Source organism: Tachypleus tridentatus, chromosome 11 (assembly GCF_004210375.1).
Source record: "Tachypleus tridentatus isolate NWPU-2018 chromosome 11, ASM421037v1, whole genome shotgun sequence".
NCBI lineage: Eukaryota > Metazoa > Arthropoda > Merostomata > Xiphosura > Limulidae > Tachypleus > Tachypleus tridentatus.
In genome coordinates, this window is record NC_134835.1 from 66,093,240 (window position 1) to 66,381,597 (window position 288,358).

The 288,358-nt window shown below is 33.1% G+C and overlaps 7 protein-coding genes across 19 annotated transcripts; 2 read left to right on the forward strand and 5 right to left on the reverse strand.

The window, feature by feature from the left end:
- Positions 1-7,197: 7,197 nt before the first annotated feature.
- LOC143232347 (potassium voltage-gated channel subfamily KQT member 1-like) lies at positions 7,198-51,440 on the reverse strand. Of its 7 annotated transcripts, none has more exons than XM_076467663.1 (18): positions 51,355-51,440; positions 48,311-48,565; positions 45,954-46,079; positions 45,166-45,256; positions 38,428-38,554; positions 37,858-37,936; positions 36,917-37,013; positions 32,355-32,495; positions 29,344-29,439; positions 27,088-27,198; positions 25,046-25,141; positions 23,687-23,800; positions 21,385-21,526; positions 20,594-20,723; positions 17,957-18,032; positions 12,893-12,987; positions 12,591-12,687; positions 7,198-8,518 (listed from the first exon to the last, which is right to left on the reverse strand). In XM_076467663.1, exons 2-18 carry the CDS (start codon positions 48,520-48,522, stop codon positions 8,402-8,404), a joined length of 1,947 nt encoding a protein of 648 aa, XP_076323778.1. In that variant the 5' UTR covers positions 48,523-48,565; positions 51,355-51,440; the 3' UTR covers positions 7,198-8,401. The 7 variants fall into 7 exon arrangements, with proteins under 7 accessions (XP_076323778.1, XP_076323776.1, XP_076323779.1 ...); XM_076467661.1 differs by having other exon boundaries at positions 51,314-51,426; XM_076467664.1 differs by having other exon boundaries at positions 51,323-51,416.
- Positions 51,441-66,296: 14,856 nt separating this feature from the next.
- Positions 66,297-148,595, forward strand: ple (tyrosine hydroxylase ple). Its single transcript, XM_076467668.1, has 13 exons — positions 66,297-66,434; positions 115,636-115,770; positions 116,813-116,929; positions 123,314-123,494; positions 131,403-131,491; positions 133,439-133,506; positions 133,899-133,949; positions 135,961-136,106; positions 140,026-140,161; positions 140,584-140,710; positions 143,171-143,266; positions 145,449-145,582; positions 147,926-148,595. The coding sequence occupies exons 1-13, from the start codon at positions 66,372-66,374 to the stop codon at positions 148,092-148,094; spliced, it is 1,512 nt and encodes a 503-aa protein (XP_076323783.1). The 5' UTR covers positions 66,297-66,371; the 3' UTR covers positions 148,095-148,595.
- An 8,315-nt stretch (positions 148,596-156,910) lies between these two features.
- LOC143232350 (protein LTO1 homolog) lies at positions 156,911-183,347 on the forward strand. 2 transcript variants are annotated; one of them, XM_076467670.1, is made up of 5 exons: positions 156,911-157,060; positions 161,792-161,897; positions 170,457-170,527; positions 177,323-177,437; positions 181,692-183,347. In XM_076467670.1, the coding sequence occupies exons 1-5, from the start codon at positions 157,008-157,010 to the stop codon at positions 181,764-181,766; spliced, it is 420 nt and encodes a 139-aa protein (XP_076323785.1). In that variant the 5' UTR covers positions 156,911-157,007; the 3' UTR covers positions 181,767-183,347. The 2 variants fall into 2 exon arrangements, with proteins under 2 accessions (XP_076323785.1, XP_076323786.1); XM_076467671.1 differs by lacking the exon at positions 181,692-183,347 and adding an exon at positions 178,252-178,374.
- A 4,743-nt stretch (positions 183,348-188,090) lies between these two features.
- Positions 188,091-189,913, reverse strand: LOC143231373 (galactosylceramide sulfotransferase-like). Its single transcript, XM_076465918.1, has 2 exons — positions 189,840-189,913; positions 188,091-189,225 (listed from the first exon to the last, which is right to left on the reverse strand). Exons 1-2 carry the CDS (start codon positions 189,911-189,913, stop codon positions 188,091-188,093), a joined length of 1,209 nt encoding a protein of 402 aa, XP_076322033.1.
- A 1,418-nt stretch (positions 189,914-191,331) lies between these two features.
- mRpL23 (mitochondrial ribosomal protein L23) lies at positions 191,332-194,964 on the reverse strand. Its single transcript, XM_076467669.1, has 5 exons — positions 194,851-194,964; positions 193,883-194,005; positions 193,406-193,489; positions 192,917-192,989; positions 191,332-191,992 (listed from the first exon to the last, which is right to left on the reverse strand). Exons 1-5 carry the CDS (start codon positions 194,862-194,864, stop codon positions 191,831-191,833), a joined length of 456 nt encoding a protein of 151 aa, XP_076323784.1. The 5' UTR covers positions 194,865-194,964; the 3' UTR covers positions 191,332-191,830.
- A 3,979-nt stretch (positions 194,965-198,943) lies between these two features.
- Nup37 (nuclear pore complex protein Nup37) lies at positions 198,944-220,231 on the reverse strand. 2 transcript variants are annotated; one of them, XM_076467672.1, is made up of 7 exons: positions 220,075-220,231; positions 212,445-212,569; positions 211,420-211,492; positions 205,569-205,754; positions 204,807-204,988; positions 203,052-203,187; positions 198,944-202,091 (listed from the first exon to the last, which is right to left on the reverse strand). In XM_076467672.1, exons 1-7 carry the CDS (start codon positions 220,219-220,221, stop codon positions 201,975-201,977), a joined length of 966 nt encoding a protein of 321 aa, XP_076323787.1. In that variant the 5' UTR covers positions 220,222-220,231; the 3' UTR covers positions 198,944-201,974. The 2 variants fall into 2 exon arrangements, with proteins under 2 accessions (XP_076323787.1, XP_076323788.1); XM_076467673.1 differs by having other exon boundaries at positions 220,102-220,227.
- An 11,014-nt stretch (positions 220,232-231,245) lies between these two features.
- On the reverse strand, positions 231,246-260,644 carry LOC143232352 (uncharacterized). Of its 5 annotated transcripts, none has more exons than XM_076467675.1 (4): positions 260,501-260,644; positions 239,603-239,804; positions 236,679-236,786; positions 231,246-233,179 (listed from the first exon to the last, which is right to left on the reverse strand). In XM_076467675.1, exons 2-4 carry the CDS (start codon positions 239,772-239,774, stop codon positions 232,731-232,733), a joined length of 729 nt encoding a protein of 242 aa, XP_076323790.1. In that variant the 5' UTR covers positions 239,775-239,804; positions 260,501-260,644; the 3' UTR covers positions 231,246-232,730. The 5 variants fall into 5 exon arrangements, with proteins under 5 accessions (XP_076323790.1, XP_076323792.1, XP_076323791.1 ...); XM_076467677.1 differs by having other exon boundaries at positions 239,603-239,828; positions 260,501-260,582; XM_076467676.1 differs by lacking the exon at positions 260,501-260,644 and adding an exon at positions 259,180-259,325.
- Between the last annotated feature and the right edge of the window lie 27,714 nt (positions 260,645-288,358).

Consider the following 288,358-nt stretch of genomic DNA (forward strand, 5'->3'; position numbering starts at 1 on the left):
CTTCCTTCACCCCTTTGACTATGCCCTTTCTATTGCTTTAGCTCTGGTTTCCTCCTTTCTATGATGTATCTTTTCTTTAACCATGTGACTTTCTTTCATATTATGTATCTGCTGTGGCTGTGTCACATGGTCAAACAACTGAAAACAAGGTCTGTCACTGTTACTCATAAGAATCATTGAGTTCTTGTTTTTATCAAATATGGTTATTTGGTTGTAGTAATTGAAGTAAATCAAGGAACAATAAATGTTAAATTTCTTTTTTTTTTAGAAGCAATGAGTGATGCTTGAAATGGATTCAGCTTTATTAGAAATGACAGAAGTTATTCCATAAAACATTTCTAACACAAAATTAGGATCAGTGCTATCAAAAGTATCAAGAAATTCAAAGTAATCTGTAACTTTTTGGAATATATGAAAAGTGAATAAAGAGGAAACTGAGGAGTTAAACAAAAATCATTGTCAAAGTAGGTTTGATCATCAGATTTAAAAATAGAGGAAATTTATTTCAAAACTCACTGCTTATTTATATGTATTAAAATAACTAAATATATATGCTTTTTTGCAGTACAAATATTGCAAAGTGTCAATTTGTTTGGACAGTAGTGATAGCAACATCCAGTACATCTATTAGAATAGACAGTTGATTTTTGTACTTGTATTTTGATTTTGAATATAGTATTTAATGGAGATTCTGTACTTACTTGCAGCTTAATCAAATCATACTTTTGTATGGTATTGTGGAACAATTTTACCCAAAGCTGAAATCTTTTATCAATATTTAATCTTGAAAGATTTTTTTTTATTTTTGTAACTTTCAGCTACAATAATTTTTAAGTCATGGTTGAATGAAGTTAATTATTGTAATATTTATAGTTCATAAATATGTTTTATTTGTAATATCATAATGAGTTCTAAATTTGTAAAGTACTGAAATTATCATTTCTATGCATGCTTGATAACCTAAGTATGTATTTTGCAGTTAGAACAGCAGAATTGATAGCTTATAACAGATAATATTTAGGGACTTGTTGTACAAAATCAAATGTAACAATATAAAATTAAATTACCTGAAGTTATTATTAGGAACAGTATTTAAATCAGATCATTACTGAACAAACATAAAAGGAGTTAAACTGAATTTTGGAAACATACCAGCAGTTGTTTCTATAATTGACTAAGCCTACAGCTGTTTTAATTTCAAACTAAAATATCTTACTTGCTGTGCAAACATTAGGAGAAAGGGCATGTAAATTAAACTGCACACGAGGAGCTATCTTTTACAAAAATTAATGTGACTTTCATTTAATGAGACAAAAATTCCTGGGAGTGTGTGATACAACATAAAGCTTGGTCAAGTAAACTACAGCTCAAGGAATAGTGTCACAGGGTCTTAGTTGGCAACTGAAAGCAGCCTCAATCAAATTTATAATTTATTTTTTTGGTGTGTGTATATGTGAAAACATCATTAAAAGGAGTGGAGACTTTCTGCAATAATCATTAGTTTTAAAAAGTGCTACTTATGTAACGTGTTTTCACTGATGCATCAATCGTTCGTAGCAATCCATTTACTGTCAGCAGTTTTATTCTTCCCAATGTTGTTTATCAGATTTCTGCATTTAATATCTACATCAGAAATAAATACTGCTCATAAACTTGCATCCTGTCATCTAATTGTTAAAGATCCTGTAAGACAAAAACTAAATATTCCTTCATAGTAATTTTATGAAGCTTTAACATAGCTTGGAGAAAAAGACGTAATTTGAGCATATCACACTGAGAAATTTCAAACCTATATAACATCTAGTTTAATGTTTTAAATACTGAAAAAGAAAAGCAACAGAAGAGTGAGGATCAGAAGTTACAGTTTAACTTTAGATGAACCAAACAAAACTTTTATTGAAATTATAAATATGCACATTAGAGAAAAGAAAATGTTACAACCTGTTCAAACAGGAATTTAAATTTTTACTCATTCTCTTGACTTAAAAGATGAGTAATAATTGAACCATATATCTTCTAAATCAGGATTTCTTAAAAGTTTTTATTTAATTATCTAGTGAGCATGTCTAATACGTGATCATAGAATTCTGTCATAGGTTAAGATAATTCATTTTGGAACAGAATAATATTATCTGGCTTCAAAAACCTAGACAGAAATTAGTGAAACCTATATGAAACACCATCCTACTACAGATGAGTAATAACATCTCTGTAAGAGAATAACTAAGATGAAGGTTTTCACTTTGTTTTGAAATAATAATGACAAAAATACTGATTTATACTACTTTACAGAATACTTTATCTACTAAATTAGAGACGAGATAAAAGAAACATTTGAAATTTTTTAAATAATGTAAGGAAACAAGACTGGAGATACCGAAGGTATTATTTACTCAAACTAGAATCCCTATTTTGACTCCACCAAATATAATTCTAGGTAATAACATGAACTGGTTTACGCTACTTTACAGAATATTTTGTCTACCACATTAAATGTTTGCTTTCTCTTTTCATACTTAACTATGGGCAAGGGATTACCTTATATGGTGACTAATCTTATATATTAAACATAGCTGGTAAATAAGGTTCATGATGACTTACTGTAGCTATTGACTAGTTGATCACATTAGTTCAAAATGCGAAATGTTAAGCTGCAGTTGGAGATTTATTTGAAAACATAGTGAGCATTTAGTTTCTGTGTAACTAAATTCTCTATATACAATGCGTAATAATGGGCAAATATATGCTAAACTAAAAGACATGTTGACAGGTTATGTTGAGCAGACTTCCTATTCCCTGTAAGCTTGCTTTCTGTTGTATCTGTATATGTGTCCAGCCACAGTAGTAAATAGTAAAGGTTTCAAAGTGTTGTTGGAACAGAATCTTTACTGTTTAACATCCTTTTGCTCAACTGTTCTATCAGGATTTTGTGCAATTCCCTATAATGAACTACTATCATGGTTAATGAAAGAAAGCATTCTCTGGACACTATAAGTGGCCAGAAAACAGCATTATAGGAACACTTGAATAACAATTCTTAATAATGGATTATTATCAGAAGTACTTCTACAGCCAGATTCCTAAATTTCTTAAAATGTTAATTAGGAAAATTACTTAAATCATGATCCAGATCTAATAAAACCATTTGTTTTGTAAAGTTTTACCAAAAAATTACTTTAGCTAGTGAAGAGGTATTAATAATATTTTCTCAAAACAAATATTTATAATTATACAGACCAAACAAGAAAAATAAAAAAGTGACATTACTGTAAGAAAATAATGTCAAATTTCTTGGATGGGAAAGATTCATTGATAATTTAAAGATAATTGTTGTTTGAACTATACATTTTCTAAATCTACTCTGTATATTATTTTTAGAGCTAATTATTACTTGTATTGTCTCCTTCCTATGGCCATGGAACTCTATGAGGTATTTTTGCTGAAATCACATTGTCCTGCATGTTATATGAGGTATCTCTGCTATGACCCATTCATTGTAGTTTATTTATAACCACATGTTCAATCTTGGTATGATCCTCTGGCTATATTCTTCAGATCTATACTGAATAACCTACAACAAGTTATAAGCATAATGGAAATGTAATAGTAGTGTTTTGGGGAACGTATATAATTTGACACAGCTTCAGTCTGTCTAAACATGTAGTATCCCCAAAATAAAACCACTTTATTATGCTTATAAATCAATGTTTCACAACTGTACAATAAGTACCCTTGCTATGGCACATTGGCTCTGCCCCTTCACATGATGTATCCTCAATGCTAGGCTTACTGTACATCCCAGTTTGAGGGGTCTGTCCTGGTGTATGGCTAGTTTACTAATTTGTCCTAGTTGACACTGAATTGTCTTGAAATGTCCCAGTTTTTGATGAAAAGGCATAAACTCCAAAAAAGGATAAACGAAAAATTTTAAAATCTGCATAGAGTCCTGATATTTTATTTTAAGTTCTCATTTTATTAGTTGATGGGAAGAGGATGCCATAGTGCTGTAGCATGCAAATTTTCAAAGGTATTGCATCAGACAAATTATTATACTGTACAAGTATAATAATTCATAGATGGGCTGCTATTGAGAGTATGTGCGTAACAGCAGCTGCACGAGTGGCAGCATATGCAAAGCTTTCTTTAATCAAGTGTTTGTGCTTTGTGATTGCTTTATTTCAGTATTTATTATATTTGTCATACAGTACATGCTGAATTATTTTCATATTTTTATTTTAGAAATTAATTCTAGTCATAATGTCCAAAGCTGGTAAAAGAAAGTGCACATTCAACAGTGAATTGTAAAAAGAATATAAATTCTTGAAAAACATTGTGGCAAGGAGGACAGAGTCAAAGTTTTGCAGTGTTCATCTGAGTACTTTTTTTTCACATGTCATTGTGCAATATTTTTTGCCAGAGGAAAGTAAAACTTTGACTTTCATTTGGTTCCTGGAGTGACATCAGAAATTTTGATGAATTGCCTGGTGTACACTTTAAAAAATATGATTTATAAAAAAAAAAAAAAAATTGTTGCTTATTGTGGTGACAACTGCAATACTAATTTTGGAGGTGTAAAGAGAAAGCAAAAACACAATGTATATAGTTAATTGAAGAAGGAACTTGGCAGAAATATTGTGGGTGTTGGTTGTGGTGCTCATATTGTACATAACTGTCTCCAAACTGTTGATGATGTCCTTCCTACTGAAGTTGAAAGCTTGGTGGTTAAAATTTACAAGTATTTCTATATTTGTATTGTGCATGTTACATGCCTAAAATAATTCTGTGAGTTCGTAGAAATTGAGTACAAGAAGGTTTTCCAACATGGAAATATGCAATTTTTGTCATTGTTACCAGTTGTTGAGAGAATTCTCTAGATTTATCAAGGACTGAAGTCATATTTTTGTTCACAAGAACAGTGCTCATTGTTTATAAGTAGATTTTTTGAGAGTAAATGTGGAGAAATGTATCTATGGTTTGTTCATAAACAAATAGGCTTGTTCAACAAAGTGATTTTAGCCATGGAGAATACAAAAGCAACTGCAAGTGATATTGTTGCAGAACTTAAGTTGAAAACAAACTGGAAAGAAAAATGAGATGATAACTTTATCCCATTGGTGCAAAAAAAATACTCAGTGTGCTAAAGGAAGAGGGAGGACGCCAGGCAGACTTGATTAGGAAGAAATGTACCAGTTTTTATGATTGCTGCCTGTCTTATATTGAGCTGTGAGAAAATATTTTTGATGGTGGGGGAATACTTTGTTTGGATAAAAAACAGTGTTTTCGTGTGGCCTGACATAAAGCAGCTGCTGAAAAAATTAATGAAATGTTTGGAAATGCTGCAATCAATATTGATGATCTGTTTGATGAAGTTGTTCTTGTTAAATCCTTCTAGTCATCAAAATGTGACGAGTGGAAAGCAAAAGAAATGGGGAGAACTTTCCAACCACTTCAAAGATCAAAGTAATTCTGTACTTAATCTCAGGCAAGTTATGGAGTACATTTTTTGTTTACCAGGCACTTCTGCCCCTGTTGAAAGAATATTTTAAATGATGAATGAATCAACAGTAAAAGTACTGTTACATTGTAAGCTCAATATTGACTTGAGTTGCAGTGAGTTCTTTGAAAAAATAACAACTAATAAAGATGTTTTTAAGAAAGTTCATTCAAGTGAAAAATATGAATGGTCACGAAAAAAGTGTTCAGTGAAATATTAATGAAATTTTGATGTTCCTTGCCTTGCTGAATTTAAATAAATGTTAGATATAAACTACCAGTATTCCTTTTTTGTGGCAGCATTATAGCTTATGAGGAGTTAGGTTATGAAAGTACTTCTTGATTATATCAGTGCCAGTACTTATAATAAAAAATTGAAAAATGTCCTGGTTGGAGGCTTGGAAATTGTGGTAAGCCTACTTAATGCACATCTATAGCATTGCTCTTGTGTGATAAGTTTTTGCTGTCTCTCTACAAGGTGATTTCCTTCTTTGACTACCATTTATTTATTTATTTTTATGTATGTGTGTCTTTCGTATATTTCATTGTTATAACCCAGTGATTCCAACCTTCAAAGATATATCTCTTCTGTGATTATAATCTGCTTCTTTCATGTGATATATTCCTGCTATAACATGTAGTTCCGTTCTTCATAAACCATTATTTAAGAAATTTTAGTTTTCTTTTTGAAGTAGGTTAATTATTTTAAATACATTAAATGATTAAATTGTGGCAATTGCAATGAGTTCCATAAATTACAGAGTTGAAGTTTTTCCTACAATTAACATATCAACCTAAAAAATAATCACAATTCTTAGTGTCTAATTTTGTAGCACAGTATCTTGAGAAAAATATCTACAACAGTGGTACAAGATAGTAACTATTGTTTGTAAGTTCTATAAATGATGTATATTATTTATTTATTGCTTTCATAAAGAGTTTTGATTATACTAGTTAGTATGTTTATTGTCATTATTATACCTTTATATGTTATGAAGACTGTTTCACACTGGTAGTTAAGATAGTTAAGGATTAAGAGATATTAATTATGGCTTTCGACAGGTGTAAACATATTTAATGATCATAGTGATATCATTTTTCACAGACTTGGATAAAATGTTCTTATATTTTTCTGTTAGAAACTCCCTTCTGTAGGTAAGTGTAAACCAATAATATAAAGAACAAAAACTTGAAGTGATCTAATGTTTAAATTCAATGTTCTAGGCCTAATTTTCAAATAATATTATAAATTTTTCCCTTCCTTGCTAAAATGTGTGTGTACAATACTTTCACATTGTGATATATTCTAAAGTAGACTTGTAATGATTTCCATACTGTTACACAGTATATCTAAATAACAAGTTCTACAAATGTGATGAGACTGTCCAATTCCTAATGTACAACTTATTCTTATCAGCCTTGGATAAAATATTCTTGTAATGATATCGCTTTGACTGACAATAAATATTTAATGTTGTAAGCTCTTATTATTTGATATGAATATTTTTGCTGTTATAAAAATATTGAAGATGATGCAGTTTGTTTTAAATTTCCATCAACAGGCCTTCTTCAATGCATAAATGAAAGGAAAAAAGTAAGTTTTCACTCAATAACTGGTGTGAATAGAGAAATGTGTTTAGTTAAATGTTTGATTTTGTAAATCTTAAATGTGTATTTCAGTACAACAAAAGTTTAAAAATCCAATTACTCAGGAAAATAAACATTCATTTATTTCTACAAAATTGTGACTGAAAACTTTGAAATGTTACTGACAATGGCAACATGAGGGCCTACCTTAAAGCATCTTTCTACTTTAGTTTGACAGAAAAATTTAAAAATGTTAACAATATACGAAAGGTAACACAAGGACCTACAGTACAGATTGCATTTCTACTTCTAGTTTCATATGAACATTTAACCAAAATTATGTAACTATATAATTGGAAATAGACTGATGTAATTCTTTTATGACAGATATTGGAGTAGCATGTTTAGTTGAAGTTTTGGAAAAGCTCTTTGATATAAAACATGTGTATTTAATTTCAACATGTTGAGAAAAATCAGTACTCTATAAAAGGTATATATTGTTTTACATAGAACTATTTCAGAATTCTCAAAATTGAAGAAAATTATACATTATTCAGAATAAATTTTAAAAATTAGCGAAACAGAATTTATGGAAAATTAATGAAAGTGTATATTTCTAAAGCCTAATTACCACCCAGGCAGGATAGATATCCATGACAGTTTTTTTTACGACTAATCTATCTATCTATCATCAACTTCTACATACAATGAAATAAAGATGAAGGCTTGTGCCACCTTGTCTTTGGCCTTTAAGGTAATTTTGAAGGTCACACAGTTCACCTCAGGTGACATTGCCTTGTATGTAATTATTTCACTATTACCCTACAAGATAATTACCAGGGTGGCATACACCCTCAGCCTAATCTCTGATCTTATGATAGTTGTATTTTTATCTGTAGATGGAAAGTTCTAATTAGTTACCTAAGGAACCTAAATTCCAACACTATTTTGGATATAAAGAAAACACATTTAACTGACTGACTCCAGGGCTTGTTGATAATCTTTGTAACTATAGTTAAAATTAAATCTCCAATTGCCAATATTAAATGTTAACTTTCATACCGAAAGTCTTGAAAAATCTATCTTTTGGCATCAGAATGTTATAATGAATACTCCAACTTAACATATGAAGTGTTGTTGGGAGTATCACCACATAAATGTCACAGTTCAACTTAGACTTTTCATAACAATAATACATGATATGGATATTTATGGAATGAATCAAATAATATAAAAAGCTGTGGCAAGTGCTAATATCACAAAGTTCTCATAGAAAATGTACGATAACATGGAAATAGAAAGCCTACAGTGTTAGGTACTTCTATTGCTGCATGCTGTCTAAAGTGTTTGGTCTAGTAGGCTCACTGGTGTTTGTCCTTTTCACAAGTGTGGTCAACATGTACATGATGCTATCTGTTTTCTTGTCTAGGGCTGCCATCTAAGAGATGAAAAATAAGGAGTAATGATCAAAACAGGTTTCAACAATAACATCAAGGTGTTGTTACTACTTTCAAGTGCTGAGTAAATTATGCCTTAAACCATATTAGAAATGATATAGCTGAGCTAAAGAATAATAAGAAAGAATCAGAGAGCTAAGATAAAAAAAACTAACCTCTGCCCTCCACATGCACCACATTAAACAATCTCGCCACAGACTCTAATTTCAAGTCTTATGTTTTACTTTTTACCTCCAAAAGGGTACAGGCAGATTATACAACATCTGTTTTGTGAAAGTGGTTTTTATTGGAGTTCTCCAGTTCATCCTTCCCTCCACAACCAATTTTATGGCATTGGATTTATAGATTCTTGCCAAAAGAGCACTTTTGATGGTTATTGAAATTGTTATCACTGTCTTCAACCCTGGCCTTTAACCTTTTATCAACGTGGCAAAATTACTTTTAGCACAGATTCTAATTTTAAATCTTTCAAGTTCCAATAAATCTAAATGATTAAAAAACAATAGAAACCTGTATTTGAATAGCAAAATAAACATGAGCAGAGCAAAGGGGATATACTAATATCTGACTATCTGAATTGGGAAAAAAGTAAATTTTTCCTTTAAAATTAAATACTTTCCACATTAAAGAAAAGTGACATCACATTCTATGAGTTAAAACTTTATAAATCAGGCTTAACATATAATTCCAGGTGAAAACAAACTCAATTTTTTTAAATATGGTTGGTATACACTGACAAATGTTAATGACTTTTAACTTGCACAATATAATGTTGTTCCCCTTTTTAATATTTTATATTAATAACAGCATGAAGTAAATTTTTATAAGAATACAATTTATTAGTTTACAATGAAAATACAACAATTCTATAAGGAAAACTTGTGGAGAGATTTGATTCTATTGTAAACTATTTGCTAATACTAAGACATTTGAAGATGTCTAAATGTTTGGAACACCATGTAATAAGACCTGTAGTTTGTTGAAAGTAAAGTTAATAAACTTGCATTAGGATACTTAGCTAGAGTAGCTTTGTGTTACAAATAAGTACCTTCATATCACTGAATTTACTTCAGTATACTTACATATTAATATGTGGAGTTTTTGATATTTTGATGCCATGCTACTAATATCATGATTCTATGCCTATTCATGTCGGAACAAACATGTCAATTTTAGTTGTCTTTTACTGACTACAATGAACCTACATTTATTCAGTAGGCAAACAGTTTTAAGGTACTAACAATAAATGTAAATCCTAATCTCATTTATTCACACCAGTTTTGGGGAATTCCACCCCTCGGGATGTATGGTGTTTATAGTTGTGATCACCGAATCATAAATTGGTATCGTCAAGGCACAGCTTTTAAACCCAGTGATCTGTCTTGAATAAAGATCGATTAGGCTTCATATTCATTTTTAATATTAAAATATTAACTGATATCAGCTCTTTGTTTGTTATGTTTTCAAATTTTGTGCAAAGCTACCTGAGGACTATCTGCACCAGCCATCCCTAATTTAGCAGTGTAAGACTAGAGGTGAAGCAGCTAATCATCACCACACACTGCCAACTCTTGAGTTATTCTTTTACCAATGAATAGTGAGACTGACCATCACATTATAATGCCCCCATGGTAAGCATGTTTGGTGTGACAGAGATGTCAGGTATTACCACAGTCCTTCCAGTTAGTCAGTGTAAAACATTTTTAGAGTCTCATTTTCTTTGAAAAATGTAGAACAAATAAATAGTTGTTTTACAACCATAAACATAGATAATTGACTAATAATAAATGTGAATTTCTATTTCTACCTTTAAAACTTCCATCAAGAAATTCATTACATTTTGTGTAATGGCAAATTTTACCATGTAAGTTATGGTAATAGTCTGAAATACTTTCTACACATCTATATTGGGTAATTAACATATTATTATGTCTACAGTACTGGAAATTATGGAACAGTGTTTTTGTATAAAAATATATGTTTATTTTCAAATGTATAGTTTATCAACTTATTTTGAACAAATAAGGACATAAATGGATTTACAGGTTTCACTGGAAGGCCTATTAAAAACAATGAAAACTGATTAACTTATGATTTAGACAGCCTTGGTGATAAAGTTAAAACATGCAACAACTACTCATTCAAAGTGAGACTTGAAGGACTAATCTACAAAAGTGGCGCAGGTTACTTTCACAAGTATCATTTTTATAGATTAGTCCTTTAAAACTCTCTTGTGAAGTGTCACTCTAGCCTAGCAGTTGCTGTCCATTTCAGCTTTGTTCATAATGAAGATATTTTGTTAAAGCTGATTACACCATAATATTTAATATCAAAATAATTTCTCACTTGAGATAGTTTGGTGAAACATTTACGTTATGGGCACAAAATAGTGAAAGTATTGTTTGGATATTTTAAATAATACAAATACTTTAATGGTGAAGATTTAAATACAATATATAAATCATAATGTGTATTATAGTTCGAATAGATTTGCACCATAACACTACCATAAGTGCACTTGCAATAAAACATTTGATAACACAATGTCAATTTTTATAAAATACTATTTTTTAAATAATCAAACATCATGGAAGTTTTAGGATAAAGATATTTAATAACTGATTTACATCATATTAACATTAGTAAATTTAGATGGTGAGATACTTTGCAGACTGATATAACATAAATCTTGATATTAACATCAGATTACTCAACTGAATTATAACAATTATATGAAGATACTAAATTGAAAGAGAATTACACCTTGACACAAATACGGAGGTACTTCACTGAGTTAGATGTAATTCAGCACATCTTCAGCTCAGACAGACTAATACAATGTGTTGGTAAAGATCTTATATTAACATAAAGTCATTAACATCATGCCACTAAAATCACAATAAGTAGCTGAAATCATAAAACTTAACACCTAACCATTTAGATTAATGGATTGTTACATAATTTGTCTATCACAACTGAATCATTAAGTCAATATCAGAATTACACTAATATTGTGATACTCAACTGAAGGAAAACTTAAATAAATCAACAGAATACTTAAGAATTTCATCTGTATGACATATAAAAATATTTTATTGAATGTATTTACTTTATGACATTAGTATTTGGAAAATTAGCTGACGAAGATTTCACACATTTCTATTTGATGTCATTATCTGTATTTTATATGTATAAAAATATTGTTGTGTCTGTTTGTCCATTATCTAACTACTCTTGAGTTGTTGGACCAATCCAACAAAGTTTATACTACAATAATGCTGATATAAAGATCTATTTATTAAGTCATACCAAATTCCTACTTTGACCTGTAACAGAAAGCACCCTTACTACTACTGCCTCTTTCTATAAAGTCACCTTGACCATTGAACAGTACATACCATGATTTAATGAGTTCTTAAGGTTTATACAAAACCTTTGATGAATTAATAACAAATACTGCAATGTTACTTTATAAATAGATTGTTTGAAAGTTAGGATTTTTGTATTATTTATCATAGCCTTCACCCACACATTTTATTAAGTTCATAACTTGGTCAAAGAAGTGATACCTCAGCTTGTGTAGGAATAAATTATCCAATTAACAGAGTTATCCGAAGTAGGCTTGCATAATTACACTTGGCTTCTGATAAGTAAGCTCAACCATGTCTAATTAAGATAATAAAACTTTTGATATCTAATTAAAATATATTCACAGCACGAAAGTAATATTGAATTTAAACTCCATGGTTACTGATACTGCTAGGATCAACACAATGTGTCATTAAAACTGGGTCAGACAAGTTTAAAATGTTAGGAAGTAAATTACAAAAGCATAGTTTCTGGGTTCCTGAAGAAGAACAGCTACTAATGTGAAAGTGTTTCTGAGGGTTTATGAAATCAACTTGATTTTTTTTTTATTTGGGGATCATTTGTGCTAATTCTTTCATCAAAATTTAAATGAATAAATGATGTGGTTGTGAAATGCAATGAAATTACTAAAAATAGAGAGGATATAAGGGTGATGTTTCATTGTGCAGCTGACATTCTATTTACCTGCTGTTCCATTCGATGGAGTCGTGCACCAATAGTCATTGGCTTCATTCCTCTCTCTCCCAAGTAAGACCCAGGTTTACCAAGTGTTTGGTCTAACCTGTGGAGAAAATACCTTGACTTAAGCAAAGAAACACTACCTACATAGCAATCTTGCATAATTAATTCCTATTGTTAGATCCATACAATGCATAGCTACCTAAATTTAGGAAAACATGGTAGTGTTAGTAGGTCCACTGTAGAAATTCATTAGATCTTTATTCAGTTAATTATAACATACTTATGAATCACGCAAATCATCTCACCTTCGCTGAAGTTCTTTGATCCTGACCATCATGTTTAAATGGCCTTGAGAATACTGCTCTATCACATCTCGTACATCATAGGGCTTTCTCGCTTGCTACAATAAAATATTATACAGTTCTATTTAAACTACTATACTAAAGGTGTTTCCAGTTTTATACCAACAAATTATTACATAATTTCCAGCCTAAAGGTTTTCTGCTTTGCTATAAACAAAAAATGACACTTTTCTTTAAAGTTATACACTCAAAATGTTATGAAGTTGCTACCATAGTTCAAATTGAAAAGATATGGAGGGTAGCCTGATTCCTATTGTTAAAATGGATATCAATTCCACCCCACCCCCTCTTGCTAGTAGAATCATGCAAAATGAGAACATTTTTGGGACTAAACTGGCTGACATAACCTCAATAAACACATGTATAAAGTCAACTGCATCTACTCATACAAATATCTCCACAAATTATTAGAAGATGTGATTTTCAAGTTTGCTCTTAATGTCTCTTAGTAACAAAGTTATTGTTAAATTTTAAGTTTGATCTAATTAGTCAATGATTATTGATATCAGTATATTTTCACACATGAAAGTATAAGTACTGTTTAAACTTCTTCACTACACTTCAAACACTGCTTGCTTCAGGAGAGCTAAAGACTGGTACCTTCCATAGTGAAAGGCATTTAAGGGTTCACTAACACAGTAGGAGAAATGAAGCCCTTAACAGCCATATCATAAAATGACAGTAACTGTCATGGTATTAACCTTGTCATAAGATACAGAAGTGAGTCAAGGCCATTAGAGTGTAACACAAACTGAGTATAGGAGAAAACACTATTCTTATTAGGAAAAAAATGAAAGTTAAAACACTAGCAGATATAATTCATGAACATATTACTACATCTGATAACATATTTGAGAAATACTGACCATAGAACACCAGTCTGGAAACACAATGATACCATACAAGTTAAAGCCTGTATTCATAACTAACCTACTGGCAATCTAGGGTTAAAAACAACTCTGACAATAACAAATAGAAGATATTATTGGAGAAAACAGTATAAAAGTAGCTGAAAAATGAGAATGGATTCAAAGGATCTCTGATAGTAAAAATAATAATTTTTAAAAATAAAGAAGAAGAGTTTTACTGAGGTACTTCTGGACCTAAGAGTTTCACCAATACTTCCTGAAATTTTCCTTCTCACAGTGGAAAAACTTAATCAAATAACATGAAAATTAGTACAAACTATGTACTTAGTTCTAGCCTGAAACCTTATTATTTGATTTAGTCTTTATAAAATTTAGTTATGGAATTTCCAAAATTGTGGAAAAAAAGATATTCAAAATATTTCCTTCTGCCTTACATTTTAATTTTTTTTTTATATTGTTGATCAGAAGGTTTCATTTTATATATTCAGTCAGTTTAACTTGGTTGATGTTCATTATTGTATTTGTTTCAATATTTTACTGTACTGATAACAGTAACCACTACTTCCAGATATACGTCACAAATAATGTGGTGAAAACCTGATTTGTGGTTTATTCCTAAGTGTTACATACTTGTCATTTGATTCCTTTTTCCACACCTACATGAACTGCAACAGGTCAACATGTGAAGAAATCACAAAATACTGTTCGAAACACTTTATTTATCTATACTGATAAAGACAGTTTTTGTCTGTTCTGCCTATTGGCTCTACTGCTACTATTGTTAAAGCAGAACTCCATTAGTAATTATTCTGTTCAAACTTGAAAAGGGTGTCAACAAAGAACTGTAGTAATAAAACCACTAACAGAAAAGGAAAATTACATGAAAAAGAATAATATATCAATAATTTTATTTTCAAGGGATAGTAGCCTTTCAGTGAATTAATACCTCTACTATATTTTAGAATGGACAGGAAAAAATAAAATAAATGCTTTATTTAAAGACAAAACCACAGAGGTGTGCAAAAATGAAAGTTTAATGTTTGTTTTAATTGTATTTGATTAATTACACTAAATGTTGTGTAAAGACAAAATGCCATAGCTATACCTCCATTCAGGTCATCTATGTATAAAAATAAGACACTTTTTCAGTTAATTTGTATACCACCCAAATAATATCTGTTTTACAAATTATCATAAATTAATTCTGTAACTGTCCTATTCTTGCATCACACTGAGGCATGTTGTTGTTTGAACCCTGTTACATCACCAAGTTACCAGTTGTGTTTTATTTATATGTATATGTATTGAGTCATACCTGATTATCAAAAATTTTTGTTTAATATTTGTAGAATTAGGCTTCATTTTAATACACTGGTGTATATTTTATAATTGACATAACATGTGCTGTAGTAAGTTATGCTCCAATTGTGTTGATATATACATATAAGAAAAAAATGTATAACTTTGTTGTAATTAAATCTACATTTAACCTTTCCTTAAGAGGATTAATAATACATGTTCTAATCAAAACTTACTGTATTATGACTGGGGAGCATTAGTATTTCAGATTTCAAAATTAAAATAAAAGTTATAATTTTAATTCAGTTTCAGTAACTTTTACTCAACATATTTTAGAATTTTGTCTTATTTAGTGTCAATCACAAAAAAAAGTTGTTGTTCAAAGTTTCCTTTCTGTGGAATTTTCAGGAGTCTTACTTGTGAAAAAAACAACAATAAAAAAACACAACAACAACAACTATAGATTTTTCTCAGAATTATGATTAACTCAAAATGCAGTTTAATATTTACTAGGAAATTATCACCAACTGAGAATATAATTACCCATGCCTTGTTTACCAATATGCTTTCCTTTGTTTTCATTGGTCTTATTATAACAGTCCTTTGTTCCCATGATACTTAGTTTGAAAAGTTACTAATGAAGCATAAGTTGATTTAGTTTTTCTACTGTTATTTATGTCATGAGATTTCAAATATTTTGCTTGGAAGACATCATTAAAAAAAACAAAAAAAACAATTAAAAATATTCCTTTAATCTTAGAATTGTTTATATTATTATTAATCAGAAAGTTCCATGTTATATGTCCGGTCAATTTTAACTTAACTAATATTTACTAATGTATTCTTTTTTGATACTTTATTTTGGCAACTGCATTGTCTCTTGCTGGAGTTAGGTTAACCACTTCTTCAGGTCATTAATTTCCACTCATTAGGAGAAAATTTGCACCAATGAACCAGTAAAAGGTTTAACAATTCAAGGAAAAATCTTATAATGAACACCAGTCTGTGCTCCAATCCTGGTGATGTAAATGTCCATACATCCAATAAAACTAATTCCCTCAAAATCACCACAGATCCTTTTTAAAATCTGCTGTGTTCTCTAACTATGAAGCCAGCATAGTATTCTACACACAGTCTCCACACAATCCAGAAATATCATGGAAGTCCATAAAAAATTGTGAAGAGAATAATACATTAGTGGCATCTCTGTTATCAACTAAGGACATGATCTTGTTTACTGATGTGAAGAGTGGCCTAGTATTTTGTTCACAGTCTGGTTATCAATCAAATAAGCACCCACTGATCTTTTGTGTTAAACTACTCTATAGCACATCCATATTTCTGTTAGTCTCCTTTGGTTATAAGTAGAAGTTCTGGACCACTTTTTGTGTGGAAATATTCTTGCAGAATTAATTATCTTTTGGAAATTCAACTTTGAGATTAGTGAATGTAAAAATCTTCTCATACCTGAAATGTATGTGATGCAGTAAACACATCTGTACACACACCTTACATTTGTCAACAGATTGTGTTGTTGGAAGACTGAGATTCAGCTGCTAAATAACTGAAACAACTATTTATTTTCAGCAGATATTTTAATATGTAAATGTTTTTTTGGACAATGAGATTACATCATGCTTGTTTTGTACATATGTTGTATTTTATTTGTGTACACTTGTGCTTTAAATATGTTCTGTCTGTCTTCTGCCTGTTATCTAATTACTCTTAGGTTACTGGGTCAATTTCACCCCAACTTTGTGGGATGACAGTTTGGAATAAGGGGCATATTAAATGAGGGTTCACAACCTCATCTACTCTCAAACTTGTTAACGAGCATTTATTATCTCTGACATAAGTTAATGTTAACTACATTCATGGGTTGTGCCACACTTTTACACCAAAATACACAAAACTTTATTAAGCTGTCTCTAACACAACATACACACTGTAATGGTAGGGCACACAAATACCTTATACATCTCGGGAGTGCACTAACACTCTCTGTGGAAGAATGCAATGAAACAAAATGGCTGCCACTATTGCAATAATATATAAACTCAACTGAAGTTTCTACTCCAACAGACAATATAAGACTGATATGAAGAGCTGTTTTATTAATTACACCAACCTTTCCTGTGTACATCAAACAAAATGGGAAGCCTTAAAATTCATAAATTTAATATGATCAGTATAGAATACAGTTTTGCATGGCTTATTTTTTTATATTAAGGGCACCTTGCTATAAAGGGCATTTATATGCAGTTGGAGAATAATCCTAATGTCAGGTATTGGTGGGGTAATGCTGAATACTGTAATAATATGTTATAAATAAATTGTGTGAAAGTTCACATTTTTCTGTTATTTATCATAGCATCCATTCACACATCTTTTTAAATTCATGACCTAGACAAAAGATGAGTCCCTTAGCTTGTATGTAATAAAATATACATTCTATATTGATTCCTTTTTAAGTATGTTTTGTCTTAACACGAAGTACACATCTTTTTTTCATGTTAATAACTCTAAAACTTACAAAACTAACCAGAATGTTTTTAATCTATATAAAAAGAATCAAAAACCTTTCAAACTATAACATTTCCAGTAAATTATGCCATTGTATTCACAATTTTGAACAATGTAGATAAAACAAAACAAGGTAGTTTATAAGTAAAATATACCCTACAATAATTTATTGTTTCCTTTTAATAAGATCATTTTCAAATTACAACATTTATGTCTATGATTTTGTACTTCTATCTAACATATGGTTGTATTAGTATACCATGAAACTCAGTGTGGGATATAAAGAAGTAATTCAGTTAAAAAAAAAGATACTCACCTGAAACTTTCTTCTTGCTACAAAGTATTTTATCTTCCTAATGGCTCTTATTGCATTCTTATGGGCTTCTGTGAGACTTGAATAAAATAACATACATGATGAGGCATCTAAAACACTGTTTGATTTCAATGATATTTAGATACAAACACCACAGGTAACACATTTGCTATCACCAGTATTACTGATACAGCATAAATAAAGTTAAACATTCAAGAGGTGCTGAGAAACAGTCACAGTGTCCCAAACTCATAATTCGCAAAAAAAATTTGGCTTTCAAACATAACTGTCTGAGACCTACTGAATGAGAGGTATCTACTAGGGAACATGTGAAGAGCATTTCATTTTCATAAAACTTGCCCTATACTTACACAATATAAGCCAAATATTTATGTTTACAATTGATTTCAGTAACTTTTGAAGGTAACCAAATACTAAAAATAAATACTGTTAAAAATAATAATCTTTTTTACATGTGCTCATTATCATAATTTTAAAAAGAAATTTCAGGGTTTCTACTGTTAATTTATTTTCCACTTAAGTGCTACAGAATATTTTTTATACATTGTATAATTTGTAATGAGCAAAATTTGATATTTGTATAACATATTTCACTGTTAAGAAATCTTGGTTTTAAAGAGCTGAAAAGATTACCTTCATGCATATCAAGAGAGCAATAAGATAATAAGTCATTTCAAATTAATATATTATTTGTAAACCAAAATATAAATCAGTAACAATTAAATATCAGCAGACATGCACTTCAATATCTACTATATATGCAGTATGGGAGAGTTTCACAGTTTTACTACATCATAATAAAACTGGTAAGAGAAACTCTTGGTTTTAATAAACAACTATAAATGTAACATAACTGATAACGGTGATTTAATAATGGTACAGTATTTTAATCTTATCAGCTTGTGTGTGTGTTTTTATAAACACAAAGCCACATTAGGCCATCTGCTGTGTCCACTGATGGGAATCGAACCCCTGATTTCAGTGTTGTAAATCAGTAAACTTACTGCTGTTCCAGTGAGTGACCTTATCATCTTGATCAATAAGCACATACTAAATAATTTATATTTTACATTTATGACAAAGCCAATTTTGAATACAGATGACAAAGAAGGCAGCCAGTCATCAGCTCTCTGCCACTCACACTAAGGGATTGATTGTAATTGTTTTAAAACACCCACAGCCTAACCTTTTCACTACTGGCTTGGCTGAATCAGTCAAGTTCATGACCCCAAATTAACATTTATAGCTTACATACTGTAACTTCTAATATATTTTGTGTATCTTAAAATATCTCAGGCCTTCAATAAATATTACATCTGTTACAGACAGAAAAATCAAAGCCTTCAATGAAGTACTTTTCCTAGTTTTCTCTGTGCATATATAGAGTCAGAGTGTTGACTGCTACAAATGCAAAAGAGTTTCATGTTAAGATTAAAAATAATTTTCATCATTTGAAAATTCTTAAATTTTACTTACGTAATCTCTAAAACTCCTAAGTATATTTCAATTTTTGTTTTGTGTAAAACAATCTTCTATCTGTTATTTTCTCTATCCTAACTGTATGAAGTTGGTAAATTTAATTGACCTTGTAATTACATTAAAGATACAAAATAAATCTAAGCTACCTCATTTTTTTCTCTAAAATAACTTCAACTTGTAACATGAAACTATATTAATTTATCCTAAATAACTTTAAACTTGTAACAGTATACATCTATTTCTACTTAAATTTTATTTCTCTTTCAAATGTGTCTAATTAATATTTGCACAACATAGTTATAAATCACTGAGTTAATGCACAGCTCAAATAATCCTATCAGATTACATAACACATGGGCTACCTGCAAGTTGATTGCGAGCATACCATGTTAAAAAGTTTTATCATTATTATTATTTACCTTACCTAACCTAATAAGTTTCTAATTATAATTCTTATAATAATAAATAAATAATACATCTTAAAAACAAGAAAGCAAGTACTTTCTTTAATTAAATAATGCACCACAACATCCAGAATAATGATATGCAAAAGAAAGACAATGTCCTCTAACTATCACAATGTTTTCTGGCTTTCTAACTTTTAAAAATTAAACTTAGCTCATCAATGTGCATCCTGTATGAATAAAACCTGAACTGGAAGCAAAGCTAGACAATCCTGTGTAAAGATAACAATATATAATTTAATAGATTAAAATCACAGCTTTTTATTGTTTATGTACTAATGAACATCAGGATGAATCATTAGCATTTTCTGAAAGACAAAATGTGACAGGTGTGTATGGCAAAAAGTGTCTGATTTTCTAGCTAATAGCTCTACAATAAAATAAGTTCAAGTCTATAAACAATTATGCTTGGAGGTTCAAGCAAGAGAGTCAGAAGCTTGTATGAATAAAAGAAAATTATGATTGTGGAAAAATGTCCTAGTGATTCTTAAAATAGAAGTAGCCCCACAGTATGAGTCTAAAATCACACAGGTATCACTGATATAAGCTAAAGCTTCAACAATTATTTCATAGTAACTTTTAAAGCAAACTTAACAATGAAAATATACTGAAAAAAAGTTGCACTTAGCCATTCAAAATAAATACCAAATGTAGCAGCTTGACAAAAAACACTTACGAGGTTATCTTGGGGGGGTCATCTATGTCAATTTCAATTTCATCAGAATTAACCTCAGCTGTGCAGCTTGAATTGGACAAGAAGGGAAGAGAAGGAACTTTACTCTCTCTTCGAGGCTTCACGCCTCTACCTTCCAACCACAAAATATAGAAACAAATGTGATATTAAGCCAGTTACAAATTATAATTTTTTACTACATATTTCTTACCATAAACTCTTTAATATCAATAGATGAAAACCAGTACTATTAATTAATTTATATTCTGTGCTGAAGGAATACAAAGGAACAATTATGTGTACAGTAATGAGAAAATAAACAAAATACTCAATATAAATTTCTGTTACTATTAAAAATAAAAATATTATTATAAACCAAAAATTTAACCTATAAGGCTTCTGATCCACACCTATACAGTTATTTTGCCCAATAATTAGAAATCCATAAGTAAACAAATAGTCACCATGTTTTAGATCAATACTAATATATTTTGAATACATGCTATTTATTAATGTTAAAAAATTGTGGATAATAAATTCACTTTAAAATTCAAATATTATAGCTTAACAGCTGGAAAACCAGATTAACAAATCAAGTTTTCTTTACTGTTTGGAAACTACTTCCTACAGAGTCATGAATAAAAGAAAACTTTTCAAACTTGTATCTGCTCAATTAATGCTAAATAAATATTACAGGGAACTCATTGTTATGTATGTTAATCACTGCTCAAAGAATTTTCAGATAATCACAAATTATAAAATATATACTCAATATTTTTCAGTTACATCCTCACCATAACGAGAATCTTCAGATTCAGAGGGGACATCTTCATTTTCTCGAGGTGAGACAGCACTCTCTGGTGTGTTGGCAACACTCCCAAGTTCCATCTTTGTCTTGGACTTTCTTCGTTTTAGAACACTAGCTTTTTTTGCTACCTACAAGAATATATACTGATACCTTATGATACAAAACAGTAGAAGTGAAGCTTATTTTGTAACATTTTGGCACACCACCTCTATGTTTTATAAAAACATTCGGCTGGTATTTTTGAAATATTTATGTATTTGCATACAACTACACAATATTATAAGGTACAGTTCATATTACAAATAACAAGAAATCTGTCAACAAATATACAGAACTTCAGCACTACAGATATAAACATCCTTCCTTCCTTGAGAAACATGAGGATCAATTTTTCATCTTATATGTCTTAAAACTATATGAAGAAATTACATCCAATAATTTTGAAATATACAATTTTACATTCAAAAATGTTCACTCACAGAAGCAATACAATAATAAAAAAATATATGTATATATAAATAATAACAAGTTGAAATTGAAAGAAAGCAAAACTATACATTTTATCTTCTTGCTATAACATCAAAACCAGAAAATTAACCAAATTTATTATTCCTATTATTGACAATATCTTAAATTTTTTAACCTTTTGTATCTGGTTCTGCCACATTTGTGTGTGGCACAACCTCTTTTAGTGTTGTGATTATATTTTGTTGCTCTGAGTGCTTAAATAATTTGTTTGAACCTATTAGACCTTATTTAAAAATATGGATAAATTATAGTAGTTTTGGGATGTCCTATTCTAGTGATTCAAAATTTTTTTGCATTCAAAAATGCATATTTGAAAGCTACTCTTAATTTTCTTTGTCACAAGTTTGTTAAACTGAATGGTGCTCATGGAAGAATGTCGTCATTGTTTAGTTGAGTGTGTACCATCTGGAGTCCATTGCGAACAGTATAAATCCTAATTGTTATGTATGTATTTAATTTTTTGCTTGGTGTTTGTTCACAAAAATAAATAATATGAAAAAATTAAAATTCTCACCATTAGCCTGACTAAACCTCGTGGTCAGACACTTTTTATATTATCTCTGTATAAAACAGCTAATGGTCTCCTACTGTGATTTACTGCTTTTCGTGGAACAGTGACTATTTGAGTGAGTACAAACAAAGGTAAATAAAATAATAAAATTGAAGGCAAAGATATGCCAAAAGGTTAACAACTGAAATTGTGTCTTGGAACTTCAAGAATTAACACTGCAGTCAGTTCAAAACAAAAAGTGGCATTATTAACCACATTTCATGTTTTTGACTTTTCATTTTATTATTCATTGATTGTGTTGTTACTGTTGGGGTTGAGAAAATAAGATACAAAACATAAAGTCTTAACTAGACATAAATTCTGGAATTTATGAACATAAAATATGAAAACTGGAAAAGGAATAGAAGTACCTTTTTTTCAGAGCATAAAAATCACCTTTTATTCACACATTGTGGTAAAGGCTTCAGAAATTTGTACATACATTTTTAGTAAAAAAATACTTTATTAAAAAATATAATTTTTTGGGGTATAAAACAGACTTGTAATGCTTACTTCATTCTCTTCCTACAGGTTTGGTCAATTCAGTTAAATTTGTGAAACCAAATTTACATTTAAAACGTCCATGCTATAATTTCTTTCTGTGTTTTGTGTATATTCATGAAATTTCACAAGGTTTTTATAAACACTATAACTCTTTTGTATACAAAATATCAGAATTTGTGATGAAGCATTTTTACTAAAAACTTATCCATGAATGTATGGAGTCAAAGTTTTGATTGATCTAAATGCAAAGTGATTTCTATGTTAATATTAAAATACTTTGTTCCATCTAAAATTCAGCTAAATTTGATGTATTTCCTGTGGGAATAAAGTTTGAACAGGTAGGATAAGGGACAATTCTCTGATATAAGGCAGCATAATATTTTTTAATGGGCTATAAATAATACATATTAAACACCAGAGAAAACAACTGTCAATTTGTGAAAGAGATGTGACAGGTTGGCATGGCAAAGAAGGTTCCAATTTTCTAGTTTATGGCTCTGTAACCAAATAAGATTGAAAGCTGAAAAATGCTGTGCCTGAGTAATAATTACATTATAATGAGTAACCCACATTAAATTCTGGGGTTGGTCAATTCAACCATGACCGTGAACATACAGTTAAACAAAGACTGCTAACTGTTCTATACTGGTAAATGAAGTACAATTAATGATATTACTAATAAGGAATGAGAGCAACTACCATTCACCTTGGCAAGTGGAGTGCTAGGGCTACCAGCAATTTGACCTGCATCCTTGATGTGGATTTTCCAAGTGGCAACTCCTGGAAAAGTCTTTTCAGCAGCATGGCATCTCCATAAGCACTAGCATTCATCCAAAACAAGATGTTTGACTTAAAAATAGTCATTATTCTTATTAGTAATGATTTAAAAGTGATTATCAACAAAATTCAGTCATGGAATATTTTTGAGTCATGCAAGGTCATTATTCAGCTACTGGATATAGTTGCTATACACAAGACTATGGGTACTGTAGTGCTACGTTTATACACACGATAATGATTAATTCAAGTGTAGTGTTTTACTATTTCTTGATAACTATCACATACAAAGACTTACATATTCAATAGAGACAAAATGATACCAGTTAACACCTTGATTCTCATAACAGTCCAAATACTATCAACAATATCTATTCAAGATGTTTTTTCACTAATCTGTCATGTAAAGTGAACAATAATAGTGCAACCTGTGTCTTATTGTAGTCACTCATTTAGATTCATTTCATTTCTGGGAAATTTTTACTGATCTTTAAAACTAGACAAAACCAAATGAAAAAATAAAGTCCAATTTGAAATAAAGGATTAAATTCATTTGTATTCTCTGCAAGAAAACAGGAGGTGCGATGCTTGTTTTACATTCTTTTATTAGTTTTGGAAGATAAATTATCATTAAAAGGCTTGTATTATTTATGTCAGTCATTCTGACTGGTTTAAAAAGTTCTAGGGAATGCCATTTTACATTACTTTAGTTAGAAATAGACTGAACAAAATGATACTGACTAAGGAAAATATGGTATATTCTTTTATTTACATTTAAAACTCATTCTCACTACTGGATACTTGAATGATATCATAATTTTGTAATTTTTTGACAGATTTTAGAAAGCATTATGTTGCTGTGTGAGAAATACTGTTGTTTACATTGTAAACTAATTTTATGGATTTAGACAACAGGCATCATTGTTGTATAAATGTACTTGACATCAGAGGAAAATAAGTACAACCATGCCTATTACAGTAGTTCTAAGTTGAAATTAATACAGATAGATATGAAAACATAAGTTTATTATGTGCTCTAGACCACCATGTAAAAAAACAAAGGAGAGATAATACCAACTTTAACATATAGCTCTCTCACACATCAATAATTATGAAATTAATACAACATGTGTAGATAAACTAATTTTCATTAACAGAAAGTAAAAGACTATGTAGAATGAGTTAGCATGTGTGAAAACTGTACTGAAAGTATAAGTGTTATAGTTGATAAGGTTTGACACAAATAACTGGAAAGACCACTTTTATCATAAACACAGCACATACTCACTTGTATTAGAGTTGCTGCTGCTGGTATTTGTCTGTTAAAGTGCTTCTGCCTTTGTTTTTGTTGTACTTTTAAGGCAAACCCTGATCCAAGGATCCCCTGAATAAAACAGTTTAAAACTTTTATTAAAGCTGACTGGGTCATGAAATTAAAATCAAATACAATAGTTTTTAATTTTATTACTTCATTAAGTTGTGTGCTATACTAACATAAGACCTAAATTTTGATGTGAAGCTTCTGTCCTAATGTTACATATGTTTCAAAGTATCAAAGTCGCCATGAAATAGCACTAAAGCACTATTCACTTATTCATATTATCCAATAAACAACGTCTTCCCAAAAAGTTTTGTGATATGTCTTTCACTGAACACTACACAGTACAAGACATATAATTTTAAGTGGTAATTTCACACTTGTAATGTGAACCATCAGGCTAAAGACAGAGCCAAATGCATCACAATTGTCAAGATGAAAGGTTACAAGATGCAGGTTCTATAATGTGTTGAGTTAATGATGCCCATTCTACGTGCCTTAGAAGTCACTATGTCTACCAATGCTTTTTCTTGCAAAAAAAACACCATAAGTTATGATCTTAAACAAAAATAGAAATGGACCTATTCCACATTTTTTCCACTAAGTACATTAGCATGTACTCATCTGTATGTAGAACCAAGTGAATCGCTCGTAATCAAAAAGAGCATTTCTTGGCATTTCATTGGTCCACTAGATGTGTTCTTGGCACCAAAGCAAAAGATCTGAACTTCTTATGAAGCCTGTTTTTTAACATGCTGTAAACTGATACACCATTCTATTGAGACTAGAAATATCTGATGGAGTATTACAAAAGATACCTTAATATTATTGCAACCAAACCAGAATCAACAGTACTGTTAACAATAATTTGTCAAATCCAACTGTCCTACCTACCAATTGTGCATGTAATTTATGGAAGCAGTTCTGCTACTAACAGTTTAAGATATTTGCAGCTACATTACAGCTTTTTACTCATCCAATAACTCTCCACATGACTGAAGTATACATGGATCTTCTATTAACACTTCAAGTACTTAACTGTTGGAATAACATATGTAGGGCAAGCTTATAAGAAAATTTTCTTCAAAATTTTACATTTCAAAGGAAGTAACATAATTTATTAAACAACCTCACATATTTCCAGTCATGTATTGCTAACAAGTAGTACTTAAAACATCATTTGCTGTTGAAACAAGCAATATTCAGAGTGGTTGATGACTGCCACATTTGTTATAATGTCTTTATGAGGTAAATTTGAAGACAGTTACACTCTGTATTAAAGGACTGATTCAAAAGAAACAAAACTGTTTCTTTGTAACAAGTGCAGATAGGCTTTGTGTAGCTTTGCATGAAATTTGAAACAGATCTTTGTAATATTTACAAAACCATACTTTCCCAAAGTCAGCCAGTAATAACTGACAGCCATGACATACCCTAGTGGATTCTTATGACTATGAACAATTAGGGATACAAATGGCATTAATGAAAACTGTCTACCAGATGACCACTCATTATCTTTGTGTCTTAAAGCTTTTTGCTCTTGTTCTTTAACTATTAGGCTAACAGTTATATGAGTAAATGTTTGAATTTATAAAGCTTCAACAACAACTTGATGTATATTATAACGAGTTTCTTCTGAAAAAAGTAGAATTTGAAGAATTTGTCAAATATGTGCTGGGCCAGGCTGCCAATACAATAGTCAGTTTGTTTGATATTATTAATCACAAAGTACATAACAGGCTATCTTGATTCTACTCACCATGGGTATCAGAAACCAATTTTAGCATCAGAAGTCCTTAGACTATTTAGCCTAAGTTCTTACCAAATTACTAAAATCAAAAACTTACTAACATCATGTACAGGGACATTATTTTTGAAGAAAAAGTTTTATATGCTTACTAAAATCACCATTTCTTTGAAAGCAAGGCCTAAACCTTCTATTATTTTACTTCCACGTACAGACACAAAACAACAAAGAAGTTAGGATAATTTTAAATCATGAAACTACTTACGGCTGGTAGGGCAAAAAATGAAATGGCAAAAACAGAAAAACATGAAGCAACTATTTTTCCCATCCATGTTCTTGGAACTGTGTCACCATAACCAATTGTTGTTACTGTTATCTGTTAAAGATAAATATAAAGCATACCTATCAAGATAAGACAGGAAACTTTATCATTTTAATAAAGTACTTGAATTAGAAATGCTATCATTAGACAAACAAAGTTTTCTTAATTCCAATTCTTCAAAACCTGCATACACGTATATAGCTTACATCAAAATTATTTTAAGGTGAAATAGTATTGCTTTCTGAATAAGTGTTTTGCTGTAAACTGACACGTTCCACTTCATATTTTGTGTCACATTTATTCTACATACATTTCTGGCAAAAATTAAATTTAAAAAATGAAAAAACAAAACAAAAACTGAACATTAAATATATCTATTTAAACTATTATATCATTGGCCTAATAAGTGGTTTTTCTCCACCAATTTCCCATTGGTTACATTATGTTGTAGGGTTTATAAAAGGTTGCAGCTGTCACATCCTGCCACTTGGAGTCAAAATACTATGGAAAAAGAAAATTGATGAACATTCAATGAGAAATTATCACTGGATGAAGTACTCATAACATGAGTATAGATGTTTTAGTCCACTTACTCATGGAAGTTATGCTAAAGTAATAACAACACAGAATACCAGCCTAGTCACACAAAATTATCAATTTTTGGTTCATATAATCTTTGAAAAATGTTGTGAAATAAAACTAACATATGATATTCATTATATAAACTAATACTTTAATAAGTGTTCAGGGCTACTGGTTAGCACATCTATAATGCTCCCTCTCTAATAATATACATTTATTATGTGACACATTACACAAAAATATTAAATGTCTTTTTCCCCATCTCAATCACACTTTCAAACAATGTCAACAACAAATTTCTGCTAGATTATGAAAAGAGCTATGAAGGATTCTTTTAATTCAGGACAGTTGTTACTTGAAGCTTACTGATACAGTACAAAAATATTATTAAAGCCAACAATGTCCATTAATCTAATGAGCATCTAAAGAGTATCAAAGCCTGAAACAAGTCATGAGACAATACAAGAAGCTAAATATAGAGTACCAACAAATAAGGTGCAATGACAAATGATATGATCAACAAAAACAGACAAACCATTCTTGTGACATATCCTATTAATGGTTGGGTTCTTCAGAACTATCTTGTTAAAGTAATAAACTCTGAAACAAAAGTAGGTCTAACACTTAAGACAAATGCTGACTAACTTAATGATTAGATTACACAATCTTCCCTTGGTCAACAAGTACTTTACATTCTCATATTAAATCCTTTACTAATTTTTTTGAATACTTCACTGATTACTCAATATATCTAGATATCAAAGTTACTAGATTTTTCATATCATCATCACTGTGAACTTTCTAGGTATTCTAGGACTACATTTACAAATTAACTTGATGTTAACAATATATGTTCTCTATCTCACATTTAAATTAAAATATAACTTTAAACAATATGGTAAACAAGCTAAGGTTAATGAAGCTATAACATATGGATATTTAGAATAAACCAATTTGAGTGAACGCTAAGTCATGATGAGGTAACAACAATCTCACATGTTACCAATATAAACAGGCCAACACTTATGAATATTAACAGAGAACAATGGTGTTATGAGAGTTAACTATATGATGTGCATTTCAGTAATTTAGCATAAAAAGGAAACAAATTAAAAAATGGTGATGGATCATAACAATTCACAAGATTTAAAAACAGGCACACATTTTAAAGCTTACCAAAACTAACAATGGAGTGACGAAGTATTGAAAAGATATCACGTTAATGAATAACTAAAACAAACCATTCATTCCAATTAATACAAAAAAATTCATAATAAGAATGAACAAATGACAATGCAGTTCATGGCTTTTGAAAAGAGAAAACAATATGTTGTGATTCTTTGTTCTCTTTATTGCAAAGTTCCAGAGTTTGAGTTCTAAGCCCTCATACCATTGACCCACAAGAGGATAACTTTTATGAACATCAGCAAATGGTAATATACACTATATCAAGTGCTATGTTAAAAAATACATAACAAAACTGTAATGTAACTAGGCATTAACAGCATCCCATACTAATATATACAAAATCAGGTGGAACTGAAAGCACAAGATTATTTCTTAAAAATACATGTGAACTTTACATGCAAAAATAAACCAATCCATTAAAAAACTTACAGCTTCCCTACAAAAAGAAATAGATCTGCCATGCAGGAACAATTTCGTTATCAACATATCATCTATATGGTGGGGCTCAAGATCGTGTATAGTAATCTAACAAAAAACAAGAAATCTGAAACAAAACCAACACAATAAAGTTTGAAATGAACATAAGTTATAATAATGAAAGAAATAATATTCTTTTAATATGTTTAATCAATTACTTTTAAGAATAAACAAAAATAATTGCACAGTTTGATATGTGCAAAAAAAAACAACAACAACAAAACCAAATCAGTTATGAAATCAACACAAAGCAATATATTTTGACAAGTACATACATGTAAGTTAATGATTTTTTTTTCTAATCAGTAAGTGAAAATAAATGCAGGAACTGTAATGAAATATTACAACTTACCTGCTACTTTAAATGAAAACAATATACATAATGACCACTAATGCCATAAGAAGTAAAAATATGTAGCAATTTTAACCCTCTCGTCCTGGGTATCATTTACTACACATAATACATTCACATTTTATTAAACTACTTTTATTAATGTTATGTCAATTGGTATAATACAGAATCTTAGCTTACAATCTGTATTCTAATAGTACATAAGTTTTAAGTTTTTAATTTTATAAAGCAATATCTAAAAAAAATCCTGAATTTCTCCTAATGTGATACACTTGACAAATTTTCTCTAGATATCTTCTCATCTATATTTTATTCACACACCTCTCACCCAGAAACTATAAAATTAAATGTAAATTACTCACTATAAAATAGTCATTGGTCAGACAAGCCATAATTTTTATTATTTTTTAAACATAAAATCAGACCCCCTTCTACCACACAGTCTCTTTCAGCATTTGTTAATAGTTCTATCTTACATTTAACTATATATTACCCATTACCAAAAGAAAGCCAAGGCTTTCATCTATCAAACAATGTACTTTATTACTTTGTGTTCTGTACACAGAATAGTTAATTCCCAACTTGGTTCCCATAAGAATCACAATGGTTAGCTTGGATGCACTTGTAATGGTTCTAGTCAGGTAATTAGAAAGCCAGAAAATTTGTGATTATTAGAGGAAATTATCTGCTTTTTGCATGTTATTAGTCTATGTTCTTTGACACATTATTTAATGCACTATTACTATTATCAGTATAAAAAGTGGAGTTAAGCATCACTGATAATTGAGAGAAAAAATAAAAAAGAATACTCACATAAATAGTTTATTTTTTATTTTTGTTTATTTTTACTTATTATGATAAAAGTAACTAAAATGTAAAAACAGAGATCTATTTAGGTTAGTTAAGGTTAAGTTTGGGAAAATAAACAATAATCATAATATAATAAAAATATTTCACAAGGAGCAACATGAAAAGCTTGAAGTAGCTCATAGGTTATGTATTTCAATAGCATAACACAAACTGCACATTTCCCAGGTGATTTACAACTTATAATGGGGAGAACAGTTGCTAGACATGGTTCAAATGGCAATAAAGCAAAACACTTAATTATAAATAGATGTATACGCTTATAAGTTTAAAGTTACTTGGATAAATGAATGCAGTTTCGTGCTACATTTGAAGTCATTATAGAAAGAAAAGGATATATAATTTAGATTTGACCAACCTTGTGAAAAGTTATGGTAGAGAAAATAACAAATACAATATGAAGTTTCACTGAAAACAAACATTTAAAATGTATTTAAGAAGTTTTAGGGATTATAAAAAAAGAAATGTGAGCCTTGTGAGATTAAACGTATTTTTAATCTTAAGAGGAAAATCATTTTGCACACGAACTATTCAAAACAAATATTCAATATATTCATAGACAAATCTTTATTTTTAGTTTATTAAAAATATTTCACTAAAAATATGATTTTTTTTACTGAAAGGCCTATAATGTGGACTGAAAGACTGCCAAACTTATGAAGATGTACACTATCAAAAGTTAGTAGTGTCAAATCTATAAAGACTTTATATAAGTACAAAAAAGGTCACATGGTGGGTCAAACTGACCAAGCCTGTGTGGAGAGAGTTAAATAGCTACCAAATACATCTGTTATTTTATAACTAACACTAATTCAGTATATGTTGCTCTCTCATGCTCTCATGCACAGTGTTTTATATTTTTTCCAAAGAAATGGTAAAACACACACACACATCAAAAAATGAAACAAAATAAAGCCACAGTGACATAACTTAAATTAGTTATTCATTTAATATGAATTTAACCCTTGGATTATTTTTAATGGTATAAAACAAAACAAGCAACATTCTCCCCAAATTAAAAAAAATCAACCATAAAATTAAAAAAAAAAGCAAAATAAAATCATGAAGACTAAATTTTAAAAGAGATCTTAGGTTCATGAAAAATAAATCACATTGATATAAAATGAGCATCACAATCACAACTTTATACTGAGCCTTTATTACCATTGAAGTTATATAATCAGCTCATGTTCTTTAAAAACTGTTGTTATTTACAGGAAAAATTATTTATAGTGCTATACAAATACAAGTAATATTTCACTTTAAGAAAGATTATGCAAGATGAAAAGGATCAAATTGTACATTGATAATTTATAATTATTATCAGTGTGGTTATAAACTTTGGATAGCATGACAAATACTAAAATATCAATTCTGATATGTTAATAAACTAAGACACATACATGATTACAGTTTCAATGATTTTTTCTAACAATAAATCTATGTTTCAGTCTGATAAAGTTATGAATATTCTGTTGTAAATGAAATCAATCACAGATGTCTTTTATTCTAGTACAATGGTTTACTGACCTCTTAAAATAAATTTCTTTAAATGGGCAAAAGTAGTTCAAACTAGCAAAAATATTTATGTTAAAGATGTTCATAGTGTAATGTTATTATACAGGGTGAAAATTCAAATTACAAAGATTTTTCTTGAACAAATTTAGCTTTCTTAACTTATAAAATGTTATTTATTCATTCTATACATTAAGAACTTTATGTTTTACTGAAAACAGATACTCACTACACCCCACCACAATGCGTCAGCATAGCTAGTGAAATCTGAAGATCTCCTTTCATTCTCTTCATCTTTCTCTGCCAGATACATGAAGTACGATGAAAAAATCAACCCGAGGAAACCAATGTAAAGTGTTGTAATCAGCTCCTGAAATATGGTGACATGATATACACTACCATATCAAATTATGTAGCCTAAAGCTGATTAGATATTACTTTTGAAATCAGTTAAATGTGTGCAAAACTCTGGAACATCCTCAATTAAGTTATATTATACATTAAAGATATTATACACACTTAGCATGTTTGTATACAAATTTAGCCTGCATTTATGGTAACAATTTATTTCTCTTCCATAATCTAGTTTTCCTCAGTTAAAACAATTTACAGAAATTATTAAGCCTTGTCTGATATCCAAATATGGCTGCTTTATCGAGATAATACTGCTGTACTTTTCAGTGTAACATATTTTGTACCTATGAGATTATTTTATTAGAAATATTTTAAAATTATAAACTGTTAGATAAAATTAGTTCAGGAAACAAATAATTATACTAAATGAATTCACATTCTAAACCAGGGGTTCCAAACCGGTGGGTCGCGACCCCCCAGGGGGGTCGTGTAGCCTTGTTAGAAGTAGCTTGGGATAACATTAATTTTATTTCATCAATTACATTTTCATGTCACAAGTGCCAAAAGGTTGGGAACCCCTGTTCTAAACTAAAGTTCATTATGCATGAAAAACATTTTTTATTGCATGTAACTACAATTTCAAATGAAAAATTTCACTATTATTACCATTAATGGCATTCAGTATGAGACACCAGAATGGGTTGCCATCATATACACAAGTCAAAGTTAAACTTGATAATATATTATAAAAAGAAATAAATGCTATTAATGTGATATTGCATCAACTAAGAACTTAATAAATAATTTACAAGATAAATTAGAATTATCTCAAAGAGTGAGTAGTAGCACACTCTATAAATATTTTGAACTTTTGTACAGACATTAATTTTCAAGTTTTACTAATGTGCAAGAAATCATGAACTGCAAATCACATGCTCAGCTTCAAATAAAATACTCCTAACCATTTAAAGGAACTTAAAAGATCAATTAGCATTGTGACAAATTTACTATTATAAAGTTATTTTGATATTGATGTTTATTTTATATAAATATATATTTAGAAATACATGTAACTTATACTGTTTAATATGTATTGCAAAATTCCTGCCTATTCACTAAATTTGTAGATTCTCATACATAAAAATCAACAATGTATATTTATATGTATGTTAGTACCAGTATTGTTGCCTTAGCTTAAATTTCCAGAAAACCTTCTCTCAAGCTTTATAGAAGGTAACCAAAGCAAATAGAAGAGACAGTATATATTGTTGGTATACTATAATCCTCAGAAGCTATAACTGTGATTAACATTTACTAATCGGGAAACCTACAGACATTTGAAGAGGAATGTTTGTAGATTTCAAACATTGCAAACTGTTTAACTCCAGTGGATTAACTTCAGACATTAGTATTGCTACAAAGACATTGTATAATTTCAGCTGTGAAAAACTCACATGGTAAGAGCTAGTTAGCTCCCCATTAAGTGAACTGTACCTATGTCAACTTAGAACTAATTCACTTGTTGTGAGCCTTCACTAAGATACCTAGGAAGTTTCGTATCAAATAGGAGACTCAATATTGTTTGTAAGTTTATAAAACTTTTGTATTTAAATTATAATTTTAATAACTGTTCTGATAAATTGTTTTATTTGCATATTAAACTATATTTGTGTTAAGAAAGAAAATCATGTGTATCAATCTTGTTGTCAAACATAATAAGTTTAATACATCTCTACATTTAACTAACTTCTAAATTTATATTACAATTTAACTCAGTTTCATGCTATTTCGAATTTTAATACGTAACATAAGTTGGAAGCTTGTTTGGAATAAATTATAACACATAACAACATTTGACAAATTACTGATGAAATTTGAAAAAAAAAATGAAACATTGAAGAACACTAGCTTTTTTTTTTATTAGCAAATATTCTTATGAAAATTCAGTTGAAAATGTTCAATTAAATCAACAGTAAACAATGTGTGTGAAATTGTGCTCATATAATTTAAGTAGATGTTGAATGTCTGAGTGATAACAACCTTGAAAATGATGCGTTTGATCAAGAAATTGAATAAAGTATTACAGTATTAAATATAAATATAAAGTATTGAGTATAGTATTAAAGAAGGATGGTAGCATGTGTGTCTAATTTAACAGTTACTACAGTTTACTTAGACAAACCAATATTGTTATTTTGAAACTGATTACTTTCATGAGTAAACATGTTGAGTATTTGATACCACTCCCTAGTCTAAAGATAAAACTACTTCAGTATACCAAGAAAACAGATGAATTAAGAAATACAAAGTGATATGATGCATGTACTGGAGAATTAATGTTTACAATAATTCAAAATTTACTAAGTGTATCTTTTAGTAAACATTACAAATGTGATGTACACAAAAAGTCATAATTTTTAATAAATGTTTTATACTAATGATTTGTCTCTAAATTTACATTAGTCAGTCTGATTCAGACAACTCTGAGTATAAGGTGATTTTTGAGTTAACTTTTCACAAACAATGTGCTTTTTAATCTCTTTTCTGCACATGGCACCAAGTTACGTTTAGCATTTATTGAAACTGCTTTAATATAACTTATCAAGTAAGTTATAAGTTCAGAGCTTTATATTATTTAAGTTTTTATTCCTTTATTTCCAAATAAACATTGAAATCAATGACATCTTCTTTTTGGTTTGTGTCACGACACACTAGCTATAACCATGTGGAATTTTAGCAATGTACAGCTTAAAACATAAGAGGGTACTCATGTACATTTAAGTCCAGAGAATAGTGTAGCTTACTTGTCCTTTTGACATCCACATTTTAAAGAACTTTCACTGAATGCTGTTGAAACGAGATATAAATTCTGTCAACCCCTGACAGGCACCATGCCCACTTTATATAGTTTATTATCATGAAAAAAAAACTCATTTTACACTTTAATTTAGCAACATTTTTTTTTTAATTGGCTCTAAGTTGTGCTCAGGTAGACCTAACTTCTTAGTAATATTGTTGGCTGTTTTGTCACAAAAAGCTTCAATTGTTTCTTCCAAGCGAGTATAAAAAGAATTTTCCAGAGGCTAAAGTATTTCTGCATTCATACTGTTCTACCATCCTCTTATGACCTAAAGAAGATATTTTAAGGTTATCCAACAAAGAGTTAAAAGATGGGTACATATTTCAGTTTCTTAATTGTGAGCTTAATTTCAATGCTCTGTTTACTGGTGATAACAGTTAGAATTAGAGGTATAGCAGATAGAATGGAAAACAAAATAAAAATATTTACATCAAAAATTTTGATATTTAATTAGCAGGTTCTAGAGATTATGGAAATGAAATGTGAAAACTGTAAAATAGTAATCAGTACTTTTATACACAAAATTAAAATCACCTTACAAGTGAACTATCCAGAGTCCAAGTGTAAATAACTAAATTAAATAATAAATTGTATTAGAAATAGTAAAAACACAAAATTAAATATCTTATATTTCTCTAACTACATATTTTTCTGAAAGTTCCTCTCAAGTTTTAAACAACTTTATTCACAGATTTCATTATTACTGGAATCAAATTTAGTGACAGTTACATAAAGTACTTCACTTTCTGGCACATTGTTATAGGGTTAAGAATAAAAATACTTTTATTAGTTTACAGTGTTCATTTATAAAATCACTACGACCTCCTAAAAATGTCAAGTTCTTTTTAAATAAAATTTTATATCTTGTCTGTTAGTCTGTCCACCTTAGCATTTTAAAACACAATCAATAATTTAGACACTTAAGACAAAATGCCCCAACATAATTATAATTTGTCTTTCTTTTTAACTGACCTCTAAACAGGTTTAGTAAATTTTTATTACTTCTCAGAACAGCTTTATATTCACTCAATAACATTGACTTAAAAAATTGTGCCTTTTACTAAAATGAAATAGCATAAAGATGCCATAACCATATAGTTAAAAAATGGCCATTCTACTGGTGATAAACATGCACCACTGACATGTAAGTATGAATAACTAAGTAACCTTAAGAGCTTGAAGAGTTGGGAGGATGAGCTTCTGTAGTGGGTATTATTAACTTATTGATGTCTTAGAGAACACAGAAGGTGGGAGGTTCTTATTTTAAATTCTGGCCTGTCAGTATCTATATTTGGTGTACCTAATGGTGGAGACATTTTGACACTGATATATATGAAATAAAAAATATTTAAATACATCCTTTTTAAATTAAGAAATTAAATCTTGTATAATATTAAAATTTAAATTATAAACTACATTTTGATGCCAAAATGATTAAAATATATTGAACATAAAAGTGGTTTAATTACATTTTGAATTCAACTCTGTAAAAGTGGTAATATGAAACTGTAATCCCACCAAGTTAACATATTTGATATATTAAAAACAAGCTACATAAAATCTATTATCTCACTCACCTGTCTGTGGACAAATACTACGGAGCCCAACAATCGCCAGGTTCCACCTTGACGGTCTACGTGCAACATTCTTAATATCTGAAGGAATCTAATGCCTCTGTTAAATAAAAACAATAGCACACTGAAATATAAAACCTCAAATACAGAATATTAATGAAGATGATTCTAGGATTAGATGGACTATGACAGTTGTTGATGATGATACTGAAGTTGGATAAGTTATGAAAGTTGATTATGACAACTTTGGGGTTTGATGGGTTATGACAGTTGAAAAAGATAATTCTGGAGTTGGATGGATTATTACACGAGAACAGACTAAAATATCTTGTTGTTTTGTGGTTTTTAAAAAAGGATCAATGATAAGGGTAGTAAGACAAGAGGTCACAAACTTAAGACTAAAAGGGCAAAAACATTTCAAACTGAGGCATTTTTATTTCCCAGTGACATTTCAATACAATGGCAATTTAGAGTGCAGAGATTGCAACTTTATAGAAGCTTAAAACAATGGTTAATATATAGTTGGGGGAAATAAAGGTTAGATTTAGTGATCAGTATATATGTCAAAAATGTAAAAGAAGTTTGAAAATATCACATACCACTTGGGACAAAAACCCCTTGATGTCCCTTATTTGAATGTACAAACATGCAACATAATTCACCAGCTAAAATCTATGTTTCTATCATACTTAAACACAGTTTACAAAACATAAAAAATAAAAAAGCTTTTCAGCATATAAAGTCATAAATGGATGGATAGAACAATAATTCTGGAAGAAAGCTTTGGTTATCAAAGAAAATACAACTGTCACTCAATAATGACCTCCAAACAACAACCTACTTGTATTTAATGACATTTTTACTTACCTTTGATCAATTAAAACATTGTGGGTTTAAAACAATGTGTTCATTAAAATAAAATTCAAATGAGAAAATATAACTACCTTATAGCTGAGGTGGCAAACACTTGACCATTAGATCCAACAGCAAGGACCACTACTGAAGCCACTACAACAATCAGATCTGAGGAAACAAAAGTGGGGATTTGCAACTCAACAGATACTATTTATACTTAATTTTTTAAATATACTCCTTCTTATAAACTATATGTTGATAAATGTAAAGTGGTAAATATCAATTACGTCATTTTTTCTTGCTCATCACGTAGGTTGTTTATAATAAGACTTCAACTGAAAACCAAAAACATTTAAACACACACACACACATATATATATACATATAGAAAATTTCCAAAAATAATTAACACTGGTGTAACAAGAGTCATTCAATATCACTCTCAAGCACGTTTACATAATTATATATTTTATATTCAGCTTCATCTGGTGATAGTAGCCATAACTGAGTTAAAAGCTTGAAATTATGAAACATTTTATTATGTTTAGAGATATTTGTTTATATTATTATTGTATACCTTAATATATATAACTAATACTTTATGTGATAAAAATAGAGACCAATTAACCTTGAAAAGCAATGTAAAGTGGCAAACATACCAATGAAAGAAATAGGTTTTCTTGCAAACCTAAGTCTTCCCCAAAGCCCCATGTACTTGCTCCTACAGCCTGCTGACCACAATCTAATGATGTATTCCACGCCAAAAAAGACAACTAAAACAGTTTCCTGTAATTCCAAAATATTTATATAATTTTCCCTTTTTCTCAGTATTGTTACAGGTAGCTAAGGAACTATATCTCTTTAAGAATAAGATTTAATAGTGGTTTTATGGTTTTCAAAACCAACTTCTCACAAACCCAACATCTTATACTGAATTGTCTTATTTGACAAGGTTATCTTTTTCATATGCTTACATTTCAATTAAAAAATGTTACTACTACTACCAATAAGTAGGAATGATACCTGGTTAGCCTCCATTTTCATTTCCCTTACATTCCATATGAAAAACAACTATTATGATGTATATTTTATATAAATGTGTATGTCAATACACTAATACACAAATAAGTAATTTTCTTAATTTTGATAATTCTTACTTATAGCCTGCTTTATGCATTAAAATGGTTATTTTTATATGAAACTCAACCTAAATTAGAATTTGTTTTCACTTGTGGACTTTCTATATCAACATCTATACATAAGAACATGCTCAAAAAAGTATAACTATTATTGTTATGAATTGTGAGATTTTATTACAAGGAAACTCTTTCATTGATACAATAGCAATTAAAATGGATGCTAAGACACTGATACAGAGCATCAAGAAAAGTTTAATCCCACAAGCATTCCTTACTGGATGCCACAAGGTTTTTTGTGAATTACATTCAAAATTTAATAAAATCACTTTTATGTTATACCAGTTAGTATAGCATAAAATCATAGCTAATAACCTAAATTTAATAGTATATAAGATTTAAATTCTTTATTCTATAATGCAATATCAAAAAAAATCCTGAATTTCCTTTAATTGGAGAAAATAAATTATTTCTTTAGGACTCCTCACTTCTCTAATTTATTCAACACTCCTTCAATAAACATGTAATTTAATATAAATTAGTCACTATAATATTGTCTTTGCTCAAACAAAGTATAATTTTCATAACCTTCAATCCTGTTTGGTTACACTTCTTCTCATTTTCTGTGACAGAAAGATATATGCACATGATTGTCTTCACACTTGTGCTTGTTATAGTTTTCAATACTATAACGTTTAAATTAGTAAGCATCTGTTCACAAAAGTAGAAAGGTTATCAGTAAACATTAATGCTTACACATGCAAAATACCTGATTTTTTTTATTAAGTCTTATGGTTTGTAAGCAATGTTCTTCTCATACCTTTTTCATTTTTGAATATTGCCAAGCTGATTTCATTTTAAGATCAAAAATACTTTTACGCATCTAACAATTTTCTAATTTTACATGCAAAATCCTTATAATGACCACATAATTATCAAACATTTCTTAAAATTTTATATTTGATCAGTCATTGTTGCTAATAAATTTCTGTATGGATTCAGTCAATTTGACCTGTCTCCTAACCACCATAGAATGACTACAAATTATAACATGAAAACATAAATGTTTACACTAAATAGATTAAACTTCATAATATTATATATTTATTATTTGTTATCATATCCAATAATATACAACCATCCTTTAATCTTTACAAAGTGACCTGTCTTTGCTGTGTTTTAGTTCACTATTTTTTGTACAATATAGCCACATTTCAATTATTATACATTATATATGTATATACATTGTTACCATTTATGAGAAAATGTAGAACAGTAAATAAAGAAGTAAAGCAAACAATTATCTCTTCTAGTTATAACTTTCGTACCTGGTTGTTGTGGCTTGCTAAGCCTTAAGACATTTTGCACAAGGTGGATGTGAAACAAAATATTTATTTCAGGTTTTATATTTAAATCTATATAAGCAAAATACCATAAATTACTATACTGATTACAAAGTATTCTATTAAAGTTTATCAATTTTATAAACTAAGATATACTTGGGCCTGAAAAAAACATGAAATATCGAGCAGGCTAAACTCTAAACTTACGAGCATTAAGGTGTGTCTCAAAAGAAAAAGATAATGCTGTTATATTTGAAAATGGCCAATAAAGCTACTTAGGTAATATTATGACCTCCTGATTGATTATTCATGTCATATATAGAAATAAGTATATATAAGGGGGCATTTCCAAAAATGGAGAAAGGTGAGAGGGGACACTGTTTTTGTTTCAGTTAGTGAGCAGTATCTCAGTAAATAAAAAACAGGAGGTTTTTATTTTAAATTCTTGCTTAAAACTACTGGTAATTTCAGTTCTTAATTTGTACAAAACTATAAATTTTGTATTTTGACATCACAAACATATAATTTGAACCAGTGCTGCATTTAACACACCACAACATACAAAAAATTGATGTTAAGATTACTTTTTTAATATTCACTTTTAAACTGAGAAATTAAATAACTTATAACATGAAAAGTTCAATTATGATCTACAGGGTGACATCAAACTTAATGAAATAAATTCATAAAATAGCAATTCAATAAAATTTTGAATGCAAGTCAAAAAACATGATGACATGACCTCTGACTCATGTGAAAAGGGTTAATAGGGCGCATCTCTTTGCTTGTATTCTTAACTACGTATTACAAAATCCTATAGGTAAAGACTGTCCAAAACTGTAAAAAGTATTTTCAAAATTTTAAACAGGTTATTGTGGAAAATTTATATACTTTATGTAAGTTTGGCCAAGCACCTTTTATGTTCAATATCTGCAGTAACAACAGCTTATTATAAAATTGTAAATCAAATAGACATAACTATACAAAATAATTTATGGGGGAAATACTAATTTTATGTATCAAGAACTTTGCCAGTAAAATTAAGGCAAAAATACATAAATGTAATTTTTCATATATTAAAAGTAGTAATAAATAACAGAAATAGGTGTAATAATTTAATTTATAAACTATTAAAAGAATGTTTTTATGAAGATTTCTGTTTATCTTTAAAAAATAAACTTGGCATTATAAATTGATTTACTGCCTGTCCTTTCAGTAGTTTACCTTCTGTCAGTCACACCTATCCACTCACTGTTTGTCACACACATAAAAAGAAGAAAACACTGTTGAGTTAAGCGATTACCTCAAATAATCCATCTTTCTTTATTATTTGCCTCTACAGTCAAATACTTTTTATTCTCATCTAGCAATAAACTCCCACATTTAATTTTATATTTTTACTTTAATTAGCCAATATGATACATTGTATATTCATGAAACAAATCTGAAACAGAAAAAAGCAAATCCCTATAACAGTGGACTTAGCTGTTTCTCAGTTTTTACTGCAAATACATATATATATATATGTAATCTATAACAAAAGCTCAAGAGAATGTATACAGAGTGTTAGAGGTAATCATTATTGCTTTTTATTGTAATCTTTATTCATCTACCTTAAAATTGTAATCAAGTCCAAACATTTTCATTCTGTTGTTTGATTGAATCTTTTATTGATGGTTTACAGAAAATTCACCCAATCTACATGTTACCAAGGTAACTGTATGCATTTTAAACAAAATTGCAATTTTTCTATACTGAAATGCATTTTCAACAGGTACTTGCCACCTTTTACAAGATTAGCTATTCTCATTGAATGTTGCCCTATATACTCACTTTTACTTTACATATGCCACAAGCCCTTTGACCTCCCCCTATTGGAATTGCTAGATTCTAGCATGTCTCTAATGCAAATCCTTATGTGTCACCACCTGAACAATAATAGCATGACATGCTCACATGACACATGATTCATTCAACACTCCTCTACCTTTCATCAAAGCAGTAACTCCCACAACTGCAGACCAACAATGAAATACCTTTCATCCCCACTGGTACCTCTCTGTGGAAAATGAACAGATGAAACTAGTTAACATGGAAGCAACTCAACACATAAAACTGGATCTTTTAGATCAGAGGTGGTGGCAAACCAACAGATCCCTGGAATAAAGTTGTAAAGGAGGAGGCTGGGCCTGACTGACAAAAGGGTCGAAAAAGATCTCCAAATGGACAAGATATTGCATGGGTCTGAGAAAGGACTTCTCTAGTTTGATTAATCAGCCCACCAAGCTACCTCAGAAAGAAGTTGCTGAGTATGACTGGCCAATTCCTGTTCAGAATCAGCCAGTCATCATTGTAATAATGAAATCACAACCCCAGAGCATGGAGATGTCAATTAAAAGCTCAGACTACTCAGCAAACAAAATAAGGGTCTGAGGAAAGGTCAAAGGGCAGTGCCTTAAAATGATAAACCACCCCAAGATGGGCAAACCTGAGATAAGGATGAGAATGAGGTGATATTGGTACGTGCAGGCAAGCACTGGAGACAGCCATTTTGATCATCCACACCTCTGAGGAAAAACATCCATTTCAGGATGAGAAAATATTTTATCATGAACCTGAGTAGTGAAATTAAGCAGTTGAAGTGAGATAAATCAATCACCAGCTGCCAAACCCAGTTTTCTTGAAAACAACAAAAATGCAAGAACAAAAACCCCAGGAAGGATGAAAAACAGGTATGATGGCCTGCAGCAAGAGTGAGTACCAAACCACTTCTAACAGACACTGGCTGCTTAAGGGATCTTGACGAGGAGGGAAGGAAACAGGGTAAGGAGAGATGGGAAAAAAACTGGACAATGAATTCTTCTGACAGAATCTGAAGTAAAAATTTAATAAAAAAAGCCAACAATGAAGAAACTTGAACAGCCAAGGTCCCATCAGAACTGAACCCACCTAGTTTTCACCAGTATTGGTGGTAGTGGAGGTCTGCATCATCGTCAAGGAAAATTATGAGAAATATCCCAAGCAGAAGGGATGGGTAAGGACTTGGAAATAGAAGGATGGGAAATGGTAATTGGAGCTGTATGAATCTCTGACAGAAACAAATGGGCTATGATGCTTGCAAGGGTAGATTGTTATTGGACTGATGATACCCAAGGCTCTAGAGTTTTCAGAACCATATAAAAATGTAATGCCTCAGAAAAAAGGCCATACATAAATCCTTAAGATATGTCAAGGGTAAATGGACCCAAGCCAATACAGTATCCTGACCACTTAGGTCCCAACAATAAAGAAACCAAATATGTGATGCCAGAGTCAAAGGCTAATATGGAGGAGAGAAGGGCAAGAGCATTTCCAGAAAACCACACAAAATTTCTGTGGAGAACCTCAGGTAAGAGATATACAGGTGAAAAATACTCTAATACACTGTTAAAAAGCAAGCAAGAATATTGGGTATTGGCAAGACTAATATATTGTATGGGAACTGACCCCAGAAAGGCAATAAGAAACTTAACAGCTGCTGGTCTGAAAATGGATAGTCAGCATGATGGTAGGAAAATGCAAACTGATCTGAAGTCTGTAAGGAGCAGGAGATACTAATCTCCTTGCTTAATCTTGAAACAAAATGATCAGCATGAACCTGAATATCAGATGGGGTAGGAAAAAAACAAAAAGGGAAAGATTTTTCAATCAATAAGGAAGGATAAAGTGCATAAGGAATAGGGTAGAAGGATAAAATGTCATCGGGTTGGGAATGGAAAAGAAGAGCAAAATCTGGAGGTGGAAATAGACTATAGAAGCTCTCGCTAACCTTCACAGAATTGACTTGTTTTGGAGGAGCCTGGGTGATGTCCAAGGATAAAGACTGTCCCATGTAACATTCAGTCTTCTGGTCTATAAAAGCAGATTAATCAAATGTTGGGCCACCCACAGCTGAGACACAAGATAAAAAAATATTGTGATTGGAATAATCCTCAAAAGTGATAATGTTAATGAGAATAGCTGACTCTGTGAGGGGAGGTAAGTATATTAAAAATACCTTTTATAATAATTTGTTTTATTCGTTTATTTTTATTAGTTGAATACATGGAACACTCCACACAATTTTTATGTCTTGTTTACATAAGGTAACAAATACTTTAACTTCTTTCACTATTAGATATCACAACATCAAACAAGAACAGATAGTTTAATTTCTGTTCATTACAGGTTTAAAGGCAGATAATCTGCATCATCATGTGGCAAGTTTCCAGGAAAAGAATGCTGAAACCTGTCAAATACTGACAGAAACAAGAATTTGAGAAATATGCTTTTCCTACTGTTTCTCAACAGTGCATTTTTAAAGAGAAAAATAAAAACTCCAAGTTATTAATTATTTTTCAAAAGACTATGAATTTGGTGATGTCCGAGAAATTCTGCCATCCAGAGATTTGGACAGTGTCCATTTCTGACCTTGTATAGGTTGACAATTTGACTTAAGGAACATGTTTCTACTAACAATAAGCGTAATAACAATGATTTAAATTTTGATCCAATCCCCAAACATCCACCAAAGTCTTAATAAAGTTCAGAAAAAGTGAAAATTACAAGAAAATAGCAATATAACCTAGAATTTTGCTGATTGCTTCCTCTGTATTTTGTAAACAACATTACTATTCTCTCTTCTAAACTCACAAGTTAAAATAATAGATAAGAAGACAATCAAATTTTTTATGTCACAAGCCATGGATTACATAAGTAATTAGTCCTAAATTTATTATCTTGTTTTATGATTATTATGGTGTAATCATTTTCCTTAACAAACACACATAATTAAACAGACATAATATGTCCATGTATAGTAGATATATCAGAAATAAGTCCTTCTTTAAAAATTTTAAACATTCCTGCTACTTTATCTTTTATAAAATAATAAACTTACCATCCAAAAAAGTGTGTCAACAGCAAACTTATTGTACTGGTCTATTGTGGACAAAACACTGAATATAAGGCAGATTAGCACCACCACAAACCTAACAGTGAATAAATACATAATTAAATCAACATAAGCTTGCACATTGTTTGAATAATCATATATTTTTCTGTATGTATACAATAAAGGAAAATAAAACAATATGGCAGTGTAACTCTTTACTGCATTCCTACAGCTGTGTTTGATACATAACACAAAACTAGTTAAAGTCCTTGAAAAAAACAGATATATTATAAATTATGTTCTGAAACATATGAATGGCAGAAAGATCATCTGTGCAGCAGTTTTATGTATATATTTAAGCATATATGAAGGCCAATTTCAGAAAGCAGCTCACTAAATGGATTTAATATTGATACTGAAATCTTAGTTTTGTTTTCATATGAATTACATGTGAGAGCACCTGTGCGATCAGACTGACATACACTTAAGATATTTTCCAGATGTATGGTTAATAACAATTGTTTTGCAGAAAAAGAACAAAGAAATGCAATTAATAATACAGCATGTAATTATTTACTAATTAATATGTAACAACATCATATTGTTTTTCTTTTTGAAAGTTTTTGTTTCTGCAATGTGTCCAACATTGCATATCATATACAACTAAAGGAAAACCAATATATGCATTGTATTTTTGTGCAAACTACAGTGTACATTGTTGAAGCAATAAAGTGGTCTACAGCTACAAAATAATACTCATTTCAGTTTTCTGGCAGGTTAAATATAAAACTTACACAGTGAAATGGTATACAAAACATTTCCAGCCAGTGGGGCGCTCCAGGAAGTTATACACCTGTCCTTGGAATGTTACTTTAGCATGTTTCTTTCCTCCACAAAAATTGAATTTTCCCCATAAATTTCTATGAATAAGGATAATATCTCTTTTATTAATAAGTAATGGTAGTATCTTTACAAATTGCATCAGACTACATTATTTTGGAACCATTACTCTACCTATCATTAAAATTTAAATAACATTCTAATGGATATTTGGTAACCAGCTTATTTGATCACTTTGTATGATATAAGCATCCAGCAATTGAATAACGAAAATTTTTATATCATATACTAGGAACACTGTAACGTCACACATACCAACAAGTACTAGAAAGTTTGAAGTTATAAATAACAAACAAATGTTCAATTTGTTAATAAATTTTCTAATGTCAAGTAACAAAATTAATGGGATTGAGGGCATAATGTGATCATATGTTGGTGGTTCATCAAAACATTAACTATCGTGAAAAAATTAGCATAGGTACCTGAAGGTGCTCTAAACCCGACAACTTCCTCGGCTTAACATATGTTAAATGAAATTAATATTTTTACTTCAATGTCCTTTCAAATAGTTTAGAAAATAGTAAAAATCAAAATAAAACAGACAAAGCCTTTCAGGTAAGAACAAATCATCCCTAAATCTTAAAAAAAATTTTCACAATTGCAAATGTTAGAAAGTTAAAATATATTACTATAATACGCCTCTCAATAGGCTTGACTTTATAAGTAAACACAACAAAAAAGTATTAAACAAAGACAGTTATCAGTAATATGTTCATGTGCATGAATTCATTTAAGTTTTGACATTTTCCAAAGCATATGATTCTACTTTATGCCAAACAAAAAATAAATTGAAACAATTTTAGCATGCTATGTAAATATTAGCTTTCATAAGCAAGAACCTTTCATCAGTCTAACTGAAAGTATTTTAAGATGCTTTTATTAATTTACCTTTAGCAATTCCAATTGTTTTTAAATAAATTTATTACTTAACATTCATTTTTTATATGTCTATAAGGTGCTTTCTTAATACACACTTATCATCCAGTTTTGAAAACTATACAGTAGGCATAGGCATTTTTGTTCCAGTACTCTTATAAAACTATATTCAAATTAAGACATTACATAAGCTCATCATTTACTTAGTGAAGATTTGCTGCAATCTTTCCCTTCTAATGAACATTTCTCACTTAAATATATTTTTAATATTTGATGTGAAAGACTTCACAGTTTAAAAAAAGCATTAAATATGCCCAGAAGAGAATGAACCATTAATCATCAAACTCTTCCATCTGCATAAAAATATATTAAATAAGCACTATACAATTTTATTACTCGAGTGAAATAATCATACAATCCCTTGATAAAAGTATTGTTATTACATTCTACTTAGTTTTTTTAATTTCTTTACTTTTTACCAAAATTTTATATTCACTTTTGCATTTATTTATATGTTTCAGAGTCCTGTGAAACTAATGAAACTGTATCACTATTTGGCAAATAATTTGTTATTTGGCCAAAGGACTTTGTTACATATCAAATATCTGGATGAAATACTAACTATTACATCTCTCAATTTAATAACCAGCTCTGTTGTCAGTGTTTTTATAATAATCAGTCCTGGAAGAGTACTGTAAAATTTGAAGGTGTTTAAAACTTCAACCAAAGAAAATAATGTTTCTGGTTAACAATAACTAGTTATTTGTGGTCTTGAACTTTCACGTTTACACACTTTATGAATACTTTAAAAAAACTTATTTGTTATAAGTCTAATTAAATGTCTCAACTTTTCAAAATATTATAAGCATGCTTACACGTTTTAAGACTGATAATCTAATGCAGGTTTAATTTGGAGATGAGGAACTTAAGTTGATAAAATGCCATGCAAGTATTTTACATTTTTTACCAACAGAAAAGACTAAATGGATTTTCCTTACTTATTTTAGAATTTTTTAAACTTTATATATTATAGGTGAAATATTATTGTCAGTGAAATGTTGAATAAATGTTCTCCTTATTAACAAACAATTCTCAAATGGCTTAACTGTAGTATTCTCTTTACATATCAGCAAAAATAGCAAACAATACTCATGTTACATTAGACTTACCAACACCCAGTACCTTAATGTCAATGTTTTATAACTCATCCATGTAAAATTGCACCACACTTTGTACCTTATACTTACTAGCTGCTCTAAAACAAGAATTTTACTAAAACTTGGCAAAAGTTGAAAAATATCCCACTCAAAGTTACACGTAAGAAAGATTATAACAATATAATTATTTAATATAGTTTATGAATTTAACTACATACTTATCAAAGGGCAAATTAGTATTAATGTGCAACTGATTAAAATATGAATCAGGATTGTTGGAATTTGCTGGAATCTTGGCATTCTGGAGTTTTTCATGTGTACTTGTTTCTATAGGAGTAGAGCATTCAGTTGGAAGTTTTTCATGAGTTTTTCGAAGAGACATCAAGCTAGGTTGAAGAATTGGGACTGACGAAGTTTTATGTGATTTCATTATTTTGTAACAGTGTCACATTTCAGGAACTGGTTTTAAACATCTGTGTATGAAAATTCAGATAATTACAAATAAGTCTTTTTCTCATAAACTTGCATAAAAATAAACATAGATCAAACTTTTTAAAAAAATTCTTTGACTTTTTCTTCAAACAACAGTGATATTCTCCAGATTTCAAAATCATTTCTTAATACCCAATTACTCTAAAACTCACTCTAAATCTAGAAGTGTGGGCAGTTAGATACTATATTTGGTGCAATGCTATTCATGCAACATCACATACAGGAAGCAGGTAGATATTGACTGCTTAAACAAATTTCAAAGATACAAAACTTTGAGGATCATATGATGTTATGTACATTTTTGAAGTCTCATTGAACTGTTTGTGCTAGTCTACTTTATCAGTCTTAGTTTCTAAAAATCAATTCAAAGTTAGCATTAAGACAAACTAACAATCAAAATGTATGTTCAAAGAGAATATTTAGCATGCGAGTGTGTTAAAGTGCACAAAATTCTATACATTCTATTAAAACACCAATGTTTTATAGGTATGATGTTTTCAGCTGTCTTTTAATATCTATAATGAGTCTATGTTTGTATTAATTTTTGGTATCTTATCTAAGCTATATAGAAGCCAGTGTGTGTCACATCATGCTTGACTTCTCTAAATAGTACGAGTCATAAAAGCCAAAATGCTTTTATGCAGACAGAATAGTTTGCTTACTGTCTGTCCACTATTATCTTAATGATGGAAGTACAAGAGAGCTGTGAGAGGGAGTGGTATGAAACCTTACAAGGGTCACTCCATGCCAACTCACCTAGAACTTAAAAAACTATTTGGATTACAGCTTTAGGATTTTTCATGGCTGAATAAATCAAAGTGAAGTAAGTTTTTGCTTGAATTTTTTCAAGAAAATCTATGACATGAATTGGGAAAATTTCTTTTTTCTGGGTGAGGTGGCATGGAATGACTCACAAGTGCACTATGTGTTGGCATAATAAGCCTAAAGTAAAGACATGTGTGATCACCTAGCCTAAAGCTGAGAACAAAATTTATCATGAAAATATATTGATTCACTTTTAAACTAAGTTGTTTCTGAATTATGCTATTTTCTGTTATATCACCAACATTTTTATTGAAAAACAAACCTCTTAAATTAATGAAGACTCTAAATTAAGAAATCAACAAATATTTTTCCAGCTCAGTTGTCTGTATATTTTTGTTGCTAAGCAACATGACATAAAAGCCATTGTTGGAACATGATGTTACCAAAATGCAGTAGCTTTTCTATATAATAGTGGTTTTTAATGTGACAAATTTCTACTAATAATTATTTTATAAATATGTCATGACTTCATTTTTTCATGAATGATCTTAAATTTGATTAGCTCATGAAAAAAGTTACTGATGTATGACTGCCTCCACTGCATTTTTTTTGCCTCTTTGTTAGCCAAGTTTGATTCTGCAAAATTTAGCTACAAAATGTGAGATATACTATATAATATACTATACGGTGGGAGTGGTAGTACTTGCTCCATCAGTTTTGATAGGCTATACACTAGCACTATATAATTCAGAAGAATAACTTAGTAGCATGAATGATATACATTCTTTAAACTTACTATAAATATGGGTTCATTGCGGTGAGTAACAGACAACTAAAAAGTGTAAAATGCATACAGTACACACATACTAAGAAGCCTTACGTGTTTTTAAATTTGTTCTAGTATAGGATTATTGATGATGGGTTGAATTTCCCAAAACTGGTGTAACATAATAATAAATAATTAATCAAATGACAGACTGGGCTTAATATTAATTTTTAGTATCTTACTAAATTAATAAACAACTACAAAATCCCATGTATTCATTACTTGTATTGATTAATTAATAAAACAATCAAAGTAACAGAAGAAATCTAGGCTTGAAGAAAGCAAGAATTAGTTAATAAGGAAGCTATCTGTACAGAATATAACCAGGTTTTGTATTGATCTAAATGATATTAATGTTTGTAGCACATAACATTTTTACTAAATTACTAACGGAGATGCAGCATTTCAGTTTTATTACAATTATCAAACTCTTACATATGACAAGTAACATTTACATTGATACATTAATAATTACAACATAACTGGTGCTTTCAGATTTAATTCCAAAAAAGGGCAATTTACTCACTGATCTACTGTACATTGAAAAATAATTTTTATGTGCTTAATTTTCTATAACAATCAGTTTCTAATTAACGGAAGTTTGCCTTCATTCTTTCTTCATAATTAGGGTTAAGTCAGTTTTTCCTCATTCCGGAACGAAACATGGGTTTTGTTACCAAGTTCTACTTTCAAGTTCCAGCTCATAACAAATGAATGAGAATTGTAACAAGATACAGTTCCCCTCTACTTGTTTATGAAATGGTATCAGCTAACCATTTCTCAATGATTCAACACTGACAATAGTACCATGCACGTCAACCCATCCGACTATGAATATGAATTCACATATTCTCCTTTGTTCATTCTGCTTTCACATCATTTCATGCAATTAAAAACTAGTTGTCACATTACCTTAGGCCTATATTACTCTTTCTTCTGTAAATGTAATGTAACGATAGTCGACGTCTTTAGAGCCAAGTAATTTTAAGACGTCAGTAGTATGTATTGATATTTAACTAAAAATGTCAACAAGTCTTATTTTATTTTAACGCTAAGAAAAAAAGTAGTTAATATGAAAACAATTTTATAGATTTCGAATTATTTTATCTATAAGTTTTTGTATTTAACACTTTGACACATTAAGTACCATAGCACCACCTATCCCTCGAATCCTCTCACCTTGTACCAATTTATATTACATTTTTGAACTGCTGAGATACTGAAATTCATCCAGACCACAATCACGTACAGATGAAGACACACTTGTAATAAGGGTGTGCTGTATTTCACAATAAATTTTAATTCTATGATATGAACAGCTGTAATTTTCGTAGCTTCCATTGTGTCAATATACTGACGTAATTATAAATCGTCCTTCTTGAACTCTTTTACAGAGTAAAAATACGAAAGTACGAACACAAGATTGTGATCATCTTTAACTGAAGCTATGTGGTTTGGTTTTGGTTTGAATTTGGCGCAAAGCTATACGAGGGGTATTTGCGCTAGCCGTTCCTAATTTAGCAGTGTAAGACTAGAGGGAAGACAGCTAGTAATCACCACCAAAGTTTAGGCTACTCTTTTACCAACGAATAGTGGGATTGACCGTTACTTATAACGCCCCAGAGCTGAAAGAAAGAGCATGTTTGGTGTGACGGGGATTCGAACACGCGACCCTCGGATTGCGAGTCGAGTACCTTAACCATCTGGCCATGCTAGACCACTACTAGGTGAAACAACATTTATACATAGTACTTGGTCCTTAGACGTAACCTTATTACAGTAAAAGTAACACGACCATTATTTAAAATGACAACTTTAAGATTATTGAATGTGGGGAGAAGGACGGTTGATGGACAGATTAGATTTGAGGTGGTGGAGACTTTTTTTTTTATTTTATGGATAATAAAAGGTAAACATAAGGAATGACAATTAAAATACATTTTAAGGGAGGTGAAGACAAGGCAGATAAATATCAGAGATGGCAATTGTTTGTTTGTTTGTTTCAGATTTTGGCGTAAAGCCACATTAATGGCAATCAGAGAAGGTAGCTAATTAATACCATCTACGGACATCTCTTTGGCTATTCTTATCTGATCAATTAATTGAATTTGACTCTTATTTCTATGGTGCATCAATCTATAGTGTGAAGATCATTTTTGTGTGTGTATCTTATAGCAATGCCACATTGGACTATCTGCTAAGACAAAGGAAGGGAATCGAACCTCTGATTTTGCGTTGCAAATCCGCAGACTTACCGCTGTAATAGCGGTTGGGAAGATCGTTTGTAGTAGCATAATTCAAACCATGAAAACTATTAGATACTAATTTCACTCATATTTTCAGCAACGTAGTGAACTGTGTTTTACATGCACATATATCGTTGACACAGGATGATATACTATAGTACATTCCTACAGTTCTTCTTTAGACTATATAATACTAAAGCTTTCATGAAACCTCATTAAGGGAGAGCAGTTCCTGAAATAATATTATTCCTTTCTCGACTATTTTAAATCTAAATAATGCTTTGATTGCATTGTTAATAAACATGTTTTAGACCTGAAAAATCTCTTTCAGTTTCTTTGACTAATCAATTCTAATTTGGACGTCATAAATCATTATTCCATAAATATTTTCATAATGAATCGAAAATTGGAACCCTAGAGCAGAGAGCTATTATAGGGCTCGGAACCAAGATATTCCAGTAGATACTGGCTGTCCACAATATTAAATTTGTAATTCCTAAATAGGATAATATATTCACTGCACTATTACAGTATACCATTTTGATAGATTGCATATGGCATATGAATCATACTAATACACTGTGTTTTTGTTGCAAATTTTAGAGTTGAATATCATAATTTGAGGATCAGTAATAGCAGCATCAGTGTGAGTGTGTAAGTCGTTAGTTTGTCTTAAATAAATACGGCAATTTATGAGTAAATATGAAGCTTTAGGCTTATTTTATAACACGTTGTACGTTTAATCAGTGTTTCATTATGTATATTTTTTATTTGTTGTGTACATAATAAGCAAATTAAATATATGTCCAAGTTACTAGTAATAATATTTCAACAAACTACTTAGATAAAAATGGGATACAAATTTTAAAGAAATCAACGATTAACTCTGCTACCATACAATTGAAATATACACGAACACAAACACTTGTTGCTTAAAAGGTACTCACAAAAGTCACTAATTAACAAATGTTAATAAATAAATGAATAAAATTAACAAATAGAAAAAATCGCACAAAGATGAGTTTCATGTTTGAAGGTTAATATATGAAAGCAATACTTCATTGCTCTTAAACATCTCAGTTTTTAAAACTAAAATAAGATAGAACTGCATGAATACAAATCAGGTCTGGTTTTTGTTCTATTTCAATACATAAGTGAGTTTATCGTCATTAAACCACATAGTTGTTTACTATATCATTTTCATTGTTAGAAGTGTACTTTTCTTGCTTCTGTTTGGCCAAGAAATCAACGAATCTACTGAAATTCAAAATACAGGCTAACTGATTTTCAATTACAAGTGTTCCCAGACCTGTCACTTGGTCTTAGACAATGGTGCAATATAGATAATTTTTTATCATTTTCAGCTTGCTGCAAGTTCTCTCCCCTTATGCATTTGTGAATAGACTTGTCACAAAATGTAAAGGACAACAGGAACATTGGGGAAAAGTGGATGTAGGCTGAATATGTGTTGTTTGTTTAGAAGATCTTATATATTTAATGTAGTATCACCAAAGTTAGCTTTGTAGGTGGTCTTTAAGTAATTCATTTTTTCCTCTACATATTTTGACACATCAGGTCTATACTTGGCAGCAAATTTCCTTGTTTCTGAATATAGATCATTCACTGATATATCTAGATACTGGCACAAAAAGTGATTAATATCCATGTTGCTCGATATCTTGTAGTTAGCCCAGGAGTAAGAAAATCTATGATCTTATAAAATGTGTTCCAACTGAAGTTTGTCCCCTCTGCAGGTTCATTTTATTCACAATTAGGCAAGGGACCATCTTTATATTCATGAAAATAATTGGGAACTGTTTTCCGTTTTGCAGGCAGTTGTGGTAGAAGATTCACAATATTTGCAACTAATTTAACTTCATTAAGAATTTAATTCCAATGTTTTTGTAGTGTTTTTTAAATGAAAGCAAATACATTTAACCAGTTTACAGCCATAAAGATGCAAGAAAGTGACGCGCTAAAACATATATAGTCAGCTACACAACTGAGTTTAGTTCTTGTTTGAGATGTAAGATAGCACTGAAGAATTTATAATAGTTTATCCAGAATCGCACAAAATGCCCAACACTATTTACACTGCCCATTATGTTATCTAAAGTCCATAGAAGAACAGTCTATATTCTTGAAAAGAATGCTCCATTGCTATGTGCTACAACTAAATACACTGTAAAACGTTTGAGCTTTGGTGCAACTTTCTTTTGCTTGTACTTCACAAAGATTAAGACTATGACAAGCATATGGTTAGAATGTAGCCATGGAATTTAGTAATAGAACTTGAGCACCATTATATTCATCAGCCATGATGGACCTACTGTTATAACTTTAGGATCTGCAATCCATCATTTGTATTTCATAATTAGCTAAGCAATCAAGTATGAGGTTAGAAATATCAGCCCCAGTCTTCTTATTACATCAAGTAAATCTTATATACCTTTTCTGAATGAAAGTTGGAGTATAAACGTAGTTTTTGATCAGATAAATCAGGTGTTGTGTTTACTATGATAGCAAAGTAGTTTCCTGCATGTCTTTCTTCTAAAATAATGTGATAAATGCTGAGCAAAAGGTTGCTATGAATTAATTCTGGAACTCATTGTGGGTTTCAAGACGGTAACTTGCTCGCTGAGATTCTGTACCTCTCTCCACATGTTCCCTTAGAACAAGATCGCAATGACTGAGCAACTTAGTTATTCCTAAAATGTATCATTATTAGGTGCACTAATCCTTTCTGATGATCCATGAAAGATAAACTTCTTTTCACCAAGAAATGGACAACATCTATAATCCTCTTAGGATATTCTTCAATTTGGATGGTACTGAAAGAATATTCTTCTCATGCAAGAAATTAATACAAGATTTTGCTCCAAAATGTCTCCCAATCACACACTACTCAGTATAGCATTTATCATTGTGAATACTTCTCTCATGATCTAGAGCCTATCGTAAAATTTATTACATCCAATTGTTAGCAGCCAGCTTTTTGCAGTTGTAATTGTAGAATGTGATGTAAATAGTCTTGGAGAGACGTTCACATGAAAAAAAATACAACACTTGCTTTATATTGCTGCAAGCTAGCCAGCCACATGTATTGTATTCAACACATTGTAGCGGAGACTTTAGAAGAAACTTGGAAAATGACGTTTATGGTGTTATGGAGGCTCAGCTCTAACAGCTAGCTCAAGGTTTACATTTAATACGGTCCAGCATAGACATGTGGGTTAAGGCGTTTGACTCGCAATCTGAGGTTGAGGGGTTCGAATCCGCGTCACACCAAACATGCTCGTCCTTTCAGCCGTGGGGGCGTTATAATGTTACGGTCAATCCCACTATTCGTTGGTAAAAGAGAAGTCCATGAGTTGGCGGTGGCTAGCTGCCTCCCCTCTAGTTTTATACTGCTAAATTAGGGACGGCTAGTACAGATAGCCCTTGAGTAGCTTTGCGCAAAATTAAAAAACAAACAAACAATTACATTTAATACACTCGCAGTGGTTGAGATACTAGCATTAAAGTCACTGGGCTGTTGTAGCTTTTTAGGAAAATTTTCTGAAAGTGTTTCTCCAGAAGTAATTAAATTAGTCACTTTGCTTTTCTGTAACAAGATATGCTGTGATATTCCTATTGTCATTCACATAAGTATCACTTTACATTTAATCATGCTCAGTCGTTTTATTCGAAGTAACAGCACTTGATTCATGGTAATTATTCATATCAGATCCTCAATGGAGAACTTTGGACCGATTGTCAGGTTTATATATATATGTATATATAGAGAGCCGGATTCTTTGCAGTAGATGTCTGTAGTGGTCTTATTAAGTTCACTTTCATTTGGACTAAATTAATGTGACTTTTTTCTAGACTACAGAGTGTTGAATATTCTTCTAAGATTGTCAAAAAGTTAAAACGTCAGCTCCCCAACTTCTGAAGCATTTCCAAAACATCTGGTTTCCAAAATAATACCTAACAATGACTAAGAGAAATGTGTTCAGTTTTGCATTATACTAGTGATAGCTTGCGAACAACTTATTAAGTTTGTAGGACTGTATCGTGAAATGATGAGCCATCACATGGATATGAAATATGCTGATAATATTTAGAATAACTCAGTTAGGTGATGGTCAAGACTTTGTTAGGTAAATGTTCTTGTCATGGTGACAGGTTCTTCTGAATGAAGCAAAACAGATTTCATCCCCGACATTCAACGGCCAGAAAAGGGCGATTCAGACAACTTCTGAAGCATTTCCAAAACATCTGTTTTCAAAACAAGTTTCAGACCTAATCTTACGTCTGGATAGTCTGACCCTAGACTCTATTAAGCATTTGAATGAGGCACAACTTTTGGAGTGTGAGACAGTCATTACTAAGTTATGCCGAAGGTCTCACCCAGTGGAAAGTTAACCAATCCAAAGACTTGAAATAAATTTATTACAGAGAATTGGCGACTTACATGTATGGTCTATGCTGTTTGAATGTTAAAGTGTACTCTCATAATTGCTTCAATACACTTCAAAGATGTACTCGTTGACAAGTTTGTGAAAGGACCGTCTAGTGAAATAGTGAGTCATCACATGGATATGAAATATATTCTCACTATTATCTAAACAGTTTTTGTAGCAATGGGGGACCAATCATAAGAGTCAAAGAAGCCTGGAAAAGCAGCTGTAATAACTGACATTTCACACCCGTATTATAGGTAGAAAGGAAATCTCCATGTATCTTGCAAAACTAGCAGCAGTACAAGATTGGCCTCAATCTATGACTTAGAGAAATGTGTTCAGTTTTTCATTATACTAGTGAAAGCTTGCGAACAACTTTTCCAGATCAGCAAACTGTTATCGGCTCTCTAAAGTTTTAACATGCTTCCAATGAAATGAGAAATGTCAGCATGAATTCCAGTTCCTGAAGTGGACTTTAGTAGAAGTCTTATTTCGGCATATCCATGACAAAGCTGTGAATTCTTGTTATATACCAACGCTAGTGATAATAGATTTACAATAGTGTCATTAAAGTTGCAGTATGGAGTAGAACGAATAATCACTTAGACCAGCAGGATTACTTACACTAACTGCATGAAATAAAATTCACTATTTGGGTGTCTCTTCTTGCTGAAATTACTATGAACTTTAAAAGTCCAGTAAGGATAAGTAAAAGCTCGGTAACAGCATTGTGGGTGTGTTATCAGTCTTATAACGTCACCTATGTCTAAAAAATCCATGGACGTGTCCACTTAAGTGGAGTGAAGGGTAAACCCTATTGGAAACCCAACAGTTTCTCCACATGAGGTATTAGGATTTATTACTTTAACATTTTAGAATTATTCTTACATTGTGATTTCCCGTGAGATGAAAGTGTTAATTTCTCCTTACATTAAATGGGGAGTCATAATGTAAGACTCCCACTGGGAAGAAAGTGTTATTTTTTCTGGACAAGCAGGGTGACCATTCTCTGCAACTTGAAGTGAAAGTATCTACAACCAGGTGAGACCTAGGCAAAGGGACTATTGGTAGCTTGAAACAGCAACAGACTGATACAAAGATGTGCGGAAAGAGCCTCAGGTAATTTCAACTTATGTGATAGTTAACACTGTCTGTATCTTTAAATTGGATAATTTTGTTAGAAATAAATGACGTATTGCAAAAATAGTTTTTGTATTTTCTTTTCTGGGCAAAATCATTGGCTAAACAGACAAATGTACCACATTTTTTACTTCGGTGACCGCTGGTTGCTCCAAATTGATGGATCAAAATTTCTGATAACTGCTTCAGCAACTGTTGAAAAATTGCAATTCTAGTTCAAAATTGATCCTTTATTTTAAAAATATTAAAGGCCTAGATGTTCAGAATGTTTAGCAGCATGTTCTCGTTGTGGTTGTGAATATGATGAATTAGTAAAAGACAGTAGAAAACCCAAATAAATCTCTTCCAGTAACATGTCAAAGTAAAGTATAAGTGAAATACAATAAGAATATCTACTACATTTTATACAGTGAAGGGTATTGATAGCTATATTGTGCGTTATACTACAAAATGATGAAGTTTGCCGTTTGTATAAAATCGATAGCAAAACTTTGATGTTTTAGTTTGATACAGTATCTTGAAAACACATTCCAAACGAAGCTATTTACAACCGTAGTGCTGGTATTCTAACGGTTGTAGTATACAGTTAATATTTGTTGATACATCGATACATGTGTAACCTTATCTTCATAAACACTCAATAACTTGTTCAATAATAGGCTGTGAAGTTTAATTATTAATACTTTCGTTTATTATCATTTACACAATCGAATTCTAAGTTCAATTTTTGAATTTTCTACCTTGGTACAAAATGGTACTCAATTTGCACGTGCGACGGGTATTAATCGGATTAAAAATAGGCAAGAAATTCTATTTTTTATACTTAATTACCGTTAACATACCTCATAAAACATTTGGAAATTGAAGCCGTCATATTAGGTTTGGAAGGCTGTTAGGAGTTTTCACAAGCTAGTGGTAGTGGTGGGGGAGACAAATGGCAGTTTCTGCGAGACATTTTTAACCAGGCTATATAAACAAGTGTGCAAGTTACGACATAGAGTATAGGGATACTATCTTTATAACATATATTACAATACACACATTGCTGTAGCTTATCTCTCAAACATCAGTATGTTATACTAAACTACTATTTTGTAAGATACTACAAAGATATAGTTAATTGATTGAATTAAAGCTTAAGAACTTTAGAGAATAAATTTAGAAATCAGTTGATTTTCAGTTACGCTTTCATGATTTCGTTTTCTTTGTCAGTGCAGTGTGTGTTCACATCCAAATTTCAAAATTAAGGCAGTATTAAAAATCTTGTAGTTTTTAATATTTTAAAAGGTTAATACATAGACAGATAACAGCGATTAATATGGTCAAATATCTAACACTTTTGCTTCGCACTAACATAATAGATTCGGATCTTCTGTTTGACTGATTTAATTAGAAAGTTTGTTTTTGGAATTTCGCGCAAAACTACTAGAGGGCTATCTGCGCTAGTCCCTAATTTAGCAGTGTAAGACTAGAGGAAGGCAGCTAGTCATCACCACCCACCGCCGACTCTTGGGCTACTCTTTTACCAACGAATAGTGGGATTGACCGTCACATTATAACGCTCCCACGACTAAAAGGGCGAGCATGTTTGGTGCGACGGAGATTCGAGCCCACGGCCCTCAGATTACGAGTCGAACGCCTTAACCCACCTGGTCTTGCTGGGCCATTTAACTGAAAAGAGAAGGAGCACATTAACGTCAAACCCATGATTCTTTTGCGCTTCACTGTGTCTGCTCTTGCTTGCCACAATGTCAGATTTGTGTTAAATTTCGCGCTAAGTTACACAAAGGCTATCTGCGTTAGCCATTCCTTATTTAGCAGTGAAAGAGTAGAGGGAAAATATCTAGTCATCACAATAAACCTCCAACTCTTTACCAAAGAATGCTGGGATCAACCGTAACAATAAAAAGCCCCCACAGCTGAAAGGGCGAGCATATTTGGTGTGATGGGGATTCGAACCCGCGACTCTCAGGTTGCAAATCAAGCAATGCTTGTCAGTTACTATTCGTGTGGTGTGATAGTCTTCAATATGAAGAAATCCCATTTTCAATTATTAAAATGTATTAGATTTATTATATTTTTGCAATGAAATAATGCACATGTGTTTTTCTGAGAAAACGTATGACGATATTTATAAATAACAATTTTATGTGATGGTAAGATTTTCATACAAAGAATATCCTATAGTATCTATATTTGCAATTAATTTATTTATTCACTCATAATTTAAATACCGTACAAGTTCCCCTCCTATGATTTCCGTTCTACACCACTTTATTTATACATTGCCTGTCGTTGAGAATGGAATATTGCTCTCTTTTAAATAGCTACTGACAGTACAATAATAAATAAGTATATATATATATATGTGTAGCTTCAAAACTGTATTTTATATTTAAACTCGTGCCTGAAAATAACAGAGTTTCACAAGTTTTCATAATGATGAAACATTAATTGTCCAAATTTTGATTAGACTGGAAAATATAGCAGATATTCAGATTTAAAACTGTGAATAAATAGATGGAACGAAAACAAAATGTTGCTTACATTTAACATGATAATATATGATTATACGTCAAACTAGTTTTCCTTCGAATACTGACCACCTGCTACGAAGGCAGGATATAATGTTATCGTGAATTTGATATAATGAAACCACATTTGAGTGTAGAATTTCCTGCATTCCAAGTGTGTCATGCAAGAAAGTTTACAGGCGTCAGTGAGACTCAGAGAAAAACGATTTTGAGCTACTAATCTGCAGGGCTCGATTTAGACTGGAAAAGGTGCACAGCAGTGTTTTTTTTGTATATTGCTAACCAGGAACTAAAATGATTAGCAGTTTGTTGCAACTGCATAGTAGTGATTCCTAATGAGAGCTTCGTGAAAACAAGTTAAACAACAGTAAATAAAATATAACTGAGAATAAATATATATACATTATATATGTATTTCTATTTAATGTAGACTTTATTAAACATCAATGTCTACAGTATGAAAGGTTTAGTGTACAGTATAATGCTGTCTTTCATATTTTCAATCAATTTCAACAATATCCAATGATTCTGAATGATTTTCAACAATAGACATTGTTGATGTTATTTATTTTCTTCTGGTTTTATTATATGGCTGACGATATTCATAAACAATATAGCTTTCTGTAAGGTTTCCATATATTGCAACCATTTATAAACCAGCTCAGACAGAGGCGAATTTTCCATTGCAAGACCAGTTAACGAAATTCGAACACAGTGCTCAAAATCAGCCTCACTTAAACATGACATTTAGTCAGTTTTGATCTTGTACATTCATTAAACTTCTCTATCTAATGTGACATTAGACACAGGGAAGACAAGTAGAATAATGTGACATACACCACTTTAGAAAACTCACACTAACTTGTTAGAATAACAGAGCAAATTTCATGTTTATTCGGACGTTTCAAAGTGTTAAATCAGTATATTTTAAACTCTACTAACTCGTAATTTAATGGATTTCTATTTACAATTTTATTGCCCAGTAAGCTACAAAGATTCTGAAAGAAGTTATCCAACTCCTTATTACCAAAATGCTGTTTTTTTACCATACTTTGTTGTTTATTTCAAGGTTAGAAAATATGAGTCAAATTATTTTGGTGCATTCAAGTCACCAAATCTTTTGCTCACGCAGCCAAGTATTCGACTCTTGTTCTCTGAAACTACATTAAAAAAATCTGTAATTTATGAATCAGATATTGATAAATTCACACCTTTGTACCTACCCTTTCTGCTCTCTTTGGTCTATGCAAACAATTCATTAATATGTGGGCTAAATACAGAGCCAAACGACTCTCAGACGATATTGTATAGCACATCTGGTTGTGCCATAGCATGTAGGATGTCCGTGTTTTCTTGCTGCAAATTCAAGGAGAGCTTGAACTTTGCTAGATACATTATTATTTGATAAAAACTCAAAATATTTAGTTTAAACTTCCCTAACTTGAATCGTTAGAAAAGTGTCTTTATCTTACTCCCTTCATCAGACTCCCCTGGCACATTTTGTAAAGGAATAACAAACATTTTGTACCCATTTATTAAAGCATTGCATGCTTTAACCTCATTTATACAGAATATATCGTTTGTCGTTAAATGGTTTGGGGTTTAGCACACTCTTTTCCATGATGTCGACCAATTCTTTTAGGTCTCACAAACATTTGGGACTCCTATGATAAAGTGCATAAAAATCTAAGTAATATCAATAACATTTTTCTCAATATATGTTCCTTGAAATTGTCTTTTATTGCTAATTTTAGCGTGTGATTTAGACAGTGTACTTATTAAACATGAGTAGTCATTCTTCAAGATAACTAATAAACCCTTTTGTGACATAAGTTAACACTTGTACTATAACAGAGATGCCAACTATTTTAAATGACTAAGCGTAATGATTGTAGACAGAGCCCTTTATCATTTGCGGCTACTAGACCTGGCCAATGTCTCTAAGCTGTTTATTATTATTTATTACTGCTATAAATTGCTCATTTATGACTGTATTTTGTGTATTTAATAAATAAATTATAAAAATTCTTTTGAAATTATTTTTCATATTCTGAATTCTTACTCATAAATATCGTTACCTGCATCGTTTTTGTCTTCGCCTCAGCCTTTTGTTGGTGAGATGCCGACTTTGTATATCTGGAACAATCGTTTATCCCGCCATGCGCCAAAAAAAAAATCGATGTGACCAACTGTACAAAACGCATGACTGTCACTGACTTTTGATGCAATGACCCGGATATTTTGCACTATACTCTTTCCTAAATTTTTGATTCACAGTTTTAATCCTTTTAGAGTTGCCAGAAACAAGACAATCTGAACAAGGCCTCTTTTTTTCATGTTGTGAACGATCGCATTGGTGTTTCTATGCCGCTTAGAAAACGAGAAATACCCATCTACGCGAGCGCTGATTGGCTGACATGCACTGATGACGTAACTATGTATTCCCCCACGTACCCAGTATGGAGAAGCACCGCACTCAAACTATTGGTAGACGTCGGAGATACAAATATTTTTTATTATTTCAAGCACAAACATGATTATCGCAAGTAGCCATTTGTGCTATGTCTTTTATTTATTATCAAAATTTATTTATATCTCACTAGAAATTTTTTTCACCCTTTTACAAGCCCTGGGGGAACAATTTATCACTTTATTGTATAGGCCTATATTATATACAATAATTTGGGAGTTGCAACAAGTCGTAATATATGTCTGTATGAGCGTATAGTCGTAATGTATACACCAAAACCGTAATGATTACGCTCAAATCGTAATGGTTGGCATCTCTGCTATAAGCCATCATACCCACTTCTTATGCAAATTAATAATACCAAGTTCAGTAAAAGCTGTCCCTAAAGTGTTTTTCAACTCTTGTAAATCAGCATGTTTCACTGTCTTAAGACGATGAAAAGCAATCTTTACATATTCATCCTTTGTCATGTTCAACACAAAAATAACTTCCTTTTCTGTTACACTGATGTCAGTAGCTTCATAAGTTAATTGGATCACCTAGGTTTGAGCTGTATTAATTGCAGGTCCTCGTGTGTTTGGACATTTTTGCAATAAACCAAATTTGGACTAAATAGTAAATGGCTATTAATAGTGTTTATTACAGGCTTCCACACCTGTACTAGTATCGTGCTAGCTCAGTGTTTTTCCACGATCACTACTTATAAACCTACTAGTACGACTGATTGTATGATGTTTGATTTCTAAAAATAAAAAAAAATTCTCACTGCATTCCGATTCACATCAATTATGTTATAGAAACATTACGTAGGAAAACTTTTCTGAAACTGGTTCATGAGCACAATGCACCTAGAAGTAGGTCTACGGAGCTATAACATATAGAATCGAATACAACTTTCAAACGAATACGAGATACTGCAAGTACTAGTAGACATTCCTTAAGTATGGTCTAGGCCTAAACAATGCCTAAATTGCATTGTTTACTATTATACTAATTAGTATATTGTGCTATTATCAGTCATATGTGGATAGGTAAAAAGTCAGACCTCTAGACTTGGTATCTCAGAAATATAGGTGACAATATCACATTGGGCCTGACACATTGTAGAAGCGATTAGGGGTGTTGTTTGCATTGGAACGCTACTTATAACTCTCATCTTTCATATGAATTTAAAATAAGTCTAGTCTAGTCTGACCGTTTTCAGTAGGTATTTAGAACATCAGTGAAGCAAGAATAAGACCATAAAGACATAAAGTTCATCTCTTAGACTTGCTAATTTTTCACTTGCGTTTTTGTGCATTATTCATCAAACGAACTCCTCCGTTTGCATGGACTAGAATTTAAAATTGCATGTTCCAGCTTTGAAGCATTTTAGTGTGTGTAGTTGAGTCGCAAGACTATTTCTACAAAGCAGTGTACAGTATTAAGTAATACACGAAACAAATGGTAAGATATGTAGTCACTGCCATCATGATTATTATATGTATTGCAACATGCCAGCTGTGCGTGGCAAATTGCGATACGAATGTAGCCAAAGCGAGCCCTGCCAGTCTTACTTTCGTTTTTACTTTAAAATTTCCAGAACATTTATATTTCTCGCTTTTCAATTTAAGTACATTTAACGTTATAAAAATATAAAACAATTTACTTGACTTCTAGCTAGGAGGGAAGTTTTGAGAAAAAATAGGTTTATTTCGATGTCACATTACAAGTTTATCTAGTTTCGAGGCTTAACTCAACTCAATAAGTGAAACTTGTTTCATACCTTGATTATAGTGATGGAAGATGGAATGTATATGTAATTTTATTTGAAACAAATAACAAAAAATATATTATTTCAAGATAACATCTTACTTTATTCGATATTTTGTCAGGAAGTTTAATAGGAACCACAATGTTGTGTATTGTGCTAAATATTTTTTTGTATTAAGACATTAGACTATTAAAGCTATCATTTAGAGGTCGTTTATAATTCATAAACGTGAAAAACGAATACTAATTCTTCTTCCTCTTAAAATTTACTCCTGAAATTGCGAAGTTTATTTAAAACTATATCATTAGCCACTATTTTCATTAAAAGGGGGCATTGTTTTTTGTTTTTTTTTTAATTTCCCACAAAGCTACTCGAGGGCTATCTGTGCTAGTCGTCCCTAATTTAGCAGTGTAAGACTAGAGGGAAGGCAGCTAGTCATGACCACCCACCGCCAACTCTTGGGGTACTCTTTTACCAACGAATAGTGGGATTGACTATCACATTATAACGCCCCCACGGCTGAAAGGGTGAGAATGTTTGGCGCGACGGGGATGAGGGGACATTGAAAAACAAGAACTAAACTGTCAAATTTTCTGCGGATGGACAATATGTTTAAAGTTATTTATTGAAAACAAATTCTGCTCTTTCACCATTTTTGAAATACTTGTAAATCTTCCCTCAGCGTACATTTTGTTGGGTTGTAAAAATACATGCCTACTCATTGATGTTTTAATTGCGCAGTATTTTTTTTTCTGATTTTAAATAAAATAAAATGAAAATATAACTAAAACATTTTGTGAAATTGTAAGTTGCGAAAGGTATTATAACTGTTAGTCTCCAAGTGGCTCAGGGAGACCCTGAACGTTAAAAATTGGGTCTATATACCCGTCGTGGGCACAGCGTAGATAACTTGATATTTAGCCTTGTACTCAATAATAAACGAATAAATACTATATTTAGCACTTTCTTTTTATTAAATTGGCATATTTCAGGAACTTAGTTAGTTATTCAGTTTGAAAGCTTAAGAATACATGATTATTTTATTCAATATCGTTATTTATCATTTGCCATGTTTAAAAACTCTATTGTGTGTATGTGTACCAATTAACATTTTCCCCGCATCACACATTTGACTGAAGGAGCCTATACGTGATACTAGGGTATTCCTTATTTCATTAATGTCTATTATTACTGTGTTATTGATCTATGTACGCAAAATAATCTGCATCCTTGAATAAAGTTTGTCTAAATCAGAGATTTCTGTAATACCTTCAATACAGCTTCTAGGTATGAGAAACAATAGAAGATTTATGTGTTCCATGTGGCTGATTGCGGAGATCTTTAAGAGATGCTCTTTCTTCTTTTATATCTTTTTTTCTTTCCATACAACTTTCAGAAAACCATTAGCAACCACTTAGTTAGATGACTTTCCTTAAACAGGCTGAGCTTGTCATGCGTCAAACAACCACGTGCAGCTGAAACCACGCCCGTGATTGGTTACAGCTCTTGGGAGAACCAGAGAAACTATAACTTGAGAGACTAGGAATGATAAAGTCAGTTCTTCAGAAGAATATACATTTTGTCTCTCCTCTCCAACTCTAAAGTATGCAAGCAATAAACGCTGTTACAGTGAAGGCAAAGTTCCCCATCAAAAGCTACAGTGTTGAGGTAGGTTCACGATTTAAAGTAAATTGTCGTCTTAGTTTAATCTGACTTAAACTAAGACTTAAACTTCCTTGCAAATGGAAGCATTTTTCCATCATAAAAATGGAATCAACTAATCTTACTAGAACTTTCATTAAAAACTTTAAGAAACAGAGAACTGATGGTTCAGTGAGTGGTAAAAAATTATAACTTTCCGTCCAAAGATGGTTTTTAACTAGAAAAATTAAAATGCATTCGTTACGTTTTCCTGTTCATTGATAATTAAAAAAAAAACACAATCTCAGGTACAAAGATACGATAAATCTCATTGGCTATTCCTTTTAACTACCTGTTTTCATGCATAATTGATACCATCTGTACAGCTTTAATCTGATATAAAAGCAATTCACCAAGATTTCTTGAATTAAAAGCTCATAGAGTATTAAATAAAGTCTCGATTTTTAACAGAGAATATTGTCCTTTCATGTTTTTTTTGTGAGTTTTGCTTTTTCTTTTCACGAAACAGATGCTAGGACTTGCGTGACTTGTACTGTTAAATGCACCGTCACAGAATTATGTTAATTAGCAATAAAGAAAACGAAAATTATACTTTCGTGCCTAAAAATTCAGTATCGCTAATTTCTGAATTCTAGAAAGTACAATGAAATATGTAGTAATTAAACGATTGAATAAAAACAACAAGACAGAACAAGGGTAACCGAAGAATTATCTATTATTAGAGGTACAAATATCGAGACACGCGGTGGTGTGTTGTGCAAGCAAAACAACACACTGTGTGTTAATAACAGGAGTAATAGCTTAACAAGTTTACAGCTTCTTTATCTCGGAGTTCTGTAATCCAAACTATGACATACTTTTTAATGCGTGTGCTGTACTGGACACTTACTTTACATACAAGATTTCAAGGCAATCCATTAATAAATACCTGAGATAAAATATTTCCAATTTTGATTGAGTTTCTTTTTACTCGCACAAAAATTACGGAAACTTTATTTGACAGAAAGACATACTTACTTCTTCTGGATCTTTTTCAGATTTGGAACACTGATAGAACTTTAGAACCTACAAATAGAAGCTTTAGTTAGCGTAAATATAAGCCACACATGGAACGTTTTTTAACAAAACCACTCAAATAGAACGGACATTTTTGGCCTGGCATGGCCAGGTAGTTAAGGCACTCGATCCGTAATTCGAGGGTCGCGGGTTCGAATCCACGTCACACCAAACATGCTCGCATTATAATGTGACGGTTAATCCCACTATTCGTTGGTAAAAGAGTAGCCCAAGAGTTGGCAGTGGGTGGTGGTGACTAGCTACCTTTCTTCTAGTCTTACATTGCTAAAGTAGGGATAGCTAGCGCAGATAACCCTAGTGTAGCTTTGCACGAAATTCTAAAACAAACAAACAAACAAACAAAAGAATTGAAATGAAGAATAATTTAATAAAGTTTATGATCTAAACGAATCAAAGGGAATAAACTCTAATGATGATCAAGCTGCCTTGTTATACAGTAAACCTCAAATAGGCCAAGCTTTGTCAACATTAGCACAAAATGGTCATGCTACAAGTATCCATGCGTTATGAAATTATCTAAATGTATAAACATATTTATTTTAGCGATGTTTATTTTAATAAATTAACTATTTCTTATACATTTATAGAAACTAATATTTATCAGTTATTTTGATAAACATATTCTACACACATAACTCTTTTTAGTTAATGTTTATGTAATTTAAAAGTACCCTTTAAATAATTCAAATTAAAGTTTAAAAAATGCAGTACAATTATAAGCGTATATTGTTAATGGGGCATTTTCAGATCCTAAGTTAATATGTTTCTAATATTAACTCGATTGGTATGCTCGTTACTTACAAAATACGACAAAAAATCTTGAAAGTGTGTAAGATACATTTCGTCCCAGTATTAAAATAGCAAAATCCGATATATAGTAGATGGTTTGTGTTTCCTTCGTATAAGCATTCTGCATAGCGAAAAGACACTTGTCACTGAAATATGGAAGAAAAATATAGTTTTGAAGGAGCTTTAACTTTGTAAACATTTTAAGCAGCAAGATTAGACTGCAGTAATCAAATGTTCTGATATCTCAAAGCAAATTAAGGTGCCAAGATATGTGAATGAAATTAACCCTTCTATCGGTTCCGATTAGTCACTTTGACCAAGCTTTACAAAAGTGAAGCTTTATTAAAATCTTCAGATCTTTTAGAACATTTTCTAAGTAGTTTTTGTGGCAAAACACTCTTATCGAACTTCTTTAGATCACATAATGAAATACAACAGCTTTAAGACTTGTCCACCTTTTTTAAAGTCTTGTGCTATTCCACATATGTGCCCCCAAGTGGCACAGAGGTATGATTGCGGACTCGCAGCGCTAGGAAGCGGGTTTCGGTATTCATGGTGAGCAGAGTGCTTATAGCCCATTGTGTAGCATTGTGCTTAATTTAAAACAGCAACAACAATCCACACATGTATATGATTGTTTTCTTACTTTAAAGTCTCCTGCACGACAGCTTTATCCCATATCTACACGAATAAAAACATAATTTATGCTTTTAAATTTGATACTAACTGCAAACTTTTTTTCTCTGATACCATAAACACGAGTTGCAGGTTTGAAGTTAGAGATTGCCACAAAACATAAAATATTCTATTTCTCGAAAGCTTTGTTTCTGTTTATTTTAAGTTTGATTTGGATTTCATGCAAAACGAGAGTATCTGCGATAGCTGTTCCTAATTTAACAGGGAAAGGGAAAGGCAACTAACTCCTAGGCTATTATTTTATCAACAAATAATGGGATTGAACGTAACACTATAACACCCCCATGGTTTATTGTATATTTATTTACTTCGCGAAGTTATGTAAATCGGTTTGTTTGAAGCACCTCTATGCAATTAAAAAAGCGTTAATACTTACTTTACATTTTATTTATGTAATAAAAGACCTAAAAACCACACGTTTGAAAATTTTCACAGCTTATTAGGAAAAGGAGTGATGTAAGATACATTAATATAGTACTTTTTCGTATAAGATACATTAGTTTAATACTTTTGCTACTAAGAAAGCCAAAATAAGTCTAGAAATATCTTTATTTAATTTTGAAGATCGCACTGCATCAAAAAAATTTTTTTTACGATTCCCACAGAAACTGTCACCGACAAGGTGGCTTTGACAATTATTTTGTGTAGAAACATATAATAAAGCTGTTAAATCGTGACCTGTTTAGAAGGGAAATTGTAAAGAAAGTTATATGATACGAGAAAATAACATAGTTTTAAAAACACATAAAAATAAATTTGTTTTCTTATATTATAAAATTCTCTTAGTTATACAAGTTGTATCTGATGATTTTCTCTAACTGTATGTGGTCAAAACACACGTAAGATATTGTTTTTTAGAATGAGTTATATGTCCAGATATTGCTGCATCACACCAATCATGCAACTCAGAAAGTTACAGATTAAATTCAGACATAGGAAGTTTACAAAATCTTCATGCAACTAATCTGAAATATTTATAACGATTAATTTAGATCTTCGAAAGCGAACAAAAGGTGAGCGTTGAGAAAAGTAAAAAAAAAATCACTGCTAGCAACTTCGTCCACTTTTCTCTGATGTTTAATTGAACAAAGGAATTGTTGTCGGTTAAAGTGAATTTTATTTTTAACAAAAGCCGCAGATCCCCGCTGATCAGGCTAGGCATGGCTAGATGGTCAGAGCGTTCAACTTTCAACATGAGGGTCGCGGGTTCGAATACCCCTTACACTAAACATGCCGTGGGGACGTTATAGTGTGACGATCAGTCTTACTAAAAAAAAAAGAGTAACCCAAGAGTTGGCCGTGGATGGTGATAACTGGTTACTTTCCCATTAGTCGTTCTCTGCTGCCCCCCAGTGGCTCAGTGGTGTGTCTGCGGACTTACAAACCTAAAATCCGGGTTTCCATACCCGTGGTGGGCAGATCACAGATAGTTTTTTGTGTAGCTTTGTGCTTAATTCAAAACAACAACATTTTTCACTGCTAAGTTAGAAATGGTTAGCGAAGGTACCCACTGTGTAGCTTTGTGCGAACTTTCATACACACCAGTTAGTGGACTCTATCAAACAGACAGATCCATCAATGCATACGAGTACTTTATTGTATAGTCCTATTTACAGATTCATCAATGCATACGAGTACTTTATTGTATAGTCCTATTTACAGATTCATCAATGCATACGAGTACTTTATTGTATAGTCCTATTTACAGATTCATCAATGCATACGAGTACTTTATTGTATAGTCCTATTTACAGATTCATCAATGCATACGAGTACTTTATTGTATAGTCCTAATTAGAGAAAAATATCCCCGATTTTTTTTCAATAATGTCAGTAAGACCTTAAAGAAGTAATATGAAGGACAGGCAATAAAACAAAGTTTTAGTTAATTAATATAACTACAGCTCTAAATTAATCTTCAGAGTTTTTCTCTACCTTACTTAATGATGTGTAATATTTTCTGAAATCGGTTTAAGAAACAACAACGAAAGATAATTAAAATATCATCCATTCTTCTCAAAAACTGGTTAGTAAAGACATAGCATATATTTTAATGATTAATTTTCTGTAGAGAATAATAAAGGATCAACTAATAACAATAATAATGGGCCCTACCATCAACTACTAAATATATTTTTCAGCTTTTGGGTTTTCTTTCGCGTCATAAATTCCGACGGAGCAGGGATGTCTTTATAAGAGTGAAAGTAAGACAAAATGTAATAACATGCCTGCTACACTGTATCAGTTACAAAGAAACGTAACCGTCACCAATGACAGGAAAAGTTTATCTAACAAAAGCGCCCTGGCATGGCCAGGCGGGTTAAGACATTCGACTGGTAATCTGAGGGTCGCGGGTTCGAATCCTAGTCACACCAAATATACTCGCCCTTTCAGCCGTGGGGGCTTTATAACGTGACGGTCAATCCCACTATTCGTTGGTAAAAGAGTAGCTCAAGAGTTGGCGGTGGGTGGTGATGACTAGCTACCTTCCCTCTAGTTTTACACTGCTAAATTAGGGACGGCTAGCGCAGATAGTCCTCATGTAGCTTTGCGCAAAATTTAAAACAAACCAAACAAATATACAGCACTACACTAAGCTCTAGGAAGCCTCGAGCTGAGATAGAACAAGGGACCCTACATTTTGGTCTATATATCTTATAGATATACGAAGAGTATTTGTATGTTGAACATTCCAAATTGAATAAACAAGCAACAGCACAAAATATATATTTATATACAATATCAATTTAAAAAAAAAACAACTTTATATTTGATGTGTCAAGTTATAGACAGTGTCTTGAAATTAGTCTATTCGTGAAATCTTCTGGTGGTACAGCGATAAATTTACGGACTTATTCTCCGCGTTGTATACAGCAAATAGTCCAACAAACTATTCAAGAAAGAATCAGGAAACGGAAAATATGAATTATGAACAGAAATCAAAGCCATTGACTACTATAAAAAGTTTTGCTGATTTTTGGTGGGGGGATTATACCTTGGTTAGATTGTTCATTAATCCGGTGCTGCCTGTAAATAAATGAAGCCAATGTGCAGAAGAATGTACTATAGAAAAGATTGTAGAATCTGAACAACAGCTCATAGAAGATGTCTCATCAGAAGAGAGCTCTATGCAGTTTCTAAGATTTTGTTATTTTTTACCTAATTACACAAGAGAACACATTCATTTTTGCTCTTGCACGCGGTCTCTTTTCACATGAAATACCACCAGTTTGCGCTGAGGAAAATTGAAAAATTCATATTTAACATTAAGGTTATAAATAGATGAAGACATGTAGATGCAAGCATTGATTAAGTTATATGCTGTTTCGCAGTACGATAAGTGATATCCTTTCCAGAAATTAATTAAATAACTTAACCATGTCTAAGCACTTATTAACGATCTTGTTCTCTTGCTATTCGATTCCTTAATTAAAAACTACAATCTCATTTTAAAACGTGAGTGTTTGCCACAGTTATAATTTTCAGTCTAATTAGAACTCAAAGCTAACTGGTCTTAGTGATCGAAGATTCATATGATTCATATTTAGTCGTCCCAATCTAGACTACTGCTCAAAGACAGGACGACCAGTCACCAACATCCACAGCAACAAGGACCTTGTAAGACCTGTAAGCAGAATAATGGACTTGATTATAACTTTATAACGCCCTCGCAGCTGAAAACAAAATGTGTACTTAGAGGTATTACGACTCAAACTTTGGTCCTGATACTAATCATTAAACCACGAAAGGCAGATGTTGAATTCTTACAAAAAAGGGAGAGCTGTGTTACTTCATAGGATGTGCAGAGAGCATATAGTACATTAAGAAAATATATTATAAGAAACATAACAACAATTAGTAAAACAAATGTTTTTAGAAGGTATTACGTGCTCAGTCTATAAATCTTAAGATTCATGGTTCGTGGCATGTTGCTGGAGAAACGCGCTTTGTTCTTTATGGCCGTGAGTGAGCCGTAAGCTTATACTCACAGAAGCTCATGCGTGTTTAAAAAATTCATGATTTCTTAGAAAAGAAATAGGTAGTACATAGTATCACGTTTTTAGCTAACCTCAGATTTTTCAGTTATCAGCTCAGTTTGGTGTAAGGGGTTTACTGTTATACATTAATTTAATATATATCTTTGCTTCAGTTTAATGTATATTTATAAGTGCATGTAACATATATTGTTAAATCTGTATTGCGAAATTTCCGCTTGTTTTCTAAATTTGTAGAAGATTCTGAAGTGTAAGAATCAATAATCTATATATGTATGTAAATCCCAGTATTGTTGGGCCAACTGAACTTTCGTCATTCTTGACTAATGAGTATAAAAGGTAGCCATCGTAACACCATAGGTATCGAAACCCGGTTTTGAGCTGTGTGAGTCTGCAGAAATACCGCTGCGCCACTGGGGAGGAACAAGCGAAGTGTAACAATACCAACATTGAATTCGCTCCTCGTGAACCGTCAATAAAATATTAAGTTTCAGGCCAGCTAGAAGACTCAGTGTTGTTTGCAAGTTTCGTGGTGACGAGAAACCCACCTGAAGCAAAAATATATCTGAAGACTGTTATATATATATTTTAATATAGATATTTGTTTCCGTTTAATATATATTTAGAAATGTGTATAACATATATTGTTAAATGTGTATTGCGAATGTTCCGCCTATTTTCTAAATTTGTAGAAGATTCTCGAGCGTAAGAATCAATAATCTATATGCGTATAGATACATGCAAATAAATTGTTAATCTGAAAATGACGAAAGGAGGTCTAAACGTTGTTCTCTACTTTATTTTAATAGAAGTTTTAATACCCATATCAGCCGTCTTGAGATACATATTTGTAAGTTTGTAAACATCTTGTATATAAATCATAACTTGTGATAACCGTTATTATAAATTGTATTGGTGTTTGTATAATATGAAACAATATTTATGTTAAGAGCGTAAACTGTTTGTGTCAATCATGTTGGCAAATATCGTAAATGTGATGCATATTGACATTTGATTAACTTTTAAATTCAAATTCATATTTCCGGCTATTTGAAATCGTAATACGTTAACACACGTAACATAATAACTTGGTGACTCGTTCGAGGTAAATTGTAATACGTAATACTGGAAAGCGGAAATGATGAGTTGTTGATGCAAACCATCATGAGAGAAACCATACATATTAAATTAAGACCAACACAAAGATAAACTAAAAATTACAAACGGAACTTAGAACTAAATATACGAAATGAAGTTCAAAGCAAACAGCTTGGATAGCAATAAAAATTAGGAATTTCCAAAAAACAGCAAAAAGAGTGAAACACAATCAAATTAAAAAAAGAAAAAGAAACGAGCCTTAAACTTGGGACATTACAGAAGTGCAAAACTGAAGAACCGATCTAACTGGTAAAGCCAGATAAACTTCTGGTACGATGAGCTATTTGTAAGGAAACCAGACCTTTATCTTATAGAGATACAAAAACTCTGGACTTACTGAAACAACAAATAAATGTATCGGAAAAGTACCGAAATTCAGGATCATGTGAAACATTGAGTATCTTTCTCAGATCGCTACATAAACTCTGGGCATATGACTTGAGGAGTCAGGGAAACTATGGATTCACTGAAGCAATGAACAAAGGTATCGGATCCTTTAAAAAGTTCAAGACCGAGTGAGACGATGTCTTTCTTAGATCGTTATAAAACTGTAGGATCAATTAAAACACTGATCCAGGAAGTATGTGTTGACTAAAACACTAAACAGAGCTCTCAAAGTGTTACTGAAACTAAAACTCATGATCAGGTGAACATTAAATAGAACTGACATCGACTGCAAAACAATAAAACCACCAACAACAAAAAACGAGGTTCAGCAGATTTCACAGAATGCTAGAAAAACTTAGGTGGATTGAAACAATGAATGCATGAACGTCACAGTGATACAAAAACTCAGAACATACAAATTACAGTGGGTTATCTAATCAAACTGATTCACGCCTCGGGTTAATGGGGCTTCGCGAAAAACTTAATATTGTTGAACGAAAGATGTATTTGTTTATTTTAGGGACAGGAAGTAGTTTAAGCAATATGTTGGTTTCTATGACATCTTTATTCGATATTGTTGAATGAAATATCCATTTTTTTTTCAGGGGTGTTCACACGATGATAATAATGGTTTCTAAGACCAGGTCGAAAGACATGCCTTTAACGTGAGGGTCATGAATTTATATTGTTTTATCACAATGTATTAATTTCAAACTCTCATACTTATAAATTAATATACACAGTTCCTTTCTAAATCGTTTAATGTCTTTCACAGCAGACTGAATCTTTAATGGGTGTTATTTACTAGCTGCCACATAATTCTATGCGCCCGAAGGACAGATTTAATAGTTTTCTAACGATAGCCACTTTAAATATGATAACAAAGAACTATGAAAATAATGTAATTCTTATTAGTATTTTTATTTTTATTCTTTTGCAGCTCGATTGTTTTTTGTGTGATTTATATGCAATAGTGCCGTCATATCAACATTAAAAATCCCTGAGACAGTAATTGTCTCATATATTTTAATTTATTGAATTTAAAATTTTAAGAAACAGAAACAACAACTAAAAATGCGGCTGTTAATAAAAAAGCGACATTACAGAAAATAACCAGAGTTTCATAAAACCAGTATTAATGATTATTATAGGCCGGCATGGATGTTTAATAAAGTTTTCTTTACATCTACATACGTGTGTTATGACACTTAAACAGAAACACACAAAGCAGTTTTATTGCAAAACTGTAAAAATCTTTAAGGCAATACATTTTTTTTAAAAAAATCATAACCAACGTTATTATCTCATACACCTCGTGGTCTCGTGTTGCTCTCTTCTGGAGGTTTCAATCGCTCGGTGGGAAACAGTTCCCGTGCAATGGTATTCTTCATTCTCCAAGCCAACTTGATATGGTAATAAAGTAGCTTTCAGACTTAAGACGTATATAAGAAAATATTAATGTCCATGTGTACACAGGAATACAATAGCGAACCGAGACGATGGTATTGTTCCCGTTACTCTAACGCGGCCGGAGTTAATAATGGATCCTTTCTAGTTAATCCCACGTTTATCACAAGTTACATAGAAACCTAGACGAGCGAAGTTTCTAATCCTGTTTCTGACGGCGTCGTGGCATTGCTCTTTGACCGGCTGTTCCATTAGTCACGGAAAGTCAAAAGGATTTCTACAAAAGCTTTGATTTCTTTCTTACTGAACTTAAGAGTTTGTCTCTCATTGTATTGTTTCATAGAAATTTCTTCCTAACCTTTACGTTAACCAAGTTTTTTATGAGCTCTTAGCTCTTAATAGTTGATAGAAAACATTAGTTGCCAGATTATATCGTAAACCATGAAGATGTATAACAATTGTAGCATATTGTTTATCAAAACAGATGTATATAACATGAATTATCTGAAGTTGGCCTTCTACATCTTGTAGAATGAGTTATTACAGTGAGTAGTGAAATCCATTACCTCTTAGAGGTAGAACAGACTAAGTAAGAAACTATTAATTTTCTGAAGCCTAGTTTCTATGAGCACAGAGTTGATAATGGTCGAGTTACCACGTCATTGTATCGAACTTAGCACATTCTCTTACAAACCACGGAGATATTACGTTACAAAAATGCCAAACAACATTTACTGATTATATAATGCTATAAACTCTATATTGGATGTTATAATTTGATTCATTATTGTGTATTCGATTTTGACGTTTATTGTTGTTGATAATTTTAGCGAAAAACTACACGATGGGTTAATTCGGTTCTGTTCAACACAGGAAATCGAACCCTGAACTTTAGCGATATAAGTCCGTATACTTAATGCTGATATATTGGAAAACGAAGTTTAACGATAAAAAGAACAATATTTCTGACAAAAAACATACTTATTTTACCGAAACATATACATTTCAGAATACAACTATTTCCAACTTTAGTATTTACAACAGGATTATAGATACTTTTATCTTAATTAAAACGCCCAAAACGAAATAAGGAAGTTATAAAAGAAATAAATCAACATTTGCAATATGTAAAACCAAGGTAAAAAACAACAGCTGTAAGGAATATTATGTATTTTTGAATGTGGGGAAATATTATTTTATGTTTTATTTTCCAGATTATGATAATATTTGTTTTTCTTAATATAGATGGTTAATATAACAGGTGTAAATATTTGGTTTGTATTTCGCGCAGAACTACTCGAAGGCTATCTGCGCTAGTCGTCCTTAATTTAGCAGTGATACATCACCATCCATCGCCAACTCTTGGGCTACTCTTTTATCAACAAATAGTAGGATTGGTCGTCAAATTATAACGCCCCTACGGCTGAAAGGCGAGCATGTTTGGTGTGACGGGGATTCGAACCCGAGGATTACGAGTCGAGTGCCTTAACCATCTGACCATGTCGGACCTAGTGTAAATATGCACAAGACATGAACAAAATTAGGAAATTGGAAGTTACTCTTTATAGTGAAATAACTTTGAATGTATATAGACTAATCTGAAGTTAGCTGGAAGTTAGTAACTATTTAATGTGTTTTGACTGATTTTTAAGGTTACATTTTGTTTACCAAAGTATGGTGGGCATCAGTTTATAGTAAGTTTTGTTACTGTACGTAACGTGAGTTGATTTGCGAACGTCTTAGTAAGAAAGTGGCAAATGTTTTTTGCCAATAAATATTTTGGTTAACTGTTGCATTTCAGTGTATTCTGAATTATAGGCTCTGTTTAGGGAGCAGATTGGGAGTTACGTGTAGAACCAAGCATGTGTGTTCACTGTAAACAGACATACAAAAGTGTAGTGGTATATGAAAGTATCTAGAAAAGGTTGTTGGTTTGAACTTTACAAGCAAATTTGATAGCGAGGTGAAGCGAGTTGAGAGATTCTAGAAAATAAATTTAAACCATTCGTCTTGATTGTGGAAAAGCACAGATGGTAACACAGCTGTTGAGCGAATTCTGCTTAAAGTAACAGAAATATTAGGTAGTGTCGCGCCAACTGGCAACACTCTATGGTTTGACAAAGAGGATATTGTTAAATAAAAATCGTGTTGTTGTTTTTTGGTAAAATACAGGATGGTGTTAACTGAACAAACAGAGAGACTATAAGGGAGATATTGTTGCTTTTAAGCTTATATAAACAGATATCAATAGCTCCATCTAAATGTACATTGGTAAGGTAGGTGTTAACGTTGAAAGTAGCTAGTAAGTGATTGCCAGCGTTGCAATTTAACTTACTTCATATGGAAAAATTAAAGAAATCCCAAACAGTAAAATTATTATTATTTTTTTTTTTTTGTGATTATTGTGATACGAGGAATTTAACATGTTTATAGCTGGGTGTGCCCATGAAGGCAGGGAGGGATATACTACAAGCTTGTAAAATTTAGAGAAGTCATAAAAAATACTATAACGTCATGTGTAGGGTACAAGGAATGAAAAACGTTACATAATAACATTTGTTTTGAGATAGATCCTTTACGGCTAAAATTTCTTTGTATATTTGAAGACTAGAGTGTTTTATAATGTTACAGATCCAAGAGATGATGATGGCAAGTTTATTTACTTAGATAATGTTAATGGGATTGATTCAGTTTCTCTTCGAATTGATTGGGAATAGCTTTGAGGTTGTAAGGTAACAATTATAAGGGAAAAATGTACATATTTTGATTTTGTTAAGGAAGCGAAAAAAGTTAAAGTCTTCAGCTAGAGCAAAATGTATAATAGTTACTCATTGTGAGTTTATTCAGGTTAATAATTAACTTTCTTGGATCAGAAGTGAAATTGTTTGTTCACCTTTACACATTCACACATTGTACGTGTTCTAATTGAACGATTTATCTATAGTTCACTCAGCTTCTGGTGTAGTTCAATGTAATCAAACCTGGTAATCTGTTTACAGATAAAATACATTTACTGAATTCCTCACACATTTCTATCGCTTTTGCCACCCTGGTGGGCTAGCAGTAAATTTACAGACTTACAATGCTAAATCCAAGGTTCGATTCCACATGGTAGACATAGCAGATTGCACAATGTAGATTTGCTCTAAAACAAACAATGAAAATAATGAACAATTCTACCATCTTTACTCATAAAAGCCTCGTTTCCCAGTGGCACAGTCTGCGGATTTCGATACTCGTGATGGGCACAGCATAAATAGTCCATTTTGAAGCCTTAAGCTTAACTACAAACAAACAAAAAGTTATAAAGTAACTTTTCTATCCGCTTTTTAAATACAGCCTATAACCTATACGTAACATATTTGATAAGTATTTCAATCAGGATATATTGAAACGCAGCAGCTAACCAAAACATTCATTGGAAAAAAAACATTTGCCTCTTTCTTAATAAGTTCACAAACCTACTCACATTACCTACAGTACCAAAACTCACAATATATTCATGCCTACCATACCTTGGGAAACAAAATGTAACCCTAAAAATTAATTTAAACGCATATTATATCGTTACTATCTCCTAGTGTATAGATTAGTCTATACACATTCAAAGTTATTTCACCATAAAGAGTGCCCACCAATTTCCCAGTGTTTATGTCTTATGTATATTTAAATGTGTAGAGGCTGAAAGCCTTCTGTGTTGACAAAAATAAACTCTATCTAAAGGTAAGAGGTTGTCAAGATATGGATGTGCCTATAAAAACAACAACATGAAAATATTAAGCAACCCCTGTTTCTCCTGGACAGTTAAACGAAGTGAATAAAGAGGTCACAAATTGCCCCCCGCTAGTACAGCGGTATGTCTCCGGATTTACAACGCTAAAATCAGGGATTCGATTCCCCTCGGTGGGCTGAGCAGATAGCCCTTTGTGGCTTTGCTATATGAAAAACACAAACACAGGTCACAAATTATTAAAATTTTCTATCCTCGGCAAAGCCAATAATGATATGGAACTACTAATTAAAGCAACACGTTACATAAACAAGTTTTGTTTTGTTTGCTTGTTTTTTTTTCAACTTCGCGCAAAGCTACTCGAGGGCTATCTGGGCTAGCCGTCTCTAATTTAGTAGTATAAGAGTAGAGGGAAGGTAGATAGTCATCACCACCCACTGCCAACTCTTGGGCTACTCTTTTACCAATGAATAGTGGGATTAACAATCACATTATAACGCTCCTACAGCTGAAAAGGCGAGCACATTTGGTACGACTGGGATTCGAACCCATGATCCTCAGATTACGAGTCAGGCCTTATCCCACCTGGCCATGCCGGGCCACATATTGCTGACTTTAGGAAAGAATTGTCTATGTAAGGCCCGGCATGGCCAGGTGGGTTAAGGCGTTCGACTCGTAATCTGAGGGTTACGGGTAGCCCAAGAGTTGACAGTGAGTGGTGATGACTAGCTGCCTTCCCTCTAGTCTTATAGTGCTAAATTAAAGATGGCTAGTGCAGATAGCCCTATTGAAGCTTTTCGCGAGATTCAAAAAGAAACTCGGCAATACGTAGTCTTCCTTTAACTCTTAATATTACGAATTACAAATTCTCTATTGCGGCATATCATTGTTATATTTCAGTTTAAAAACATATGTTTTGTTTCACACGTTTCTCTTCATTTTCCCAATTCACATTCAAAATCAGAGGCGTGTAAAAATAACATTTTGGGTTTTGTTTTTTTCTATTTCTTACAAGTCGCTATCCAAGAGACCTTTCATGTATCACCTGAACCTATCAAGTTATATCTGCAGTATATGTGACTTTATCAGAAACTTAAGCCTCTTTGTTTCCAGTATTTCATCAGCGCTAGGCGTTTAAATTGATACTCTTTTAGTAGTACTCTGTATATAGAAATGGCATTTCAGATAATTTTGTCTCTCATAAGCCAGTCCAACAGATGAGTTCTGGTACTAAACTAAAATAATCTTGACTAGTGAGTTGTGTGTGTCTTTTCTTATAGCAAAGCCACATCGGGCTATCTGCTGAGCCCACCGAGAGGAATCGAACTCCTGATTTTAGAGTTGTAAATCCATAGGCATACCATTGTACCAGTGGGGGACAACAGCGAGTTGTGGAAGACTAGAGATAGAACTTACATGCCTCTAATTTTGAATCCAAATTCAGCAAATTAAGTGTGTGTGTTTTATATAAATACCATGTCGGGCTGTCTGCTGTGTTCACTAAGGAGAAACAAACCCCCTGTCTCCACAACAGGCAATTGCCGTCCATTCTACAAAGCTTCATCATAAATACTCCGTCTAAACAATCTATCAAAGAAAAACTTGTTCTAATTTTTCAGTTATGTTACCAAGAATATGTCGTTTATGTATGTGTGTGTGTATAACGTTATTTATCTAACTTTCATATGGATGTTATACGGTTATGTATGCATCTATAGTAATGAAAACTAGAATGTCGGTGGAAAAACACCATTAAGATGTTTCACATCAAGAAATCGTATCAGTATAGTGTCAAGTAAGGTATTTCAAACGACAGTTTTATGGTTTAAACAACATCACTCAAAATTATGAGTTTATTTCTAGCAAGATACTACAATCACAATTAACTCATAGGCTTAATAAAGTTCGTGGGTTCGTCTGGATTAATCGGAACAAATAAACTCCACATACTTTCTACATCTTATACATACATTAAATAAAGGTTTGTGGAATTAAGCATACAGCTTACTACTCGTTGCCTTCAAATACACAGAAACTACTAAAGTTTGTGTTGTACTTCCAAATACACAAAACCTACTAAATTTGTGTTGTACTTCCAAATACACACAAACTACTAAAGTTTGTGCTGTACTTCCAAATACACAGAAGCTACTAAAGTTTGTGTTGTACTTCCAAATACACAGAAGCTACTAAAGTTCGTGTTATACTTCTAAATACACAGAAGCTACTAAAGTTTGTGTTGTACTTCCCAATACACAGAAGCTACTAAAGTTTGTGTTGTACTTCCAAATACACAAAACCTACTAAATTTGTGTTGTACACCAAATACACACAAACTACTAAAGTTTGTGCTGCACGTCCAAATACACAAAAGCTACTAAAGTTTGTGTTGTACTTCCAAATACACACAAACTACTAAATTTGTGTTGTACTTCCAAAAACACACAAACTACTAAAGTTTGTGCTGTACGTCCAAATACACAAAAGCTACTAAAGTTTGTGTTATACTTCTAAATACACAGAAGCTACTAAAGTTTGTGTTGTACTTCCCAATACACAGAAGCTACTAAAGTTTATGCTGTACTTCCAAATACACAGAAGCTATTAAGTTTGTGTTGTACTTCCAAATACACACAAACTACTAAAGTTTGTGCTGTACTTCCAAATACACAGAAGCTACTAAAGTTTGTGCTGTACTTCCAAATACACACAAACTACTAAATTTGTGTTGTATTTCCAAATACACACAAACTACTAAAGTTTGTGCTGTACGTCCAAATACACACAAGCTACTAAAGTTTGTTATACTTCTAAATACACAGAAGCTACTAAAGTTTGTGCTGTACTTCCAAATACACAGAAGCTACTAAAGTTTGTGTTGTACTTCCAAATACACAGAAACTACTAAAGTTTGTGTTGTACTTCCAAATACACAAAACCTACTAAATTTGTGTTGTACACCCAAATACACACAAACTACTAAAGTTTGTGCTGCACGTCCAAATACACAAAAGCTACTAAAGTTTGTGTTGTACTTCCAAATACACACAAACTACTAAATTTGTGTTGTACTTCCAAAACACACAAACTACTAAAGTTTGTGCTGTACGTCCAAATACACAAAAGCTACTAAAGTTTGTGTTATACTTCTAAATACACAGAAGCTACTAAAGTTTGTGTTGTACTTCCCAATACACAGAAGCTACTAAAGTTTATGCTGTACTTCCAAATACACAGAAGCTATTAAGTTTGTGTTGTACTTCCAAATACACACAAACTACTAAAGTTTGTGCTGTACTTCCAAATACACACAAACTACTAAATTTGTGTTGTATTTCCAAATACACACAAGCTACTAAAGTTTGTGTTGTACTTCCAAATACACAGAAGCTACTAAAGTTTGTGCTGTACATCCAAATACACAGAAGCTACTAAAGTTTGTGTTATACTTCTAAATACACAGAAGCTACTAAAGTTTGTGTTATACTTCTAAATACATAGAAGCTACTAAAGTTTGTGTTGTACTTCCAAATACACAAAACCTACTAAATTTGTGTTGTACTTCCAAATACACACAAACTACTAAAGTTTGTGCTGTACTTCCAAATACACAGAAGCTACTAAAGTTTGTGTTATACTTCTAAATACACAGAAGCTACTAAAGTTTGTGCTGTACTTCCAAATACACAGAAGCTACTAAAGTTTGTGTTGTACTTCCAAATACACACAAACTACTAAAGTTTGTGCTGGACTTCCAAATACACAGAAGCTACTAAAGTTTGTGTTATACTTCCAAATACACAGAAGCTACTAAAGTTTGTGTTGTACTTCCAAATACACAGAAACTACTAAAGTTTGTGTTGTACTTCCAAATACACAGAAACTACTAAAGTTTGTGTTGTACTTCCAAATACACAGATACTACTAAAGTTTGTGTTGTACTTCCAAATACACAAAAACTCCCGAGGTTTGTGTTACGACCTGCAAATATGTAGAAGTACCTGAAGGTTGTGTTAAAATTTCAAAATACACAGGAACTCCTGAGGTTTGGGTTAGAAACTCCTAAGGTTTGTGTTAACAGAGTGAGTTACAGTATGTAGGTCTTCACATTATCAAAAAATAAGAAGATAAACTTCCTATCTACCTGTGACACTTTTCTTGTTTGTTCATGATAATATTACCAGCGTCCGCTGAACTTCTTGGATAACATGGTTAGCCAAGGTCATGGATGGATTTTAGTTACCTGCTAAACACTCCTGTCACAGTACTTTTAACCCTAGAACCGTACATATATATATATATACTGATTAATATTATAAATAACAGTTTTGTACAAGACATGTTATGTTACTGTATGTAGGCTTAGTGTCATGAACAAGGTAACTATAAAGCTCTTGGTTATGACCAGTTGTTTAAATTGGACTTTTAAAGTGCTTTACAATCAATTAACAAGCTTGTAAATTTACCTGTAATGTTAACAGTAGCAGACCCTCTATTTTACAAAAATATACACTACTGATAAAGTTAATTTCGACGCTATTACGTCAAAACTCTTCTTTAGAGACAACTCTTATGGAAGACCAAAACGATCAGGTTTTCTACTCTTACAGAACTTCTGTAATAAGACTATAATAGGAAATCTTTGTAGTTAACAGCGTCCACCACTAACCCTGGTCTAACCGAATAATTTGATTTAACTGTCATTCTTATGATGCACCAATGGTTCTGAAACAGAGAGCGTTTTTGCGGTATTGGGTCGCGAACCTCGTAACCTCAGATTCACAATTTGTACATTAGTTATTAGTTCACGTATATGGCTTATTATTTAATATATCGAATCTCATTACTATGTAATGCTATTATTTTTTATGATACATTTTTTTTTTTGCTTTATAGAGACTGTTTTGCATTGTTAGCTTAATGTATTTAGGAAAAAAAATCCTTAAATATTCTATGTTGACCGAAGCCTTGTGAGATATTATAGTGATTGCAGTGGAAAATATCATTACCAGTGAGAGTACACAACTGGTGGTACCGTGGTATGTCTGCGAACTTACAATTTTAAAAAACGGGTTTTGATACCTGTGGTTGGCAACGTACCGACAGTCCATTGTACAACCAAATAAAACAAATCTAACTGGTGAAACAATGTATTCCAGTCTTTATAAGTAGTAGCGTATATTTCATTAGTTATACCGATTATCAGATTGATTTTAATTTCGCTCTAAGTACATAGCTAGCTCTGATCGGAAGTAAGTAAAAATAAATGATAAAAAATATTGTTAGCACGTAATACAGTCTTGTAGCAGTTGTTAAAATATCATTAGAACGTATTACAGTTAAGCAGACATGATGTAAATATTGTTATTTCGTCCAGAAGTAAAATATTCTTTGTTAGCATTTATTATAGAAGTGTGTGAAAGAAGTGGAATATTCATTGTTAACACGTGTCACAATCGTGCATAGCTGATATAAAATAATCATTGTTAACATGTACGACAGTCGTGTATAGATTATGTCAAATATTTGTTGTAAGTATGTGTAACAGTTATATATATCTATATTAGCGTATAGCTGGTTAAAAATGACGGGACAAGTACTACCATTCCCACTCCATTGTATATCCTGACCTCATATTTCACAAATAAATTTTACGAAATCAACGTTAACCAACAAAGAAGGGTGCAGTCGAGGTAGTCAAACATCAGTAAGTTCCTTTATAAACCAATCAAAATTAAGATCATACATGAAATGAAATCATGGTATTTTTCCATGATAATTATTGGTAAAAGTCAGTTAGATTGACAGTGTATAATATGCAGAAAAGACAGAGCGTTTTGGTAACACCGCGTTTCAACAATATTTTTTATGTCATGTTGCTTAGCAACAAAAGTATAACCTAATATTATTGTTAATTTATGTGCTTAAAGTATAAAATGAAATGTACAGACAACAAAACTAGAAAAATATTTATTGGTTTCTTAATATAGAGTCTCCATTGGTTAAAGAGTTGTTATTTTTTTAAATAAACAATGGTAACATAACAGAAAATAGATTAATTAAGAAACGATTCAAGTTTAAAATTGAATCGATGTATTTACTTTCGTCACAAATTTTATGCCAGGTGATCTCCCGCTACGTTTTATTTTAGGCTTATACCAACACTTACTACATTTATAAGTTTCGCGGATTTACCTAACAGCCTCCTTGCACCCCATCATTAAATTCAAAGTGGGCAGACAGTAATTGAACTACTCAATCTGTATAAAGGCATTTTGTCTTGTATGACTCCTAATATTTTGAGAAATCAAGCGTTATGTGATATATACACTGGCTTTTATAAAGGTCAGATCTATATGATGTATATTTATTGTTATTAGGTCGTATAGGTCGTTTATAATATATATATCACGTTATATATTCAGTATAAGGATTATACTTTTTGTGTATACATCTATTGAATGAAAAATAGAATATCGATCAAAAACATATTAAAGATGTTTTACAGTAGCTTCACGTAACTTTCTATAATGTTAACTAACTGAACTTAATAAAAAGAGGCGTTTCACAGGCTCGTCTCTCGGTTTGAACAATGTCAATCAGGTAAATGAGTTTATTACCAGCAAGATACTATTATCTCTATCAACAAATAGGCTTAATAAGGTCCTTGCGTCTGCCTGGATTGATATCAACACAAACAGACTTTGAATACTTTATAAGTTATATACATACATTAAATAAAGGTTTTTATGACTCAGTAAATGACCTTTGGAGCTAATTACTAACGGTAAGTGGTGGTATTTATTTCAAAAGGACGGTAAGGGTTATCTCTCAAAGCAGATTTGTATGTGAACAAATGCTTTTGATTGATATTGATACGCGTTTTTGTTTGATTATGCTTGTTACTGGTTATTACCATAGTTAATTATTATAATAAGACTTAGATTAATGCAGCGTCTACTTGTTTTGTTGCAAGAATTTTCATGTATGTAGATGAGTCGCGTTGTTTACCACGATGTCAATTAAATTTGGTCTTCAGCAGAATGAAACTGTGACACTGATGCTGCTCGTATATATTGGACTATAAACTGTTATTTTTTACTGTGCTAATATGCCTCTCATAAAAACATTGCTGTTGAAAGACTTTCGAAACGTTGTTCTCTACATTCGTGTCTCCACAACAGGCAGTTGCCGTCCATTCTACAAAGTTTCATCGAGACTAAGTTTGTTTGTTCTTTTACCTTTTGATAAAATATACATTACCAGATTTCAGTCAATAAAGAACTGTACGAAAGTTTTCCGCCTTTCATCTTCAAGTGGAAGACTTTCGAAACGTCGTCATCTACACTTGTGTCTCCACAATAGGCAGTTGCCGTCCATTGCACAAAGCTTCATCATAAATGTTCGGTCTACACAATCCATCAAAGAAAAACTGGTTCTAATTTTTCAGTTATGTTACTAAGAATATGTCGTTTATGTATGAGTGTGTGTATAATGTTATTTATCTAACTTTCGTCTGGGTGTTATACGGTTATGTATGCATCTATAATAATGAAAACTAGAATGTCGGTGGAAAAACACCATGAAGATGTTTCACATCAAGAAATCGTATCAGTAAAGTGTTAAGTAAAGGTATTTCACACGACAGTTTTATGGTTTAAACAACGTCACTCAGGATTATGAGTTTATTTCCAGCAAGATACTACAATCACCATCAACGCATAGGCTTAATAAGGTTCTTGGGTTCGTCTGGATTAATCGGCACAAATAAACTCCACATACTTTCTACATCTTATACATACATTAAATAAAGGTTTGTGGAATTAAGCATACAGCTTACTACTCGTTGCCTTCAAATACACAGAAACTACTAAAGTTTGTGTTGTACTTCCAAATACACAGAAACTACTAAAGCTTGTATTGTACTTCCAAATACACAGAAACTACTAAAGTTTGTGTTGTACTTCCAAATACTCAGAAGCTACTAAAGTTTGTGTTGTACTTCCAAATACACAGAAACTACTAAAGCTTGTATTGTACTTCCAAATACACAGAAACTACTAAAGTTTGTGTTGTACTTTCAAATACACAAAAGCTGCTGAAGTTTTTGTTGTACTTCCAAATACACTCAAGCTACTAAAGTTTGTGTTGTACTTCCAAATACACAGAAGCTACTAAAGTTTGTGTTGTACTTCCAATACACAAAAACTCCCGAGGTTTGTGTTACGACCTGCAAATATGTAGAAACTCCTGAAGGTTGTGTTAAAATTTCAAAATACACAGGAACTCCTGAGGTTTGGGTTAGAAACCTTCAAATACATAGAAACTCCTAAGGTCTGTGTTAACAGAGTGAGTAACAGTATGTAGATCTTCACATTATCAAAACATAAGAAGATAAACTTCCTATCTACCTGTGACACTTTTCTTGTTTGTTCATGATAATATTACCAGCGTCCGCTGAACTTCTTGGATAACATGGTTAGCCAAGGTCATGGATGGATTTGAGTTACCTGCTAAACACTCCTGTCACAGTACTTTTAACCCTAGAACCGTACATATATATATATATATACTGATTAATATTATAAATAACAGTTTTGTACAAGACATGTTATGTTACTGTATGTAGGCTTAGTGTCATGAACAAGGTAACTATAAAGCTCTTGGTTATGACCAGTTGTTTAAATTGGACTTTTAAAGTGCTTTACAATCAATTAACAAGCTTGTAAATTTACCTGTAATGTTAACAGTAGCAGACCCTCTATTTTACAAAAATATACACTACTGATAAAGTTAATTTCGACGCTATTACGTCAAAACTCTTCTTTAGAGACAACTCTTATGGAAGACCAAAACGATCAGGTTTTCTACTCTTACAGAACTTCTGTAATGAAACGCAATACACTAAGTTTTTTCACATGATTCAGCCAACCTAAAGAAATATCATGCCAGAAATGACAAATACAGTGATGTCACCTTGTCTCAGTTACTCCACATGAATATCAAATATTTCAATTACTCAAACTATAAGTAAACATCTCAGTATGTGTGACATACTGTATATTATAAACAACTTATTCAGCCAATGTATATAGTAAATATATTGCTGCGATATTGTACAATAATGTATCAGCTACAAGATTTATAGTATACCTAAACATATGTCACACGTGAATAATAATTTAAACTACCAACAAAATTCAAAATGTTTGTCTGTTTCTACACATATATCACGGAGGAATACTGAGTTACAACAAAAACAGTGTTTTTACTATTCGTATGTATATATCATAGGTGGATATTTCGATTGCAGAACTAATCGAATAAAAGAATAATATACTTATTTATATGCATACTCATATATTATATTTAATATATCTGTTGCTTGTTCCTTGATGGGACAATGGTAAGTCTCAGTATTTACAATGTTACAATCCAGGGTTTAATTCCCCTTGGTGGACACAACAGACAACCCGTTGTGGCTTTGCTATAAAGAAAACACGTGCCCCTATGTATTAATCACCAATATAAAAAAGATAATAACATCTCTACTAAACGAACGTGTATATCATAGCAAATGTCTTTGGTTCTTTACATTTTATACCTTCCTGTAAAACGTTAATTATACGCCAGTTTCTTTTTCAATATTTCCCTCAAAAATGCAGCTCACTACAAAGGATTTCTGCCGAAGATCAGTGGACTTCAGTGTAGAGAATTTTGTTATGGAACAGTTTCCGGCAATTAGTTGACTTACCCAGAGCAGCGGGCTTGAATAGTAGCAAGTAACAAGAATAACGTGCCGTCAGTCAAGCCGATACCTTTAGACGTATGCAGACCGTGTCTAAAGGTTGCGATCTTTAGTGTACTAACTATCCAGTGGCATTCGAATAAAGACAAGCAAAAAACTCACTGAGAAAACAGAATCAGAGATGTTGGTTTAGAGGAAAATATTTCGAATACTATTCTACTCCACGTAAGATTTAAATTTAAGAATTATTCTAGAGAGTTGTTGTGTTTGTTTTATAGCAAAGCTGGGTCCACAATATAAAGGAACAATATAAAGTGTCAAAAGTCTAAAGGATTCTGGAAATAATTACTCTTGCCAGAAAGTGCAGTTTTTGTTAAATGGTGTGATAACAAAACTATTATTATATGATACCTGAGTAATATTACATAGTTGCAGAATTCTTATTTTATAATTTCTATATCAATACTCAAAAGATTCTCGATTACCAAGAGACACTTTAATATCATGTAAATGAATTACAAGATAGAATTTACAAACACGTGATGAAATACGAATTACTGAGCTAGAAAGAAACGTTGCATTAGAGCAATCAGTTTGGATATGGACAGGTTTACTGTACGTAGAAAGGGTTTTTAATTGGTAAGAAGATACAGAGCAGACGACATGTTTTAACTGTGTAGCAGGAAGCAGTTCTTTCATGTAACTCGATTCAATTCTGCCATAGTTAAAGACATACGTTTTCTATACTATAGAAATTTAAATAATCAATGGATGTTTCAAATATGCTTCCACTTTTTAAATATATACTAACGTTTTTACTGTATTTCAAAGATTACGTTGTTCATTCGCCTATAAAATACAATTTTTAATTTCGTAACGAACGAAAATGCCAAAATGATTTTATCCTACTAAGTGTTATGATCTTGCAGGAAAACCTTACTTTAGTCACAATATCTTATAGAGTGACTCGAACGTTCTCAATTTAAGATTAAACTCTAATAGTCTTGTTACTGAACTTATAATTCACTATTATGTGTCAAAAAGCCGCATGTGACTCGCGAGCCGCGGTTTGGCCACTCCTGTTATATGTACAACTCATTCAACAGTGCTATACAGGCACGTTTTCTGTCCAAGTCGTTTCTTTCGCTCTCTAAACCTTAGTGCTGAGAAATTGTCTACTAAACCATATTTATCTGCTTTATTCATATTATAAATGCTCCAGCAGAAATATTAGTTTGTAAATCATCAAAGTTAGAAGTGTATGTACTGCAGGATATACCATCACTGAGGTAAAGATTTCAACTGGATCATCCTCGCATTAATAAAAGCCTAAACATTTGTATCATTTTGTATAGTTAGTTCGTATATTTCTTTAAAAGTTCACCTTCTTAATTTAAACTCTCGTGTCCCTTTTATTTCTTAGTTTTAACGTAGCATTTCATTTGGAGCATCTCCTTAACGTACGTTCTTATATCAGTTCAGTTTATTTAGTTTTAACGTAGTATTTGGAACATTTTCTTAATTTACGTTCTTCTACTCATTTTGTGTGTTTAGTTTTAATGTAATCTGCCTTCTGTATCCGTTATGTTTATTTAGTTTTAACGTAACACTTGGAGCATTTCCTTAACGTACGTTTAGAATCCAAAAGTAGTATTTGGAGAATTTACATACTTAATCTACGATCTTCTATTCATTTTGTGTTTAGTTTTTAACGCAATACTTAGAGTATCTCCTAGTTTACGTTTCGTATCTATTACGATTATTTACTTTTGAAGTAGTACTCAGTCGTGCACGTGTATATATTTAGTTGGTTTGGTTTGTTTGTTTTGAATTTAGCGCAAAGCTACACAAGGGATATCTGCGCTACCCATCCCTAATTTAGTAATATAAGACAAGAGGGAAGGTAGTTAGTCATCATCATCCATCGTCAACACTTGGGCTAATCTTTTACCAACGAATAGCGGGATTGATTGCAACATTATAACGCCCCCACGGCTGAATAGGCGAGCATGTTCGGTGTGATGGGGATTCGAACCTATGACCCTCAGATTATGAGTCGGGCACCTTAACCGCCTGGTCATGCTGGGCCTATATTTAGTTGTAAAGAGTCGTATATACATGTAATTAATCTATTCTCTAACTTTCATTATATTCAATTTCATTCTAGTTTAGCTAAAACTTCAACTCTTATACACACTGTGATGGAGAATATGATTAGAACGTAACATACGTTGTTGCTAGCATAAAATACTATTAAGCCAGTATATCTATATGAAAGCTTACCCTCATAAAGATCAGTACCAACATATACTACTAGGTGGTAGTTCAAAAATAAAATAAAAACGTTTCACTAATAAACATCACACGTGACTTAAGAAATTGTACGAGACACCAAGTAATGTATAGATCTCTAAGGGTTTGTCACAAATATATATTGTGATGTATCATATTTTAACAACGTAACATATATTAGATATGGCGGGGCTACATTTCTATTTATGTAATTCATCTATTTGTCATGGATTAAATATGCCGATTATTAATTACAAATACTTCACGAACACAAACTGTAAGACTAGTTATTCTATTAAGGTTTCGACAGTGGTGTAAATGAAAGATTGCAGTAAAATATTACTTTTGGTTCCAGCTTTCAATATTATTGCACAATGAAGCCTACAGAAATAGATGTAGGAACACGGATATGTGGAGAAGACAGAATGATCAAATGATGGATCGGAGTGTTTCTTTCACTTGACTAAATGAGAGACCGATTTTCGCCACGAAATCCTACCCGCTGATTTCATAACGGTACCTTCCTGGCGCGTCTGTCAGAGTTTGACTGCAGGGTTTCGAAGCCGCCATCATGGACTGGTCATCAATAATATTATATTTCCCTGTTAGTGGACATTTGCTTCCTGCGGCTTTATATTTATACACCTGTCAGTTTACCAGAGAAAAGTAATATATATATATATAAACTGAGCGTTTCAACTTAACTTTTGTACTTTCCATCGGCTTTTACCCGCTAAAAACCCCTCTCGACATTTATCCATAACTCTTCGCTGGAATGATTTTATAAGTGCCACCATGGTTCACCATTTCCTTTAGTGGTACAGATCTCTTCATTTCACAGACTTTTTTTTAGACGGAAACGCGAAGAACTTTCGCAGCATAAACCAAAAAGTGCTTCCTAATGTGAAAGCTTTGATAAATGTTTGAGCCAATGTAAGTTAATTACGAGATCAAAAGTTACTTCAGCAGCCATTTGCTAGTTGGCGTATTCAGAAATAACACAAGACACTGAATTCAGTCTTCCTTTGTTTCAGTAAAACATTTTTTGTCACATTTTTGTTTAAAATTATGAAATCAAATTTCAGAGGTCAAAAATATTTATTCAAATGTTATTAAACTAATTTCGAAAAGAAACAATAGGACACTTGAAACAATGTTTAACTGGTAGTTTTGAATTGTTTAAATGTATTGAAACTAGAGTCCAAAGATAAAGAAAAACATTTTACTAAGGATACGTATTCTTCGACCAGGTAAGGCTTAATCATTTCTTGAAGATAAACATTAGTTCTTTATATCAGTTTTCTAATCTAAATGAAAGACTAGAGTGAAGGCAGCTAGTCATCACCACCCATCACCAACACTTAGGCTTCTTTTTTGCCAACGAACAGTGAAATTGACCGTAATTTTATAACGCCCCTACGGTTGGAAGGCTGAGCATCTTTGATGGGACTGGAGATTAGAACCTGCGATCATCAGAATACCAGTAGAGCGCCCTAACCATCTGGCCATGCCGGGCTGGTCATTACATATCAACCATCCAGGCATCGCCATGTAGTTAAAACATTCGACTCGCATTCTGAGGGTCGAAGGTTCGAATTTCCCATTTTTTGACTACGAAAAAAGTCAAAATATGTCTGGAAATACGTTCATATCAATTTTGAACGTTATACTGAATCAAAACCTTTTTTTTTACTTCTACAGGTACTGTAAGTGACAGGGTGACTTTCATAGTTATTTCAGTGTATAAACATATACTAAAGTGTTAAATGGCGGCCTGTTTAGAAGGAAAAAATTAAAGAAAAACTTTATTATACAAGTAAATAATGTAGTATTAAAAAAACATTACGTTTACATTTTATAATATCAAAACTTCTAGTTATACAAGTCGTATCTGATGCTTTTCCCTAACTTTTTCCCTAACTAATTTGAAATATTTATAACAATCAATTTAGATCTTCGAAACTGAACAAGAGTTGAGCGTTGAGAAAAGTAAAACAAACAAACAAAAACCACTGCTAGCTACGCTCCCCGTAGTACAGCGGTAAGTCTACGGATTTACAACGCTAAAATCAGGGGTTTGATTCACCTCGGTGGGCTCAGCCCGATGTGGCTTTGCTATATGAAAAACACACACACTGCTAGCAACTTCGTCCACCATTCTTTGACGTTTTCTTGAACAAAATAATTTTTGTTAGTTGAAGTGAATTTTGTTTTTTAAAATAAAAGCCGCAGAGGACCGGTGGTCAGGCCCGGCATGGCCAAGTGGTCAAAGAGCTCAACTCTTAATTTTAATGTCGCGGGTTCGAATCTTTGTTACATCAAACAAGCTCACTCTTTCAGTCGTAGGATCGTTATACTGTGATATGTTCAATCCCACTATTCGTTGGCAAAGGAGAAGCCCATGAGTTGGTGATGAGTGGTTAATCTTGCACTGCTAAATTAGGGACTGCTAGTGCAGAAAGCCCTCGTGTAGTTTTACGTGAAAAATCAAAACAAACAAATATAATGATCTTACGTGTTTCTCTTTCAAGAGTTTTTAACTTTAATTTTTTTTAAAGTAGATATATAGTTTTATTTACGAATAACTGTTTAGAATGCGTATTTGTCGTGAAATAAGCAGAAACTTTCTCCAAAACTGCATAATAAGATTAAAACGACGTCAGCCTGGTAAACTGTATAGTTTGTTTGTTTTGAATTTCGCGCAAAGCTACTTGAGGGCTATCTGCTCTAGCCGTCCCTCATTTAGCAGTGTAAGACTAGAGGAAGGCAGTTAATTATCACCACCCAGTGCCAACTCTTGGGCTACTCTTTTACCAACGCATAGTGGGATTGATCGTCACATTATAACTCTCCCACGGCTGTAAGGGCAAGTATGTTTGGTGCGACGGGGATTCGAACCCGCAACCCTCAGATTACAAGTCGAATGCCTTAACCTACCTGGCCATGCCGGGCAACTGAATAGTTAGAAATATTTAATTGTAATATAAATATCTAGAAAAGTTATTAGTAGCTGAAGAGACTGAGAAGGAAGAGGAAAGAAAGAAGGAAAATTGAGAAAAAAGTGTGAAAGAAAAAGTGATTGACAGAATGAAAGATCTGGAAAAGTTAAATGGTAAAATGAGAGAGGGAATGAAGAACAAGAAAATAATTTATATTATTCATTTTATAAAATTTATCTCTAGAAAATCATTTGGTGTTTTAAAAAGGTGAAGTGTTTGAAACAGGACTTTCAAACTGAGTAGTTTTTTAAATTATATTTATGTCAATGATGTTTTTTCTATATTGTCATGAATATTTTAAGCCTGCATATAACACTTTTCTAAACTTAAGTCGAAAACAATACACGCATAAGCATTTGGTCATGGCTATGAGGGATCTCATTGTCAGAGTATCGAACCATGAAACTTTGCGTCTTTCATTCGCGTCCCGTTACACTAAAAAACACACACACACACACAAAAAATCGCTCTCTGCACTAAGAAACCGTAATAAAGGTGACAGTCATATCCAATTATTTAATCAAATAAGAGTAGCCAAAAGTTGGCGGTGGTGTGGTTGATTAGCTGCGTTCCTTCTAGTCTACCAATTCAAAATGGGGGTCAGACTAGCACAAAGACTAAACCTTGAGTAACTTTGCATAAATAACCGAATCATACAAACAAATGTTCGTCTTCATTGTATGATTTCAAACAAGTTAAGAGTTTATGATAAAATCGTTAACATTTCACTAATTACGTCTCTCTGCTGATTTTTAATCTGATTTTTGTATTTTTAGATGACCTAACATTTAGTGTAATAAGCAAATCAGATGGCCCTATATGGCCAAGTCGTTAAGACATTCGACTCGTAATATGAGGGTTCGAATGCCAATCACAGCAAACATGCTTGCCCTTTCACTCGTGGGATCGTTATAGGGTAATGTTCAATCCCACTATTCGTTGGTAAAAGAGCAGCCCAAGAGTTGACGGTGGGTGCTGATGACTAGCTGCCTTCCCTCTAGTCACTGCTAGATTAGGGACGGCTAGTGCATATAGCCCTCGTGTAGCTTTGCGCGAAATTCAAAACAAACCAAACCTAGCAAACCAGGAATATATTGTATTCAATAACCTACCTAGATTAATCCATACTAAAGGTAAACGCGCTATTTTTAATTTCTTTAAATTAAAGAAAGAAATGGGAAATTGCATAGAAGAAAACCTGTTGCAGATTATTATATATGTTGCATGAACTTTGCTGCAGACAATTTAACACTGTTTTAAGTCTAATAATAATTATTTCAAATACGACTGACTTGAAAATTTCGTTTGAAGGCTCAAGTATCATTTTGAGTCTACTAACACAAATACAGTATGCCGTAAGTAGTTTATAGTACTCCTTGTAACCAGGGTAGTTGACGTCAGCTGAAGATCCGATCAACGATTCGCGGCGTTAAGAGTTCCTTCCGCCTTCCCCCTCTTTAGCGGCGCGTCCCACCGCGTTGTCGAGAACAGGAAGTGGAGAAGTAGTCCACTCGATCCTTAAGATTAAATTACCGTTCATCATAGACGAGTCTAAAGCCTCCCGAGTCATTTCCTGGCAATTCCCCGTCTCTAGAATTAGTTAATAGTAAGATCACCCTATCTCTAATGTACTGAGTAGAGTATGCCGGCAGAAGAGATTTCAAACTTCAACCAACACAGGTCCTGTGCAAAACGGAAGTTCTCTAATTAGTGAAAGCCCCAATTCTGGTTAACAAGCAAAGTGATATGTTTCTTCTGAAAATCTCAGCTTACAAGTTTCGTTTATTCATGTTTTTCTTTTGTGCCTGTGAGAAGGTATTGGTTTCCTTAATTATCTTGTTCAGAGCTAGTAATGCAAAGTACAAAAGAGTCAAATTGTACAAAATGTTTTCAGACTTATAGCAGCAACCAACTGAAATAGAATTGGAATTTTCAATCTGAACAGCTTTGAACTCGTGGGCTCAACTTCTGTTTAAAGATTCAGGTATAACTGTCCATAATTCTGGATTACTGACAAGAGTCAATGAGCTACACCCACTGCCACAAAGTCTTTAACCAGAGTAATGGGATTGACCATCACTTTTATAACACGCCTCTGATGACCATGCGGAGCGTGTTAGGCAGCACAACATCTCTAACCTTGGGATCTATGTTTCGAAGATCGACACGTCAATCACTAGACCACGTATGGCCCATTAATCGATTTTAAGCAGCCTGTATAAACACAAGAAAACTTTAACACGTTAAATTCTTAGTAGCTTCTTCATTCTTTAAGCCACATAACCACTGTTAGGTTCTTTATATATCTAAACGATGTTAATTTAAGTCTATCTCTCTATGCACTGTTACAACAGAACGATGATTTATTGACTTTTCGTTGGATGTTTGTGGATTTTATGTGAATAGTCATGCAATCGTTTAAGGCTTTGGTCCATGCAAAATCTTACTTCCAGATTCAAGCTCAGGGCACCTATTTTTACACATTTTCTTGGGGGCAAGCCATTGACTCCAGGAACATTAGTATGTTTTGCAAGCTGGTTCTTCTTCGCTTTCGACCTCATAACATAGAAACATTCTGTGTACGGCATGCTATGTTATAAAGTTTAGTATTGAACTCATAATTAACATAAATCATGTTCCTGTTCACATCATTATTCATGCTCCAGTATCTTGGTGGTATCAAAACAGAACAGAAGTTACTGACACAGAGTAAGATTGAGCCAAACCAATTCCGCTTAAAGGCGTCAAGACACAGAGAACTCGTTAACAAATTCGCCCGTGCTTAATATAATCAGCGCCGTACCTCCTTACCATCTCGGAATGGCCAGATAGTTAGGGCGCTTCGTTCGTATTCTGATGGTCGCGAGTTCGAGTCTCCGTCCCACCCAAATATTCTTGCCCTTTCAGCCGTGGTTGCATAATAAAGTAACGGTCAATCCCACTATTCGTTGGTTAAAAAGTAGCCCAAAAGTTGGCTGTGGGTGGTGATGACTAACTGCTTTCCCTCTAGTCTTACATTGCTAAATTAGGGACGGCTAGCGCAGATAGCCCTCGTGGAGCTTTGCGAGAAATTCAAAAACAAACAACCAAACCTCCTTTCCAGTTTCGTTAGCTTTTGGGCGTGTAACCTGTAACTTTTAAGTAAGTTAGCCAGCTTTTGGGCGAGTAACATGTAACTTTTAAGTATTATGCTACTGATATAAATAGCGTTTTAGAGGTGGTTTTACCTCTCGTTGTTCATCCCAAATGACGTGTTCTGGTATCAAATGAAGGGCTTTTTAGGTCATGACTAGTGTTGTAGAATAAACATCAACTGGTTTTTAGGTTATGACTAGTGTTGTAGAATAAACATCAACTGGGAGTCTTCGCCCTTCCTTCTTTGTTCCAACATTCCTTTTTGTCATAAGAGAAAAACAATACACACTAAGAAAATAAAAACATTTTTCAATTGCACTCTCAAACCTCAATACGAATGGCGCAAACTGAAATAAAAAAACTCATAATGTGATCGTTAGACACTCAAAATGTCAACTAGTTTTTATATATATATGTTAGATCTTAATATGTGGAAAAAGTAGTATCACTTTAAAGTTCGTTACTTGTATATAAAGTTATAAAAATCATATAAAACTCTTAATTATTGTTTATTTTATTTTCCATATCATGACTGTATCACAAATCCATTCATATTTCACACCTACTAGAACATATGTTTTTCATTACATTATATAATATTCGCCGAAAGAACACAAAGCACTCAAAACTAATACAGTCAAAGATTATGATAAAAAGTTTATTGTAATGTTTAAATCTAAACATTAATTTCAAGTACCATTCTTAGTTAAGACTAATTGTAATACTTTTGAAAGTTTGTTTTATTTTTGTTTGATTTTTTAATTTCACACAAAGCTACTCGGGGCTATCTGCGCTAGCCGTCCCTAATTGAGCAGTGTAAGACTAGAGAAAGGCAGCTAGTCATCACCACTCACTGCCAACTGTTGTGCTACTCTTTTACCAACGAATAGTGGAATTGACCGTAATATTATAACGCTTCCATAGCTGAAAGAGCTAGCATGTTTGGTGCGACGGGGATTCGAACCCGCGACCCTCAGATTACGAGTCGAACACCTTAACCCACCTGGCTATGAGTGGCCACTTTTGAAAGAAAGAAAGTAAAAATGTTTTATCCAAAAACAATAGTAATAAAATTAAAAAACCTCACGAAAACCTAATAAAACATACAAATTACGGTTACCAACCTCCAGCTTAGATGTTCTTAAAACTCACCAAGAATTTTGAAATGTCTTACGTGTGTGTCTAAAATAAAACGCAAAACGATATAGAAAAGGGGAATTTAGGATAACCTTCTTGAACGCTACATGTATTATATACGTACATAAGACAACAACGGGTTATAATTTTGTTGGTAAGCGTCATAGACAAACGAAGCGTTACTAACATACAACTTTTTTTCTTGGTACGTATTACATATATATATATATACATTAAGTTTCAGACATTTTTTTATTATATCATTCAATTCAACTGAGGAGTTCTTGTCTTTGCCAAAGGTAAGACATCTTGGACTGCGACTTGTGGAGTACGAAAGATAAATCTGATACGATCTATTTACACACCTCTTATATAATTTCGACACAAATTGAGACAATTAAGAAAAATAAGAATGTGGGGCAAGAAACACGTGCAGTTTACGTGATTTTTAATTGAGAAAATTAAGGAAAATAAAAATGTGAGGCAAGAAACACTTGCACTTTACGCGATTTTTACCACATATTTAGGTGTTTTATTCTTATTTTGTTCTAATTTCTTATTAAGTATTCTATCTTGTTTCAGTTCTAAATTCGTTAAGCCTAATAGGAACAGATACCAGAACACAGACCTATTACAAAGATTCTACAAGAAACTTTGTTACACTTTTTTTTTCTAGGCTAATTTTTGCAGAATTCAGTTTTTCTGTTGATATTTTTCCAGCATTACTATTTATCAAATAGATGACCATTCCTACTAACCTATGTAAAACGTAGACTTATTTTTTAAAAACATAAATAACGGTATAAATTTGACGCATATTATAAGATGTAGCAGTAGAGTAAATATAGACAAGTATTAGGGAGAATATGTCGCTAAATGAAGAAAAAAAAGAAACTTTCTATGCGTGGTTATTAAACTTTAAAAAAATAAACCAAACAAGATAGAGTTTGAAGTTGACATATCGATAGATCCGACTAATGATCACATAATAGACTAATCTGTTTCGACTTTACGTGGGGAAAACAGTTCTACGGCCCGGCATGGCCAGATGGTTAAGGCACTCGACTCATAATCCTAAGGTCGCGGGTTTTGAATCCCCGTCACACAAAAGACGCTCGTCCTTTCAGCCGTTGGGGCGTTATAATGTGACGGTCAATCCCACTATTCGTTGGTAAAAGAGTAGCCCAAGAGCTGGCGGTGAGTGGTGATGACTAGCTGCTTTCCCTCTAGTCAGTCTTACACTGCTAAATTATGGACGGCTAGCACAAATAGTCCTCGTTTAGCTTTGCGCGAAATCCAAAAACGAACAAACAAACACTTCTACATTACTGGCTTTCCAAATTTGTTATCGAAAGATTGGTGTTTGAATAATCTCAGCTTTTATCTGTCCACGACAGGCATTGAAACCCGGTTTCTAGATTTTTAAGTCTGCAGATATTCCGTTGTGCCACTGGGGAGCATTTATATATTTATAAGTTGTAATTTGAAACTGGCCAATTCATGAAAAAAGGTTTTTGATGATTGTTTTTGTGTTTTTTTTTTTTGGGGGAGTTTATAACTTAATTAGATTGCTCATTAATCTGACTCTGTATTTGATAATGAAACAAAAATACATGCCAGTTAAAATGTTACTAGTATATTTGAAATGATGCTTCCATAGCACAACGATGGCATTTATTGTGCTTGCTTTCGTTGTGGTGGAAGATAACGGACATCCAGTGAACATTATTTTTTACTAACTTTCTTTCGTAGCTTTCAAAGCTTTCTTTGATAGATTGTTTAGGCAGACTATTCATTTGTGGAATGAACGACAACTGCCTGTTGTGGAGGCACAAGTGTAGAAGACAACGTGTCGAAAGTTTTCCGCCTTTCGTCTTCAGGTGAAAGATTTTCGACACCTCGTCTTCTATACTTGTGCCTCCACAACAGGCAGTTGTCGTTCATTCTATAAAGTTTCATCGTTTTCAAAGCTATCTTAAAAGTTTTGAAAGTTAAGAATATATTTCCCATCATTCCCTGTTTTACCAGAACTCTACGATCAAACTCTCATGTCGAGTTTGTTAAAGCACGTGACAGTCAACGAACTTGTTTCAGATTCACATTATCTCGAGTTCTGTATCTCACTTGGTTTTCAGTTACAATGCAGTGTTTTCCCCGTTTCTCTATCCACAACTGTAAACTTTACAACAGTTTTAATTCACTGATGACTGAGTTCTTTGTGAACTAATGTTTTAACAAAAGGTAATCTACCTCCCAGAGGACAGTGGGTAACGGTGCGTTACTGAGAAACGTGGAAAATTTGATCATTTATCTCCATTTCTATGAGTTTGACTTCAAATAGAAAACCACTTATTTATAATTAATACTTCTTCTCATTGTTATGTTATTTCTAAAACACAGGCAGCACTTCTGACACTTTGGATGTGGATCTAATTTCCAGTCATTGTTGTCTATTAAATCACTGGAATTCAGTTTAAAGTAAAATACATTTATTTAAACGTTACCGGATCTTTTAATCCTGTAGTGTCGAAAGGTTAGTTAAGAATTAAAGAAACTTTGGCCATTAAAAAACTCAAACCTAATTTAAACATTTTGTCACAGTATTTTCAATGAGACAAGTCTTGATGGAGCTCGTGTTTGTATATGTTTTGTAATTTTTTCTTGTTGTTGTTAAGCACAAAGTTACACAAGGAGACATCTATGCTATTTCTACCACGGATATCGAAAGTCGTTTTCTTTTGCGTTATAAGTCTTCACGCTTGCATGTTCTGTAAATAATGATTGTTACACTTTTTATAGTCAGTTTAATTATTATTATAGACTATAATGTGTAAAATAACTTTGATTATATATGTATATATTTATTAATCTCTACAGGTACCAAGATTATTTCAAATTGATAACGTAGAACATGGACTTAGAACTAACACAAATTTCTTAAGCCTACTAGAATTTCATGAGATGTTATTGAGATGAAACTCGGAAAGGCCCGGCATGGCCAGCTGGTTAAGGTGCTCAACTCGTAAACTGAAGATCGCGGCTTCGCATCCCCGTCGCACCAAACATGCTCGCCCTTTCAGTCATGGGGGCGTTATAATGTTTCAGTCAATCCCAGTATTTGTTGGTAAAAGAATAGCCCAAAAGTTGGCGGAGTATGGTGATGACTAGCTGCCTTACCTCTAGCCTTGCACTGCTAAATTAGGAATAGCTAGTGTAGAAAGCTCTCGTGTAGCTTTGCGCGAAATTAAAAGAATAAACAAACAGTCAAGAGTATATCACCCTTCTATATGAGGAACTAACTAGTTCATTAATGAATTTAAAAGTATTACCATTTTCATAAAGTCAAGAAAGGGAGTGGTTCTAAAATCTGGTAAAGTGAAGTTACTGAATGTAAGTAAATTAATGTAAGAGTGAGTTACTGAGACTTTCTTCCACCCTAAAGATTTGTACGATATTCTTCAGTTGAAGTCAACACAGTAATATGGAATTTCATGTCTCAACAACAACATTTTGCCTTTCAATTCTGAACTGTTGTCTGTTATTCCAGTGGTAATACACAAAGTGAGTGTTTGAAGAATAAAAACAAACATAGCAGCTTTGAACCTTGTAAGAATGGTTATTTTCATCACCAAAATAAACTCAAGCAGAATGAGAACAAACATTCGTTTCTTTAGAAATCACGTAGTACATACAAATAAGTAACAACAGACAAACCACCAGTGGTTACACATTTCCACCCCTTATATAGGATCTAGTGTGATTCTGACCTGTACATACAATTCTACATTTTACTATTTAATAATTAATTACAACGGTCGTAGCTTACTAATTAGAAGGTCAACTGGGTTCAACCCGCCATCATTTACAAGGTAAAACCAGGTATTGTATGCCTGAAACTTACATTTCTCTGTGTACTTTAGTGCATGATACACTATGTCTACTCTAATGTAACATGTACTATATGTACTTTAGTGTACAATACACTATGTATATTTTAGTGTACTTCATATTACGTATACTTTAGTGTACTATGTACTACGTGCACTTTAGTGTACTATATACTATGTGTACTTTAGTGTACTATATACTATGTGTACTTTAGTGTACTATGTACTTGTGTATTATGTGTACTATGTACTTTAGTGTACTGTGTACTATGTCCTATGTATACTTTAGTGCATTTTGTACTATGTATTATGTGTACTTTAGTGTATTATGTACTATGTGTACTTTAGCGTATTGTGTACTTTTGTGTAGTATGTACTATGTGTACTCTAGTGTATTTTGTACTATGTATTATGTGCACTTTAGTGTATTATGTACTGTGTGTACTTTAGCGTATTATGTGTACTTTAGTGTATTATGTACCATGTGTACTTTAGTGTACTGTGTATTATGTTTACTTTAATGTATTATGTACTATGTGTACTTTAGTGTACTGTGTATTATGTTTACTTTAATGTATTATGTACTATGTGTACTTTAATGTACTGTGTATTATGTTTACTTTAATGTATCATGTACTATGTGTACTTTAGTTATTTGTAGAGAAATGAGTGTTATAACTGCTCTTACTCAACAACTAGATAACCACCGGACATTAAACCAATCAGTTTTATAGCACCTATAGGTACGGTTTATATGGTAAGGTTTCATAGGTATAAGTTAGCTGCTCCCTACACCAGTAGTTTTGTAGTTAGCTCATGCGTGATGCAAAGTGAATCTCTATCATAATAACAACTACGTTGAAATGCAAAAAGCTCGATATTTGTATGTCTAACGTATATGTTTAATAAAAATGAAAGAACATAATATACATATGCTCCTATTTCTCATTACCTCTCTCTCTCTCTATATATATATATATATATGTCTTCATGTGTACCGTAATTCTGATGTATTCTCATTACAACGCATGTCATCAGGATCACTGAAGTAATATTCAGCTAATGTGTTTACTTCTTTCATAACGCTGATAATAATTCGTAACTCTTACAAATTACATGTTCGAATTAAACTATACTAACGATATCTTCATGAATAATTGGGTCATGCTAAAATAATGATTAGTTACAGTTAGCTATTTGAAAATTGAAATTAAAGTGAGCTGTCCAGACGAAGCCTGGCTTACATATTTAAATTACTGGTAATATATTCTACAGCTGGTACAGAGAATGTGGCTGTTATAGATTACAAATACTATATCGACATTCACAATATTTATTTTAGTGATTTACTGATAAGAATGTTGTTTCATGAAGGAAAATAACATATACGCCCATCTAGTAACTCAATTCGTTCTTTACTACATGTTTCTAGTGTGAAGATAGGTGTTAGACTCATTTTATAAGGTAAGAAGCACAAAAAATATCTATCAGCTCACATCACTAACTACTTTAAGATTTGAGCCGGAAGATAGGGGTGATGACACATAAGTACCATCCACCATCTCAGTAGAAACTGATAGTAGACAATAATTAGAACTGATACATAGTTTTTATAAACCATCTTCCCATTCAAATTCTTTGAGAAACAGAGATATCCAATATGCTATTTTGCCTCATACAAATCTGTGTAACACCCATCAGCCCTGCAAAATCCTATAGAAAAAAGCATCCTTAGTCATTAGATAGTGTATGTACGTTCTTTTATATAAAATGTATCTGATTTGCGTTAATAAAACCGTTACAGAAATGTATTCTGAATGTCAAAAAGGTATCAGTTATCTATTATACGTAATTTCCTTACTACAACATGTATAACATATTGAAGCAGGCATGAATCTACAGCTTAGAGCTCAGAAGTTATCAACAGAGTACGAACTTACCTTACCAAGAACAATTCAGATTATTAAGTAACTGACATAAAATTTGCCTATGCTAAACTATTCGTTTATTTTTAAATTTTGCTCAAAGCTACACAAGAGTTATCTGCGTTAGCCGTCCATAATTTAGCAGTGTAAGACCAGAGGGAAGTGAGCTAGTCATCACCACCTCCCGCCAACTCTTGGGCTACTTTTTTACCAACGAATAGTGGCATAACCTTCACGTTATAATGCACCCACGGCTGAAAGGGCGAGGATGTTTGGGTGGGACGGGGATTCAAGCTCTCGACCCTTAGATTACGAGTTGTGGGCCCTAATCATCTGGCTATGCGTGCCATCTTAAACTAATATTATATAACGTACAGTGCATACTTAAATGCATACACTAATATTAAACTTATATTTCAATATTATATATGCATAAAAATGAATTAAATTTAACTGAAAATTCTTTTCTTCTGTTAACTTCAGATTTCAATGTACTTCTAGCGTTTAAGTTAAACACAACCAAAATCTGTGTGAATAACATATTTTTTTCATAGTTATCCAAATTCCAGTTTTTATGGAGTATCTCAGTCTTAATTCCCCAAATACACACAGAAGCTGCACGATTCGAACTTTTAAATTAGTGAAGGTAAAAAAATGTATTAATAATAAATTGTATTTTTACCAAAATGGAAATCATCAATGTAGTCACAATAGTGCTTAGTGCACAGGGATGAACCGAGAAAATAAAATGGCTGTCGTATTCAATCTATTATTCTATGATGCTTTAAAAATAACTGCTAAAGTTGAGTTATAGTCTTATTGGAGCATGTAATTTCCATTGTTGTCAGGCTCAGAGTACAATTGAAAAATGTTTCTGAAGCAAAAAACTGGACTTCAGTTGAAGAGACAAAGTGTTCATTTTTCTGTTCCTTTCCCCACGTTAGCCAAATAAATGTTTAAAGTTTTAGCAATAGTAGTGTTTAGTATAAGCTAAAAAATCATAATTATAGTGAAAACGATGTTATCATTACCTCTTGGAGTTAACCCTCATACAGAATTTTTCTGTTCATTTAAAATTCTTGAATACAGGGTGAAAAGGGAATGACTAGCCAACAACAGGTGAACATTAGATGAGTGTAACATGTAGAATACTCAATGCTTTGTACACTGTACAATCGGTGTCTTTATGGATCCAACACTTATGTATGAAGATGGAGTATGAAACGACAACAGCATACCTAAGAATAATTTTTATTACACATGTTCATAGAATACACTAACTTTCAGTCAGTGTAAAATATGATAAAACTAATAACAATGATAATAACAAATTTAGTTAACGTAAAATGACGTAGAAATGACAGTGCCAAAAATAATACAAACATGAATGTAGAGATGATAGAGCTATACGTTTTTCATATGTTCTTTCCTTACTGTAGGTTCCTCGATAGTAAGTCCAAATAAGTCAAGATTATGACCATTGAAGATTAATAATCTATTGTAGCCAATTGTACAGTATAATATCTGTATCTGAGGTTATTCTACATGTGTAATAAAGAACCCAACAAAATTGATATGATATTAATATTATATATTACCATTGAATTATGAAAGTAAAACAAATGTTCACTTATCAACATACTTCAAACGGAATGGTTCAAAAAAGAGGAGGAAACAAGTAATAAAAATATTGAAAGCCTAAGTATGATATAATGAAGACAATACCAGAGAAGTACAAAAACAAGTTAGAGATGATTACACAAAACCATACAAAATTCACTACATAACTAGTGAATCTTTTCAAAAATAACTTTTATGTACAATTAAATGTGGAATTTCTGTCATGAACTCAGGATTGACTCAGTACTTACTGGCTTCTTATGTAGGAATTTTTGTGTTGTTTTGCCCGCATTCCTTCTTGTTTTCTTTCTGTACTTAATTGGCATTACCATTCCTACATCTTATTTATTTTTGTTGCAAAAATTAAATAAAAAAGAAAGTTTCTTTTCACTTTTTGATTTTTGATGCTTCTGTGAATTTACTAGAGGGCAGGTTTGATTAGTTTCAAATGCGAAACTGTTTTCAGTTATTTTATGTCTTCGAACGAAGTTCATTTATGTTTTATGTTGATGGATCTCAAACTTCAACATTAAACCCAAGTTGTGTCTGTGAAACAATTTTAGCAACTGATCATCTGATAGAATCATTTACATGGGTTGTGATCACTTAGCCAAATGTGACATCTAACACCTTGCAGAAAAGTACATGAAAGTGTATACAAATTCACTCCATGTGGGTGTGTTATAAGAGTGGCAATTTAATTCTACTCTTCGGTTATACAAGAGTATTTCAAAAGTTGAAATACCCGGAGGCGTGGATATTCTTTGGTAATTATGCACAAAATGTAACAAACAGACCTTTCTAACAACACTTTAGAAATGATGTTTGCATTTTCTTGGCCTGTTTTGTAAACATTACTATATCTAAATTTTGAAACTGATATCGGTAGAACACGAAACAACCTCTAGTAATTTGGTTGACAAGACGACATCTACTATAAAATTAAAGTTTGTGAGACAGTAATAAACCTTTACAATGACTGTACATAACACTTTATTTGAACTTTTTTTTCGAGAGCTGTTAATTACTCTACATACAGACTAAAGTGATTACAAGCAAATCTCAAAACGGGATAAAACAACAAAAACTGTTGACAGTATAGATGTACACAAGTTACCAAATAACTTACTGCGTAACCTTATCCACCTATGTTGCTCTGGAATGAGAACTGCAAATGAGTTAAAGTAGATTTTGGAGAAAAAATGGTTATTACACTTAGCTACAAAGAAAGGACTGATTTGACACAGTCCGATTACACTATGTAATACAAATTTTGTTCCTGGATAGTATGTGTTATTTCTTAATAGCTTATGTTGTAAAAGTACAGAAAATGGCAATTATTCCCTTCAAACTTTGCTTTTGTGACGTGGATAATGAAATTCAGAAATTAACCTATTTTCTCTGTAAAAACGGGCAAATTTGCACATTTTCATTTACATAAGGTCTGAATAAAACAACATACGAATCAAGATTTACATGTATTTATACTAAAGTTATATAAAAATGAACAAAACTGTTTAGAAGTGAGTAATTTTTCGAGATTCGCGACTGTAATGTAAACCACTTTCACGTATCAACCCCCAATTATATACTCTAATCACGTTTTCGTTACACGCTCCTTGGTTGCGGAGTTTAAAGTCCAATATATCTTGGTGGAAGCGCTCGCCTTGCTGCTCTGAGTCTGCTCCCATGTTCTTGAATTTATCAAGATGACCATCAAGGATATGGACATTCAGGGACATCCTGCAGCCCATTTTGCCGTAGTTCTTCACCAGAGCCTCAACCAGTTCCACCTAATTTTCGACTCCTTATGAAGAGCTGTGACAAATTGTTTCATAAGACCCAATTTTATGTGCAATGGTAGGAACAACGTCTTCTGGAGGTCCACTAGTGGCTCATACTTGACATTGTGCCTCCCCACAAAGAACTCGGTCCGTTGTAGCTAGTGCTTCCTGTTGTCGTGTGCTGCGGTGTCCCTGCTGTCCCAAAGGCAAAGATAACAGGGAAACGTGGTAAAGTATCCTTGGAGACCCACCAGGAATGCCACCATTTTTGAGTCTCCGATAACCTCCCAGCCATATTCATCATACTTCAATACTTCTAGCAAGGTCTTGACGCTGTTGTATTCCTCTTTGACGTGCACCGAAAGATATTTAAATTTTAAAAGGTCTAAAATTTGTATAATATAAAATATTACTATTCAAGCAAGCAAAAATTGTTCGTCTTACCTTCTAGAGATTTTTTTTTGAAGTCCTCACAGGTTAAATGAAGTGTCCAGGGTTTGTCTTGATCCCCGACAGACATATTGAAATATACCTTGTAGGCTTCACACATTTTAGCAGATGCTGTCACAGAGTACTTTTTCCCTCTTGTCTTGATAAATTGGCCACATACATAGCAAAGTGCGTCTGGAGAATGCTTGCAGCTTCTTGATGCCATCTCTGATAAAATCAGATAGGTCTATGTGTTCACTTAGGCAGCTAGAACTAAACTGAAGTGGTAAGTGGTAAGCCCCTGCATATATATTACTATGGAAAGTTCTAGAAAATTCTAAAAGATTTTTGAAAATTCTCGTAAGTTCTACAACATTCTAGAAAGTTATTGTAAGTTCGAGAAAATTCTCTATCATCTACTCAGCACTGAATCTACCTGAAATGTCTTGGAAAATGGGTAAATTTAAAACTTTCGTTACCCACGTCACAAAAGCAAAATTTGAAGAGAAAAATATATCTTTTCCATTTACTTTAAACGTAAGCAATTGGGAAATAACACTTTCTGCCCAGAAACAAGAAAAAGTAAATATTTTGTTACATAGTGTTATCTGTTGCAATTACAGATGGATTAATCATGAAGAAAATGAAGATAAGTCAGAATGAATGAAGATGAGATCAGATATTTGTATGCATGTGACGAACAAATAAAACAGAGCTTTAATTCTTGATATAAAGTCCATTTTATAACAGTTCAGGAATGATAGCTAACAAAAACTAAAAACCAACGAAAATAATGGATGGTATTCTTAAAGTTATTGGTATGAAAACCAGCATAAAATAAAATACAGATAAATAGATGCTAAAAGAATGATTGTAATAAATAATCTGCGTTCCACAGTAATGGTTCGAGTAAGGTTACTGCTTTTGTTTTTGGTTATTGTGTCATGCATACACATATATATTGGTTATAAATATACGTATATTGGTTCCTAGGGCTTCATAAAGAGTTAATAAATATTTGCAATAAAAACTGAAACATAAGAATGATAAATTAGACAAATATAGTTTTATTATTAAGGAGTTATATATTCTAAAATTTAATTTAATATAATTATTTAATTTCCACTCTCGTTATATAAGATGTAATTATATAATTTATATAAATTTTAGAACCAGTTTGTTTGTTTGTGTGTGTGTGTTTTCTTATAGCAAAGTCACATCGGGCTATCTTCTGAATCCACCGAGGATTGTTTGTTTGTAGCTAAGCACAAATCTACACGATGGACTATCTGTGTTTTGTCCACCACAGGTATTGAAAACCGGTTTGGAACCAGTTTCAAGCCGCAAAAATAAATAATTTGAAATGTCTTTCTTGTTAAATTACTTATTAAACCAATTTTTTAAAAAGTATAAAGTTTTCATAATAAAGGGTTTACTTTAAACATTATTATTAATTAGCTATACTATAGTCTAAAACATTTACCATCAAAAACTTTCCACGAGAAGAGAAAACAGAAATTTCGCCCTCCAGTAGTACAGTAGCCTGTGGAATGACGCCACTAAAAGCCGAGTTTCGATACCCCTGGTGGGCAAAGCACAAACAGTCTAACGTGTAGTTTTGTGCTTAATTCCAAACAAACAAAACACTGAAATATTGTTGCCCGTGTATTTAGAAGTTTGCTAAAATAAACTATTGTACTTTATTATCGTCGCCATGAAAATTTTCTAGCGTCAACCAACCTGACATGGTAAGACGCCAATGATCATATCAACATAGGTATCAACCTATGGCCTGGCATGGCCAAGCGTGTTAAGGCGTGCGACTCGTAATCTGAGGGTCGCGGGTTCGCATCCCCGTCGCGCCAAACATGCTCGCCCTTTCAGCCGTGGGGGCGTTATAATGTAACGGTCAATCCCACTATTCGTTGGTGAAAGAGTAGCCCAAGAGTTGGCGGTGGGTGGTGATGACTAGCTGTCTTCCCTCTAGTCTTACATTGGTAAATTAGGGACGGCTAGCACAGATAGCCCTCGAGTAGCTTTGTGCGAAATTCAAAACAAACAAACAAACAAACAAGGTATCAACTTAAGGTTAACTTCACCTTTTGCAATGAAACAAGTAAATGACCTCTGGTGTTAGGGATCGCAGTCTTCAGTCCGATAGCGGAAACTTTTTCTATATTGTCGATTCTATATTGTGAGTTATAGTAATGACACGAATTTCAACTAATATAAGAAAGCAATGTAGAAATGTGTTCTATCTTGTATCTAACATACATGTACTAATTTATATCTACAAATAGAATACATTCGACGTATTACGTGATATAAGTGTACTCAGTTCTATATTTATGCATTACAAATGAACTTGTTTTATCGTTTGGTAGAAAAACGGTGGATTTTAACAGTTATTTAATGTTAATGTATTGTAATTACCATGCATTTTATGACACATTGTTTGTTTTTAAAATCAATGTATTCAAATACACCGGAGTTTATTTACATAACATATATAGGAATATTTGCATTTATCTCGCTAATGAATGGTAACATTTTGCATTTTAGGAAACATACTTCAATACATAGTATTAATAATTCATTATATTTCTAACTAACACATCTAAAGCAACCAACTAGAATTATCCGATTTAAACCAATACATTATCTAACAAAGTATGTATTATATTTATTTCAAGTATAAACATAGAGAATTCTACATTAATATTGCCTTCTGGTAAGTTTACGGACTTGTATCTCCGATATTTAGGATTCGATGCCACCTAGTATCAAAATGCAAATAGCCTACAGTGTAGATTAGTGCTAAAAGCTGTTGTTGTTGTTTTGAATTAAGCACAAAGCTACTCAATGGACTATCTGTACTCTGCCCACCACGGGTATCGAAACCCGGTTTTTAACGTTGTAAGTCCGCAGACATACCACTGAGTCACTAGGGGGCGGTGCTAAAAGCAATGGCTGTATTGATATATATATTTTTAAATAGAACTTATATAAAACTTCCAACAAATTTCATTCACAGAGTGATTAACAATAATCCCATTTCGATTCTAAAGTAGATAGAGTTTATTGAATTTCTGTCACACGAGCAGAGGATCTACTAAATTTCAAATCCACTAGATGTCAAGTAAAATCCAGTCCGTTTAACACACCAGCTGATAGCATAAATCATGTCTGTCGTTCTTCCTAACAAGGTTTAGTACATTAACACCTACTTCATAGCATACATTAATTTTGTGTAGTTCAGCGGCAAGATTGAGATGTTATAACGCTAAAGTTCGGGTTCGATCCCTGCGGTTATCCAATCACAGGCAGCACATTGATTTTAAAAACAAACAATGTGTCATAAAATGCATGGTAATTACATAACATTAATATTAAATAACTGTTAAAATCCACCGTTTTTCTACCAAACGATAAAACAAGTTCATTTGTAATGCATAAATATAGAACTGAGTACACTTATATCACGTAATATGTCGAATGTATTCTATTTATAGATATAAACTAGTGCATGTATGTTAGATACAAGATAGAACACATTTCTACATTGCTTTCTTATGTTACTTGAAATTCGTACCATTACCATAACTCGCAATATAGAATCGACTAAATTACTATTATACGACTGATAACAACTTAAAAGAATGTATTATGTTTCTATCACATAATAAAATTCAATACTGAAATCTCAACCACGATAAAATATATAATTGATATACTTTTAGGCCAAACATGGGTATATGTATGCTAGATACTGGATGGGGAATATATATTTTGTAATTAGATTATTAGACGGTTATTACGGAAGAATAACTTCTTAAGTAAAAAATGTTAAAGGTGCAGAAACGTTTTACCAGGTTGACCTGACAACATGCATTTTACGTAATGGCATACATTTCATCTAATGATGTCAAGTTAACCCGATAATATGCACTTTACGTGACAGCATACATTTCATCTAATGACATCAGGTTAACCTGGTAAGTACATTTCATCTTATGATGTCATGTTAACTTGGGAAAATACGTCTCATCTCATGACATTAGGTCAACTTGGAATCAAACAGATCATCTTGTGATACCAAGTTAACGTGGTGAAATGTTATGTAGTTTACCAAAACGTTTTACTTTGACGCTATTCGTAAATAACAGTTCTGTAGTCTGTTACATGGCAAGGTTATCATTTAAATGAATATTTAAAAAGCTAACAGTTTGTTCTTGAGTTCAGTTTTGTTCAGAGCGGGAAGTTTGAAGAAGGATATATGTACAGAACAAGTATGTTTTATACAACGGTGTTTTTGTAAAGTTCAAGTAAAGATTTAGAAAAAAAAACTAAGATTATGTTTAACAATAGGTTTCAGTTTTTTCCTGTGCATAAATAACAGAGAATATAAGCTTATACTTGAACAAAATAGTTTAAACTACATTATAATCATACTACGAATATCAAATTTGTTTTATACTGGGCAACCTTGTTTCAAGTTCTTGATGATGAGAAACCCACTTGAAATAAAAATGTATCTCAGAACAGCTGGTAAGGGTATTAAAACTTTTATTAATAAGGAGAAAACAACATTTTGACGTTACTGAGTCATCTTCAGGTTAAGATAGAGAAGGTTTGCAACTGAACGTTGCCAGGCACATGTCTTAGGAACAAGAGTATAAACGGGTAGGGGATTGTAGGGGGCGATGCAGTGGGATGTTAGGATATTAATTAGTATAGGCATAAAGGTGTTCTTCCATATTTGTTTAAAAAAAACTAAAAAAATAACTTCACAAGAAAAGACATTAACTCTATAAACAACTTAAGACGAGACAACAACATCAAATTTCTAAAAGCAGATAAAGGCAATGCTATAGTAATGATGAATACAAATGAATACATTCAAACAATGAACAACATCGTATCAGATACAAACAAATTTAAACTAATAAACACAAATCCAACAAAAACACATGAACACCAATTAAACAAAATACTACTATAAATAAAAAAAAAACAACAACACAATTTTAGAAAACCTCTACGATAGACCGACTCACGCACACCATACTATATAGCACCCCCAAACCTCACAAACCCGATTGTCCACTACGACCCATAATGTCGACCTATGAATCATTTAACTACAACCTCGGCTCCTTTTACAGATTCTCTTTCAATTTTAAATTTATTCTTAATCAATTAAACCATTAAACCTTAGTAGCCATTTTTTATGTAATCTCCCTCTTCATAGAAGTCCCAACCACTGGAGCTTGCAAAATAGCTTTAGAACTTTGTATCCAAGACCCCGACCCATTGATATACATCCACAGCAACCAATTAGCAGCCCTGATAGAATTCGCTACCACCAAAACTAATTTTATGTTCAATAAACAAAACTACCTACAAATAAATGGCTTAAGTATGGGGAATCCCGTGTCACCACTTCTAGCCAACATTTTTATGACACAGATTGAATCTCAAGCAATCAGTTCAGCCTTATACCCACCACTATAGTGGTACAGGTGTATTGATGATACAATTGCTGGATTCACATCTACAGAACACACACCTAGTTTTCTTCACCCACGTTAACTCGACACACCCCAACATTAAGTTCACCTGTGAACAAGAAAAAACTAACCAAATAGCATTTCTTAACCTTAAAATAACTAGAGCCAATACATAATTCAAAACAGAAATCCACACAAAAATCATCCACACTGGATTATACATATCCTGGGACTCAGCATATGAAACAAAACAAACACTCAACATGTTAAGAAATCAAATAAACACAACTATAAAACTATGATCACCCGATAAAATTAACGGTGAAATCAACATCAACAAATTTCCTTCAAAAACCGTGGAAAAAATGATACGCATACACTTAGAACAACAACAAACAAACAACAATAAATCCCAAGATACAACAAACTACAGAACCTTACACTGGTGCATACCATATGTTCCCGACATCAGCAAAAAAAACCAAAACACAAAATTCAAGTAAACACCAAATTTATTCAAAAACCAGGTACAAAACTAAAGTCCATACTATGTAAAAATTATAATGACAAACACAACACCAATACAATTTATAAAATACAATCAACAACTGCCACGACTTCTATATTGTAGAAACAAGCAGATAAATGGAAACTAGATTCAAAGAACAACAACAAAAAAGAAACACATTCAGACGTTTTTGAACTCTGCAAATAAAAGAACACAATATAATTATAGGAGACGTCCAGATACTAAGGAGGGAATCAAATATAAACAAACGTAAAATCAAACAAGCCTTACTTATACAACAACTAAAATCAAAATTAAACCAATATACAGGAACACCTTTATACCTATACTAATTAATAACCTAACATATACTGCAACGCTCCCTACAATCCCGTACTTGTTTATACTCTCGTTCCTGAGACGTGCCCGGCAACGGTCAGTTGCAAATTCTCCCTTTCTTAACCTGAAGATGACCTAATAGGGTCGAAACGTTGTTCTCTCCTTATTGATAAATGTCTGTTAATACCCATACCAGCCGTTCTGAGATAGACTGGTATGAATTCGTCCAGCCAGACTGAAAACTTATTTTTCAAAATATTATACAGTCGTTAAAGGTTTTAGATTTTCCAGTTGCCAATTAACTGCACCTATCAATTTGTTTAATGGAAAACATGCTGCCTAAAAAAACAAAAAAACCGTTTCGTTTATAAATTTCATGTATGCAAAGTTAAGCGTGTCCAGGAGTAAACCTTTGATAATTGCTTGAAACCGTTAAATGAGTTAATTTCACTGCAATCGACAAAAAAAAATCCTAGTGATTAAGGCCACAGTGACTGATGGTTCGAGTATATATTGGCGCATTGTCTAAGTTGTTTTATTTAAATTTCACTGCAAGAAGTAACAATATGGAATAGTAAGCCTTTTAACAAAAATTATTATTTACATTCTATTTTGTTATGCAATTTGAACAAAGTTAAAAAGTTATGTATTATAGCATGGCTACCCGGCTCGACGCCGCTCACTTGTGGATGATGCCAAGTTCGAAACCCTCAAGAACAAGGAGGCCAAACAGACGTGGTTGCAGGAACAACGCAGCGTTTCACAAGACGAGGACCTTTCAGAGGAAGAGGTAAGCCTTGCCTTATTACTATAGCATTGTTAACTTCTGTGGCCACAGTTGCAAGAACACTGTGTTCAAATCTAATTATTACTGATTCTGTAAAGTTATAATAAATATTAATTCTTTATAAGAACTGCTTACTTCTCCTCCATTTTGTTGTTACATCACTCTTTATTTAAGAGTTAACACATTCGCATGCACAGTAGAGTATGAATGTGTGTGTTAACTTTGGGGTAAAATACCAGACGAAAAATATAACTGAGCATATAGTACATGTAGTAGTGCTGCGTGAATGTTAATAATAACAGAAACGCCAATGAATACTATCGGTCGTTATAGTTCAAGCTAAAACATGGCCTAGAGATGTAGACGAAAGGTTGCATCAAGGAACATAAAACATTTCTTGATTAATACACTCTCAAAGATCAGGCATGGCCAAATGGTTAAGGCGCTCGACTTCTCCTCCGAAGGATGCTGGTTTGAATCTTTTCACCCGTGACGGCATTATAAGTGACGATCAATTCTGCTATTTGTTAAGAGAGTAGCTCAAGAGTTGGCGGTGCGTGGTGATGACTAATTGTTTTCCCTCTATATTACTAAATTAGGGACGTCAAGTGCAGATGGTCCTAGTGTAGCTTTGCGCAAAATTTAAAAACAAACAAACAATACGCCCTCTAAATATTCTTTATTAAACGTAAAAACTCAAAATTCAGTTTTTGTTCTTATTCTCACTCCAAAAATCACATAATTTGTTTGGTTATAATCATTTTTATAAATATATGAAATCCAAACGTATAATAAATATAAGTTTATCAGTAACAAAAATCACTGATGAAGCGTTACGACATTTTTTTTATCCTAATCTATATTTTACTTAACTTCGAATATGTATGAACACTTATTCACAGTTTCCACTTTAAAACAGAGCATAGAGTAGAAGCTAAATCACTGGCAAAGTTAAATAGTATACATTTTTATTAAATGTGTGGCGCCTTGCAGATACGTAAGTGTGTGCCAAGTGAATTAACTTTTTTACATTATTTTCTTTCAGGTATTTTTAGTGACTGAGTGTCCTGATGAAGAAGCCAATGTACCTAAACCGACCAATATTGTTTTGACACTCAAGACTGGAATCTCCGTTCTTCCACGAATTCTGAAAATCATAGAGGTTAGTCAAAACAAAATTGAAGCGCAAAATGCTTTACTCCTACGAAGGAGAGGTTTTCTTCAGTTATATAAAAATAAAATACTCCTGAAATCCTTTAAAATTTTACAGAGGGAACTAACTGGGATGCTTCCTCACATCTGCATAACATCAACTGTGTAGAGAATCAAATTTGGTACACTACAGTGTGTCGAAATATTAAAACACGAAAACACCTAAAATCGTTTTTTAAGAAAAGAGGAAGTTGGCCAACGTTTTAGCCAACGACCATCTGGTGTCAAATCGTAAAAAAACACAATATGTCTTTAAGCATGAAAAAAACTTGCTTAAAGAGAGAGATATTTTCTATTATTTTTATCTAAAATTTGTTTTAAACTCTCCATAAAAAGATAATATTGACGTTCGTTTAAAGCAGAATGCTATGGTGAAACTAAAACCTTGCAACGTTTTCAAATAAGTACAAAACCATTGCCCTGTATCAAAGATGACTAGAACTCGATGATTGATCACCAAATTACCTATTTTTAAAAATACCGTTAACTATTGGTCGGTACGTTTATTGCACCATATTGTTTTTGTTGTTGTTGTTGCTTTCTTTTATAATTTCGCGCAAAGCTACAAATAGGGCTGTCTACGCACTCTGAAGCGATAGTCTAGAGCGAAGACAGCTAGATCACATTACTCACCAACAACGCTTGGAATATTGTTGTTTAACTAAATAGTAGGATTCGAGTGTCACTATTATAAATCACACCCACCGTTTCATCGAGTGGAAGCGTTTCTTTCGTTACCTGGCCGTAGATTACGAACTCCTGGGATCACAACACGGACATATTATTTACTTGGTTACTCCAAGTCCATCGTATTGAGTAATTTAATTTTTTAATGTTACGATCAATCCCACTATTCGTTGATAAAAGAGTATCCCAAGAGTTGATCGTAGGTGGTGATGATTAGTTGCTTTCCCTCTAGTCTTACGCTGCTAAATTAGGAATAATTAGCACATATAGCTCCCGTGCACTTTTGCGCGAAATTCCCAAAACAAACAAACCTACATGTCGTGGACTATTGGTAACGAAAACTTCCATCAAATTGAACAGTGTGAAAACAACGGTAACTAAAATAATAGAATATTAGGATAAGGAGATTAGTAGACAGTCAATTAACTTGAAATTAATCAAACAGCCTATCCTACTTATTTCAAAGTTACAGTAGAGAAGTTACACAAAACTAGCGTGTATTGTGTAGTGGCAAGAAACAAGCCTTTACTGAAAAAAAAAAGCCATCTTAAATCTCGTGTAGTGTACGAGATAAAACATGTAAATGGCAGTGAAGACGTTTGGAAGAAGATGAGATAAAAACTGATATTCTTGGTATAAATTCAAAGCGTTACGTTTGGCTCAATCTCAACACAGCAAATCTTCCGCTCAACACCATCTCACATGTCAAAAATGATGGTGGGATCACCATGTTATGAGAATGTTTCACCAGGGGCTGGAAAACACGTCAAGAACGAGAGCAAAATGAATGGTGTAAAGTACAGGAAAACCTGCCCGAGTCAACCAATAATCTGAAACTGAGTCGAAAATTCACGTTTCAAAACAATGACCTGAAGCACAAGTCAAAGCCATCACAGGAGTGGTTTCAAAAAATAAGTTGATTGTCTTGGTGTGGCCCAGTCAAGGTTCTAACTTGACTTCAACAGAAAATTTATGGCAAGACTTGAAGACTGCAGTCCATCAGCGATCCATAACGAAATGGTCAAAATCGGAGGAATTTTGCTAGGAATGATTGACAAAAAATTTACCATCTCATTGTGCAAAGGCGTTAGAGACCTATCCAAAAAGACTCACAACAGCAATTGCTACCAAAGGTGTTTCCACCAAGTACTGAGTTAGGAAACTGAATACTTATGTAATCAGCAAATCCAGCAAATTTCAACTTATATATTTCCTTTGGAGATTTTGCTGACATTCAACCTTCTTCGCACATAACAATGTTATGTTTGATCATTAGAGCTTTAAATAAAAACAAGTTTATTAAAAAGTTGTATATATTATTTGCATTTCATCAAACTATGACAGTATTGGTAGGGGTGAATACTTTTGCAAAGTACTGTATATATACTACAACTTAGACAATCTTGCCAAACTACTTAATTACTATGTTATAAAATGGAACTTCTACCCAAAATAGCAAATTCTTTCACCTCAGATTACGCTGCCCTCCCGGTAGTACAGCGGTATGTCTACGGATTTACAGGGATTCGATTCCCTTCGGTGGGCTCAGCAGATAGCCCGATGTGGCTTTGCTATAAGAAAACACATGCTATAAGTAAAAACAAACAGATTAAACTAATTCGTCCTTATACTGCGAAACAATTTTTCTCACAAACCTACTATGACTTGACATAGGCTAATAGTTATTGCACTCAAGTCGCAATCTGCATGTCGGATATTCGAGCCCCCTCCTTCACTGAGCATGCTTACGTTCTCAGCAGTGAGGGTGCTATAATGTGACGCTCAATCCCTATATTTATTGGCAAATGAGAAGCCCAAGAGTTGGTGATGGGTGGCGTTGACTAGCTGCATTCCTTCTAGTCGATGACTGCTATATTAGGGAAGGCTAGCGTAGATAGCACTTGAGTAGCTTTGTGCGAAATTTAAAACAAACAAATCTGCCACCTGTAATCTGGTTTCTTTTTTTCTAGTTTGCCATTATACACCTTCTAAGATATACGGCATCCATATAAATAGTTAAATTTCTTTATTGTAACAGACTAAATATATTTCTCGACAGTAATATGAACTTTCAACACAAATTAAAACATCCCTTAACTGTGTAGAATAGTTAACAAACCAAACTACAAGATTGCCGAATAACAAAGCTATCAGTTTGTACAACCTACTGGATTTTTGTACTTTAAAAATAAACTTTTTTTTCCAATTTATTGTATTCTTAAGTAGGCAAATAGATCTTAAGTAGTTATATTGCAACAAAACGAACCTGATCAAACGTTTAGACCTGTGTAGCTGAATGTAGATTTTCTACCATACACAATAAAATACAGTATGATAAAGGTTCCTGGACTAAAATTTGAACAAATTAACTCACTAAACTGCTACTTAGATAGTGTAACCAAAATACAACTTACCTGTACATTACAAATTATCGAACGTGTAATATAGTGTACTTACTCATCTACAAAACTACAAAATAAACCTAACATTGAAACTACTAGAACCTGAACCTCATATAGTTCTGCCATAACCGCCACATTCTTATACTGTAAGGTCTCCCCTGAGCATTTGAACAGTACATGGAAAACAGAATGACTTATGTACTGTGTCAAGTGGTTTGGACTACATAAATGCAGAAACGTAGGCACATAGTTAGCTTGTAGTACAGCGAGTAAAAACAAAGGTCGCTTCAACTCTCAAAAGGCATGAAGTGGAAGCCCATGTAGTAGTAATGTTTTTATTACATCTACTTTTATTTAGATATATCTGTCATTATATTTTATCATCTATGGTAATCCAAAGGGAAATGTCTATCCCAAGAAACAGATATGACTGTCAACTAGAGACGGCGAATAGAAGACGATTGGATAGATTTGTAAGGTGTAACAAACGTCAGTCTGTGTCGTAGCTGACATATTCCTCTCAGGCTAGTCAGGATTTTACTATTTCTATTCTTACTGTGCTCAAAACGTTATTAAAATGGTCATATAGCAGCCGATAATCAATTCGAAAACCACTTATCTCAGACACAAACAAAAACAAAGTTTCCAGTGGTGTTTTGAATGAAAACTGCGGGTAATAAATCGTTGGATAAGTATAATGAAGTCTGAAGAGTTACTTTTCACCCCGTTAGGCGCGATGGGGTATTTGTGTGTCCTGTGATTTTTTTTTTTGAAAAATTCCTGTAACCCGTTATATTACTTTGTTATTTTCCGTTCAAGATTATTATAATTATTAATGCTTTTGGGACGCAATTTGGCCTTATGGTAGAACTCTGGCTTTCGAAGCTGCTGTGTCTGGTTTTAATCCTTTCTGTAATAAAAAAATACAGGAGGCGTCGGTAGATAGCCTTAGTAGATTTATCCTAAAAAACAATTACAGTCCCATGATTCATGGTAGACAAGTAGTTACTGTACAGTTGTGGAATATTGTATTTCGGTGTGAATGTGAACCTATTTTTCTGGCTTTGATTTTCATATTTTTTAGTATTATTATTTAAATTCATGCCCCTTTTAGCCACTCGGTGGCGTTAAACCAAGTAAAGAATAAGGATGCTTAACATATGATTCTTATGTTTTTTAAATTCTCTAGCACCTTAACCAAAAAGTCTATACGAGTTACTTCTTTTAGAATGGCCCGGCACGGCCAGGTGGTTAAGGCATTCGACTCGTAATCCGAGGGTCGCGGGTTCGAATCATCGTCACACTAAACATGCTTGCCCTTTCAGCCGTTGAACTAATTTAAGACGTCTGTGACGGTCAGTTCCACTATTCCTTGGTAAAGGTAGCCCAAGAGTTTGCTGTGGGTGGTGATGACAGGCTGCCTTCCTTCTAGTCGTACACTGCTGAATTAGGGACAGCTAGCTCAGATAGCCCTCGTGTAGCTTTGCGCAAAATTCAAAATTAATCAAAATCTCTTAGATATAACATGTATGCTCATATCTGGTACCAACTTCAATGATCCTAAAGAAAAGAATCTAACATGTCTGTTTATGTCTGGTACTGTCAGATATAAGTTGTTTGTTGCAACACAGTGGCTACTAAAACTAAACCTTTAACTGAACTGCTACCTTATGTAAATTAAACTCTTTAAATACTTCATGCTTCTATATTTTAAATTTCCAGATGTTTTTATTGTATGTAATTACATTCTATTCGAACTGTCAGAGACAATATTATAAAGTAGCCTCTCTTTACACAAACATATGGTACCTTAAACTAAAATGTTTACTTTATACATAAAATACTTTTTTCCTTTTATTGCCAAAACGACGGGGAACTAATTCAATACATCTGTATATTGTAAAAGTGGTCCTTCTACGAAACCATAAAATCCCAAAACTACAAAATAAATCACACATTGAAACTACTAGAACCTTGTATAGATCTGCAATAACTATCATATCATTATACTGTGAAATAAACATTGTAGCCAATTTGTGACATTGACGTATTGCAAAAACAATTATTCACTCTACTGAACACCCATACTGTAAAATAAATTTCTACCACCTGAAGTAGTGGGACACTATACTATAAAATAAACCTAACCCAACTACTCTATTGCTATACAAAAATTTAGGTATTTAAACAATGACAGCTTTGATGGTTATAAGCATGACCAACTGTTTCCATACCATCATTTACGAATGTCTAGTTTTGAAAATCTTTTTAAGTATTCAAGTTATCTATCTTAATTTTTGTTGATAAAATGCATTCATGTTGAGAACACCCACTTATTTTAATTGAATTTGATTTTGAATTGCAATACTTATTGTAAGTTACTACTCTAGACAACGTGCAGACCATGCTCAACTGAAAGGGTAGACCTTAGTAACTAAAAGTTGCTCCTACATCCAGGGAGGGTAATCGACATGACGTATATCAACATAACATAATCCTCCCTTTGAATTCTTGTCAATTCTAACCCATATTTTGTGCGCTTAATATATATATATATATATTTTTTATATATGTGTGTATGATAGCAAAAAAAACATTGTTTGTAGTAAAACTTTTCATTCGTGCATCATGCCACAGTGGACATAATCACTAGAAATACGTTAGAATCGCCATTATATTTAATCCAAAATTCTAGAATATTGTACTGTCAAACTAATTTAATATTCAAACAACTAGCTCCACGTGGTTAAAATTAAAACTTTTACTTGAACTACTGTATCCATATATGATGATGTATACCATATAACATTATCACTGTACTGGAAAATAAACCTTTTAAGAACGTTACTAGCTACTTTTATTGTAAGATTTTCATGGTATATATTATATTTCTTTTATACATAAACTGCAGATTTCAATAAGGCAAGATTAACTATTCAATTATATCAGGATCCGGAATCATCAGGTATTATATCCGCATGAATTTAAAGAAATATTAGAACTGAGATTAGATTTTCCATCTAATTTTCAAAGTTTCTTTTTATTTAAAACTTGACCCAAGTATGTTCGCAAATCAGGATGACCACTTAGGTTCCTGAATTACATAAGCTTAGCGCCAGACATACCATTCTAGCAGTGCTTTAAAACAACTGATATTTTTAAGAGGTAATACGCATGCAATAATGTCGCGTTAGGGTATCTTAACGTTTTTTTTACTAAATGAATGTATGTTCATTACAATTTAGAGTAGCCATGGAAATGTGTTTCACCTGGAGACGAGGCGAGCGTCTAACAGCATCTCCACCCTTGATGTTCTGGTGCGACTGGATATTTCTAGAAATGGTCTACTTCATGTGATGAGGTCATTTCGTCAGGGTAACTTGGCCGACGTTACAATTCTACGGGAGAAGGCTGTCAGTATCAAAGGTAAGGATTGTTTGAAATTATCGGTTTTAATCCGAAGCTTGAGGCCTCTGCTCCCCGATATGAATACATACATTCGTGTAATGATTTTAATGAGGTCATTTAGTCTGGTTTGATGATGTTATAGTTTCTCGCTAGAAAGTTGCCGATATCAAAGGTAAGTTTGTCACGGTTAGAAGCCTATTCGATTACCCAAGTCTGATTATTAATTTGTGTATAATTGGTGTTTATCCTACGCGTCGACGACTAATCTGCTTCTTTCTTCAGGAAGGTACAAAGAAAGACTAATTATATGTTAATAGTGACAGGGATTCGATCTCACGTTTTCTTGACTGAGCGTCTCGTACATTATTTACTCGACTCACGAGAATATGAATTAATTAATTATTTAAAAATTTTCGCCAGAGGTATGCAAGTTTTACTGACTTATATTCAAGGTTTACTGAGTGTATATTAGCAGTTAGTAAAATGTTTAAAGCCTCTTTTATCTTTTTTTTTTCTCATTTGTAGTTCAGTCTTGTTATTTTAATGTTATTCCAATATTTCATGTGGATTAATGTCTTCTCTAGCATGATAGGATATTGCAGGTAAATGGTATTACGGAATCTTATATGTATATTATGGCTTCAGATTCCAATTTAGTTAGCCTTTTTGTTTCTCTAATGTATTGGAATCCACATTCTCAACGGATGCTGTAATTAGTGTTACTCCTCTCCAGGGTCCCAACATGACCAGTTGGTTAGGGTGCTCGACTCACAGTCTTCGGGTCGCGGGTTCGAATTTCTATCCCACTAAATATGTTTATTTTTTCAGTTGTGGAAACGTTATAATATGACGATCAATTTCGAAATTCGTTAGTAAAAGAGTGGCTCAACAATTGGTGGTGAGTGGTGTTGACCAGTTGCCATCCCTCTAGTTTTTCACTGTTAAATTGGGGACGGTTATTACACATAGCTTTTTTGTAGCTATATACGAAATTCAAAGCAAATCAAACGTTTCTCCAGTGTATGTATATACTAGCTTTAATATTATCTTGTTCTAACTCCTGAATTCTGTTCTAACTTTGTGATGTTTACATATCGTCTGTAAGTGTTCAAAGAGACCTCAGATGTGGTAACGTGGCTTTATGTATAAGCACAGAAAGTGTTAATTTTACATATCTGGCAAGTTGAGGCTGAGTTGAGTCTTATGGGCTTCTGATTCAATTTCTTTACGTGTACGTATGCCACTGATGTGGAAGTTTTGTTTTTTGGAATAAAAATCTGAGTTAACAAATTAATTACATTAATGTTGTTTCTATAACGGATTCGCGCTATCAGGATATTAAATACTTACGATTAGGTTGTTGAGATCGAATATCAATCTTTGTCATGGTTAGTAGTCTAAAAGAACTCTTTAGTTTTATTGATAATATGTTTCTTGTTTATTACTGCTCAGTAATTACTATTTTATATGAACCTTTCGTCTGTTAAATTTCTGCCGTATTCAGGGAAGTTCTGGGAAGGAGTCGATTCCTTCTGATACAAAGATTGGTTTACTATCCATTTGTACAGAGTCCTCCCTGTTAGGATTTGATACAGTTAACGTTTTGGGATTTGTTCAAGAGAGGCATATAGTTTGCACTGATTTCTGTGCTACGTTAACTCAGTGAGTTTTCAGTATGTACTTCATATCCCATTATCATCAGGATATTTTAAATTGAAGTTTAAAATACAGAGAGATGAAACTTTAGACATTACATCTGAGCATCAAGCCAATATATTCAACATATTAGCTATGTAAAAATCAAGTCAGACCCATGACCATTCCAATCATTGGGACACCTTTGATTTGGCTTTATAATTCTCCACTTTTCCTGGTTCTCCACCATTCTCACACATTATGTTGCTCAATTCCTACTCCATGTCTTCATGTTTGTCATCCATTTTGTTTTAGGTCTTTCTGTTTTGCGCTATAGGATAGTATTAGCAAGTGTCTGGGTTTATCGACAAACTGTAATCTATATTAACAGTTCATAGGTGCCAGTTATTTGTACAGTGTTCTCTATAACTGACTTGTTTGTTCTATGCAGGTTGTACAGAATATGCAAAAGTCTTCTGAAGTGTCTTGTTACGAAAGTTTTTACTCTATTTTCCATTCTATCTGTAAGGGTCTATATCTAACGTCTGTATAATGCTGTGGTAACTGCAGCACGAAAAAGGTGAAATTTTGTTTTTAATGGCATATCCTTACTTATACAGATTTTTTTGCGTTTGATAAACAGTTCTGTGGTCAAAGCCAACATGGTTATTATTTCCTTTTTGATATTGCATATTCTCTAATATTAGTTTCAAGATAGTTAAAATTGCTAACTTTCTAATATTTGTTATCCAACTTTGATGCCATACAATGCTGTATAATCAGTACTAATACTAGAAGTGCTCCCCATGCTGTTCTTATTTTCGTACCATATTCTTAGCTATATCAAAAAATATCGTTAAAACTCAATATTTACCTCTACCTCATGTTGTAAGTATTAATATTCTGCATGTTAAGTAAATGTCTATTTGTACTTACCTTATAGATACAAGTAGTATTTTTAATTGAAAGCCCCCACACACACTGGCTTAGCAGCAAGTCTGAGGGTTTATGACGAACTTTAAACCACGTTTCCATACCCGTTGGAAACACAGCACAGAGAGCTCAAGGTGCACAAGGCTAGTGGATAGAAATGTGATAAAACCTAATATCACACCCACTCATCTTCCCAAACAATAACAGTTTGTTTCACCAGCCTAACTGCATATAGCATAATAATAAATAAAGTTTTTCAACAGTGCAAACTTGTGTAAATAAAATTAGAATACACAACCTTTCAAGTGTGAAAAAGACTTCGTGAGCACTTTCAAATGATAATCGGGCACCGAGTTTAATATTTAAATTGAAAATGTTCCTTAGCAAATAATCCAATAAGTAGTAAGATAGAAACTCAGTACTGTAAAAAAATATCATATCTGTTCAAATTCATTTTATCCCAGAATTTCGCTGCTGAACATAAGAGGAGATTCCCCGTCTTTTAAACAAATTTATACTAACTCCTTGTTTTGAATTGTCTCTAGTTACTATAAATCTAATCCTCCTATTCGTTGTTGAAATCTTGAAGTGTTATTTTAATAAAGAAAGTGGTGACCTAATGAAATTAAGATTGTTAATTAAAGTTACGCGATTAACTTACATAAACGTTAATAAGCTGGTTTTTGCCATCGCGAGTAGTTCATAACTCTGAAAGAAGAATGACAGGTTGATTAAAATGTTATAGAAGAAGAGCTCCAAACAAGATAAAACTGACATCTACTACAAGGGCTTCACAAATCTAATCATCTTCACATATCTGAAACCAAATTAAATATACCTTCGGTTCTCATCAGGACTTTAACTAATTTTCAACAAGTAATATTCCTATCTTAAGAAACACTGAAATACTTAAACGAGGTTTTGATGATGCATACGAGGGCATAAAAATTTTACGAATCTTACAGATATCTTGATATTAATGGTATCTTAAAAAAAAAGAATGACCAATGGCTAGAAAAGTCATAGTAGAGTGGAGGAAAGATGTTGAGAAAAGGAATAATTTGCTGACAGAAATACCAAAGGTCGAACAGTTTGGGCATTTTTCCAGGGGAGTAATAACTGCTTATGAAAAATATAACCCAAGTATAGGTTGATCAGATCTTAACAAAAATGTTAAAACATTTAAAGCTATCTAAGAGTTAAGACACAAGAGAGGTTGAAAATATTGGTGGACAATCTTACTATTCGTTAGTAAAAGAGTAGCTCAAGAGTTGGCTGTGGGTGGTGATGACTAGTTGCCTTTTCTCTAGTCTTACACTGCTAAATTAGGGACAGCTAGCGCAGATAACCCTCGTGTAGCTTTGCGCGAAGTGAAAAAACAACAACAGCAAACAAACATTATGCCTCACGAGCTTTCGGAGCGACTGCAGTCTTTCTCAGTTGAAATCACAAAATACTTAGGTTGACAAAATGTATAAAGATGCTTTTAGTTGACGCCAGCATTTACCAATATATGTCCTAAATTAATATATTTATTTGTAAAATATAAAAACATTTCTATAGGAATCTATTATAAAAGTGTTTGTGCAACACAAACTCTAATAACAAAAATTACCTTAATCGTTACCAACCCAGTTGTAGAGCGGCATGTCTGAGGACTTATACTGCTAGAACGCAGGTTTTCATACTCGTGATGGACAAAACACAGCGTATTATATAGCTTTGTGCTGAATTACAAACTTAATGGTTAAAACGCCACTATGTCATTTTTATTGCATTTGCTCACAAAGTCTATAATATTTTTCGGATAATTCTTAAATGGATTGCTATACTATCAAACTTCTATATAAAGAGATGTTGTCTTTGCTTTGAGCCTGGAGAACAAATGTTTCTGTCAGACACGTGATTCGTTTGAAACCGAGCTAGATGGCAGCCACACGAACACATAGTTTCTCACAGACAAACTTGTTGGTATCAAAAAATCTCTTTCATTCAATTAACTTTTCAGAAAAAAACCCAGATATTATAGCAGCTAATCAGATAATAAATCGATCCACACAAGTAAAATCTTATAGGTTGGAAACAACAACAGAATACTGTACTTTGGTATTAACTGGTGCAAGTGAACAGCAACAATATTGGGACTGACATACAACTTGCGATACTTTAACAAAAATGAAAACAATACTACATGGTACAAAATAGATCAGAAACTCTTCAGAAGAATATTTACAACTTAGATATTAGAAACAGATGAATGACAAAACTTTAAGATACAATATAATAACTGCACAAATAATCTTCACACAACACAAGTTAGGTAACACAGGTTTTTGATTTAAATAAGCAATGAAACTATAAGAAAAAACGTATGACAAAAGTTCAGTAATATAAACAAAACAATAATAATTCTTAACACAAACTGTAGAACAGTACGAATGAATGTAAGTCTGTTTTGGAAACTGTGGTTATATTAAATAATGTTACGCCTGGAAAACTAATAGATCGTTTATTTATATGTGTATATTTTACTGTTTGTACACGTGGGTAAATGAACTAACTGCGATATCTTTGTGCAAAATAGACAAACGTATCATTTGTAAGTGGTGTCCATATGACAGTAACGAAAGACAAACATATAACTTTCTAACTGGTTTTCACGTGACAGTGATATTAGATACGTATATATTTTTCCAATGGATGTCTGTGTAGTAGACACTAAAGAGAAATATGTTACTGTCTAAAGGGTGTCCATATGGTACGGGTGAAAAGAAAAAATATAACTCTGTAACCGATGCTCACGTTACAGTGATAAAAGACAAACATATCGCCTTCTAGAGAGTGTCCATGTAACAGTGATAACGGTCTTGCTATTCTGTTGGATACAATTAAGAATTTTTTCCTGAACATATAAGTCATTTATTGTGTACGTGTATATGTCTCAATAGAGCATTTACTAGGCTTGAAGACAATTAATTTTACCAAACATTTGATAAACCTAACTATTGTTAATTTTAAGAAACATGTAGTAAATTTAGTTATTGTTAGAATTCAGAAACATTCAACAAACTTAACCATTGTTAATATTACGAAACATCTAAACTGATCTTAATAACTTATAACATAAAGAATACCTTTTAAATTTAACCACTACTAATATAAAGAAATATCTAATATACCTTAACATCACAGAATAGTTAATAAGCAAGAAACATCCATAATACTAGTTATTAATATTAGGGAACATCCAGTTGATTATATATTATTTAATACTAACCTTTAACAAAACCTGCTAACAACATAACCGCCAATGGTGAAATATCATACGGGTTAATATGAAGCAAGAATCGTTGGTTATTCAGTGTAACCAAATTTCCGTATTAATTTTCCAATTAGAGTTGTTGATTGTACAAACCCACAACCTTATAATGTTCTATATACATATATATATATATCTACTCATTATTTGTCTATTCCTGTTAAATGAGCTGATGGAAATTATGTTCTAGCCTTACCTTCCTGAGATGTGAGTAACGTAGGTAAAGTGATGCGACAAGGTGTAGTTAGAACTGATTGCTTTCCTTACCTAAGGCCGACTACTTTATACCTGCATGGAATGGCTGCAGTACCATCACGTCAGCACAGTGCTGGAGAGAAAAGCCTGGCGCCCGTGTTTCTCGCGTTAATTAGACTGTGCTTGTCACACGATCCACTTCTCTGTTCATGTACCAAAGTGAAGTAGTTATATTAATGAATTTCCAACTTTTTCTTATCATATTGTACGTATTTACAGAGTGCAATAAGTTAATAATAACTGGTTGAACAATAACTGTCAGTCCATAGTTTACATCTTTTACTTTTTAAATATGGTTTTAATGTTGCTAGTAACTATTAATGATAACATCTGATACTTCCGCTGGACCTTCATTATTTAAAACGCGCAAATTAAGCATAATTTATTTTTTTTGGTTCTTTCTCTTATATCCAAGTGTGATGTTGCCAGAAATACCAATATGTATATTTCGTTCTGTAAGGTTCGTTTGAAATATTATGTTTTGTTCTTATTTCTCAACTGCAGCAGCGGCTCACAGAATAGCTCTGAATTTGATTTTTTTGTTTTCAAAGTACAAACTTTTAGCTTATTGCTCCGTAATCTCTTGACCGATTTGAGATCTAATTACAGTTTTGAACTCAGGATGTTTAACTCTTTCCATTGATTTTGCAACATCCAAGTTCTCTTGGATTAATTGATTCCAATTCTGCCTAAAAGAATTTCAAATTGCCTCGGCTGCTGAGGATTCTATCTCTTTTTTTTTGTCTTGGAAACGTGTTAATGACCGATGATCTCTAACATCTATTGATAACAAATCAAGTTCTTACAATAATATCTCAAACAAATGATATTTATCATGGCTTGAACTCTATATGTTTACCGGATTATAACTTATAATATGTAAAACATATATATTCTGCATAATTCTCGATACATACGTGCTGGATTGTAACATATAAAATAAAGAACATATCGCGTTCTACATGATTCTACATACTTATCAGATTGTAACACATAAAACAAAGAACATATCGGGTTTGTAGATGATTTTCTGGTAGAGGTATTTAGAGGACGACGGGTTTGTATATATTGTTGTTTGATAAAATATGTGCATACTTACATTATGCGGTCATGATTTAGTTCTTTGTGATATTTTTCGGTACTTATTATATCCTACAAGTATATTAATTTATAATTATTTTATTATCATTTTCTTTAGCATTTTAACGATAAAAATAAGAACCTTTTACTTATGGCAGTACCATAAAGTTGGTACTGTGTTGAAATTAGATGTTGTTCGGTGGTACTTGTATTAGTTTTATACTAATATGTGTATGACACAGTAATGATTTTCATTTCGACCTAATGCATACATAAAACGTCATATTGGCTTTCGTTCTGATAGAATGCATATATCAGTCAGTTTAAACTTAGTAAATTTTTGTTTCACCACCAGTGCTCTATTTATGGAGCCAATAAGGCTCAGTGGTAAGTCAGAAGGCTCAAAACGCAAAACAACAGTAACAAACAAAAAACAGTTTCGTTATTCGTGATGTGTACAACACATACAACCTGTTGTGTAGCCTTGTACGTAATAGAAAATAAAGAACACAAAATGCCTACTGACGACTGTTAAAGGTTAGAATAATAAAAAAACAACGAGAAAATAATCTAATTTAATAAATAAAACAAACAACAAAAATTTATCATCGATAAAATATCAAAAAAACGAAAGTTTATTTATTATATAAAATATTTTTTCGGACAAACTGATATGAAATGTCTTTTAATTTTTATTATTTTAGATCCGTGGTTTCCTCATCACATCAGTGACTTGGACTACTGCACTCATATTATGACCAAGTATGAGCCAGAATTGGATAATGATCATCCAGTAAGTCTCTTTCTGTATGGACACTTCTTAAATTTTAATATAAGGTTAACAGAAGTTAACCTGGAGATGACCTAAGAAGGTCGAAACGTTGTTCTGTATTTTGTTTTAACTAAAGTGCTTAATACCTATACCAGCCGACTTGAGAATACATTTTCATTTCAAGTGAGCTTCTCGTCATCACGAAGTATTTTGCTTTCAAAAGAGAAATTAAAAACAACAGAAAACCAGCTAAAGGAAATATCATAATTATTCAACTTTATTTTAGTAGATAAATTTAAAATGTTATTGTTTCATTGTGTTTCATAAGCAGAATATTCAAGCAGGGCTAGACAAGAGCTGCTAATACAAAATAATATAAACAGCTACGACGAGAACAGTAATGAGGCAAAATACATAGACAGATTACTATATAGTTATTTAAACAGTTTACTATATAGTTATTTAGACAATATCAGTTTGGAAGAGATCTGGTTTGTAAAATATCTAAGCTTACTAATACAAAAACTGTATTAAGACCTAATACTCTCTGTTAACATTTCTGTTGGTAATAAACGATCAAAATAATTAGTTAATACTTGCCTTGGTGGTCTGTTTCAATCCTATATGATACTCTAATAACAACTGAAACTGTTTTATTGTTTAATGAATAAAGTACAAAAGGTTTGTTTTTTTAATATGCACAATGATTATGAAGAACCTTTAAAATGATTGCGTTTTAAAATTACATGTCCTAGGGAAACAAAATTTAACCAGACGCACATCGAAAATTATTAGTTTTATTCGGGAAAGTTTGGACTTGTTTAAAAAATTATCTTTTATTACATATGTAAATTGCTTTTTTCTCAAAATATCTTTTCCGTTGTTTATTTTCCTTTTCTCGCTTTCAATAACAGGAGATCAGTGAGGTGAGAAAATTCTTGTCAAGGTGCAGGATATTGCAAGGATCAGTTGACTCTGTCCATTAACAATGGGTAACTTCCATTAGAGATAGGCTTAACACGCTGGCTGAAAACACGTCAAGTGTATTTAACATTTTCTGTAACAGCTTTTGAAAAATTCGCTACCAATCTTTCCTAAATAAAACAAAAGGTTTTTAAGACATAATAATTTTAAGTTTGAGACTTACTTTACATTCCCCCTGAACTACAGTGGTACTGTTAGAGTAAAAACTCCATCTAAATATTACTAAATAAAGCAGGCCGGTCGTGGCCTAGTAATTACGTACCTGACTGCAAAACTCGAGATTTTCAGGTTCAGGTCCCGTTGCTGCAAAATTGCACTCTGTACTTTGAGGCCGCGTATAAGTTATAAAACTGACGGTAAAATCCTAACATTCTATTAGAGTAGTCTAAGGGTTGTGGGTAGGGGATGTGAATAGGGACTGTAATTTTTCTAGTCCATCAATTTAAAATGTGTAACGCCTCACACAATTAGCTCTAGTGTAGATTTACGCGAAAACTGTAAGTGAACAAAAAGTAACTCCATCTTTCAAAGTGGTTTTCAATGTACACTAGAAGATTATGAAGAAGGAAAAATAAGCCAATTGTTTGAAAAAAATAGGAGTTTAAAGTAAGTGTTCAAAGCTGCTTAACCCTCTGTTACATTTGTATCGTTTTATTTTGTTTCAATCAAAATCTTTAAAAGCATCTTAACTCTTCACCAAACGATTATATTCGCCTTTCAGGAGAAGTTTGTAGAATTATTCTTATTGTTTCTCTATACCAGTCCGGAAAAGATTTTATAGAATAATCGTGTAAATAAATTTCGAAACTATTAAGAAATGTAGGTGATATACAAACTGAATAATCCAGGTAAAGAAATTTCGAAACTGTTAGGAAACGCAGATAATAAGTAACCTAAAGCTAAATTATTCTGAAATAATTAGAGAAAGTAATGAAAATATTTTTACAGCAGTTCATTGAAACAGATGTTTTTTTTTTTTTTTAGGGGTTCTCAGACAAAGTTTATCGTGCTCGAAGGAAGGAAATCGCCGAAATTGCTTTCAACTACAAATAGTAAGTTTCATTATTTTTCAATAAAACTTTAAGAACAGAACGTATTGCATTAAAATCAATTGGTATTTGTTCTAATTGGTTAGAATACAATATATATATATTTAGCAAAATATAAAGAATCTGTGACAAAAATATATTAATACGTGAAATATAACTTAGCATCTCTTTGGTTGCAGTTCATTACATTTTTGGTGTTTACTTATTTATATTATTCCCCTTTATATCTTTCATTGTGAAAAATATGGATGAGCGTGTCTATTCTTGCAGGTAGGCTTAACAATAATTGTTTATTCACTTTTTGTAACTTTATATGATCATACAAACAAACAGTAGAGCAGAGAAAAATTCCTACGTGTGTTCTTCATTACGTATCTTTTTTCTTACCATAATAGTGGAGAAATCGTACCTCGAGTACAGTATACAGAAGAAGAGATTCAAACATGGTAAGCAACATGAAAAGCTTGTTAATACTAAACTAATACAATTTATTGATAAATAACATAAATAGCTTAATACTGGTATAATTAACACGTTGGTTCCCAAGCCTGTTCTGCCGATATTTTCCAGGTTCCCACTGGTCATGTTACAATTACTTTTTTAGGAAGAGTGTATATGTAGCCGTTGTGTCCCAACCAATAAGTGGTTCTTTAAAAAAAAAATAGAGCACGACTCACCGGTGGGTTGTGTAGGAGACGACGTATTAACAAACTGACTGGAAGAAAGGCAGCTAGCCATCACCACACACCGCCAACTCTTGGGCTACTCATTAACCAACAAGAAGTGGGATTGACCGTCACGCTATAATGCACCCACGGCTGAAAGAGCAAGAATGTTTAGTGTGACGGGGATTCGAACCCGCGACCATCAGATTGCGAGTCGGGCGCCATCACCATCTGGCCATGCAGTGCATAATTAAATACATACAGTAATATTAAAAATATATCTCTATATCATACATGCATAATAAATCAATTACATTCATTTGAAAAAATCCCTTTTCTTCTGTTAACTTCAGATTTCTATGTACATCTAGTGCTTAAATTAAACACAACCAAAATCTGTGTGAATGGCATATTTTCTTTCATAATTATCCAAATTCCAGTTTTTATGATGTTCCTCAGTCTTAATTCCCAAAATGTACACAAAAGTTACGCGTTTCGAACTTCTAAATTAGTGAAGGTAAAGAATGTATTAATAATAAGTTGTATTTTTACCAAGATTGCTACCTTGTTAATATTTAAGAGAAATGTGAATGATGTTCTCTACATATTTTGATGACCTGCTGTAAATCAGGGACTTAGATGATAGAAAAATATACTGATAATAATTAATTTTATTATAAAAATGCATTATGGGCAACTTTACTTTCAGAAGTGTAAGATTTTGATTTCTTAGACCATTCTACGAGATTAGACCAGTTTGGGAAAATTAACTTCTTCACATTAGAACACTTTATAAACAAGAAACAGTTTTAGCATAAGATAATAGTTTTATAACACAGTAAAAAGGAAACAGTCATTTTTTGTATCATATGGTCAATTATTGTACGACTGCTTAATACCTACTGGTAGCAAAAAAAAAACGACTGGCTAATGAAATGACAACAATAATGGGTGTATAACTGCGTTTGTGAACTCTGCTATTTTGTAAACTATTTATAAGTTGAATTATAATCCACATAGATTTGTTTTCATTTTAAGCAGTTTGATTATTGAACGTCTAAAAACGAATAATCTATAATTTTCCGACAGTCTTCTAGTTAAAGTAACATGACTCTGTGCTTTAATAAATATATTATTTTTATTGTTGGGTTTTTCACTTTCAACTACAGATGTCAGGACCAAAGTATAACAATATATATAATAAATAGTGCATTTATTGATGTAGTTATTCCTTACGTTACACTAACTTATGAAGAGCCATTCTGATTGAGACATTCTAATAAGTGAATTGTGACTATCGCATATTTTTCAATACAACTGCTTATCTGATTAAGTGGAATTACTCTTAACTAAATGTATTTCAAGTGTTATCCTGTAGTCCTTACTATTAAACCTCACATAATGTAGTGTCTTTGGTTCACTCATTATGCAGTACAGCAGTGCACTATTTCGTTTAATGATTGTATATATGTATGTGTGTGTGTGTTAAATATTTCTTTTCTTTTTCATGAAATTTGAAATTGAAAAGTGGAATTTGTGACATAGAAGGCTAATGCATTTCTTGATTGGTTGTACCCTATGCTGTGGACTGCAGTTTCGCCTGTTCAAGACTCATCGACACAGCTTAGGTCGGCAAATCAAAGAAATGCCATTAGGCCTCTTATATTGGTAAGGTACATTTTTAATATGTATGGTGTTTAGAATATATTTTGCTATATGGTGAAGTAAAACAAACCAAAAACACCATAGATAGTGTAATATTCTATCGTTACTTTTGAACCATTTTCAACAGGAGAACCGTGTACCAGCAGATCAGTCACTTGTACCCTACGCACGCCTGTGAGCAGCACATTAAAGTGCTCCGCTTGTTGGAAAAAGAGTGCGGCTACGAACCTAACAACATCCCGCAGTTGGAAGACGTCTCCAGATTTCTGAAAAGTGAGTTTTAAACATTCTAACATAAAATAAACTGCAAAGTGATTTTGAAGTAGCCCTTAACCTCAAAATTACTGCATCCTTTAAAGTAGCCTTACAAAAGTTTAATCAGTGATTTTTTCCTTACAAAAGTTTACAATAGAAAAGACAAGGTGAGGGTTCAAAAGATACTGTAATATTTCCCTGAAGTATTTTATCACTGGTTTTTCATATCATACAGAATTATAAAATCTTATGATTGAAAACAAGAAGAATATATAACAATATGACCACTTTATGTGTGTTATATCCAGTACCGAAGAAGCCCATATGCACAACACAGGGGCTCATCAGGTCGGTTAGGATACAACAGACACAGTAGTGATCGAATCTCTATCTACCTTATCAAATTTTATGAAGAACAATTATTATGGGATGAAGTTGATTAAATGTGAGTTTTATTAATTATGAGTGAGTAATTTAGCATTCAGAATTAAGTACTATATTTCAATAAGATTTAATATGTTACGTCTTTATTTAAAATAGTGCTGCCCCCAGTGGTACAGTGGTATATCTGCGGACTTACACACTAAAAACCGGGTTTGATACCCGTCGTGGGCAGAGCATAGATAGCTCATTGTGTAGCTTTGTGCTTAATTCAAAACAAACAAACAGTAAAACAATGCTCTCACACACCACATTTTTATAGATGACGTAGCAAACTGTTTACATTACATATTATATTTGTTATCGATGACCTACTATTACTGTTATTAAAGGTGTTTTGTTTTCATTAAATTGTTCTGTAAGCAATATGTGAACGAATGTATAGAAGAAGAGATCACTGTTGACACACCAAAAGATGAAACGATAAAAAATTAATGTTCTGTAATCATAAAATATGTGAACGAATGTATGGAAAAGATCACTGTTGACACGACGAAGGATAAGACGATCGAGAACCAATGTTCTCCGATCATACAACTTGTGAACGAATGTGTAAAAGAGTTAAATGTTGACACGATAAAGGAGGAACGATCAAGAACCCATGTCCCATAATCCCAGAGTATGTGAATAATATGTATAGAAGAAAGATAATTGGTCTTTGGTGAAAGTCACTCAAGGAAAGTAAAAAACTTATTTGAATAAGAAGATAGTTGAGACATTGTAAAAGCACAAATGAAAGATCAGTTATTTCATCATAGGAAACGATAACTTCTTTCACCTGTCGGACAATTTGGCAAGCTATATAAGATATTTGTTTCTATTTGAATAAGTTATGAGCTACTTTACCTTTAAGATATCCAGTAGAATTCTCGCTGCATGATAACAACTTAAAGTTATTTGAAATCTCATTGTGTCGGTACAAGTTGATTTGTAATTGTCTATTTCACACATTCTTTGTAAAGCATAGATCAGAAAGCTAGACAGGGGCCATTTAGTATTATCTTAATAGGTACATATTGTGTTCATTTTCAGTTGCGAATTTTATAGATGTAAAAAAGGCAGAAAATACAAAAAGAAATGAAATTAAAAGAATACAGTTAACATGAATTGTAATTAAAACATTCTTTATCCGTAGTTATCTCTTACTTGGGCCCGGCATGGCCAAGCGTGTTAAGGCGAGCGATTCGTAATTCGAGGGTCGCGGGTTCGCATCCTAGTCGCGCCAAACATGTTCGCCCTCCCAGCCGTGGGGGCGTTATAATGTCACGGTCAATCCCACTATTCGTTGATAAAAGAGTAGCCCAAGAGTTGGCGGTGGGTGGTGATGACTAGCTGCCTTCCCTCTAGTCTTACACTGCTAAATTAGGGACGGCTAGCACAGATAGCCCTCGAGTAGCTTTGTGCGAAATTAAAAAACAAAATCTCTTACTTTTTGTAAATTTTAAAATCTCACACCAAACAGAAACAACCACACATTTCGACCAAAATTAACTAACAACCACTCAGTGCTCGTCAAAATAATCAAACGTAAAACGTATACCTTAAGTTAACCTAAACGTCCCCCGCTGGTACAGTTATAAATCTTCGGATTTACAACACTAAAATCAGAAATTCGATTTCCCTCGGTGGACTCAGCAGATAGCCCGATGTGGCTTTGCTATAAAAACACACATACACACACACACACATATTAACCTAAACGCTAATCATGATAATGAACCAGAAAATCGATATCTTAAGTTAATTACAGCAATGAAGTACAAACAGAAGTTACTGGTTCACATTAACATGAGGTTTCACAAGATGAAAAGTTAAAATGTATTTCATTCTTTATGCACGTACATGGGTAGGTCAGACGAGTGTTTGTTTCGAATTTCGCGCAAAGCTACACCAGGGCTGTCTGTGCTAGTGGTCCCTAATTTAACAGTGTAAGACTAGAGAGAAGGTAGCTAATCATCACCACCCACCGCAAACTCTTGGGTTACTCTTTTACCAACGAATAGTGGATTGACCGTCACATTATAACGCTCCCACGGCTAAAATGGCGAGGGTGTTTGGTGTAACGGGGATTGGAACCCGCGACCCTTGGATTACGAGTCGAGTTCCCTAACCACTTTGTCATGCCGGACCCTGAGTCGGATTAATCTACTATTCTTGCGATATATAAAAATATACTTATACCGTTATAGAGCCACTACTTGTGGTGTTTAATATTTTCTATTTATTCCACATTCTTCTGATGAAGCATTAGCTTTTTTGACTTGAAATAGTCGCATGTAATGACTTCTGTTGACATTTTGTAATTAGAATCTCGAAGTCTTAGTGCTACTGTCAAGTTTTGTAGGGTGGATTCTTTGCAGTAGGTTTATGTGACTTGTTGGTTATAAAATTGAGGAAAAAACAAACAGCAACACAATCCACTTGTTTTAAAATAATATATTAAAATAACTCAAACGTTTATGCAAATGTTTTGTGGATTTTATGTAAACAGCCATGCAGTTGTTTAAGCTATATTCCATACAAAATACTTTACATTCAGGAACGGCCTGGGCCATATTCCTCGCAAGGTAAATCTTACCTATAGAAAAAGCTACGGGTCAAGTGAAACTATTTCTGTTACAGATTCTTGGAAACTGTATTTTCAATACGGACTGGTATGGATATTAAAACATTAATTAAAATACAGTACAGAGCAACGTTTCGACCTAAGAAGGTTAAAAAGTTGTTCTATTCTTTATTTTAATTAAAGGTTTAATACCCATACCAGTCCGTATTGAGAATACATTTTTGCTTCAAGTGGGTTTTTTGTGATTACGAATTCTTGGAAACTGTTATCCATTAGGAGAGGTTTCTCAGCACAGGTTGTGCCAAGTGCGATCCAACGGATAACGTGTCCGACTGTGGATCTGAGGTCCCGTGGTCCGTGTGTGTATGTGTTTTTTTTTATAGCAAAGCCAAATCACGTTATCTACTGAGTCCACTGAAGGAAATTGAACCCTTGATTTTAACGTTGTAAATACGTAGATTTACAGCTGTACCAACGGGGGGCATATCGTTACCAACTCCTAGTTGATTTTAGCTTAATCACCGTGGTTCGTATCTCGTAACCATCAAAAATGAATAAAAAAATCGCGCTTTGCACTTTGGAATCGTGCGTGCGTTTTAAGAGTGACAGTCAAATATTACTATTCAGTCTAATCTATAACTTTAAAATTAGGACTACCACAGACAGAGTTTCCGTAACTTTTTGTGAAAATCAGCAGTGAATACAGGATAAGCCCCACAAACGTTCTCGACAATGATTAAAAGTTCTGAAAAGCTAATTCAAAAAACTCAAAGCTTACGCCGGCAGTAAAAGTTATTTTACTACTCATTCTGAAAGATTAGCTTTTATAAACACTGAAGAACATGAGCTTGCCATTGAAATATGTATTGTCTGATTGCAGATACACATTTTAACTTGTTATAAAATTCTGAAAATATGTCTTTATATTAGGGAGATCAGGCTTTACTGTGCGACCAGCTGCTGGTCTTTTGACCGCACGTGACTTTTTGGCAAGTTTGGCATTCCGAGTTTTTCAGGCGACTCAATACGTACGCCATAGTTCTTCCCCCAACCATTCACCTGAACCGTAAGTTTGATTTCTTTCTTCTAGTTTTTGTATGATAACAGTAAGTAATCAGAAACCGCTTTCGAGTCTAGGAACATATTTATCACATCATAAAGAATATTTAAGCGAGTCTAAAGCTACAAAAACAAGACAAAGTTAACGTAAGTCGACTGTTTATCATATATTTTTTACTATTTTTTGCTTAAACAAATAAGATATATCCATTCCGTGCAGCATTTATTATATAACAGTATTATAGAAGTATAGTGAATTATTTTTATTCTCTAACTTATTGACTGTATTCAAACGTTCCTGAGTTACAAGACCAACAAATGTTAGTAATCGATGTAAATCCATGAGCCGATAAAACTTTTAGTTAGTTCTGGTGATGAGCAATACGATAACAGGATACATCAGTGGCTCCATTTGTTCTCTAAACACAGTGACTGTATCCATGAGTTGCTGGGACACATTCCTATACTTGCTGATCCAAGTTTTGCCCAGTTTTCCCAGGAAATTGGGCTTGCTTCTTTGGGCGCTTCTGACACGGACATAGAGAAATTCGCTACGGTAAGAAAACTTTGTTGTCATTCAATGGTAAAACTTTGGATACTTGTTGCATAGGTGTTATACGGTAAGAAAACTTTGTTGCGATGTGGTTTTTACATTACGAGTATTAGATAATAAGAATAAAATATTAATTAGAATTAACAAGTTATCTGAAAAGTTATATGTTTTGTATATTTAATGTATATTAGTGAATGTGGGGAGAGTAAGACGAGCAATAGATTAGCGTGTCCAACAATCAAATTATATTATCACAAAAACAATGACAACAGTAAATCGCTCTATGCACTTTGGGATTGCACGTGTGTTATAAGGTTAAATCTCATTATTTGGTTAGGTCACAGTAGTCAAAGAATCAAAAGGTATGAGCTGTTGACTACTTGACTTCCCTGTAGTCTATCAGTCCTAAATTAGGAACGGCTAGCACAAATATTCCTTAAGTAACGCTCGACGAATATCAGAAAACTGTTAGAAGATTAAATTGTGTAATTGTGATTACACTTCGAATTGGTCAGAGCCAGTAGACGTTTTGAAACTTTTTTGAATCGAGTGTAACGTTTGAATTTGTGATCAAATATTACGTTTTTGAGTTCATATCATATTAAAAAGGCCAGTAAAAGTACTGGGATGCTTTATAATTGAAATAGGAAAATGTATGTTTACATTAGCTTTAGAATATTGCAAGATCCAGATGCGGGCAAGATACCAAACATCCAACAGCTCTTTGAAAGCCTGAGCACGGGAGACCGTGATCCACTAAAGAAGGCCATGATGGAAGTCTTGGAAAAAAATAGTTCGCTTTGATAGTGTTATACAATTTTATATTTGTTTCTACCGTCTTTCTACACTAATGGTGAAACATAGATCCAAGCTTATTACCTTGTAGTATGATGTATATTACTACCATGAAACTAATAAGTACGTATACAACAAGTCAGACTGTCAGAGTTATCCAAAATGGCGCTAATGGAATCTTAAATCTTTTTGAGGACGAGTTAGACAGTATTTTAATATTCATCATGTTAGCCTAAAAGCACCGTATTCGGAATTGTCTTTCTGATGAATGCTTTAATCTACACACCAAGGAAGGTATTGGGATTACTGTGCAAAAAATGACGAGATCTTGTTGGTTAGTGTCTGATGTGGTTTAATTTTGTCAGATTTATTTCTATAGTGAACGCTTTGATCTACACGCCAAGGATGGTATTTGAAACTCTGTACAAAAAACGACAAGATCTTTTCGATCATTTTTTATGTTTTGTGATTTTGACAGAAAATAATGTTCGTCTCTACTGTGCAAGACTCGTTACTGTTCACACTAAACAAGACGATAATATGACAATCACTGTTTCAGATCTTTATCACATAGAACTCATTCATGGTTTTGGGACGGATTTCTCTACACAGTGGAAAAATATGAAAAGCCTTGATGGAGGAATAAAGAAACTCCACCCAAAAACTCATATCTGAGCTATGATATACCTACATGGGCACTTTAAAACCGGTAGCGATGATATCCCTACATGGGTACTTTAAAACCAGTAGCGATGATATATCTAGGAGCCTTTGGAGCAGTTTCATATTGATGTATTATGTGTTTCTTTGTTTTGAATTTCGTTTCAAAGCTTCTCGAGATGCGATAATGATTTGATGTGATGGAGATTCGAACCCACGACCTTCAGATTGCAAGTCGAACGCTCTAACCACCTGGCCATGCCGGGCCTATGCATTATTATTTTGTTTTAAAGAGACAGCAATTTCACTTTTATTGATGATATTCGAGTTATAATTTAGCTACTTGAAAATATTATGACGAAAATTTGCTGATCCTGAATTAATTTTGTCCTGCATAATTTAATCACACATTGATGTTTTTAAGCCTACGTTCATTGTTACAAAGTTATTTTGTTATAAAATTAACCAGTTTTAATTTATTGAACTGTCTTTTAGTTAACCTATAAGCAAGCTTGAATAATTTCTAAACAGGAATGATTTCATAGTATAATAAATGTTATTGGTAATGTAATAAAAAGTAATTTTTCTATAAATAATTACAATAATACGTTCTCTCTGTTTACGTAACTGTTGCATTTCAAAGACAATGGTTCAATTTTTTATTTATAAAAGAATAAATATGCTAACAAAAGATAAAAATTAATATCACTATGGGCAGTGTGTCACAGGTATTATAATAGTATCTTTCATTTCCTCTCGTCTTTTATAACTGCTCACGGAAAAAAAAGTAGCCATTTATTTGCTATCCTAATTCATAAATAATGTTTAATGTAATGAATTTTTGTTTTGCATGCCGTTGTACTAATTACTTTGTTCACTACAAGCATATGCTTCTCAAATTGGATTTCAAACTGTGTTAACGTCTTCTTACTTGGAATATTTTTCGATTAATATACCAATTATCAATGTACCGCAAATATTAATATATGTGTATTTGTTTTTCGACAGCTTTACTGGTTTACGGTGGAGTTCGGATTGTGTAAGCAGAACGGTGAGATACGTGCGTACGGTGCAGGTCTTCTTTCTTCTTATGGAGAACTGAAAGTAAGGAGTAGATGTTGACGTTTGTAACTAAGCACAAAGCTGCACAATGGGCTATCTGTGCTCTGCTTACCACGGATACCGAAACCTGGTTTTTAGCGCTGTAGGTCCGTAGAAATGTCGCTGTGCAACTGAGGGGGGGGTAAGGAGTAGAACGATGAGATATGTGTTCCGAATAGTTTTTCTTATTACTCAGAGCTCTTTTTTTATGTTATGGTGAAATGAAACCAACAGAATTTGTAGTCTGAATCTTTGCCACTATTAATGTTTACCAACTTAATTTAACATTGCACTTTGTAAAACAGCTGTGTCTGTTGTAAAAGGCCCGGCATGGCCATGTGGTTAATGCACTCGACTCGTAATATGAGAGTTGCGGGTTCGAATCCCCCACACACTAAACTTGCTCGCCCTTTCAGTCTAGGGTGCGTTACAATGTAACTGTCAATCCCACTATTCGTTGGTAAAAGAGTAGCCCAAAAGTTGACGGTGAATGGTGATGACTAACTGCCTTCCCTCTAGTCTTACACTGCTAAATTAGGGACGGCTAGCGCAGATAGCCCTTGAGTAGCTTTGCGCGAAATTCAAAACAAACCGTTGTAAGAATAATTTTAAACTCTCAAGGAACTTTAAGTGTAGAAATTAGGGTGCAGACTGATAGAAAGTCATCACGTGAAGTTGTGAATCCTACTCTTCATTGTTTGCTTCGATTGGCTTGTTTTTTTCTGTGGATGAAAAGTGGCTGTCGGAGATAATACGAGAGAGTCTGACTAGTTGATCTGTGCATGATTCTATTTGTGGTGGAAATATTATTATGATGTCGATCCGACTGGTTATATAATCTGCTTGTGGCTAGAGTGATATTATAGTGTGGAACTGACTGGTTGATTTGTACATGACCTAATTATGAAGTGGATATATTTATTGTTTGAATCTAACTAGTTGATTTGAAAATGATACAGTTGTGACGAAGAAAGTATTATGGCGAGAGTGTGGCGTTGGTATTTCGAGCCAATGACAGAGGAGGTGGTATTATATGTATATTATATGTAGGCCTGGCAAGTTGCTTTACGTCATCCACTTGCAGTAGATGCATTATTGTGGTAAAGGAATGGCTAATTAGTTTGTACATAATCCGCGTGTTGTGGGAATAGTATCGTGGTGTCAGACTCAACAGTTAATTTGTACACGAAGTACTTGCAGCTGGGCTGGGATATAACTAGTTGGTTTTTGCACCATCCACTTGTGGCGAGGGTAATATTACTGTTTGGGTCTCATTAGTTGTGGAACGTATAGTATCATGCCGTGGGTCTTATCAGTTCTGTACATGATCTACTTGTGGCGGAAGTAATATTATGGTGTGGGTCTGGCTAGTAGGTTTTTACATGATACACTTGTTATAATTAAGAGACTTATTGCTTGTAATATTATAGCACTCTACACAACGGGGGCAGGGATCTTACTCTCTTCTGAATGATAGTGTACCAAATCATGCCATATTCTGCTTGCATAAACTACAATGGTTTGAGACAAAGTTGCCAAAAACATTTTTAATCTATACGTCATTTTTGTCCAACCACTTTGGAACGTTCATTGAAAACCAGAAAAGACATGCTCAGAAACTCTCAGAATACTCGGTAACACTTTGCAAGAGGGGTGGCGGTTTATTCCACCACAAACTTATTAATGGTATCTGTTACAAAGATTAGGGTGTAATTGACGTCAAACGTTCGCCTATTCGCTTTTGAATGAAAGTTTAGTAGCGAGAGGCGAATACATTCTTAAGTTGTAGCGTTCAAAAGTTTTGGGAAATATAGCATTATAGTGTAGGTGTCAATCTAGAAAAATATTTCAATGAAACTCTATCAAGAAGTTTTTGTCTGAACGTCAACGATTGAAGATATTTTTATTAATTATGAAAAAAATTCTAACTATTAAATATAGATATATATTTCGCATGAAAAGGTAAATTTTGTTCATTAACTAATTGAGCACTTACAGTGTTCTCAAAATGCCTGTTTGAAACACCTTGCGACTTTCAATGGACTAAAAAGTGAACAGTTGAATGAATTTCTGAATCTTTATGAGAAGGTTGAGCTCAATGTTAAAATAGTGTATCTAAGTATATAAGTTTGTCTGCATGCCAAACCATAAATGTTCTGAAGTCTATTGTTTTGTCCCTGATTAGCACGCTCTCTCTGGAAAACCACAGCTCTTGCCGTTTCAGCCGGAAGAAACAGCAGTCCAACCTTACCAAGATCAAGATTATCAAGACATTTACTACGTGGCCGAAAGTTTTGAAGATGCTAAAGAAAAGTTTAGGTAGTTAAGTGTAAAAAATAAAACACTGAGTTTCTGATACCCTAAAATAGGTTAAAACTGTAAAGTAAATATACACTAAAATAGGTAAAAACTGTAAAGTAAATATACACTAAAATAGGTAAAAACTGTAAAGTAAGTATACACTACGGTAGATCAAAATTTTAAGTAAGTATACACTAAGATAGGTCAAAATTTTTAAGTAAATATACACTAAGATAGATCAAATTGTTAAGTAAGTATATACTAAGATAGGTCAAAAATTTTAAGTAAGTAAACAGTAAGATAGATCAAATTGTTAAATAAGTATATACTAAGATAGGTCAACATTTTTAAATAAGGATACACTAAGGTAGGTCAAATTGTTAAGTAAGTATATACTAAGACAGGTCAAATTGTTAAGTAAGTATATACTAAGATAGGTCAACATTTTAAATAAGGATACACTAAGGTAGGTCAAATTGTTAAGTAAGTATATACTAAGATAGGTCAAAATTTTTAAGTAAACAGTAAGATAGATCAAATTCTTAAGTAAGTATATACTAAGATAGGTCAACATTTTTAAATAAGGATACACTAAGTTAGGTCAAATTGTTAAGTAAGTATATATTAAGAGGGGCCAAAAATTTTAAGTATGCACTAAGATAGGTCAAAGTTTTTGAGTAAGTATACATTAAGATAGGTAAAAAGTTTGAAGTAAATATAAGTCTCCCCTTAGTACAGTGGTGAGTTTACGAATTTATAACGCTAAAATCAAGGGTTCGATTCTACTCGGTAGACTCAGCAGATAGCCCTGTTTGGCGCTGCCATAAAAACACGTGCACATAAGTACGTATAAACAAAAATAGGTCAACTGCTTTAAGTAAGTATACATTAAGATAGGTAAAATGTTTAAGTAAGTATATACTAAGGTCAAATTATTAAGTAAGTCTCTGGGTTTAATGTTGTAATGTTGCCATGTCATATATTGTTCAAATTATATACAATTAATAAACGTGTGTAGCATACGTTCACATCAGACAGGTTTAAAATGTATAAATAAATCTAAACAAAACGTATATATATATGAATAATGAATCTTATTTACGCAATAATATGCCAGTTTTGTTATTTTTTATATTTGCTTTTTACGAAATATGAAAAGCAATGCTAAAATAATGTATTGTTTTTGTAATATGAATAGTTGTTAATCATTGTTTATAATAATGTGTTCCAAATTTAGCAACTAAAGCGTTCTTGTTTATAAACACGTTTTTGTTTGCTTGTTTCTGATGTTCGCGCAAAGATACACAAGAAGTACCTGCCTTATTTGTCTCTAATTTTAGACTGTTAAACTACATATAAGATATTCAGTCTAAAGTTCCTATCGACAACTTTTGAGTTACTTTTGTGTAATTGAATAGTGTACTTGAGTCTCTCTGTCTTATAATGTCCATACGATCTCTAAGTGCGAAGCGCAATTTTACGGTGAAGGGGCCCACAGATTCTCAGATCCAAATTTCAGGGCTTTAGTGATCTGCGAATAAAGCTAACGTAACCGAGAAAAACAAATAATTCTAAAGAATGACGAAGCTTCATACGATTGCGAGCTGCAATGAAAAAAAAAACCCAAAAAAAACAGGAGGTAAATGAATGTTCCCCGTAATAAAAATTAAAATCCTGACTGAAGAAGTTGGCCTCATACAGAACCTGCACATTTAAATTGAATATTAATATGAGGTCAAATGATCAGATATACACATTTTAAATAATGTTCATCTAGCAAACTATGTGGTCATACGACTTGAATTTCTGTTATTCAGTCCCTAAGAAAATCAGGTATTTCTATCACCATAACATGTCGCTCATAGTGGTGGCATATATATATATATATATATATTTAATAGCATATGTATTGGAATTGCACTATATATATATATATATAAACCTATTTGGCAAAAATCACCGTAGGAAATTATTTGCGATTACTTTGCACAAGAAGCGGACAGAATGATGCAAAACTGTCCTGAAGGAACACGCAAAACAAAACTATTCCATTGGTTAAGTGTACAGTTTCCTAATGAGAGTCTTGTAAGTTGAAACATGTTTATGTGTAAAAACACAAAACATACTGTTGAAACCTGCAAACATCAACATTACAACAAAGTACCTGGGTCAACAGTGAATAATATTTTTCTTCTTTTAGAAATTTTAACAAGTAATTTTCGAAAAAAATAATAAGGCGCCACTACATTACAACAATATCAAGTAACTAATTTGTTAAGTAATTTCAAGTGTTGTGTATTGTTGTGTGACAGCTTGTTTCGTTTGAATTTAATCAGTTAATATCAGTTTAAATCTTTTTAGGCAATATGTAGCCGCTCGTCTTCCTCGAGCTTTTGAAGTCTGGTATAATTCTTTTAGTCAATCAGTGCACATCCTGGACTCTGTTGACAAGTTTGAAGAACTAGCATCCTCTCTCAAGGCAGACGTCACTCGGTTAAACAATGCTGTCAATAAACTTAAAGCACAATAATTACGTGTACAAGAAGTCTCTTGGCGTCTTGTACCTTCGGATATTGATAACGTTTGTAGGGTTGTTGTGAACGTTGGCAAAAGAACAATCTTTGAGTACTTGTTATCTTTTGACTTTGTCAGGACAGGACCTGGTAAAAACTTAGTTAACCAAAGATCATTCCAAAAAAATAATATATAATATATATATTTCATGTAAGACAGGTATTATAGTGAAACAGTTTCATGAAAATCTAACCAAAAAATTATTGTTTGAAATCTGTTTCATTAAACGCCTATTTTTCAACTGAGAGGACTGGAACGACAGCAGTATTTATTTAAATACTGAATGTTTTTCATACTACGAAATTGAGACCTTAAATTTAAATATTAACATCACATCAGAATAGTGTATTGCTCAGTGATGTCGAGAAACCCACTTGTTGAGAAATTTATATGCAAAAACGGCTCGTTTGGATTGAGAAAATATTTTACATAGAAGAGCGAACAACGTTTCGACCATCTTCGGTCATCGTCAGGTTCACAAAGAAAGAGGTAACTGACCTGAAGCTGACCACATGTTGAAAGGGGTTGCGTAACTGTGGGTCGGAATGTAGAGGGCGGTATTAGATGTTTGAATATATAATTTTATATTATTATATTAATATAGGTATAAAGGCGTTCCTTTATATTGGTTTATTTTGGGTTTAAGTTGTTGTATAAGTAAGGCTTCTTTAATTTTGCGTTTGTTTATGTTTGTTTTTTTATTTAGTATTTGAGTGTTTTCTATGGTTATGTTGTGTTTATTTGACTTGCAGTGTTCCAAAACGTGTGAAGGTGACTTTTTATGTTCTTTGAATCTGGTTTCCATTTTTCTACTTGTTTCTCCAATGTAGAAGTCGTGGCAGTTATCACATTGTATTTTGTAAATAATGTTGGTGTGGTGTTTCTCAGTGTAGTTTTTACATAGTATAGACCTCAGTTTTGTGCCTGGTTTTTGAATAAATTTGGTATTAACTGGAATGTCATATTTTGTTACTAATTTTTGCCAAATGTTGGTTATTTGTTTGCTGATGTCAGGAATATATGGTATACAGCAGTATATGGTTTCGTGATTTTTTGATTCATGAGATATATTTACTTTAGTTGGTTGAATTTGCTTTCTGTCTAGGTGTGTGCGTATAATGTTTTCTACGGTTTGTGGAGGAAACTTATTGATGTTAATGAAGTATTGTTTTATTTTGTCTAATTCATCGTTAATTTTATCTGGTGAGCAGGAAGAAAGCAATCAAATATCATTTCTTAACCTCAAAATTACAAGAACCGACACACAAATCAAAACAGAAATCCACCGAAAAATCACCCATACTGGACTATACATTCCTTGGGACTCAGCACATGAAACAAAACAAAAACTCAACATACTAAGAAACCAAATAAACACAGCCATAAAACTATGCTCACCAGATAAAATTAACAATGAATTAAGTAGAACCAAGTAGAAAAATGGAAACCAGATTCAAAGAACATAAAAAGTCACCTTCACAGGTTTTCGAACACTGCAAGTCAAATAAACACAACATAACCGTAGAAAACACTAAAATACTAAATAAAGAAACAAACATAAACAAACGCAAAATTAAAGAAGCCTTACTTATACAACAACTTAAACCCAAAATAAACCAATATAAAGGAACGCCTTTATACCTATATTAATATAATAATATAAAATTATATATTCAAACATCTAATACCGCCCTCTGCATTCCGACACTCAGTTACACAACCCCTCTCAAACATGTGGTCAGCTTCCGGTCAGTTACCTCTTTCTTTGTGAACCTGACGATGACCGAAGAAGGTCGAAACGTTGTTCGCTCTTCTATGTAAAATATTTTCTCAATCCAAACGAGCCGTTTTTGCATATAAATGTATATTGCTGTTTTCTAGATTTGTTTAATTTTTCACTCAGTCTTTACTATATTAAGAAATGTATTCAATTTAAATTATTCAGTTTTCATGATCTTATGTTGATCTTATTCTTGTTCAGTTTTTACCTAGTCCTGTAAAACCGGCCTTTCTGTCTGACTATCAATCTATTTGTGTATCTATTTACACGTATATGCGTATCAATCTGTACCTCGCCATCTATTTATCTCTCTATGTATATGTACTTTGTAACAACGTATATGTTCAGTAATATAAGATCTGTATTCTTGCTATTAATAAAATTAAAATTTGTTATTAATATTCTGCGATAAAAGTGATATTAAATTTCAAAAATATTGTTGTATACATTATTAAATGTATAATATATTATCAAATGTCGTTAACTGTAAACCTATGCTAACAATGTCGGAAAACAGGTCAATAATACTAAGTACAGATTCAACTTGGTGTTTTTCCCTAATCTCTCAAGGAAATTAATCTGTTAGTATAAACGAATTTTTTGTTGTACAGAGCAGTGTTGAAGTATATTAAATATATGATGTTTGGCAAAGCAAAACATGTAGTGTCTTTGTGGCTTACTATTCTAACTAATTCTATACTAGCTGGAATACCCGTAGCCTGAACGGAAATTGTGTAAATTCATAATTAATGAAATCTTATCTTACAAGTAAAAGCTGCTTCCCTTATAGGTAGTTGTAAAAAAACACCGCAAAACATAAAACGTTAAACCGCAAGTTTGCAAGTATCTTTGAATGGACCTAACAAATTTTCATACCTAATTTGGTGAAGATTCATTTACAGGAGGTGGGGTAATGGTAAAAAACGCAAAAATGGCCATGAAAACTCCAAAATGCAAATCTGCAAATTTGTATATACACTAACATGGATCTAATGGACCTTCATACCAACTTTGGTGAAAATCCATACACATCTTGCAAAGTAGTTACGTGGACATACAACAAACAGCAGACAGTACTGTTATATTTATATTTATATTAATTTTCGAGGTATAACACTTCCTAGTGAAATAGTAATATTAACAAGGTCTTGAAACATTATAAGTAATTATTGGTGACAATAAATCAACCAAGATTTGCCGAGTTGGCATGTTTCATTAATATAAGAAACTTACAAAACACAAGTCCCTGCATGGCCCGGTGGGTTAAAGCGTTCGACTCCTACTCTGAGGGTCGCGGGTTCGAATCCCGTTCGCACCAAACATGCTCGCCATTTCAGCCGTATGGGTGTGATAATGTGACGGGCAATCCCACTATTCGTTGGTAAAAGAGTAGCCCAACAGTTGGCGGTGAGTGATAATGACTACTTGCCTTCCCTCTAGTCTTACACTTCTAAATTAGGGACGGATAGTGCAGATAGCCATCGTGTATCTTTACGCGAAAAATCAAACAAACGAAACAGGAAAATGATCAGAAATTTTTTTTTTAATTGAAAAAGAACACTTTTTACGAGACTTAAACTACTCATGCAAAGACCAAGATGTTCTATTTGTAAGTAAGGTTTCGGAAGAGATTCTTAATATCAGAAATAAAAGCGGCACATTTCTCTAGAGTTAACTTTCGAAAAACACTTACCAAAGGTGAAATTTACAAAATTACACGTACAAATAGCATATGAAGTGACAGAATGCTGTAGTTTAAGTTTGAACAGATCTTGAGATGAAACAAAACTGTTAATTTTCTTGGTGATAATTTTTACGAGTAACTTCGTTAGACAATGAAAATTTTCAGAACAAATTTATATTAAACATAAAAATAATAGAAGTACAGTGGTACCACGGTTCTCGAACTTAATCCGTTCCAGAAGGCTGTTCGAAAACCGAATAAATTTTTCCCATAAGAAATACTGTAAATTAAATTAATCCATTACAGACCTCCAAAAATTACGCATTATTAAGCATTTTAAGTAAAAATATTGCTTATTTATACCTGTATAATAATACTTACATGCATAAAGTCAAGCACAAAAACTATAAACACAATAAAAAACAATAAATGAAAATTTAACTGCACTTTATCTGTGCTGAAGACAGCTGATGGCGTAAGTGAAAGGTGGTAAGGAACGTGGAGAGTAGGAGGGTTATTATTGTTTGGAAGGGGGGTCACCTTCCATAAAAACGTCAGGTAACTCTCCTTCTGGGGTTCTTTCTCTTTTCTGTCTCTTTACATCGCTACAGTGAGACTCACTATTTCTCACTAAAAACTTGTATAATGAGAGGTTTTTTTGTCTGCATTTTAAAATGTTTCTGAAGTAAGACATGGCATTGTCATTGAAAAGGTTTGCTACAGTTTTGTCAGGGTGAAAATTTTCCACAAAACTTTGTAACTCTCCCCATTTTCCACACATTTCCTTGATTAGTGAAATAGAAACATCCTCCCTTCCTTCCTCCTCATCTGAAGACACTTCCTCAGTTGCCTTCTGTTGTTGCTCCTTCTGAAGGTCTTGGAGTTATTCCGTGGTGAATTCAGTGTTGTGGTCTTCCACCAACTCCTCCACATCATCACCACTCACATTCAAGCCCATACACTTGCCTAGTGAGACAATATCCTCGACAACAGGCTCAGCCTCAAAGCCTTCAAAGTCTCTATCTGCTACTGAGTCTGGCCACAATTTCTTCCAGGCTGAGTTCATGGTCCTCAAAGACGCTTCCCTCCAGGATTTGTCTATGATCCTCAATCAATGGAGGATATTAATGCGATTTTTCCCGAACTCTCTGAGGGTTAACTCTGTGTCAGAGGTCACTTCAAAGCACCTTTGAAACAGTGCTTTGGTGTAGAGTTTCTTAAAGTTCGATATGACCTGCTGGTCCATGGGCTTAATGAGAGGAGTCGTGTTAGAGGGCAAGAGCTTCACCGTAATAAAACTGTAATAAAACCCATCCTCCGAGCCTGGTGGGTGAGCAGGTGCATTGAGTGGCAATTGTTTTTCCGTGAGGTAATTCTTTACACTTGGGGCAAACACTTCATAGACCCACCCCATAAAAAATTGCCTGGTTACTCATGCTTTACTATTATCCCTCCACATGACATTTAGTTTACTTTTCAGGACATTATTTTTCTTTAAAACCCTCGGGTTCTCAGAATGGTACACAAACAAAGACTTAAGTTTTAAGTCCCCACTTGCACTACTACATAACAATAGAGTTAGCCTATCCTTCATTGGCTTGTGTTCTAGCAGTGACTTCTCCGCCTTGCTAATGTTGCTCCTCTTTGGCATTTTCTTCCAAAAGAGGCCTGTCTCATCACAGTTGAACACTTGTTGGGGAATAAAACCCTCAGCTTCTACATAGTCCTTAAATTCTCTAACAAATTTATCAGCAGCGTCTTTATTAGAACTGGCACCCTCCCCATGTCTCACTACACTATGTATGCCACTTCTCTTCCTAAATTTTTCAAACCACCCCTACTAGCCTTAAAGGCATCACTTGTATCAGCACTCGTTCCAGGGGTGTTTTTCAGGAGGTCAGCATGCAACTGCTTTGCTTTCTCACAAATGATGGTCATTTGATGGTCATTAACGATGGTCATAAATGCTATTACCAGCTAACTGTTTTTCGTTTACCCAAATCAACAACAGTTTTTCTACCTCTTCTATTGTTTGTGATCTTTGTTTCGTAAGCACTGTCACTCCTTTTGCAACATCAGCTCCTTTGACGACCTCTTTATTTTTCAGTATGGTGCAGATTGTAGACTTCGCCATACCAAATTGTGTAGCAAGATCAGACACGCGAACACCACTCTCATACTTCTCTATGAGATCTTTTTTCACCTCTATTGTGGCTCTAACAACTTTTCTTTTTGGTTTGCTGCTTTTATTATCTCTCTTTGACCCAATGGTGGCTTATTTAATCAGAATATTTAAAAAACAACAAAAAGAAAAACGAGAACGTTCACAGCAGATTTTAGTGGCCGTGTGGACTGAGCGACAGGTGCGGGTAAAATGTTTTGGGCAAGCTTGGCGTGGGCCGAAAATGGTCGAAGGGCCGTTCGGGTCATCAGTCGGGTTATTTCGGGGGTTCGGGTCACGACAGCTTGGTTCGGGAACCGAGTTTATGTTCGACAACCGAGACATTTTTTCTCAAACAATATGTTCGAAAACCTAATTGTTCGAGAAGGGAGTCGTTCGAGAACCGAGGTACCACTGTATAAAGCAAAACAAAGAATATAAACGAATATATTTAAGAATTTATTGAACAAAAAAATATTGACAGCTACACCTTCAGGCCAATTGTCTTGGAATAGGGTAATTACTACTTATTTACTAATGCCTTCAACTTTACAGTTAGGGTAATTACTACTTACTTATTTTACAAACAAGTCGCTGATGCTCAATAAACCCTCACTCTTCTGGTTGTCTTCCCGATGTACAAACAGTTGACAACTGAGCCTACTGCGACTTAAAGTAAAATATGCTATTTGAAGTGTGAGTGAATCGAATCTGGAAGGTGTAAGAGAGTGTAAACTATTGTAGTGCCAACGATATACTGCACCCTTTAGGTTCTGTACCATGTCTGTAACTTGGAATGTTTAAAATCGTTCAACAGATTCTTATCACACTAATTATTGAAAAGAATAAGAAAAAACAGATGTATCTAAAACATTGGAAAAAGATGGCTCGTTCCTGATTATAAATTTGGCAATATGTTTGTTGAAAAATGATGTACTAGGACTAAAGAGATTCTATCAGTTTGTGTCTTAGTGGGTTGTTTGAAGAGTACACGAAACTTTGAGAGCATCGTTCTTGTGTTTGGCAATGACATCGTTACAATAGTTGTAGTTTTAGAAATAAATACTTATTTATCTAGTCCTTAGCTTCAGTTCGTAATTATTAATAAAATTATAAGTTTGTGTTTCGGGAATTAAATTTTTGTTTTATGGGTTGACAAGAACTATGTCCAAGATATTATTCTATTTGTGGTAGGTCCGACACTAACTCCTCTCTCTTGGGGAGCCAGTGGTACTTTTGTTAACTATTTTTAGCAATTAAAATAAAATCGTACTATTTTTAAGATTATTTTTATACCGGTAGAGAGAAAGAACTTGGATAGGCCAGAGTGAAATTTGAGAGTAAGCTTCATCTCATCTTCTCTCTTAAAAGAATTAGCGATGGATTGGGTTGACTAATTGCTTTCAATGGGGAGTGATATTTGGTTTAAATGGGAAAGTGATTTTGAGATCCACTGTTCTAACGAAAGGAATGTTAATATTTCATCCAAAAGATTTTATTCTGATTACAAAATAATAATATTAGTGAAATATCTTAAGCTGAGTTTCTCCAAGATTACATACTAACAGATTCATGAGGAATTCTTTATTTCACAATAAGAGACTGGTTATGTAATTGAGTTAAGCTTCGATAAAAACTGAAGGTTGTAGCAAAGTTTTCCATACACTTCAAGCTTTTAATTATAAGACCTTCCAGAGACCATATGAAAAGAAAGAGCTCAGATCCAAAACAGATCTTGTAGTTGGTGAAGGGAGGGAAGGAGAACATAACCATTTGGTCATAACTCGGTATAAAGAGGAAAGGTTTGGTTTGTTCTGAAGTTCGCACAAAGCTACACGAGGACTATCTGCGCTAGCCGTCTCTAATCTTGCAACGTAAGACTAGAGGGAGCGCAGCTAGTCATCACCACTCACCGCCAACTCTTGGGCTACTCTTTTACCAACAAATAATGGGATTGACTAATACATTATAACACCCCCACGGCTGAAAGAGCGAGAATGTTTGGTGAGACGGGGATTCGAACCCGGAACCCTCAGTTTAGGAGCAGAGTGCCTTAACCACCTGGCCATGCTGGGCCGGAGAATAGGGTATCTTTAAAAAAGCAAAATTGCTAAATTTATTACCTTTAGATCTAGTACAGTATCTGTAATGAATCATTGAGGAAATACGTGTAATGATTTGTGTTACTTATTTTGGACTTCATGTTGAATATATATATATATATACACACATTTGTATCGATTTTTGCCATAAATTCTCAGATAAATCTGAGTGAATTATTCCAATCTACTTCAGTAAAGGACATGATTGGCCACCTCTTGTTCATTGGTAACAATATTTGAGATGCATATTTTTCTGTGACTTATTGTACTAATAAACACCGAGGAAAAAGAACAGATTTTAATCTTAAGAGTTCCCTCTGGGTTAACGTTTAATGCATTCTTCATAAGACAGATTAAATACTTGTGTTTTGTATATAATTTTTACACAAATTTCTAGGATAAAATCAGGTTTAGATAATCTTAATTTATTATTATCAAATAACAAAATTATTTAAACGTCTAGTTTAAATGGTAAATGGCCATAAGTTGTAAGGTGAAAGCACCTTGCCATTGTCATTTCACCGCCAACTCTTGGGCTACTCTTTTACAACGAATAGTGGGATTGATTGTAACATTATAACGTCCCCGTGCCTGAAAAGCTGTTTGGTGTAACACGATTCGAACCCATAACCCTCAGATTACGAGAAGCGAGTACCTTAACCTCTTGGCCATTCCGGGCCCGATATTTTATAATTTTATGTCTGCTCTTATTTTATTCCCTTTTCGTGATTGACTTCCGTTATAAGCAGTAGTTGAATTAGTTCGCAAATGTAAAAATAACCAAAATTAGAGTTTATAAACTCTGTTCTAGCATAATGAAATTTAGTTTGTTGATTTTAGCTTTGAGGCAAATGTTGCACTTCCTTAAATACAATTTAGCATACAATTCACCAGATCATATACATTTTTAAAATGTAGAAAACGAATTTTTATTTATTAAATACGGAAAAATTTATTTATTTAGATTTTGTGTATTTTTATTTCTGTAATGTGTTATTTCTATACAAAAAATTAAAGCTAAATTGGTTTCAAAAGCGACGTCTTTTGAAAGTATTATGAGCTATATATGAGAGAAAATTACGAGTGACTTTTATTGATGTTAAGAGTTATAATATTGATTTGAATAATACATTTAAAAAAAAATGGAGCGTGATTTCAATGATGTTCTCAATGATATTGTGTTTGCAGATAATAGGTATAGTTATTTTGCATATTTTATTGTATTGGGTTATTTTCAAGTGAACACACACAAATGTACTATTTAACCAAAGTTGTAAGTACTGAGCTCAGGGGGTTAGGCCTATAATTTATTAATAGTTTGATTCCTACTTAGTACTACAGTAAACTCGTAGTCGTAGCAACGTTGATTCGTTTGTACCCAAGACATTTTTTGTTGTTGTTGTTTATGTTGCGAGAAGCCGATAGTAGATGTTTCATAATGAGATTTCACTTGAAATAGTAGCTCACTAATTTATTTATCATCAGAAATTCGGCTGACTTTTTCACTTATTTAGTTTCAATACTTTGAAACAATTTACACTGATATTAACAGTTGTGCACATTACGTTCACAGTTGTCAATATTAAAGGAAAGGAAGTCAAGAAATGGTGTTTAATAAAGTAAGTTGTAATGTTTTAAAATAGCTTGTTCAAAATCAGTAGAAGTGAAAGTGCTACCTGGAGGCCCTGGCCAAGGCAAAATACAATTCCCATGAAAAACATTTCACAACTGGCAGTTAACATGAGGCTAAGTTGGAAAAGTTCAGTTTTAGTCATAACATTTTCCACAAAGCTCCCCCCCCCTTTTTTTAGTATGGGCTAGAATTATTTTCTGCATTGTTTCAATATAATAAACTGAACAAAAATGTTCAGTAACATAAATCAGGATTTGAATATTTTTTTTGTTTGCCCAGCTTTTTATTAGAAGAAAATGTGTTTAGCTTTTAAATATATATTATTTATAGGCCATTGTAGTTGGTGAAAATTCTTATTAATAAGGTTGTAGGGTAGCTGAGTAACAGAAGAAAAAAAAAATGATATTAAATAGTCGAGTTAAATTCAACCTTTCTTATTAGTGGTGTGCCCTAAGGGTTTGTGCTTGTTCTTGAATCAAATAAATGTAACATTTTAGTGGTAGGCAAAAATATTAAGAAATTTAAAAATAAAGCATAAGGCCAGACAAGGTGTTTCTTCCGGCTTTAAAGAGGCTCCTTCTTTCTTATTTTTAGGTAGGTCAGTAGACATTGGGTAGGTGTTTGAGGATTGGAAGCTTGCTAATGTTTCTACTGTCTGTATATTGGAGTGATAAATGTGGTCCTGGAAATTATATGCTAGTTGAATGCAGAACACCTAGACACCTAAAAAAAATGAAGTGTGGCACTTAGACACCACTTATTTTATTATAAAATAAAAATAATTACAACAAATATATTTCATGTACAACACTATATAACCATCAGTGTATAAAAGATTTAGCTAAATACATTACCTCTTTAATTTACTTCATTATGTGATAGCATATAAAACAATTGGCTGGTATTGGACCCATTGGGGATCCTAGTTATCTGGTTGTAAATGACATCTTTGAATCAGAAGTGGTTTAAATGAATATAAGGGATTAAAAAACTGGCCATGTGAATTCATACTAGTCCTTTCTTATATGAATTGTGTAGATTTAGGCCTACAATATTACTAATTTAAGTTTTATCTATTATATGAACTGTATATATTTAGGACTACTACATTACCAGTTTAGTTTAGTCTATTATACATATTATATATTTTAAGTAATTTGTGAATTTTTTAAATTTTAACATTCATATAAAATTAAGGGAAATTGTACCTTACTAATTTATCTTTTTTCAAGGATGTTACTTGATATTTGGATGATTGAAAGGGTGTGGACTTGGTGTACTTATATTTTCACAAAGATTTTGAAATGTTGTCATATAAAAATTAGCTAGTAAAATCATATTGAGCAGTGGAGATTGGAGAAAAACTATGTTAGTTATTTGATTGTAGGGTTGGAACTAAGCAAAAGATTATCAGTGGTGTTCAGTCAAACGGACTCTTCTTACTAATTGAGTACCTCAGGTGTTTAGTTCTTTGACATTTGCTTGTTTTCATTTAAGCTAATAATGGTATGGAAAGAGACATATTTAGTCAATTATTAAAGTTTGCTGGGGACATTAAACACTGATGGTATTTCTTGGTGTATTGAAGATGTTGAGATGTTACAGAATGTCTCGGGTTGATTGGTAAGTTGGACAGATGTTTTGCAAGTGATCTTTAATTGCAGAAGTGCAAAGTAGTGCATTTTGTTATCATAAGTTGCTGTACTATGACACAGTTACTAAATTTCAAGAGGGAAAAATAAGGACATTTCTATTCCTTTCAGGATAACATTGTAACAGGGCTGAAACAACTTAAATCATAATAAAACAATTTTTCCTATTTGCCAATAAAACTGAGGATTTTTGCTTTGTGTTTTAGAATCATTGACAAACTTTATTAAAAAAGATATAGTTAAAAATAACAGTAAGGAGAAATGTGACAAATTTACCTTGAACATCTTGTGTTTTACAAGATGTTATGAAAGACAGTTGCACTGCACAGAGCAACAAAGATTATGAAATTCCATATATATGTACATTTAACTTGATTTGTATTAATGTTTTTAGGTTTAGTGGTTTTAAATGGTTAGCTGGCTCTTTGCGTTTAAGTCACAAATTTCAGTGTTCATTATTATTTATTCCTCTTTAACCCTTTTTGTTACAAATTACTAGTTACAGATGAGTAACATCTAACAATATGTGATACCTTTCAGCTGTTAATTTAATTACATGAACAGGAATCCTGTTTAGTTACAACTAGTTTTAGCTAGACTGGAAGCACTAAAAAGGGAAACAAAAGCTAGTGTGGTAAGTTCTGTGTTGTTTGATTTATTGGTTTTTCAGTGCACATTTGTTTTTAAAGTTCTTTCATGCTGTCATGTAAACTGTAAGGAGATTAATTATTTTACTATGTGCTTTCTAAACTACTGCTCGTATCAATACTTTGGTATTAAAGGTTTGTGATGTTTTTACAATTTTAAGTTCGTTAATTATTTTAAAGTTTTTCACCATTTTAATAGAATTGGAAAAACATTCCAAAATATTTGTTGTTAGTTTTTCATATTATTTTAATTTTTATATTATTTGTAATGCTTTGATTTCCACCTTAACCATTTTAACCTGCCAAAGAAATCTTCACAGGTTTTCTTGCCAAATAATTGAAATAAATGAATCCATTTTCACTGATTATATTATATATTGCCCATAACTAGAATCTTTAGTTGTTTTATCACATGGAATCTAAGGGCAATATTTTTAACAAGAATTTGTTTATTTTGTTTTACTAGAGATGTCTTATGAAATCTTCTGGGGAGAAAGTCATGGAACAGTATTAATATAGGTTTTGGTACTACATTGTGAATGTTATATTTTCATATAGAATGACTTGGGTTAAAAATGTAATAATTTAATCATAGGTTATTGTACTTGAAAATGTCTGTTGTGTTAAATGAAGGGTAATATGAGAATGTTAAACTAAAACAAGCTGAAAATTTGGAGATTTGGTTTGTGAGAAGACTCAGTTAGTGGAAACTAACTGATTAATTGGCTTGATGATTAATTGACTGGCAAATTCTACAAATTGTCCAGCTCTACCTGCAATCAACATTTAAACATAAGTCTGGATGGAATATATAGCTCTGTGTTATACCTCCTCTAACATCAAAGATATTACTACTTATTTATTTTGTTACATTTATTTATGCACACAAGTTGGTTAATTCCACATTTGTTTATAAAATAAAATATCAAAGTTGTGTATGTTTGTGTGTTCTCTGTTTTAGTTATGTTCCTTGTATTGTGTTTCTTAAAACCTTATCACTTGTAATGCATTATAACCATCATAAAACTCTACATATATATAATTTAACACTGCGAGCTAAGAAAACCTTATAGAAAGGTTAATTTCCAGGCATAATTACAAAGGAAATAAATAATGAATTTTTAGAGGTTTCATTATACTAAGGCTAATAAACTTTCTTAGTATGGTTGTTTGAATTATTATGGAGGTTCAATGTCTGATGTAGGCCACGGAAAATGAAATCATACATTTATGTTGTATGAGTTCAGAAGAAACTTGTGATGTGAGAGGAAGGGAAACACAAAATTATTGTAGCAGAAGAACTACAATAATTGTTCTGGCTTCTTGATCACTAAGAAAAGAGGTTATATTGTGATAAGATTTATTATACAAAACTTTGAATTCAAAGATTCTATTCATGTCTTATATGACTATACTGTTATTTTTATTAGCATCAGTTTAAGTTTTGTAATTTTATTATTGTAAGAAATTTATACATGCTTAAGTTTAAAATATAAATTGCAGTTGTTTTCACTCAGAAGATGAATTAGAGAAAAGTTAATATGGTTTTAAAAAGATTAGAAGTTTGTATATGTACATATTCATGAACAACATTACTTCTGTTAGGGTAAAATTTGAAAAAATATAATGAAACTGTGCTTAAAAATAAGTGTAAAAGAATAACAGAATTGAAATATTTTTACCATCTTTATGTATATAAAACTACAGGATTTTAAGAAGTAAACTTTAGTTCCATAAAACTTTTATTTTAGACAAATACACTATTCTTCTGATATATTAATAGTTCCAGTTTTTATGGTTCTGCTAAATTACAATTAATTTGGTATTAATATTTAAGTAGGAATTTGTGTGAGATGAGTTTGTGAATTTTGAAATTATATTTCATAGATAAAGTGCTGAATAAATGTAGGATATTAAAGGTATAAAATTCTGTGCAATATAATCTTATACAAATTGGTAATCACTGCTTAAGTACTGTGTGAAATATCTTCTAGGTATCGACAGATGGGTTTTACTCGTGGGTTTAGCTTGGGAGAAGAGGCAGGATGGAGGGAAGGCTATACATTAGGGCTTCAGAAGGGAGCTCAACTGGCATCAGAAGTGAGTGCATGGAATATGTCATATTTACAGTAATAATAATTTAATAGTAATTTTAGTACTCTGTATCATGCTTGTTTCTTAGTAGTCACTATATGATATAAAAGTTGTAAATGAATAAGAAAACTTGAATTACTTGCTTTATTTTGCCAGAAATCTCTCTAAATGCTGTCATGCTGAGACAAGTTTCAAACTATACTGTGGCTTTCTTTCTATAGTATTTGCTGATCTTTGTATTGAAGGTGAAAATATTCAAACAAATTAATTTTTAAAACACAAGTAGGAATAATAAGGCGTAATAGCTATTTGACCATTTTCAGCACTGTACAAGCCAGAGTGTTATTAGTCCAACCTGATGTTATTAGCTGGCCACAGATGTAAATTGTATTATTGTTTTGTAAAATGTAATTGTAATATTCATACCATCTTTTGCTTCTTGTATCTCAGAACAGCTGTTTAGGGCATTAACACTTTTATTGATAAGCAGAGAACAACATTTCAACCTTCCTAGGTCATCTTCCAGTTAACAAAGAAAGTTTGCAAGTGACTCTTGCTGGACATGTCTTAAAGACGAGATTATAAACAGGTACGGGATTGTAGGGGGCATTGCAGTTGGATGTTAGGTTATTAATTATTATAGGTATAAAGGTGTTCTTTTATATTGGTTTAATTTTGGTTTTAGTTGTTGTATAAGTAGGGCTTCTTTGATTTTACATTTGTTTCCCTATTTAATATCTGGTGTTTTCTATGGTTATGGTGTGTTTATTTGACTTGCAGTGTTCAAAAACGTCTGAAGGTGTTTTTTTTTTGTTGTTCTTTGAATCTAGTTTCCATATTTCTGCTTGTTTCTCCAATATAGAAGTTGTGGCAGTTGTTGCATTGTATTTTATAAATTATATTGGTGTTGTGTTTGTCAGTGTAGTTTTTACATAGTATGGACTTTAGTTTTGTACCTGGTTTTTGAATAAATTTGGTGTTTACTGGAATGTTGTGTTTTGTTATAATTTCTTTCTAAGTGTTGGTTATCTTTTCACTGATATCTGGAACATATGGAATGCAGCAGTATAAGGTTTTGTAGTTTGTTGTATCTTGGGATTTATTGTTGTTTGTTTGTTGTTGTTCTGGGTGTGTACGTATAATTTTTTCCATGGGTTTTTGAGGAAATTTGTTGACGTGTCTGGCAATGATCACTTGCAAACTCTCTTTATTAAACTGAAGATAACCTAGGAAGGTCAAAACATTGTTCTTTGCTTATCAGTAAAAGTGTTAATACCCATACCATCCATACTGATATACATTTTTATTTCAAGTGGGTTTCTCGTCTTCAAGAATTACTCTTGCTTCTTGGTTTAAACTATGAGCTATATTTTATCTTTCAAATGAAAGGTTGCAATTATCTTGCTCTTATACTTAACTGCTTAAGGGTGATCTAACCACATGAGTTGCTTGCATTAGGGAGAAATGTCATTTTTCATATACAGTATTTGGTTTTTACATTGTTTTAATCTTTTTATGTGTAGCCATTTCTGATACAGTACTACCCTCCTCTTACAAGATTACCCTTTTCCATTTTGTGCTGCCCTCTATATGCAAACTTTTTTATAGCACATGCCACAAGTCTTCCACCTTATTGGAATCAAAGATTCCAACACATCTCTCATGCCAAGCATCAAGCCTCATCTCCACTAATGAAAGAGTAGTGCTATCACATGATGCATGTGACTGTCTATGTGCATCACTACTGAACCATTAGTAGTCATTTGGCAGTGCTTGAGATCAGATGTCTTTCTTTTTGTTTTTTACTTATCAGAGTAGTTAACTTAATATAATTTACTTTATTCCAAAAATTCCTCTTTCCACATTATTTTCCAAAGTGTTTTATTTACTCCTGTTTTGCCACAAAACATTTCACTTTTTGTCTGGTATCAAGCAAAAAATCTGAAGTATACATTACCACTTTGGTCATCTTATTCTTCTGATATGTGATTCTGCCTCTCAACCTTATTCAGTTTTTCCACCATCTCCTGATATTTGTGTTCATGCTAAGTGTTTTGCCTCCCAGTTAGGTGACGATATTAGTATGCCTTGTGTTGTGTGATTCAGATCAGTTTGCCCTCTCTTATCATAGGGTGGACTGTCCATATCTGGACTAACAATTGTTGGATTTAGTTTTGCCTATTTGTAGGGAGGTTTCCAAACCTCCCATTCATCTTTCCAATGCCCAGTATTCATCTTACCCTGACAACTCTCTAGCAGTACCTCTCCTTGATTCACCTCTTGTCTGAACCTCTTCACAGAAACCCTTAGGGGTTATCTATCATCTTTGGTGCTCTGGTCCTGCAAATGTGGTTTATTTGTTGGGACTTGCTGGGTCTTGATGTTATGTTGTCATGGGCCTGGCCTCCAGCTCCTTATCTATGGGACCTTTGGATGGCCCTGTTTTTGAGACTTTTTGTATGTGACACAATTGCAGAGTCTTTGGAGTTGAAGGTAACTTCAGTCCCACAATAATCTAACCTTTCTCTCAACTCTTTCCTTCCCAATCCTTGTGTGTTCATCCTTCCTGCTGTGTCACTGTTTTTCAAGATGACTTATGGTACACCATCAATGCTTCCAGTGACTACATAGTAGGTTTAGGTTTTGTAGTTTATCTGGATAACCTTCATTCATTGGTGGAGCCCTTTATCTCTATTGTTTGGGCTCACTGAGTTTTGTTAGAGGGATTTGTTGTATCTTTTCTTCCAGTTCCTCCCTTGTCACAAATGCCTGTTTCCTTTCCTCCTCTTTTGAATTCCTTGTCATGCCAGCATCTATCTGAGGCAGTGCAAGACCTCCTCGCATATTTGCTTTACATGGTTTGGGTGGATTTTACTCCCACCTGTTTATAGTTCCCAAAAGAGACAGGGGACTGGAGGCTTGCCATTGACTTGACCCATTTCAATCAATATGTTCACACCCACCCTTCACTATGGAATCCTACCTTACTCTTTTGTGGGCTTTTCTCCAGGTCTTTGGATGACCATGAAAGACTTAACTAATGCTTACTGATTCCTGTATGTTGTGAGGAGACCTCCCAGGGAAAGTTCTGTTCTTTCAGCTTACCTTCTCTGGGGTCTAAACATCCACCCATGTGTTTGCTGTGCATGGCAACCCATGAAGGGGAGGAGAGGATTCTGGTGGTTGAGGAGCCCAACCCTAACACACCACTTTGGTCTTGAATTCCTGTAAACGGGCAATCTTGGGGTGGCTCCCTTGGGTCAGTCGGCTGGCCCAATTGGGTTAGGGTCAATCAAGTACCAGTGTTGGATGTTCTCAGCAGGTGTTGTGGACATTGTATATGATGCTGGTGCTTGGGTATAGTACTCACGAAACCCTGGCATTGCTGCAGTGTCTTTGTTTGGCATTGTAGTGCATCTTCTTGCAGGGCTCCATGGTGGGTGGGGTCAGTGGGCACTGAACTTTCCCTTTTTTTATTATGGATCCTCCAAATAAAAGCTTAAATAAAATAGTGAAAAACAGCCTATAGGTAAACAACCACGTCTTGAAGATTTTGAGCAGCAATCTTTAACATCTCTAACACCTGTTGTGCCTCATATTCTTATCCTACATTCTCTTTCAGACAAATCTTTAGGGCAAATGTTTCCCTTTTACATTCAGAAGGGACTTGTTGGCTCTCCAAGTCAGTAAGGAAGCTTTGATCTGGTGACTTGTTGGTGGAAACATCCATATCTCAACACAGTGAACTCCTTTTGCATTCAAAGATGATTGGGGATATACCTATTAAGTTTACGCATCATGCTACTTTGAATTCATCAGAAGGAGTTATTGTTGAAAGGGATTTGAAGAACATCCCCGAGTCTGAGATTCTCGCTGGTTTCTCCACTTAAGGAATTTTTGTAGTGAGGCATATCTCCACTCGCTAAGATGAAATTACAATGCCGACCGGTATTCTTGTTCTGGCATTTACATCACCACGTCCACCTGCCATCATCAAGTTAGGTTATCTTAATTGCAGGGTACAGCCATACATTCCCAACTCTCTCAGATGTTTCCAGTGTTAGCAGTTCATTCACTCAAAGATGTTATGTTGTGGTTTCTTGCAGTGGCAAGGACCATGATGCCTATGAGTGTGAAACAGACCTTCATTGCATCAATTGCAATGGCTCACACCCTTTCTACTTTCATTCTTGCCCTAAACAGTTGAAAGAAAAAGAGGTGCAGCATTTGAAAACGATTTATAACATTACTTATCCTGAAGCTTGAAAGTTGCTGTCCACCACTTTATCTTGGACATATGCTGCTGCACTTTGTTCCACTACTACAGTGGGAGTGCAGATGGATCTCTCTGTGCCTTCAAAAGAATTGTTCTCAAAACAAATGAAAAGTCTTTTGACCTCCATGGTTAAAAAAGTTGATGAATCAATTTCAACACACATCTCTGTCCCTTACATACATTCCAACAAATCCCAAGATCCACTTCCTTTGGTTCCAGGTACAGGCATTTTCTCGGATACACCTTCTTCTCCCATCCCAAGATGCAAAACAATCATTCATTCGCATCCTCAGTCACTGGAATTATCTTCCAGCAGCAAAGACCTGCCCAATTGACCTATGGCAGGATCCATGGAGGTCAATAGATCTCCCTTGAATAAGGACAGTAAGGAAAAAGATGTAGTCATAAACAGAAGGGCTCTCCACCCAATTCATCTACATGTAAATAAAAATGGCCATCTTGATACAATGGAAATGTTGAGGTTCAGGTTCTACTCTGGATGACATCAAAACACTGATTGTTTCCTAACATCCTGGATATCTTTTCTTACAGGAAACATTTCTGAAACCTGCCAGTACAGTCACCTTTCAGCAGTTTCCTGTGTACAGAAATGACAGGCTGTGTGATGGACAAGTGTATGGAGGGGTGGCACTGTTGGTTGATCAGCATGTGCCCACTCTGTCTTTGCCACTCGACACACCCTTGGAGGCTGTAGCCATCTGTGTTTCCTTGGGTCATACTATTACTGTTTGTTCTCTCTACCTGTCACCTGCAGAGACATATGATCAATCAGACCTTGATTCTCTCATTGAGCAATTGCTGTCTCCATTTATAATCCTGGGGACTTTAATGGACCTCATCCCCTCTGGGAAAGTGCTGATATTGATAGGAGGAATTGCTCTGAACACAACCTTTCTCTTTTCAGTACTGGTTCTTCTACTTATTTTCATGCACCTAGTCAGTTCTTTACTGCTATTTATCTCTCAATTTGCTCCCCTTCATTATTCTCCCATTTTATATGGAGGTTTGACAATAATCCACAAGGCAGTAATCATTTCCCTGTAATTTTGAGAGAGACTGGCAGTGGCCAATGCCACCTGACACACATGCTCTGGTGAAAGCTGGATCATGCAAACTGGCCTTCTTTCACTGCTCTCGCAGAACTTGATCCTGCCACCATCAATAGACGACTGTGTGGCAGCAGCAACTGACTGTATTGTACAACCAGCTGCTCAACGTTTTCCACTATATCCTCATCTGTGGTGGAATCCTGCCTGCCACATTGCATGGAAGGCTCAGAACCAGGCCTGAGATACTTTCCGTAGATATCCCACACTCTCAAATTGCATCGCTTTCCAGCAGGCCCATGCACATGCTCAGTGGGTAAGACGTCAAAGTCAGAAGGAATCTTGGATTAAGTTCACAACCAGCATATCTTCTACCACCAGTTCCAAAGTCACATGGGACAATATTCAAAGGGTCAGTGGGCAATATAATTCTGTCCCCTTCTTGATCTTGCTCTCTGATGGCCAGGAAGTAGCTGATACCCAGAGCATCGTCGTCACTCTAGGTGAAAGCTTTTGCTGGGTATGTAGCACTTCTGCTTCTTCCTCCATCTTCTTAGCCTTCAAGACTCAGGCAGAGCAATTAGCTTGAAAGGAAATAGGTGTAACTGAAGAGATTTATAATCATTCAGACCTTGATGCTCTCATTGAGTAGTTACCATCCCCCTTTTTACTATTGGAGTGGTGCTAGTATTGATGGGAGGGGTCATGCTATAGAGCATATGCTCTTGGACCAGATCCTGTTTCTCTTCAGTACTGGTTTTTATACTTATTTCATGCACTTAGTCAGTTTTTTACTGCTTTAGATCTTTTTATCTGATCCCCTTTACTTTTCTTGGAGAGTTGACAGTAATCCAGGGAGCAGTGATCACTTTCCTGTCACTTTGAGAGAGACTGGCTGTGGTCATTGCCATCCGACCTGTGTATGTCGGTGGAAGTTGGACCAAGCTAAGTAGCCTTCTTTCATTGCTCTCTTATAACTTGATCCTGCCATCATGTGGCAGTAGATGACTGTGGCAGGAGTAACTGACTGTATTGTCCAGGCAGCTGCCCAGTGTATTTCTAAGACCTCGACATTTTTCCCACAGTATCCTTATCCTTGGTGGAATTCTGTCTGCCACATGACAAGAAAAGCTCAAAAATGGGCTTGGGAAACCTTTCATAAGTGTCACACATTTTTAAACTGCATTGCATTTTAGCAGGCCCGTGCATGTGCTTGGCAGATTGAATGTCAAAGCCATAAGGAATCTTGGATTAAATACACCTCTAGTATTTCTTTTTCCACCAGTTCCAAAGTCATATTGAACAAAATTTGAAAGGTTAATAGCCAGTATACTTTTGCCAAATTGTACGCCATTTCTCTTGCCATGAATTACATAGAAGCTATGTAGTACACAAACTATACTATTTATACCTGTTCACTTAGTTCTCTGTTAGCCCTGGAATCACTTCACATCAGTCCTCACCCTATTCCTGCTGATATTCAAAACTGACTGGCCCATTTCTCTTTAACATCTACTTCTGTCCAGTTCTTCTGGATACCAGTCCATATTAGTATTTGCAGGAATGAGCTTGCTGACACCACAGCTAAGTCTATCTGCTCTGGCACTATCACTGCTGTGCCTGTTCCATACACAGAACATGGCCCTGTATTGAAGGCTTGACTTCGTTCCACTTAGCAGTCGATTTGGAATGAGCAACGTAAAAACAAGCTTTTCCAAATAAAACCCTCTATTGGACTTTGTCCATCTTGTTTACCTAAGAATCAGAAAGAGGAAGTTGTCCTAACTAGACAATGCATTGGTCACAGTTTTTAACTCGTTGTTTTCTTTTACCTGGGACTGATTTTTTTAGTTTTTTAAAGGCCATTGACGTTTTTAACACTATTTAAGTTTTTAATTCATAAATTAAACTTTTTTTAAAATATGATTCCGTTTTGAAGTACAACTAGTTTGATATGAAATTAGAAAATGGCTGTAACATCAAATAACTCTAAACCAGGACTGGAAAGGCCAACTTCAGGTGACTAATGCTAATATTTGAACTTACTCCATTAATCATTCTGCTTTGTGTGAATATTCAAAAACAAGGTGTTTCAAAGAATGCATTTTTATTCTCCTACCTCTATCCTTCTGATTACAGGTTGCATTGCTCCTAGATTATAGTCTCATTTCATAGTGTAATGTGCAAAATCATTGTATACACTTCTTCATGCACAAATTGACAAGTTAAAACCAGTTTTTTGCTACACTAATTTGCAATGACAATTTCACATCCAACTGGATCTGCTTTTGAGTTTGCTCTAGTTGATAGTTACTTCAGGAACATTTTTTATGCTTTATTTATTTCAGACCTCTTAAACAAGGCTTTATTGTAGATTTTAGTGATGTCCAGGTAATGGGTAGTAATAAAATTTGTTTGTAAAATTAAGATGAAATTCAATTAATCCCTAATTACTTCATCATATTTTTTTCCTCATAGTGCCACTGAGGTTGACTGAGCTTTGATAGTACAAAATATGAGTTTCATCTTCATACAGGTTTTTAAGAAATTAAAGTGTGATGGGGGAGTTGAAATTAATAACAAAAGGATGATCTAAGTGTAACTGTACAAAGTAATGTGTTTGTGTAAGACAGGAGTAAATATTACAAATAACAATTTTGAAGCCAAGCCTTGTAATACTGCAAAATATTTATCACACTTTGAACTGACAGTAAATCTCTCTGCATGGGTAGTAGGGTACTATTTACTGGCTGCATTCTCTCTGCTCAAAAATTTAAAATTATGGATGGTGTTAAATTATTTCAGTAGCATTACAATTAATGTAAAACAAAAATAGATAGTAAAGCTTACAGTATGTACACTTCAGTACATGCTCTTATAGTTTAATTTGTAAGAAATGTAGTTGGGGTAGGTCTCTTTAAGAGTTGAAGTTTTTAAGTTTGTAAATTTTTGTAATTTTATAAAATACTGTAAGCATAGTTGATTTGTCAGATTTGTTGATAATGGCTAATAATTGGATTATTACAAAAGACTGTGTGAAAAACTATTCTTAAAGTGAAAAGTTTTTATCAAAATGTATTTAATTTAGTTCAGTAAAAGTTCACTCTTTGTGTAGCTGGTGTTTATGAAGAATGTGATATATTTGTTCAAGTATTATAAATACTGCCATTTGTTTTCCAGTATTTGGTGAATATGATGTAATGTATTCCTTTTTATTTCTAGTTAGGTTTCTACCAAGGTTTTGTTCATGCCTGGATCACTGTTCTGGAGAAGGATGAGACTACTAAACAAAGGTTTGTTTTTGTTATTTCCTTCATTACAAAGAATGAGTTTTGATGGCACAGAAAGTGGAATTATGTATTTAATTATCAGAGTTTATGTATTCATTACTACTGAAACAATGATACATATAAATTGTAGATTTTTTTAAGGTTCTGTTTGTTTTAACAACAGACTATTTTTGTAACTAGTACCATTTCTGTATTTTCATGTTTCTGTGTTTTACACACACACACACACACACACACACACACACACACACACTAAAATTTGGAGGTGTATTTAATTTCAGGGGTAAATGTTTGTTTAGTACTTTAGTAGTTTGTTTGTTATAATATATTTCATTAAATTATTTAATAAATTTTAATTATCTTTCTGATTCACTTGAAGTAACTACCTTCTCATGGGTACATGTAGATGGTGAAATGGGAATTTTAATTGTGAGAGCTTGCAGATTTGAGAACCCATGTCTACTCCTAACTTTGTAATTTTCTTATTCTTGTTTCATATCTGAGTTTTTAAACTAAATATGATAGATGATGTATTCTCCTGCTCTATTGGTGCTACTTTTAATTTCAGTTAAGTAGATTTTACATTTTAGTTTGTGCCTAGTGTTATTTCTCTGTTATTTATATGTAAAGCATTTTCTTTTTGACTTAGATGTCTGAATGTTTTTTGTTTTCCTAGTAACTTAAAATTAGAATATTCTGTTGAGTTAAACAATCTTTCCATGCAATGTTATAAGATATAAAGAAAGATACCTTTACTCAACAGAATATTGTGCTGAGTTAGATTATCTTTCCATTAAATACTATAATGATGAAAGAACAGAGCCTAATTCAGCAGCATATCTTTATATTATCAAGCACTTCTTACTTAATCAAAGATTCCAATTTATCTCTCATGCAGATCATCATGCATCATCTCTCCACTAATAGGAGAGCACTACTATCACATGATGCATGTGACTACTCCTATGGGCCACTACTGAACCTCCACCTCTTGTTTGGTAGTGCCTGAGATCAGATGTCTTTCTCTTTGTTTTTTTTATTTCTCAAAGTGGTTTATCCTAATCTAATTTACTTTATTTCAATTTTTTTTCCACTTTATTTACAGAAGTGTTTCATTAACCTGTGTTTTGTCGTGAAAGTTTTAGTTTGTTTGTTTGGTATCAGGCATAAATTCCAAAGTAAACATTACAAATTTAGGTACATCTCATTAATTTCGTACCATAATTCAGGCCATGGGTGTGGGTGACCCATCAAAGGAGTTATTAGTCTTTACTTGCAGGGAGATTGGGTGTTATATAGCATAGCCTTTGCCTCATGCTGTTGCTACTCTTTCTCCTGAGCCCTTTGAGCCTGGCCTATCTGAAAGAGGTTTTGATCATTTGTTTCTCCCTCCCCTAAGGGCTTCTGATCAGTCCATCCTCTCTTATTTTCTTATCAAAGGATGGACTATCCACATTTGGACTGACAATTGTTTGGTTCAGCTTTGTATATTTGGGGCATAGGACTTGAATCTTTAGTTCATCTTATCATTTCCTAGTATATCCAACTTCATTTATACTAATATTTCCAATATGGTACTTCAGTTATCTCACAGGTGTAGCTTTTCCCATTTTATGCTGCTTACTATATGCAAACGTTTTTTATAAGATATGCCACAAGCCTTCCACACACCATCTTTTGTGGTTTCTATCTTTGATCCATCTCCTGCCTGAGGCTCTTCATCAGTTTTCTTTGATGTCCTTTCCCTCCACCATTTTATGCTAGTCCATCTGCCATCCTCAGAGCAGGCGCTGCAGAAGTGGTTTATTTGTTGTTTGAACCTTTTAGATCTTGATACTGTATTGCCATGGACCTGGCTCTTTGTTTATGAGACCTTTGGATGGCCCTGTGTTTGAAACTTTTTGTGTTTGACACAGTCCCTTTAGTCCCACAATTAACTAAACTTTATCAACTGATGGCCTGTTTGTTCCAGTTGGAGCCAAACAGGGCACAAATTCTTGTCAGTTCTTCTTTCTTGTGATGCCATTATTCATAATTTTTCTCAATAACATATTGTGGTACTCCAACAGTGGTTTTTGGTGACTATCAATGGGTTCAGGTCTAATGATAGCTTGTCTGGCAACCTTCATTTCATAATGGAGCCCTTTCATCTCTGATATTTGGGTTGACCGAGTTTTATCAGAGGGATTAATCAGACCTTTTCTTACCCTTCCTCCCTTGTCATGCCAGTGTTTATCTGAAGCGGTGCAAGACCTCATCTCACAACAGGCTATCAAACCTGCTTCATGCTATTCAGGGGGATTTTACTCCCATCTGTTTGTAGTTTTAAAGATAACAGGAGACCGCTCATTGATTCATCCTGTCTCAGTTGATATGTTCATATCCCATCCTTCACCGTGGAATCCTACCTTACTTTTTGGTTGGCTTTTTGTTGGGTCTTCAGTGTCAGGTCTTATCTGTTTGTTCCTATATCAGAGCTTTTTGTCCTTATCTTCAATTTGTTCATCACCAGGTGGTGAATGTACCAATTTTGTGTCCTACCTTTTAGGCAGGCTTTGGCATCATTTGTTATTCATTGTGTGGTAGAACCTTTGTTCTACATCTTCAAGCCCTGAGGTTGCACTTTCACTTTTACATGGATGACTGGCTTCTTATCTCTTATTCTAAACAGGAGTCACCTTGTCATACTTATCACCTCCTTCCCAAAGCTGAAAGGGTGGAATGGTTATCAAATTGAAAAATCCTTCCATTATCCTATCTAGTACCTCATTCATCTGGGTGTTTTCTTCAACACCCATCTCATTCTAGGCTCAACCTTCTGATCTCCAGCTCTGTTCAATGAAATTGAATATTCAAAATGCCCTTTCTGCTTTTTTACTTTCTGCTCATGGGGTTTTATTGCATTATGGGGTGTGAATTTCTATAACTCCTTACATAGGCCTTGGCCAGGCTTGTGTACAATCTCTTCAGTGGGTTCTCCATAGCCAATGAAACCTTGTTCAGAATCCCAGTGTGCATTTATAACTCTTCCTACATTATGGACTATCTCCGATGGTGGTTAAACAAGGCTCATACATCAGCAGGTGTCCTGCTTTCTCCTCCACAGCCAGATTTACATCTGTTCACAGAGCATCCTTTCAGAGCTGTGTGGGAAGCAATAGGTCATTGGCCTGTAAGAAAATGTTTTCTTCATGTCCATATCTTTAAGCTCCTTCATGTTCATTGGGCTATGGATCACTTTCTTTCCATTCTAAAGATTGCCTGGTCATCATCCATTATGACAATTCAACAGTGGTGACTCATGTCATTTATCAAGGTGGAACCTGGTCAAGATCCCTGTATTTTCTAATGTAGGACCTTCTCATTTAGACTTGCAGTCATCACCTTTGTTTGATGGTGTGTCATGTTCTAGATGCTTTCAACCTTTTGACCGATAATATTTCTTAACCTGACTGGGTTTACCTGACAGTGATCACTTCATCTCCTGTTTTTGGTGGCTTTATGATCAGTAGTTCCTTCCTTATATCGATGCATTTGTAACCACCCTCAATCTCTAGTTACCTTGTCATGGTCTTGGGCTCCCTATCATCTGGCTTTGGCTATAGATGCCTTCAGCCAGGATTGATCAAACTAGTTTATCCTCCTACCTGAATACTTCATTGGATAATCTTCCTCGTCCATATCACTTTAAGCAAAATCCTTCTGATTGCTCCTTACTGGCCATGCTCAACTGTTGTTTCCTTGACTACTCCATTACAGTAGTTTCCCTCAATCCCTCTTCTTTTATTCTCTCACCTTCTCCATCAACACCAATGCTGCATTCTTCATTTATGTCTTCCACCATCATGCCTGTTTGGGAGATCTAATTTCTCACATAGTGTGGCACTTCTTTTATCTCATCCCATTTGTCCTTCATTCTTGGCTGTGTATTAGCAGAAATGGATTTATTTTGCTCCTTGGCCCTGGCTCAGAGTATCCCAGCTTCTTATCCTACAGTTGCTTGTATTTCTGTGTTTTTTATGTAACTTTTTGAGAAAGGAATCTTTAGTCTCTTTGATATGAGATTTTTGGGCAGCCCTATCTCCTACTTTCATTTATCTAGTTACTGTTTCTTTGCAGTTTTGGTTAATTCTTTCTGAATATGTCATCTGCTTAGACGTCCAATGTGTTTGGACTGGGACATTAACATGGCACTCCATTCCCTTACTTTACCACTGTTTGAGCCCATTGGCCTATGGGTGTCATTGATAGCATCTATTTGTTATTGACATCACTTATACACTGTTTGACCAAACCTATCTTCTGCTTTATTTAGATTGTTCCTTCCTTCCCAAAACCTCAGTGGTTAATTCTCCCTTTTCACACATTTCCATTCCTTCTGTTTCCCATCTATACCTTCATCCTAATCTTGACAGACTTCTATACTCTGAGTGCTCTTCATTATTATATTGCCCACATAGCTTCTTACAGAGGTTCCCACTCCCATCTCTTTATCTATTAGCAACCCTCTTCCTCTTGGGATCTTTCTCCCTTTACTCTTTCCAATTGGGTTTGTTATTTAATTCAGTTACCTTATTCCTCTTTGTCCCCTCCTCAACGTGTGCTTTATTCAGTGTTACTTCCCATCAAATCCGACATCTCACCTTTTTCCTTCCTTCTCATTTTTGTCAGCCTTCGGAGGAGATTCTGAAATCTGGCATGTGGACCACCCTTCAGCCATTCATTGTACATTACTTTCATCACATTGCTGTTTCTGCCTTCTTCTGGTGTCGTCTACCACCTGTGGCTGTACTTCAGGTTTGGTGTGGCTATGATACTAGGAACATTCTTATTAATGCACTCCTTTCCTTTTGGGGCTCTTGCATCAAATTTCATCTTTAGGATTCCAGTTAATCATTTATTCTTTTCACACACAAATAAATCTGCACTGTACACCATGTTAGTTCCCATGCTCTTTCCATGGCTCTGTATGCTCAACTTCAAGATGGGGAAGATGGGGTATTTCACGTGATATTTGTTTCATAAATAGGCCTGTAGTGAACTGAGTCATGGATGGTATGGGTAAAGCAGAAAGGGATACCTATCCATCCCAATCATACATTGATTGAATAAACCAGTATGGTCTTTTCAAAATAAGGTTTCTTTATTAGCCAATGCACTGTCTCAGGTGTAGCCATTCCTCCAGACTCTCCAATGCTCTTCTCCTCCCTTTCTTCCAGTGGAGTAGAGGAGTCCTTACTACTTAACAGTTCAAAGTTGTTGGAGTGGTTTACCACAGAAGTATCCTGCTGGATGGGTTTCACACAAATGGCTATAACCATTTCGTTCAGAGTATAATGGTGGTGTTTTGCTACTGTAGAAGGAGTACCATCCTCAAATTAAGTGACAGGCATTATGGAATGATACATCTTTATGCAGTTCATCCTCTTTGATTGGGTTCCCTCATCCTTCCCTTGCATGGATGTCAGTACCCATTGGGGTGGTCTTAGATATTGAGTGAACCAATTAACATAAATCATCAAACAGGTTTGGGGTTGTCCATCTTTCTCCCTTTATTTTTCCTTTTGTGTAGTGGGTCAAAGGGGTTTTTGTGGGATATTTTCATTTCTGTTATGAACACTCCCTTATTTTCTCCTGCGATAATGGGGTTGTAATTAACCTTTGGATATTTTTGACCAGTCTCATGGTTGCAGAAGTTACATGTGTCCCTTAAATACTGGGTGATACATTCCCCAATCTCTAGCTCAATGCTAATTTTGTATTGTACCCTGGAGTCTATGTTTTCTTCTCATCCAGGATTTTAGAGCTTAAGGTGAAGCTTATATGAACTGCATCCTACTCTCTTGCAGATATCAGTACTCAGGAAGGAAGTTTTGGATGTAGTTAACTTTAGCAAGTATGGTCTGCCATTTCCTAGCTATTCTACCCTATGGGACACATTCTCTATTAATTAGTGTGGGTTTGTGTTTCCATATTTATCTCATTGGGATCATTTTCCTGACTTATCCTTTACCACTTGAATTTGCTTCCTTTCTTTTCTGACATATTTGTTTTTAGCTGCTCGTGGTGATGAGATGTCTTGTTCAGAGATGAGGTGCCCCTCCTCCATTCAACTGATTTTTCTTCTCTCATCTACAAAAGTTTTCTTTGAACACATTCAAGCTGTATACCTGTTCTTCCCATACACCTGTCTCACTTCCTTTTCAGCGTGGGATTCTAGCTTATCTTGTGAGCAGATGGATGTACTATATTAGAAATTGTAATTTTCCTGTACTGAAAATGTATTTCTGATAGATACATTCCTCCAGTCACACTTTCCACAACCTTCTGGTGTTTGTCTTCTGCCAAACTTCAAAGTGATGATTCAGTAGCGGCACATAGAAGGAGTCACATGCATCACATTATGGGGGTGCTCCTATATTGGTGGAGAGATGACACACATTAATATGTATGAGAGACATTTTGGAATCTTTAATTCCAATAGGGGAGTGAAGAAGGCTTGTGACATGCATTATAAAAATATTGTTTGCTTATAGAGGGCAGCATAAAAGAGGAAAAGCTAATCTAATGAGAACAGGAAAGTACATATTGGAAATGTGTTTTCAGTGTAGGAAAATTATAACTTTTTATTTAATTTTATCTCCATTGTTAATTCAGGTTCATAACTATAGAATGCCCCATAAACCTGTGTTTATAAAAAGTGTTTTTCCGACTCAAAAGGCTGTCATTTGAGTTATTAATATCTTGATCTGGTTTAGTGGAAGTTCTTATTGTATTTTCATAAACTTAACATCTTAGGAAACTAGTTGCTCTGAGGTCACTCTTGGAGATGACAAAAAGCTTTCCTAAGACAAATGTACCAGACCAAGACTTTGTGGAAAGAATCCAGAAAATCAGAGCAAAATTCAAGCAGGTATGATTGACTTTTTTTTTCATTTAAAAAGTTTAATTTCAGAATCAGTTTTACCTTGTTTATGGTTTAATATCATAAATGTACTGGTATATTTGTTTCTGTGATGCCAAACAAATCTAAATTATGTTTTAAAATTGGCTCCTTACTAGTAAGTATACATATTTGAGAGAATGTGCTCTATGTATGCTTGTTGTTATTTATTTCATCAACAAGCATTAATATCAAACATTTTCTAAAGCGTATCGATAGAAATATCTCAGACAACTTTCAAATACATTACACACTCAAAAAAGTTTTAAAATGATACACAGTCTTGTTAGATTAATAGCAGTATAATATATTTTAATACACTTTTTTGTCAAGATAACCAGTGAAAAATTGATGATAAAATAAATTGAAAATACTTACCATAAGATAACTGTGATTTTAATTTACTTTTTAAATCTAGAATATACTTTTGTAGATATGTAATCTCTATTTAAGGATATAACTGAACGTTGCTGGTATTGTCTCACAATCATAAAGAGCTACTTGTGAAATGGATTTATAAATTTGAGTTATGATGTATTTCAACTTCACTTCTACTCTAATCTTTGTAATTTTAATACTTTTGATTCTTTTTTGATATAGACATCTTACCAGCACTGTATATACACACACATTGTTAGTCATACATTATGTTAAATCATGGTTAGTAGACTATAGCTACTACCTTAACCTAATTATTATTTGACTACTTTTTTTTATTACTAAATGCTTATTACCATCACATATTTACTATTTGGTTTGGCAGTTGATCAGTTGCTATTTTCAGGCAACTCCTGTTTTTATAATGTCGTGACCAGGACTCAATCCTGGATGATCTTGACAAAGAAGCTTGTTTTGAGCCCTTCCCATTATGGCTTGAATGAAGTAACTTCCATTTATGCTTTCAAGTTGGTTATTTTCTTGAAAATACAGTATTCTAAAATACAAATAAAGTAACTGTGTAAATAAAAGTTGGCAGATTTACTTGTTTTAGTTAGTTATTTATGATGGTTGTGATTTAATAGAAGACTTTTACATTTATTTTATTTAGTGTTACATATCGTAAAATAAAAAGTATGGTGTTGAAATAAGGTAGATAGATTTTCTTTTCCAAAAAAATAGGTACATTGTAAATAAGCACTTTTAAATTTGTTTTGTTGTAAGAAAAGAAAATTGTAATTCTGTTTCTTACATTAACACTTTTTTTTTTAACTTACAAAAATGATGCTGTAATCTGTATTATTAACATCATTATAATATGTTTGTAATGCAGAACATTACACATTAGGGATAATATAGTTTCACCAGCAACTCTTTATTCTAACATTAGTTGTAATGTTTTTAAATAACGTACTTAATTGTCAGTTTATTTAATCAAATCCAAACACACACACACACGTACTTGAATGGACTTCAAGTTCACACCACTGTTTGCCTCTAGTAAAGTGCTGATTGTATGCAAATCATGAAAGTTAAAGGTGGTTTTCAGTGATTTTTTGGACTTCATTAACCAACTCTAAAATCTATGAGATTACATGTCCCCCCATCATTTTACTTTAGATAAAAGTTAAATTGTAGCACATGGGATATGGCTACTAACCTTTAAATGAAGAATCTACCTAGCTTTTACTAATTATTTCTGTTTAGGTATTTGTGTTACAGTTATTTTAAATGAAAAAAGTGTTTCATTTGTGTTAATGAAACTTAATTAGTTGAATATGTACCTAACGAACCTTGTACACTCATAATTTCTATGCATGCATTTTAATTCTTCATATTAGTTTGTGCATTATTGGAAGTTTCCATTTGAAAAAGAAAATGTTGTGGACTAAGATTCTAAGTGATATTTTTCTATGTTTAAATTTTTGAATAAATTGTATCTCAGCAGTATTGTTTTAATAAGAAGGCCCTTGTAATGTGTATAAAAATATTACTTCAGTTCAAACATACAGTTAGTCTGAATGTGCTTTGTAGTCAGTATGAGAAGAATATGTGCACTGCTGGCCAAAATCTTAAGGCCAATGAACATAAAGAAAAAATGTGCATCTTGCATTGTTTAGACTCAAACACTTATTTGAGTAGATCTTCGAAAGATGCAAATAAGAAAAGGGAAAATAAAAATAAAAAACTTTGTTAGCATTTAATAGTGAAATTGTGAACACTATGAAATTAGCCTAAATACTAGCTGGTCAAAAGTTTAAGACCATACCAAAAAGAAGTCCTAAACAGGGTAGAAAATGCCCAACAAGAGGTCTCAGTAGTGAGTTGCACGGCTATCATTGCGAATTACTTCAAACATTCACTTTCGCATGGTCGATATAAGCATTTGCAGAAGGCTGGCTGAAATATTATTCCAAATGGTGAAGATGGCTTCATGAATATTATGCTCTGTTTGCAATTGATGTCCATTTCTATAGACATTCCTTGCCATCTGCCCCCAAACATTTTCCATGGGGTTCAGTTTGGGTGAACACGCTGGATGGTCTAAAATAATCACGTTATTCACCATGAAAAAGTTCTTTGTCCTGCAGACAAAATGGATTGCAGCATTGTTCTGCTGAAAGACCCAGTCATTTTCCACACAAGCGAGGGCTTTCAGTAGCCAGCTGTTGTTTGACACTCCTGTATAACCTGAAGCTCCTTTATTCCATGGAAGGAGAAAGCACCCCAGATCATGATGTAACCTCCTTCACTGTGCCATGTAGAAGATGTCTCTGGTGGGATATCCTTATCGTGCCAATAACGTTGGAAGCCATTTGAATCATCAAGGTTAAATTTTTCTCATCAGAGAACAAAACCTTCGTCTACTTTTCTACATCTCATGTTTGGTGCTTCTCAGCAAAGTTTAACCAAGCTGTTTTGTGGTGTGGAAGGAGGCATAGCCTTTGAAGACGTTTATGGTTTTTAAAGTATTCCTCTCATAGATGCCATCTTATTGTTCTTGAGCTGCATTCTGCATTCGTAAGGGCCTTAATCTGGTTCGACGATCAACTGGTGTCTTGCCAGACAACCCGTCAAATCCTCCTGCTCAATGCTGGTGAAATTTTCTTGGGCTGACCACTTGAAATTTTCGTTCTGTATCCCTCAGGGTCTCTTAAGAAATTTGCAACAGCAGTTTTACTGCACCCAATCTCACCAGTGATGGCACGTTGAGAGAGACTTTGCTTTTGCAGCTCCACAATTCTGCCACGTTCAAACTCTTTCAACTTTTTACCTTTTGCTGTGTTTTTACCAAATGCAACACAGGAGATGTCAGTTGAAGATCTTGTCAACGCTAATGCTTGAACACAAATGACTAAATTTCATTATGTGTTTACCAATTAACGCTTTGTTTCAGTGTGGTCTTAAACTTTTGACCAACTAGTATTTAGGCTAATTTCATAGTGTTCACATTTTCATTACTAAATGCTAAAAAGTTTTTTATTTTTATTTTCCCTTTCCTTATTTTCATCTTTCAAAGCTCTACTCAAATAAGTGGTTGAGTCTAAGAATGCAAAATGCATATTTTTTTCTTTATGTTCATTGGCCTTAAGGTTTTGGCGAGCAGTGTATACTATGTAGGTGAAATGAAGAAAAGTGTCATTGACCACTGTTTAGTTTTTTACATTATATAGCCACACAGTAGCAGACATACTATATGAACTTAATATTCTTAAAATTGTTTATTCTTGAAGTCTTAGTTCAAGGAAGATCCAGTTCAATATACATTTTGATAAACATGTTTTATTGGGTTATACCAGTTTTGGAGAATTTCATTTATTATCAATAACCCTGAACACAAGAAACCAAAGAGAGAGAAGGTGGATCTATGTCATAGTGAAAAATATCCAACATACTTTTGGTGTGAACGTGCTTTGTTATCACTATTTCTAGTATATATGTTTTTCTCATAGTGACTATAAAGAACGTTCACAGAAACAGTGTGTTTGATATTTTTCACTATGATATAGGTTCAGTTTATTTATCTGTCTTTGGTGAACTTGTGTTCAGTGTTATTGATGATGAGGGAATTTTCCAAAAATAGTACAACCAAATAACACTCGTTGATTGAAGTGTATATTGAATTGGATTTCTCTTAAGTTCAAGATAAAACTTTCTTTGGAATACTAAGTTTATTAGTACTCCAGTTCCATAAACAATGCTTGTTTTATACTTGTATCCTAAAACAGGAAATGCACTTTTAAAGGACTTTGTAAAACTAAAAATAATTAATGTTCATTTAACTAGGTATTATCTCTGTTGGACATCAATACCTCTTGTGATCCTGAACCTGAAGATGAACGACCAGAAATGTCTTTTTAAAACTTATTGATGGAGTAGGTTTGTGTTATTATCAAAGATTTGGTGTGATGTTTCACTTTCAGGTACTTTCTTTCCAGAAAGCAACGCTTGAACAGATTGATCACTGCATTTCAATTTTCCAGTCTTAATCCTATTGGCTGAAATGTACAAAACTTGTAAAGTAATACAGTGCAGTTTTTAAACATGTATAAGCTGTGTATATAAATCTACATAGTCATAATATAACTTTTCAAAAAAACAGAAGGAAAATTTGATGCAGCAATTGCTTTTTCATCTATAGAAGTTTGTAGAATTTTTTGGTTTAGTCCATTTATGAAAATGTGTACAGTTTTTGTTTCAGTATCATTATTTAAGGAAATTTAAACCTTTCAATGTAAGACAACATAGTATCTGTTAGTTTCTATGTGCTACAAGTGTGAATAATATTGACTAAAAACTTCCCCTATCTTGATTTTTTTTGTGAGATGCACTGTGAATGTGTATTTATTTTAGGAAAAGAATTTGATTGGCATGAAAGCCACTAGTTACCTTGTTGCTTAAATATGTAATAATCCTGTACTCTCAGAGTGTGGAAATAAGTCAGTTAAATTAATTTGAAAGAAAGATATAGTTCTTTATGTTTTGTTTTTTGTTAACAGACATATGAAATTACCTTTTATCTGAGTCACCATATATCAGATGAAATCACTTACATGTTTTAAATCAGTGGTTCCCAAACGTTTTTGTTTGGAGAGGGGAGAGTTTAGTAAACCACATAATAACAGTATAATATAATAAAGCAATGAATATTATAAATCTATAATTTTAGTTTTAACCACAGACTTACCTTTCTACATTTTTAATATGATGGGTGAACTTGTTTTTGTGAACAAAATTCTATAATATTGTTAAGTGTAATGTTTGTCAGCTTTTCCCTCGTGTTAGGTTTTGTATTGAAACCTTAGGGCCATAAGTGATAAAGTTCTATCTTGCACAGATATGTAGTAGTAAATGGGTTCAGAAAACAAACTTTTTTGTGTGCAAGTCCTGGCTATTTTTCAGTTCTCAGAATCCAAAATTAACAGTGGATTTTTTAAAATATTTGAACTTAATGTCCCATTGCAAAAATAAAAAAAAACTTAAACAAGCACTTTTTTTCTATTATAGAAAAATCAACATTCAAGTCATTATTTTACAATGCAGAGAAACTCCCAACTAAAGAATACTTTCCCCATTTTGATTCAAAAACTACACAAAGGTTTAGACTTTTTTGTGTAACTTTTGCATATTCCTGTGGTATATATAGCTGAATTTTTAAGGTTTGAAGTGTTAGGTTTGTTCAGGGGTCTACAAACATTTCCTTTCCACTGACCATGTGATGAGGGCTTATGGAACCATTCTTTTAGACTATGTTGATTTGTTGAGATGACTTATCATAATTTTACAGTTAAAAGGCCCAGTACAAATTTTATGCAGCTGAACTAAAAAGCACATAGAACATAGCTGGAGACTATGATGTCTTGACTTCTAATAGTGAGAAATTTATAACTAGAAAGCCCACTAAAAATTTTATGTAACTGAAACAAAAAAGCCTATAGAATATAGCCAGAAACTATGATGTCTTGATTCTAATAGTAGAAAAGTTGCTACTAATGGAAATTAAGATTTGATTATCTTATTTCAATATATTTTCAATCCTGAAAGTTGATTTATTTTTTGTTTTTTTCATGCATGTAAGTATATGTGATGTTATTTCATAGTTAACATCCAGTGTACCAAAGAATTTTCTCATAAAAAAACTTGTAATAAAAACAGCAATTCACAAATAATCAAAAAGATTGAAAATTATGGTTAAGGAATTTCATGCTGATATATTTCTTGTTTGTGTTATATTAAGCTACCTTAATAAATCTTTGGAGAAAAGCCTTGTAATAAAGAACTACATTGAAAATAACAAAATGTATGTTGTATTTAAAATTAAATTGAAATATGCCTGTCATTTGTTATAAAGACATACTGGTGTGGTAACTTTATGATCGTGTTATAGTGAATAACGTAATTATTTGTATGTTAGTGGTAAATAATGGTTATTCTAATGTATTTCATGAAAAATTGTGGTTACTAAAAGTGTTTAAATTTTCATTTTTATATTAATTAAAATTACATTTTGAATCATAGGTAATTAATATATTTTTGTTTGCTAAGTCTGTAAGAAAGATACTGTACAAATGATTTTTCTCAAAAGGTAAAAGCTTTAAAATGTTTTTGGTGATAAAAAAGTCCTAAAATATATTGTCTTTTTAAGACTTCTTGAAAATTATATACAAAAATTTTAAAAGTTTTCTGTCTTCTTTAATATGAGATTTGAATTTTAATAAATCTGTAAAGACTAGGTCCTTATTTTTTCTCTAGATGATACCGCATTTAACAAGTACTAGGCATTCTATTAATATCAGCAGTCATTGTAATGTCACATCTAAAACATTATCTGAGGAGTGGGATTGGAACTCCAGATAGGTGTAAAATTTAGCTTTAGTCTTTACCTTAGACACCCTGTTTCTAAAATTTAATCTGTCATTACCTTAAATGTATGTTACATTAGGTACTAACTGTAGAATACTAATAATTATTTTGCATGATTTCTGTTTTTTAATTTGGCACATATATGAATCTCACATGACTGCAAAACATTGAAATTGTGTGGTCAGTTACTAAAACGGAAAAATATTTATTGAAACTATCTTAAATGACCTTAAAACATTTTGTATAAAAAATAACTGTAGGAGATCTTTATTTTGGTTTGTGTGTGTATATCAATAAATTTTAATAGTTTTACATTAATTGTATACAGAAATGTGTAGATTATTATTTATCCTGTGTAACTAGTGTTACAGTATACATATGTTTGCATATAGCAGTTTTTGGTGAGAGAATTTTTGTTAATGTAGCTATTAAATGTAAATTTGGGCTGAATAATGTTCAAAGATTAGCCATGAAACATTTATAGGGCTTGTTTTTTTGGGTCAAGAGAATCTTCACTTACATAGTTGTTGCTCTATAGCTTCCAGGTTTAATTTTATTTTCAAAATCTGTATAAATGTACATCAACAAAATGTTTACTAATTGTTGTTTTCTTTTAGATGGTTTCCATTATTGTGAGCCTGTTTTATTATTAGTTATTATACATTCTTCAATGTGGTCATGTGTTGATGTAACTGATTGAAGCCTGCAGTAATTAGATAAATGAATATCTGCAGTTAGACTTTGTTTTAGTTAGCTTTATCCTGTAATTTTTTATTTAAGGATTACTTTAATGTTTTTTTTTTATTCTGTATGTACTTACATATAAAATTTAGTAGAAGTTCTGTGTTTTACTAAATATTGAAGAAACAAAACAATAGTAAATCAGGATTTTATAATTATATAATCATACATGTGTAAATTCAGTGATGTTTAAAGATTCCATTGCACTTTCAGAAGTTGCTTACAAAATATCAGAAAACAGTAATTATTCCGTGAACCAATCTAAAATCCACTGCATAGCTTTTTTAGGGGCTCATCAGTCTTGTTGCTGTAAAAGCAGAGTAATGTGTAATGTACAAAGAACTGTACTGTAACTCTTTCATAATTGTTTAAAGTCAAAATTTCCTAGCAGGTTCACTAAAGACGTATTTAGTAATTATAAGCATAAGTAATTATGGTGTGCAAAATCAGTAGGTTTTTAAACAAACCTATCTTTACTGTAAGTTTCACACCAGGTGCTACATTGAAAAATTCTTTCATAGACAAACTTCCTTAAGTACTTTGAGATTTTTGTCAATATTTCTTCTGTAAGCTACACAGTTTTGTACATGTCAACTTATGGCATAGAAACACGTTAATATACAGATATCCACTTAAGATTTTGTTCTACGTTTTGTGAAACCCTCCATTTGTTTTTAATATTTATACATACACACTGATAAGTAGTTTTATATTTTAGGTGCAAATGTTTCGGTTATTTCTTTGTCCTGTTGATAAAGCTTACTTAATTATGATGTATACATTCACTTCAGTTTCATCATTTCTACAGTAAAGGTCTTTGTTTGGAAGTTTTAACAAGATTAAAACTTTTGGTGAGAATTTGAAAGATACTGTCATCTGGTTTATTTTAATTTTCTATATTTAGAGGTATTAAGCATTTTAGGAATGCTTGTCTTAACTTAGTAAAATTTTTCAAAATACAAGATAAAACTTATAATGTATACCTTTGAAACCTATGTATCATGTGATCTTATTTACCTTATTTTTCTTTTCTGATAACCTTGATATTGCTAGAAAATTCAGTGAAGCTGGAGGCTTGGTGCTTCTGTACATATAATTCTAGTTCCTACACAAGACATTGTATGTAAGAGTGAACTTCTTATTAACTCTACATTCCAAAATGCTTTTAACTCACAAAAACATCTAAAGAAATTGTAGTCTTTTATTAGGTTGTTTTTCAACAGGACCAAATAATGATACTTCACAGACATTTCAAATATAAATTTCTTGTTTATGATAAGAAAAATGTATTCAACATAGTATTTTGTAATGGTAGTATAGTTTTATCATAAGCATTGTTAAGTGGTACATTTTTGTTCAAGTATCTTTTATGTACGTTTGTGGCTGGAAAAGAACATGCTAGTTTTAATAATATTTCTTTAAAAAATGTGAGTTTAGATAAACTTGTTAGATTTATATAAAATTACAGGAAACCTAATTTGTTTGAGAGTTGTATATCTGTTTTGTTATATTAATAAAAGAAATGCTTTATTGTGCATTTTGCAATAGTTTACACACGAAAAAAAAATTGGCGTGTTTCTTGACCCTAGGAAGGGTCATTTCAACTTTTTGTTTTTCTGTGTGAAAGTGATACTAAGATCATGACAGGGGAAGATTAGTTGTAATGTAAATAACTGTCAATAGATGACACTGTGACAAATGTTGGGTATTTTATTGTTTTGAATTTTGCATAAAGCTACTCGAGGGCTATCTGTGCTAGCCGTCCCTAATTTAGCAGTGTAAGACTAGAGAAAAGGCAGCTAGTCATCACCACCCACCGCCAACTCTTGGGCTACTCTTTTACAAACGAATAGTGGGATTGATTGTAACATTGTAACGCCCCCACGGCTGAAAGGGCGAGCATGTTTGTTGCGACCGGGATTCGAACCCGCGGCCCTCAGATTACGAGTTGGCCATGCCGGGCGGGCCATTGGGTATTTGAGAATGGATAACAAACTGAGATGTCCAAACGATTCCATGTACATATTTAAATTTATTTTTTGTATGCTATTATATAAAAAATATTTTAGTGATGAGAATTACATATATATGTTTCGGCTGGAAAACAGAGTACACAATCTGTCCAGTAACTCATATTAATTGTCTACCATACTTTTCTTATTTTGTGGAAAGTTTGGTGTCGGGCTTTCATGCGGAAGATTGCACATAATATCTAGCAGTTCAGATCGCTGATTGCTATAAATGTTTAATGGGAAGTTTGTAATCTCAGCTGCTAGATAATGTTTTATGTGCTATCTTATATCATACAAAAGAGTCTAATACCCATCTTCTCAACGAAAACGTGTAGAAAGCAGTAAATTGAGCTGCTAGCTATTGCTTACGTACCACTTTCCATCACAACAAAGTGACACATTTTTCAAGTAAAAACTAATAGCAAATAAGTGATTTGCTGTTCACGTGCCATCTTCCCGCTCAGATTCTAGAAGGTAAAAAATATCGTTGTGCTGTCTTCAATGACAAAAAACGTAACATCCCTCTTTGCAGTAAAAGCCCATAGGAAATAGCCATCTTAGTCGCTAGGTTTTTGTTTTATACAACGTTTCTGTATAAAAACATAACTAATCGTTATGAATAAAAGCATTATAAAATGTAATCTGAAAGGCAAAAAAAGTTTAGTCTTGTACGTTTCTTTCCCATAACAATATATACAAACTAATGTTTCCATTGTTTACAAAGTTCTTTGTAAAATTCTTTCAAAATCCAACTTTTTTTTTTAACTTTAGTCCCGTGAAAGTTATTTCTATTCCATCTAACGATCCATTTCGTATAACCATTAGTATGAGATTATTTGGCGTTATCGTGCACTTCGTTGAAGGATGTAGCTAAACTGTGCTATTATTAACCATTGTTTTCCACAATATTTCGTAAGCAAAGGTATCGGAAATCCTAACGTGACTAAAGAAGTTGTTAACATAATATTTATTGAAATATTTTAAAACATTAATGTAAAAAGAAATGTATCAATATGAAACGTTTCTGTAATATTTGTACCTGAATATACCTGTTTATTTTCATAAATACTTATTTCATCTCAGCAGTAGGAAGTGTTATATTAGTATATTTTTGTATTTTTTCACGAACCCATCGATAGTGTTTCTTTTTCAAGTAGCTAACGTAACTTGTTGAAACCGCTGCCACCTGAAGGCAGATACGTTTTTTTTCTTTCCCTGGTTTTAAACGATATCCCATTACTTTGTTGGATACGTGTTTTAGCGGTCTAGGTAAGGTTAAACTCTGTTCTACATTTGACACGCATTCTAGAAATATCTGATTGTTGATTTGTCGAAGTTGTTTTATTTCACGTTGCATTTTGTCCGACCCAAATGCAGACAATTGCTTTTCAAATTTGAGGCGAAAGTGTTTATATAACAAATCATCGCCAAAATTCCAAGCTCTTATTCCAACCCCCTCCTTCCAGGAGAGGTTATTTTCTCTCCAGGTATCACTTCTGACATTTTTCTTGAAAAAAGCGACGTCTTTTAATTCCCAGCATAAAAGTGTTTTCAGCAACACTAAAGACTCCTCCATCAGTTCTGTGATCATTACGAGGTCAAAAATCCCATCGAGTTTTTCTATTTCCCTCTGAAAGAAACCAGTGTCTTGAGTGTATGTTCCATTCACTCCAAAATCATAAAGCTGAGGGTTCCGCTCACGAAAACCAATATTTTTGCGAAACATAAAAGTTTTGTTCATAAGGCTGAAATCGCGTAAGGTCATACCGTATTTTTTGAACAAATTATAGTAACTGTATGTGGACTCAAAATGACTAACAGGTTCACGAACAATTGCAATGTATACACTGTCAGGAGGCATCACTGCTTGAATTTCATGGGGATCAAATCGGACATGAACGCAAAATATATTGAAATCGCCAAAAATGGCCCATGGAAGCATTTTCACACGTTCTTTGGAAAAAGGTTTTCTCACCGGGTTCCAAAAGCTGGTACCACGCTCTGGTATTAAAAATGTTAAGTTATTGTTATCTCCGTAACGTAACAAAATGTTTTGAACGGTGTCAGACCCACATTTATGATTTTTTAGAAAAAAAATATTTTTCTTTGGGACACATTTTTTAGGATTTTCCAAACGCTTGTAAGAAACGTACCGGCGGTTGCTGATGAACACGTTCAGGGGATGCAATTCTTTCCACGCAATCCTAGAAAATTAAGAAAATATGAATAAATAACTTCTGCCATTTTCTTTAATATAGCTGTCATATTTTACATAGCTTTTACTGCACTGTTTTGTTTAGAATTTATGGGTGGCGCAGTCAGGTTTCCCACTCGGGGGAGGGGTAATTTTTTTCTTTAATTTCGCGCTAAGTTACACGAGGGCTATCTATGCTAGCCATCCCTAATTTAGCAGTATAACACTAGAGAAAAGGCAGCTAGTCATCACCACCCACCGCCAACTCTTTTTACCAAGGAATAGTGGGATTGACCATCACTTTATAACGTCCCCACGGCTGGGAGGGCGACAATGTTTGGTGCGACCGGGATACGAACCCGCGACCCTCAGATTACGAGTCGCACGCCTTAACACGCTTGGCCATATGTAGTTTAGGCATTGTAAATTACGTATAACATTCCTTTCTGACGTTAAATATACTGCAGGTACTATATTACCCCTTTCAAACAAACCTTTACGACCTATTATGAGATTTTAAGTTTCAAAAATTTTTCTTAAGAGCAAAGATTCTACACGCATAAATTACTGATCATCGTGATGTTCGAGGTAAAACAAGTACGTTATGAACTAACATATACTTACAAACTTATATTCCAAAACAGTAGGGCTGAGGACAAGATAACTATTATGGCATATTGTGGTCGAAAAGATGCCATTTTGTAAATCTTCGAATTTGTAAAAAGTTTTCCTATGAAGCTAATATGACGGGTACAAGATGAAAGTTGAATTTAACTATGAGCTGTTTTATATAAACACTTGACATCACGCATGAAGTAATTCTTGTGGTGAATGAACTACGAATACCCCGGTTAAATATATATTTGTTCTGTAATAACATCTGTTCAATCCTATATTTATCAGGCTGTGCGGGAAACACGTAAATGTTTAAATTAAAATACAATACACTTCCCATATGCACGTTATCAAAAACATCTTGCATCACAGACGTTTCACACTCGGTGATTTGATTTTATCTGCATTTTACAGCTTATTGTTTTTAGTTTTACAACGCCATATTATCAGGTTGGTTGATTCGTCTGAATTAAGAGGTTTGTCGTAAATTAAGACGAACTAACCCTAAGTCAGTTTCACCAGGTTTCTAACTGTGATCCTGTATATAATCCAATAAAAAAGTTCGTCCGGTATAATGAAAACATTTTAAAATATATAAAGTTTTCTGCTGAAACACTAGTGATAAAAGTACAGAAAACTCGTTTAAAATGAAGAAGAATTTTGTTTCTTAATATTAAAAACACAAGAAAAAGATGGTACATTTTTTATTAGGATGGGTTTTATCAAACAATTTGAAAGATGGAATTCTTTAATTAACACCTTTTCAGATAATAAATAATTTGGATAACTGCTAATATTAAATACTTAGTGTTACCTTGTAATAATCTCAGTAATTTATTGGTGTTAATGACACGTGAAAACTATTTATGAACTCACTATCAGGTTTTTCACAAGTCATCACTCAATTCTTAGTGTATTTCTATGATTACTAAAGAAAACAGGTATCTAACTTGACCATCTGTTGTCCTTAATGATTTTTTAACTTTTTACTTACAAAGGAAGGGAACTGTGGATTAAAAGATAAAAAATATTTTATTACATTAAAGCATGCCATATCCTGAATCAATGTTGATAAGATTTTGTTTTTGACAAACATCTACATGTAAGTATTAATTACTATGAAACTATATTATGTACAGATGTAATTGTGTAATGAAGGCTTCCAATTTTCTCTATATTTAAATCTTTCTAAAACTGAGAGCCCTTTAAAGGTTTCATAAAATATATAAACTGATAAGATATCGTGATGAAACTATTTGTGTTGTTTATAGTGTAAAGTTGGGTTCTTTAACAATCACTATAATACATCTTATAGCAACTGTGGTGAAAGAATACAGTGATATACATTCAAGTTTTAAGACTTAGCTAACTGAATATGAGATTTTTCTATGAAGAAATTAAGAGTGCATTGACAACATCTCACTCACACTTTTCCCTGTTGTAGATCATCGACAGCAAATATTTCAGTTTAATACCAAACTTATTACACAGATAAACAATATCTCATGACATGATTTTTTTTTATTACAAAAACAATGCTCAAAACCTATACAGATTACCAAGTAACAGGTTGTTTCTTCTACAGAGTGAATTTTAGTTTCCAACGTTCATTAACAAGTGAAGCACATTTTAATTTTTGTACACTAAAATACAAGTAATTTCCTGAGGTAACTTTTAGTCAAATGAACATGAAATAAAAATTACTCAAGAATTTCAATAAAATTTGTCTGGTGCTCATTCTACCCTGAAAAGTTCTACTTCCATTTATATGTCCTTTCAACACAAGAGCAAATCATAATCAAATTCAATGCCATTTTGTTCTGTCACACAGTATTCAACAAGAACGAATACAATTAGAACAAAATGTCTTGTATTACAGCGTCACAATTTAAGTTTTCTAGCAACTTATTATCTCCACCTGTTACATGCAGTACTGTCAAAATGGTCATTATATCTTTTTTATTGTTATGTTAGGACCATCCAAAAAATAATTCGGAAGTTCATAATCCAAACCAGTTTGGTACATCTTGGCGATCCCACTGTTTCTCTTGTTGCTCCTGAAACTCTTTCTTTCTCTTTTCAAACTCTTCAAGATCTTTTTTTTGTTCTTTCTTTTTTTCCTCTGGGAAGAGATTTGGAAATTCAAACTTGTAGTCTTTAGGCTGGAATGAAATGATAACATTAAAACATTAGCACAAAGAAATTCCTAATGTATTTTTTCTGCTTTGAATACTATCAATTTATTGTTGACTACTCATAATAACAGCAACTGATTATGTTTACATAATCCTAGGATTATAGCTTGGATGAATCTTCATGCAATACTATAACAGACAGCATTTCTACAACCAATTACTGTATTACAAAGAATGTCAAAGAAGTAACTATTGAACATTTTTAAATAACTCAGCAAGAAGTTGATGTTACACAAGCACATCCACGTAACCATAACCTTTTATTAATCAATATATTACTATATTTCTGTGGCCTATCTATGAGAAACAATTTTGGTGGATCTAGTTGTTCCTCTTTATTTTCTTTTTCCATACAGTCAGCTCTGATTCATGATAGCAATGACACAGTCTCATATTACAAAACATGATAAATAACAACAGGTGAAGTTAAATAATTAACTATTTGCTATTTTGGAGTACCTCTCTATGTACAACTATTATTTGAAAAGTTAAATTTTCAGAGCTCAGATACTAATACTAGTTGAAAATAAATTTAAAAAGATAAACTGCTCAAAAACTTATCAATAAGTATCAAATAGAAGCATTTGTTCAGTTTATTTCTTTTTGTATAAACAAAACAAACAGAAGGACTAGTTAAAGGTGTAAAGTGACTAATCTAACAGTTATTTCTATCTGTAACTTCTGCATGTTTAATTCATGCAATTTTTAGAGATGAACCTAAAGGAGAAAATATTTTTTGTAATATTCTTTAAATACTTTAAACTTTTGTGTGATTGCTACTAAGAGAAAAGTTCTTCCCAACTTCTGCCCAAGATAACTTTACAATTAATTAGTGCTATATACAAGAATGAAAATACTGCAGAACACATGAATAATACTGCATATTCATACGAGTGTAACAAAAGCCATTCTATAATCTTCATCTTTCACGAGGTATCCTTTTAATTTTTCCTTGCGTATTTCCCTAAAGAAAAAAAAAAACTATTAAGATTATACACTCAAAAAATACTGTGAAATTCAATGAAAGCAGTAAAATTGTTACGATTCTGAACATTACAGCACAAGACGATTTCTATCACAAAGGGGGATAAAAATGTTTAAATAAATCCTATTTTAAAATTACTGTTTTTAATGAATAAATTAGATTATACCAATATTCAAAGAGTTTTCTTAAAACAAACAAATTTTAAACTAACAAATATTCCAATTACTGTTAAGAACTTGTTTATCCAGCTTAAACACCTTCAAGGGTGACTAGAAGAACATATGAGAGTTTAACTGCTGGACTAGAAATATTACATAAGGAAAAATAGAATAGTCAAATGAAAATTTCTAATTATACCAATAAGAATATTCAGGCCACCTAACCAGCTCTTCTTACCTGTGTAAACCTTTGTATGGACATTCACCACTGGAACATTGTAGATTTTTTCCAAATAGTTTTTCACATCATGTTTTGTCATCCTGAAAAATTAAAAGTAATCCAAATGATTTAAATAAATATATATAAAATGATAAAACTGGGAAATGTATGTCTGTTGTAGTTTTCTTTTCTGCTTGCAGTAATTAGGAATAACATCAATTTGACCAATATTTGACTCTTAGAAGTAAAAAGATACAGAACATAAGATATTTAATAGAAAATCTGGGGATACTGCTTATTACTTTGAACACAAGGCTAAATATCTTCTGTAAACAATTTAATTTTCTTAATAAAAATATACAATGTATGCACTTTACTAAATTTATATGCATTACATCTAGAACCTGATAAAAATTATGTTTTTTCATAGGCATATAAACAATTAGCACACCAATGATATTATATAAATGTTTTTTATGATGGATTTCACTCACTCCATAGATACAATAAAATGAACAGTATTTGGTTTAATAGGATAATTAGGTTTGACAAGTTTCATCCAAAAGTTAGGTAGAAATATTCGTAGTTGTGGATTTCCCTTAATGAAAAGAGGATATCTGAAAATAAAAAAAAACACAACATAATTTAACTACTTAAATAACACATTATCTTTCGCAATACATAATAAATATAAGTATTAGACAACAGTCTATGAACAGCAGTGCAATGTTAGATTAACTGAAATATGTTAAAAATGATCTCAAACACATGAATTTCTTGGTCACAATTTCACTCTATATGGTCCATGTACAATTAAATATAGAAATCCAATCAGCACTCTGCAACATTCTATGTATGCATGTTTGTTAAAGGCAATTAAGTTCCACGGATATAATTTAATACACAGTGACTGTTTACTTCTGAACTTTTATTTTTAATATTATTTACGAAATACATTAAAACTAAAATTATGCTTCTTGCAACAAAACATACTTATTTCATGTATTCTCAAAACGGCTGGTATGGTTAACTGAAGATGACTTAAGAAGGTCGAAATGTTGTTCTGTACTTTATTTTAATTAAAGTGTTAATACCCATACCAGCCGTCTTGAGAATACATTTTTATTCCAAGTAGGTTTCTCATCATCACGAGAAACTTATTTCATATACAGTGAATAATCATATTAGGGTATTTTTAACCATATGAACAATTCTAGTGTTTTGTTTGATATAATTTGTGTTCTTACAATAACATTCTACCCGCACACATTAGGTTAAAAGTAAACTGAACTAGGATTTTCACTCCAGCTCAAAAACAATTTTCGTTTATCTGTCGTCACATCTTAAATCAATATTTGTATTATTACAGTACATAACGTTTCAACGTTGCTAAATTTTGATTATGACAAACTTACACGAAAACAAAAGACATATGAGTTAGTCATTGATCTAAATTACTTACAATCGTGTCGACATTTTAAGCAGTCTCTATTTACCCAATGTAAAATAGTAACAGAAATTTTAACAAGTTAATTTATCCTAAGTACTATTGCGACACCTATTACTTGATTAAATATGACAATATACAAAAGAAAAAATTATACAAATAAATTACAAATTAATATAATGGGTTCTAAATTAACTATGTTTTAAAGACTGGAGAAGAAATTGTAGGTGCTTTCTAATTTATAATAATAAATATTAGATTCTTTTTAAAGACAAATATTTTAAACTTTTGAATGAAAGTAAAGATAATTATTTAATGATACGTTAACCCTATGGTTGTCATATCCAGTGCTGTTGAGGTCTTTTGTTTAAAATCACGATAAATCAGGCTAGCTGAAATACAAAAGATAAAATACCTTTTTGGGCTCTGTTTTTATCACTTGTACGAACAACAATAGCAATAGTGTGAACTAGATTAATTAAAATGTTTGTGTTTTGTTTGAACTTACGTAGAAAACAATTTTTGTTGTGTACATCGCATGTGATTCACAGGATATAATGATAAAACACTCGGATAGCAACTACATATATTTAACTTGCAGTTGCTGCTTATAAAAGTGGCAGTAGAAACTGGGTGTTTTAGTTTGATGTTCGAGATTTGCAGAGAACTTCGCATAAGCATCACACGTGACGCTTAATATGCACATTAATGGTGATGGTTAAATTATTTTACCCAAAAATGTAAACCCAGAATAAATTCATTTTTTTTTATTAATCCTTTATATTTTCATTCCCCATTATACTAATTTTTTCAACAAATGAATAATGGTTCAGTAGTCAAATAAACATATCAATAAAAACATTAAATTAGCTAAAACAGGGAAGAGGTTAAATAACTAAATTTAATCAAATAATTCCGAGGAATATAAATTTGCTTCAGATCTGTTTGTTTGTTGGCCCGGCATGGCCAAGCGTGTTAAGGCGTGCGACTCGTAATCTGAGGGTCGTAGGTTTGCATCCCCATAGCGCCAAACATGCTCGCCCTTTCAGTCGTGGGGGCGTTATAATGTGACGGTCAATCCCACTATTCGTTGGTAAAAGAGTAGCCCAAGAGTTGGCGGTGGGTGGTGATGACTAGCTGCCTCTCCTCTAGTCTTACACTGCAAAATTAGGGACGGCTAGCACAGATAGCCCTCGAGTAGCTTTGTGCGAAATTCAAAAACAAACAGTTTGTTTGTAATTAAGCACAAAGCTACACAATGGGATATTTGTACTCTGCCTACCACATGTATCGAAACCAGATTATTTGTATTATAAGTTCGCAAATATACCGCTGAGTCATTGGGGGAGGGGCTTGCTTGAGGAATTCTATCTTTTCAGTTGGCCTCACCGATTGGGAATGTATAGTCCATCTGTATTCGTTGTCGATGAAGGAATGTAATGATCCTGATAGCTCTCCCTCTAGTGAATGTACTTTTATTTCATTTTTTTTTATTATTGTAAATTGTAAAGCCATTTACAGATGAAAATTATGGTAACCATTAATAGCACAGTATTGTTTTTTAACAAAGTTATTTATTTATTTGAAATCAACCGATGGATCGCTATAAAGTTTTTATTTGCTCTTAAACACAAAGCAATTCAATGGACTATCTGTACTATTCACACCACAGGTATCAAAACCATTTTTTTAACGTTATAAGACTTCAGTGCTCCTCATTGGGATAGCAGCAACTATACATATTTACAACGTAAACAACCAGGGATTCGATTCACCTCGATGAACACAGCGGATACCCTGTTGTGGTTTAGCTATAAGAGGCACACACACACGATAATATAACGCAATTATAAATACGTAGTAGTATGAAACCTAATACGTTTATACCACAAAAGCTTGTTCATCAGTTTTTGTTATAAAAAAGTTGCAATAAAGGTTAAATGTACATTAAGATATTGTATGTTTTTTACATTGTATTTTGCTAAGGTCACAGCAATCAAATATACAAATTACTTAGTAACCAGTGTAAATATTAACTCAGTACAAAAAGGTGTTTTTTTTTTTTTGAAGTCGTTTTTGGGACTCTCGCGCGATGTTGCATGTGGACTGACTGCACATAGCCGGTCCTACTTTTGTACTGACAGACTTGAAAGAGGGCAAATGGGGAACAACACCTACAGTCAACTCTCGTTTCATCGAATAGAGAGTTAACTCATATTTTGGTATCGCAACCATCGCTAAAAGTACGAAGCATATTTTTGTAGCAGCGGATAGAGAACTGAGAGCCTTAAATCCATAGTTTAGGCACACTAACATATAGGCAGCATCATTCCTTCTGATATTTCAAAATGCTGATTTCTTGTTATTTACTTTTATGAAAAAGAGATACGACTGTATTAAGCCTAAACATATTTTTAAAACTTAATTTGCTGATATTGTTAAACTAGTTAAAAACTTAAAATTAGAGCTTCACTGGAATAAAAGCCCCAATGTTCCAACGATACGCCTTTCCTCCCCAACACCTTCGAATGTGTTAAGTTTTAACGTTTTAAATAGTAATTTAAACTGACATATTTTAGTGGCCCGTCATGGCCAGGTGGGTTAAGACGTTTGAGTCGTAATCCGAGGGTTGTGGGTTCGAATTCCAGTTGCACCAAACATGCTCGCCCTTTCTGCCGTGGGGGCGTTAAAATTTAACGGTCAATCTCACTATTCGTTGATAAATGAGTAGTCCAAGAGTCCTCAGTGGGTGGTGATGACTAGCTGCCTTCCCTTTAGTCTTACACTGCTAAATTAGAGACGGCTAGCACAGATAGCCCTCGAGTAGCTTTGCACGAAATTCAAAACAAACCACACATATTTTGGTATTGTTGACAATTGTGTTTAATTATTTAGAAAAATAGTTAGGCCAAGAGTTATTGTGCCATACTGTAAATTCTAGGGTTCATATTCTACACTTTGGGGCGGGTGTGCTGTTAACCAACTCAAAATTAGAGAATGTTAACACGGATTAGATATCTCTAACGCAGCTTTATGTGAATTTCCGAAAATAAATGGTTAACATGGTTTATTTGCATATTTCACATTCACTTAAATTCTTTCGCAAAAAAGTTAAAAATATATAAGAAAAGTTATAATTTGCACATAAAAGTGTAAGCTAAACATAAATAATCCAGCTTATTCAGTATATGAATAACAAGTATTTCAATGCATAGTGTTTTTGCATGAGAAGCTTTCTCTATTTTAGGGTTTGTATCACGAAAAACAATAATTCATCACAACAAAGATTTTATGCAAATCAAGCCTTACACACACACACACAAACAATTTTTACACAATCAGATGGCATTCATTTATGTTTTACAATTTCTGCTTTATAGCTTTTCGTCGTTACATTTTAATGTACACGGTTTTGTATTTTGTTATTGTTAACATGGTGCAGAAACATTTACTTTGCTAAATTTCATAACTTTATTTTCACACTTATTTTTTGTATTTCACACTGCTAAAATGATAGCGTTTAAGAATGGTTAATTTAACAGCTTAATATATAATTACAACTGACGTCGAAGTACTATTGGTTTGTTTTGAATTAGAGCAAAGCTACATGAGGACTATATGCGCTACCCGTCCCTAATTAACAGTGTAAGACGAGAGGGAAGGCAGCTAGTCATCACCACTTACCGCCAACTCATGGGCTACTCTTTTACCAACGAATAGTGGGATTGACCATCACATTATAATACCCCACGGCTGGAAGGGTGAGCATGTTTGGTGTGACAGGGATTCGAACCCGCAACCCTCAAATTTCGAGTCAAACGCCTTAACCACCTAGCCTGAAGTACTCTTCATCTAATAATATAACAGTAATAAGTAATCTTACGTTGTCTACCTCACAGTTTAATTAATTTTAAGTATTTATGGTATCTCGTGGATAACTAGCAAGGAAGTGAGTTTGTTCCGCTAATATATCTGTTTGTTATGCACAAAGGGCTGTCTATGTTCTGCTCATAGTTCCACTAATAATTGGAAGTTTTCAGGTCTCAGGTTTAGGTGTAGATTTTCCAAATATTTGTGACAATTAAAATACAAGGAGAGTAGATACACATTTACAGAAAGTACAAATATTTACTATCACTTATACAATCAATAATACAAATAAACAATACGCTATTAGTACAATCAACCATAAGGGCAGTGATCACGTGCTTGTTGGTGTTAGAGTGACAAGGCCCAAAGATTTTAATAAAAGAAAATAGGTTTTGTTAGTGCATACAAGTCCTCCCTTTTGAGTTAAACCAAGTAGAAATAAAGTTTAAAAATTTACTAATTGAAAAGTAACAAATTTTATGTTTAATCCATATTTAATTTACATAAATACTCTTAGATTTTAGGCTAAATCCAAGACATTACTTGGCTTTCACTTTAAACCTTAAATCTTGGAGCTAATGCTCCATTCAGTTTGTTCAATTCTACTAAAAACACTAATGGGAAAAATGCAACAACACTTTAAACTAGAGGTGTGCTCATTCGTAACGTAATGTAACAACGAAAGTAAAAGTATGGCCGGGTATATAGTGAAACACATCTGTACAAATAATAAAAACTTGTGCAAACTGAAAACTACATATTTTATTAAATTCTGCAAGAGTAGAAACCATGTAAAATCTATGACGACCTGCTCTCTTAACACCGTCTTGTACATATATGTCAATAACAGTTCCTTGAACAAGAAAAATGTAATCAGTTTTTGTTAGATCAGCTGGTTAACAGGAAGTAGAGATGAAGAATGAGTCTATTAGCAACTGTTATCCAATTTGTTGTCAAAAATAATTTGGCTATATTCTCACCTAGGCTTCTGTTGACCACATAAAGGAAATTACAGTTAGTTACTTATTTTAATTATTTTGTATTCAATTGAGACACTCTGAAAACATGATTTTGAAACTTTACCTTTTGACTAAAGAGATAGAAAACATATCTGTACTAAAATGTATTTCATGCATTGTTCAAGAAACAAAATATCTTTGTCATTTCTCACTATGTTTACACATAACTGTTTTATATTTTATAAGATACTGCTATGCTAATAGTGAAAAGACTGGGCCTAGATTCACAACTTTTAATTCTTTGTTTGTAGCTTGTGTAAATCTGCTTTCCACCTGCACACAAAGATTCGTTAATGTTTAGCAGCAGATCATCCCAAATTTTGAGTGAAAATTTCTTGCATCGTATGATGTAAACGAAACTAACCTATGCTGTCATCCCACAATGTCAACTTCAGTTGAAGAATTAAAACTAGTTTCAAAGGGTTGTACTCTTCTTTTAGAAGTCAAGTTTACTTTATGTAACAATATATGTTTGTGAGGATTTGTTTATCTTGTTGGTTTAAAGCATGTTACCAAAGTTTTATTAGCACCACAATAAAGTTATGACCACCAAATTAAACTTTGCTGACTACTAAATGATGCTTCCTATCCAACCAGTAGTACATACATACTTTTATTTGTACATGGTAACTTTTAAATTGTGACTGTTTAAGCAGAAAATCTTTAAAATACCTGGAAGTCAAAATAGACTAGTTTCTTACCACACAATATGTTTAATTAATTCAGATCCTCAAAGTTTTCTACACTTGATACATTTCTATTTTTTTCTGGACTGTTTGTTTGTTTTTGAATTTCACGCAAAGCTACATGAGGGCTATCTGTGCCAGCCATCCCTAATTTAGCAGTGTAAGACTAGAGGGAAGGCAGCTAGTCATCACCACCAACTGCCAACTCTTTTACCAACAAATAGTGGTATTGACCATTACCTTATAATGCCCCCATGGCTGAAAGGGTGAGCATGTTTGGTGCTATGGGGATTCAAACTTGTGACCCTCAGATTATGAGTTAAGCGCCTCAACCACCTGGCAATGCCTGGTCCTTTTTCTGGACTGAATAAAGCAACATTGATGGAGTTAAATATAAACTTAAGATGATATATATATAACTGAAAGTGAAGTTTATTTACAACATGATAACAGGTTCATTACTATTTTTAGGTTTTCAATATTTACTAAATGAATGAAGCATGTTGTTAAATTAATTAATGTCACATCAAAAATAGTAAAAGCTTTTCATTTGTCACTGAATACTTCTGATCACCACTAATGATACAGGAGAAAGGTATATTTAAACAAATATCTTTTATATTTAGGTAAGCTTTTAAACAAAAATAAACTCAACTTCAAATTGATATAATATACTAAGTTTTGCAATCTTAAAACACAGCATGAAATACATGAAACTTAGTAATCCTCACACATTGAAAAGATTTTCATAAGGAAAGAAGTTCAATTTCATTATTTACACATTCAAGTAACATTCTGAAAAATATTCATGAAGGGATAACTATTTAATATACAGTATCTTTAAAGCAATAAACCGTATGTGGATGAAGCAAAGTTGATCAAACATGTAGAATAAAAGCTTTGGATTTTTTTTTCTTCAAAAACACTTCATAAATAAATGTTGGATAATATAAATCATTTTATAAACTATTTTCTATTTATTAGATTGCTTATTAGTACTGTCTTTCAACCAGTCTTAATCTAAACGTTTTCAAATTTAATTTACATTTAAATGTTTTATGTATTTTGGAGTGAATTAGTCTTCTAATAGGCAAATCTGGATACAGATATTTTATTATATAAGAAAAAAAGGTCAAATTTAAAAATGGCACCAAAACATGTCATAATAATGTGTAGTTTCTGACCTCTTTCATTCAAAATGACAGCTTCAATTTTTCAATAATTAACATTAAGAAATAAGAATATAAACCAAAACTTAGCCACTTATGATTCAAACAAACCTTGGAATTTCATTAGTACAAATGAAATACATACAAAGTACAATTAAACAATACCTGTTAACTTTATATTTAAAAATAACTGTAATTTTGTTTCAGGAAAGAAAAGTACATTTTATTCAAAATGTTAGGTGTAAAACCTTCTTGCCTCTAAATGTCATTATGACATGTTTTGGCACTGTTTAAAGGTTTGACCCTTCACTATAATTCAGAACATTTTGGTAGTTTTGGGAAAGTTTAATATCATCATTATAAAAACTATTCTGAAAGTGTCATAGCATCATATATTAAGTGGATTCAATTTTCCAAAGTACTACTTCTCGATCTCCTCCTGCTGCTAGTAGGGGCAAACGACAATGCCATGATAAACCAGATCCTTCATTTAGTGTAGCAGATAAGATTGCCTGAAAAAGAAATGTATTAAAAATATTAAACAGAAACAAAGTATATTTACAAGTTACTTTTATTATTCTAAACAAAGAATATCTGGAACAAAATATAACTATTTTTAAATGTTAAAATTATCAATGACAATGGTGGCTAGTCAGGTAAGGCATGGTCTTACATAGAACTTCTATGTTCTTATTAATCTAAACATTTAGGCCCAATACCTTTTTTTGCATTTTATCATTAACTAGAGTTTAGCTGTAATAAAACATTAATTGTTTTCAAAGCTTCAGTTATGCCTTAAAAAAACTTCAATAAGAAAATGTAACAAAAATAAACAAATAACAGTGAGGACACTACAACTGTCTATTGTTAAGCCAACAGGAATGCTTGGTTAGGCAGTCTATAAACTGTTTTTTAAGAATGTGAGGTATTGGTTCTTCAGAGACAAGAAGTTGTGAAACATAATGTACATTGGTTTCAGTTGCTTGAAAATGTAATCATGTATAAAGTGTTCCTCATCCATCACTAGCTGCTGCTGATGTAACATTTAGTATCTTATATATCAGAAAATACATTTGGCAGTATTGTGAAATAAATGTATTTCTACACTTTCTTTTGCTCAAAAGTAATATTATACAATTATTCTTGCATTCTCTGTTTAGTAAGTGTTTTAGACATCTATACTTTACTTTTTGATATTTATAAGAAATGGAACTGCACACACATTTTTACAGGATACTCAAAAGTACAACATTTTGTAGCTCATGGATAAACATGTTGAGCCCTGTATATTTCATAACAAATAAATATGAGGTACAACTTCTTGAATATTTTTATAATTAAATTAGATATAAACATTGATTATTTCCCATCTTATAATTTGTCTTTCAACTACTTTTTTGTTGGCTTTCATATATATTATATGGCTTCCTTTAATGTTACTTTTTTAAATGAAGAATAATTAACAGGCCTACTTGTGAAAGGTTTCGGTTGTTAACTTTAATTTGATTTTCTGGTAAGCCTCTTGTTGCAAATAGTTCACGATGAGAATGGGCAAAAGTAAATGTAACTCCTCTTTCGATGTGAGCTGTTTGTTGTTCAAGTGGTTGACTGAAAGAACCACATAAATATATTAAGACATCATAAGATAGAAGCTTCTAGCTTCTCACAAAACCTTGAAAAATAATATGAAATAGAACAATATGAAAACAAGTGAACTTAACTGCATTATCATTTTATAAGAAAAATACCACTTTTTATGAAATCTATTTCCAAATGTATAACATTACGTGTTAGATAAATGTTATACTTGTTTTCTGTTTGTATGCCTGTAGATTATAAGAATGTAAAACTTACTTTCATTGCTTTGAAATGTATTCTAAACATAATTAGTCTTAGTCTAGAGTTTACAACATATAACAGTTGACATTCATTAATCCTTTTACAACCACATTTTGTATTTCCAGGAGCCAGGAAAAATTGAGAAATTTCATAAAATGTCTGACATTTTCATTTGATTGAGTTTTTTTTATACATTTTATTGACAAAAAAGCCCTTAAAACCAAACAAAATTAGATTCAAAGTGAAAAATGCTCATCAAACAAAGTACAGCCATATTGTCTTTGGGAATAAAATAGCAGGTATGACCAGTACATCCCCTTGGTAAACTAAAGGTTAATAATAATAAAGGGTTATGGAAAACTACATAAATGCAAATAAACTTTCTGAATCACTAATGTCTACAGCATAAGCTTTACAACAGAAACAATTTCTTAAAGCACAAGTTCAAACTTACAGATTTCCACAACTCTTAATCTTCTGACATTTACTGATAATTAGATTTTATGATAATATAATTATATATTTTGTTCTCTAAAAGTTAAATTAATTTCCATTAATAAATAATTCCTGTTTTTCTAAGAGACCTCTACCTTTTATTTTGAAAATGTTATAAACTACAAACAAAGTTTCTTAACACATCTTTCCAATCTTTAAAATTTTGGAAGAAAAATATTTAAGTTTTAACTTGAGATCTTTCAAATACAAATGCTTTCCCCAAGGTTTTATAGAATTAATTCTGCATTTTAAATCAATCAGTAAATAAAAAGTAGAAAAGAAAAACAGATTATTAATGAAGGTGATAATACTGGTGGTTTGATGTAGTTCAAAATGAAAGAAAACATACAAACACACACACACATTTAGTATAATGTGACAAGTTTATTTCTTTAATTTGACAGATAAAAAAACATCAATTTAAAAGAAAATTATAAAATATCGTATGTATAAGTGCACACATACACGTACACACATACATGCATTCAAGAACCAGAATTGTAAAGATAATACTAGCTATTTTAGTAATGCAAAGCAAACACTCATTAAAATATATTCTATTTACAAAATTAATTACTTTTTTTTTACAAGTTTCTTTTTCCTGAAAACAAGAACACAAGATAAACAGTGGAATGTATAGGTTTATTCACTTTACAAAGACAAAGATATAATATTTAGCACAAAGTTAAGCCAAACAGTTTCAGATTAACGAGTTGAGATTATCTATTATTCAAGTTTTTTTTTTAACTCATGGTTAACACTATCTTACCAGTATACAATTCTGAATTAATTCATCTGCTTCAGTAATAACAGCCAAGTATTTTTACATTCAAAGAACTTTAGAAGCATTTAGAAAATAAAGTCATAAATCATATTCAAATAGGAATGCTTACCTTGATATGGAGGTGTCCCAGAGGAACCAGTCTGAACCTGCCACACATCCTACCCTCAAACTGTTAGCAGGACTCCAATCAGCTGACAGCAAAGGTCTATTTGTGCATTCCAAAGACATGACAGGTTGCTGGGTTCCAATGTTATAGAATCTAATGACTCCTTTCTTCTCTGCTACCAGCAACTAAACAATATAGCCATTTGAGTAACACATAAATAATAATATCCTGAGAAGATAAAACTTTCTATTTAAAAGAATTTTTACTACATTTCTACATTTTAGGATACTGTACCTACAAACTTAAATTACAAAAACAGCTTTGTTTTAAAACTGTGTTTTAAATCCAACTTTCATAAATAATGATATCACATTCATTTGTCAGGAAAATATATTTGGCATGCAAGTAAACTTTTCTTTTTTAAAGTGTTTGTTTGTTTTGAATTTCACAAAGAGCTACATGAGGGCTATCTGCTCTAGCTGTTCCTAATTTAGCAGTGTAAGACCAGAGGGAAGGCAGCTAGTCATCATCACCCACTGCCAACTCTTGGACTACTCTTTTACCAACAAATAGTGGGACTAACCATCACATTATAATGTCTCCATGACTGAAAGGGTGAGTATGTTTGGTGTGACAAGGTTTTGAATTTGCTACCCTCAGATTATGAGTCAAGTGACTGGTTGGTTTTTAAACTAAAAGTCATAAAATTAAATTGAAGTTCTTTGTTTCACCACATTAAATATATGTCTAAGAATACTACTACACCTTGTAAACCTCTTCTGTGTGCCACCGTACACTCATGCCAGGTGAAGTTAAGAACAGACGGGCTACTAGATTCCCTTCTGGTGACCAAACACAGCATGTGTGGTCATCACTGACACTAGCAAGCTGCTCACCAGTCTGAGGATCAAATGCTAGGTCATTGATGTAGTCGCTGTGTCCTTCCACATGCTATAGGTGACAAAAGTTTAAAACTCTTTGCATACATCAATATTTTTCCATATATATTTCTAATATATGCAAGTATAAAATGTTTAATTTCACAAGAATCACTATTTTGTAATGTGACCAAATTTAATATTATTTGCAATTCAAACTCAGCTTTGGTTACAAAAAAATGAGCTTTTATATTTTTATGTTATACAGTAAAAATAACATTCTTGAATATTTAGTCAAACTTAGTAAATAACCTCAAGAAGTTAAAACTAAAACATTGACCATTCCTCACATACAGTTGAATAGCATATACACTGTGTTTTTATACTATGTGCTCCACTAAGTCAAGGCTTAAACAGAAATCACATGGTTTTCAGTAACACTACCAATATGTAAAATTTTTAATGGGATAAAATGTAAAACCTTTTGTATTTTGTATTCCCACATTAGCAATAATCTGAATATAGTTGCATAAATAAATGCATTCTTTTTCTTTATGAGAGTACAAAATACACTGATAAACATTTTTCTTTTGAGGGGCTGATTATAAAATATACAGTTGTTATATTGTTCTTAATTGTTTTCAGTAAAATGCAAGATTTTTAAGCTTTGGATATGATAAACCTTCAAAATTTTATCTTTGGGTATTATTATTGACATATTTTTTATACTGTTCATGATATATGGAATCCACATAGAGTAATTTTTTTTGCCTGCTACAAAATTCAATTTATCAAACAAGTGAATTAATGGCTTTTTTCTGTAAAATGTACAGAAGAATGGAGCAAAAGTTAGTCAAATTAAGTGCAACATCAAGAGTACTATTACTTGAATTTGGCGTAAGTGACTCGTACAGTATTAAACTTTGTAAATCAACAAACTGATAAATCAACAAGCAATTTAGTACATAAATGGTTTATAAGAATGTTTAGAAAACTGAAAAGTCCATGTGAACCCTCAATGGTAATTCTAGAAAAAAATTTGAAAAAATAGACAACATTAGTTAGTGTCATATCTTAAGATGGAAGAATCTTTAACATTATTCATTTTATACCACTTTTGTTATATTCAAGCTCTACGTTCACAACATATGTAACATATTTAATCTACTAACAAGTTCATTAACTTCAAATAAGTATTGAAATACAGTCAGAAGCCAATAAAAAGAAATAAAACTTCTAATGTTCAGAAGGAAATTGCAGTTTGGTGAAACATACTGTTTATTATTTATCTTAACAATTTGGATAGTAATAAAAGTAGAGGAGGGAAAATGAAGAAAGATAATTTTATTACTAGTATTGTCAAAAAGATAAAGAATTTTTAAAATAGAATGCAGTATTTTTGCTACATTCACTTTGAAAATATATTAGCATAATTAAAAAAAAAGTATAGAAACAAGCTAATAGCACTGTATGTGCTTAAAAATTGACATATAAAAAAAACTAAAATGTAAGAAGAGTAAAAGTTAAAAATAAGGTAAGTTGATTTGCAAGTTAAGGATTTAGAGTGCAGGTTAAGATTTCTTAAACATGAACAGTTGAAAAATGAAAAGGTTGGAAACACAAACTGTAATATTAGTTTACATTTTGTAAGGCTATCCCTTTGCAAAGATATAAGGGTGTCCATACATTACTGAACCACTTTTGAAGGGAATAGAAAAAGAACCATACTAGAAAAACAGTTTTCCCTGTTTATTTAGATGGACACATGCAAAGGAAGTTGTCTGTAAAATGAAGATATTAGATACAACCAATACAATTAAGACAATTACTCTAGAGATGGTGCTCAAAGATTGGTAGAAACCAGTTATCACCTGCACATCTTTTGAGTCATGACTGGTGCTCTCCATTAGGTTGCAACTGTTTATTTTATGTACGTCTTATCCAATTAAATTTATAAAGTCATTCAATAACATATGGATACCTTGTGCCTATTAGATATGAACTTGTAGGAAAGCTTGCCTTAAGCTTTTATTTTCATTTTGAAATTTCAAATTAGTTTTAGTGGGTGAATCAGTGGTAGATTAAAGTGTAACATGATTTTCTCTCATTTTTTTTTTTTGTGTTAATATAAATAATTCTTGTTCTGTAGTGTTTTACAGACAATATTTAAGATACCATATTTGATGATCTGAAATAAAAGTTTATACAGCAATGAAGTTTATTAATGGAAAAAACACCACTGCTCTGTTTCTGAGATTCAAACCAATTTATATTAAGTAGAACAGATGATGAATGTTTAAACATGACAATAGAAATTAATGGAAGTTTGCAATTTTTTGTTGTAGGAAAGAAAACTGATTATTTCTTTCTCAACACAACACAAATGTTTTGAATAAACTTTTGTAAAGTTCTAAAATAATATTATGAAACCAATTTGAGTTTCAATTTATGAACATTTCATTAAATATAATTTAGAAAACTAATATTGTGTGTTTATGAGAAATTTCCTACAGATTAAATATTAAATACTGTACTAAATAATAAAACTCATGGCTATGCCACACTTTAAAAAATATTTTCCAACTTAGTGATTAATATTCAGTGGAAGTTTAGATAATCTAACATGAATAACTGTTCCATCTAAATTTTATGTTGCTCTACATTTCATTACTTCTATTTAAATCACACACTGTTGGTACTGGACTGACATTTTACAGAAACTGTCAATATATAAGGATTAAAAGCTTCTTTTTTCTTAAACAGAAACATTTTCACACTTGTCATATATAGCTTTCTACAATGCAAGTGAAAAAATAAATGAATCCAGAGGAAAGTAGTAATTTGAATGGAATAAACAAGAGCAAGTAATTAAATCACATAAACAAACAAACAAACAAAAGAAATATCTACATTCCACAGTACGAAGCAATATATATATATCCTAGACAGTAATATAAACATGAAAAAAATTAAGTGGAAAAGCATACTACTTGAAATTAATAGCCTAATAAAACTATAAAAACACTCAAATAGGCAGAAAATAAGGACTTGATACATACTGTTATCACTTACACTACATATATCCCTACTTTTATTCTTTATTTAACAATTATTGCAAAAGACTGTTTTGTAAGCATACTATTTCCATTTTATCAATCACAATAACAAATTGAGATCAGCAAGCAAAAGTTACTTGGTAATATAAGATAATACAAGGTTATTCCTGCACATGCCTAAATGATTCCAATAAAAACAGAGATTCATGGATTTAATGTGCAGTCACTTTCAATGGATGTAACATGAGAGACAATACACAGTCAAAATTAAAATAAAACATTTTACTTTCCACAGTTTATTTTATTTAGATATAGGAGTATATCTAGCAAATATTGAGTAAAAATGAATTAATACTAAAGCTTTACAAATATAATATAAAAAATATAAAATACATTCCATGTTAGACTTGAAGCTACACAGGGGCTATTTACTATAATCAAGTACTACAGTTTAACTGTCACTCTGATAACACACACTTGTGTATATATTATCATGCTAATGACCAGGCCAAGCTCAACTGGAATTTATACACACACACACACACCTATTTTTTTTACTACTTGTAAGCATTTAATTCATCAACACAGAACTTGTTCTTACACCTTTTTATCGATTACTTCATTTTATGGAACCAGCTTCATTGACAAAAGTAAACTGATTAATCACATTAACCTTTTTAATTTTTCAAACAGAATCAAATTGCTTATAATTAAATAATGTTTTACCCACAAAACTTAGGAACAGAGATTTATGATATCAGATTTGTTTGTTTGAAGTTAAGCACAAAACTACACAATGAGCTATCTGTGCCTTGTTCACCACAGGTATTGAAACTTAGTTTCTAGCATTGTATGTCCATAAATATAATTCATGTCACTTTTCACATGAATCAAATTTCAGTACCAGATTAAACCACTAGTTTAGGCATATTTAGTATATTATTTCTCTTTCTTCCATGGGTAACATATAACAAAAATAGTTTTTCAACCTTTTTATTGAGTACGCCACCTTATGAAACCAAATTTTAAAACAGCACACGTGATAAGTTTTTGTCTGTTAAAATAACTCCACCATTAGGTTAGATATTAAATTTGGCAGCAATGAAGGAAAGTAAATGTTCCAGATTAAAACCTAATAATTACAAGTCATATTTGGTGCTATTAAATTTTTTATCAGTTTTTCTTATTAAATTGGAATTTTTTGAGATACGTTTATCACAAAAAGAAACATTTGTCAATAAAATTAATTAATTACTGATTACTGGTATTTGGAATACATACAGTATTTCTAGGAACTACAGCAACTGTAAATTATGTGCAGAATTATTAAAAATAAAAGAACTACAGATTTGTTGATACCCCAACAAAACAAAAAATAATAAACACTAATTCAAAATGATTTTATAAAAAAAAGAAAAGAGATTTTACACTAAATCTTAGAAGTGTAATTTTCTTTGTGTTTTTTCTAAGTTTTCAATCTTTATGAAAATTTAAAAGATGTAACTGTAAGTAATAACAATGGGCACGTGACAATCAAGGAAATGAGTAACAGTTTTAAGATGAGAAGGGACTTGAAAGGTTTAAGACTCAGTTTTTATTCTGCAATTAGAAACACTTGTTAAATTCTCTTTAAAATACTGACAGAAAAGAAATTTATATTCAAGCCACAACTGAAAACCAAACTCTGAGATCATTTGGATCATTCAAGATTAACTGAGTTATGAGTTCTTTAATTCTGATTTCTACACTGATCCAGTTTTATTTAACTGGTGTTAATGACAAAAACACTTTGCTCTTAGGTTATTCTATCAAGTCAAAAGCATAAGATTGGATACAAAACCATCCATTATTTATGATAATACAACTTTATTATTAAGCTTCATAATTTCTTTAAATAATAGACATATTTCTTACCCACTTTCACAAAACCTAGATACAAAAACATTTAGATATCCTAGTTCCCATTCATTTCAGTGTAAAGTGTTCCATTCAGACAAACCTGTAAACTATGATTTTCATAGATGGTTGTAAATGAGACAATTTATACAGTGACTTACATAAACAGTTATTCATATAAACTGCTCTCTGAATAAAAAAAAACTTACATGATGATCTGATATTTACAACAAACACAAAATAAAGTCACTAACTCTAAAAAAATTACTACAGTGTAAATGCTTAGCTTCTCATACAATGGTCCAAGTAATATAAAATCCTTTAATACTTTGTTTATAAATCTCTAAAAAGCAAATATGTATCCTATGTATTATTTGTGTGTGTGTTAAAGAAGAAATAAATGATAAATATGTGTCATTTAATGAAAAAGTAATCTGAAAGTATATAAAACCAGGGTTCACAGTTGATTTAATCTACTGACATCTTTACTGTCACTTGTCTCATTTCTTGAATCTTGAAATATACAAATCTTTACCAATATTTACTGACAAAATCAAGCACTAGGCTGTAACAAAAACGCATTGAACGGGTTTTCATAATGAGGTTTTTTAGGTAGAGTAGATTTAGCTCACAATGTTTGACTTTTTTCTGTTGGTAAAATGGTAAGCAATAATTACTTAAGTTTAAGAGCTTTGTTTTAAAATATCATAATTTAATAGTGCAAACTAGTTAAAAATAAGTTACAGCTCAATACTGTTTGTTTAAAATCCTGATGCTTAGTTGTACCTGCACAGTGTCATCATTCTTTAAATCTGAAGAGAAAACTCTGATCTTTCTGTCTCCACCTGCTGTAGCAAACCTATAAACAGAGAACATACAAAGTATTGAAAAGGGAGTTAAAAATTCAATATATTGTAACAAAAATAACAAATATGTTGGGAAGAAACAAAAATTTGCAGTGGTCAACTGAATACCACAGTTTTAAGTTATGTTTTTGACCAGCAATGTACCATTATTTTAAGATACATTCATGGACAGTTACATACCACAGTTTTAATGATATTTTCATTTTCATGAGCACATCTAGACTATGATAGTAGTATTATAAGTCACTCACAAAGATGAAATTTTGCAATTTCACCGAAACTTTTATAAAATCTCATACAACTATAATTTCTGGCTATAACTATTTAGATCAGAGAAAACTCTTGAAAGAGTGAATATGAACATTATTTCAAACAGAACAGGATAAAAAAACATACATTTAAATTTGACAACTGTTGTAAAATATGTTCATATATAATTTGGAAGCTCTGTTAGAATGACTGGTCTTACTCTTAAAATTTTATCAAATCATGAAGAAGTCATGCATAATGTAAGTACAAGAAAAACTGATGAACTTAAGAGTTCATTTTGTTTAATAATCTGTTGTGTAAGGATAAAATTTAAATATGTACTTTCAGTTTATACACTCACAACAATATCTCACCTGTAGCTACAACAAAACTTAAAAGAGGGAATGTTGAAACTGGATATTAGAACAATGCTTCTGTGATCTGTCTTACAATTACCTTATTTAAGCTGTGTCACAAAATTAGGTTTCAACAGATAGTAGCAAATTTAAATTATATACTATAAGCACTATATTAAAACACATTCTGTAAATGTTTAATATATTATAGATGTTAGTGAGACAATATAAAGAAATATATAATAAAGTTGTTTTTTTTCTCAAAAAAAACTCTATGTTACATTATGCATGGTTAAGGAAAATTAAACACCAAAATAAAATACACATTACAATGTCTTACTTTATATTTTTTGGAATGAGTGTCAGTGTTGTTTGAGGACTCCATGCTATTGCCTGGACACGACATCCATGATTAAAGTCTCGTAAAACATCAAAATTTACATTTTCTTCTCCAGAATTATCATCCTAGATTAATACAGTGAAAATATCTATCAATACATACACAGTATTCACACATATTGCTGCAAAATTATACTGTTCTTCATGAACATTAGTAAATTAGGTAAATTATATCAAGAAATCCATATAGTTTCACTACAGTTAAGCCTCTTCTGTGTCTGTTAATGGATTTAAGACTTTTTATGGTCACTAGTAGTCAATTAATGTTTTTCTCTATTCCATTTTTGTTACAAATAGGCCATATTTTATGTAAATTACTACTTACCCATACACAATTTATTATAAATACTGAATGAAATAAACCTCCATTATAATAAAGTCAGTAGACTATATGTAGGGATGGCTAAGGTACTCTATAGGTACAATACAAATATACATACTAAAACATCAACAATGATACAGTTTTCATTTAAAAGATGATAGACATTCATTTCATTTGTTTCTTTACCCAACAAGCCCAAAAACAAGGTATGAAATCAGAGTAACCAACCTTCAAAATTGTTCATCTTTCTTCTTGTTGTTTCAATCAAAATAACTTTAAAACTACTTTATCACTAATGTCAGTTTTAACCTAAATCCATTCCATGAGTTTCAGTACAGTGCACAATGTATTGCTTAGTTGTAATGACTGGTAGTAATTTTAAAAAATTCATAATTCTTTAGTATCATTACCTCTTGAAGTTAGCTTTCCTACAGAATTCAGCTGTTCCTTTTAAAAAGCATAAGTACAGAGTGAAACAGGAATTACTAGCTAATAATAGATGAACATTATATAGTTGTAACATGTTAAAGCCTCAAGGTTTTGTATATTATACAATAGGTGTTCTTACATAGCCAATCCCTATATTATGTATGAAGTAAAGGAGAGGAAAAAACATCAATACACAAAATACCAAATTTAATTAGTTACCTTCACAGAATACATTAATTTTCATTCAGGGAAAAAATCTCACAAACAAATAATAAGCATTCTGTAAATGTAAAATGATGTTGGAATGGCAGTGCAAAAAAGAATACATGGATGATACAGGTAAACATAGATCTGTACATGCTTTTCAATATTAAACTTTAATATTACTGCAGTTGGAAGTTGTACTTTCTGACTGTTAGAATGCAATTTATTTCTCATAACATAAAGACTATTTCAGAATAGGAATCAATTAGGATAACAACTATTATCTCTTAAGACCTAATCAGTTGGAAAAAAAGTAATGTAGTTTGTAGTATGACTAAGAGCCTAGGACTTATGAGAAAAAACAAGTTCAGTCTAAACATGTCTTGATTATTACAGACTTGCTATAAGGTTGAATTATATTCTCTTCATTTATGCCAAGACTGCACCCCTGAAGTCATAGTCCTTGAATTTAAACAAATCAGTAAAAATACAACTCTGCTTTAAATGGAAGTCAACTGTCAGTTTATTTTACTGATGGTTAACTACACAAGTTATTGTATCAAAGTTCAGCCCGTTTTGATTATCATGTTTGACACCTTTAAAAGCATTTTTGTCTTTTACTACGTAGTTACTTCATAAACAAATACAAATTTGTTTAACAAGATTTTGCTTTTAATTGTACTTATTTATTTATGACTTCACCCAAGTTTAAAAAACACTTACTAAAGTTATCAATGACAGAACACATGTACAATTCTGCATAAATATAGCTAGAATTAGTGTAGGAATGTACAGTACTGGAAATGGTTGATGGTTTTAATTTATCCTAAATTTACATATCAAGCTAACAATGCAAAATAATCCTTTTAAGTCAAACATTAATGAAACCTTAAAAAGAAATTACATATATGATTACATGCAAGACACCTGAAAAACAACTATTATCTCTTAAGACCTAATCAGTGGGAAAAAAGTAATGTAGTTTGTAAGCTGTAAGATGAAAGTTTACAATATCACTTAGATAACAAAAAGGACAAGCTTCTTAAAAAAAGTTCCCAGCTGTAATATAAAATTTATTGATCCACATGTGACAAAAAGTTATTAGCTTCCTGTTACCTCCTTATACCAACCTTTATTTATTTATTTCATCTGAGTTTCCTATAGCTTTTGTGTATAACACAACGATAATTTAATTATTTTAAGATTATATCTCTGTATGGATGTACATCTTACACATACTACTGCAACAGCTATTGTTGGACAATTTCATTTGGATCATTCATAAAAATAAGTGTACAACTTGATTTACTTACTGAGAACAAGTTTAATTCTTCAGGCTACAAGTTTCACAACTTATCTCAACTAAAGTTTATTGGTTAAGTCTAAATTTCATTAGATTTCAATACAACAATTGCACTTGCTGACTCTTTCCCTCTGCAAAATGCATAGCATATCTTTTGCTTTGTCGAAGCACACACTCAGTAATCACAGTATGAACTGAAAAACAAATTGAACAATACTTTACTACTGCACATTAAACTTGAATTAACTTACAAATAATCAACATTCCTGCTGTTTAAGGGTTAAACCATATCTATCAAGCTATCACAAACCTTCTTTTGACCAAACAAAAACACAGATGTCTAAATTAACAAAAAAAAGATAATATTATATATATTTCACATCCACAAAACCAATTATTTTGACTAATTTCAAATTTATTTCCCTAAAGTTTCCTATATTGCTGTTGAGTGAGGGCAGTGGCAAATGAATTGATGTGAGGAAAATCCCACAGACTGCCAAGCCTGGAAAATGAGAGGATGAAGGAAACACTCCATTAGGTAAATCCTTCTGGAGTGAGAAAGATAATTTGTCATGAGGTTGAAAGCACTCAGAACATGACATGCAATAAAACAAACGTGTTGATGGGCCCAATACAGAAGATCCAACATATGAAAAGAGAGGGATTTCAACTGGATGTCATCTGGGTGACTGATATAAGGCACCACCATTCAATACTCAGAAGGGATCATTATTAGACAATGTCTGTCAATGGGAATAAAGCAATACTCTTCAGACCAACGACCTGAAACCTCCTGGTGATTGGCATATCCAACCCAGCCCTGAAGAGATGCATCCATAAACAGATGTAAGTATGGATGAAGGGGAGGAAGCAAGACAATCACTGATGCAAAAATCTTATGTAGCCACCAAAAGAGGTCATTTACAAATTAAAGAAGTGGGAAGGGAGCAACCAAGGGATCTTGGACAAAGTTCCATTGATTATACAGTCCACTGAAGGGAGTGCATGTGTACATGGCTGAGGGGGATTAGCTATGTCATAGAAGACCACATCTCCAAAAGTGACAGAACCATACATGCAGAAAGTGAGAGAACATACAGGGTGTGGCAAACTGATAATTCCAAAGAACAGGGTTGGAGAGGAGAAAGTTGGGCCAGACTGAAGTAAGGATAAAGACACCCAAATGTATAGGGTATTTGGGAGGACTCCAATTTGATCAACCAGCCCAGCTGAGCAGCTTCAAGGAGATGATGAAAATTACTGGTTGACTCCAATTTGAAATGAGTCAGAGGTAGGCAATCACCATTGTAAAAATGAAAGTGTAGCTCCAGGGCATGAAGATGAAGAGCAGAAGCTAGCCCATAGGTTAGGGCACAAAATTAAGTTATGAGATCCAAAGGAGAAGGAAAAGAAATAGGTATCTGGAACAGTGAAGGTGGGGCAAAAATAGGAATTTATAATCCGTCTGATAAAATCTGAAGAATCTAAACAATAGTGATTGAAAGACATCACAGATGGAAGATGTCTGCAAGCTGAGCTCTCACTGAGCCCAAACCTTCAGGATGGTTAAATCAAAGCTGTTGGTGGCATGATGTGTGTTATTGAGAAAAATGATGAGCTGTAGCACTACAAGGAGGAGAGACAGGTGAGGAATGGAAAGGACAGGAAACCAAAATTGGTGCCACATTTAGCTCCAGCTGAGATAAATGGGCTACTAATTGGAAAGGGAAAAACTGTCATTCCACAGATGCCATCCAGTCTCTAAGGGCTTTAGGACCATATCAGATATGAAATGTCCTACAAATATAGCCATACACAAACCTTGGAGATGAGAAGCAGGTAAACAAATTCTAAGTAAAACAACATCACAACCTTTAAGGTCCCAACAACATATAAATTATGTTTGTAATGCCAGAGCTGAAGACAACATAATATGTAATGTGAAAGTTGGGAGGGAGACAATATCCCCAGAAAATCCCTCAGAACTTCCATGAAGAACCTCAGATAGGAAAGGACCACAAAAGATACATGAAGGTACGACAGAGGAAGGCAAGTAAACATGGGTAAAACAAATAAAAAATTTGAGGCCTGTCCCCTAAACAGGTAAAAATTGATACCAACAGTTGATGGTCAAGATTTGGACAGTCAGCCTTTTAAATGTGAAGGCAGAAAGATCTAAAGCCTGTTGGTAATAAGGCATACTAACACTATTGTTTAACTGAGAGGCAAATTGTGCAAAATGAACCTGTACCTCAAGGGATGGAGGAAAACCAATTAGGGTTGGGAAGGATGTTTGTGCAGTAAGGAAGAATGTGGGAACTAAAACATGAGAGAAAGGGATAAAATATCACATATCTGAAAAATAAAGTCCAAAAAGATTCCTAGGCATGGCAAATTCATGAGATGGAAAGCCCTTGTTGCCTTGCTCAGGTTCAACAGGAAGTGTGGCAGTGTTTGGAGATAGAAGTTAACTCACAGAACATTCAATCTCCCTATGCATAAACACAGACAAATCTCCCTCAGATTAGTTCATCTAAAGCCTGTGTTACAGCATCTGTCGAATGTAAGTCACCTGAAGTGGTGCCAATAACTTTGGAAGTCAATAAAAGTGTTTTACATAAACATAAATAATGAATGTGATGAGAAGAAAGCTAAGCGAAACAAACTGATTTCAAAAACATTAAGTATATTAAATTAAACCAACTTAAGAAACAATTCAATCTCAAATGTTAATCCAGATGAAAAAAGAAAGATATTGAATGCAAGTTCTGTCAAATGAAAAGTGTTTGTTTAGTAAATGTGCATAGAGGGAGTTGCATGTACTGTGCTCCTGTTAGTAAACAAGTGATGAATTATGCTTTGCATGAAAGACATGTTGGGCTCATTTGATTCCAATAAGAGAGTACAAAAGACTTATGGCATGTGTAATAAAAAGTTTGCATATAGGGGGCAGCAGTAAAGGGGAAAAGCTAATCTTGTGAGGGGAGGGTAAGTCATATTCTGACTTAAAACCTGGGAAATGATCTAAGAAAAGAAATTCATGATGATGAGAAACACTTGAAGTAAAAATGTATTCTAAATACAATTGGTATGGGTATTAAAACAATTAAAATAATGAACAGAACAAGATTTTGACATTCTTAGGTCATCTTCAGGTTAACCTTTTTTCCCCCTTTAAATCATCCGGGTTTATGAATCCAAGCTTTTAGTAGTTTTAAAAACCTCTCCATCAAGGGCATTAAGAGATTTCAACCTATTCTAAATACAATACTATTAATTGGATATAATGTTACATTTAATTTTATATGTTAAAAGTTTTTCTTCTCTCTCTCTCTTTTTTTTTTTTTTAATAGAATGACTGAACAACTGCAACATGTTGCAGGGCACATTATTTGTTATAGAAATTCCTCTAAATACGTTCCAGTTAATGTTTAGCAGTTGTGAAGAGAATCAATACTTTTTTTTACACGAATTTTATGAATTGTAAGTAATCCCACTGGGCCTTCTATTATCTTACTTAATTTTCTTCTGTTGTTATAATTCACTTGATTTGTAATCTATTAGTGAACATTCAAGCAGCTCTGTTCAGTGATATTTTAGTTCACCACACTTTAATCATGTCAGATATTCTGGGGTTGCAAAGACGTTCACATTTTAAATCCGTTTCTGAAATGGCGAGTTGTGACCCTCCTCTAGACTTGTGAGCTATCTGTGCTTAGTCAATATACATAAAAATTGCCATGTTTTTCATCCTTATAGAAATAATATGGAGCAGGAAGGAATCTGGATCAAAGCCAGGGGTCATTGACATATTTGGCTAAGAAACACTGTTTTAAAGAGAAGAGTAGCAAGTGAAAATTCCATTGTTTCACTAGGTTAAAACTCCCCTTCCCCCAAGTACTTATGGGCATCTTTCACTGTTATTTACATTTTAAAGTGATTTTACTTTTCTGTATACACAAACTGGCAAAAACACACAGTAACAAAAGTTTAACAACAAAATTGCAAAGCCTTGCCTTTAATGTTTGGGTGTGTACCTACCTCATAGTAAAGTTTACCATTAGCAAACTTTACTTACTTTATGAAAGAAAGTATGAATGTTATTCTATATCGCTGAAAATTGTATGCATAATAACATATTCTCATGTATGTATTATTTTTATTTAATAATCACCTAGTTTACTTCTTACTAATATGAGATACTGCACTTACCTATAAATGATTTATTTTCTTTGCTACAGCTAATGCATACATGCTTTTTTAACATTTGTTTTTGATCAACTATAAATTTTGGAATGATTTACTTTTGTATATTTTGAATGTTTTACATAATTTTTGAACAGATATTTGAAGATGGATGTGAAGGGTTAAACTTAAGATGGATAAAAAAAAACAACTTTCGACTTAGGGACCGACACCAATGGACTAACAGCATGGTCTTATTTGGCATTGAGTTCACACTGCATTCCATTTAGTTATCTTAATTAATATACTTGTAAAACTATTATTTCACAACCTAGAAGAGTTTTAGAGGTGTAATTATTGCTAATAGAAGGTGGGCTTAGATTTTTATTCTAAAGGGCGTGTTTATGAAAGAATGGCTTTGAAGATCAAATGATCTGTTGTTATTTGTACACGTTAAATGGCATACCTCATTGCTGTTGCTATGAGAGGATGCCATACATTTTGAAACAATTAAAAAATTTGCAAGCAATTGTGATTTAAGAACCATCACATACTAAATCTGTCACCAAGTCTAATAAACATGTTGGTTTAAACACCTTCAAATTTTATTCAACTTGTTCATTTTGGACAAAAACAATGATTCAGGATTACGTTTACTGACATAGTCAGTGGAATAATATGCTTTATTATAGATATACTGGAGTATTTTTTCCTCTGAGGTTGGATGAATACCTCATAAATAACTTAAAATACTTAATAATACTTCTCTTTCAGTATTTGCTCTGCATGCATACTAAAAATAAAACAAACAAAAATATTTAGTTTGGCTTGATTAATTACCATACAGTTCACAACTTTTTCTTTGTTCAGTAAATAGCTGATAACAGAGATGATGCATGTATCAGAATTTACTTACTGCATTTCTATCTATTTTATTTTTGGGGAGTTATTTGCAACTTAATACACTTAAAGTTAAACTGTCAATTAATGAGCTATAGTAATTAGTATTACTTCAATACTTAGGAAATTACTTCAGTTCAACTTAACTCAGTCAAAGTAAAACACAGTTTCAACAAGGGCTTAAGGTAATTTCTATTTATTATGAAAACTATATATGCATATAATTACCGGAATTTTACAACTTAGTATTGTTACCCGACATCGCATACCAACTGCCATCAAAGAGTCAACCCAGTGAAAAGGCGAAAATGCCACAGAATACACAACATCTGGCATTGGAAGACTGAATTTACCGCCCTTCTTACACACTTCCATTTTTACAGTTCGTTCTGCTTATTGACAAGACTGTTAGTAACATAAATATTTAGTTATTGACAAGAGGCATTCAAAGAAAAGGAAGTTGAAAATGTGCTTGTTAAGAACAAGTGATTTTTATTTATGGCGATAAATGCTGGTGTTTATTTTTATTCACTTCAAAAAATGTAAAGTCTATATCTGAGTAAGTTCAAACACTAGGCTTGTTTATTCGAAACACATTATTTGGCTTTGTTTGGTTTGGAATTTCGCGCAAAGCTACTCGAGGGCTATCTGTGCTAGCCGTCCCTAATTTAGCAGTGTAAGACTAGAGGGAAGGCAGTTAGTCATTACCACCCACCGCCAAGTCTTGGGCTACTCTTTTACCAACGAATAGTGAGATTGACCGAAACATTATACGCCCCCTCGGCTGAAGGAGCTAGCATATTTAATACGACGGGGATTCGAAACCGCGACCCTCAGATTACGAATCGAACGCCTTAATCTACCTGACCATGCCGGGCTGTCATTTTTTCGCTTTAACAGATCTTTGTCAATAATTAATGAGTTACCACCAAATACTCGGAGTTTCTGAGAAATTCAATGAAAGCTTTGATTTGAATTAGACCAAATAAGTTTCTATTTTAAATATTGATATTTATAACTATTTAACTAATACAGTACTTAACGGAAGATTATTGCCATTTTCCTGTTCTCAATATTTTAAATTGGGTTTCTAAAATCAAAACTTAAAACTTACCTTTAAAAATTTATTATAAATATACATGCAGTATAATGAAATTAAACAACGATATTTTTATTGTTTCAGTGTAAGGCTGCACGATGAGTCTTCTGTGCTTTGTTTATAGTAGTGATTTGAACCCATGCTTTTAGCGTTGTAAGACTACAAACTTACCGCTGATCAATTGGGGAACAAATAGGATGAGGGATCCCTCAAGTATAAATTAATTAAAATATAAATTGTTTGTTTGTATCTAAGTGAATTTTAGCGTACAAGCCCCCAACCTCAGTGTTGAGCCACTGCAGCTGTGGAGGACAAACAACTTTACATTTATCAATTACACTATAACCCTATTAAATATGTAATAATAATAATAATTTATAATTAATGAATGCTGCAAACATTTTGCCAATGAAAGTTTTTAAAGCAATAATTCTATATTTGTCTAAACGTTTTTATTTCTTGTTATAAGCGCATTCATATTCTTTGACAAAAGTTCTCAAAATTTAATGTACCCCGTTGATTCAGCAATAAATTTGAGGTTTTAAAACTATAATGTAATTTAGGGTTAGATCTCACGGATAGTACAACGCATACAACCCATAATAATTATACAAAGAAATTCAAACATTAATCTACTTGTAGAATTTTTCCCACACTGCATATCAATACTTTTTCAGTTGTTGTTTTTTTGTTGTTGGTGGTGGCAAACTTCTAAAAACAAAGTATTAATTTCGATAACATTTTACCTGTGTGAGATAATAAACTTTATCTTCTAGAAGTTATAATATTTTGGGTATATTTAAAAACTGAAGTTGAAATTGTTATGGTTTTTAAATAATTGTTATTCCTTTTTCCACAGTTTTTTGTTTCACTATTGTACAAATAATTTTTTCTTGACAGATATTTTGTATTGTTCAACCAAATTCCTGTGTTTATTAGGGTATTAGAAGTATTAGCAGTTTCATTACTATAGCCCTCCGCTAGTAGAGCGGTAAGTCTACGGATTTATAACACTAAGATCAGGGAGTCGATTCCCCTCGGTTGGCTCAGCAGATAGCCCGATATGGTTTTGCTTTTAGCAAACACACACCACACACGCACACTTATTGATAAAATGTTTTTACGTTGGTCGAAGTCTTTGGGATTATTCGGTAAAAATAATACCAATGTTTAAAACGAATTAACTTATTTTTCAATAACCTTTGAAACAGGCAATATTCACGTCTAGGCTTAATTTACTTACAAACTTACTTGTATAATTTTTCAGCTAAACACTCCATCTAACTTACTGTTAAATAAACTGCGGAGACATAGATGCTATAACACTCCCCGGCATGGCCTAGCGCGTAAGGCTCGTGATCCGAGGGTCGCGGGTTCGCGCCCGAGTCGCGCTAAACATGCTCGCCCTCCCAGCCGTGGGGGTGTATAATGTGACGGTCAATCCCACTATTCGTTGGTAAAAGAGTTGGCGGTGGGTGGTGATGACTAGCTGCCTTCCCTCTAGTCTTACACTGCTAAATTAGGGACGGCTAGCACAGATAGCCCTCGAGTAGCTTTGTGCGAAATTCCCAAACAAACAAAAAAAAAAGCTATAACACTCACTTCCAACACTAAATAACTTTTTTAAGCTATTGTTTTTTTTAGTGCAAAGCTATACAATGGACTGTCTGCATGATGAGCACCACAAATAACCGAACCCTGGATTTTATCGTAGTAAGTACATGAACTTACCCCTTTTCTCCAACATCAGTGCTAGGTTGTTCTTACTGCTATTAAAATGTAGTCTAGTAGTAAAACATGTCTTATTCAGATCGTTTAAGTCATTCTTTGTGAGAACTTTCGAGTTGGGTTTAGTGGCTAACTTTCTGGACTGTGGATAGGAAAGTTCGAACCAAATTTGCTGCTGAACATGCTTAAAAGTTTTACTTTTAAACCATGACAGTCAATTTAGCTGTTAATTAAAAGTAGCTAAGTAGGTTTCCTTCTTTCTAACCAGAAATCATATTTGCTGATGATTATGCCCAAACCTTATGGGTATCTTGACCGTCTAGCACTCTAGCTGATGTGTCGCATAAGATGCCATTTGGATTCAAAATTAATGAAAACCATATTTTTCGCTTGAAAATAATGTTATACCACAAAAACTCTAATATTTCGGCTATATAAATCAATGGATGTTTCTAGGTAGAATGTGTATGTCATTGCTAAAACGATAAATGTTATTCATTAAATCTGGAGTCTCACTATTTCTTTATTGACATAGTAACATGTGTATTCCATTCAATCATCTGCGAGTTGTAAATAGATCAAGTGACTGTTTTCATATCCTTAAATATTGTTAGTAGTTTCTCCACTTAAACATTTGAACAATAAATATTTTATGTTTATTAGGCAAAAATAAGGTTTACTTAAAAACACAAAAATAAACGAAGAGATGAGCTCTGGTGAGAAGATTACTATCTAAGCCTATTCAGTTACATGAGCTATTAAAATGTGGCTTAGTAGTAAAACACATCTCCTTTAGGTCGTTTAAGCCATTCACATGTGCTGTATTAACTAAGTTTGGTTTGTTGTGAATTTTGCGCAAACCTTGAGGGCTATCTGCGCTAGCCGACCCTAATTTTGCAGTGTAAGACTATAGGGGAGGCAGCTAGTTATCACCATCCACCGCCAACTCTTGGGCTACTCTTTTACCAACGAATAGTGGGATTAAAGTCACATTATAACATCCCCATGAGTGAAAGAATGAGCATTTTTGGAGTGACGGGGATTCGAACCATCGACCATCGGATTACGAGTTGAGGGCCTTAGTCACATGGCCATGCCAAACCGCTGTATTAACTAAACGGCCACTTTCAGCATGAAAATGTAATTTAGTTATAAAACATGTTTCCTTCAGACCTCTTAAATCATCGATAATGTCAAAATATACCACTTTCAGATGGTTTAAATCATTAAGTTGGGGTATTCTTCCAGCCACTTGACGCTGCACGAAACAGTTTGTGGTTTTGCAAATCAGGCGTCTGATGATCATCAATCATGTGATCTGAAATGTAAATGATTAATCATTCAGTTGGACCTCACTTCAGCGTACTTGATAATAACATCCATCCTATTCATATTGCTAATATGATTTTCGTCTTTCATGAATAAGAATGGATTGACTAAACGGGATGGCTAATATGTATATTATACTTAAGTCCATCGTGTATATTCAAAGTGCTCTTGGAAGACGCTTTGTATTCTGATAAAAGTGTTCAGGTAACAATTCTTCTTGAGCAGTGGTCGAGAATACCAAAGGAGTTTATTAACAATCTGTATTTTAGTATGCAACATAAGTGCTAGTATGCTCTTACTGTTATTAATAGCCATACATCTTACTGAATTGAAATGTCATCTGTATCAAATATTCATTTGCAAGAGTAGGCTGGAAGAACTCTCAATTAATTTCGAGATTACATCTCATTATTATCAAACGTCTAGTTTGCGTGAGTATGAACTGAGGAGGCTGTACTGAAATTATTTTGTAATAGTGATTTCCTTTTACTGTAGTTAAAATAACATAATGTAAATTGCCTTTTACTTCGTGATTTGTAATTTAAATATGATTTTTTACTTAACTACATCAACTTCTTACTACTTGATTCATTACAATGTTTTTCAATACTAAAACATAGCCCTCTGATTAGGGCGCATAAGTCATTCAAGTATGATTTAGTGATAAAAAATTACAGTGTTGGATTAACGTAATGACACTTTCGATCAGTGTATACAGTTGAGAACCTCAATGTACTTGAAAAAGCTTAAGGTCACAAAAATAAGGAGTATGTATCCTGAACTATATTTTGTATGTTTGATATTTTCGCAAAAGCTAACTACGGATATACATCTTGTATTTTTAACTGATGATTGGATAGTGAAGGCTATGTCAACAGTACCCACAACTACCTTTTGGGCTACTTTTATCTGACATTTTAGAGAAATTTCAACTTCATTCTTACAGCATATCCACAGCCCTAAATTTCATAACGACTTTTTGCACCACCAGCAAGAGAACTAAAAATCTTCGGATTCACAGTACAGGTGTTTAGCTATTCACGGCCCATTGCTGTACAAAGCTGTAAAACCTTTTTTTTTTTTTTAATTTTGTATTTATGTATGTATACAATGCGGTACACACACGCGCACACACACACACACACATTAAAACCAAGTAAATACATTTAAAAATAAATACATTGTTTGGATCTAATTTCGTACTCATCTCATATAACAAATAATATCATTATTATTAAGACTGGATACAAATACACTTTAAACTGAGAAGCCCATGTTACATTAAACATCTACCCATGTTAATTAAACACCTACCATGTTTCATTAAACACCTACCCACGTTATATTAAACATCTACCCGTGTTACGTTAAACACCTACCCATGTTACATTAAACATCTACCCATGTTATATTAGACACCTACCCAAGTTTCATTAAACACCTACCCGTGTTACATTAAACATCTACCCATGTTACATTAAACATCTACCCATGTTACATCAAACACCTACCCATCTTATATTAGACACCTACCCAAGTTTCATTAAACACCTACCCGTGTTACGTTAAACATCTACCCATGTTACATTAAACACCTACCCATGTAGTTTATATAATGAGACAGGTTCTATGGACATCATGAACAGTTTATTAGAACAACAAACAGTTTTATCAGATATCTTTAGAAAGATGTGTAATTCAGCATTTCACCTATCACTACAAATTCTTACCAAAACATACATAATTACAAAATATAACATCAAATTATTACAAGCAGTGTCTCTAGCCTCACACCAATACAATAATAACCTCTTCAAAGCGATGTGATATGCTCTCCATGAGGTTACTAATGTAACCTGAAGTGATTTTATTGCTACTTGTCAGTAAAAAGTGCTGATGATCAGCTACAGTATCTTGATTTAGGATTGTGGTTAGCAGTTTGCCAGTTAATTTCTGCCCAACAATTCTCAATTGGATTATAATCAGAAGGCTTCTTCCATGGCAACCTTGTAACGTCCATTTGGTCGAGATAATCCTGGTCCTGTACAATATGCACACTGTGGGGAGTGGCATTGTTATCCTAGAACAAAAGTTATTATTAAACCTTGTCATAACAGATGTAAAAATATTGCTTTCATGTGATGCCTTTAGGAAGCGTCTTTGACGTTTTTCTAGAGAACATAAAAACAGTTTTCTACCATGGTGAATAGATGACCAAATGTGTACTGCACCACCTCCTGTGTGTTCCTTGTGGAAGTGACAGTTTTCTCTAATCTGTTCTCCGGGCAAACGGCTAACACGAATCCTACAATCAGTTTTAACAAGTCGAAACAAGATTTCTCTGAAAAGACAACATGTAACTAGTGTTCTAATTGTAAGTTGGCATGCTGTCTTGTCCAAGTAATATGGTGATGGCATTTAATTCAGGGTAATGTCAGGTTGCAGATAGCCATTTTGCAAAATAATCTTGTTTCTTATGTAGTTTGAAGATGTTCAACGCGAAACATCGTCTAGAAAGTAACAAAACTAGATAAATCTTATAAATGCACACTACAGGATCTAGAAATTAAAAGGTTGCTAAGTTAAAGTCTTACCGTTCACTATTCTTCTACATTAATTTAATAAAATGTAGCCCTTTTACAGAAATTATAACAAATCCCTATTGAATTATTCACTCTCCTTCGCAAGCATATGCAAACAAAGAGGATATATAAATAGGTTTTAATGTTTTAAATCCGCAGACATACCATTGTGTCACTAGAGGGCCCACTGTATGTCAAATGCCAATATATTCTTGAAAAGTATCTCTCGTTTCTTTGGATGAAGATAGTCCTAAACACGTCTCTCCGATTAACATATACTTTAAACATAAAAATAAATAAATGAAAAAAATATACATGCAAAATAATAAAAATATAAATAAAAAGTAATAAATATATAAAAAAGGGCCACCAACAAACTAGACATCTTAATAATAGGGCAAAAGAATATCTATATCTGTATACCAGTACTTGGACATCGCTCTGAAAAGGATCGGAGTAATTCAACACACTCTGACCCGAAAAGCAGTAACTAACACCATCAAACACTGCATGACCACACAAGTAAAGGAAGGAGGAAGAGGTCAAAGAGCACTTGACCCTCCAGGGTACATATGATACCCAAACTCAAGACAGAGAGACAGAGATAACTACCAACAAGTGCTGCTATCTGTTGACCAATTTTGAATTGCAGAATCCATTTGAAAGGTTTGTTTGTTTTGGAATTTCGCACAAAGCTACTCGAGGGCTATCTGTGCTAGCCGTCCCTAATTTAGCAGTGTAAGACTAGAGGGAAGACAGCTAGTCATCACCACCGACCGCCAACTCTTGGGCTACTCTTTTACCAACGAATAGTGGGATTGACCGTCACATTATACGCCCCCACGGCTGGGAGGGCGAGCATGTTTAGCGCGACGCAGGCGCGAACCCGCGACCCTCGGATTACGAGTCGCACGACTTACGCGCTTGGCCATGCCAGGCCCCATTTGAAAGGACACTACACAACAGTGACGAATTTACACCTAATATACGTTTTAATCTTTAAATAATGCAGTGTTATTTTTTGATATTTTATTTAAAATCTGATTCCTGAGGTCGGGGTAATGAGTCCTCAGTTGTACCCCTTGTTTGTTATTTGAACATATATATAATTTATTAAATGTCATATTATCTATTAATATTAATTGGAAAATACGAAATTTTTAACCTTAAAAGAGTATTTTGCTAATTCTTAACACAAATAAATAGACACAACTATGTTTATATTTTGTTTGTGTGTTTCACACAGTGGCTAGCAGCGCTTTGTCCACCGCAATAAATCGATTCCCAGATATTAACATTGTGTGTCCATACACTTACTGATGACACATTGAGGAAACGCTATTTTTAAGCAAACAAACTCTATCATAATGAATAAACTCGTTTATGATATTAGTATATGTTTGATTGTTGACGAAGAGGTACATATTCGTAAAATTGAAAATGCGTTAATATATAGTTTGAGAACAAATGTGTCATCGAGGTTTTTGCAAGTTATCATCTTCTAGTCCGATACGATACCTTACTGGGTTACTCAAAACGATAAATCGTTTTTGTGAAAACTAACTTTCTCAGTGAGAAGAAACTACAACGCAGCAAACTAAAATTAATAATTATAACATGAAGCCATAAGGCGTGATTATTTAATGATTATATACAGCTGATGCCAGAGGTAAATGGCTAATTCTAACTGGTAAAGTTGAAAATAAGTGTTGTGGTACTTTTAAAACTGATTTAGAATTTTATTTACAAATGTATATGTGATATAGTTTTCTTAACCAAACAATTTTGATCAAATATATTAAATGTATTTTATCGAATCTTTCAACTTTGGGTCATACGAATTTCAGTCACAGTTAATTTTATGGTTGTTTAATGTTCTTAAACTTAATTTGTATCCTTCAATAAAACATGACAAATAAATAAAACCTAAGAACCTTCGTTCTTCCGATTTGGAAAGAAAAAACAGAAACAAGGTCACTAGATGTTCGAGCAACAGGAAAATAGTTACCTAGCCACTTTTGAACATAAACACACGGTATTTTAATGTCAACAAACATGTTTTTCTGTGCTTGATCATCATGGTCATGAGACAAAGATTGAAAAACCAGTTGATTCAGACGGCAGGAGAGACCCTAAACCGTCAAGACCATTTTGTAATATTTGTAACAATTTTGTTTTCATTATCACAATGTATTCACGAAAATAGTAATTAATATTCAATAATATATTTTATAGACTTGCAAAAAATATAAATATGATGAAATTAACAGATGGAATAGCATTTGAAAGGTTTCATCAGTCTTCAAACCAAGGTCGTCCAGTATCTTGGAAGATAGTTGTATGTACAACAAAGATTTAAAGTATTCGTATCACAGTTTCATTATTTTCACGATTTATGTTTTAAGTTAAAAGAAAAGGAAAATAAAGTGTAAATAAGTAGATTCCTTGACTATATAAATTAATGAGTTTATGTATTTGATGGAAAATAAATATGGTGCAAATACAATCATATCTCAAAACTTCCCGTCAATACGCGTATTTACAAACAGAAACTTCGTTTATAAGTATGATAGCAGACATTCTGAAGGAAAACAAAAGTGAAAAAGGTAGATCTGCTCAATATCCCAGAGAAGTGTTGTGACATGATACTTTCTGTAGAACTCAATACTTCAAATAAGAAGTGTTGTCATGTGAGACTACATGTAAAACTCAATACCTCAGAAAAGAAATGTTACGTGAGACTACTTGTAAAGTCAATATCTTAGATAAAAAGTATTGTCACGTGAGACTACCTGTAAAACTCAGTACTTCAGATAAGTGTTGTCACGGGAGACTACCTGTTTTTTTCAGAAATGTACTAGAGGAAAGTTGTAGTGACAAAAATAGTTAATAAGGATTATCCTTTTGATAAATGTTTTTTATTCTGAACTTCAGTTGTGCCTAATACGAGTTTATTTTACTCACACATGTTGTTATAAGATTTATATTAATATACTGTATGGTTGAATAAAATAAGTATTAGTAGTTCAGTAACCATTATTTATCTATCTTCAATGAAAGTTGAAACATAAAGAAAACTCTTTCTAAAGGTACAAACTGTTTTGCTTTAGAGTGTTTGCACAAAGCCACAACTCTGTCTAACTGAAACGTGCCCGTTTCTGTCTTAGAGTACATCCACGGCCCAACAGCGTACAAATCAGTTTTCAGCAACGGGTGATGAACCTTCAGATTCACAATTAGACCAAGCCAGGCTCTCACACACGTTAATCAGATCTTTTGTACTATGAACTGTGAAAGATAACTGTCTAAACAGATTAGATTTACTAACAAGCATCAATGAGATAATAAAATTGTTTTAATTCAGAATTTATAAACGTAACAGTGCAAGACAAGAGGGAAAGCAGCTAGTCATCACCACCCACCGCCAACTCTTGGGCCACTCTTTTACCAACGAATAATGGGATTGATTGCACTTTATAACGCCTCCACGACTGAAAGGGCGAGAGTGTTTGGCGTGACAAGGATTCGAACCCGCAAATTGCAAGTCGAGTGCCTTAACCACCTGGCCATGCAAGGCATAAAAAATGTTGTACACATATAGTGGTTCAAAGCTCTAAATGAGCTATTTCCTATATGCTTAATAAAAGCTGCCTATAGTATTGTTCCATTATGCTCTTGATAAAATGAAATGAGGTTCGATACACGAGGCAGTCACAGCTCAAGCAGCTTTTTGTGAAAAACAAACAATAAATAAAAAGCGTTTATATCTAAAACAAGGAAAATCAAAAATGAAAGAAACTGTGTTTTCATTAGTGAACATCACATTTAAGTTTAAGAAGATAGAGCGAACGGTAATCACTTCGTACATGTCACGAATTTTATCGATTGTTCGATTTCATTAGATATCTTAACGGTTATCTACCAAGAATATAGGACACTCCTGCAGTATTTTCAGTAAGCAGGTGTGATTGCATTATTTTTCAATAAAAATGCTCAAATCGATGTGATTTCGAATATCTCTGGATAACTCTGCCTTTTAGATAATCATTCTATTAACTGACAAAGCATTATTAACAGTTATGACTATACATTCAGAACAAAGTATCCCTTCTTTTATGTATTTATTTTTGCACTTCTAAATTTAAAGGTAATTTCTTATGTTTCGATAACGAAACACGTTATAATGAACACGTTATTGTACTTTATTTTCAGTAACTCCCATTTAATTTTGTGCTTAAATTTGTTTTCTGTGGCACTTGATTCGGTTTAGCCCTTTTATTGTTTGTTTGTTTTGAATTTCACACAAAGCTACTCGAGGGCTATCTGTGCTAGCCCTCCCTACTTTAGCAGTGTAAGACTAGAGGGAAGGCATCTAGTCAGCACCACCCACCGCCAACTCTTGGGCTACTCTTTTACCAACAAATACTGGGATTGACCGTCACATTATAACGCCCCCACGGCTGAAAGGGCGAGCATGTTTGGCGCGATGGGGATGCGAACCGCGACCCTCAGATTACGAGTCGCACGCCTTAACACGATTGGCCATTCCAGGCCAGCCCTTTTATTAAGTCACTGTGGTTAAAAAAAATTAATTACTGTAACTAAATATGTGTGCGATTTCATCTGGATATTCTATCAGTAAAATGAACAAGTAAATCCAATTTCATTGAAATATTTTATTTTACAAAACATTTACATTTCATATAAATTTATAAGGCACTAGAGGACGCGATAATGTTGAAAATACCACCAAAATACGAGTCTCGGTAATGGTGAGCAATGTGATTCTCAGTACGTTAATCAGGAAAAGTAATTTTAAAATAACATAAATAAAATATTCACTTTTTCGAAGCAGAAAATGTTTTGTACTTAATCAATAAAATATTTCAGCTTTAATAAGATAAAAACTACAAGATTATGCCTAAATATAAAAGCTAAAGAATATATATTTTTCTTTTGATTAAACAGTACATTTGTTATTTTCAGTCAAATTTAATTAGAGTACCAAACCTTTCACCATACACAGAATTAATTGAATATTAAAGCGAATTTGTTCAACAAAAATCTCGCCAAACAGTGATCTAAGTTTTTAATAAAATGGTATTCAGAACAAATAAAACGTAATAGTGTTTATAGAAGTTTTATCCTTTTTTATTGAAAAGGAGTGTATTATATATAAAAGCTGAAAAATAATATATGAACAATATGCCTGGATTGTTTTTAGAAGAAGCAGCGTCCCCTTGCCTACGCCTGTGTCAACAAAACGTTTAGATAATTGCTGTCCTGTTTTTACTAGTACAAGGTAATTTCACTGTATATATTTCACAGCTGTGGAGATCACTACGAAAATACACTTGAATTATTAAGTAGGAGGGTAAGTGAATGCACCGTGTCATTTCAACAAGTAAATTCGAGTCAACAAATATTAAAATAATATTTTTGAACAAGCATACATGAAACAAGTTCGCTGTGTTTAGTATGAAAATCGTCTGAAAAATTAAAACACCGACATTTTTTTCTTCATTGCATAACTTACCAAAAGATGGCTGTAATATTGCTAATATCGTTACAACTGGAAATCACAACAACCAGTATTAGATCTACCTGTTTCCATCTCCGATTTCTCTTTCGTAAAAACGTCCACAAATTATGTATTAATTAAAAACAAAGGAGAAAATAGTTGTAGGGATAAAACTGCGTATTGTGGCAAAATAAAACTACTTTTATTTTGCAGTAAGAAGTACAGTTAGAAACAATAAAACTATAACACTGTTAAATGCCAAAAGGTGGCGTCATCAAATAACGTCGGTGTGGTATTGTCAGTAACAAAAAGATTATTATAGTGTTGAATGTTTTTTTCTTTTTATGGCAAAAGTTGTTATTAATTACACTGCTGACAGTGGATCATACTCAATCAGATCAGCTATAATGTAGTGCTAAGCTTTCTAGACATTATAAAGGACTGAAAGGCGCGAATATCAACAGTTGTTGTGCAATAAATTCCTTACGCAGAGTGTCAAATATGAGATCCCGTCTTTGATACCTTCAGCCATAATCGAAAAATCACATCAGATATTGAGTTGTTGCTATTACTTTTGATGAACTCCAGGTCTTACAGGTGCCAACGACAGGATCTCATCTATTTGTCAAATATCTAACTGTCTACCCATCTCTTCTACATCCGACATAATGCTGTTTATCAACGCTGATGTAGTTAATCGGACTTCTTGTTTATATAGCGAAACGAAGCCGAACATTCGCTCCACCCGAAAACGTTGAACGAAATCTAAGATTGCTATCTTATTGTGAGAGGTCACTCGATGACATTCAGCCACGAGAATATACATAAACAGTTCGATATCACGTGGAAAGTTGCGGCGATAGAAGGTGAGGCTAGTCAGTCCGAAATCGTCAGCCAAATTCATGTAGATCATCCTTGCACCTGTCCAGTCTTTCCATGAATCTTCCAAAACTTCAGAAAATGTGTCATCCAGACTTCGGAACCCAACTAAAATGGAACAAGGAAGATAACTGGTAGAATCATCTTTTGGTTGTTGCATATCCACTTGCAGATGTCTCACTTCTGTATAACACCCTATAAAGAAAGTTACTCGAGAATATAAGTGAACTGTGTAAAATAATCTGAGATGAAACCAAAACTACGTAATCATTTTACTATATATATAGACGTTCATATAACACTAACAGTTTAATTTTGCTTACCCCCATTCAAAAACAAGTATTCTCACAATTTCAATGTAATTTCATAAATGTTTATGATAAGAAAATTACGACCTTGGTAAGAAATAATTCATACTAACTTTATTGTAAATTTACGCTATAAAACAAGTAGTTTGTTATAAACCTGGATATCGCAGAAGTAAACAACAGAAGAGATAAAACACATGCATTTTTATGACACACGTAATCATCATATTTTGGATTATTTATAAATAGAGAGTTGTGTATTTTGTTATAATAATTTTTGTTTTTGTTTCAGAATATCACTCAAAGCTAACAAACGGCTATCTGCGTATAGCTGTCTTATAATAACTGATAGAATTGAGGGAAGGAAGCTAATTAATAGAACTCACCAGACCAATTACTGGGTCACTCTTGTTTGATCGAATAGTGAAGGTTATATTATTACAGTACACCCACAACTCTAGCTTGGCATGGCTAGGAGGTTAGGACACTAGACTTGAAATCTGAAGGTAGCGGGTTAAAATCGCCACACCACTAAATATGCTTGCCGTTTCAGCCACAGGAACGTTAATGTGCTGGTCAAATCCACTATTCGTTGGTTAAAGAATAGTCCAAGAGTTGGCAGTGGATGGTGATGACTATCTGCTTACCTTCTAGTCCTTTACTACTAAATTAAGCACGACTAGTGCAGATAGCATTCTTATAACTTTGCTAGAAATTCAAACCAAACCAAACTCATATCTATAAAACAAGGGGAGGTGGAAGAGGTCTAGATTGCACCTGCTCTCTCAGGTCCACACAAAGGACCGAAATGCTGATAAAATATGAACAGAGTAAGGGTTCGTTTTACAATTCGCGGACGATAGATATGACAATCTGGAAAAGCTCTCCAACTCCGACGATAGCAGCAACTAACTTACAACCTTAACTTAAAAGAATGCATGAAAACTGTGAGAAATACAGAGTTAAAATTACATCTTTTCACAAAATCAACCAAAATATCAAACGTCCACTAATACTATATTTACAAAGAAATCGCGTGCAGAAGACCGCATCAGCTGAATTGTTAGAAATCACATATGATTCGAAACTAAATTGGGATAAACAAACAAATGACTTACGAAACTGAACATGTAAATACGTAACATACGTTAGGAGTCTGTTTGGACGAAACAAAGGTACATCAGCAGAAAAAAAACATTTTAAAAATCTGTACAACATATACCAGACCAGTTCTGGAATACGCACACCCAATCTGGTACAATATATTATAAAACAGAATTTAAATAAACTGGAAACCATGCGAAACAAAATTTAAATAAACTGCAAACCATACATAACAAATGCTTAACTACAACATATCATGAAGCACAGCAGCAAATTTTCTACATAAATATTCAAATACACCAAACATCTCTGACAGACTCCAGCATATAACATTGAAGTGTAAGGAAAACTTACACGTCATACCTGATGTAATAGTACCTAAGCACCTCTAAGCTACATTAACTATAATAAATAAGCCACCTACAGCTAGTACTCGTAATATATCATTAGAATAAAATATGATGAATGTATTAAAGGGTATTTATGTAAATACATTCCTAGTAGATTAAACCAGTGCAAAGTGCACGATAAAGTATCGACTTATTAATGAGTGTGTAGGTCAATCGAACTAATCTAGCATCAGTGAAGTGTTAATAATGCACAAATGTTAACAGTCTATCACACACGGACACGTCCTTATGGAAATGGTCGGATGAAGTACCCCAATGCAAAATCCGACCCTCGTGTTAATACAACATTAACAGAAGCGAAAATAAACAACTTTACAGGGGAGGGGAATAGGTAGAAAAATGTACCCGGCAAAAGGTCACGACCGAAACACTGATGAAGGTTGTGATTGGTTGAATTCCAAAGTACGCACCACGTTTTGCGAAAAAGGGAGACTAACTCTCAGATATGTAAGTAACTAGGCAACATTCGCTCTTTAAGACTTTTATTTTCAAACTTAACTATGAATAGCGGCTTACATATAGAAGATGATTATTTATACATATTGTATAACTAAGTAAATTATTTAAAGATAAGTAGATGTGTTTAGTCAGTGTTCTTAAAATAATTACTATAGTAACTTCAATATGATGAAACATTTATGCAGTAAAGCATATCTCCAGTTAAACTCATGTTAATCTGTATAATCTGTGCAAATAGCTCAGAAGTATCTTGTTAGTGTAAATATGTTTATCTTATTTACATATGACGTAAATTCCACAGTAGCAAACAACTGAATCTTAACTGATAAAAGATGTTTATGTTTTGAGTGTAGAAGAGATGAAATGTAACGAGTTTTATTTGAGATTTTTTTTTTCAAACTCACGAGAAATATTTTTAGAGAGCAATGTAAAGTTGTAAATGAAAGTACATAGTTGAGAAGTTTGGTATTTAATTTTAATGCAAATAGCAGAGAAAAATAGAGAAAAGCTAAAGAAATAACAATTATTTAGGAGTGTTTTAATAACAAAAACGAATACAACCACACGCTGTAAAAGCTTGTGAAACATAACTATTGTTAGATTACAAAGCAAATTTAATTGAAAACAACAGAAGCATTATAGGATAACAAATAAGACAAATGTGTTTTTCAATGTATAATCCTTGTATTGATTTAAAACTCCCGACTTGTAAATAATAATCTTAGCAAATTATGGTACTTCACAGAATAAATTAAAAGTCAAACACTATAAAATAGTGGTGAGTTTAAGCTAGAAAAATGGAATTTCATTGCTGGGATCCACTGGAAAAACCACTGTTTTTATATTTCTTAATAGACTTAAATACCCTTATATCACGTTAATTAAATTAGCTTCAGGTCTGTTTCAGATTAAAAGAATTAAGAATTAAGAAATAAGTGGTAAAATAGTTGTTTTATCCTTGAGAGGTCCAACGTATAGCAAGCAAAGGAAGACAGGCACGAAACGAAATTATAATTGTTAGATATTAACCTTAGCTAGAGTTTAACAATAGTAGTACATGTATTAGTACATTTTGTTAAGATTGTTGTTTACGATTCTCATGGCGAATAGGTCTTAACACTCATTATGTTAAGACTATTAATTGAAGGGTGTAGGGGGGTTGGAAACTGCGAAATGAGGAAACTTTGTAGTGGTCTAATATGATGTATCTTTAAAGGTAACTTCTCTCGGTGGCTAAGTTTCGACTTATTATTTTTAATTAAGTTTAGAACAACAATAAATCAGAACGAAAACGCAGCGATGTCTGATGAAAATACTTAAATTTACAAAAATAATCCAGTTAGAATAAAAGATTAGATATTGAGATGTAACATAAAAAAGATCCAGTTTTCTATATATAAAAACACAGTTAACCTTGTTTCAAAATATAATCGTCACCAAGTGCAGAAGGTTCTAGTAACCTTATAGACTGGCTGTTGTAGCTGGGATGAATTTCCTTGCGATGAATGATAGGGTACATCACTGTAAAAAAACGAAAACAAAAATAATTCACATTTCATCTTTTAAAATATCAATAATGAACAAACAAATGAGTAATCATTTGAAAATACAGTTCGTTTGTAGTAACATTATTAAAAGCAAAGAAGTTTGAAACATGCAGAAAATGTCACATTTCGGTCTGTGGTTTGTAGGTGGAACCCAGATATCATCCTTTATCTGAAACGTTTCCATCAGAATACTAAGACAGTGTTTTTATGTGGTAAGAGGTACCATCTGTTATTGCAAGAGAAAGTGTTTTTATATCACCATATTGACATAATGTTTCTGTACAGTAACATACACCGTTGGTTGATATGGCAAAAGTGTTTTGGTGGTCCCAATATTAATTTACACAACAATAACATTATTTTAACTATAAGACAGTTGGTTTATTTGTTTTAATATTCTTGCAGAGCTATTCGTGAGCTGCAAGCGATAATTGTTCCTAAGTTTAAAGTGATGGATTAGAGGAAAGACCAGTTATTTTGCTTTTCTTTACCAACTGTTACGTGTTGTAATTTATTTTGCACGAGTTTCTAATATATTATGTTACGTATTACTATTTTAAAAGCTTGAAACCCAGTTAAGCTGTAATTTAAATTTAGAAGCTAATTAAATATGGAGATGTACCAAATTTATTATGTTTGCCAATAAGATTGATACACACAGTTTTCTTTCTTAATACAAATATATTTTAATATACAAACAATAATACAATTTATAACAATGGATATTACAAACAATTTATATACAAAAGTTTTACAAACTTACAAACAATAATGAATCATCTATCTGGTCTGAAACTGAGTATTTTATCGACGGTTCACGATGAGCGAATTAATTTCGAGTTGATATCCGTGCAGTTCACTTAACGGATAGCTAGCTAGCTTTTCACCGACCATACATGAATTTCTTTATTGCTAAAGTTATCTAACGTTTTTATAAAAAAAACATTGATGTCTAATGTGAATTCACTTAAGTTAAATGTTTTGTAACGTTTGAAATCTTTAAACGTTCCTGGTCAAATATCTGTAGTTTCCCGATTAATAAGAGTTTATCACAGCTATAGCTTCAAAGGTTTATAGTTTTCTAACTATAGCAAACCAACAATATACACTGTTTCTTGAGAAGTCGGTTTATAAACTTTAAGTAAGATTCTCGAAATTTTATTTGACAACAACACTGACAATCACTAGTATTTACATACACACACAGTACCCTGTCGATTCTTACACTCGAGAACCTTCTATAGCTTTGGTGCATAAGTGGGAATTTTGCATTACACACTTAGCGGCATAAGTTAACATGCATTTATAAATATATATTTAACTAAAACAAACATCGATATTAAAATAAATATATAATAGCAAATACGTCACACCAACGAATATGAGGACGAAATTCGAACACGTAACCCTCAAGTTACGAGTCGAGTACCTTAACAACCAGACCATGCCAAGCACTTCTTAACAGAAACATTTAGTGTTAATGTTATGATAAATATAACAAAATTATCTGTCGTAGTTAAAAGTAGTCTGGTTATCGGTATCGAAAATTAATATTAAACTATTCTTGTAAATTAGGTTAAGAAGTCTACATTAATTTATGCACTTTGTTTGTCTTCTAAACATTCATTGGTCTAATTTTCTGAACTTGGTAAATACTTCTTATTTTTACCTTACTCACTATTTATTGCAAACTTGTTAGGGGTTAACTGATGAAAGTTGACAAAGCAGATCGTATTACTATATATTATTCCTTTATTAAATTTTCAAAACGTTTCGTTGAAACTAAAGTAAAATTTAAAAGTGTGTCTATAATAGGTAACTTTATTAGACATTGGAGAGCTGACTTGTATCTTTAAAATTTTTCATGCATAGCTACATAAAGGGCTATCTGCGTATAACCATCCATTTTTTGAACTGATAGACGAGATGGTCTTGGTTTGTTTTGAATTTTGCACAAGACTACACGAGGGCTAACTGTACTAGCTGTCCCTAATTTAGCAGTGTAAGGCTAGAAGGAAAACAACTAGTCATCACCACTCACTGTCAACTCTTGGGCTGCTCTTTTACCAATTAATAGTGGGATTGACCGTCACATTATAATGCCCTTACGACTGAAAGAGCGAGCATGTTTGGTGTGACGGGAATTCGAAGCCGCGACCCTCGGATTACAAGTCGAGTACCTTACCTACCTGGCCCTGCAGACTAGATGGAAGGTAGTCTGTCAATATACATACCGTTAACTCTTGTGTAAATAGTAATAATTTTCGATCAGAAAAAGCTGTGTATTTTAAGAGCTAACTAAGTTAAGAACCAACCTGGAAATCAGTACAGATAATTCAATATAATTTTCTTTCCTTCTAATTTATAAATATTAGAATACATTGTTTCATCAGTCTGCTACACTTGCTGTTAACGATATTTTCGGCCATAAACTCATAAACAAATACTGGAATTTTGTCCATTACTTTTATAGCGCATCTATTACTCAAAAGTGGAAAGCTATTATTTGCAGTAACGTGTCACGATTTATAAACCCTAGGATTCGTAGTCAGGCTTTCTAACAATTTTGCCACGCGCAGTCGTAGAAAAAGCTTTATTAACATTTTCACGATAAAAAAGTTTCAATTTTATCTTTTTATATTAATTAGTCTTATTTGGATATAAACGTAGGTATTTTAATACCATCTGAACATTGTCAATACCAAACACATTTGTTGATGGAGAAAGAAATTTTTTTACGGAAATTAATTTATTTTTCTGTCATTCTATTTCCACAGGTCAGTTTATTACCTCCTTTCTCCATTGTTCCTAGAACTTGCCCTTCCTGAAAACACTCGTGATTCAACAGGGTCCTCGTTAGCCTAGATTTCTGGACGGAATAAGATACTCGACTACACTGTGATGGAGAGAGGAAGGAGAAGATGACTTTCCTCTTTTGAAGTGTTGCTGTTTGACTGGCCATCCTTTCTCTCTCTAGTTTTTCAAGAAAAGTCTGTTCAAAGAAATCAAAAGTGATCTAGAAAACAAGAGTTTCAAGTGACACTGTAGTTAAATTTCAAATTACTTGAATTCTATATCCTACAAATGTTATTGCTTAGAAATGTTTCAATAGCTTATGATTGTTTTTTCTGTTCTTCAGCGGTAATATTACGGTCTTACTTAGCTAAAAATCCAGGATTCGATTCCCAGCAGTGGACAAAGTGCAGATAGCATATTTTGTAGTTGTGCACAACAACAACAACAACAGGTCGTTACAATTCTACTCACAATGTTCTATAAAAACTACATAAATTGTGTAATATCAAGGTACAAGGTATTTGTGACCCTTTACTTCACTTATCTATTTTGTATGTTGATGTTCGAACACAAAACTAAATGTCCCCCGTGGGACAGCAGTAAGTCTTCGGATTTATAATGCTAAAATAAGAGGTTCAATTCCCCTCGGTGGACACAGCAGATAGCCCGACGTGGCTTTGCTATAAGGAAACACACACAGACTCAACTAAATAATGCACTCTCTGCGTTGTGCACTATGGAAATATCGAACATTGATTTTAAACATTATAAGCCCTCACGCTCGTCTTTAATCCACCGGGAAACAAGGTCATATCAAACATAATTTTACATCGCTGGTGACTAACTCCATTGCACATGCACCTACATTGTGAAAAAAGGTTTTAACTTAAAATATGTATATTTTCCTCCACTTCGCATTCTTATCCTAGTGATAAACAACAACTCACTCTTTAATAGAAAAATATAAATGACGTGTTTAAACCTATCGTATGTAATTAGTGAATACAGACTTCAATATAATTTGATAATGGATCAGTTCAAACTAAATTTGACACACTCAGTGTGATCTTGTCTAGTTTTATCTAAGTGTGACGCTACCAGTACGATATTTTACCGTATCAGCTTTAGGTAAATGTGAATCTACTAGTATAACACTTTACTGGATCAGTTTTACCGAAGTATAACAAGAAGGATATCATTTGCCTAGTATTATCTCGTGAATTTAGCGTTTCATTAACTTGGTTGATCTGGTGAATTTAACGGCTTATTAACTTGGTTGATCTGGTGAATTTAGTGGCTCATTAATTTGGTTGATCTGGTGAACTTGATATTTCACCGACTTGGTGCATATGGTGAGTCTAGAGTTTCAGTAACCAACATAGTTAGTGAGTATACAGTGTCACTAACTGCTGTACTTGGCGAGTCTAATGTTTGTTTCATTTATAATCATCGGGAGAGTTTGTGGTTTTGATGCCATAAAGCGTTAGACAAAACAATAATAATTTAAATATCCACATTAATATAAAACATGCACTTACCGTACTGGGTCAGCTCTGTTAAATAGTCTAACATTACTGGACAAAGTTCGAATCTTCTCCAGTTAGTTTAATTAATAACAGCATTACAGACAACAAAGAAAACTGTACGTAAATCATTAGCAAAACTTCTCTCTGCAGAATCATGTAAAAATCTACCGGTTACTAAAATTAAACATTTAATAAAGTTTCACTGTTTTCATTTCACATAAGCCTAAGGTGTTAATTTACATGAATATTTCATAAGATTTTCATCGTAATATTAGTCATCTAATAACTTACATAGTTCAACGTCTTTATGTGAAATTTCTGGAGATAATCCACAGTTTCTACGCATCCAGTGCATTGCTTGAATAGTTGAAGCATACATTCAAATAGTTCTTATATGATACTACAAAAATGTAGGAAGAAACATTCCATTACACAATAACCGCTTCGTTCCAACATTCATGAATAATACAACTAGTATGTTTTAGAAGCGAAAGGTTAGGCTTCTAAGTAAAAGCAAAAAATAGCTTGGGATCGGGGTCGTGTCACACCTTTATAAGAGAATGGGGGGGGGGGCGAGTCAAGCATGATTGTATATTTATGTCACTGCAGTATTGTAACATAAGAGGAGAATCAGACTATACATTTGTTTCACGGCAGTAGGTTACGGTAGGTCGACTTTTCGTTCTACTAAAAACATAAGATCGTACATAAACACATGCATTTTACCTGCAGTTTGTATGTAGGACAAGCCACTCGAGGCTTCTCAGCCAGTGATGTAATCGGATGGTTATTTATATAGATTGCGTGATACGTTGGAAGAATGTAATATTTTGCGACTCCGAGTGATAAGAATTATTCATGTTTTTGTCTTTGCATGAAATATTTCAATCATATTTATAACTATCGTTTATTTGTTCTTCGATGTGATAGAGGTAAGTCTACAAAGTTTCAACGCTAAAATATGGGGTACAATTCCGTGTGGTTGCCACAGCAGGTAGTCCACTGTGGCTTTGTTGTAAAACAAAGAAGTTCATTTATTATTATGTGCCTTTTATTCTTCGTTCAAACTTTCCACAAACTTTGTTCCATGCTGTGTTGTTTTATTTATTAAACCTCGCACAAAGCTAACTTTTTCACAAACTCTAATGTTTTTCACACCCAAACACTTTTAGGTATGGAATATTTATACAACGTTGTTAAAAGTTGTAGGATTTACCTACTTGACTTTTCTGTAATAGCTCTTTTGAGGTAGCGAGTGTTCTAAGTAATTTAAGGAATGTTTTTTGTTAGATGACGAAGACAGTTTTAAGGATTCTCTTCTTGTGGAGTCAGGTCCGGCATGACCAGATGGTTAGGGACGCTTGATTCGTAATCTGAGGGTCGAAGGTTCGAATCACCGTCACACCAAACATACTCGATCTTTCAGCCGTAGGGACATGTTATGTTACGGTCGCTCTCACTATTCTTTGGTAAAAGAGTAGCCCAAGAGTTGGCGGTGAGTGGTAATGACTAGCTACCTTCCCTCTAGTCTTACACTGCTAGATTGGAAACGGCTAGCGCAGATAGCCCTCGTGTAGCTTGGCGCGAAATTAAAAGACAAAACAAACAATCAAGCGGAGCTTCAGTTACGTAGCAAATATAAAAATGGTAGTTTATTGACTTGTATTGCTTTCGCTGTTTAAACGTGATTGAATTTTTTTCTCAATCTGTAAATGTTTTATATTAAAGGTCGTGATTTATTATGAGGATAGTACTTGTATTTAAAATTGTTCTATTATAAAGAAATATATGAATTCTGAATATTCAAAAATGTGAGTTTTTTTTTGTTTGTGGTACCATTCAATACATTGTGATGAAATTTTGGTTACATGCATTGATATTGACATAGAATACGTCTATTATAGTAAGAATAAACAAACAGTGAATTATAAGTTTGTTTGTTTGTTTAGAATTAAGCGCAAAATTACACAATGGATATGCTCCGCCCACTACGGGTATAGAAACCCGCTTTTTAGCGGGGTGAGTCTACAGTCTTCTCGCTGTGCCAATGGGGTGGGCGAGTTACAAGTTAGGAGCGTGAATATTTTGTATTTATGGCAAAGGTAGTAAGGCTACTTGTCGTCATCTTTAATTTTGAGCCACTGACCAGAGGGAAGGTAGCTAATTGACAGCATGCACGCAAATGGATTGACTGTAATATGAATAACATATCCACAGTTTAAGTTCGTAAAATATCTTGTAGTGCTGCACAGATTCGAATTCATCTCGTCAGCTCAGAAAATAAGAGTTCTGTCAAAGTAGCCAACCCACATCCGAGTGGGTGTGACATCAGATTGCAATGAATCGTCATGTGTGTATCCTTGTTATAAGTGGTGTTCTCCAAAATAAAATCTATGACCTACTATTGGTTAAATCAGATCAGGTCTAAATAGTTCGTTAACAAGTTGCAAAAACTAAAAAAGTTGTATGTAATAAGAGTATGGAGTAGTAAACCCCGCACTTCACAGGCGGAAGTGACATCCCACCATGACACATGAAGACGGAAGCTGGTGAGGGGTGATATCATCATAGCATGGCCTGATAATTGGGGTGCTTAACTCACAACGTGCGGGTTCGAATCTGTGTCACCGCAAATACTGTGAGGGCGTTATGATGTAACGGTAAATTTCAATATTTGTTGGTAAAAGAGTAACTTAGGAGTTAGCAGTAGGTGGTGTTGACTATCTATCATTCCTCTGGTCTATCTCTGCTAAATTAGGGACAACTAAGATAGATAGCACTTGAGTAGCTATGCACGAGTTTCAAACCAAATTAACCCAAGCAGTTAATGAAGAAATAATAATTGTTTTTTTTGGTAACTTGAAAATATGTTCTTTAAAACATTGCCTTGTGTGCATGCAAAGAAAAAAAATCACAGCATTTCTCAGGAGTTAATGAGGAGCTATATGAACTCTGCCCATCGTGAGGAATCGAACTCTGGTTTTTAGTATTTTAAGACGACAAACCTACTGCATACCCAACAGGTTATCTGCACATAAGGTCCCCCGCTAGTACAGCGGTATGTCTCCGGATTTACAATGCTAAAATCAGGGGTTCGATTCCCCTCGGTGAGCTCAGCAGATAGCTCGATGTGGCTTTGCTATAAGAAAAACACACACATCTGCACATAGGAGTTAAAACCTTTGAACTGTGTGGAAAATTGCAAATTATTACATTAAACAAAACAGAGAGTCATTGTTATTGACATTTGAGTACGGAATGAAATATTTCTAAAAGCAGTTTGTGTATTTTATTTGTGAAAAATGTGATAAATCAGACTAAACTACAAACTGTTAATAGGATTCTGTGGGTTAATACACTTCCTTCTAATTAATGGCCATGATTACACATTAATATTGATCAAATGGTTGGCGTATTCAGACTGTGGATTCGAGGTTCTTTGTTCTCTATCCTTTATTGTAAAATTGCACTCTGCGCTTTGAATCCCTTGAGAAATCTATCACAGTTGCAATCATATTCTACCATTCAGTCAGTTAAAAGTAGCTCAAGAGTTTTTGGAGGGTGCTGTAGGCAAGTTTATTATTTCACAATTAGAAATGGTTATACTCAAACAGTATTTGTTTAGCCTTATACAAAAATTTTGAAATAAAATAAGATAGAAAACTCACTTTGTGAGAATCCTGAGTTACTTTTACGTTAGCAAAGTTATGTTATTGTTTCTTTATTACTCGTGACTCTAAAAGTGGCCAACTCCAAAAACAAAACAAGCAAAGTCTAATAGAGATGGTGTCTAACTGTATTTTAGTACCGTAAATTAGATACCATTTTTATGTTGCATATGTATGAATATATAAACATTTTTAAAACTTAACCCTTATATTTTCCTTTGATTGTGCAAACTATGAGTTTCGTGGGGTTGAGCTTGTAACTGCCATTTAATTAGCAATTATTAATAAAGTATGGTAGAAATAATCTTCCAAATTATGACTGAAATAATGTTCCCCATTAAATAAAATACCTATTATAATAATGATTTTTGGAAAAAAGAATTACGAAAAGGAAAATAAACTTGATCTGGAAATGCTCATTTATAATACAATAAACACTAGCACCATCATTCTTGGAACAAACTTGTACCCATCATTACATTAGAATATAAATATCCAAAAAAAGTGGTTATTAATATTCTTAATGTGTTTGTGGGTGGTTTCTTATAACAAAGCCACATCAAGCTATTCTTGATGAACTGACAGAGAAATAATCGTTACCATCGTCATCATACTGGGAGTGAAATAATTACACAAGAAAGAAAACTAAAATAATGGCATCTCGACCATAACAAATGACTAATTGCATCATACTTAAAACTAGCTTCAGAGTTAAACAGCTGCTAAATATTTGGCTTTGTAGTAAAATAGTTGCTAAAGTCTTGGACTTGAAATGAAATAATTGGTATGTTTGATCAGGAAGGGAAATAGTTGCTAAATGTTCGGCTTGAAGTGAAAGCGTTGTTAAGATATTAATCTTATAGTAAGATAGTTTTGTACTGAAGTGAAATAGTTGCTAAATCTTTGATCTTAAGGTGGAATAACTATTATACATGCCTAACTTTGAAGTGTTCTTAGTTAAAGCCTATAGTGACATACTTAATGATTAGCCTTAGAGTGAAATGGTTGGTAAATACTTGACCTTTGAGAGAAAAAAAGTTATAAGTAGATGGCTATATTGAAAAATTATGATTAAGAAGTTAATCTTAAAGTAAAACATTTGAGACCTTGCTCCTAGGAAAAAACCTACAGTAAAATAATCAACACCTTGAGTAATGCCTTAAGAGTATGTGTGTGTGTTTTCTTATAGCAAAGCTACATCGGGCTATCTGCTGAGCCCATCGAGGGGAATCGAACCCCTGATTTGAGCGTTTTAAATCTGTAGACTTACCGCTGTACTAGCGGGGGGCTCCTTAAGAGTAAAATAATCACCAACACCTCAGTTAGACCATGCTCCTAGGAAAAAAAAAACTACAGCAAAATAACCAACACCTTGGGTAATGCCTTAAGAGTAAAATAATCACAGTAGCATAAGATGCGAGGGGGCCAGAGGAGGACAGGGCTTTTAACCTTTTAATCTGTACCAGTAAAAATATACCAAAATTAGGGAAAGCAGGAGAAAGTATAAAATTTAATGTAGAACTCAAGAGTTTCCAGAGCTCCAAGGATAGCCCAGGATCCCACAGTAATGGGTGCGCCTGTGCTGCATATTTCCTCGATTTGCTCGTTCAAATAAACCTTCTCCTCCCCTTTTAATTTGCCTCCTACAACTCTGAACGACAACACCATAAGTCGAATAATGCCTGTACACCAACATAATAACTAACGTTTTAGAATAAACTCCACAGAGCAAAATAAAAACCAACATTTTAATTACAATAATGTTTTTAAAGTAAAATAATCACCAACACCTTAAAAAACAACAAACAATGTCTTTAGAGTAAAACAATCACAAACTATGAAATTGTATCTAACATTCTCGCTCTCAGTGTGAAATAACCATTACTGAAATTATGTGGAAGTGAATGTTCACTAGCATTACAACAAGGCCATGATTATTAAATTGTATAACTGTTATGACTGGAATGCTCAACCACATAAATTAGTCAGTTTTTAAATATCACCTGTTCTTCTGTTATAAATCTCAGGTTGTTCGTATTTCCCACTTCATGGACCTTATTCTTGGTTTCTTTTTATATCGTAAGTCTTAGTTTCTTGCAAGCCGAATTTTAAATAATACAGTAAACTCTTATTAATCCGAATAATCTGGGACGCAATTCACGGCCCGGCATGGGCAGGTGGTTAAGTCCCTCGACTCGTAATCCGAGGGTCGCGGGTTTGAATCTCCGTCACACCAAACATGCTCGCCCTTTCAGCCGTGGTAGCGTTATAATGTGACGGTCAATCCCACTATTCGTTGGTAAAAGAGTAGCTCAAGAGTTGGCGATGGGTGGTGATGACTAGCTGCCTTTCCTCTAGTCTTACACTGCTAAATTAGGGCCGGCTAGCACAGATAGCCTTCGAGTAGCTTTGTGCGAAATTCAAAACAAATGAAAACGTAATGCACTTGAGGAGTAGTGTGTTATATACGTGTTATTATAGTAATATATGAATACAGTGTATTGATAAATTTGCAGATATTTTTTATATTCTGTTGGAACACAGATAAAATAAATTTCCACAACCTGCAGATTCAAATTTTGTAAATTTTTGCTTCAATCTGGTCTGAGTTTTAACACTGGTAAATCTCCTGCGGTCTCTCTTTGGTCTGGGTTTTAACATTGGTAAATATCCTGCGGTCTCTGTTTGCCGCATTCTTTTTTGTTCTCAGCCTCCATTTCGATGCAATTGACAACTCTTGATAACGTAATCAATATGCAGGTAGAAATATAGGTTCGGATTTGCGAGTGAAGAGGATACGGATTAACTTCCTTTCTACTTGGTAGTAATTTTTTATTTAAACGTTCACAACTGTTTGTTTGTTTGTTTTGGAATTTCGCACAAAGCTACTCGAGGGCTATCTGTGCTAGCCGTCCCTAATTTACCAGTGTAAGACTAGAGGGAAGCTAGTCATCACCACCCACCGCCAACTCTTGGGCTACTCTTTTACCAACGAAAAGTTGGATTGACCGTCACATTATAACGCCCCCACGGCTGGGAGGACGAGCATGTTTGGCGCGACTCGGGCGCGAACCCGCGACCCTCAGATTACGAAGCACACGCCTTAACGCGCTAGGCCATGCCAGGCCCTCGTTCACAACTAAGTTGAAGGTTTAGGATTGAACGCAACCCATCCGTAGAAAGGTTTTAGTCTTATATTGAGAAAGAGAGAAATAAAATATATAAACAAACAAACAAACAAAAAAACAACAATGAAAACGAATAATAATAAATAAATGAAATTGAAAATAAATAAAAATAAGTATATGGAATATAAAATAAACATAATAAAATAAAATATAGAAATAAAGATAAGAGAATAATTTTGAGCGAACTTTTGACCTTATGAATGGTTCTGATGCGTTCCTTGTGGAGTGTTTTGAGCAATCAAGAGCCGGAAAGAACCGAGGACGGCAATCGAACGCTAGAAATATTACGGAATCAACGGATGTGAATCTGTGGATCCTATACCCAAGAACTGATCCATTAACTAGTATACTTATGCCAGTATTTCATGCACCGAGGGTCGCGGGTTCGAATCCCCGTCCCACCAAAACATGCTCGCCCTTTCAGTCGTAGGTGCGTTATAATGGCATCATCAGTCCCACTATTTATTAGTAAAAGAGTAGCCCAAGATTTGGTGGTTGGTGGTGATGACTAGTTGCCTTCCCTCTAGTCTCGTACTGCTAAATTAGGGACGACTAGCGCAAATAGCCCTTTGCGTGAACAATTAAAAAAAAAACAATTTCATGTTCGAACATTGTGCCACCTTCTCGGATGGCACCGCGCAAGTTTTGCTATTAAGACAGGGTAACTACTTGCCAGGACCATAACATAACTTTCACGACCTTTGAATCTGAAGTCACAACGAGTCGCCCTCACCCACGGTATGACACGCAGGATTTTCACAACTCGTGCATCGGACCCAGTAACGGGTATGATTAACAAGGGTGTATTGTATCTATCCTTCCACAGTATTTATCTTAAAGCGCCTTGACGGCCAAAAATATGAAACATTTCAAATAGATTTTACCTTCCCACATCATTGTTCTATATAATGATACAAAAGGGAATCAAAAAACTGCAAATATTGACCATAAAGAAAAGTAAGGAAACAATGCTGGATATACTTTATACATTATTTACCCAAACTAAAAAAAAAAACTATCTCAGTTCCATGCTCTTACCTAGAATCACATTTGGTGAAGTCAAAATATGGGATTGTAGTTTGAGTATTTATTTGTTTGCTTTTTGAATTTCGCGCAAAGCTACACGAGGGCTATTTGCGCTAGCCGTTCCTAATTTAGCAGTGTAAAACTTAGAAGAAAGGCTGCAAGTTATCATAACCCACCGCCAACTGGTGGGCTACTCCTTTACCAATGAATAGTAGGATTGACTGTCATGTTATAACGCCCCCAGGACTGAAAGAGCGAGCATTTTTGGTATGCTGGGGATTCGAACCAGCGACTCTCAGAGTAGCTCTCTAACCACCTGACCATGTCGAGCCTACTTTGAGTAAATAACATCTACAGTATCTCCACCCTTGTTTCCTTATTTTTACATGGTTACTAGTTGCAGGTTCCTAATTTCTTATTTTTAAACTTATTTTGTTTGTTGGTTTTTATGCTTAACTGTAAGCAAAATATTACTTGATACGGTAGCCAGTTTTATACATTGTAATGATAATAAATATACTGTTGGCAAGCTATCGCTGTTTTCACTCTATACCTAATATTAGGGTTTGCTCTCTATAGACACTGTATAGTGTAGAAACCGTTGATTATCTACATTTGATAGTAATATAATACTAATATATTATTGACTGCGAATTCCTGTTTCACCATGAACTTAAGTTTTTTTAAAGGAACATCAGATATTCATAAGAAATCTACCTTCGAGGGTTAATGAAACCTCCTTCACAACAGAATTATGATATGTATTTGAAGTGCAGAAGAAACAAATATACTTACAACCTTCACAGTATCTTACTTAGTATTCTATAAAAGGTTTGGGCGCGATATATCCAGTTGTTTTTGTTGTAGGCTGGAAAGATAATAATAATTACAAACTGACAGTTTTGAGCGGGTTTTCTTTTCCTTGTAAATCCAACATTCGTGCTTTTATTATGCATTTTTATATGTTTACGGCTCTAGCAGTAAATAGTAAAAGTTTTTAAAGTGTTGTTTGAACTGAATCTTTACTGCTTATGGTACTTTTTGCCCTCATGTTTATTAGGGTTTTGTGCAATTACTTGGGATCTCTATTGCGAATCACTATCATGTTTCATGATAAATTAGCTGCTAAATAAGTAACAGTTTTTAGACTAAATCTTAACATTATGTGTCAATACAGATTATGGAAATTATGATAGATGTATTAAAAGGTTTGGAAATGTAAAATTCATAACAGAATAGATAAATGCGTGGGAGGACGTGTACTATCAAGAAGACAGATTTTTGTTTGATGTTAGATTTAAACCTAGTTGTCACAGATAAAGGCATAAGCATAAACGGATAATGATTTCCACTGTTCTGAGATTGTTTGTTTTTAATTCCTTTTAAAGATTGTTGAATATTTTAAAACGTTTCTATATTCAATAGAATTAATGATATGAAAAATGTTAATATTATTTAATTAGAAAAGTATCACTTTTAGTACCAAACCTTGGAGAAAAATAACTTGTTTTTTCTTTTCTAGAAATATTGATTAACCAAAGCAATGTCAAAGTTACCAGCAGTTTTTCAGTCTGACACCATTAAACCCTAGAAAACTACAACACTTAGCCGGCTTTGGCATAATTACACGTATAGCTACATTTGAGATTTTAATCTATCCTAAAGAATGAACCTTAGGGTCTAATATCGTCACACGTGTCGGTTTTGGAAAACAATATAACGCAGTGTCGTTGTTACGTAAAAAAAAAAACACCTACACACAGAACACTGCACTGGTCGGGAACACCCTTAAGGTAGTTTTTTTTTATAATTTGTTGGAATATAGTAATTAAGATTTAACGATTAGTTTTTATATCAAAATATCTTTCACACTATTTTAAATTTGCTTATTTTTACAATACTAATTTGAAAGTGCCTTTTGCGATTTTTTTTTTCATTCTTTGAAACAAAACAAAATTAAAAATAAAATATTTCGAATAAAAGTCAGTTCCGAGATTGAAATTGAGGTTTAATTTACAGGTTCATGAAAACATGCACGAGTTTCTGAATTTATTACTCACGAAATCAATCGATGACGGGTGTTTCGGAACGTGTACACCTGTCGCAGTGTACCTGGTTGTGGTTAGTCGGATATGCGAGGAAAAGACACGATGTTTGTACAAGCTAATGATGTCTAAGGCATTTAAAAAAATAAAAAATAACCAATCTCTTGTTGGTATAAGCGTAATTACCTTAGAAATCCTAAAATTATAATTCATGCATTAGTTTGCATACAATAACAAGTTAAACAGAGAAACAGATACACAACTAGATAGGTACTTCTTTAAAGGGTCCAGCATGGCCAGATGGTTAAGGCACTCGACTCGTAATCCGAGGGTCGCGAATTCGAATCCCTATCATACCAAGCATGCCCGGCCTTTCAGCCGTGGGGGCGTTATGATGTGATAGTCAATCCCACTATTCGTTGGTAATAGAGTAGTCCAAGAGTGGACGGTGGGTGGTGATGACTAGCTGCCTTCCCTCTAGTCTTGCACTGCTAAATTAGGGACGGCTAGCACAGTTAGCTTTGTGCGAAATTCAAAACAAACCAAAACCTCTTTAAAAAGAGAAGGATATACAGATAGACAAAGAGACAGGTATATAAATAATAAATAGTAAGATAACCATTGTGAAAGATACTTGTAAAATAATCAGTCGATAAACAACAGACAATCATAAAAAAATCAAAGATGGACGTGTGTGAACGTGAGAGATTTAAGCTTATATTTGTTCCCTGCACGAAATGTTACCAAATATATCCAATTAATAACCGAAGACCTAAGAAATATTGGGAATATTATCTGAAATTATTTGATCCAATAAATCCATAGATCTTATGAGAAATTTTGAAAATAATGATATTGTCAATTATGCGCTAAACATAAATAGCAATTTCATAGAAATGATATTAGTTCCAGCTGAGACTAAAATAGTAACAAAACCACAAGGTGTGTAGATTCGCAGTTAGTTTTAAATACTAATATTTGTTAACGAATTTATAGACTTAACATATGTAAATCTCAGAAGGATACAGATAATCGTACATGTGGAACATTATCACATAAATATCACTATGATTTACATGCAACTTTAGATATATAATGTAACAACTTATTAAGAAAAACATTTTTTTTTTTTTTTTGCAAAACAACCTACAATACCATTGTTGATAAACACCAACCATGTTCCGTGTTTTTTATCTGTTATATTACACTTGACAAGAATCTGTTCATGTTGTTTAGCGTGAACCAACAAGCGTTGATATATTAGCATTAAAAACGCACGTGATAAACAAGTGTTCGACAGGGATGGATACAGAGGGGGGGATGGGGATGCGTCACCCCACTGGCCATACCAATGGGTTAATGGGAAATCAAAAATATAATGTACTGATTATCTCAATTAGAATATTTTTGATTACGTAGACCACTGAGTGGGATTTCACCAGGAACAAGGAGCAACTGTCTCATCATTACTAAATTGACCTCAGACCTAGTGACTTTATAGTACGATAGCTCTGTACGATTACTTGTAACTTGATATTTTAGAATAAAATTAATAAGTGAGAGTTCATAGTCGTATATGTTTCTTTTCTTTGTTTCTGAATTAATTCCATGAAATTTACGTTGCAGTAACAAGGAAAAGTTTACTTGAGGTCCGGTTTAAGTCAATGTTACTTAGTCGATCATACTTCCACACACCAAAAAATCCTGTATCCATCCCTGGTGTTGGAGAAAACCGTTGATTTACCAGAATTAGAAATACATGAGACAGACAAGTTTTCATAAGAAACAGTTGCCTTAGCAGCATTAAAAATACATGTGATAAATAAGTGTTTATAAAAAAAGAACCGTTGTTTAAACAGCATTAGAAATACTTGTGCTGGACAAGTGTTTATAAAAAAAGAACCGTTGTTTAAACAGCATTAGAAATACTTGTGCTGGACAAGTGTTTATAAAAAAAGAACCGTTGTTTAAACAGCATTAGAAATACTTGTGCTGGACAAGTGTTTATAAAAAAAGAACCGTTGTTTAAACAGCATTAGAAATACTTGTGCTGGACAAGTGTTTATAAAAAAAGAACCGTTGTTTAAACAGCATTAGAAATACTTGTGCTGGACAAGTGTTTATAAAAAAAGAACCGTTGTTTAAACAGCATTAGAAATACTTGTGCTGGACAAGTGTTTATAAAAAATCGTTGTTTACCAGTACTAGACTCTATTGTTGTAATGCTGAATTACATTAGCACATAAAAGCAGTATCATATGACCCTCCTTTTGGCCAGTTCCATATGTTGGTATTAACATAGATACAGGCTCGCACAATAATTTGCGCTCTGTCTATCACGAGAAATCGAGCCAGGAATTTATCGCTGTAATCCCTAAACTTACCAGTGACCCATTGAGAATTTAGGGCTGGGACAAACCACCTGAGGCCTTTACACGTGTATCTACCTCAGGCAATGGGAGGAGACAAATTACGTCATCACAGCGTGTGTGTTGCTAGGGTTGTATTGTAAGATCACCATGATATGCATGCAGTGGATCCACGTGTCTCAACAAGGCGAAATTTAATACAATCGATATAAAACAGTAATTTATTAGTTCTATATTTGATTGTATTTCCTTATCATTTATATGTAAATAGTCCAGAAAATAACGTTTATTTAAAAATCATGTGATAATTAAAATTTATTGTTTCACTAGTTTGTCTGTATGCTACAATATATCATGGCAAATATTTCACTTTACATGAAGTTAAAAAGGTATTACTATACTTTCACACATGATTACATCATCAATGTTTAGATCCGAGTATGTTAAAACCATTATTTTAGCGACAATTTCACTGTCATAGGATTTTAACAAATCTATTTCTATATATTAGTGGCAGAAATATTCGCCTTCCAGTTCCTGCGGAAGGCTGTTGGATTTGCAGCCTTTTTGTAATCATCTGTCAGTTGTACAACTGTGTACTCACACTTGACACTAAATGATGTTCATTATCCACAAGGAAAAGGATTTTATTGAAATTTTAGTTTAAAAATGAGCTATCATTACGTTATTACATGAAAGAATAGATTTTATTGAAGTATCTCTTTGTAGACACAGTTATCAATAAAAGTTCCTTGCTTTTCTGTTGCAACACTCACAAGATTTTCATTAAATAAAAACAAGTAATTTTTAAGCTTATTTTTAATTGTTTTATATTTAAAACTTACTCCTGTTTTGTCATTTTTGATGGTTAAATACGTAACATATCATTTATTTGTGGAAATTTCAATTGTTTTCTTTATTGGTCAGCTATAAAAATACTGTCTAGTCATGAAAACATTACCCAGTTATAACTAATGATGGTGATCTGTGCTATTTACGAGATTCAAGGTTTGGACGTATACATCACAAGTTCACTTATAACAAGATTTGAATGAAATCACAAGTAACGTTTTTGCTTTCAATTATATATATTTATCTGCATTACATGTATGTCACAAAGGTTGATAAGGGTTGTATACAGATTTCAACGTACGTTTAATTTCATACGATTGACAAAGATGTTTCCTGTCATACCAACCATACTTGTCCTTTCAGCCGTGGGAGGTTATCATGTTACGGTCAATCCCACTATTCGTTGGTAAAAGAGTATCTCAAGAATTGGTGATGACTAGCTGCCTTCCCTTTAATCTTACACTGCTAAGTTAGGGACGGCAAACATAATAGCCCTCGTGTAGCTTTGAACGAAATTCGAAAACAAAACAAAGAAGTTTCTTTACTTCCGTAGAATAGAAAACAGCATATAGACGTTTGTTAACACCATGGAGACATTTCACTCTGATTCATTGTAACTTGTTCAGTATATCTAATTTCAAAACATGTTCTAACAGATGTAAACGCACAAACACAGATGTATAGACAGGTGCTAACACACGCAAACACAAATGTATTATGAACACAGAGACACACAAACACAAATGTATAATAAGATACAGATGCTCACAGAAATACGTAAATAATATACATATAGACATATTGGCATACACTCATAAATATATAAACAAATAGAAATATAAAAATAATTGATTCAGATACGCATATATATGAATAAAGACAGGTGCAACACAGAAACATGCTATTAGAGAGACAAATATAGAAAATAGACAGATCTAAACGTGCATAAATACATAGATGTCACCCATGATCATTAATAAATAGACAGATACAAACAAACGGCTGGTTTAAAGTATTCATAGTTTTGATACTACTAACTTTGAACGTAGTGTGTGTTTATCTTCACAAAATTTGACGACATTCAGTAAACGTTGCAAGTCTTTTATATACAAAAAATATATACTTTTAGTGAAGTATATATCTTTAATAAACTAAATATTAATTTCTCTGAAAGTATATCGAGTATTTCAACACTGTTTGTTTTGAATAGTTTGAAAAGTAATTTTTATGTTAAGATTAGAAATACATTTCTTCATCTAAAATATCTCATGTTTCACTCATGTAGTTTCTAGAACTTCCTATGTACGTTTGAAATGTTTACTTTCAATAAACCTTTATGTTAATTATTTTCAATATCCTAACTCTATAAAAGGTTGGCCAAAATTATTACCTTTGTAACCCTAATCCCCCCAAAAAAAAATCGAAATAAATTTAAATTATTCTCATATTCTTTCTAAAATAACTTCAAAAGTAGCATGAAACTACTTTCGTTTATCATAAGTGACTTTAAACTCATAACAGTAAACATTTATTTATAATTATATTTTAATATTTTATTGCCGTTTGAACTGTGTTTAACAGTAGTTACACTGTTTGAGCAATTGCAAATTTTAAATCACTTGGGGAACGTGTAGCTCAAGTTATGCTGTCGAATTACATCACGCACCAGTTGCTCGCGTGCATGCCTCGTGAACCATCTTTATTATATATTTTACCTAATCTAACGTAAATAGGTCCTTATGTTTCACATTTTAATTATATTCATAATAATAATAAATAATGAATAAACATGAAAAAACAAGAAATAAATAAAGTACTTACCCAGTCTCTTTTGTTTGTGTGCTGTTGACTGTTTAACCCTACTTTTGTTATACTAATGATAGTAACACAAAATAATTTTCAGTAAGTAATGCATCGAAGAGCACAGAATAAACAACATACAGAATTCAGACAATTTTATCTAACTACCACAATTTTACTGACTTTCTAATACTATGCGACAAAATTGGGAAGATTTGATTTTGTTTGTTTTGAATTTCGCACAAAGCTACTCGAGGGCTATCTGCGTTAGCCGTCCCTAATTTAGCGGTGTAAGACCAGAGGGAAGGCAGCTAGTCATGACCACCCACCGCCAACTCTTGACACACTTGGCCATGCCGGGCCCAAATTGGGAAGGAGGGAAGCATATATTAAAAGAGAAATTTACATTTTTTTATTTAGAACACAACGTAATTCATATGCAATATTTATATAACGATAACATTGAAGAACAACTTTATATTTTTATCACATTTATCATATTTCTTGTACATCTTAAATTATTCTTGTATTTATTTCGTGTTTGTTTGTTTTTTCTCTGTTGGTACTGAACGTTGCTTACACTGATGATCTAACATTAAATCTGTTCTCTTTATCTTAGGCCTAGCATAGCCAAACGGTTAAGGCACTCCACTCCTAATCCAAGGGTCGCGGATTCGAATCCCTGTCACACGAAACATGCTCGCCCTTTTAGCCTTGGGGGTTATAAATTTACGATGAATCCCACTATTCGTCGGTAAAATAGTAGCCCAAGAGTTGGTGATGGATGGTGATGACTAGCTGCCTTCCCTCTGGTCTTACACCGCTAAATTAGGGACGGCTAACGCAGATAGCCCTCCTGTAGCTTTGCGAGATATTCAAAACAAACACAACCAAACCCTTTATCTTACGTCCTCCACTGGTACAGCCGTAGGTTTACGGATTTACAACGCTAAAATCAGGGGTTCGATTCCCTTGGGTGGACTTAGCAGATAGCCCAATGTGGCTTTGCAATAAGAAAAACGCACACACGCCTTATCTTACATGATACTGAAACCTTTGGTAATATTCTAAGTATTTACGTAAGACGTAATACTTTCTAATGTTATGTTGTATATCAACTTCTTAACCAGGTTTAATACAACTAATAATTATAATATTATATTTCTAAAGAGCGATGTCCATTTTCCAGTTTTGTTTGTTTGTTTTTGAATTTCGTACAAAGCTACTCGAGGACTATCTGCGCTAGCCCTCCCTAATTTAGCAGTGTAAGACTAGAGGGAAGGCAGCTAGTCATCACCACCCACCGCCAACTCTTGGGCTACTCTTTTACCAACGAATAGTGGGATTGACCGTCACATTATAACGCTACCACGGCTAAAATGGCGAGCATGTTTGGTGCGACTGGGATTCGAACCCGTGATCCTCAGATTACGAGTCGAAGGCCTTATCCCACCTGGCCATGCCGGGCCCAAATTGGGAAGGAAGGAAGCATATATTAAAAGAGAAATTTACATTTTTTTTATTTGGAACATAACGTAACACAATACATTAGGAGCGAACTGGCATTAAAGAATCAGTCCGGGAAGTATCACATCCACATATTGGCTAAACAATTAAAGTTTCAAATCAATATCTAATAATACATTAAATACACTGTTCCACTAGGAAATATCCCCGTCTTTTGGTGGCCCAGTCTAAACCTGTACTTGTATAAATTAGATACAATTTTATAATTTTCTAACACAAAAATTAATCAATGAAAACATCATTACGAAATCAAAAATATTCTTTTTTTAACCTTCTTTTGTTTTTCAATGACAAATTCTTATTCAAATATATTTTTTAAAATAAATAAGCATAGACCCAAAATATTTAGTTTTTCACATTTTGAGTTTTTTTAATTATCTGTATCTTCAGTATTTACCAAAGTCAGCATCGTATCATAGTTGCATCTAAAGTATTGTTTGTTTGTTTGTAGTTTAACACAAAACTACATAATGGGTGTGTTCCGCCCATTACAGGTATCGAAACCCGTTTTTTTGTGATCTAAGTTCAAATACATACCGCTGTTCCTCTGGGGGGCTCACATATGAAGTAACAAGCAATGACAGTATCGCATGTTTGTTACCCACGGTTACAGAATCTAACAACTATGGTACAACATTTACATATCAGATTATAAAAGAGTTATCCAGATCTTGGTTTCAAATTAGTCAGAATTAGAATTAGAATATTTAACTACAAGTATATCTAAGTTATAAAAGAAATTATTCCTCGAAAAGCTCGTGCTTAAAATAATCTAAGAAATAAAATCCGATAAATAATATCAAGCCAACTGGGAAATATTCCATCAGATTAATAAATACTGAAAAAAAACCACAAAAGTAGCAAACAAACAAAAACAAAATACGATTATAGCAAGCACACACACACTCACAATTGAAATAAATAAAATATAAATATTTCAAATAATTCATGCTTCAAATGTATTTCTATTGGTGATAGCATATGTGTTTACATTAATTAAATCTTTACAGTCATTCCGACAGTAAGTTTGGAGACTTAGACGCTAAAAATCTGGTTTTAATACCAGAGGTGCCAGTGTACAAGTAGCTTTGTGTTTAAGAACAATCAAGTGTATTTAGTCACTTATAACAAACAGAAAATAAAATAAAGTTGTTGTTGTTTTGAATTAAGCACAAAGCTATTCAATGGGCTATCTGTGCTCTGTAGCGGTTTTTAGGGTCGTAAGCCCGCAGACATACCGCTGAGCCACTGGGGGGGGAGCATAAAATAAAGGACTACAGCAAAGTGTCCCTCAGTTGTAAGATTACTGACTTAGAACGCTAAAAATTTAGGATTCCATTCCCCGTGGAGGATACAGTGCAGATAATATATTGGTAACTTAAAAAAAAAGAACAGACAAATGTACGAATGAAACAAAACACCTAAATCTACAGACGAGTGTCGTAACATTTTTCAGGGTTAGGTTAACATTTTTATGTTTTTAGTTGTTGTTTTTTACTGACATTTTTAACATACAGATCGTGAGACTTCATTAACAAAATTTGGTTTTGAAAATAAATAAATCACTCACCAAGCTCCAAGATAATACGAACGATTCTGAACAATTTCCGGACAGTACCTCGCTGAGTAGGAAGCTACGACGTTGCCGCGTGTAATTATTGGGTTATTTACCACAATCACCACAGCAACGAAAACAAAACTGTTTCTGAGATTTGTGATACTGTGTTGTTGATGCCGTTACAATATTTTGAATAAACAGTAATGTAACGAATTAGCGTTTAAGCATATTATAAAGAGTATGGTCCCGACAGTTTGTAAAAATAAAAATATTTAATGATTTATTCGAAAATATGTGTAAAGCATTGATACAGACAACTATATGATAGAAGTTAAATACCAGAATGCAGTTTTTGGTTCTGTTAAGCGCAAAGCAGTACAATGGGCTACCTCTATACGATTGAAAGCGGAATTTTAGCATTATAATGCCTGTAAACTTATAATAGAGTCGCTAGGGGAGATCCTGATTTGTTTGTTTGTTTGTTTTTGAATTTCGCGCAAAGCTGCACGAGGGCTATCTGTGCTAGCTGTCCCTAATTTAGCAGTGTAAGACTAGAAGGAAGGCAGCTAATTATCACCACCCATTGTCAATTCTTGGTTACTATTTTACCAACGAATAGTGGGATTGACCTCACATTATAACGCCCCAACGGCTGAAAGGGCGAGCATGTTTGGTGCGACCGGGATTCGAACCCGCGACCCTCAGATTATAAGTTGAACGCCTTAACCCACCTGGCCATGCTGGGCCAGGGAGATCCTAAAATGGAGGAATGTGGTCAAGTAACGACGTCCTTTTCTCGCAGCTAACCCACTGTAGCTTATAAACCATGTTAGTTGGTTTTGAAATCGTCTGATGGTCATACTTTTAATTTCTGTTTGTTTGGAATTGAGCACAAAGCTACACAAAGGGCTATCTATGCTCTGTCCGCCACGGGTATCGAAACTCTGTTTCTAGCGGTGTGAGTCCGTAGTCATACTGCTGTACTATAGAGAGCACTTATTAATTTAATCTTCCCAATAAAAATGACAATACAATGGTAGAATGTTTGTGATAAAATAGTTTGCTTTTCGTTTAAATTAGCAAAAATTAGCTCATTATTTAAGTCATTATGATTATTAGTTCATGTTGTGTATGTTAACAAATCGTTTACACCATTTTAAGCCATCCGCTAATACAGCGATAAGTTCACGGATCTACAACGCTAAAATCAGGGGTTCGATTCTACTCAGTGGACTCAGCAGATAACCTGATATGGCTTTGCTATAAGAAACACACACAGATAATTTTAAAATATTATCCAGAGATTTACTAAGTGTTTTGTCATATTTCTTACCTTTCAGTATCAATCCCTTTGTGGGAAATTATACGAGCTAGATCATCCGGAACTGTTACCTGCTGGAGTCTGTTGTTATTAAACCACTACACTACTCATTAATATTCCAAAACATGATTTGTAGCTAAGGGAAAGCACGTGATTTGACAAGGTCTCTGCAGCGCGAATTTAAAGGATTGTGTGTAAGTGGAAAAACAAAATATCCCCTTGGCACTAAACGAATAACTTTTTGTTTATTAAACTTAAAAGATGTTTGATAAACAGTGTTCAGCCTTGATGTTAATAGTTTCGTTGGAATTATTACAAACGTTTCTATAGAGGTTATATGTAAAAACTATTTTCACTGATCGAAGTTTCGTCCTTAAAATAGCAACAAACAACGTTTATCAGTGTAATGAAATATCTATCAATAAAAACAGATGAGTCAGCTAATTTTGGTGTTTGTTTCAGTTGTTCTCCATTAAAATAGCGTTATGTGCTTTGAAACAAATTACGAAATATAAGTTAAAAGCAAGGGGAAGTTTAAAAAAAAGTGTATCTTTGTAGAGACTGTGGGAAGAATTTCCCATACATGAATAAGAATGAATTTCATATTTTCTTTTACTTGGTTCTGATTTCCATATTAAGGAAGTATCCACATTTCACTTTCTTAGTTCGAGAAGTACCAGTCTAAAAGCAAACAAGTCAAAACAGATAATTCTTAACAGTTCTAATTTCAAGATTCAAAACATTCCACTACCTGATCTCTGGAAAAAATAAATTAGAAATTAACGGAAATGTTATACAGAAAAATAAGTGTAGGTTGAAAGAGACATGACAAAGAATTGAAGTACAAATAAAACATTATTCTAAAGGGAAAACATAATGACAGTTTGTTTTCTGAATTTTGTGCATAGCTACACGAAGTCTATCAGGAATAACTGGTCCTAATGTAGCAATGAAGGATTTGAGGGAAGACAGCTAGTCATCATTACCCCAGTCAGTTTTTTACCATCACATAATAATGCTGTCAAGGATGACAATGTTTGGTATGAGAAAGATTCAAACTCCCGACCTTCAACTTACGAATCGAAGGCCCTAACCATGTGGCTATGCCAATCCCGAAGTAGTATTTAGTCATGTGATAGTTAATTGTTGTTTTTGTGACACTGGTTAAAAGTGAAACAACTGAACAGCACACAATCAGCAGATGGTAGAAAGTTGAAACAAAGACGAGACTTGAACAGGAAAGTCTTAGCTGTGTTCCCTAAGCACTGGATGACCTACCTTAAAACTGCATCAGAAGAATTCTAAAGTACTCTTTTCAAGCTAAACTAAGTAATAATGCAATTATCCTATGAAACAATAGATACGTCCCTTCATCAGATATGCTACATCATAGGTTGAATTAATTCAACCTGATTTATCACGTTTAAAATTAGAACTGATAATTTTTTAACTAAACTTGTAGATACAAAATATTTTCACTATGTCTAGGACAGCCGTAAGCCTCCGGATTTACATCGCTAAAATTAGTGGTTCGATTGCCTTCAATGGTCACACCAGATAACCCGATATAATTTTGCTATAAAAAAACAGACACAATTTTAAATTGATATTTTCTAAATGAGATAGAATGTAAAGTTAAAATGTTTAGGATATAAGTATTTGTAAACGAATGTATATGTTGTTATAGTTTCAAACCATATTTTTCTGCACAACATAAACTGAACTGAAAAAAAAAAGTAACTGTGTTGCAGTTTTGTTTCACGGATGTCAAGATCTAAAATACAAATGTGTCAATAGATGGCGCGCAAGCATCAAAACCTAATAGCTTTCTTGCTGTCAAGTAGGTATGAAATTTACAAAATACCAAACTTTATAAAATTAACGACTAAATTGATGTAACAAATGCATCTGATTTATTTCTGTAAGAAAACGTGAGAAGCTTTGCTGTTTCCTGCAGAATACACAAACCTTCCTTCTTTTTCGCGCTGCACTTTTCCCCTCGGTGGGCTTAGCAGATAGTCCGATGTGGCGTTGCTATACGAAAAACACGCGCATACACTGCACTTTATGGATAATTCTTTTTTTATATATAGCTTGGTATTCATGAATGTGAATATTTTAATGGGCTAAAGTATTCTAATATCATCTCGAATGTGAACATTTTTAAAGGACTAAGGTAGGCAAGCATCTTTATGAATATGAACACTTCTAAAGGACTAAGGTAGGCAAACATCTTCATGAATGTGAACACTTTTTAAGGACTAAGGTAGACAAACATCTTTATGAATGTGAATACTTTTAAATTACTAAAGCAAGCAAACACCTTTATGAATGTGAACATTTTTAAAGAACTAAGGTAGGCAAACATCTTTATGAATATGAACACTTCTAAAGGACTAAGGTAGGCAAACATCTTCATGAATGTGAACACTTTTAAAGGACTAAGGTAGGCAAACATCTTTATGAATGTGAACACTTTTAAAGGGCTAAGGTAGACAAATATCTTTATGAATATGAACACTTTTAACATCACTCAAAGTAATCTTGCTTGGCACTCTTGATGTAATTTTTGTCATCACATGAGTTTTGAAGGTTGGCTGCAAATTTTGTGTAATGATGGAATATGCCTTGTACAGCATCCAAATACTGGCCAATCAAGGATCTGTAAGCAAATCAGGGGAATACTTTAACTGTGGATTTGATTTGGGACCATTTGTGAAGTGACTAGACATCTAAATCTTCATAAATAACAACGTACTTTAACAATACATTTAAGAGGCCATAATGCAGGTCTTTGGTTGCCAGGCCAAAGGATGGAGATCAGTCTGGGGGTATCGGGCCACGAATTACGCTAACCATTAGCACACACTCAAATCATCACTTTTCAATATGAGTGTTTGTTCTTTTATCTATCTATTTCCGCATTTGTCAATGGATAAACTTAAAAACAAATCGATTGTGAGAGAAACTTGTTATAATAAATTTATTTTATAAATGTCATATCGTCAAGTAAAAACGAAATGAAATGTCATTGTTTATTCATTTTAGAAGTGAGAAACTTTTTCCTGAAAATGTGCATTCCTTTTGTTTCCACACTTTGTATTGACCATAAAATCGCGTTGTTACAACAAAAACACAAATTTCTGCAACTTCCTCTTACCACACCCGAAGAAGTTAGTGGATTTTGTAATTGGGCCAGGTGTATAAATTTTTTTTTAAACCGGAAGAGAATTTTAAACTACGATATAGTCACTGTAATTAAAAATAAAATCTAGGTAGTAATCAAATATAAAAAACCTTTCGTCAATGGTGTCCAAGTGACATAATACAGCGAACAAGAGGGAATCATCAATAGCTGTGCTTGAAATTCTTTCACTCATGAGTAGATGCCTTTCTAGTCGCGGCATAGCGACTTAGAACAGCTCTGAGTTTTGTTTTTCAAGTACAAACTTTTAGCTTCGTCATCTTTTAACCGATCTCAGATCTGTTTTTGTTTGTTTGTTTTTGAATTTCGCACAAAGCTACTCGAGGACTATCTGTGCTAGCGCGTAAGGCGTGTGACTCGTGATCCGAGGGTCGCGGGTTCGCGCCCGCGTCGCGCTAAACATGCTCGCCCTCCCTCCCGTGGGGGTGTATAATGTGACGATCAATCCCACTATTCGTTGGTAAAAGAGTAGCCCAAGAGTTGGCGGTGGGTGATGATGACTAGCTGCCTTCCCTCTAGTCTTACACTGCAAAATTAGGGACGGCTAGCACAGATAGCCCTCGAGTAGCTTTGTGCGAAATTCCAAAAACAACAACAACTTTAGACTACGCCCAAGTTCCCATATATTATTGTACTTTAGTCCACCCTAACAAAATTTTAATTTGAGGGTAGGCTGATAAAGATTGTGATGAATAATGAACTCGAATCGGGTATTCACACACCCCCATTTGGTATTGCTAGCGCACAAAAATATAATTAATAAAAAGGAAAAAGGGTCTCGTAGATAAATTTGCTCTAATCCGGCCTAAAATAATTTCAAGTGCTACTGCTATTGAATTTTCACTCTTTACTCGTAAACGAAAATCGTATTACCACTTTTTCAAATAAAGGTTCTGAAGATGTCAAGATAAAAACTCTGTTAGGTTTCCAAAAAAAAAGAAAAGACATGACTGAAGGAGAACGTCTATCTAAACTCTCAATAACAAGAACACTCAAAATAAATCTGCCCCTGTTAAAAGTGATATTATGATATACATGGAAATATTAAAAATAGGTCTATTTGGATTATCTATGACCCGAATACTTACAATGTTGAACATACCAAGAGGAACATTCTGAAATGTCAGTGTAAAGATAAAAAATAAAATAGAAACATTGTCGAAAACATTAGTCGACAGCTCGCGACAGACGAACATTGACACACGTGATGAGACGAACCTGTAAGATCACATAGTCAGAAAAGTGTGTGCTGAACTGAAACGTTAGTCTATTAAAACTATTCTCTTTCAAAATATTTCGAAGGGCGTTGCAGAGGATGAAACCGACATTGTTCAAACCACTTTTTAACATAACAAAGCGAGGTTGTTAAAAGATGTAAATATAAAGAGCTCAACATCTCAAAGATAAGCGTCTTCAATGCAGTCGAAGAGACGAAGAGTATTCAACCTAGAAATAATCTCGGAAATTGCGTTCCATTTCAGACAACAACTAAGTTCTCATACAAAAGTTAAAAGCTACAGTTGCGAGGCATAAGAATAGAATTGACAATGAAGTTTGATTTAAGTTACTGGCAATTCTAACAAGATACTAAACAAGAATATGAAAGTGACAAAGGCAGAAGCCAAAAGCACCTCTTGGAATGTACAGGAAGCAGTCAAACCTGGCCTGCTTATCCATATGTATAAATTGCACTTGAATCAGACCAGAATAAGTCTAATTTTAAATTTAATTTAATTTTTCTTTCATAGACACCCCACAATGAGGGAGCTAGCAATATGCAGACATCTCGAGGAGTTAAACGATTGTCTAGAGAGAAAGGAGTGGTGTTGTTTGTTTGGAATTTCGTGCAAAGCTACACGAGGGCTATCTGCGCTAGCCACCTCTAATGTAGCAATGTAAGACTAGAAGGAAGGCGGCTAGTCATCACCACCCACCGAAAACTCTTGGGCTACTCTTTTACCAAAGAAGAGTGGGATTGACCGTCATATTATAACGCCCCCAGGCTGAAAAGACGAGCATGTTTGGTGTGAAGGGAATTCGAATCTGCGACCCTCAGATTACGAGTTGAGTGCCTTATCCGCCTGGCCATGCCGAGCCTGAAGGAGTGGTATGTTTCATTACTTGTACAAACTTAACTATTAGTATGTCTGAATACAGTAAGTCGCTTTCATATCGTTTACAGTTTTATATTGATAAATACGCTTTCTACGCGTATACTCGTATTTTCTGTCTTTCACAGGTATCTGTTAAATGTCACTGGTACTGACAAACATTATGCACGCAGTCAACAAAAATATTCATTATATATTGCATGAGGCAATAAGTCTTTCAAACAACAAGAAGGCTATTAGAATACGATGAGAACAAACCATATACTGAATATTTCATATCAACTGAGATCAGGTTACAGACGCTACTCATAATAATTTGATATTATATTTTGTTATTATACATGTTTTGGTGAGGTTTGATGTAATAAGTGAGTCACACAACTTTTTACAAATGTCTGATAAAATTGTTTACTGTTCTAATAAATCGTTCCTGATGCCCATAAAATCTGTCTTATTATACAAATTACAGTGGAGCGCCGTTAAGCCGTGGTATTTGGGGGGTCAACCTGCTCAACCGCGGCTTAAGTGGTCCGCAGCTTAAACCTTTGTGACTGAAAAGCCGAAGTCGCCAACAGCTCCGCCGAGGAGCCTCATCCGGGCCATTGCGTGATCATTATATCGGATTATCGAATTAAAAATAATACTTTAATTATTGATCACTTTTTTCACGGATTTACAGCGGATTAACTTTAATGCATGGAGAGGTGTGATTCGGTAACAATGGCGGCCTCCATAAAGCTGACATAGAGAGCGGATAAGGTAGATTAACGGTCGATTTCTATTGTAATATATTTTATTTATTTCCCAAATTAAAGCAAATCCTTTTTTAAATATCCCCTTGAAGTTATAAAGCCAGGATTAAATTCGTAAGCCGCGTTTTAACACGTTCTTAAATTAACGGTGAGCCGCGATAATCATCGCTTACATCGCTCACAAGACTGACTACAGCGGCTTAAGCGATTTCGCGGTTTACTGGTCCGAGACTTAATGGCACTCCACTGTAAACATGTAGATGTTTAATGTAAGATATATATCTCAGTTTAACAGTTTTGTTTGTTTGTTTGTTTTGGAATTTCGCACAAAGCTACTCGAGGGCTATCTGTGCTAGCCGTCCCTAATTTAGCAGTGTAAGACTAGAGGGAAGGCAGCTAGTCATCACCACCCACCGCCAACTCTTGGGCTACTCTTTTACCAACGAAAGGTGGGATTGACCGTCACATTATAACGCCCCCACGGCTGGGAGGGCGAGCATGTTTGGCGCGATTCGGGCGCGAACCTCAGATTACGAAGCGCACGCCTTAACGCGCTAGGCAATGCCAGGCCCCTGTTTAACAGTGCTAAGTGTATTTTGTTTCCATGTTAATAGTAATGATCGTATTTGTTGCAGAATATGCAAACAATTTGGCCAAGACGTCACCACTGAGGTTATTCTCAGGCTATTTTGAATATTTCTGAAAGATTTATTTTACAGAAGGACCTGATTAAGATCCATGACTTAGAGGTTTTTCATGGTTTCTTATATCTAAGAGTTTCAGCTGTCTAAATCTTCACCCAGAATAATATAGTACTTCTGCCTCATTTATATATTCACATGTCTTCATCCACTTGTCACTGTTAAGAAGAGAAAACCCTAAATTTTTAATTTTGTCTGCTGTTTTAATACTTGTTACTCTGACATGTAATTATTGAGATACCAAAGATCACGACATCTGTGAGTGTCAGAGAGGCTCTTATTATGCTAACTCAAGTGGCTCCTTCATACTTTCGATCTCACACTAAACAGATAGAGACAGAAGTGTAGCAGTTAGGGATTAATTGAAATGTTTCTAATCTTAAGACGTGTCAGTTACCCCATCTTCCAAGATTATCATATGGTTCTACATTCCATCTCACTGTTACAGTAGGAGTGCTGACTGATCTCTCTGTTTCTCCGATAAATTATTTCTTTCCTGGTATAACCTGACTCATTATACACATTGCATATGTAGATGTCAACAAAAAATTCATTTCTCAATTTGACAACACAAAGTATATTTGTATTCTATCTTAATGATATTATTTGCTACAAAATAAGGAAATGTTTTGGTCAAGACTGTACAAATTAACAAATATTGTGTGAATGAATAAACAAACTAACACATTGTATTTCAAAATGCCGAGTATGGGTTTTAACACTTTTATTGATAAGATGGCCTAGGAAGGTCGAAACGTTGTTCTCTCCTTATCAATAAAAGTGTTTATACCCATACCCGAGATACATTTGTATTTCAAGTTGGTTTCTCGTCACATTACTGTACACATTAATATCAGGAAGAAAACAAAATGGCTTGAAACGTATAAATTTAAAGCAATGTTTAACAGACAAGTGTTGTTACATTAACTTGTCCAAGTCGATACCTCCTTCCTCCAAGGAAATATGTACTATTAAAAATCATTACCTTTCCAAGGAGAGGGGGAGCTAAAATGTTACGCTTTCCAAAATTAAGTACCTCACTTTTAGATATATTATTTGTCTGGGTAATCAAATCACTTGGTTTTCATTCATCACATTTTTGTAGGTAATTTGTTTCATATTTATTGAGATCGTTGGCAATCCATAATCATCTGGAAGTTAAGATTTGTTTTTGTTGAATTTCGTGTAAAAGCTACTCAAGGGTCATCTGACTCTAGTTTTCAGACTATAGACCAGAGGAAAGGCGGTTTGTCAACTCGATCTACCTCGAACGTTTGGATTATCCTTCAACAAAGAATAATGGAATCAACTCCATATTATAACGACCCCAGGGTTGAAAGCGAAAGCATTTTCGTTGACGAGAATCGAAACTTCGACCCACAAACATTCCGAGATCCGTGTCCTATCTATCAGGCCAAGCCAGGCTAAAATGTTAACCAGGTTTTATTTTGTGGTATTTGTTACACTATCATGTATATTTAATCATGCCAGTGTGGCTGGATATGTGCGTAGATTTATGAATTTGTTTCCATAAATGTAAAAAAAAAGAACTAAAATAATAATATGGAAAAACATTTGCACCATGGTTTTGGAGATAAGTATTCGTAAAGCCAAAAATTAAATACTTTGAATACATACGAGGAGCGTAAGATGGAACTATATTGCATTGTGTCGGCTAAACATTTGCTAAATAACGTATTTTCTGCAACATCATCTGTCTCTTGTGTTCACTTACTGCTGTTTTTGTAGTTATTTTAATTCATACTTAACGCGATTATCCTATATCTAGACGTTAATAGTACAGATTGTTTGATCTGTGAGTCAACATCAGTCGGAAATTGAAAATGTAAAATTTACATACTTATCTTACCAAAGAGCCAACTTATGTCAAATGTATTAACTGTGCGCCTCCATCAGTTAATGACCTTTTTTATATCCTCAGCCAAAATCATTCAATAGTCAAGAACGACTGTTTCTATATCTTCTGCCAACATCACCCAATAGGCAAGAACGACTGTTTCTATATCTTCTGCCAACATCACCCAATAGGCAAGAACGACTGTTTCTATATCCTCTGCCAGCATCATCCAATAGCCAAGAACGACTGTTTCTATATCCTCTGCCAACATCATCCAATAGCCAAGAACGACTGTTTCTATATCCTCTGCCAACATCATCCAATAGCCAAGAACGACTGTTTCTATATCCTCTGCCAACATCATCCAATAGCAAAGAACGACTGTTTTTATATTCTCTGCCAACATCATCCAATAGCCAATAACAACTGTTTCTATATTCTCTGCTATTGAGTATTGAGTCATATACATATTTTCATGAACCTAATTAATTTTTTATTGTTTCTGATTTTTTCCATTTGTTCACAATCACTTTTTTCTTGAGGGTGGATGATGTCAAATGGAGCGGTGATAATATTTCCTTCATTTTCAGGGAGACTGTTCTTGGTTGATACCACTTGACTCTCTCCTTAAGGTAGACTTCTGTATATGATGAGGGAATTTCCAGAAAAGATTCTGCATCTTCATTTTACTCCTTGTTGTATCTAAACATATTCCCACTTGTTAGTCAAGCATGACATCCTCGAAAGGAGCGGAGATGATCCTGGTGGTTAAGGAGTGTCATTGATGGGTCTATTACATTGGTGATACTTTACCAACAACTTTGTCATTGAATTTCTGTACAGTGGTCGCTTTCTCATGGTCAAATGGCTTGTTCAGCTGGCTGTTGTTGTTGTTTTTGAATTAAGCACAAACCTACACAAAGGACTATCTCAACTTGCCCACCACGGATATCGAAATGCGGTTTCTAGCGTTGTAAGTCCTCCGACTTACCAATGTGTCATGTAAGACATATTGAGTTGAACTAGGACCAACTAAGTACCAATTTTAGATGTTCTCAATAGATATTGTGGACCTTGTGTATGCTGCTTGTGTTTTGACATACTTCCCACAGAATCCTGGTATCAATGCTGTACTTTAGCATTCTAGTTCGTCTCCTTTTAGGATTCCATGGTAAGCAGGGTCACTGGGTTCCAAAGTTTCATTTTTTCACAGATCATACACTCAGCGACTCCATATAAACAAACAAATATCTCGTTGATCGGAAAGTGACTATAATTGGAAGACTCTGATCTCCAATACTCACGTCCTACTGTTACTATACATTTATCCTTTGACTGAGAAATCATTAGGACAGATGTCTCCCTTTTTCATTCAGAAGAGTTTAAAGGGACTTGTTGGCTATCTAAGGTGAATGAAGAAGCTCCAATCTGGGGACATCTTGATGGAAACATCTATATCTGAACACAGAAACCTTCTCCCGAATTTGATGGTTACTTCCCATGTTTCTTTAAGCTCTTCTCAATGAGTCATTGTTGAGAGAAATTTATGGAACAATCCCGAATCAGAGATTCTCCTTGGTTTCTTCAGCTAAGGAGTTTCTGCAGTGAGACATACATCTCCACTTGTAAAGAAAAATTATGTTGCTTACAAATGTTTTGATTTTGATGTTTACGTCATCACGTCCCCCTGCCTCTTTCAAGGCAGGTTATCTGAACTGTAAAGTAAAACCATATATTCATAACCCATTCAGATGTATCCAGTGTCAGTGGTTCAGACATTCAAAGACATCATGTTGTGGCTTTTTGATGTGTGCTCGTTGAGTTGCCAAAGACAAATGAAACCTATGAGTGGGAAGTAGATCCTCACTGTGTCAATACTGAAAGTTTTTAATTCCCCCTATTTTCGTTCTTATCCTAAGTGGATGAAAAACAAACAAACAGATACAGCACTTAAAAACAGTCAATAAGATTTATTACCCAAAGGCTCAGAAGTTGTTGCTTCCTGTTCCATCTCAAACATACTCTAATGCTCTTCATTCCACTGCTTCAAGTGCAGACAGAATGTTTTGCCATCGGTGAATGCTAAAGTTATAAGTGTAATCTAATTTTGTCTTTCTTTCTCCACATCATTGCTTTCAGTAATTGCTCAGGAGCATTATTTAGTCATGCCTTTAGTCATTGGCGTCTCCTTATTCAGACTAAATCTGATGAATTGCATGTGATCCATGAAGGCTGATAGACCTCTTTCTACAACAGCAAAGCACTATGGTTTTAAATAGAAAGGTTCTTTACCTGGTTTACTCCACCTAACTAAAAATGATCACTTTGATACAGTGAAACTATAGATGTTTCTATTCTAGGTTGGATAACATTACACTTGGCGTCTTTTTCATCTTGAGAGAATTTAATGGATTCAATTTCCTCTGAGTGGTACTATATTGGTGGAAGTTGTTGTTCTGTGAAGTTTATGTTCTCAGATCCCAACTTTTTGCTCGTCAATACTGGTTCTTTTATCTATTTTCATGCACCTAGTATGATCTATACTGCTGTGGACCTGTCTACCTGCTTTATTTTATTTTTTATCATTTTCTTTAGAGAATTGACAGTTACTCATGGGGCAGTAATTATTTTACCATTATATTGAAACAGATTGAGTGCAGCCAATACCATTTTTAAAGATAGAGCAGACTGATTGACTCTCTTTCCTCTGTATCTCAAAACTTGCCAATGTGTGAAAGCAGTAACTGACTGTATAATTCAAACAGCTGTTGGTTCTATTCTCAAATCTTCGACACGTTTTCCATGGTATTCTCGTCCATGTCGGTCTCCTCGCTGCCAACAGGCACAGAAGGCTCATAAAGAAACTTGGAATACCTTTTGCTGGTACTCCACTCTTTTAAACTTTGATGTTGGACGGACAGTGTCATTGGCAGTGGTGATACAGCCCAGCTTAATTGTTTTTAGCTTTTTACGGGATAATGGCCTTTTTACATGTACTTAAGCTTTTACTTGATCTTTAAAAATTGTTTAGTTTTATCCTGATATTTTAAATTTTTTTATAGTTTTACTTTTGGTTTTATGCCGGTTGTTCGACGAAGATAGTCCAGTTGCTTTGCGCTAATATACTCCAAACAACCCAATGTTAAGACTGATTGTATTTTTAGTTTTTGCGAGCTATCGTGCTCTTCAATTCGATTCAATTTGTAAATCTTCTTTCAGACTTAACTTTGCACATTTGTATCTATTTTTCTATAATTATTCATATTTTAACTTTTGAAAACATCTTGAAGGTTTTTTTACCTTTATTACCAGACTATTTGGCACAGATAGCCTTGGTGCTATGGACTATAAAACTCTAATAACCAATGAATCTTATGATGTTTACACGATTATTTTTGGTTTATGACAAACATTTTGTTTTAGTAAAAATAAGAACAGTTCTTGTATCCCTTTGCTGTTTCTTTTTAGCGTAAATGGGTTATCTAGGTCTAGGTTTTGTTTAAAGCCGGAAAATGAACATCACTTTTTTATTGTTGTAAACACCTGATCTAACAGGTGGCATCAATATTCTGTAGGCCCGGTAGTTAAGGCGCTCGACTTGTAATCTGAAAGTCGTGGGTTGGAATTCCTGTCACAACAAACATATTTGTCCTTTCAGCTGTTGGGGCGTTATAATGTGACGGTCAATCCAAATATTCTTTGGTAAAAGAGTAGCCCAAGAATTGGCAGTATATGGTGATGACAAGCTGCTTTACTGTAGTGTTACACTGCTAAATTAAAGACGGCTAGCGCAGACAACCCTCGTGTAGCCCAGACGTTGGCGGTGGGTGGTGATGACTGGAGGGAGGGCAGCTATTCATCACCACCCATCGCCAACTCTTGAACTACTCCTTTACCAACGAATAGTGGAATTGACCGTCACATTATAACGCCACTACGGCTGAAAGGGCGAGCATGTTAGGTTTGACGGAGAATCAAGCCCGCAACCCTCGGATTACGAGTCGAGCGCTTTAACACCCTAGCCTTGCCAGGCCTTACACGACCAGACGCTCAGTTGAATTGACACAGTGAAATCTGACTTTTGACTCCAGCTGTAAGTTTTTTAATAATATTTTCAAGATAATGTTGAGTTATGTTGTCATTTTGGTCACTATTATGGTGATTCTGGGTGTGGCCTAGTGGTTCAAGTGCCGGACTGGGGACCAGCGGGTTAGTTACTCAAGTTCTGTTGTCACAAATATAAAATAAAAATTGATACTCGCAGACATTTTTTCGAGGAGGGATAGTCAAATCTCAATTTGAAAAGACGACGAGCCCACCTTCAAAGTTTTGTCATTACAGTGAAGAGATGCGAAGCACGTTTTTAAAGCAAACAGATACGAAATATGAAACCTAATACCCTGGCCACTCCCACCGTTAATATATAAAGAGAAAGGTCAACCAGACAGTGAGCTAGAGTTGAACAATATTGTCAGTATGAATACTGAAATGTATTGTAAAAACATACATAAACAGTTTACAGCTTATGTATCAAATTTTCATTTTCGTACCTCTTTTCTTTTGTTATTATACTCGTCTGTCTTATAAATCGTAAATTATCAATATCTGATGATCCTCAATAACATCCGTACTGAGCATGTACAAAAATTCGATTCTGACAAGTGTATAATGGAAAAGCACCATTTGCAATATTACACATTTTGACAAAAATTTATACTTTAGAGTTAAAAATAATGAAAGCTTTTAGAATTAAATTGGCTTCAAATGTTTGTTCCTAAATCATCCATCATTTACATCAATTTTTTTCTATTTGTTTCTTGTTGTTAAGCGCAACGCTACACAGTGGGTTCTTTTCCCACCGCGGATACCGAAACCTGGTTTTTAGCGTTATTAGTTCTAAGGTTTAGCGTTTAGATTGAAACCAAATTCTACGCAAAGAATCGATTTAGTGATATCTAATTTATTCAATGAGAAATCTAAACAGATTATATTTAGTTCGCAGTGACCTATGTTAAACATTTAATTATTTCAACATAAAAATAAATATTAACTAGATAATATTTGGAATAAGTAGCTAATTTTTTACTTTTAGTTAAATGAGTAAAGGTTTATTAAAAACCTTGCGTTGTTAAAGTAATGATTGGTCGATTCGAGTAAAAGTTAAGTAATGCGATCGAAATCGAAAAGTGTGGATTTTTGTTCTATTCTTTAGAAAATCTTAAAACTAAAAGTTCTTAAGTTAATACGTTTTTAGAATGTACATTATTATAATGAATCAATTACAAATTATAGGTAATTAATCTAATCAACGCTTACTGATAATATACAATAATACATTAGTAATTAAATAATGGTTTCAATAAGAAGTCACACAGAAATTTAAGAATATAACAAAGGAAACATAGAGGGCACTAGAGGATGTACGAGGGTGGACCATGCAGTCCTAAGTTTAACATCGGCCAATCTAAGTTCACTCCTTTAACGGTTGAAAAATATTTTTATCAGTTTTAGGCTTCTCAGAACGACTGGTATGAGTATTAACACTTTTATTAATAAGCAGAGAACAACGTTTCGCCATTCCTAGGTCATCTTCAGGTTAAGAGCAACAACAACAACAAAAACAACGAAAAAAAAACAAATACTTGAAGATGATATAGGAAGGTCGAAACGTTGTTCTCTGCTTATCAATCAAAGTGTTAATACCCATACCAACCGTTGTGAGATACATTTTTATTTCAAGTGGGTTTCTCGTCATCAAGAGTTTTAGGGGTCACTGTCCTTCCAAAGGAGAAGAACTGGGGTCGGGCCTGAAATGAAGCGTTATGACACTTACAGAGATAAGTGTAAAATCTTTGCCGAGATTTAGCATAAAAATTAACAAAACTCAAAACAATTTATCTTAAGTTGTAAACATGTTAAAGACTAATGCTTTAAATACCAACCACTCTGATATCATAGGTAGAACATTTCTTACAGTATCCTAAAACTTCTCGAGAACTAAATTATATGGCAACATTTACATGTGTAAAAGTCAAAGGTATAACTGAAACACTGCAATGGGTAATCCTAGACAAGAATACTTTGAAACACTTTGAATACGGAAAACATTTTCACCCAAGTTTTACACTTTGAAAGACCAAGCTATTTGGGAAGAAACTGGACTAAAACTATAGTATAAGTAAAGATAGCGCCAAAAACAGTTAAAATGAGGTTTTTATCAATGTTGAAAAATTCCCAGCCTGACAGATGTGATTGACTTGGAGATGCTAAAAATGAGAGTAGACATGTGGTAGGATATATCAAAGACAAATTATCCGGATTTCCTCTGTTTAACAACTTGTACACAGAATTAATCTCTTTTTTAAAGTTTTCTGAGACGTCAAAACATTGGAACGACATGAATAAAAACAAAAATATATCGTATAGTAAAGTCACGAAAAGTGTAGCAAAAGACAATGGTTTAAATCCAAGGATTCTGTAATACATGATTGTTGGTATAATCAACCCAATGTCTATAATAGTCCCTGAATACCAGAGAAAAATCATTTTACCATACACCGAATTTAAAATCGAGATTATTTCAAGAATTTCCAAGTTAAAATTCAGTAGTTTCTGGATAATATCATGTGACACCTGCTCAGTTTCTACCATGTGTCTAACAACATCGTTGTACTGGTCAATCTTAATCTTGAGATACATACAAGTGACAACAAAAAGCCCAACCAGCATCATTGAAGAACACAAAATAGTGTTGTATAAATTCCAGTCCACGGCCATAATTATCTTCCATATTTTGAAGGTAAAAGCAGTGTCGTGAGAAATATCAATGCCGTAGAAGTACGTATCAAAATATTCCTGAGAATCTCGATAATTGATTGCCAGTAACGTGAGAATTGTACGAGAAGTATAGTAAATCCAGGATGAAATTGTTACAAAAACGCATCTTTTCGTTAACTGTTGTTTCTGTTTTTCTGACAAGGGTTCTAGAACTTTCCAAATTCTTTTGAAGACATTCAGTATGAATTCTCGATTGAATGTGAAAAAAGCAATAGATAAAACAGCAATTGCAATTCTGATAAGCGAGGATACGATGCTAAAACTCAAATAATAGTTTCCTTTTTTTATTAAAATGCTTAAAGCAGCGGCAACACAATGTATCAAATAGGCAGAGCCGAGTAATAGCAAGAACAAAATCCTCACAGTTCTTCTCGAGAAATTGTTTTCAGTTTCAAAATCTGCTTCTGTTATAGAGAAACCAAAAATCTTCAGTGATGCGAAGAGATGCCTCAAACAACGGTAACATTCCTTTTCATTCACCCTAGTTTCTTCTGGATTGTTATTAGTTGTCGTTTTTCGTTTGAGACTGTTAGCTGTACAAAATGGAAATCTCTTCATTTTCGTTGATTTTGATGTAGGTAGTGATACAGTGATCTGATTATATCCTATATTTGAAGAAAACAGACCAGAAACTTAAACAAACTCTTTTGCAAAGACAGATTGTAAAAACAAATAAACTGCACTATATTTAGTGAGTAGGAATTCTTCGATAACATATGGTTATTTTGACTTAATATTTCTCAACTTACGATTAGACTTAAACAAATTATTTATACTGGTACTGTATTATCTAACAAGCTGGTCGCACGTCAGTGCACAAGCCATGATTTAAGAGGAAACTGAGTGACATTATGTTCACAAGCTTTATCATAACTTCTTGTGACTGTCTAATCGAAACTGAAAATGTGATTGTACAAAGCGCCGTCTCGCGGTGAAAGTTTGAAATACTGTTTCAGTATCACAAGGCATGGTCGAAAGGTGAGGTGAAATTCAAACGACAGCATGTTGACCGTGAGAGGTGCCTAATAGGCTGGAAATCTAAGAAATGTAAGAGAATATATTGAGCATTTCCTTTAGGAACACAATTCCTGCATTTATTCTGTGACTCGAAGACACTTCATCTAGCAACACAGTTCCTGTAATTAATCAGTGACTTGACGACACTTCATCTAGCAACACAATATCTTCATTTAATCAGTCACTTGATGACATTTCATCTAACAACATAATGGCTATATTTAATCAGTGACTTGACGACACTTCATCTAGCAACACAACATCTTCATTTAATCAGTGACTTGACGACACTTCATCTATCAACACAATATCTTCATTTAATCAGTGACTTGACGACACTTCATCTAGCAACACAATATTTTCATTTAATCAGCAACTTGACGACACTTCATCTATCAACACAATATCTTCATTTAATCAGTGACTTGACGACACTTCATCTAGCAACACAATATCTTCATTTAATCAGTGACTTGACGACACTTCATCTAGCAACACAATATCTTGATTTAATCAGTGATTTGACGACACTTCATCTAACAACACGATATCTTCATTTAATAAGTGACTTGACGACACTTCATCTATCAACACAATATCTTCATTTAATCAGTGACTTGACGACACTTCATCTAGCAACACGATATCTTCATTTAATCAGTGACTTGACGACACTTCATCTATCAACACAATATCTTCATTTAATCAGTGACTTGACGACACTTCATCTAGCAACACAATATCTTCATTTAATCAGCGACTTGACGACACTTCATCTTGTAACACAATATCTTCATTTAATCAGTGACTTGACGACACTTCATCTAACAACACAATATCTTCATTTAATCAGTGACTTGACGAAACTTAATCCAGCAGCACAATATCTTCATTTAATCAGTGAGTTGACAACATTTCATCTAACAACACAATATTTTCATTTAATCAGTGACTTGACGACACTTCATCTAGCAACACAATATCTTCATTTAATCCGTGAATTGACGACACTTCATCTAGCAACACAATATCTTCATTTAATCAGTGACTTGACGGCACTACATCTAGCAACACAATATCTTCATTTAACCAGTGACTTGACGACACTTTATCCAGCAACACAATATTTTCCTTTAATCAGTGACTTGATGACACTTCATCTATCAACACAATATCTTCATTTAATCAGTGACTTGACGACACTTCATTTATCAACACAATATCTTCATTTAATCAGTGACTTGACGACACTTCATCTAGCAACACAATATTTTCATTTAATCAGCGACTTGACGACACTTCATCTAGCAACACAATATCTTCATTTAATCAGTGACTTGACGACACTTTATCCAGCAACACAATATCTTCATTTAATTAGTGACTTGACGACACTTCATCTAACAACACAGTATCTTCTTTTAATCAGTGACTTAACGACACTTCATTTAGCAACACAATATTTTCATTTAGTCAGTGACCTAACGATACTTTATCCAGCAACAAAATATCTTCATTTAATCAGTGATATGACGACACTTCTTTTAACAACGTAATATCTTCATTTAATCAGTGACCTAACGATACTTTATCCAGCAACAAAATATCTTTATTTAATCAGTGACTTGACGACACTTCATCTATCAACACAATATCTTCATTTAATCAGTGACTTGACGACACTTCATCTATCAACACAATATCTTCATTTAATTAGTGACTTAACGAAACTTTATCTATCAACACAATATCTTAATTTAATTAGTGACTTAACGAAACTTCATATATCAACACAATATCTTAATTTATCGTCGACTTGACGACACTTCATCCAGCAATACAATATCTTTATTTAGCCGGTGACTTGACGACACTTCATCTAGCAACACAATATCTTCATTTAATCAGTGACTTGACGACACTTCATCTAACAACACAATATCTTCATTTAATCGGTGACTTGACGACACGTCATCTAGCAACACAATATCTTTATTTAATCAGTGACCTAACGATACTTTATCCAGCAACAAAATATCTTCATTTAATCAGTGACTTGACGACACTTCATCTAGCAACACAATATCTTCATTTAATCAGTGACTTGACGACACTTCATCTAGCAACACAATATCTTCATTTAATCAGTGACTTGACGACACTTCATCTAGCAACACAATATCTTCATTTAATCAGTGACTTGACGACACTTCATCTAACAACACAATATCTTCATTTAATCGGTGACTTGACGACACTTCATCTAGCAACACAATATCTTTATTTAATCAGTGACCTAACGATACTTTATCCAGCAACAAAATATCTTCATTTAATCAGTGACTTGACGACACTTCATCTAGCAACAGAATATCTTCATTTAATCAGTGACTTGACGACACTTCATCTAGCAACACAATATCTTCATTTAATCAGTGACTTGACGACACTTCATCTTGTAACACAATATCTTCATTTAATCAGTGACTTGACGACACATTCATCTAGCAACACAATATTTTCATTTAATCAGTGACTTGACGACACTTCATCTAACAACACAATATCTTCATTTAATCAGTGACTTGACGACACTTCATCTAGTAACACAATATATTCATTTAATCAGTGACTTGACGACACTTCATCTATCAACACAATATCTTCATTTAATTAGTGACTTGACGACACCTCATCTAGCAACACAATATCTTCATTTAATAAGTGACTTGACGACACTTCATCTAACAACACAATATCTTTATTTAATCAGTGACTTGACGACACTACATCTAGCAACAAAATATCTTCATTTAATCAGTGACATGACGACACTTTATCCAGCAACACAATATCTTCATTTAAGTAGTGACTTGACGACACTTCATCTAGCAACACAATATCTTCATTTAATCAGTGACTTAACGACACTTCATATATAAACACAATATCTTAATTTATCGTCAACTTGACGACACTTCATCCAGAATTACAATATCTTTATTTAGCCGGTGATTTGACGACACTTCATCTAACAACACAATATCTTCATTTAATCAGTGACTTGACGACACTTCATCTAGCAACACAATATTTTCCTTTAATCAGTGACTTGACGACACTTCATCTAGCAACACAATATCTTCATTTAACCAGTGACTTGACGACACTTTATCCAGCAACACAATATTTTCCTTTAATCAGTGACTTGACGACACTTCATCTATCAACACAATATCTTCATTTAATCAGTGACTTGACGACACTACATCTAGCAACACAATATCTTCATTTAACCAGTGACTTGACGACACTTTATCCAGCAACACAATATTTTCCTTTAATCAGTGACTTGACGACACTTCATCTATCAACACAATATCTTCATTTAATCAGTGACTTGACGACACTACATCTAGCAACACAATATCTTCATTTAACCAGTGACTTGACGACACTTTATCCAGCAACACAATATTTTCCTTTAATCAGTGACTTGACAACACTTCATCTATCAACACAATATCTTAATTTAATCAGTGACTTGACGACACTTCATCTAGCAACACAATATCTTCATTTAATCAGCGACTTGACGACACTTCATCTATCAACACAATATCTTCATTTAATTAGTGACTTGACGACACTTCATCTAGCAACACAATATCTTCATTTAATCAATGACTTGACGACACTTCATCTAACAACACAATATCTTCATTTAATCAGTGACTTGACGAAACTTTATCCAGCAACACAATATCTTCATTTAATTCGTGACTTGACGACATTTCATCTAGCAACACAATATCTTTATTTAATCAGTGACTTGACGACACTTCATCTAGCAACACAATATCTTCATTTAATCAGTGACTTAACGACACTTCATATATAAACACAATATCTTAATTTATCGTCGACTTGACGACACTTCATCCAGAATTACAATATCTTTATTTAGCCGGTGATTTGACGACACTTCATCTAACAACACAATATCTTCATTTAATCAGTGACTTGACGACACTTCATCTAGCAACACAATATCATCATTTAATCGGTGACTTGACGACACTTCATCTAACAACACAATATCTTCATTTAATCGGCGACTTGACGACACTTCATCTAGCAACACAATATCTTCATTTAATCAGTGACCTAACGATACTTTATCCAGCAACAAAATATCTTCATTTAATCAGTGACTTGACGTCACTTCATCTAGCAACATAATATCTTCATTTAATCAGTGACTTGACGACACTTCATCTAACAACACAATATCTTCATTTAATCAGTGACTTGACGACACTTCATCTTGTAACACAATATCTTCATTTAATCAGTGACTTGACGACACTTCATCTAGCAACACAATATCTTCATTTAATCAGTAACTTGACGACACTTCATCTAACAACACAATATCTTCATTTAATCAGTGACTTGACGATTCTTCCTCTAGCAACACAATATCTTCATTTAATCAGTGACTTGACGACACTACATCTAGCAACACAATATCTTCATTTAATCAGTGACATGACGACACTTTATTCAGCAACACAATATCTTCATTTAAGTAGTGACTTGACGACACTTCATCTAGCAACACAGCATCTTTTTTTAATCAGTGACTTGACGACACTTCATCTAGCAACATAATATTTTTCTTTAATCAGTGACATGACGACACTTTATCCAGCAACACAATATCTTCATTTAATTAGTGACTTGACGACACTTCATCTAACAACACAGTATCTTCTTTTAATCAGTGACTTAACGACACTTCATCTATCAACACAATATTTTCATTTAATCGGTGACTTGACGACACTTTATTTAGCAACACAATATTTTCATTTAGTCAGTGACCTAACGATACTTTATCCAGCAACAAAATATCTTCATTTAATCAGTGATATGACGACACTTCTTTTAACAACGAAATATCTTCATTTAATCAGTGACCTAACGATACTTTATCCAGCAACAAAATATCTTTATTTAATCAGTGACTTGACGACACTTCATCTATCAACACAATATCTTCATTTAATCAGTGACTTGACGACACTTCATCTATCAACACAATATCTTCATTTAATTAGTGACTTAACGAAACTTTATCTATCAACACAATATCTTAATTTAATTAGTGACTTAACGAAACTTCATATATCAACACAATATCTTAATTTATCGTCGACTTGACGACACTTCATCCAGCAATACAATATCTTTATTTAGCCGGTGACTTGACGACACTTCATCTAGCAACACAATATCTTCATTTAATCAGTGACTTGACGACACTTCATCTAACAACACAATATCTTCATTTAATTAGTGACTTGACGACACTTCATCTAGCAACACAATATCTTCATTTAATCAGTGACCTAACGATACTTTATCCAGAAACAAAATATCTTCATTTAATCAGTGATATGACGACACTTCTTTTAACAGCGTAATATCTTCATTTAATCAGTGACCTAACGATACTTTATCCAGCAACAAAATATCTTTATTTAATCAGTGACTTGACGACACTTCATCTATCAACACAATATCTTCATTTAATCAGTGACTTGACGACACTTCATCTATCAACACAATATCTTCATTTAATTAGTGACTTAACGAAACTTTATCTATCAACACAATATCTTAATTTAATTAGTGACTTAACGAAACTTCATATATCAACACAATATCTTAATTTATCGTCGACTTGACGACACTTCATCCAGCAATACAATATCTTTATTTAGCCGGTGACTTGACGACACTTCATCTAGCAACACAATATCTTCATTTAATCAGTGACTTGACGACACTTCATCTAACAACACAATATCTTCATTTAATCGGTGACTTGACGACACTTCATCTTGTAACACAATATCTTCATTTAATCAGTGACTTGACGACACTTCATCTAGCAACACAATATTTTCATTTAATCAGTGACTTGACGACACTTCATCTAACAACACAATATCTTCATTTAATCAGTGACTTGACGACACTTCATCTAGTAACACAATATATTCATTTAATCAGTGACTTGACGGCACTTCATCTATCAACACAATATCTTCATTTAATTAGTGACTTGACGACACCTCATCTAGCAACACAATATCTTCATTTAATAAGTGACTTGACGACACTTCATCTAACAACACAATATCTTTATTTAATCAGTGACTTGACGACACTACATCTAGCAACAAAATATCTTCATTTAATCAGTGACATGACGATACTTTATCCAGCAACACAATATCTTCATTTAAGTAGTGACTTGACGACACTTCATCTAGCAACACAATATTTTCCTTTAATCAGTGACATGACGACACTTTATCCAGCAACACAATAACTTCATTTAATTAGTGATTTGACGAAACTTCATCTAGCAACACAGTATCTTCATTTAATCAGTGACTTGACGACACTTCATCTAGCAACACAATATCTTCATTTAATCAGCGACTTGACGACACTTCATTTAACAACACAATATCTTCATTTAATCAGTGACTTGACAACACTTCATCTATCAACACAATATCTTCATTTAATCAGTGACTTAACGACACTTCATCTATCAACACAATATTTTCATTTAAACGGTGACTTGACGACACTTCATCTAGCAACACAATATCTTCATTTAATCAGTGACCTAACGATACTTTATCCTGCAACACAATATCTTCATTTAATCAGTGACATGAAGACACTTTATCCAGCAGCACTATATCTTCATTTAATTAGTGACTTGACGACACTTCATCTATGAACATAATATCTTCGTTTAATCAGTGACTTGACGACACTTCATCTAGCAACACAATATCTTCATTTAATCAGTGACTTGACGACACTTCATCTAACAACACAATATCTTCATTTAATTAGTGACTTGACGACACTTCATCTAGCAACACAATATCTTCATTTAATTAGTGACCTAACGATACTTTATCCAGCAACAAAATATCTTCATTTAATCAGTGATATGACGACACTTCTTTTAACAACGTAATATCTTCATTTAATTAGTGACTTGACGTCACTTCATCTAGCAACACAATATCTTCATTTAATCAGTGACTTGACGACACTTCATCTAACAACACAATATTTTTATTTAATCAGTGACTTGACGACATTTCATCTAGCAACACAATATTTTCATTTAATCAGTGACTTGACGACACTTTATCTAACAACACAATATCTTCATTTAATCAGCGACTTGACGACACTTCATCTAGCAACACAATATCTTCATTTAATCAGTGACTTGACGACACTTCATCTAGCAACACAATATCTTCATTTAATCAGTGACTTGACAACACATCATCTAACAACACAATATCTTCATTTAATCAGTGACATGACGACACTTTATCCAGCAACACAATATTTTCATTTAATCAGTGACTTGACGACATTTCATCTAACAACACAATATCTTCATTTAATCAGTGACTTGACGACACTTCATCTAGTAACACAATATATTCATTTAATCAGTGACTTGACGACACTTCATCTATCAACACAATATCTTCATTTAATTAGTGACTTGACGACACCTCATCTAGCAACACAATATCTTCATTTAATAAGTGACTTGACGACACTTCATCTAACAACACAATATCTTTATTTAATCAGTGACTTGACGACACTACATCTAGCAACAAAATATCTTCATATAATCAGTGACATGACGACACTTTATCCAGCAACACAATATCTTCATTTAAGTAGTGACTTGACGACACTTCATCTAGCAACACAACATCTTCTTTTAATCAGTGACTTGACGACACTTCATCTAGCAACACAATATTTTCCTTTAATCAGTGACATGACGACACTTTATCCAGCAACACAATATCTTCATTTAATCAGTGACTTGACGACACTTCATCTAGCAACACAATATCTTCATTTAATCAGTGACTTGACGACACTTCATCTAGCAACACAATATCTTGATTTAATCAGTGATTTGACGACACTTCATCTAACAACACGATATCTTCATTTAATAAGTGACTTGACGACACTTCATCTATCAACACAATATCTTCATTTAATCAGTGACTTGACGACACTTCATCTAGCAACACGATATCTTCATTTAATCAGTGACTTGACGACACTTCATCTATCAACACAATATCTTCATTTAATCAGTGACTTGACGACACTTCATCTAGCAACACAATATCTTCATTTAATCAGTGACTTGACGACACTTCATCTTGTAACACAATATCTTCATTTAATCAGTGACTTGACGACACTTCATCTAACAACACAATATCTTCATTTAATCAGTGACTTGACGAAACTTTATCCAGCAGCACAATATCTTCATTTGATCAGTGAGTTGACGACATTTCATCTAACAACACAATATTTTCATTTAATCAGTGACTTGACGACACTTCATCTAGCAACACAATATCTTCATTTAATCCGTGAATTGACGACACTTCATCTAGCAACACAATATCTTCATTTAATCAGTGACTTGACGGCACTACATCTAGCAACACAATATCTTCATTTAACCAGTGACTTGACGACACTTTATCCAGCAACACAATATTTTCCTTTAATCAGTGACTTGACGACACTTCATCTATCAACACAATATCTTCATTTAATCAGTGACTTGACGACACTTCATCTATCAACACAATATCTTCATTTAATCAGTGACTTGACGACACTTCATCTAGCAACACAATATCTTCATTTAATCAGCGACTTGACGACACTTCATCTAGCAACACAATATCTTCATTTAATCAGTGACTTGACGACACTTTATCCAGCAACACAATATCTTCATTTAATTAGTGACTTGACGACACTTCATCTAACAACACAGTATCTTCTTTTAATCAGTGACTTAACGACACTTCATTTAGCAACACAATATTTTCATTTAGTCAGTGACCTAACGATACTTTATCCAGCAACAAAATATCTTCATTTAATCAGTGATATGACGACACTTCTTTTAACAACGTAATATCTTCATTTAATCAGTGACCTAACGATACTTTATTCAGCAACAAAATATCTTTATTTAATCAGTGACTTGACGACACTTCATCTATCAACACAATATCTTCATTTAATCAGTGACTTGACGACACTTCATCTATCAACACAATATCTTCATTTAATTAGTGACTTAACGAAACTTTATCTATCAACACAATATCTTAATTTAATTAGTGACTTAACGAAACTTCATATATCAACACAATATCTTAATTTATCGTCGACTTGACGACACTTCATCCAGCAATACAATATCTTTATTTAGCCGGTGACTTGACGACACTTCATCTAGCAACACAATATCTTCATTTAATCAGTGACTTGACGACACTTCATCTAACAACACAATATCTTCATTTAATCGGTGACTTGACGACACGTCATCTAGCAACACAATATCTTTATTTAATCAGTGACCTAACGATACTTTATCCAGCAACAAAATATCTTCATTTAATCAGTGACTTGACGACACTTCATCTAGCAACACAATATCTTCATTTAATCAGTGACTTGACGACACTTCATCTAGCAACACAATATCTTCATTTAATCAGTGACTTGACGACACTTCATCTAGCAACACAATATCTTCATTTAATCAGTGACTTGACGACACTTCATCTAACAACACAATATCTTCATTTAATCGGTGACTTGACGACACTTCATCTAGCAACACAATATCTTTATTTAATCAGTGACCTAACGATACTTTATCCAGCAACAAAATATCTTCATTTAATCAGTGACTTGACGACACTTCATCTAGCAACACAATATCTTCATTTAATCAGTGACTTGACGACACTTCATCTAGCAACACAATATCTTCATTTAATCAGTGACTTGACGACACTTCATCTTGTAACACAATATCTTCATTTAATCAGTGACTTGACGACACATTCATCTAGCAACACAATATTTTCATTTAATCAGTGACTTGACGACACTTCATCTAACAACACAATATCTTCATTTAATCAGTGACTTGACGACACTTCATCTAGTAACACAATATATTCATTTAATCAGTGACTTGACGACACTTCATCTATCAACACAATATCTTCATTTAATTAGTGACTTGACGACACCTCATCTAGCAACACAATATCTTCATTTAATAAGTGACTTGACGACACTTCAACTAACAACACAATATCTTTATTTAATCAGTGACTTGACGACACTACATCTAGCAACAAAATATCTTCATTTAATCAGTGACATGACGACACTTTATCCAGCAACACAATATCTTCATTTAAGTAGTGACTTGACGACACTTCATCTAGCAACACAATATCTTCATTTAATCAGTGACTTAACGACACTTCATATATAAACACAATATCTTAATTTATCGTCGACTTGACGACACTTCAACCAGAATTACAATATCTTTATTTAGCCGGTGATTTGACGACACTTCATCTAACAACACAATATCTTCATTTAATCAGTGACTTGACGACACTTCATCTAGCAACACAATATTTTCCTTTAATCAGTGACTTGACGACACTTCATCTAGCAACACAATATCTTCATTTAACCAGTGACTTGACGACACTTTATCCAGCAACACAATATTTTCCTTTAATCAGTGACTTGACGACACTTCATCTATCAACACAATATCTTCATTTAATCAGTGACTTGACGACACTACATCTAGCAACACAATATCTTCATTTAACCAGTGACTTGACGACACTTTATCCAGCAACACAATATTTTCCTTTAATCAGTGACTTGACGACACTTCATCTATCAACACAATATCTTCATTTAATCAGTGACTTGACGACACTACATCTAGCAACACAATATCTTCATTTAACCAGTGACTTGACGACACTTTATCCAGCAACACAATATTTTCCTTTAATCAGTGACTTGACAACACTTCATCTATCAACACAATATCTTAATTTAATCAGTGACTTGACGACACTTCATCTAGCAACACAATATCTTCATTTAATCAGCGACTTGACGACACTTCATCTATCAACACAATATCTTCATTTAATTAGTGACTTGACGACACTTCATCTAGCAACACAATATCTTCATTTAATCAATGACTTGACGACACTTCATCTAACAACACAATATCTTCATTTAATCAGTGACTTGACGAAACTTTATCCAGCAACACAATATCTTCATTTAATTCGTGACTTGACGACATTTCATCTAGCAACACAATATCTTTATTTAATCAGTGACTTGACGACACTTCATCTAGCAACAC

What these genes read in the sequence shown, in the direction of transcription:
- LOC143232350 (XM_076467670.1), top strand. Translation starts at nt 157,008, where the DNA reads ATGGAGCGTGATTTCAATGATGTTCTCAATGATATTGTGTTTGCAGAT. An exon ending in GATGAGACTACTAAACAAAG is followed by an intron (nt 170,528 to 177,322) that starts GTTTGTTTTTGT and finishes TTAACATCTTAG; the next exon opens with GAAACTAGTTGCTCTGAGGT. An exon ending in TCAGAGCAAAATTCAAGCAG is followed by an intron (nt 177,438 to 181,691) that starts GTATGATTGACT and finishes TCATTTAACTAG; the next exon opens with GTATTATCTCTGTTGGACAT.
- LOC143232352 (XM_076467674.1), bottom strand. Translation starts at nt 241,509, where the DNA reads ATGCTTCAACTATTCAAGCAATGCACTGGATGCGTAGAAACTGTGGAT. An exon ending in ACATAAAGACGTTGAACTAT is followed by an intron (nt 239,805 to 241,425) that starts GTAAGTTATTAG and finishes TTCTTTGAACAG; the next exon opens with ACTTTTCTTGAAAAACTAGA. An exon ending in CGATTATATTTTGAAACAAG is followed by an intron (nt 233,180 to 236,678) that starts GTTAACTGTGTT and finishes CTTTCTTTATAG; the next exon opens with GGTGTTATACAGAAGTGAGA.
- Nup37 (XM_076467672.1), bottom strand. Translation starts at nt 220,221, where the DNA reads ATGGAAGTGTGTAAGAAGGGCGGTAAATTCAGTCTTCCAATGCCAGAT. An exon ending in TACTAAGTTGTAAAATTCCG is followed by an intron (nt 212,570 to 220,074) that starts GTAATTATATGC and finishes GTATTAATCTAG; the next exon opens with GATGATAATTCTGGAGAAGA. An exon ending in ACAACCGAAACCTTTCACAA is followed by an intron (nt 202,092 to 203,051) that starts GTAGGCCTGTTA and finishes TTTCTTTTTCAG; the next exon opens with GCAATCTTATCTGCTACACT.
- LOC143231373 (XM_076465918.1), bottom strand. Translation starts at nt 189,913, where the DNA reads ATGGCATCTTTTCGACCACAATATGCCATAATAGTTATCTTGTCCTCA. An exon ending in CTGTTTTGGAATATAAGTTT is followed by an intron (nt 189,226 to 189,839) that starts GTAAGTATATGT and finishes TTAATTTTCTAG; the next exon opens with GATTGCGTGGAAAGAATTGC.
- LOC143232347 (XM_076467663.1), bottom strand. Translation starts at nt 48,522, where the DNA reads ATGAAATCACATAAAACTTCGTCAGTCCCAATTCTTCAACCTAGCTTG. An exon ending in TTTGTATACCATTTCACTGT is followed by an intron (nt 45,257 to 45,953) that starts GTAAGTTTTATA and finishes ATTCACTGTTAG; the next exon opens with GTTTGTGGTGGTGCTAATCT. An exon ending in TTTGCCACCTCAGCTATAAG is followed by an intron (nt 37,014 to 37,857) that starts GTAGTTATATTT and finishes TTTATTTAACAG; the next exon opens with AGGCATTAGATTCCTTCAGA.
- mRpL23 (XM_076467669.1), bottom strand. An exon ending in CATTTTATTGTATCTATGGA is followed by an intron (nt 193,490 to 193,882) that starts GTGAGTGAAATC and finishes TTAATTTTTCAG; the next exon opens with GATGACAAAACATGATGTGA. An exon ending in CATACAAAGGTTTACACAGG is followed by an intron (nt 192,990 to 193,405) that starts TAAGAAGAGCTG and finishes TTTTTTCTTTAG; the next exon opens with GGAAATACGCAAGGAAAAAT.
- ple (XM_076467668.1), top strand. Translation starts at nt 66,372, where the DNA reads ATGCAAGCAATAAACGCTGTTACAGTGAAGGCAAAGTTCCCCATCAAA. An exon ending in AATTGGATAATGATCATCCA is followed by an intron (nt 131,492 to 133,438) that starts GTAAGTCTCTTT and finishes TTTTTTTTTTAG; the next exon opens with GGGTTCTCAGACAAAGTTTA. An exon ending in GAAGAAGAGATTCAAACATG is followed by an intron (nt 133,950 to 135,960) that starts GTAAGCAACATG and finishes CATTTTCAACAG; the next exon opens with GAGAACCGTGTACCAGCAGA.